The sequence below is a fragment of the Dermacentor variabilis genome, chromosome 3 (genome assembly GCF_050947875.1).
Source record: "Dermacentor variabilis isolate Ectoservices chromosome 3, ASM5094787v1, whole genome shotgun sequence".
Taxonomy (NCBI): Eukaryota; Metazoa; Arthropoda; class Arachnida; order Ixodida; family Ixodidae; genus Dermacentor; species Dermacentor variabilis.
In genome coordinates this window covers 21,063,039-21,314,840 of record NC_134570.1, presented here as the reverse complement: position 1 = coordinate 21,314,840, position 251,802 = coordinate 21,063,039, and the positions used below count along the sequence as shown (strand labels likewise).

The following is a 251,802-nucleotide window of genomic DNA, read 5'->3' as shown; positions in this document are numbered from 1 at the left end:
CACACACAAATACTGAATTTACATAAACACGTTGGTCAACCTGGAAACGCTTTCTGAAACCCTAAACACTGCTGCATAGTCAGCTGTCTGCAAAATGCTGCGCATAATGTTGATTCACACAGTGAGTGGGATCTGCGCTTTCTTTTTTTTACATGAGAGACTCTAAAACTGCCTAACGTACGGACACTAAGCTTGTGGGGATGCGTGACTCTCACGCCTCCCCTGAGATCTAGTTTTCCCGCATGGCTCGTCTCCTGCAGGGCGGCTTCGCCCGCCGCGTGGCCTGGCGCCCGCGGCGGTCGGGTGGTACAAGCGCGGTGCGAGAGATGGCGCGAGCGTCGCGCCGCTGCGGGGTTACTCGGGCGTCGGGAGACAAGGCGCTCGAGTTGTTGGGTTCGAGACAGCTAGCGGGACGGTCGTGCCGCACGTGCAGCGACCCTCTTCCCCGGCGTGTCGGCGCGCAGCGGGGACGTCCCGCGCGCGCGCGCGGCGACCCATGCTTCTGCGAGACCGCCTCGCGTGGCCGCCTGCGAACGCGCCACGATTCGCGTGACCATACACGCGAACGACCAGGCCTTGGGATCCAGCATGGGGCGAACATATTCGCTCGCTTCCGGTCGCGGTGAGTCAAGACTTCTAGATTTGTCGCGCGCCCATCGGCATGTTTTGTGGATAGCAACTCGGCTAGCAGGCATTGATCTATGAAAGGTGCAATAAATGCCCTTGTTATTGTTTGCACTACTGTGTTGTCGTTCCTTTGTCCCAAGAGTACGGGTGTGAGAGACCCCACAAGCTCTGCTCACTTGTCTCGAAATAAACATGGCGCTGCAATGTTAAACAACGATGCCGCCACAAACGGACTAGAGCGTCGATACAGTGCACTTGAATATTTTGTGGGCCTGCGTATGAGGGCTACATGAATAGCGTTAATAAATCTCGTGCTCAATGCCGTCGAGCTGAATAAAGGATTTACTGCCCTATGAGAAGCCTGGTATCACAGGAGGAGGGATCACGACGTGGTGGCTCGCCAAGGTACAAAGGTGATAACGCTACGGTTATCGCGATAAAGCTTAAACCTATAGGGAGTGAGCAGTCTATACACCAAGGTAAGCACAGTACACGAACTCACAGGTTGTGATCGGTGTCGTCCAGGCCAAGACTTAGGATGCTGCTGTCTCCGTCGAATATGCCGAAGGCCGACGTGTTCTCTCCGAAATCTCCTGTAGCAAAAACGCGAAAAGCTTCTGTACCCGCACGCGCTATACTGTACATTATACGCTCTGATTGGTAAGGGTGTGTAGCACTGACACGTGTCACTTCGCCAAGTTTCCGTGAAGAGGGAGTGCTTGATTTAGCTAAAAAAAATGCAGCATGCTGTTGTCTTATGTGTTCCAGAGCCCTCAAATTACCTTAGTAGGAAAAAAATCCCCGTCACTTTGCTTCTAGCATTGGTATAGCAGGAGCAAAATACAGCAGATGACAGGTTTATTAAGTGTTGCGACAGCTCTAAGCACAGCCTGCCCAAACAGCAAACAACCAAGCAGGAGAGACACTCCAACTGTCTAGAAGTACATGTTGCTGGGCTAATCTGTTCATATTGCTGAGTAGACCATAAATATGGTTGCTTGGCGCAAACAAGGAAGGACGGGAGGGAACAAGGGGAGCGCTCCCCTTGTTCCCTCTCGTCCTTCCTTGTTTGCGCCAAGCGACCATATTTATGGTATACTCAATTCCAACTGTCACCACCTGAAAGTTGAAACTCGGCGCAAGAATATCTTACAAGGGTTTATCAAGCAATTTTAAGAAACAGAATCAAAGTATTGTACTGTTTTAAACAAGCGATGAGAGACCACAGAGACCTCCTTCCAAATTATGCATATCGGTCATTTCTGTCAGCGTCGGTATGACAAAAGTTACAGATCCTGCGAACGCGCAGAAAACAGAATTCCTGATTAAAGAAAACGGCGCCACTCAACTCAGCTATAGGTGCTCGGGGTGTTCCGGACTGCCGCACCAAGCGCGCACACTGAGAACTACCTCTCCTCAAGTTGGTAATTCTGCGAAACCAATAGCGCTGACATTTATTGGTTCATTTCAAAGCATTTATGCATCATTATACTGACACAGGAACCAGCTTTGCCGATCGTTACACAAAGAAATTTTTGCGACTCCTGTACCTCATCATTAGAATATAGGTCGCGCCAATAAATTTCTCACCACCGCTGTCGTCAGTCGTGGCGCTCAAGGTCATCATCTTCTTTGACATCTGTCGGGAGATTCGGAGCGACGAGTAAGGTGACAGCGCTGTTTGCTTGCTTGCTTGCTTACGGAGTCCACAGAGCTGGAACTTCCTTTTCCTTGATGATGATGGCGATGCCAGTTGTTCTGTTGTTCTGTATTTGCAATGACAAATGGCGTGAACTGTCAATAAAGAGTTCGCAGAAGTACCAGGAAGCACGGTGCTGGTCCAATGTAGGTGGACATTAGATCGAAAAAGCACGGTGATCATTAGCGCAGAAAATGAGACGAAGACAAATGGAACATTTTGCAGTAGTTTATATCTATCATGGTTATTTCGGCTGTCGACGTGTTTGCTTGTGACGTGCACAAAGTTATCATCACCAGTATCACGTCATTCCAAACGCTTTAAAAGTATGTTCAATGTGTTTCGAGTTCCACACTCAATTTTTACCAATGCCCTTTAATGGGCATGTGCCATATGTTTCAAGGTCATCATCATTATCACCAGCAGTAGCAGCAACAGAAATAGCTGCCACTGTTGTAATGCAATTAGCATTCTTAGGATACTTCACGCGCTTTCTGGTGTCAAATCGTTGTCATACCAACTTGGGTCACCAATGGTATAATGGTTAAAGCATTGTGCTGCTCTGCTAAGGAAGTTTGGTTCGAAACCAACCATCGGACCAACTTGGGTCATTGGTTATGTGACACTGCGTATGTGCCGCCCTTCAATGAGCCCATTTAACAATAGCTTGGTTCGCTGGCATGTGCCAGTGATATGATGATCGAGGGGGGGGGGGGTGATGATGACTGGGGGGGGGTGCAAGAACGCCCGTGTCCCGTGCATTGGGGGACTGGCGCGTTAAAGATCCCTCGGTGCTCAAAATTAATCCGGAGTCCCCCCACTACGGCGTGCCTCCTAATTAAATCATGGTTTTGGCACGCAAAACCCCAAAATTCAATTCAATTCAATGATGATGATCATGATGATGGCGGTGGTCCCTTGTATGACTCGTACCCGCTAAGGGGATATGCCAGGAACAAGGAGAACTATTTTTGTTTAAACCTCCTTGGCCGGGAATCGCGCGGCAAGGGGTATCTGAGTATTTCAAAAGATGAAGCGCCAACAGAGACAGCACACCAATGAAGGAACATCAATGACAGGACAAGGCACTACTTGCAACTGTTTATGGGGGTCAAAAGCGGCTGAATATATAGCCATGAGGAGAGGGGGAAGAAAAAAGAGGGAGCACTGAACATGTGAATGCGCACGCGCGAGAACACAGGAGATGTGTAGGAAGAGAATTAAGACGGCAAGCTGGGCGAGTTGGTGATTGAACATGTTCCTATGGTTGGGCATGGGTGGGTGTTCCTATGGGTGGGTAGGAAGAGAATCACAAGATTAACCAAAATCTAAAACCTATCTAAAAACATGCTTTCATTTCTGTAAATATTCAGAGATGGGGGGCTGACATAGGTGTCCCCTCTTTTCTTAATCTGGTTGGCCTCCAACAGTTCCCGCGCCACAGTATTTAAAAGAAGATTGTCGTATCATGAAGCCTTGCTTCACATACATGTTTATTTTCATTCCCGCAGGCCTTGCAATAAAGCGGCAAGTTTGAGCTATAACCATTTTTCAGCGAAAGCTTGTGCTCCGGCAGGCGTTCATTAATACATCGTCCAGTTTGGCCGATATGCTCTTTCACAGAACGAGAATAATGTGCGGATAATGAATACCTTTTTCCGCAAGCGGGATAGCCGAAAGTGGACGTGGAGGAGCCCGAATGGCGAGTAGAAATGAAAAAGACTTTATACTCTGCGCTAACCCTGGCATCATACAAGATGTGGACGTGCTCGGCAAAGTGCGCAGCAGTGACCATAGGATGGTAAGTGGCTGAGGACTTCTATAGAGATTTACACAGTACCAGTAATGAGTTAGCGGTAAGAGGGAAAATAGAGGAATTCCGGATCAAGCTACAAAACAGGTATTGGGCTTTAACACAGGAAGAGGACATTAGTGTTGAAGCAATGAACGACAATCTTATGGGCATCATTAAGAAGTCTACTATAGAAGTCGGTGGCAACTCCGTTAGACAGGATACTAGTAAGCTATCGCAGGAGACGAAAGTTCTGATCAAGAAACGCCAATGTATGAAAGCCTCTAACCCTACAGCTAGAATAGAACTGGCAGAACTTTCCAAGTTAATCAACAAGCGTACGACAGCTGACATAAGGAAGTATAATATGGATAGAATTGAACATGCTCTCAGGAACGGAGGAAGCCTAAAAGCAGTGAAGAATAAACTAGGTATAGGCAAGAATCAGATGTATGCGTGAAGAGACAAAGCCGGCAATATCATTACTGATATGGATGAGATCGTTCAAGTGGCTGAGGATTTCTATAGAGATTTATACAGTACCAGTGGCACCAATGACGATAATGGAAGAGAGAATAGTCTAGAGTAATTTGAAATCTCACAAGTAACGCCGGAAGAAGTAAAGAAAGCCTTGGGAGCTATGCAAAGGGGGAAGGCAGCTGGGGAGGATCAGGTAACAGCAGATTTGTTGAAGGATGGTGGGAAGATTGTTCTAGAAAAACTGGCCACCTTGTAAACTCAATGCCTCATGACTTCGAGCGTACCGGAATCTTGGAAGAACGCTAACATAATCCTAATCCATAAGAAACGGGACGCCAAAGACTTGAAAAATTGTAGACCGATCAGCTTACAGTCCGCTGCCTACAAAGTATTCTGCTGCTACTTACTTCTGCTGCCTACTTCCGTCAACCAAAGGACCAGGCAGGATTCTGCAAAGGTTACTCAACAATAGACCAATTAACACTATCAATCAGGTGATAGAGAAATGTGTGGAATATAACCAACCCTTATATATAGCTTTGATTGATTACGAGAAGGCCTTTGATTCAGTCGAAACCTCAGCAGTCATGGAGGCATTTACGGAATCAGGGTGTAGACGAGCCGTATGTAAAAATACTGAAAGATATCTATAGCACCTCCACAGCCACCATAGTCCTCCATAAAGAAAGCAACAAAATCCCAATAAAGAAAGGCGTCAGGCAGGGAGATTCGATCTCGCCAATGCTATTCACAGCGTGTTTACAGCAGGTATTCAGAGACCTGGATTGGGAAGAACTGGGGATAAGAGTTAATGGAGAATACCTTAGTAACTTGCGATTCGTTGATGATATTGCCTTGCTTAGTAACTCAGGGGACCAATTGCAATGCATACTCACTGACCTGGAGAGGCAAAGCCGAAGGGTGGGTCTAAAAATTAATCTGCAGAAAACTAAAGTAGTGTTTAACGGTCTCGGAAGAGAACAGCAGTTTACGATAGGTAGCGAGGCACTGGAAGTGGTATGGGAATACATCTACTTAGGACAGGTAGTGACTGTGGATCCGGATCATGAGACTGAAATAATCAGAAGACTAAGAATGGGCTGGGTGCGTTTTGCAGGCATTCTCAGATCATGAACAGCAGGTTGCCATTATGTCTCAAGAGAAAAGTATATAACAGCTGTGTCTTACCAGTACTCACGTACGGGGCAGAAACCTGGAGGCTTACGAAAAGGGCTCTACTTAAATTGAGGAAGACGCAACGAGCTATGGAAAGAAGATCAATAGGTGTAACGTTAAGGGATAAGAAAAGAGCAGTTGGGTGCGTGAACAAACGCGATTTAATGACATCTTAGTTGAAATCAAGAAAAAGAAATGGGGGGGGGGCATGGGCAGGACATGTAATGAGGAGGGAAGATAACCGATAGTCATTAAGGGTTACGGACTGGATTCCAAGGGAAGGGAAGCGTAGCAGGGGGCGGCAGAAAGTTAGGTGGGTGGATGAGATTAATAAGTTTGCAGGGACGACATGGTCACAATTAGTACATGACCGGGGTAGTTGGAGAAGTGTGGGAGAGGCCTTTGCCCTGCAGTGGGCGTAACCAGGCTGATTATGATGGGAGGAGGCACACGACCAACGCGTACGTCTCGGCACCAGAAGAGATGGCCAAGGGGATAAGCCCCAACATTTCCTTGAATTATGCACAAGTCCAGCTCGTGTACGCACTGGTGAACGTGAGGAACTCTTCCCTGGCGTACACCAATAGACTGTACAAGGGCAACAGGGTCCTCGCGTGGGCGCACTTCAACGGCATCATGATGAGAGTATCCCTCTATCGGAAACAAATAGACTTGCAAAGAGTGCGGCAGGCTCGGGCACAGACCCGATGTGTGCCCCAGACCGGACGACAAGCTGTGCCCAACGTGCGGTGGCAAAACCCCGGCCAAAGACCACGAATACACACCCAGATGTAAGCTCTGCAGAAAAGCTCGCCCCACGGCGGACCGGACTTGAAGGGCTAAGTACAAGACGCAGTACATCGCCAAACTAAGAAGGTGTACAGCGAGAAGAAACGAGGAAGAAGAACTGCGCGTAGCGGGCTCACAAGACGCTGATGGCGGAGAAAGCAGCCGCACACAATCCCCCGCACCCAGATCCAAGTTCAGGTTCAGGCCAGGAGCGCGGGGCCGACCGACCTCGAGGTGCAGGTCCAGGAACAGATCCAGATCCAGGAATAGATCCAGATCCAGGTCCAGGCCGGGAGCGCGAGCATGACCGACCTCGAGGTCCAGGTCCAGGAAGAGACAGGACCGTGAGTGGGTCCATATCCGTCTCGAGGGGGAGGAAGCCCGAAACGAAGGGTAAGAAGCAAGAACAGACGACACCAGCAAAGGTGAGCTGGTCAGACGTAGTGACCAATCGCGAATGGGGAAGGCCCGCAAAACCAGTAACGATAGGGGCAAGTACGAGCACATATAGGAACGCGTGAAGGAATATAGAACGGAAAACCAGCTGCTCAGGCAGGAGCTAGAAAAAGCAAAAAACAGAACAGCGAATCAGCAAAAAAATAGACGAACTACCGAAAACACATAATGAAATACTCACCAAAATGCAGACACAAACGTCGCCCCTGTCAGCCGCCTTCGCCTCCATCTCCACCCCATCCACCGAAGCCATGGAGGAGGAAGTGGATATGTTAGCAGACTAAGCACACCCACTGGGTGCCAGGCGAAAGATCCCGGAGACCAAGACCAACGAACAGGTCGGTTCAGTACAGGTCAAGAGACCCGACCTAGCACAAAAAAGCGGACGTCCTTGAGGACATGCTCAACAAGCTCTCGGAAAAAATTGAGAAAATATTCGAGATGGTGGCGGCGCGCATTAGTGACAGCGAGGCAGAGAGGAAGGTGCAGGCCATAAAGTACGACAGGCGGCTCGCACATGCTGCAGAAGAAGATCTTGTTAATATGGCGGGCACCAAAAAGGGAAGACTCGTCATCTGGCTGTGAAATCTGCCGCAGCTTCTCAAACAAAAAAGCAACGATGACACAACACATTAGAACGACCGCAAAAAAGAACAAAGCCCGACGTAATAATTCTTCAGGAAACACCCTCATAGAAGTCGTGCCACGCAGCAAGAAGGAGAGCAGAACTTTCGTCCTGAACATCTACAGTAGGCCGTCCAAAAAGGGCCTAACACACAATTTCGAAGATTTAATTAACGAAACGATGACCATCGCGGGCGAACAAAGGCTCATCATCGGAGGTGACTTCAAGGCCCCACACACGCAGTGGGGATATGGACACTCGTCCAAGAAGGGAAAAGATCTGGCCGACCTCATAGAAAAGGCCGGCCTAACCCTTCTCAACGAGCCAGCCTCACACACCAGAGTGGGTGCGGTTCCCCATAGGGACACCACACCAAACCTAACGCTATGCAGGAGTGCCGGAAGAATCACCTCGGGGAACACCTTCGAGGACCTGGGGAGCGATCACAGTACTATCAGTATAGCCCCAGAAGAGGCCCGCTTCACGAAGGGAATAAAAAAATAAGTTCAGGCCAGTAGACTGGGATAAATTCCGCAATATCAGAGACGAAAAAGAACAGGGACCCATCCTTATGTGTCCCTGTTCTATGGGTCCCTGAACATAGAAGAATGGAACGGGGAGCTGCTACGAGTCGCAGAAAAGGCCACGACCGAGATGGAGTGGGACGACTGGGGGGCTCGACGTGAACACGACGACGACGACGGTGGTGGCCACCCTCCGTAGATGGACAGCAGTAGTAAGGTCTTGATGAGAGCTAGTTGGTTCATATTTAGAACTGAGGTTAAACAGCGCTTGTCTGCGGTATATGGTTCCTTGTGTCGTTGTTTTATTCGCGCTGTTTAACCTCAGTTCTAAATATGGACAGCAGGCTCGCGCACCTCGTACAAGCCAAAAAATCCATCCAGAAACGCCTGCAAGGGCAAAAACACAATAGGAATCTAAGGCGCAAAATCGCGGAACTAAACAAGAACATCGAAACACACTGCGACCAGTTATGCAATCAGAATTTGGACGAGGTATGCGACGCCATGGACGGCAACATCAACACGGGCAATGCGTGGAAGGTCCTCAAGCACCTACTCGACCCGCCAGGCACGAAGACAGCAGCGAAAGCTGAAATGACCAAGCTCAGACACAAGTAGAAAGGAAACATCCATGAGATGGGCGATGAAATCGTCAAGCTGCACCTTGAGAGACCTCCAACCGTTGAACACCGGAACTATTCGGGCTCTCCCACAAAGGACCTCGACAGAGACTTCTGCCAGCAAGAAATCAAGGCAGTCCTGTAGATCATCAAGACCAAGTCGGCTTCGGGCCACGACAAGGTGACCAACAAGATGCTCCGGAACCTGGACGACCAGGCAACGAGCCGCTTGACAAACGACATCAACGAGTGCTGGCGGAACGGCGGGACAGCCGACGAATGGAAGAAATCCGACGTGATCCTCATCTTTAAGCCGGCTAAATCCTTAGACATACAGAACATGCGGCCGATCTCCCTCACTTCCTGCGTTGGTGAAGGGATGGAGCACGCCTGTTTGAGTAGAATTAACAGCTACCTGGAGTCAAACGACATGTAGCACAGCAACACAGTTAGCTTCAGAAGAGGGCTCTCTACCCAAGACGCCATGCTAAAACTCAGCGAGCAAGTCACAGACACCACGGGCGGGGCTTGAGGGCAATGCTTGGACTTGATCTAAATAAGGCATTCGGCAGGGTCAAGCACGCGGCCATCCTCGACAGAATCGTGCAACTCGGCTTGGGCGAACGAACGTATAATTATATCCGAAATTTCCTTGCGGGAAGAACAGCCAGAATCATACTGGACGTGAAGGAGGGCATCCATGTGTACATGGGCAGCGTTGGCACACCGAAAGGGTCCATTGTGTCACCGATGCTCTTCAACCTCGTCATGATCGGACTATCGGAAAAACTGGAACGAATAGAACGCATTAATCAGATAGTTTATGCAGACGACATTACTATCCGGACCGCGAAGGACCCAAGCGAGGGCGATATGGAGAACAGACTTCAAGGAGCGGTGGATGCAATCGAAAATCATCTGGAGGGCACCGGACTAGAATGCACACCGGAGAAATCGGAACTGCTGCTCTACTGCCCCAGGAGGCTAGGCAAACCATCCAGAGACGTAGCGGAATTACACAAAGGGGGAATCAGATTAACCACGAGAGAAGGCACGGAGATACCTTGTAACAAGCATGTGACACCCCCTCGGGCATAATCTTCGTTGGCCTGCCAGGCTCGGTAGGCAACATTGGTCACCGCACCCAATAAACACCGACAACGCGCACGAGGCCGCGCGAGGACTCACTGACCGCGCCGCCTCAGCAGTCACCCTGCCCCGCGGGGAAACCTTGCTCACGTTTAATAAAATCACCACACACTACTATCTGTCAAGACGGGTATTCCCATTCCCGCACCACGCCTTATGCAGGGCGGGGGCGGTTACCCTTCGAATTTTACAAGCCCGTGGGTACCCGAACCTCGCGGTTCTTCATGCCATATACACTGAAAGATATCCCAGTGCGGACTGCCCTGCCTGTGGACTAAAGGCAACATTGGACCATGTGTTGTGGGAGTGTGAATCCATCGGCTCCTCGTTCAGCGAGGATATGTGGGCTGCGCTCTTGGGCAGCCCTGAACTCAACGACCAAACCCTGTCCGTCCAGAGTGCCCGCGATCGGGTCGTCAAGCTCGGCTTGGCGGTCCCTACGTGGGACTAGCCGGGTGCCGCGGGGTCTCCCATGCTTCTTCCCTGGACCGAAATGTTACTTAACTCACTCACCGACGAGCACAGCTACTCGGCGGTCAGTCATCGTTCGTCACCACCACGCTGCGAAGCGTCTGTCTAACGGAGGGGGCCTCGAGCCTTCCCTAGTTCACGAACCCGGGCGGATCGTGACACTGGCGACGAGTACCCACGGATCGCCCCACGCCACCGCGAGCCGCGAAACACCGCCCCCTGTTGCTGCCACCATGCCACTGTACGGAAGGCTCGAGCCGTTCGAGGGAGATGGGTCCGCCGGGCCAATTTACGATGAACAAGTCCATGTGTTCATCCGGGCAAACTACACACGCGAGGCCAAACAGCGGGACATTTTCCTGGCCAGCTGCGGGACCCGCGTCTTCAGCCTCCTGCTCGACCTTCCCAAGCCAGCCACGCCGCATGTTAAGACGCTGGGTGAGCTGCTCGCCATACTGCGCTCGCATTTCAACCCAGCATCAACAACCCCGCCATGCAGACGCAACTCTTGGAGCTTCCCGACCTCTCGCTGGACGATGCCGTGAAGGCAGCGATGGCAATGGAAGCTGCCGGCGAGATTGCCTATACGACTGGCTCACCGTCAGCGGAAGCAGCGGTCAACAAGCTGGCGACAAAGGGCAGTACCTGCGGCCGCTGTGGTGGTGCCCGTTCACCCCCCCCCCCCCCGCAGTGCCAGTTCTCTCAAGCACAATGCTTCATGTGCGGGAAAACTGGGCACCTGGCACGGGTATGCCGAAGGACGAACAACGGACAGCAGCAGCTACTCCGGGCACCTCTGCCAGGTCCAGGGTCAGGCACAGGTCAGCGTTCGCTTTGGCGACAGGGAGGCAACCCTTCCCTTTTACTTAATCAAGGGGTCGTCGCCGATGATGCTGGGCCGAAAATGGATTCATGCACTGGGCGTTCGTCTGCCAGATTGCCAGGAAGCCAGCCTGTATGTGGTGAAAGACGTCCCCAGACTCCTGACCGAGTTAAAGTCCCTGTTCCAGCCAGGGATGGGCACATTCGCCGGCACGACGGCTGGCATCTATGTACCTGAGGGAGCCCGACCACATTTTTTCAAGCCTCGCCCACTGCCGGCCGCCCTGAAGGACGGGGTCACCAAGGAGCTGCAACGGTTACAGCGAGAGGGCATCCTGGTGCCCGTCAAGACGTATGAATGGGCCGCTCCCATCGTACCAGTCCTCGACGGCAGACGGCAGTGTTTCTCGAGCGCCGTGAGTCCATAAGCTATATTTGTCATCCAGGCAGCATTGTCTTTCTGCATGGCCATGAGGCTTTGTTGCATGCTTTGGATAGCGTTTGCAAAGTCTGCCATGGAAATGGTCCCGTTTTGGGAATTTTCTCCGCTACCGTCAGTCTGCGCACGGCGCTTCTGGGGGGGGGGGGATTCCTGGTGGGGGTCGTTGCTTGTGACCTAGGGTTAGATGCCTGCGGCGCAGAGGGGGGTCTGACAGAGGGAGCCCTAGCGACGGGTGGTGGATTAGGAGAGTCGGTTCTGCGGGTATGCATGTCGCGCTTAAGCAGTGATTGAATTTGTTCACATAGTTCGGCGATTTCGGCACTTTGTTTCTGAAGCTGGGCCCTGAGTTCCTTATTCTCCCGCTCGAGAGACGGAGACCGCGGCCCCCAGCTCACCTGTTTCGTGGACTGAATCTCCGCCCCAGGTAGAGGGGGTAGGAGGTGGAGCGGCTCCAGTTCCGGCCGCGCCCGGTGGTTGATCGTGACCTGGACCTGGTCCTGGACTGCGTCCTGGAGCGAGAGGCCCTGGCCGACTTCTTCTGGTGGTCCGAGGACAGCCTTGTGCGACTGCGGGAGCTGCGTTGTTGGGTGGAGTCGGGGGTAGCCTTTTTCTCGATCAAGGCCACCTTGCCGGTGGCGGGTGAAGACTTGGTCTTGCCGGTGCGGTCAAACCGCGGTCAAACCGCACCTTACACTTTTTGCAACCCGTGAAGTGCGCCTCTCCACAGAGAATGCACTTGGCGTTACAGGTGGGTGGTTCGACGAGTTGATGCTCTACTCCGCATCGCAGGCAGCGGTTGCCCTTGGGGTGCGGGCACACGTCCACTCTGTGCCCTGCCCTTTAGCAGTTGTGGCATGTCTCCACTTTGGCCTTGAAATGGTGGCAGGCATATAGAGTCCCATGGAAGTTCAGTTGCTTCGGGAACGCTTGCACATTGATGAAGGTGATTAAGATATACTTGGTTTTGCCCAGAGGTCTTGCATCAGTGATCGTGTACTGGGAGCTCTTATTCATAGCTACCAAATCTTGGATGATTTCTTCTGGAGATTGATTTTACAGCGCATTGTAAATGATGCCACGTACCGCATCATCAGGGGAGGCCACGTAAGCGCGGAGCGGATATTGCACGGTGTCTAGTATCAAAGAGTCCACAGCCACATACCTCTTCGCTCGGTCCTCGGCAGGGGTACTAACCGTGAACGAGTTGTTAAATGCGTTCAGGCGCAGTTTGTCCTGCTGCCGGGCGGTGTGATAGTCAATGCGGGCGTTCGCGCACACGTGTGGGAGAAGCACTCCGCCATTGCACTGTCGCACGCACAGTCCGCCGCCGGGTCGGAATGTGACATTGAGGTAGAGGAGGAGGAAAAACGTTTATTGAGCTCTTGAAAAATTTGATGAATTTCGCGGAGTCAGATGGTGTCTTCCATCTTCTTAGCAACAGCCGTCTGCCCCTAGTCCAGGGCTCCGCTGGATGCCGCTGCCAGCTGGGCCCGTCGGATCAGCCCTAGTTGGACGTCCTTACGGTCACTGGAGAGCATTCCTTCCCATTGCTCCGCACTCGGGTTTGGTATTATTGGTGCCGCATTTATTTTCTGGCAGGCCCACGTTATATGGTAGGGCGTGAGTGTTTCCTGGCACCATAGGCATTTGTCAGTGTACTGTGTGGGTTGTATTTTACTGAGTGTTTAAGTTCGGATATGCACCCGTCTGTAGCAGCCTCCAAGCTACGGAGTCCTCTCTAGTGAGAGAGCTATGCGGCGGGGGGTACCGCTTCCTGCTGCCCTTATAGTGGTTTAGGATAGCCGAGTATTCTCTGGGGACTGGCTCGGTTTCTTCGTGGTCATTGGCGGACGGTGCTCGGTATGCAGTGTATCCTCGAGCTACCCTGTCGACCTCACGGTTGCCTTCCACGTCCGTGTGACCCGGAGTCCACACTATCGTGTGTCTAATTGGTTGTTCTTTTTCTGGGTTTTGTGTGTGGTGATCTTCAGAGCGGAGTATGCGGAGCGCTCTGTGACTTATTCTTACTAACATGTAGTTTCGGCATGCTGTTTGGGAGTCGGTTAGTATTGTTAAGGACCGCCTAGTCCGATAGCCATCCGCTGCCGCCAGAGCGACGGCCGCTTCTTCAGCCTCGACTACCGTGCAGTCCCGTAGAGATGCGCTGACGATTTCTCGCATGTCCGAGTTTATCACCGCCGCTACTGCTTTGGGGTTGGTCTGTCTCGCCCTTCTGGTGTATGCGTCCACATATACCGTTGTTGCCTGGGAAGCTAGTGACTTTTGGATGTATTCGGCTCTCGCCTTCCTGCGTTTTTCGTGTAGGTTGGGGTCCATGTCCTTGGGAATGGGAGCCACCTTGATTGTGTTTCGTATATTGTCCGGGATAGTCGCGGTTCTTTGGGTTTCTTGCATCTGTTCGCTGCATCCCAACTTCTGCAGAAGCTCCCTGCCAGACGGAGTCTGTTGTAGTCTGCGCAGCTGAGCAACATGTTTTGTCTCTCTGAGTTCTTCGAAAGTGTTATGAAGTCCTAGTGTCAAGAGCTTCTCCGTGGATGTGCATTGTGGTAGCGTGATTTTGCATGCGTTGCGTATGATCGTGTCTATCTGCTGAACCTCGCTCTTGATTGGGTTGTAGTACGGTAGACTGTAGGTAACCCGGCTGATCGCCAGACTCCTAACCAGCTTTAACGTGTCTTCCTCTCGCATGCCTGAGCGTCTGTGGGAGATGCGCGTTATCATGCGAGCGACTTGTAGAGTTGATGTCTTCAGTAGAGCGAGGATGTGTGAGCAGCGTTGATCCGACTGTATCCACATGCCCAAATTCTTGTGAGCGTTTTCTCCGGTATTAATTTTCCCTCGAGGTAGACGCCAAGCTTGAGCTCGTCGCTAGTCGGGACCGTGCGATTCCGTTTCCCTCTCCAGACTCTGAGCATCTCAGATTTCTCGGTGGAGCAGGCTAGCCCTCACGTAGTTCTCTACGCAGGTCGATGCCTCTTGTAGTCTTTCTTCTTTTTCTTTGAGTGATTCAGTGTTGGTCCAAATGGTTATGTCGTCGGCGTACATGGCATGGTGTATGCCCTCGACCTCTTTGAGTTGTTTCGCTAGGCCGATCATTGCTATGTTAAATAGCGTTGGTGAAATGATCGATCCCTGGGGGGTTCCTTTGTTGGGGATATGGAACTTCTCCGAGCGGTGTTCTCCTAGCCCTATCGTAGCTGTTCTGTTAGAGAGGAAAGCTTTGACGTAGCCGAAAACCCTCCTGGCCCAATTTAGGTCGTCCAGGCCCACTAGGATGGCTTCGTGGCTCACGTTGTCAAAGGCTCCTTTAATGTCCAATGCCATTACCACGTTCTCTCCGTTCCTGGGAACGTTGCTTAAGACGTCTTCCTTGATCTGTAATAGTACGTCTTGGGTCGACAGCTTCGCCCTGAATCCGAACATACTGAGGGGGTATAATTCGTGATCCTCTATGTAGTGTTATAGCCTTATCGTAACCACTCTCTCGTACAACGTGGCAAGGCATGATGTGAGGGAGATGGGTCTTAGGTTTCCGATTTGTAGCTTTTTGCCCGGCTTTGGTATTATAACTACCTCTGCATGTTTCCAATCCTCGGGGACGGTCTCCGCTGCCGAGTGCTTATTGAGGAAGTCGGTTAGTTTTGCGACTAGCTCGTCACTGTGATTGCGGATGAGTGCGTTGTTAATTTTGTCCGCACCCTCTGCCGTGTTTCTAGTTGTGCTTCTGATTGCTGCATAGACCCCTTCACGAGTGATGGGTCTGTCTAAGCTTGGATTTTCTTTTCCCCGGTAATCCCCTGTACATGCCGTCGGGTTCGTGTCCCCGAAGCATTTGACACGCACTTTGTCCAAGAGTTCCTCGTCGGTTCCCTCGAATTGGTGGATTAGCCGGTATATTGCTTTGTTATTCTCTGCCTTGGTTTTAGTCAGATCGATGAGCGTTTTCAGGATATGCCACGTACTAGCTGTGCTCAGGGTTCCGTTCAGGGAGTCGCTGAAGTGTTGCCAGTTCGTTCTCACCAATTCTGCTGCGTACTGCTCTGCTTTCGTTGTAATTTCCGCTATTTTAAGTCTGAGCTTCCTGTTGTGTTTCTGCCTTTTCCACCTCTTGGTTAAGCCACGTCTGGCTTCCCATAGCCTTGAGGTCCGTTTTGGGTAGCTTGGGTAGAGGAGCGTGCCTTCTTGGCTTGCCGGAAGTCAGCGGAGCCGTCGGCGGGGTGGTTGAACTAGAAGCACTGCTGGTAGAACCGGCCGATGGCGCCGGGAGTGGTCTCGGTGCCAGGTGTTGGAGCTTGGGGTAGGCAGCCTTCCGGGCTTCAAAGGACCTCTGCCACCTTGGGTCACTTGCGAACTCTTCTGGTGTGATATTTTCTCCCTCGATACAGTAAGCCATCTCCAAGGACGGCTCCATGGCGCTGAGTGGTGTCGGAACAGACGCCGGTAGGTAGAAAGATAGAAAAGCGCTTCTAGCGCACAGGTCCGGTCGGAAAGTTCCGAAGAAAGGTGAAGACGGGTGCCGGGCACCTGCACTGACCTTTGGGGACCAGTTTCAGGCCATTTACGGTGAAATATCCGCCATCTCGGTGAAAAATTCACAGAGCCGATGTGAGGTGCGTCCGCTCTGCTCCGCCACTGGTGGCGTCCTGGTTTCGGGGATACCGGGCGGCGTCTACGAAGAACACCCCGTCCTGCGCGCCGTGGTTTTTGGGAATCGTTCTCGTGCGGCATTTTCTTCTCTCGACATTGTGCACGGGTTGCATGTTCTTCGGCATACTTTCCGTGTTTATTGCGGCTCGGTCCTACGGGTGAATTTGCGTCTTAATTCGCCCGTTCATTTCGTGGTAGTTTATGCCGATCTTTTCCATAATTTTTCTGCCCGTCTTGGTTGCGGAGAGTCTTTCGAGTTGCGCTATCCTCTGTGCTTCCGCAATTTCTTCCAGCGTGTTATGTTCCCCGAGTTGTAACCTTTCGTTTTTTGAGTATTGAGGGAGACCCAGTGCCGTTCTGTACGCTTTTCTAATGAGCGCGTCGATCTTGTCTTTCTCAGCCTTGTTCCAGTGGACGAATGCCGCCACGTACGCGATGTGGCTGGTCGCGAAGGCATGGACGAGCCGTACGACGTTTCTTTCTTTAATTCCCCTTCTGTTGTTGGAGACCTTCTGCATTAGCCGAACGGTCGCCGTGACTTTCTTTTCCAGGCGTGTTATAGTTTCCGTGTTTGTTCCTCTGGCTTCGATCCAGAGACCCAGGACTCTGATCTTATGGACCATGCGTATGTCACGATCCGCCCTGTTCGTGAACGAGAGAGGGCTCGACGCACCCTCCGTTAGACAGACGCTCCGCAGCGTGGTGGTGACGAACGATGGCTGACCGCCGAGCAGCTGTCCTCGTCGGTGTTTATTATTCGGTGCGGTGACCAATCTTGCCTACCGAGCCAGGCGGGCCAATGAAGATTATGTGCAAGGGGGCGTCACATGCTTGTTACACCCCATTACCCCTAGTTTGTTTGTTAAATAAAAGAAACAAACGTCCATGTTCAGAGCATAAGGCTCTGCCGCCGTCCCAGCCAAGTCGACGGTGCCTGCTATTCAGGCGGGTAACGGTCCGGCGGCCTCCGCGGTCGAGTACTCAGCCTGGGCACCGGTGTTGATGGGCCGGGTGTGGCAACGCCGGGTGCTGCCTGAGTCAGCCTCGCTCCATCCGGAGGGTCCGTAGTGGCCGGCCTTGTGAGTGGTGACGTGCTCGACACCGGCCCCACGGGCGCCGCACTACTGACAACGCTTGCCGCCTCCGAGGCGGGCGGTGCTCCGCTGGAAGCGACTGGTGTTGCCGCTAGTCCTCCCGCGGGCTGGAACTCTGAAGAGGCAGTCGAGGGTGCTGGCCAGGTCCCGAGGTGAGGCCTATTTTGGTCGGCGCGTCTGTGCCAGGTGGCCCCATCTGGCACGTGGACGAGCAGAGATGAGGCGCTGGCAGGACACACCACCTGTCCGGCGGACCAGGGTGGGCCAGAACAGATGTTCCCGGCGAAAACTTGAGCTCCCAACTCCGGCAAAGGCCCGTGACGGCACCCTCGGTCAGCAGCCATCTTCTGCTTCAGTTGCTTCAGGAGCACTGTGGATCGGAGGTCCGGATGCAAGACGTCCAAGGGTGTCTTCACCATCCGACCCAGCAGGAGCTCACAGGGGGCACGCCCAATGACATCGTGGGGCGTGGTCCGGTACTGAAACAGTATCCGGGCAATCTGCGTCCGGAAATCCCCAGTCTGGCTCTTCTTGAGCTTGTCCTTGATGGTTTGCACCACCTGCTCGGCTGCACCGTTTGAACCAGGGTGGTACGGCGGAACCATCATCCGGCGGATTCCGTTCTTCGTAAGCCAGGCCAGGTACTTTGTGCTGGCGAAAGCAGGACCGTTGTCGGACACGATGACGTCCGGCAGCCCCTAGGGCGGCGAAGACCTGTCGTAGCGCTGCAATGGTCGCGCCTGCTGATGGAGGTAGAACCTCCACCCGGGGCACCCAGGAAGCAACCGTGTCTCAGATATAAACTCACCTCAATGGGCTGCTAGCTTCACATTCTACAACCTCGGCCTCTGTAGCCGAGTCCCTCCACAGTCATCATCATGGCAGCACGGCCTAAGGGGGCCGTGGTATGGCAGTGGAACTGCCGGAGTTACAGGGCTAAGCGCAGCAACCTCCAACTCCACCTACAGTCCCTGCCCACAGATCAAACGCCCACAATCATAGCACTTCAAGAAACACAAGGGCCCGCAAAGCTCCTTAATTACACACCTTTCGAGATAGCCAATGCGACCTCCAGCAGGATAGCCACATTGGTACACCGAAATTATACAGCTACGCTCCATCCACTTGATATTCCGAACATTGATGGAGTGCTCATAGAACTCCTTGCCCAATACAGACACGACACCAGTCTGTTTGTGCTCAACATCTACAGCCCCCCCCCCCCAAGGGCCCTGCATCCCCACTAGTAACGGCGATACGTAAAACCTTAGACATTTGCGGAAGGAACCAATTAGTAATAATGGGCGACTTCAACGCAAATCACACTACCTGGGGATACAGAAAGAACTGCCGGAAGGGCACCACGCTATGGACGCTCATCCAAAATAAAATAAGGGGCTCTCGCACCTCAACAATCTCAATTTTCCCACAAGGATCGGCAACAGTGTCCAACATAACACAAACTCGGACCTTACTCTTACTAAGCACATACCCAATGGCACAAGGCTCAATACGCTAAACTCATTGGGCAGTGACCACTTCATCCTTAGCACCTACATCCCTACCTGCACGCTCTCCAAGACACAACGCCGCCAAGTCGCCATCACTGACTGGGACAGGTTTCGAAGGATTAGAGCAGCCGCACCTGAAACCATCGATAACCTGGACACGTGGGTGCAGCAACTAATGGCAGATGCCACGAGGGTCACATCCCAAGTACCAACCGCGTCAAACTCAGAACTCGCAGACAGTAGGCTATTACACATGTGGAAGGCACACAACAGTTTACAGAAACGCTGGCTAGCCACTATAAGCACAATCGCAAACTCAAAACCCGAATCGCGGCCCTTGTCAAGGAAATAGAAGAGCACGCAACCTAACACGCCAACAGTGGGGGCAGCTCTGCGACCGCATGAGTGCAGATTTGGACCTAAAGGACCCGTGGTCATTCCTGCGATGCCTGCTAAACCCCGAAAATAACAAGATCCAACAGCGCAAGAGTCTTTCGCGACTGCTGCACAGCAACCCAGCGGAAGACAAAGCACTACTGGACTCTCTGCAAACCCTATATCTGGCGGACAGCACAAAGGTTTCCTTACCTCCTTACACCGGCCAGGACAATCCAGAACTAGATGCAGACATCCCTGCCTGGGAAGTCCGCGCAGCCTTACATAAGCTCAGAACCACATCCGCTCCAGGAGAGGATAACATCCCGAAGAGAGCCGTTCGAAACCTTGATGACAGATCGATACAGGCGATAACCCAGCTCTTTAACTCGCACTGGGCCGCAGGAACCCTCCCACCACAGTGGACCCATGCAAAGATAACCTTTATTCCCAAGCCAGGCAAGCCGCTAGATCTAAAAAACCTACGTCCGATTTGACTCACTTCATGTCTAGGTAAGCTCTTCGAACATGTCATACTAGAAAGACTCCAACAGCATATGCAAACACGTAATCTCTTCCCTCACACAATTATTGGCTTCCGCGGGCATCTATCCACGCAAGACATCATGCTTCAGCTCTCTGAAGAAGTCCTGCACCCCCGACATGTCAAACGCACAAGAGCCATACTAGCACTCGACCTCACCAAGTCCTTTGACAATGTGGAACATACCGCAGTGCTGAACGCCTTATCCGATCTACACATAGGCGGGAGAACTCACGCCTATGTCACAGCCTTCCTACAGGTCAGGACTGCGGTCCTTACTGTGGGAGAGCTGACAACAGACAAGCTCCAACTGGGTAGCAGAGGCACACCGCAAGGGTCAGTGCTCTCGCTACTCCTCTTCAACCTTACTCTCATTCCCATGGCCAGAGACCTGGAAAATATTCCTAACCTCTCGCACTCCCTGTATGAAGATGATTTACATGAGCCAAATGGAAAAGAGACTAGAACAGAGCACAATAGGAACCGACATAAGCTATATGCTGGAAGGGCAGAAGGTAGCTCAAGTACTAGCCGGACTGATGTAGGCAGATGATATTGTACTGCTTGCTGACGCCCGAGTAGGGCTACAAGACCTAATGAGCATATGTGGAGAGGAGGGAGAAAAATTGGGACTGCAATTCAGTAGAGAGAAGTCTGGGATAATAGTATACAATGAAGAAAGGGGGGAACCATTGGAAATACAAAGCACTAAGATTGATCATGTTGAAAAATACAAGTATTTGGGCATATGGCTAAACGAGGGCAAAAAGTACTTGGAAGAACAGGAAAAAATTATGATTGAAAAAGCGAAAAGGAACTCGGCTGTAATGAAACATAAGGCACTTTGGAACTATAATAGGTACGAGGTGGTTAGGGGCGTATGGAAAGGGGTTATGGTACCTGGCCTCACATTCGGAAATTCAGTACTGTGCATGAAATCGGAAGTTCAGGCATGCATGGAAACGAGACAGAGAAGTGTAGGCAGGTTGGCCTTAGGAGCACACGGGAACACCCCTAATGAGGGAGTGCAGGGGGACATGGGATGGACGTCATTCGAAGGTAGAGAGGTAATAAGTAAACTAAAATTTGAACAGAGACTCTCAGCACTGGAGGAAAAAAGGCGGGCAGGAAAAGTATACAAATATCTGTACATGAAAAGTTTGAACACAAAGTGGACACTCAGAACTAGGAAGCTGAGGAATAGATACCTACAGCCGAGGGAGGGGGTCCAACGTGGTTCTAGTGTGGGAAAGGAGGTGAAGGAGACGGAAAGAAAAATGTGGGAAGAAAGAATGCTCGGAAAGCCAGCGCTATCAATGTATAGGTCACAAAAACAGGAGATTAAGAGAGAGCTCTTATTTGATAACTCGCGGGGCAGCTCACTATTATTCGAAGCTAGGACAGGGGTTTTGAGAACGAAAACATACAGGGCTAAATTTGAAGACGTGGACCTTTGGTGCACAGCTTGCGGAGCCGAAATGGAGACCACAGATCATATAGTGCTGAGATGCACAGACCTTCGCCCGACGCTGGCAGAGGGAACTATGGAAGGGGCATTGGGTTTTCCCGGGGAACGAGGGCAAATAGACGAGAAAAGAGTGGCAGTAACGAAGGGGAGGCTAGAGGATTGGTGGAGGAAGTCAAGGGAGAGATAATACCATAAATCGGGGAGATAATGCTTCCTATACTTTTTTAGATAGTTATTTTGGGGGGAGGAGGGGAGTGAAAACTAGCTTAAGGAGAAGAGGATATAAAGAAAGAGAAAAAAATAGGAGGGGGAGCAAAAGGCTAGGTGGCGCAAGCCGCCGCCCGTTGCAAAGGGTATAGCCGCCATCCATCCATCCATCCATCCAAACAAAAACAAGGGTAGCCGCGCGATGGTGGAGCTCTGGCCGTGAAACCAGGCCGTGCCGTGTGTGCGGAGTGAAAGATTTTAAACGTTAGCGGACGATTTTATGAAGTTTTAATAGGCCGCAGAGAACATTGGATTATGGCTACTGCTGTAACGCTATCTGTAGCTGTATGGGAATATGTACGCTTCTCGGGAACATGGACGGCGTACCCGCCGGACGCCTGCGAAAAGCTTGAACGGGCGAGGATCAAATCGGAAAGCAAGGATGAGACGAAAGTACCGATTGACATCTCGTGCAGAGGTGTCAAAGCTCACTTTGTCGATGTCGTGAAAATGCAGCAAGTCTTTGGCGACGAACAGGATCACTGTAAGCGCAGATCATGTCCGTGACTTTCACTACACGTGCTGTAGCCTGATGCCAGTTGTAAGTGTGACGGTGCGTGACGAAATTGCAGGTGCTGCTTCCCCGGTACGAAGGAATCTATATCCTCTTGACAGCGCCCCAGCGAAAGGTGTCAACTGGGAATGGCGAACGAACAGCGGAAAGTGGTATCCTTACAGCGTGCATCTCTCTTGCCTCATTGAAAAAGCCAAGGAACACGTATGTCAAATTTTCGTTTCTAAATTAGTTGCATGCAACATCCTACCAGACCGATCTGTTTAATGATGTCCCTTGTTCAGAAGCGATATCAGTTTGTTGTGGTCAAAATGCCCCGCATCACATTAACACTGGTGTCCTGTTACAGCAGTGTAGTCAACAAGCAGCAAGGACATCGGTCACTCTCAGCATTAGCGAATCTTGAGAAAAAAATATAGCAACCACCGTGTTTGAATTGACATGATGAAGTAATCATAACTTGTTTTTGTGTGAAATGTTGGGGCTACTTTCTTGTGAATTGCTCATTAGTCTTGTTGAAATGCATGGAGAACGTTTAGTATAAATATTAGCGCCTATATTTAAACCAAAGTGTTTTCACTATCATGCTATCATTATTGTGTTTAGGGGCTGCCCAAGATTAACTTGCAAGACCACTATCCTGAATGCATATACACTGTGGAATTCACAACCATGCATCAAAGGAACAACTTCACAAGTTTCTGCCGCGTCATTCGAAGAGTTGAAGGAAAAAATTACCCACTGGCACCTGACGCCATCACATGTCCAGAAGTCAACCTGAATGTCCCCGAAAGGTTGTGCACAATATATATTCTTTTGAGCTTGTAAACAACTGTCAAGGTAAACAGTGAAATGCTGTTGCTACATTTCTTACCTTTCTTTTCACATCCGTATCAATGGTTCACCTTCAGAGCTGCCGTTCAAATCCAAATTCTAAAAGTCAGAAAATAAACTGCTTGTGTATAGAGTGCCATGAAGAGGAGTATTTTCCCCTCCTTTATCAATTGGGACCTCGACTGCTTGTTATATGCCACGTAGAGAAGTACTGAGTCTAAACCCCGACTAGCCTTTTGGGCCGCTCCATGCTTGTATGGCTTGCTTCTTGTGATGTCACTGCCACTTTCCTAGAAGGGATCACCCTTGAATAGATAATTCTCAGACATATAGTTCCCACAGTGTTCTCCCCTCTTCATTGAGGCCGCAGGTGAGGTGTGGTATCGTAGCAGAGTAAATATGAAAACACACCTCACTGGCTGGAGGTTTGCTTCCTGGCACATGAGACCAGATGCAGGGAGGTGAGATGAGCAACACCCCCATGCCAGGCATAGGTGTTCCAGATGCCCACAGGCTCTCAAGCTGCCTAGCTCCCTGAACGTATTGGCACATCCATTGATCACTGGGCAACATATTCAAGCAGACTCATCCAGCAAGGATGCAGCACTTGCGTGTATTGTCTCGAGGTGCAGCACCGGTGTTTCGATTGCAGAGAGCATGCAGTTTCTTCCTGTCTTCAGTACGAACTTTGTTGAGGCTCATTAACAGTGTACGGGTACTTCATAATGAACAATTAATCGACCGCTCAGTTGCACGTTCGTGCAATCCATAGCGGCACACATCTGGAACACAGCACCCATCCATGGTGATCAACCAGCCCATACATTTAGCAGCAGCACATAGTTGTACAATTCTTCACTATCTCTCGTGTCAAAGCAGCCCACCTTGCCCTTGCCTTTCTGGTCCTGAATCCACTCCTACAGCTATTCGAAGGAGTGGCTGCCATTGCTGTTGTGTTCCTCAATCACACGCCTCCAGGTGAGGTCCAGGTAGCATGACTGCTGGAGGTGAGTGAAGTGGGCGCTCTCAACATAGCCAGGGCCCCATCTGCGGGGTGCCAGTGTAGAGAAGTCCCGGGTCCGAACCATGGCTAGCCATTTCTCACCACACCTTACTTGCGCTTTTGCTTCTTTTTCCTTGTTATGTAGCTGCCACTTTTCTAATAGGGATTGATCGTGGATAGATAGTTCTCAGATGTATAGTTCCCACTGCAGCTTTCTCATCGAAAAAGTACTTATCAACAACAAAATTTGCCATCTTTCATCATGTTTCATCCCTACCCAACAGGGTTCCGCCATACTCCTGATTTCTTACCAACAACGATAATGAACAATGTTACCTACATTTATTGGGTTTATAGATGCAATTTCCTCCGAAATATTTTTCAATTAACAGTATAACAAAGCTTGAAACAAATTGAAGTAGTTTATGCATATATTATTTGACTAGTTTTTCACCTAGCTGATCTCCTTTGACTGCCATTTTGTGTCAACAAGAAATGCTATATTATTCTATACGGCAGGTGCTCAAAAATTTTCTGACCCATTTGGTAGAATTTGTTTTAAATGTGCTTCAGTTTCGTTATGCTTCTGGCAGCATCCTTTGCATGTAGTTAAATGATGAAGCTACATGTGGTAGTTAAGGCATAAAGAGTGAGCAATTCATTACTGGTGTCATTGCTCACCACTTAACAAAAGATAGTGCCTTCATAAACCACCTATGTCTCACAGTTCCCACTTTAAGAAACCATTGCTTGAGAATTTCAGTACTCAATGTATTTAAAGAGAATGGGCAATGGCTCGTCTAGTTTTGAAGTACTTTCAGAAAGGCTTGTGTGCCATTCTGATATTTTCTTGTATTACATTCTGTCTTAAGTAAGCAACATATGAATGCTGTCACCTTGTCACACAACAGGAAAGCAAACCCAATGGAACTGACGCCTCCTGTAAGCGATAGCAACTCTTCTGATGTTACAGTGATTGCACAAATGTAAGTATCAAATTATTTGGACTATTTGTGTTTTGCAGATGACATTAGACTCACTCTGTGAAATTTCATTGAAGAGAAAGAGCGTTAGTATCAGGGGAGAATCCAGGATAGCCTCTAGGAGAGGGCCTTTATAGAAGCATACAGAATATGGGGGAGGGTCCTTGGTCTGAAAGCTTACTACTGTCAGCAGGCGTGTCTCACAGGCAACCCTCCCCCTCTCCCCTTCTGGATCCCCCAGTGGTTAGTGTGATTATCTGCCTAAAATGAGACTAGTTCACTAACTCTTGAGTATTTAGCAGGAAATTTAAGATCTTCATTTGTTTTGCAGCTGCAACTTAATGTTCTGACAGTCTCGCACATAAACGTGTAAACAATGAAATAACCAGAAATTACACTTTTGCAGATTTCTTTTTGTTTTTTCAGTCTGCGTGTTCTGTTAAATAGTACTTTGTGCACATTAAATATTGGCCTAAATGGGGTGCATTGCTTTTCTATCATGTTAACTCCAAATATGCAACAAACCAGAATGCTGATATCACCAGCTGGAAAATAGCTCCAACTTTATTCTGTGTTCTTGACGCTACTGTCATGGCCATGAAAACAAAAGTGCTTGTGGGGAAAAGCATTAATGTGCACTTATGCACTCAAATCCCACTAAAACGAAATTGACAAAACACAGGAAAGGTTTCGCTTAAGTGACCATTTGTATCTGGCTTGCTCTTCGCTATCAGTGGCGCCGATAAATGCAACCATATTGTCATTTAAACAGGACGTAATTGTCCGGACGTCAAAGTGCTGATCAAACTAAGCACAAGGCCTGCTGTCTCCCAGCAACGCCAGTGACGGTGGCTGTCCATAGTCGGTGGGCTTCTTACGAAGATTTTCTGGTTAGGTGCAGCAGAATAAGAATACACTCAATGGCAGCAGGACCATTCCAACGAAGCAGGAGCGTGCATTATTGCGTGGTCCCATACGCATTCAAATTGCTGCGATACAGGCCCTTTGTAGTACATGCACCTATTTCAGCTGTCAGCAAAGGAGGTCCATCCTCATCACCATCGAACAGTGGCGGCCTCCGCATTTGGGCAATTACCAGTAAAGTGGCTACACCCTCGTACAGTGTACTGGCGACGTATTCTGCGACCGTCACTTTCGGCAATACTATTGTCTTTGCGTGACGTAGTGCCCAACCAGCCAATCAGCGCGCACCTGACGGCTGAGGCGATAGTATCGCCAAAAGTGATTGCCGCAGAATATGCACTCGCAGAATTGCAGGATATGAAACTGATGCAGTGATTGGCGGCAGTTCATGGTGGAGCCAACCCATTATTTCAACTTCGTTCAAATCTTTTTATGGGCCGAGATGTGCAGGGTTTTCAGGTTTCTGCTTCCTACATGGTAAACAAATTCTAAAGCGCAGCACTATTCCAGAAGAAAATTTCATTGAAGCAGAACAGCACATGGAAGAGTTCACTGCGGCGGGAATATGTTATGCAGTAACTCCTACGAACCTCTCTTGGGGAGTTGAAAACACTTCATTGTAGCGGAAATTTCGTTAAAGCAGCATTCATTGTAGTGGGGTTTGACTGTATATCACCGGCCATGTTTACGCCTTTGTATTTCAGTTTTCCAAAAAAACGCAAGGGACGAAGAAGCAACCATACTGCTTCTTTTGCTGGAATTCCATGTACATCAGAAGGTGCATCAGACACCAAGAGTCTGAAGACAGAGGGCTGTAATTCTCTTGATGGCATAAAGCTACCCAACAATTCATGGACCGATTCCGTGCAAGGTGTGCAGTATTAGGATTCTCATTAGATGTGAACATCAATGCCTGGAAAAGCTGCATTTCTAGCATGCTAGTGAGAAGTGTTACATAGCTGAGCCTGCCAATTGAGGTATCTAAACTGAGGTGTTTCAGAATATTGTCTCTATTGGCTGATTCCCTTGGCTATTTAACGTAAAAAAGGAAAAAAAAAATAATATGCAAGCATTCTGTACCTACATTGAACTACATTTGCCAGAGCATTCAGTATATGAAACAATTCCTCTGCAACCATGACTTGGATTTGAGGATGTGCTACTTAACCACAGTGGCTTATTAACTGGCATTCTGCTACAGACCACAAATTCACGAGATTGCATCACGGCCGCTGTGGCTGTATTCTGATGGGTGTAGAATACGCCAGCAAGCACAAAATTAATCTGAACGTCTCTACTACAACAGCGATCATATCCCACTGACGGTGCAGTTTCGAGATTTAAATTCCCACAAATTATTGACTACGTATTGCTACATCCACATAGCAGTGGTAATTAGAGCACGTGTGCACTCGTAATTGAGAAAAGAGTGGCGGGCTCCTCTGTCTAGGCCTAAGGCAGTCCTTGCAGTGAACTAGCTCAGTCTAGCCATATGTGGCGCCGCTGTTCAAGACCGCAGATGCGGGACCCAGTCACTTGCCACTTGCTACGACTGGACCTTCATATCACATGCACTGCTTATGTCCTAGCAAAAAATGTGCTCGCATTTGGCAACACTTGAGGTCTGCATGATTGCAGCACTCACCTGTGGTTTGATTCTTGAGCCATTAAGCCCATGAATATGTGTCTTTGTCATAGGTGGGCCTCCGGTAATTGAACAACATATCTATGGCCACTCCACAGAATACATTTTATGCTTAACATTTCTTTCAAGAATGTAAACTGGTTTCTTGAATCGCAGACCTTTCCACATAGATTGTGACACCTTGGCAAGTATAACTGACACCCTGTTCAGGTTGTTGATATTTATTTATTAATATATTTATTTATTTATTTATTTATTTATTTATTTATTTATTTATTTAAAATCGCCTGACAGGCCCAAAGGGCATTGAGTAAAGGGGGTAGAACAGGGTTACTGAGCAAGTGAACAAGAAACATCAAAACACAATACAACAAAGTAAATTGCAAAATACAAAACAAGGTTCCAATGGACGTGAACAGAAAAAAAGGGGGGGAAATGAATACATTTGTGAAATAAGCACTAAAAGAGCACTTGAGCGCAAGTGAAGAAGAAAATGCAACACATCACAAAATAAACAAATTAAGCATTTGAATGACGAAACCATGTTGCAGTGCTATTGCAAAAAAAAAATGCACCTCAAGCTTGTGGCGAAACATATTTAGGTTAGTATCAGAAGCGATGTCACCAGGAAGATCATTCCACATGCAGATGGCTTGTGGAAGCGCAGATGTGTTAAAAGCGTTCTTGTTACCAAAGATGCTCTTGAAGCTGAGGTGATTATGTAGCCTGCATCTTGTGAAAAGCTCAAGTTCAAGTTGAAATGAAGGCTATTTTGTTGCTGTAGACGTAGTTGTGAAACAGGCATGGGGGAGACATTCGACGGCGAATAGCAAATGGTTGAAGGGAATGATCGAGCTTAAGCTGAGTCACACTTGAATGACTGTCATAGTTCCTTGAAATGTAATGGGCGGCTTTGTTCTGAACTACTTAAAGCATGTTAATTTGATAATGAGCGGGAGGGGACCAAACAGATGAGGCATATTCAAGTTGTGGGTGGACGAAAGTTAGATGGGATAATTTGTGAATATTAGAGAGACAATGACAGAGGTTGCGGCAGAAATACCCTAATGGTTTTGAGGCTTTTGCAGGCAGTAGTGGTGTGATCAAACCAGGAGAGGCCTATTGTAAGGTAAATGCTGAGATATTTATAAGATGCCCGGGACAGCTTGTCCCCTTGTATGTGGTACGACAACCTAGAAATATCACGCTTACGTCCCAAATAAATAATTTTACATTTTTTAGTATTTAGGGTCGTGAGCCAGGTGTTAACCCACTTAGAGATAATGTTAAGGTCGTCTTGAAGGATCAGATGGTCCCAATCAAATGGTCATCGGGACAGCTTATTGGGCTGTATAATGTAGTCATCATCAAAGATTCTAATACTTGATATGTTATCTGGCAGGTCATTTATATATAGACCAAGAAAACAAGCCGGCCTAGAACGCTGCCTGTGGAATGCCAGAATAGACGTAGCAAGAGTGAGAGGAAGACTTATTCGCTGTTGTGAACTGCTTGTGAAGAGAGGATATTCCAAAGCCATGATAAAGGGAGGAATTCTAATTGAAGGGCAGATAATTTAGAAATAAGGTGGCAATGGACGACACAATCGAAAGCTTTGGCAAAATCAAGAAAGATGGAATCTGTCTGTAGGCCATTGTTCATGTTGAAATGAAGGTCACTAGTGAATTCCAGTAGTTGTGTTTTGTGTGACACACCGTTCCTGAATCTTTGCTGGTTTGGAAAAAAAGAAATTGTTAGTTTCCATGTGATTGTAGACATGGGAGGCGATTACATGCTCAAAAAGTTTACAGCAAATGCGTGTGAGGGATATCAGATGGTAGTTTTCAGGTGGATTCTCATTTCTGGATTTAAAAATGGGTATTTAGCAATTTTCCAGTTGTCTGGCAGTTGTCCAGATGACAGCGACTGTTGAAAGATGTATAGTATGGTGCTGGATATGAAAAGGGTATTTTTTCGCATCTAAGTGTTAATATCATCAATACTGGCTGATGAAGGTGCCTCAAGGTACTTAATTTGACATGCGATACCATCCACTTTGATTTCAATGAACTGCATGTACTGGTAGTTGTGTTCAGGTAGATATGGCACATAGGAATGATCTTCCCGAGTGAATACAGATGATAAAGATGTACTAAATGTAGAAGAACTCTCAGAATCTGAGAGAAGGTTGTTTTCATCCAGAAATGATGGCTGGTTAGTACCTTGGTCAGGAGATGTGAAGCACCAGAATTTCTTTGAATTATTTTGCAAAAAGGGAAGGCAAATCGTTATGGAAATATTTATCTTTGGCAATGCATATTGCAGAACAGTAGCTGGTCAAGCACTGTTTGTGTTCCCAAGCAAAAGGTGTACCAGCGCACCTCGCATTACAGCACAAACAGTTTTTCCTGTTTCTATGTTTGCAAAAAGATTTGGTGAGCCAAGGGTTTGAGTTATCATTGATAAATGAGATACATCGGTTAATAAGCAAGGACATTTTGTCCCCGAAGAGTGCCCAGTTCTAAATTACAGACTGATTGAAGAAAGGCGGTAATAAAACTAGTATATTGAAAATGCTTCGAGCTCTACGTTCATGTTGTTATACTCGCCTTTGTTGTCCTGGATTTTCTTTTTTGATATTCCTCTTAATGGTAGAGGCAAGTCCAATGTTATTTCAATTAAATTAAGGTCACTAAAGCCTTTTTGGCAAGACACTGTCTGAACTGTTTCTGGAGCGTTTGTGATGCTTGTGTTGTGAAGGGACTGTTCCTTTTCGCCTCGGTAAGTTTCCACGTTTTCATGCAGATACTCCTGAACCTGAGGAGTTCTTGGCAAGGCACATTATTGATGTCACGGGAACAGTTCCAGCAGTAAGTCATTGCAGCAGGCTTTCTCCTCAGATGAAAAATAATTTGATTCTTCTTTTTCATTTTTTCCTAGTTCAACATGTCTTCTGCAAACATAACCTGCTTAAAACGTCCAGCACTTGGAAGTAGCCGACTCAGACCATGGTTACTACAGTGACTCTTTCCAAAATTGCTTGTGGTCCACACATTATTGCCCTGAACTTGTAAACAGTGTTTGATACAATTTAACCGCAACATAGTGAACATGTATAATATGATTTATTGGATATCATAAAGTACATCTAAAATGTTTATCAGCGATATCAGCATGTAACAAATATATGCCTATAACAAAAAACTGGTGTAACGAAGGTGTTTTTGTATCAGATGTAACTTTGTTATAATGAGGTTTGACTTGATTTGCTTTGAATAACTGCCTATTCTATAAACTGAATCTGTCCAGTTCACATGAAAAATGCATATTTTTGCCCATTTAGTAGATGAATGCTACCCTTCCTGTAACGACCAACCTAGCTTGTCAACCTTTTTCTTTATTTTCGTAGTTTAAATATAAAAATAGCAAACTCGGCTACTAAAAAGAAGACATGTGTATCAAGGGTGATCTTCACCAACTATATTCACCAACAAATTGAAATTACAGTTTTCACCAAGTTGACCCTTTCTTTCACTTTCAATTTCATCCATAAGTAGCATGCAGCAACTGCTTATGCAAGTCAGTGTATATGGAATTCAGATGCTGAGCACGAAGTCCTAGCTAGGACAGCTGCATTAAGGAGGGGAGTTAAACATAAAGCCACTCATGTACCTAGATGTGGGAATCCCATTAGCCGCCATAGTTGCTTAGTGGCTGTGGTGTTGAGCTGCTAAGCAACAGGTCGCGGGATCGAATCCTGGCCATGGCGGCCACATTTTGATGGGGGCGAAATGCAAAAACGCCTGTGTACTTAGAGTTAGGTGCACGATAAAGAACACCAGTTGGTCCAAATTTCTGGAGTCCCCCACTACGGCATGCCTCATAATCAGTTCGTGGTTTTAGTATGTAAAACCACATTTAAAAAAAAAATTTTTTTCAAGGAACCCCGGTTGTTCAAAATTGATCTGGAGCCTGACCCTCAAAGCCCACATTGCAGCTTTTGAACATTGAGTGCCTCTGATTTATGAAGGAACTTAAAAATTTACTTTATACCCACATTGAAGTGATAATGAATGTTATTGCTATGCTGAGGGATTCATTGTGTCAAAGCATAGGAAGGTACCTGTCTGAATAAAACTGATCAGCTTGCAGAGCATGAGCATGGGGGTTCATTTGTCTAGCCAAGGCAGCCTCATTTCGATGAGGACAGAATGCAAAAACATTCGTGTTCTACACATTGGGTATGCTCCCTGATGGTCAAAGTAAATCTAGAGTGCCCTCTCCATCATGGTGCCTCTCATAGCTCCAGGACATTAAACTACAGCCACCCAAAATTTATCGGAACACTAATTTGGCTTTCATCAAAGTTTTGCCATTGTTATTTCTTTCTTCTAAGCTTTTGCAATAACACCTACTACATATCAAAGTAACATCATGCCTCTCCCAGGGAGCTTTCTCATCCCCTCCTTTTTTTCCAAACCCTGCTTGTCACATACTGTTTCTCAATTTTGTTGTTTCTTTTAGGAGGATTGCAGCATCTGTTGTGAGCCATTGGTCGCCTCCTCATCCTACAACAGCTGTGGCCGGGTGGTGCGCCTTTCCCACTGTACACATTATTTCCATTATGCCTGCCTTGCAGCTATGTATAAAAGCAATCCAAAGGTGAGTTACTGCGTTGTTGAACCACTGGAGCAGTACATCCTCAATGTTATAATACATACATTGTTTTGCTCCCTCCATCTGCTTGATGACCACTCTGCATTTGGTTTGGTTGTTGTCACACTTGTCACTGTAACAGATTATATTTTCTTGCATTTAACCCACTCTAGAAATTTAATCATTCTTAAAGTTCAAAGTACAGGTGCAGGTTATACATGAACATTGCTTTCTGGTGGGGCTTGATGACAGTATGTTGCACATTGCCATGACGCCATACCATGCTTCAACAGGCAGTGACAGCAAAGGCAATGTGGGAACACTATTTTTTAGGAAAAACAGACTGTGTGAACACTTGAATGAGTTCTGTTAGTGACACTTAAGCATTTCATGGTTCGAGTAACAAGCAGTGTTTTCAATTGTTTGATGGTCTTATAGTGCACTCAGTTTGCATTCAAACTTAAAAGATCTGCAGGCTGTCAAATGATGTCTAAACTACATGGCATATTGTGCTTTTCTGGTGCTTTGTTAGTGCTCATCACTAAGCTAGCCAATTTATTCCACCAGAAAGCCTGTGAAAGAAAACTAAAACTTTTTAGTTTAGTCATTTTAGTTTAATAAAAGCAAAACAAAATTTATGGCCCATATTAATACCAAGCCTTGTCTTAGTCATGATGTCCTGGATTGCAATATAGTAAACTTCTGTTAAAATTCAACTCCAGCTAAGTAGATTTTTTGGTTTATTTGATACCAACTGAAGGTCCTGGCCAGCGCATATATTTCTATGGGACCAAACTTTATTAGATCCTGAAATTAGCCTTCGCTAGATAATTCGAGCTTGGCTAATCATTGTGCACACACAATACCCCTATGGTGACAGCATTGGTGACTGAAATAGCGACAGCATCTTTTTGGTGGCACTTGGGTACAGTAAATGTGTTGAACATGTCATCTACCGCCAAAGAACACCTATTTGCGGTCTTCCCTAAAAGGAGTTTAAAGGTAAAGAGATAGCTAACAATTAAATATTGCAGTACTCACCCGATTCTATCACGCACTCCTCTCTCTCTTTTGTTCCCCAAAAAATTTATCCTAAAATGCTTGGGTAGTGCAGTCCGATACGAAACCAAAACCCCTCATAGCCTACTGTCGGCCTAGCCAGTGTCATCGCCATTGCCAGCGGCCATTGATGGTGAGAGAACCAGGTCTTGCATAGCATGACGACGACAATGCACCGGTTTGAGTCTGACGTGTGGGATTCTCACCCGTGCTCTTGGGACAAAGGAACAACAACACAGTAGTGCAAACAATCACAAGGGTATTTATTGCACCTTTCATAGACTAATGCCTGCTAGCCGAGTTGCTATCCACAAAACATGCCGATGGGCGCTGGACAAATCGCGTAAGTCCGACTCACCATGACCGAATGACGAGTGAATATGTTCGCCCCATGCTGGACACCAATGCCTTGTTGTTCGCGCGTACGGTGACGCGAACGGTGATGCGTTCGAACGATCGTGTTTGCCCATTCCGGGGTAGGCTTAGCAAGACAGTCTCGCAGAAACATGGATCAGCGCATGCGTAGATCGTCCACGCCGCTTGCTGATCCTGAGCCAAAGAGGAACAGCCTTCTCCTTTTTACGCCTAAGTAACCCCGCCGTTAGGTGGCGTTAGCAAAGCAACACTCGTGCCATCTCTCATACTAACCTGCAGGTACAGTGACCACCACAGTAAAGCCACACGGTGAAGCCGGATTACAGGAGATGGGAGCTATGCGAGAAAACAACATATCAGGGGACGTGTGAGAGTCGGGCATCTCCACAGACTGCAAAAGTGCATTCAAACGAGGAGTTATTTTACATGTTAAACTAATGGTGATAAATCATGTTGTGTGTTCTTGGCATTCTGCAGAATTACATGCTTCACAGAACTAACTGTGAAGTGGTTTGGTATGGGCCACCATCTCGTTTTCGATTGTTGTGGAGTCGTATAATAAGTGCAGAATATCAAGCGTGCTATGAACCGTACGAAGGCTATGTTGCGGTACATAGTGAGTGATAAAGTGCTGCATGGGAGTGATGATGATGGACATCAAGTAAATAAATTTCCATTCTGTGAAGGCAAGGTTCACTAGTATTGCTTTTTTATTTTTTTGCTTTATTGCCAGAATCGGAGGCATGCTACATTTTTCTTGCTAAAAGGTGAGGTGCACGCACAACTTATACTTCGAGCCCTTAAAAAGTGGGTGTGCGTTTGATTTGGAGATGTGCTTGAGTGGGAGCGAATTCTGCTAAATGAATAAGCGGTGCAATTTGGTGTTATTCTGCCTCTTGTTTAATTCGACTGATTTTGTTGCTCCCGCCAGGGTCAAACTAACCCTTTCAGTGTCGCTGGCATACTAGTACGTTTTTGCATTTCTGCCTTGCCACGTCGCTGACATACCGGTACAATCCCTACGTAGATGTGCGCAGTAACGTGAACTTCGAAAGCCCCGAGGCGATTCTGCCATGTGTTTTATATTTCTATAAGCATATTTTCCCCTCTCTCTCGGTTAGCTTGGTGTGGGTTTTTGTTACTGGCTGCGAAACGTTGCCCCGTCATGAGTGTGGTTGCTCCACACAGAGCAGACGCGTCTGCAGATGTGAGGGGCAGCTCTAGCTCCCAGACTTTGTATACCACTGAAGTGGCGCTTCTCCATTCAAATATTCATACTGTAGTGCAAGGCCATCACTCTAGCAGGTTTCTGCCCTCTGTCGTATGTTTATAGAGGTTCTTTTCGTGTGTGTGTGTGTGTGTGTGTGTGTGTCCGCTCGTCCGTCCGTCAGTTGTGTTCTCTACAGCATGCCTTCTTTCCAGTGCTCAGGGTGCTCCTTTCATCGGTGCGCTTCCTCGAGGATGTCTCTGCCCTATGTCGTATCTCTTTCATCTGTTGCTCTGTTTCATCTATTGCTCTCTTTGCTTTATCTGGTTGATTTCGAATAAATGAAAGCACTCCTTTCTTGAGTGCTGCTTCATGATTGCTTTGAAATGGCTGCTTGGCGTGGGACTTTCAACTGTTGATCGAATCAGTTGCTGTTTCAACTCTGAATATGAGTCAGGCTCGATCTCAGAAGATGACAGCTTGTCATCCAAAGAAGAGACAACTTCAACTGTGTCGGATTCCGATCCTGACGCCATGAAAAAGTACTGAGAACAATTCTGTTTTTGAGTCTGCTGCACATTTTATTCCTTTTGTCAAATAGCAATGTGAGGACCATTCCAAGATTGCATTTGCCATTATCCATGTCATTTTTCCCTTCTGCATAACCAAAATTAAACCCTTGTGTTTGTTTGATAATACGTATCTGTGAGAAAAACTCGACATGGGGTTGCGTCACCTCCAAAAAAAAATTCTACACTAAAAGGGTTAACAGAGGTCAACTGTACAAGTAAAATCGATCCCTGCAGAAACTTCGCATTTTGCATCTACCTTACTCATTGGCTGCTTTGTTTGTTGTCTTTATTGTGCCTGGAAAATTGCATGTATGCTCAAAAGCTACGTCACATAGTGTAAATTTTTGTACTAATCACTACCACCTGTATTATTATTCTAGGTCTCTCTGATACAGTGACAAATGTGCCATTTTCCCTTATAATGGAGAGCACTGTTTTAGTGTTCTTAGAACGTATCAGCACAGTCTTATGCTCTAAAATTACTGTTTTTGGGCCTGCAGGGTACCACTTCAACTCCTCCGCTGTGTAAGTCCTAGCTCAGGAGCTGCCAAACAGAGCTCTGAAAAATTCAGCTGCTCTGAAAAAGTAATTTTGGTATCTTCCGGAGCCCTACTTCATGCATACTTGAATTGTATAGGCATAAATTAAGGTGGTTACTGGCTCAACTAGCTTATGTTAGTGGCTCAACTTGCTGGATACATGTCACTGTCTCTCACTTAGTGCATTTTTTTAGGAATCAGTTTGTGGATCACTCATGCTTTGTAATCAACTCTTCAGTGTTTCTTTTTTGTTCAGTTGTATCATTTTGTTCAGTGCTAATCCAAAGGAAGGACATTGTGCAATTCACATTGCACAAGGAAACGCACGATTCACATTGCATGTTTGTGTTGCAGACAAGCTACCTGCAGTGTCCTGTGTGCAAGGCCATATATGGAGTGAAACAAGGCAACCAGCCACCAGGTATCATGAACTTCCAAGTGCTGCCTTTCACACTCCCTGGCTATGAGGGCTGTGGCACCATTCAGATCACATACCACATCCCTTCTGGAGTTCAAGGACCAGAGCACCCACGGCCTGGCATGCCGTACACTGCGAGAGGATTCCCTAGGCATGGATATCTGCCCAACAATGATCAAGGCCGAAAGGTGAGGTGCATCACATGTACACATGGATGCTGGAAGCCTGTAACAAATTTCACACCCTTGTGCATGCAACACATGCTCTTGTCTCGGAGGTTCGTTTGTCCAAACTGTCAGCCGAGCGAGCCCACAAGAAACAGAAAGCTCCACACATATAGCAAAAGCCATCATTGTGAGATTCCATGGTGTGTCATTATGATAGCTTGAGAGTTCGGGCTTGTGGCTTGAACACGTTGACTTGAATAAAAAAGGATTAAGGGCATAGGAGAAAGGATGCATGCAGCTTTGTGTACATACATTTATTTGTGTCCTTTGTTCCATAAGGGGCTGTCAAGTCAGTGTATCACTATGATAGCATTCAGTGTTATTCCTTATTGGTGCATAAGCACTGGCACTTAGTGTGGGAATGCTGAGCATGGGCAGAACCATGGTAGCTCTGCTTAGCTTGGTGAGCCAACTTCACTGAGTTGGTCATGGAACCTGTACAGTACATTTGGACAGAAATGTTCATTTTTAATCAAAATATGTAGAATACATGAAGAATAAGGATATTCAATGAAATTTAAAAAATATATTTTGCAGAAACTTCTTAAGCAATTAAGGTCGACAAAACCAGGCAGAAGCGAGCTTCACCCCTAGCCACTTATGGCTGCATGGGGAGCTTGTACAGAGAGTTCTTGACAGATGTGAAAGAGAGGTGTACATTGCATGTCCTCTACATTATTGGTGTGATACCACTGCAGGCGGGTGTCTTGCATCGGTCTTTTTCTTCTGACCATGCTATAAAAAAGAAAAAGTCGCATCATGTGCCAGACTTATTCCTCATCCTTTGTTCCTGCTCTAATGCAACAAACAACACTTGCTGCCTGTCATTCACTGTTGGCTGAGGACATTTGGTGAGAAACTGTGTACTGCACACTCCTGTTAATTCGACTCTGGTTAACTACATTTTTCGATTATTTCGATTCTGACCGAAGGTCCTGGTCGCTGCCCATACATGTTTATTGGCTTAAACATTTGTTATTTCGATCCTAAGATTGGACTTTGCGGAATAATTCGATCTTGACCAGTCAGCACACATGTGCATGACCCCTATGGTGACCCCAAGAGCGGCTCCTTTAGTGACAATGTCTGTCTCGGCAAAGCCTAGGGGACAGTGAATGTGTCGGAACATACTTCAATCTCCCATCAAAAATGCCTATTTTCGGCATGTCCTAGGAGGATTTACAGGGAATAAACGTAGCTCTTTATGTCTGATTACACTAGTTACCCAATTCTAATGTGTGCCCTTTTCTTTTTTTCTGAAAAATTTGGTCAAAAATTGTCTGCACGCTGCAATAAATCGCAATACCAAAACCGCCTCCATCGCATATGTGTGCTTCAATGCGTAGCACAGATGTATTGCGGTGACACTGACTTTAGGAAGCCGGCCACCAGTGTGCAACACATATTAGACCTTTCCCCATTTTACTTGTTTAAAAAATGGGTGCGTGTTAGAGTTCTACTTTGTTTAGAAGCTTTAATGTATTTTCTACTTTAGCTTTCTACTTCGGACACATAGCAAGTAGGCGTACGCTTGATTCTGGGGCACGTTAGAATAGGGAAAATACTGGCCAATTAATCAGCAGTGTGTTTTGGTGTCTTTTTTCTTCTGCATCTTGTTTAATTCAACCCACCAGGTAATTCAATCATTTTCGCTGTTCTCGCCTAGGTCAAATTAACAGAAAGCAACTGTACACAAAACCAAAACTCTGCAAGAAAAATTTTTTTCTGGTGTGTTGCCTGTACGCAACGCTCCTTCATAGGGTCAAATCTTTGTGGTCTTCTTGGGTGCTTTTTTCTGTGTGCTGCATGAGTGGTCTGGCAGTAGTTAATCATTTCTTGTACCCTTGCTTTATCTTCCTGTGTCTTGTGTACAATGGTACACATCTCCAGACGGTTTGGTTGCACCTGTGCTCCAAAATTTATTAATACGCTCCAAGTGTGTCAGTGAAAAGTGTTACACTATAAACGCCTGCATGTATTCTGCAACATTGGTTTGTCACCATGTAATGTGTTCTCTACTTATGCTGTTTTTAACAGTGATGATTTGTCAGGGTAAATTTCTGAAGTGGCTTGCTGTTTCTCAAGCACAAATCAGATCCTGTACTAACCAATATGGTTCCCACACCTCATGTATTTTTCAAAAGTGTCACGTGTGCTTTCTATATTTGTGGTCGTAAAAAAGCTTATGGAAAAATTCTGGCTTTCAGAACCAATATGGTTCCCACACCTCATGTATTTTTCAAACGTCACGTGTGCTTTCTATATTTGTGGACGTAAAAAAAGCTTATGGAAAAATTCTGGCTTCCAGATATATTCTGCTGCTATGTGTCTTTAATGGTGCCAAAGTTGCAAGAACTGTGTTAAAACTGAGATGTCAACCAACACAATTGGTGCCTAAAGAGGTTATGTTTATCTTGCACATTTAACAATAGCGGATTGGAGAAGGTAAAATTTCACATGTGCCAATAAATTTAATACTGACAGATGACTTAATAAATTTCATAACATCATAGTGTGTGCCTGCTATTGCTTGCTATCAGTCTTGCCCATATCAGGCTTGCCCATCTGAAGCATTGTGCATCAGCAAGCTGAACCTCAAACCATGATGGTGGGGTTTCTTGCAGGCACTGAAGCTTCTGGTGGATGCCTGGGACCGGAGGCTCATATTCACCATTGGACAGTCGACCACCACTGGAGAGCAAGACACTGTGACATGGAATGAGATTCACCACAAGACTGAGTGTGGGTCCAATCACACAGGGCATGGTTTTCCGGACCCTTCTTATCTGGACAACCTCTTTGCCGAGCTTCGAGTGCATGGGGTCGCTGACTAGAAAGCATCTGAATGCACCAACTCTTTATGATGTAAGTTCATGTCGTCCCACCTGTTCTCTGTTGAAAACAGTGCAAAAGACAAGGTACTTGTATCGTCCCCTTGTTTGTATGCCTATTTTACGCTGTTTTCAATAAGTAATAATAATAATAATAAGTAATAGTGACCAGTGCTCTAAATTTGAGCCTGCAATGTCTGGATATTTCCGACGTGTATCAAGCACTGGTAATATCTCTTTGTAAATTTCATGTAAATGTCTGCAAGCAATACTGCAGTAAAACCTTGTTAATAAGTAGTTGGCAGGGAGCATCGATCAGGTATCCACTAAGCGATGCACTAATTAACTGACAATGGCAGTTGAGCAGCTACAGTCAACGACCGATTTTTCGGACCCTCTAGGGAACGTAAAAACGTCCGAAAATTCAGGCAGTCCGAAAAAATGAATGCACGCAAAAAAACGCACCCTTTTTCTTTTTTTCTCAGATCTAGAGGTAAAGGGCGAAGTAACAGGCTTCCGAAACCCTGCCACAGCATCAGTGAAGTGGCTATAAAAAGAGGCGTTCAAAAACTCTGTATGCAGCCGACTGCCGGTTTATTATGCACATGTGCATCGTCTGGCAGCCGGTGTTATTGCTGCAGTGGCTTGAAGAACTTGTTGATTGTTGTTTTGACGGCGTTCCGGTTGCATGCGATCGTATTCGCCTCGATCTGAACAAGGGTCATGTCAGCACTGTACACCGATGAAACAGTCAACAGTGCTCGCGTCAACTCGGCACTGTAGGCGGCGCAGGCATTGGCTCCTCATTTTCAACATCGGAGTCATCTGAATCCCCCATAACCTGACGGACTATTTCCTCGTCAGTCAGTTCTGTGCGGAAGTCGAGCTCGTTGTCAGCGTCAACAAACTGTTCAAAAGTTATTTCCGTGGGTATGGAAACCCCAGCAGAGCGGAGGTTGTTGATCACGTCGTCCGACGGTACTGCTTTCCACGCTTCGATGCCATCGGCGAGGACGACGAAGACGGAGTGGGCGCCATCGAAGGCAAGCGAAATCCTCAAGTTGCGAACAGTGGAGTTCGCTGACGAGCGTCGAAGCACCTAGGCCTAGCGTCGTAGAGCACACTTGACACAACAGCACAACCACACACCACGCTAGCCAAAACGTGGCCTGCGCAAACAAACAAACAAAATGGCGCCGCTCCGGAAACTCTGCCGGAGGCGGAAGTGCGGATGGATGGATGGATGGATGGATGGCAGCTATACCCTTTGTAACGGGCGGCAGCTGGCGCCACCTAGCCTTTTGCTCCCCTTCCTATTTTATTATTATTATTCTTTTTCCCCTTTCTTTATATCCTCTTTTCCTTAACCTAGTTTTCACTCCCCTCCTCCCCCCAAAATAACTATCTAACACAGTAGAGGAAACATTATCTCCCCGATTTATAGTATTATCTATCCCTTGACTTCCTCCACCAATCCTCTAGCCTCCCCTTCGTTACTGCCACTCTTTTCACGTCTATTTGCCCTCGTTCCCCGGGAAAACCTAATGCCCCTTCCATATCTGCCACTGTTCCCTCTGCCAGGGTTGGGCGAAGGTCTGTGCATCTCAGCACTATATGCTCAGTGGTTTCCATTTCGGTTCCGCATGCTGTGCACCGAAGGTCCACGTCTTCAAATTTAGCCCTGTATGTTTTCGTTCTCAAAACCCCTGTCCTAGCTTCGAATAATAGTGAGCTGCCCCGCGAGTTATCAAATAAGAGCTCTCTCTTAATCTCCTGTTTTTGTGACCTATACATTGATAGCGCTGGCTTTCCGAGCATTCTTTCTTCCCACATTTTTCTTTCCGTCTCCTTCACCTCCTTTCCCACACTAGAACCACGTTGGACCCCCTCCCTCGGCTGTAGGTATCTATTCCTCAGCTTCCTAGTTCTGAGTGTCCACTTTGTGTTCAAAGTTTTCATGTACAGATATTTGTTTACTTTTCCTGCCCACCTTTTTTCCTCCAGTGCTGAGAGTCTCTGTTCAAATTTTAGTTTACTTATTACCTCTCTACCTTCGAATGACATCCATCCCATGTCCCCCTGCACTCCCTCATTAGGGGTGTTCCCGTGTGCTCCTAAGGCCAACCTGCCTACACTTCTCTGTCTCGTTTCCATGCATGCCTGAACTTCCGATTTCATGCACAGTACTGAATTTCCGAATGTGAGGCCAGGTACCATAACCCCTTTCCATACGCCCCTAACCACCTCGTACCTATTATAGTTCCAAAGTGCCTTATGTTTCATTACAGCCGAGTTCCTTTTCGCTTTTTCAATCATAATTTTTTCCTGTTCTTCCAAGTACTTTTTGCCCTCGTTTAGCCATATGCCCAAATACTTGTATTTTTCAACATGATCAATCTTAGTGCTTTGTATTTCCAATGGTTCCCCCCTTTCTTCATTGTATACTATTATCCCAGACTTCTCTCTACTGAATTGCAGTCCCAATTTTTCTCCCTCCTCTCCACATATGTTCATTAGTTCCTGTAGCTCTACTCGGGTGTCAGCAAGCAGTACAATATCATCTGCATACATCAGTCCGGCTAGTACTTGAGCTACCTTCTGCCCTTCCAGCATATAGCTTATGTCAGTTCCTATTGTGCTCTGTTCTAGTCTCTTTTCCATTTGGCTCATGTAAATCATAAACAGCAGAGGCGACAATGGACAGCCCTGCCTGAGACCTCTTCTTATTTTAGCTGGCTTTGTAGTTTCCCCCTCCCATGTTATCTCTACCTCATTATCTGTATAAACTTGTTGTAGGAACTCAATCATCTTTCTATCTAGACCATATTCCCTCAACTGGCTCCATAACTTTTCTGGGTTTACATTATCATAGGCTCCTCTAATGTCTAAAAAAGCTATCCATAGCAGTTTCTGCCTGGCTGTCGCTATCTCTATGCACTGTGTTATAACAAATAAATTATCATCTAGCCGTCTGTTCCTTCTAAATCCATTCTGCAGTTCTCCCAAGATCTCTTCACGTTCTGCCCATTCCTCCATTCTCTTTTTCACCATCTGCATTGCTACTCTGTATATGACTGATGTGATAGTTATTGGCCTGTAGGATTTAATGTTGTCCTTGCTTCCCTTACCTTTGTACACTAATATCATTCTGCTTGATTTCCAGTCCTGTGGAACATCTCCCCCTACTACTATTTGTTCAATAAGTTGTCGTAATATTAATTTACTTTTCTGGCCTAATATGCTAATCAATTTCATAGGTATGCCATCAGGTCCTGTCGCTGTTCCCACGGGGATGAACATAGCCAGCGTGGCCAGACCAAATCGGTGTTTGACGGCTAGATTCGGCTAGTTGTGGTTCAAAGCGGTGATATGCTTCGGCTGCAAGTGGATTTCCTTCGCAAGGGCGCTGCGCGAGGAGCCAAAAGACCTTCCGTCCGTCAAAAAGTCCGGAAAATTGGACGGCGGGGGGTTCGAGCGTCCGAAACTTCAGATGTCCTTATACATTGATCCTATGGGGCTCGTGGCGGTGCCGCCAAGACGTCCGAAATATCAGGCATGTCCGAAAATTCAGTCGTTGACTGTATCGACTTACTGGCCAAAAAGACATGTTAATTCTCACTCAAACACACACAGAGACAAGCTTTATTTGCGAGCAGGCCTAAAAAATCTGACTTTCACTTCTCTGAAAATGCCCTTATAACGGTCAACGCACTAGCCGCATCGGATATGGAAGGGCCACGATCCACGTCATCATTCACGATGATGACATAAGAGCGCTAGAAGCTATGGGCGCAGGAAATGTCATAGCCACCATGATTTGATGTCAATATCGGTGGCGACTGCAGTCCGGGAAAGATCCATGTGCCACAGTTTCACTATCTATGGTCTGCACGCACAGCATTTCGCCGATTCCACGCACTAACCATTTAGCATGCGTCAAGTGACTACGGCTTAAGCGGTCAGCCAATGCATCAGATTCGATGGCAACAGGATGGGGGGGGGTTCGTTGCGACCATATTTGAACCCAAATTACTTGTTAAATGGGTGCATATTAACGAGGTTTTATTTTATACATACATATCAAACTGCATCTATCAAGACATCCCAAGATTCAAACATGACGTTCCATACCCTTGTGAGCTGTATCTTAGACCTGCGCTGCAAGCTAACACAGTGACATACACTAACCACAACCAAGAAGTGTGAGTGCATTTACTTTCAGAAGTGAATGAATAGCATAAAAATGATACAGTAGAATCTCAGTGAAATAATCACAGCTCGTATGAGCCTCAGAGTGATACAAATTTTGCATTGGCCCTGGTCAAGTTCTGTTAGCAAACAAAGTGCTAGAATTTGGTAGCAGCGAAACTGCTTTCCACTTTGGGGAGTTTCATACGAACACATGCGGCCACTAAGGACGCTGCATCGGCTCCACTGGCTGCAGTATGCGGTAGTTCAGACTTACAAGGCAAAAAAGACCGATCAGGAAACTATGTGCACATTGTGGCACCGAGCAGCAGTGCCAGTTGTCATCAGACTGGCTAAGTAGTGCGATATGACTCTTGGTACACATGCATGTGCCAAGATTTTAGCAAATGCTGCAACTATTGAAAAGTGTGACCTTATCAATGTTTCCACTTAAGTGTCTGTTAATACTGTTAGTACACTCATGTCAAAGTCTTTTCTTTTCTTAAATTTGTGTTTGGCTGGGCTGGGGTATGTGTCAGCAGGAGACAAGCGCCCCAGCCAATCAGCACTTCGGTAGCAGACGAAATGGACATGTCCACTACGTGGACACCTTTGCTCATTTTCTTGTCTGCTTCGTGCCATTTTGTTGTAGCCTCTGCAGTAGTGGTAATCTGGAATCCGAAGTATCTTTCACTATTTTTCCCCCCTCTCATTTAGGACACTGTCAGTGACGCATCAATATGTTCACAGGATACTGATCTTGGCCTTGAGCGAGGTGATTGGCACTTTTGAGCCGGCGTGAAAGGAAGCCAGCATGCGAGCCCACAGTGTTTCAGCAAGATCGCAGCTTGATAAGGATGCTTGCATCATACTTGCATGACAGTGAGGCACACATTCTACATCACTCATGGCCGTCTGCTAAGGTGTGCAGAAAGTAGTAGCGTCAGCTTTTTCTTTGTCTTTCTTTCTTTTTTTCGTCTTCTTCTTCTCTCTCTCTCTCTTCATGTGGTCTACATGCTGCCAGCAGGTTTCTTATCTCAAAACTTCTGCATATCTAGAAATGTTTTCCTGTTTTAACGGGGGTTTACTATATTTGCAAAATCTTTCCACACAAAACGAGTTCCTTTCATGCCTAGAATACTTGCTTCCATAGCAGCTTACAAGTTGAGCCATACATGGTAGTAAACGCATAACAGCAATATCAGCAGTGCATATCACTGGCCAATTTCATAGTTACGTACTTGTACGTTGTGCCACCTAAAACGTTTGCCTTGACTTTATTTTTTTTATGCAAAAGTGTCAAATGGCTCATTGAGCAAAAGAGCCAGTGCCTGCAGCAGTAATTAGGTGCCGTGTGACCTAAATTCCCATTGGCTGCGACGCCACGTCACAAGCGCGCCTTGACAAAGTTCCCATTGGCTGTGATGCCACGGCACGAGTGCGCCTCGACGGAACAAGGCAGTTGAAAGAGAACACCTGCTGCCACAGTAGCACTCCAGGTGTTGCATGAGGGGCGAGGGCAACGCCCTGCCGGTGGCGTGCGGTGTTGGCAGCACAGGTTGCTGCTGCTTGCTGGCTCAGGCAGCATGTACCGCTATGGTTCATTACATGCCGCGCAAAACTATGAAGGACCACTCAGCTGCATTCAGTCGGACATTAGCGCTCTCTTTTAATACAGCATCTTGCTAGTTTAAAGCAACAATTTTCTTTGAAATTTTTTGTGTCATGGCTGCTGTGGTTTACTGTTAGAATACTTCTTGAAATTGTGAAAGTAATTTTGTGGTGTAGTTTTATGTTGCACACATCTTGGGAGTTCCAAGGCTTGCCTCCCTTCATCCAGGATGTTGTAAAGGTGTTAGGATTTATTGAGTCTATTATCTTAACAATCTGTTGTCACGCATCAGCATTTTTTTAAGGTGCCCCTCTTGTTGAGAGAAAGGGCCTACGACACATGATTGAGGATTTTCAACCACTGATCCACATATTACAGAACATTAGTTGTATCCGAGTGCCACCAAGGCTGCTCGGAAGCTTTATGATGGCAGATGCACTATTTCTTACATGTCCTGTGGCATGTAGCACAATTCTGCTCTAAAAAGCAGACATTTGCATCAGAAATCAAGATGCATAATTCTCTTAATTACCCAAATTTTTGCTAATAAAAATTTAAGCTATTCGCGTTGCAGCATGTCTTGCAATTTATGAATCGTAGCCGGTAAGTTTGCAAGGCATGTCCATTTGGGAACCAATTCTGAGGATGGCACATGCTTTGAAATTGTGCAACGCAATATATTGGCATTCAAGTTTTATAGTCTTCAATGCATTACAAGGCATTTTGTTAAAAACTTAACTGGAACAGTGCATACTTCCTGGAAGTTTGATGGCACTTATCTCCAAACTGGTGCTAGTTTCAACATTCATTCCAAGGGGATGTGCCTCGAGAACTCATTGCCTTCAATTCATTAATTGCAACATTTGCCCAAAGAAAGTTATTGATGAACATGGTTAGTAATGTTTTGCTAATTTTTCAGTTACACATTTTGATTTGTTGTGCAAGTCTGCCTTTTCATTCAATCCAACTCAATGAGTAGATTTGTGCTATATGTCACAGGTCATTTCTTAAAATTCTATTAACTCTAAGAAAAGCACCTAGTACTATAATACATGCTGCCATGGCAAACGTTTTGCTCCTTGGGCTCTTGATTGACTGCTGTGATGTGCATGAAACACTCAACCATTTCTAGTTGCTGCAGTATCAATGTCAGAGACACTCGCTTTTTTTTTATCACTAACAGTGCTGTAACATGAAATTGGTCTTTGTATAAACATGCCAATTGATCAGTCCACTGTGGCAATTCCATCTCATGTTACAAGGTCACTACCCTCACATGGCTTTTTGATATGTTTAACTTGTAAAATAGCACCCATAGCATTTGAGGCCCTTGATGCAGAAACTTGGCACTGAATTTGCATTATGTAATGCAGGTTAGTTTAGTGCCTGGGTGTGGAGTGTTAATGCATTTCAGGGAATCCTACCATCAACTTTGTCGTCGTTATGTGTTTTTCAGGACAGACCAGCACACAGAACTTGTCTGCCAATGTCCTGCTGCATCGTCCAGGAACATACTTTTACCATAAATTTTATTTTAGCTATTAGTTTTTAATGCTTTTAGACTGTAATGGCTGTTGCACCTGCAAGATGTACATGCAAAAACTGAAGTGATCTGTTAGGGGTGTTTGCTGCTGTCTTTTATGGTGACGCTTTCATTGAGACAGAAGGAATAATTGTGTTCTGAATTTTTACCTCTTGTCTGCAATAAAGAGGTGTTGTGGAAAGTGCAACTGGCAGGCGTCTGCTTGTCTCTTACTGGCACAGCCAATTTCTTCTCACACTGATGATGATGTACCATGCAAAAATGCTAGAGCTTCAGCTGTTCTAGAAACATTGTTGGCATGCACTGTGCCTTTCGCTGCCCTTTGCCATGTAGACCTGCACCTTTGAAAGCTGAGCAGCAAACCGATATCTTTCTTTCTTTTTTTTTTGGCAAGTACAAATATTTTTGATGGGCAAGAGTGATAAGGGAAGACAGTTAAAGGCCGTTTTCAACAAGGTTAGTTAAATGTTATATAGAGCAGAAAGCATGCCATTGTTATAATTTGCATGCCGCACTGAGCTGTATGATAAACTGATGCCTAATACCATTTTTCTTAAATGTTTAGCCATCTTCTCCCTCAATGTGGTACACCAGTATAATGGCACGCTGGTCTTGTGAACCCAAACCCAAACAACCAGCTATTATGTTTTATAAAGCATCTAACAAGCATCCAGTTTCAGTGATGACCTTGCATGAAATCATACTGTGCCAATGTGCGTAGTTAGGACTTGGCATTTTGAAAAATAACTAATGTTTCCATTTGGGCAAAGGCAAAACACGAGAGTACTAGTAGGAAATGATTAGGAAAGAGCTCTGTTGTGATCCTGCATGGTACTGTATGTTGAACACTAGCTATTTACTTGTCATTTATGCTGACAAGCACAGTGACAAGTGGCACTGCCCAAATCAGGAACAGCAGGTGTTCTTAATAGAGATGTAAACGGTTGAAAAAAACATTCAAAATTCCAGGGGGGGGGGGGGGCAGTTTTTTTTTTCTTTTCTTTTCTACCAGGATAAAATTTAAAAAAAAAAAAAGAGCTTCTCCACAGAATTTTTCTGTTATGCTGCGATTCCTTTCGACGTATCTAAAAGTTTGGTTGAAAGGAGGCGTTTGGGAGTCTGCGAAGCACCTATATAGATTTATCCAAGTAGGGCAGGGGCTTAGCTTCAACCAGCCCTTGAGCCCCCTCGCCTGTCGCGTACTGCAGATTCCCCTTCTTCTGCAGCATGTGAAAGAAACCGGTCCGAGTTTGGAAATGTGCACACCAAGCTACACGACAGGCTCCCAGTGGATCGTGTGCAAAAACTTGTGTACGTGCACTCGAACTTCAATGTCCAGAAAGCTTTGTCCACTGCACAGCGAGGCATCGACGCGACAAGCGGAAATGAATCAGACACAGATTGATACAAATATTGGTCTTGACGCTTTGACGTGAAATCAATGCCTTGACGTAAAATTGTGCCTAAATTTTGAAACCATAAGCTCAGCTGGGCCTTTTGTGATGCAATAATGTGGCAATTATAATCTTCGCACGGTTAGAGAAATAAATGTGTCAGGTATTTAACAGCTCTGTGTGCAATCGTCTCTTTTTTTTTCAGTTTTTCTTATTTTTCTGAAAAAAGGATGAAAGAAACCAGTTTCTTTCACGCCCCACAATATTTCATGAAATTTTACATCTCTCGTTCTCAACTCTCTCAGTGAATATATACTGGCAGCAACAAGATGGCGAGTCAGGCTGGTTGGTTAAAGTTCATGTGAAACAGATCTTGAAGCGCACTGGCCCACACACAAAAGGTTACAGAAAAGCAGACAGGGCAGTGCTTCACTCACAAATTAAAATTTTTATCGAACACAATGACTGTATAGGTAGTTGCACAATTTCTAGTGCACACGCAGCAGGTCATAGAAACAGGTTAAATCATCAGAACCACCAGTGACTCGCAATACAAAAAACTTCACTCAAATGCTAATTATCAGAATACACAATCTCCTTGTAATTCAAAATGACTGTGACATGACTGATTCATGCTTTTCTTTTCTTCATATGGTATGATTCTACGAGCTCACGAGTTAGCTGATCGTAATGTCTGAAAATAATTTGTTTCTTTGAAAACAGAATAGCAACCATGGTTCCTACAATGGTGAGCAAGATGTGAAGATCCTGGTGCTTTAAGAATGCGTGATGTACCCTGAGGTAATCACTGATGCACCATCCGGACTGTCCCACATACACTATGCCAGATACACGTGTGACAAATTTGGTGCAACGTTTCACAGTGCAAATGATAATTCTGATAATGCCCAGGCTTACACATGAAAGGTTATTTTTTGCGATAAACAAGACATCAGTCTGATACCTAGCACCAACATGTTTCCAGTTATGTGCCACGTTCTGCACATACAGAGAGAGTGCTGTTTTTTGTTTTTTCTTCTGTCATTTAACATGCTTTTTTGGAAAATCATTCTTTTTTTTTCTACCTTTTATTTCCTTTGCTAAGTTCTTGCATACGGAAGTGAGTACGTCTCCAGGGTAACGTGCATCATGAAATTTTCCTACCTAGCCCTTAAAGCTCTCATTCAAAAGGTGAAAGCAATCCTTTTGTAATGCGGACATAAAGCTAGCTTTTACTATTCCCCTCATGACCAACTTAGAATGACCAGGCTTGAAGTTCAATACTAGTTTTATACTTCTTGGCAAAAGTGTACGCCGGAAAGTTCGGAAAATTGTAAAAATAGTGGTTGCTATTTTGTTTTCAAGAAAACAGATTGTTCTCAGACACCAAAATCAGCTAACTTGTGAGCTCGTAGAATTGTACCATATGAAGAAAAGGGGGAAGCGTGTCAGTCAAGTCTGAACCATTTTGCACAATAAGGCGTCCACCTACCTTGATAATTAACACAAAATATATATATATATATATATATATATATATATATATATATATATATATATATTACAACTTTAAGTCAATTTCTGTCACTGGTGGTTCTGTTGATCTACCTTAATTGTTTCTATGCTCTGCTGTGTGTGCACAAGAAATTGTGTAACCACCCCTTTGAATTTAATTCTGGGGTTTTACAAGCCAAAACCACGATTTTATTATGAGGCGTGGGGGACGTAGCGGGGGACTGTGGATTAATTTTGACCACCAGGGGATCTTTATAGTGCCTCCGAAACTACCTCTTTGTGCTAAACAAAAGTTTTCACTTGTGAGTGAAGTACTGTCCTGTCTGCTTTTCTGTAACCTTTTGCATGTGCCCTGGTGCACTTCAAGATCTGTCCAACATGATGCTGGCAAAAGTAATGCATGTAGTTGCACCAGCCATGCACTTCTAATCAATGAAATGCGCCAGCTTGTCCTGTTCCTATATTTCTTCCCTAGTGACATCGGTAATCTGTGGAGCACAATAGCTTGGATAGTGAGCAGCCTCGGCACCACACATGATGTTCATGGCTGTTTGATAGCATCCCGACAGTCATTGGCCATGGACCTGAAAATGTTTACTCCTATACACCTTGGGGCATTGCCATAGGTATGTCAACAATAGACTGGCCAGCAGAAAGGGTCCTGCCATGAATGTCCAAGCCTCTGCAATGCAGCGAGTTGAACAAGTGTGTGCTGGTCTGATACAGTTGAGCTGCTTATCGCTTTCAGACATCTCCAGAGGTAGTCAACACGTAATGTACAGTTGACTCCTGCTTGCTGTGGGCTGGAGGTCTCATGAAAAAAACATCTAGCTTTTTTACATAACCTGAGCTCTAGGCAACTTTTTCAGCCTGTAGCTCAGTCAACATGACCTTGAATTTCACATTTCAAGATGCACAACGTGCTACTAACACTGCATTTATTTACTACATGCACTGGATCATTGTGAAGGGTGCATACACAGTTTTACATGACGTCCAGTATGGCATGTCTTTGTATCAAGCAGTAACCTGTCTGCTGGCTTATCCAATGAATGCACTGTGAAAGTGATATCCACAAAAACAACCAACGAATAGGACTTCAGTGTTTTGACAGTGTCTAGAGTAGCACCTCCCATCTTCCTGCTTTGTGCCGTTCCCTTTTTCTGGGGTTAAGCCCAATATTCAGCACTTCCAGCCAATGCAAGGTGCTGGGGAGCTAACTTACTCAATAAATGCCCATGTCACAGGCAATTTTCACCCTTCCTCTCTTTATAATGTGGCAGCTCCCCATTTCTGTCTACTATCAGTCACATGATTTTGTGAGCCTGATGTTCCCAATTCGAATTTTTTATATTCAGCATTTTATTTATAAAAGTAGAAAAATGCTAGGATAGGAGGAAATAACTGCTTTATTAACAGCTTGGCAACGTTCCTACCTCATTTTCATGGCACAGAAATCAGCTGAGTGCACATGTTCTCCTGAGAACTAAGGACAACACACAAGTACATAATAATTTTTCAAGTCGGTTCCTAGTATTTACTGGCATCTTATGCAAAAAAAAGAAATGTATGTGTTTAAATACCATGGTTAAATGCCAAAAGCTGCGTCCCAATGTATGTGGACAGTGACGATCTCCATATTTGTGATGGTAAAATCTGCTTTTCTTTGCCTAAACATATAGATGAAGATGTGACATCATGCGGTGCATTGGCATGTTGATGCTGCATCGTGGATTTTTGTGCGATCTCACGGTATTTGAAACAGACTTCACACATGCTTTTGTCGTCTGTAACAACACCAACAGTCCTTTTCAAATCAGCATCAATTTTCTCGATAGCTGAAGGCAAGGACGTCCATTCAACTACTGCTACACAATTCCACATGCACCTGATATCTCTGGGATGGATATGTTATGTAATCACTTCCAAATTAATAATTAAAACATTTGAAGGCAGTGTGCAATATAATGTGCAAGGGGTCTCAGGAGTATATGCAATGCTTCATGCATGCAGATTATAATCATACATCATTTATACAAACATATGTATCCAAACCCTCCCAAGTGCACGCCAAGAGACTGGCACCATCCCTGAAGAGCATGCATAGCCTATTGGACAAAAAATAATTATGATCCCTTCATTACGACCCTCATCGAAAAAAAAAAAATGAAGAGATAGATAATATCCATACCAGCATTGCTATGATATATAACTTCAGTTGAAACTTGAAAAGTAAATTTAGAAGGGAAGGATGGCATTCAAAAATTTTGTTTAAATGGCTAGAGGATTTTGGCCCAAGCAGTAACATTAATATTCTTTGTACAAACAATAAAGAAATGACCCTAAACTGCAGCTAGAGGGGTGCCATATTTTGGACACTAATTGCATTATGTTGCTTTGTACCTGGGAGCATGAACGAGAGGGATATGTCCACCTGGACTATCTATTATATGTCCTTAACCCCCCCAGATTTTCATCATGGGACACTGTGAACAAGATTCCATTAACAGGCACTAAATTACTGTGAACAAGAAAGTATTGTTAAATAATTGCACATACAGAAAAGACAGGCAAGACTAGCATGTTTGTGCCTTCTGTCCATTTAGCATCATTTTATCAACTAGCCCAACAAGTTTTTCTCCTAAGCAAGTAAGCTGTGGTAGCAACCTCCACAGCGAGAGTGCAGCATATGATATATATAGTTCTTGTTTATATTCAGCCTCAAATTGCAGCAGCACAAGCTGGCTAGGGCTACCTTAAAAAACACTAGGCCTGAAAAAGATCTTTACATGTTTCAAATAGAACTGCCTATTAGCAGTGTGCATTTGTACTAAATCTATTGTTTAATTGTGGAGGTGCTAGGAACAGTATCAAGCCCATCCTACCTGTCATGACAGTAATAAAGACAATCCAAATACACAGGTAAAAGAATTTGTATTTATTACAGCTCTGTCCCAAATAATTGTACATGAGGCTCTGATCAACAGTGAGCATTTTTATTAAAATAATATGGCTGGAATGCACCACATTCTGCATGATATTTGGCCATAGTGAAGTCCCCAAGTTCACATGTTTGAAGGATTCAAAGAGGGCATGAGGCTTCGAAAGGCTATTCCATGTAAAGCCTTAACCAATAACCCATAAAAGGAATTGTGCTTTCCATTTACATGTGAGAAATGTGAGGGAAACACTTCACCATTACACCACACAAAATATGCAGAAGAATAGACATGCAGTCTAAGAAAAATTTGTTGGGAAATCCTGACATCAGAGAAAACATTTCCATTGACTACATTTGCATACAGTGTGAAACAGCGCACTTTACTGGTAAAACTTTCGAAGTCAGTAAAACATAAGTACATGTTTGTAGATGACACAATTTAAAATGTCTGAGCCTACGCATAAATATTTTGAGCTTTTTTTTTTTTTGAGGCCTGAAAAAATTAAAATATGGTCACTAGAATTGTGGGCCTGATGTTCACACTGCTGACAATGTCCCACTAATTTCTAATATGGCCTGTGCATATTGCCTTCTTTTCTTTCTCTATCAATTCAAGAGCCTGTAAATGCTGCAAGGTTGCCCCTGCAATGTTGACCAACTCCGAAAGTCCTATACAGTTACTTATCAGCGTTACAGCTTGTTTTCTGAACATCCGCAGTTCTTAAAATAGGAGTGTACAACACAAGGCTTAGTTATTTCAAAACATAGGCTGCAACTGTGATGAGACTAGATGGATTCAGTTGCATGGAGAATGGCATTGACAAGAGTATATACACTCTGGTGCAACTACTATTCACCATTAAAGCATGCAACTGCTTACAAAAAAAGGGTATATAAATAGCAACACTACCAATGTGGTAAATGTAAACTTAAATACACAATCATAGGAACATTAAGAAAGTAAATGTTGGCACACAATCAGAATATGTTGGCTAGAAATAACTTGCCTCACACAATCATGTGTGATTGTAATGTTGCAAGCCACACCACATATACACAAGTCTTCTGTTGAACCGCTCGCTCATTGGTGCTCGAATTACACACAGGGGTGGCATTCTGCAGCAAGTTCAGTTTAATAAAACGTTTGGGTGCATTACTTAGCTGTTTTGTACAGATAAATCACAAATGTGCATTCTCTGTAAGATTGCTGCACAGCAAATTTAGCATTTTCAGGAACAGAGCAGTGGAACTATCTCTCATAGGGTAAAACATGATGCATGCCTTGTTTTGCCATCAAAGTGGGAGATAGCACCATCAGTATTGCAAATTCTTTTTTTTTTTTCTGTAATAGCAGATGATGCATACTTGATGTATATTTGGGTGAACCAGCTGAGCAATTCACCTAGATGTGGTATAAGAAAATACCCACCAAAAAATTCCAGCTCTATCTGGAGTTTGAGCGCTAACAAGCCAGCACTTCAGCAAAAAAGACCATGTATACCTGGCACTGTGCAACATTCAGTGGAAGCCTTTCATACCAGCTGCACCTAGAGGTAGCTCACACAGTTCTTATGAACATATGGTGTGGGTGACAATTCCACCTAAACGCCGAGGGGAAAAAGTTATTCGTACAGTAAATCACTACTATAATGACATGCAATATAATTAAATAATGAATGCAGATAACAAAATGCAACACCACCTGCTGAGAGCTCTACTGCCTGTAATGTGAATGGCAGGATCAGAAAGTAATGATGATGGCAAAGCAAAATAGCTGCTACACTCAAATGCCTAGTAATGAGGCCTCACAAGATATTAACTTAGCCACACAGCCAAAGAGTATTTTAACCTGGAGTTAGTGTGGACCATTAGATGCACTGTGACAATCACCTCTATCTTGTGTCACTGGGAATTGAATGAATGGATACAAGTATCGCATTACAACAGTTCACTACCATACACCGACAGCAAACATAAGTTGCGGGACATCAAGCAGAACATGTATCCGAGAGCTGCGCCACACTGTAAACCTGCGTCACTAGTGGCAGTCGTAGCTGCAATGTGTTTTAGCTTGAAAAGGCAGGACAGCACACACTTAAGCACGAGTTATCTAAATCTCGAGTTGAGCTGCCACAAAATAACTTCAGAATGTTACGACTTGGCATCAAGAGCCCTCACTGCCACTGTGTGCACCCACTTACACAGAGCAACACTCAAACCATTCATGAGCTTCTTCTACCATATTGGCCACTTGGCTCTCAAATTCTGCTGGCACAGTTGAAATGAATGTGCATGGACGCTGCCTCCTGGATTAAGACCTTAGCAAGCACAGAGAAATGTCATAGTTCAATGTCACAACCCACCACAAATGGCAAACATGCTTTGAAGGGTGCAGCATGCCATCGAAGCAGGGAGAAAAAAAATCACAGATACCAATTCTCTTCTGCTTTCCGTGAAAATTGGCATCTTGGCCTCGATGAGCAAATAAGCAATTTCCCTCCCCTAATAGATACCAAGTCTTGCAAGGGGCTTATTGTACTTCACGGACACAAAGTCAAGGATAATCTTACACAGCTTATAATAAATACAACACAACATATGCACACACATAACAGTTCCTTTGGCTTAAATTTCTTCAACATTTCACTGCCAGTGATCTCTGCACAAAGCCTCCAAAAATGATGAAAGACAATAATGCAGGGAAGACAGTGGACTGTGTTCCATGGCATAAAATCAGTCTGGTCCACTTTAGTCAACACAGATCGCCCACAGTCAAAGTCTAGTTAAATAATGGTAGATTGTAGAAGTCATAGCCACGGCACCCCTTCACAGCACAGTACACATACACCACATGGTATGCTGTAAAAACAGAAATTGCAAAAGTTATGGTTAGTAAAGGGAATGGTCTGTATAATGCAGTGTAGATGAACACTGCATGAAACTATTTCTTAAAAATCCCTTTCTTGTTTGGTTATATACAGCTAACAGTGAGCAGCTCATCTTAAATACTGTATGCAGGAAGTATCAGGCTTCCACGTAGTTTTAACCAGTGCATGAATTGGGAACCCGTTTTCAAAAAGTTGCACAGAGTTCATTCACTAAACATAAGTGATGGCTGTTTTATTAGAGCTGCTGAAGTACAGGTGTTAGGGCAAGCATTTGGGTAGTTAACAACTATATTTTTACTTTTAGCAAAAGGCAACTTGCCTCCAGGAATGAAACAGATGGCACCAGCAATAAAGAAGACCAGACCTTGGACACCTGTGAATGCAGCGGAACCACATTAATGTCACTACGCCAACATATTCCTGTTGACATAACCATTCATGCTAAATTAAGCTGAGGTCATTCAATAGCATATACTTACCAACTCTTGGCAATATCTGCACGACTATCCCAGTAGCGATGAGGCCTGCAAGTTCATACCAAGAAGACAAGTATAGCTTCATATGCACTGACTCAATATGAAAGGAAATGTTATCCACCTGATCACTTTATAAAACTACAAAGGCTGTTTGGTGAATACAATTTCGCAGGCATCTGACATACATCATATTATGCGAAAGGGTTCCAACAAATTGTGAGTCATACGTTTACAACTTGCTTTTCGTTTTCTGGCAATGCAATAAATTCCTACAACCATTTTCATTTTCTTATGCGAACGAAACTAGTAGCACGAGGCAAAGCAGTGTGGTTGTATTAATAAAACTTATGCAAAAAAGGTGTAGAAAAGCTCAATGCAAGTTGTCTGCATTCAGCACCTTGTGCAGCAGTACGGAAATACTCTTGTGAATGATCGGGTTGCATAATGTGCAAGTCAATGCTACTTAACTTTCACACGATCAATATATATAATATTGAACAACTGAATAATAGGCTGACAAGCTGGCTACATAACTGCTACGCTAATTATGTCTAACACATAATCCCGAGACGTGAATCGTGAGAGACTGATAAATGCGACTCACCTAGGCCAGCGAGTAACAGGCCAAAAGCTGCCAACATCACTCTCCAGTTTTCGCGCACTTTGGGGTGCGTCCACCATCTGTCCGTTTGAAAAGTCATAAGTGCACGGTTGTGGTTTGGAGTGCTGGTAAGCGATCCCAATCAGAAATCGACCACTTACCCATCCCTGGCGTCGTATTTCTGGAATCTCTGGTCACACTGGATCAAGGAGTCGCTATCCTTTGACAAGTTCTGCAAATTGATTACAAGCGGTTTGTGCCTACGTTATGAGTTGCACAAGGACATCAGTCTCCTGTCATCGCGGAGAGCACGACTCGCCTGTCAGTGCGGATGACTCACCTCCTCAGGAAGCTTCAGTCTGAGAGGTTTGCTGCAGCTGCTCCGATTGTTTCGGTCCCTGGGTTCCTCGACCCGAACGGCGACGCTGTCGGTCGCAGTCATGTCTTGCCGTGGTTTCAGCGGCGTGCTCTCCGTAGTAGAACCGTACGTGCGGACAATGTCGTCGTCGTCTGGGTCAAAGGCATCGTCAATTGTGAAATTAGACTTCCCAGACATTTCACTCTCGCACCTGCTTAAGTTGGCCCCCCCTAAACGTTATTTTTGGTCTTTTCTTTCATCAGGATGCGCATGCGGTGGATGCACGCAACACAACGTCACGGATTACGTCATGACCGTTACCTTTACCACTTTTGAAGACTATTTAGTTTCAGTTGTCCTTACCGTCCTAACCACTCTCGCATGTAATACGGTTGTCGCCGAAAATGAACAAATTCCTACACTGTGAAAAAGGAAACTAAGTTGTACTAAGGCGCTGCAGGTAAAAAACTCGTAAACGGTTTTTGCGCGATGAATCCAAGATCCGCGAATCCAGTCGGTTAAAAGTCGTTTGGCAATCCAGTAGTTCTGTCATCATCAAAGCAGCTCTAGCAGCTTAATTTTTCAATCTAAAGAAGGAACTATAGTCGTCAAAGGTATTGCACAAGCATTTTTTTTTATTTTTGTTCTTGCATCCCTATTGCCAATGGCTTTATGATACTCTAGATATATGTGCATGTGGCCTTATCTTTCCCGTTCGCGTTGTGCGCGTGCTGAACTTCTCGTTTAACTGGTGCGACAAAGTGAAAGTACACGTTCTGTGTTTATCGTTGAAAACAAGAAATTGCAAACAAAAAGAATGCGTTTCTTGGAATGAGCGATAGAAGTGCTTATCCGTACTGTGTTAATGAAAGCTATGAATTCTCTAAAAAAAAATTTTGCGGCACGTACTGATAGTCTCTCCGACCTCCGAATGGAGGCGGCCACAATACTTCGTTAGAAAGAGGTACAATTCCTCTGCTGAAGATGATATCAGAAAATTTAGCTGTCAGAATTACCATTTTGTTTGACAGTAAATAAGCCGTATGCTATATGTTTGGATATCATTGCAACTTCTCTGTCCCGCGTACTGTGAGCACATTTCAGCGTTCCAGCGCCGTAATCTCAAGATAGAAAATCTTGCTTCCATGCCATGAATTTCTGATATTTAAGAAAAAACTGCGTTCATTGCCTGTACAGTGAGAACACGGGCCGTTTATTTCGACATCTAGCTTTGCTGTTAAAAAGCGCTCTAGACGTAATGTAGCAAACACACGAGAAGGAAAATTCCATGCTATGTATGATGCACAATTCGCGTTACCTCTAGTATTATGTATGAGCGTGTTTTAATATCTTTTACTTGCTGTTATTTCTTTTGTCTGTGTTGTGAATGTATAAACACTCTAGCTTCGTTTTCTGGCCCAACAGAAGATGTCCACAGATGAGCGACACTTGCTCATTATGGTTGAAAGGCTGCCTGATGAGATTGCACAAGTGTACAGCCGAACAAAACAAAAGAAGTCTTTACAACACAGAAACTCCTTCAAGCACCGCAAGTTGAAAAGCAAAGCTAAAGATGGAGAGTGTGGTGAAAGTGATGGTACAGTGTTGTCCCCAGCTGCACGTGAGACTGGAAAGCTCACCACTGTAACCCCATCACATCTTCCAATGTCATTGCCAATGTACAGCCGTAGCATTTCATTGCCGTCAACTCATGAGGAAAAGACAGAAGCTGGTAATCGGAGTTTGAAGGTCAAGGTCAAAGTTGAGCCTAGAGTTAAGGTAAAGATTAAGTCAAACAAGAGAGGAAGGTCGCTTGACTCAAGCAAGGTTTTGCGGAAGATCAAGATACGTAAAATTTCCAAGGATGCCCTGTCACCCAGTGCACCTGAAAAGGATGCAAACACTGACACAAAAGTTGTCTTTGGCAAAGATACTGAAGAGGGTAGTAGCAAAGGGCCATCTGAAAAGTATGAAATTGTTTCATCGTCTGGAAGGGCAACAGACTTGCATGAAGAATCTGGTGCTGTGAGTGAAGAATCCATAGATGCTGAGCAGAACACTATTACTGAAGGCAATGTTGAGGCCTGGCTCAGAGATCATGTTGGCCAACCAAGTGAAGGAATGAAAGGGGACACGGGCAGTATTTCAGAAGAATCAACTGTGGAAGAAACAGAAACCTCTGATCATTCTTCGGTCAACCAAGAAACCGAGTCGTACAACACTGACCACGATGACTTTGAAGAAAGTGATGGCTCACAGAGGACAGAGATTGATGCTGCTAACTGCACAAGTTCAGACACTGAGATTGATGAAGCAGAGCAATGCCACCCGAAAGTAGCCAGCTCAGTTGGTGTGGAAACTGTGGCATTGATGTCAAATGAAGGATCCTGTCATAGTGACATGCTGCAGGAGTGCTCTACTGCTTTGGAACACATAGTTTCAGAAGTGTGTGCTGAGAAACAGGTGCCACTGGTGGCGGACAGTGGCAACTCTGGCAATAAGTGTGTTGAAAACATCAAGGCAGAAACAGTGCCATGTAATTCAGCATCTGCAGAAACCAAGTACACGTCGTTGCAACCCAACGAAATTGCAGAACAAGTCACCGTAGCTGAATTACAGGATGATGACCTGTGTGATGGTGATCAAAAGGAAACTGCTTCAAGCATTGAATTTATTGACATCACTGAAGATGCACTTGTGCTGAGCCCTGAAGTAGAAGGACCCAATCCGCCTGCAAAAACAGTCATGCCACCTGATTCATCTACAGGTGAACCGAATAATGGCAAAACCTCATGTTCGGTGGATGTTGTAGATCTCACCAGTGATGACGTTGACTGCTATGTTGTCAGCCCTGTGAATGAAGATGAAGTGGCAGCTACTTCAGGCATGACAGGAGTCTGCATGGCAGCAGCCAAAGAACTTGACCTGTTTGCTAACATGACCATTTTGGAGAGTTGGGACATAGAAGCAGAGTCGATTCTCGCTTGCACAGGAGAATATTTAGGCCATCTAGAAAAGTGTTTGACAAGCCTGGATCTGATGGGAGAAGCATTCAAGACCATGCTTGTCACAGCACTCCGGAAAAAAAGCCAAGCGTTTAAGCAAATTTTTGTACTGCTGAAAAAATTGCTTTGCCGCTCTGAGCAACTGAACAGAGTGCTATCTGTAGAATCTGGCTTTTTTGTTCTTTTGGGAATTGAAAACCCATCAAATGCATTGTGCAGCCATCGAATCTCTGGCACGGAGGCAAAGGAACCAAATAGTGCTACTAGAGCACTTATTCGACGACTTTCGGCTGCAGTAAATGATGACCGTGCTAATGTCTTAGTTGAGAAAACCACTATTGCCCAAGAAGTTCCTTCGGCTGAGCATCGACCTTCACAGCGGGTGAACAGTGCAAATGAGTGTGACTTGAGTACAATCAGTAGAAAGTGCTCCAATATGGCCATTGATCCACCACCAAATCGTGCAAGAACAACATGGAGGCATCTAGTAGCTGCTGCTAATAGAAGAGAACGTGAATGCACAGGATTTAGGGCTGTTACTGCCACAGTGCCAGTGGTTGCACAGTCAAACGAAAGGAGAGCATCATTAGGAATGTCATTTATCCAGAATGACAGAGCAGTAGCACTTACAACAGCTCGTGTAAACCTGGAGAGCCATATCGGTCTCCAACGTGACAGGTCATCATCACAGTCAACATGTAGTATCCCAAATCAGCAGCTCGACTCACGGAGTACTACACAGCAGCCCAACTCAAGGAGTACAACAGCATCGTGAGTATCCTTCTTATCAAATTGTTTTATAATGTACCAAACCATAGTTCTATGATGCAAAAATCACTATGCATTGAGATTTCAAGGCGTGTAACTCCAGGCGACCAAATTGATTCAGAACCTTCCGCATGTACAAGACAAAATAATACATTCTAACCTCATTATCACAGTCACATCCGACATAAGAATACTTACATTATGCCCTATATTCATTATAATATATTCGTTACGTGCTGATGTTGGTGAGAAACATCCTATATTTGCTTCATTATGTCCAATAATTCTTTATATATCAGTGTTTGCTATATTGAGGTTTGACTGTATATTTAAATGATGGCTCGAGGTCTCCTTGGGAAATGGATAAAGGGAAAGGGAGATCGAGCTAAATATGGCTCACCATGGAAGCTCATAGCTGGACCCAGTCCTCGAAGGACCCTTAAGTCTATACTTGTCCCAGAATGTCCTCAGTCCTGTGAATTCCCGCATGAGGTGATGCGCACAGGTTTTGTATACCAACCTTATAAGCTTCTTGCAACGATTTACTCCACTCAAGAGACCCTTCCCCCTTTCCTTTAATAGGATTAGCATTCTTAGGATACTTAATGCACTTTCCCATGTCTGTCTGTCTGTCTGTCTGTCTGTCTGTCTGTCTGTCTGTCTGTCTGTCTGTCTGTCTGTCTGTCTGTCTATATCTAATCGTTTTCCTGCCAACTTGGGTCACTGGGTAGTCCATGGTCTAATGAGTAGAGCGTCAGGCTGCTGTGCTGAGGGAACCGGGTTCGAAACCAACCGTTGGACCAGCTTGGGTCACTGGGTATGTGACACTTGGTATGTGCCGCTCTTCAGTGAACTTCTTTGATGCAAACTTGAGTCATGGAGCATGTGGCACTGGGTTTGTGCCGCTCTTAAATGAATCTCTGTGACACCAACTAGAGTTACTAGGTGTGTGCCAGTGAGTGTGTGGCACTCTTCAATGACAAAAACAAATTCTTGAAAACTTCTCCAGTGCTACACAGAATGAAATCTGCATCATACATAGACAGTCTTGTCTCAAGATAATATTCACAAATGTGCCACTTGCAGACTTTGCAGCAGCGCTCCTAGATGGCACAGTGTGTCTAGTGGGAAGTGCGAGAAAGGAGCCTGGTTGCTTTGCACGCCATACTTGATGGGCTTCAGTGTTGGCAATTAGGTGCCTCTACATAGTTTGTTATAATCGCATTAATGTTGGCATGCATCGTGACATGTATTCTGCAATAATTTTTTTATCAAGATGAAAATAAAGGAATACTTGTCACTGGTTGCTGCCAACAGCTACTGTTCACTTGGTTAAATCAATAATATATAGAAATGCCTGCCTTGGTTAATAATTGAATGAAACATAAGAAAATATAGCAGCACAAGGGTAGAAGTCTCGCACAAAAAGTTGCTCCTGAAGCAAAGTCCGTGGATGTCAGAAGAACACGAGCATGTTTCACTTTTGCACAGACATACGAATGAGACAATTACAGACACTGTTGTGAAGTCAATATTCATTCCTTATATTAGTGTCCTCAAAGAAACAAAGTGAACTCAGTGCTTTGCGATGCACCATGTCCACAGGCTATTTACTTCAAATCCAAGTGCGAAGGCATTGATCAGTATCTTGTAGCTGGAATAATTCATTCTATCATATGTTCAAGCGAAGCTTTCTTTGCTGCTTCTCCACAATTAGTAGGTACCAGCTGTGTCCTTCCAAGCATAAACAAGCCCACTACCAACTACCACACTAACCGTTAGGCCACTACCAACTATACTCTTGTTTCATACATCGCTGGCAACGCTGCGGCAGCTACACCAGTAGTGCGGTCACACATGTCTCACTCCACGCCTTTCAGGTGGCAGTTATTTTTGAACTGCAAGGTTTTTTGCAGAACATCTACTTCACTTATTGCGAGTAAAGCGTGCACATACTACTTGTGCACATTTGTGCTTCCACTATAGGCAGTGCACTATATTTTGGTCAAGAGCACACGTGGTGGGCTTTGACAGCTGGTCGCATAAACATGTATGTGGTGCACTATTTCTTGGTCACGGATGTGAACTGATGTAATATTTTTATTAGGGGTGTTTGAATAGCAAGTTTTCTTAATCAAATCAACTGTGAATATTTAATAAAAACAGCTTTGAAATATAAAATTGAACACCGAACATTTTTTTATTACTAAACAAAGAGAAATATAGAGGCTGTGTGAGGTTTGTTCTGGATAAAAAAAGAGGTTTATTTACACTTTTATACACGTAATGCTGTTCCCAGCTGGACTTCCGGTCAACTGAGGAGCTTGGAGATGAGAAACTGAAGTATTATGGTATATGGCACACCATGACAATGACATTAATCACCAGGTGTGGAAGGAACACAGTGCAAAGAGCAAATTACAGTACCAAGTATAGTTTGAGAAGTATGCGAATATGGCGAGATTGTCGAAATAATAAATTGCTTTCCATAAGGGCAAGCCATCCTTATTAAATAACTGGAAATTACTTTGCAGAAGTAAGCTACTGCATACATTTGTCAATTCATGCTTCTTATGGCTCCCCTGCATCAGTGTTGTTCAGAAGTCGCCACTTGCATCTGGAATTTTTCGTGGAGACATTAATAGGTGTTATTTATTATATTCTAATATTCGGCCGAAACTAATATTTTGCAACTTCGATTATTGAACTCCCAAATCGAATACAAGTTCAGTAACAAAGTGTATTGGACTAGTATTTGAGTAATTGCACGCCCATGTTTCTTGCGCTTAAAAATTGACAGAGCTTTCTGCGCACGAAGACAACTCGGTGTTTTATCAGATGCATGTTCTGATAACATTTCGTTAAGGGCATTCATTAAATACCTAAATATAGCCCAAAGCTTTTGTTTACAGCAGTGTGCATTACTTAGTGTTGAGCACAATTTTAATAAAGTGTACGTGTCTTGGCAATAAATTGAGAAAATGCTTGGGCCATAAAATCCAGCTGCTTTTCTTTTTTTCGTTTTCTTTCTTAATACTGTGTAAGCATTCCAAATTTTCGCTATATTTGAAGATGTAAAGGAACAGAGAAATATTACGTTATCAACATTTATACGAGGGCAAATCAGAAAGTCCTTGCACCTATTTTTTATTGGCCAGAATAATATACATACAGGTAATTACAAATATATGTACTATCCTACATACCTTACATTATTTTTCCACATACACCCCACACTGGTTCAGACATTTTGTCCCATCGCAGCACTAAATTTGAGATGCCCTTGTGGTAGAATTCGTCCGGCTGACTGTGGAACCACCGTCGAACTGCCGCCTTGGCTTCACACCCTTTTGCAAACTCGCAACACTGCCCCCTCACACTTCTCAAAGTGAGACACTTTCCCCCATACGTGGACTGCATTTCCTTGTGAATTTCGATGGGCACTCGTCTCTTGCTCCATAGAAAACCAATCACAATTCGTTGCTCGTATGCCATAGATTTTTGAAGCACAACCGCCATCTTCAGCAACTGACAGCAGCACCGTGCTGTGGAGCTGCCGGCAGATAAGGCCAGCTCAGTCCAGAAAAGGCCCACCACTGAGAATGAATATGCCGACTTTGCATTTACAGCCGTAACTTGGCTAAAAAATAAATAGGGGCAAAGACTTTTGGATTTGCCCTGATATCCAATTTTAGGTGAGGCAGCAATGAGTGTAGACTAGTGCAAGGCACTGTTTGTAGTTCAAGCCACAGTATGTTTTTTAGGGACTGCTTTAGGCCATATTTAGTTTTGTGCATTATGAAGAAATATAAATGGCCTTCACATTGCTAAATTCCTGTCTCACAAAATGCCCTTTTTATAGATTGTTTGTATTACTCTGAGAAGCCATTCACTTTCTGAAAATAATGAAATGCTTGAGTGCCAAGGCCGTGATAGTTGTCATGGAATGACTCCTGGGAATACATGTAGCTGTTCAACACAGTAAATGACTTACCTTTTTCTTCTTTTTTTCTGCTACCAGGAACTTACAGATCACGCAGAGACAACTGCACCGTGGCCAACCTATTCAGAAGCAAGGCAATGACCCAAGTGTCTCTACATTACTAAAGGAGTTGAAGCAGATTGCAAATGGGAGTTTTAAAGCTCCAAGCACAAATGCTGATGCTAGGGAAATGGTTGTCAATGTGGAGGCCAAACAGGCACAGCCTTTGAGACAAGCTACTGTAACATCAACCAGTGTTGCTACATCTCCGTTATTGTCAGTGTCATCTGTTACATCAGCATCCCTCGGCCGCCAAATCTCACTGTTGCCGGTGGCCACCGTAGGATGCAGTAGCAAGGTTACAGCTCTACCAGTGAATGTGACTGTCTTGCCCGCTGCAGCATCAGTTTCAGCTCCTATGTCATCTGCCACAACCACCAGCACCACCAGCACATCTGTAGTAGGAGGAACCAAATCAGACCCTCAAGCCTCGGCTGCTAGGGCAAGCCCGCACAGCATTCTTCAAAAGCTCCAGCGTAACACAGGTCTGACGGTCGTGCCAGTACAACAGAGAGAAAAGCTAGCCAAAGAGGATGCTGCTGCAGATGGGAGTTCATCATTGAAAAACATCCCTGTAGAAGTCACTGCTGCTTCTAGTGAAACGACATCAGCGTCCAGGGACAGTGTCATTGCCGTGCCTTCGGGCCTGAGCATAACAAGCACACCGGCAAGAGTGTCTACGGCTGATAAGACTACAACCAGGACGTCTGAACAGGTGGCTGTAATACAGCTTGGCAAGGGCAGCCAGCGCCACTTGCCTCTTCCAGCAGCCAAATCAGCAGCACTGGCAGTGAGCACATCTGGCGGGCGTGTCAACTTGACTGTGTCAAAACAGCCCACAAATGCTCCAGTAGTACGAGCTGTGCTTCAGAGAACTGTAAATATGAGTAGCACAGCTGCAAGAACAGTGCCACCTCAGCAACAGAGAACTGCTGGTTACAGCAGGCATGCAATTGACGCAAGGTCCACACAGACCTCCTCCGTGCACACTTCCCCTGTTGTGTCCAGGAGTGTGACAACGGATGCAACGTCAAGGACTGTAGCAGCTCCATTGAAATCCACAACTGTGATGACAACTTCCCACCGACTTCTGTTGCCAAGGCTGCCTGCGGGAGCACTTCAGCCTGTGAGCACGGTTTCTGGGCAAACTGTACCTGGACAGCCACCAGTACAGGTATATAATCTTAGCAGTTTGAACATTTAATAATATGCGGAAGAAGGCTAAATATTTTTTAAAAATTATATATATTTGGTAGATTTGATGAAGTCTCGCCAAATAATTACAATTTGATGCACATTTTCAACAGAGTAGAGTCTCAATCACATACATGCAAAAACACTTAAATTGCAAGAGAGCAGAACATTACTGCTTATCGGTAGCACAGCATTGACGATGAAGACAGGACATGTACTGACATGTTTATTGCAAGTTCTCTCAAGCTGTCTGAAACCTCTATGGTACTGGTGGTAAGCTAAAAGGACGTTAGAAGAAGCGGCAGTTACGTCCCTTCGGCAAGGCCCAGCCATGCCAACAAGCCCTTTTGGAGTAATGAAAATTTCTTACTATTCCTTGTTGGTTATTTTCCTTCTTTCACTTCGTGCATCACTAAAATTATGCTTTTTAGTCTTCACATCTTCATAATGTTTGGTATTGTGTTCTTTCTTCTCATTATGGCTGTGCATTTTAATTTATCTTTTAGTTGGTGCACTGAAAATATCTTGGTACATTATTTTGTTGTGCTGAAAGCTTAGACAGATGGGTTAAAACAAAAAACAGGACAATTATTAGTGCACACATAATAGGCATTTACGGCTATTTGTACATAACTAGTCTGAAGACATGAAGTAGTTCCTCTAAATGACCTTGCCAAGAAATTGATGATCCTATAGAAACACCTTTTCATGGGGATATGGTATGAATATTAACCCATGCTAGACTTCAAGGCCTAACTTGGTCACACATGTAATCCTGCAGGCTGAATTGCGTGCCTGAGACTGTGTTTGTCACTGCTGGTGCTGTGCTCTTATAACTCCTGTGGAATAGTCCTTTGAAGTTTGCTGATGAGGGCACAGTCAGTTGGTCAATGTGCACTGATCTTTTCAAGCCATAGAGGAGGTAGCAAATTAAATATAGTTGCAATTTTTCTTACAGGCTGCCACAAGTGTTGCACCAGTTCTGGTGCAAGCCACAACACTGCAGGATGTCCGGTGGTCCCAGCACCAGCAAAGTCGGCAGTTGTGTGTGGCCGTGCCAGGGTTTCGTGTGGTGCAGGCACCAAGCTTCCAAGGCAGAGCAGTGGCTGCAGCACCACCACCTCTCCAGTGGTGTGGTCCCCCCATGGCAGTTGGAAGACCTATCGCCGCCAACATCTTGCGCCCACCTGCGACAATTCCTCCATTTCCCTGGGGAGGCTTTGTGCCACAAGACCCTCGCTTTGTGGGCAGGGCACCCCTCAATGGACCACAGGCACATCCTGGGCAAGCCATGCCAACACAGCAGGTGTCTGCCTTATTTTTAATCCTCAGCTGACTGGCACAATTTGTTCGGCTGCGCACTCTGCATGCCTAATATTTAGGCAAATGAAAGAAAGGAAAGGAAAAGAAAAAAAAAGCATTTCAATACCAATTATACCAAAAATTTAAACAGGTGAGCAGCAGTTCTTTAATGGCTGAAGTTGTTTCTGGAAAATTCTTTCCCAGGCCATACTTCATGTAGACACTAGTCGAATGCACTGTGATTGGTTGTGGCAAGGCTTCAGCACATGTTAAGTGCATGACGTTTCTGCACTTTTTAGTCAACATATTGATTTTGTCATGACACTGAGCTCATATCGACTGGTTCTCTTGCGAAATAACCAAGTTGCCAGTCTATTCAAAGCCTCTGTGCATTTTAGAGTGCAAGTCAAAAAGTTTCATTTGTCACCATACAGCAATCAATTTCTGTAACCATCCACTGTGGTATCTTGGTAGTGATGACATTTTGCTGCTGCACACAAGGTTATGGGTTCAATTCCCAGCCATCGTGACAGAATTACAATAGAAGTAGGCTACGAGAAGCCCCAGACCCTGGTAATTCTGACTGTCTTAGTTATTGTGAACAGTAGCTATGAGCACGCAGCTTCTCAGTGTTTTTAGAGAGACTCCCACTTGAATTGGAAAAAGAGCCTCATGCTGCATGCTGAAAAGCTATGAGGGGAATCTAGTATATATTAGTGCAAGGGCCAGATAGGGCCAAAGTTGAAAGTAACATATTAAGAATTCCTGGAAACGTATATATGCAAGAACCTTTTTATGGTCTTACTACACATTTTTCTAATTTCCCAAATTACATTTCCATCATGCATTGTAGCTGATGCAGTTCTTCATTGTAGCTGAGCAGGATTTTGCACACTTTGCTTCAAATATCATCTTATATCAGCTTATAGAATGAAGAGTATGACTGAGACATACAAAGCACTAACTTTCAGGTGCTGACTGCTTTGTGAAAGTCTGCACTTTGTCTCATTTTGCGATGCCCCTAGTTTTATTTCATAAGTAACTAATTAGACCAAATTTCCACTTTAGTGACGTTAATGTAACTATGTTTAATTTCACTGAATAAGGACAATTTTCTATTTAAAAGTTCACTTCAATGAGAATAAGTAGAGTCCATTAGCTCGCACAAAGCAATCGTGCCATTGTGGTATACGTGCTATCTTTCTTACACTGGGTCCTGCCACATGTTAACCTAAGCATAATGAAGTAATCACCACAACTGGCGCATTTGTTAGCTCATAACTGTCACTCGCAGCAAAACACTTGCATATGAAGATATTGGTGCACATTAGGACACCACTGCAACGTCTTTTGTGGTGTTGCTTTTGCACATAAAGCCACATCAATCAGCGGGTTATATGTTATAAGTTAGCCCCTTAACTCTTTCTCTACCATGGGGAAAATAGGCATTTTTTGTAGTACGCTTCTCATGCATAAAAGTTTTAATAGCAATATTTATGTAATAAAAAAGATACAAATTGCCAGAATCAAGGTTGTGGGATAAAATAGAACAAAGTTTGTAAAGACACACTTGTATCTACTAAGAAAGATATCTAACAAAAATCATGAGATTACAAAATGTGTTGCCGTCTAATAGGTACTATCCCCCCAAAAAAAAAAAAAAAAAAATTTTATTGAACAGGTATTCCACTACAAAAATTTAACTGCAAGCAGTACAGTTGGGCCTGCCGGGTTGCGGCCACCGATGTTCCAGGCTGGTTTGCGTCGTCATTGCTCTCGGAGTCAAAACCAGATGAAAAGGCAGCATCCTCAAACTTACTGCTGCTCGATACATCGATAAAGTCAATTGAAGATGTAGCAGAATCACGAGATCTGCTATCTTTCGAAGCGTGTGTGGCTCCCGAAGGTGGCCATTTTTTGCTTTCTACTTTGACGGATCGCAAAACATCGGAGCGCGTTCAAAAATTACTGCCTGAAGGAAAAAAATCGAGCCGCTTAAAAAACAGAACTATAATTCTCCTCCTTCACGTCTGATAGTACAGTGTGTCCGTGAGTGGCGCGGAAGGTCTCAAAAGCAGCATTTCAAATTATCAATAGCGGGCAGCCATTTTTGCTTTCTACTTTGACAATCACGAAACTTCAAAACGCATTCAAAATCACTCCCTGGGGGGAAAAAAGTTTACTGCTTAGAAAACAAGAATATAGTCCTCCTCGTTCATGTCCGATACCACAGTGTGTACATGAGTGACGCCAAGGTCTTGAAAGCTGTGTTCCGAACCATCGTTAGTGCGGTAACATTACCGAATGATCACGGTACGGAAAGAGTTCAGTGTTTTGAACGAGTTCAGCTTGTTGATGGCAATAGCCCCATTTTCAAAGCGATTTAAACGAACATAGCACATCCACTTAGTTTTTCTTCTGTTGCATAGGTGGCTGCAGTGGCAGCATTTGAAATCCCTAATTACTTCAGTCTCTTTTCGTTTCTTTTTATGCGAAGCATATTACTAGAGCTCAACCCAGCTCCTCAGGCGCGGCGGTGTCGCCTTCAATGACCTTTGACCCCATGCCATACCACGTGGCACCGTGACGTCACGACAGAGGAGAAACGGGGCTCCAACTCGCGCCGTCGCTCGCGGTGTCGCCTTCAAGGCTGACCACGTGACACCGTGACGTCACGACAGACGAGAAACGGGGCTCCAACTCGCGCCGTCGCTCGCGGCGTCGCGGCGGTATATAAGCAGCTGCGCTTGTTTCTAGGTGGCTTTGGCTCAACTCTTGCAAGATGGGCTGGGTGGGAATCGAACCAGGGTCTCCGGAGTGTGAGACGGAGACGCTACCACTGAGCCACGAGTACGATGCTTCAAAGCGGTACAAAAGCGCCTCTAGTGAATGCGGTGTTGCCTTAGAAACGAGCTGTTTCTAAGGCTCAGGCGTGCGTCGCTTGCTCAGGCGCACATTTCGTTGCCGCGCCGAACGCTGCGTTGCTCGACGCTCACCGCGTCCAATGCGGGGTGCGTAGTCGCTGCGCCGTAGCCCATTGTCTTACACCCCTTGGCGGGTCGAAGGGAACGCTGTCACGTTCCACTCTTGAAGGCGAAGCAGAGTAATGCATGAGTTGTTTCTTCGTCTAGCCGAACCAAATATAGCCAAGCAACAGCAGTTCACCAGGCTAAACAGTGGTTCAACAACTAAAATAAAGGCTAGTATGCTTCGCATCCTGGGCTTAACCTTAGCTAAGCCACAGCCATTTTTTTTTTATTGCATGGATGTAGATGTCAGACCTTTTTCAGTGCCTTGAAGGCCACATTGATTCAATCTTCTCTTTCTACAACATAGATGGCAGCCATTTTTTCACTGCTAGATGGGTGCATTTATTGCGATCTTTGTAATGGCTTACTAATTTATTCTATTTACCAACGACAATGTAATTGCAATGTTCTGACATGTTAAAATGAACCAACTTTCTAATAAATGCATGTGCATACCATTATTCGATACTTATTCGATATTCGATACTAAGTATTTGTATTCGGTAGGCAAGATCTCCCAAGTAACAAACGACCTAATAAAGAAACAACAAAGAATGAAGGTGTCCAACTCAAGAGATAACATAGAATTCGCGGAACTGACAAAACAGATCAACAAGGTGAAAATAACTATAACGTGAGAAAGATTGAAGATGCCGTAAAAGATGAATGCAGCCTGAAATCAGTGAGAAGGAAACTTGGCATAGGACAAACCAAGATGTATGCACTGAAAGATAAGCAGGATAATATCAGCAATCTCGAAGGTATAATAAAAGCAGCGGAAGAATTCTATACTGACCTGTACAGTACCCAGAGGAGTCAGGATACCTCAATTATAAACAGTAATGAGCAGGATACAGAAACTTTTCCTATAACTAGCGATGAGGTCAGAAGGGCCTTGCAAGGCATGAAACGGCGAAAAGCAGCCGGGGAGAATGGAATAACAGTCGATTTAATCAAAGATGGAGGAGACATAATGCTAGGAAAACTGGTGGCTCTCTATACGAAGTGTCTATCCACTACAAGGGTCCCAGAAAACTGGAAGAAGGGAAACGTTATACTAATCCACAAAAAGGGCGATGTTGAAGAACTGAAAAATTATAGGCCCATAGCTTACTCCCAGTATTATATAAAATATTTACCAAAATAATCTCCAATAGAATAAGGGCAACATTGGACTTTAGTCAACCAAGGGAACAGGCTGGCTTCAGGAAAGGATACTCTACATTGGATCACGTCCATGTCATTAATAAAGTTATCGAGAAATCCGCAGAGTACAATAAGCCTCTCTATATGGCTTTCATAGATTACGAAACAGAATTTGATTCAGTAAAGATACCAGCAGTCATAGAGGCATTGCGTAATCAAGGAGTACAGACTGCTTACGTAAATACCATGGAAAATATCTACACAGATTCCACAGCCACCTTAATTCTACACAAAAAAAGTAGGAAGATACCTATAAAGAAAGGGGTCAGACAAGGAGACAGCATCTCTCCAATGATATTCACTGCATGCTTGGAAGAAGTGTTCAAGCTATTAAACTGGGAAGGTTTAGGAGTAAGGATCGACAGCGAATACCTCGACAACCTTCGGTTTGCCGATGACGTTCTATTCAGCAACACTGCGGATGGGTTACAACAAATGATTGAGGACCTTAACAGGGAGAGTGTAAGAGTGGGGCTGAAGATTAATATGCGGAAGACCAAGATAATGATAAATAACCGGGAAAGGGAACAAGAGTTCAAGATCACAAGTCATCCTCTAGAGTCTGTGAAGGAGTATGTTTACTTAGGTCAACTAGTCACAGGGAACCCCGACCATGAGAAGGAAATTCACACAAAAAAAATAAAAATGGGTTGGATTGCATATGGCAGACATCATGAACTCCTGACTGGGAGCTTACCATTATCATGTTGTTGAAATATGGCACAGAGACTTGGAAACTGACAAAAGCTTGAGAACAAGTTAAGGACCGCGCAAGGAGCGATGGAACAAAGAATGCTAGGCATAACTTTAGCGGACAGAACGAGAGCGGTTTGGATCAGAGAGCAAACGGGTAAAGACGATATTCTAATAGACATTAAGATAAAAGATGGTGCTGGGCAGGTCATGTAATGCGCAGATTAGATAACCGTTGGACCATTAGGGTGACAGAATGGGTACCAAGAGAAGGGAAGCGCAGTAGAGGATGGCAGAAGACTAGGTAGTGCAACGAAATTAGGAAATTTGCGGGCGCTAGTTGGAATCAGTTGGCGCAGCACAGGGGTAATTGGAGATCGCAGGGAGAGGCCTTCATCCTGCACTGGACGTAAATAGGCTGCTGCTGCTGCTGATGATGATGATGATGATGATTTGTATTCGATAAGTATTCAGAAATTTTGATATTTGCATACCCCTAATTTTTCCTCATTTCTAACTGTGCTGTTTGTGCCAATGACATGCACATATATATTGCATAGTGAAGAGGTAAATTGGCGTTTTGACGCATAAGAGATGGAAGAAAATTGGTTGAAAACACTTTACAAGGATTTTCGATAAAATTAATTTTTAATATAAGCCATAAAAATTTCAAAATAATTGAAAACAAGGAAGAAGGAAAGACAGGAAGGTTTTAAGAAACAATTCTGGAAGAAAATTTTTTTTAAATATTCATCAGCGTGCTCACAGGCCATCCATAGTAGCCATAGGCCATCATACTGTTCAGCTGCTTTCAAAAAGTGAAACAGGGCTTTTGTGTTTCTTTACTAACAATAAGCTTATGGGCCTTAGTGCAGTTTGAAGTGCAGTTAAGTCTCGATATAACGAAGTAGATAAAATCGGCAGTTTGCTTCGTTATATTGAATTTCGTTGTATTGAAATTCAACCTCTTATGCAAATAAGTACAGTTGCCGACTGATTTTTTTTTCCATGGAAAGAGGACACAGAATTTTCTAAATTATCAGGCAATCGAAGAAAGCAAATTTGGATGAGAAAAAGATTAATTTTGATGATTTTGAGAGTCGGCAACAAATGATACTGTTTCATGCCATGTCGACGATATCTTCACGTAGGCAGTACGAATTAAGCGAAGCCAGCCACGCTTTCGCGTGCACTCCCTCCACGGCTGACAGCGTTGCTCGCACTGGGACAACACTGTCATGAAAAGCGCCACCAGTGGGGAGCAAATGCTTCGTCTGCCTCTCACACCAAAACTAGAGATTACGCAACCTTAAAAACTGGATGCGCGGGAAGACAGTGTGGGATGTCGTGTCTGCCAAAGGGCGAATCCCAACATAAAAACGAAACGCTTCTTTATTCGACTAACGATGGCTGCGGACGGGCATACCAACGCTACGTTCGTCACAGTAGCGGAAGGTAGAAGGCGGTCTTTGTCAGCCAGGCAGCCTGTTTTTATAGCCACCGTCGGTGACGCATACCTCGGGTGACGTGGCGGTGGCGCTATGTTTTATCGACGATGCAGTCCAGCGTGCAGCTGTGTTATGCCGGGCCAGATGATAAGAAGACGGAGGGTGCGCAGAAGTATGCGCGGAGTTTGTCGCCACAACAGCTTACAGGATGCCAGGCCATCTCGGCACGCCCACTCTTTGCACACATGGCAGATTACCTCTAATGCAGGGTGCGTGGCTGCATATGCGCTCAGTCGCGCTTACAGCCATGCCCAGCCACGACCGAGACGCATGCCAGAAATCGTCATGCACGCCAACTTGCCCCCAGCCCCACCCCTCGCATGCGCTTGATCGCATTACCACGCGCTCACTCCCCTCCCCCTTTTTTCTTTTACTTGTGCAGGGAGGTGGTGCTCGTGCGTGAAGCCACCATCTTTCTCACCCACGCATTCTTTCACTCGCACCTAAAGCACTAAGTGCACGGGACGTGATAGGATCTTATCGCACTTGGACTTTATGCGGAACATGACACGGCTTCACTTCGGCCGTCGCTCTTGTCGCGCTGTGAGCATTTTGAGAAGTGCGTTTAGAAGCAGCCGCTTGGTAATTCAATCATTTTACCATTTTTGTCCGCGAAAGTTTCCATTTATTGTCTCGGCATTCCTTTGCTGCGGAAGCAAAGTTTCGCTTTATTGAAATCGTGTACAAACACACTTCATTATATTGAGGTTCTAATTACATGGGTGTTCTAGGACAAGAGGTTATGAAAAGTTAAATACTTTGTTATATTGAGAATTTCATTATATTGAGGTTTAATTGTAAATAAGCACGGAGGAAGAATAGTTCAGAGTTGAAACTCCCGTCAGCGCGGGCGCATGCGAGCGACTAGATAACATCACAAAAATATGCACCAGGGGAGGCGCATGTAGTGGTGGCACTTTGTAGCGCATCATGCAAACCGCACAAAAAAAATAATAATAAAGGAGATGCCCGGGCGCGCTCTTTTCGGCTGCACCTGTGTCTTCCGCTCAAAGCAGACGACAAGCAGACGGCATGGACATTAGCTTAGTATTTGCATGCCCTTAAATCATACAGCAGCAGTTCTTGTGAATGTCTGTTAGAGGGTCATAGTACTAACAGCGCTGCTACACGCAAATGACTTACACGCAAATGCCCGGAATTTGCCAGCCTAAGATGGGATGCAGGTGTTTCATTGAAAACTGAAAAAGTGGGTACAAGTCTTGCAGGGAAAATGTGAGCATCTGCAAGACTCCTAATGATCCTAAATGACTGCAAGCGTGGGTTGCAGCGATTCCTGGGGCGGCCGTCAGCTCGCACCAAGAGATTAGGTCTGCAACAGGCACTTCATGAGCAACATGATGAGACAGGATAAATAATACTATGAGCTTAGAGGCGAAGTAGAGAGAGAGAATCAACTTTTATTGGTGCCCTTAGTAAAGGTTGGTGCACGCTGGCACCAGACAGGGTGGAACCTTCTTCTCAGGTTCCATATGCGTCGAGCAGTTCCTGGGCCCTAGCCCCAAGTGCGAGCTGGGTCGGTAGGTCGGGGCTGGACAACAAGGTCTTCCACCGCTCGGTGGGGTTGGGGCTGGGGATGGTGGGGGGTTCTTGAGCTTAGTGCACCCTGCAAGGATGTGGGCTAGAGTGCCTTTTGATCGTCTGCAAAACGGGCATGAAGTGTCATGCTCTGTTGGGAACATCTTGTGCAAGAGCACAGGATGCGCTAGCGACCCCGCTTGCATGCATCGCACGATCGTTTGCTGCATTCGGCTGAGTTGCGGATGCGGACGGGGAAGCCTACATCTGCCGCTTCTGTACATTTGGGTGATTTCTTTGTAACTTGTCACGGGGTGCGGTAGCTCTGGCTCGTCCTCGGCCTGGATTGACAGTTCTCGGGCATAGTGGTCGGCGAGTGCGTTGCCTTCCACTTGCGAGTGAGCCGGGACCCACACGAGCTCAACGGCCCGTCCCGGTGATATGCATTTGGTGAGGATCGCTAGTGCCGCGGGAGAGATGTTCCCCTTGCGGTAGCTTGCGCAGGTGATCTTGGAGTCTGTGACCATGGTCCTCACTCCCGGTTGTGCGAGGGCCACGGCCACTTCTGCTTCGGCTGTATTCATCGTCCATATCGACGCGCCTGTGACCAGTTTATCGATGGTGGTGACGACCGCCGTTGCTCTGGTGCCGTGAGGCGAAGTAACCCTGGACTACCGAAAAAATACCTGGACGGTGTCCAGAGGCTGTTTGTTCCCTGCATCTTTCTTCCATCTTCAACATCCCAAAAAAAAAGAAGTGGACCCCCCTGGAAGTGTCATCAAATATCAGTCATGCTACCGTTAAAAGATCAAGAATGAGTGTATACGACAAGCCAGGAACATCAACGACGGTGAACCTCAGCGATGTTCACACAGCGTGTGTGGCCCATGAGCTTGAGGAAAATCAGTTTGGTCATATACTCGCAAGAAGTTGAAGGCATATTTGCCTTTGATGGATGCCAGTAGCACTTACACCCATCCAATCAAGTCATCGCGTGGGTGTCAAACAGTTGCACCGCATACAACCGGAAGCTGCAGATCACCTTATTATAGCAGTCATCGAAAAGAATGCATTTTATTTTTTACTTTGCTGAAATGGTTGAAGTGCAGCAGCAATCGCTGTCCAGACTATCAGCGCTAAGGAAGCCCGCATGAGTGCCCTTAGTAGAACTTGTGCCAGGCGCGTGGCCATATGTGAGCAACACACTCGACCGGTTGCCTTGGCAACTGAAAGATCGTGATAATTTCTTTCTCAGCCGTTAGGTACCACCAGCATGATAATTGCTCCACGAACTTGTGGCTTTTTTTGGCAACCGAAACACGGCGATAATTTCTTTCTCGGCCGCCAGGTACTGCCAGCATGATAGTTGCTCCGCGGGCTTGTGACCTTTTTTGGTCGCCGCAAACAACGGAGTTTCCACTCCTAAATGTTTCTTGCTCCATGCAAATAGGTACAGAATATCTAAAATGTAATCCTGAGTAACAAGGACCTGAGTAACCATGTAGACATATATTAGAAGCAATACCCCACCCCCCACCACCGCCACCTCGAAAGAAACAAAAACAAGCATGCTGATGGGATGCTGAGTCAGCAGCCCTTTTACACACGGCTCCCATGCTGTTAATGGAACCAGTGTGGACTTGGTACAGCTAATAAAGCAAACACATTATAAATACAATATTCTAAATTCATGGTTCAAAACCTGTCTGGCACCTGCAGATGGATGGGTGTTATGAGTTGTGGGGCCTCTCACACCCGTGCTCTTGGGACAAAGGAACGACAACACAGTAGTGCAAACAATCACAAGGGCATTTATTGCACCTTTCATAGATCAATGCCTGCTAGCCGAGTTGCTATCCACAAAACATGCCGATGGGCGCGCGACAAATCTAGAAGTCCGACTCACCACGACCGCATAGCGAGCGAATATGTTCGCCCCATGCTGGATCCCAACGCCTGGTCGTTCGCGCGTCCTGTCACGCGAACGGCGGCGCATTCCAAGACGGCCACGCAAGACGGTCTCGCAGAAGCATGGGTCGGCGCACGCGCGGCACGGCACGTCCGTACCGCTTGCTGATCTCGAACCCAAGAGAGCGCCTTCCGCTCCCGCACCCGAGTAACTCCGCCGGTAACAGCGCAACACTCGCGCCATCTCTCGCGCTGCGCTTCAACCACATCGACCGCCGCGGGCGTCACGCAGGCCACGCGGCGAAGCGGGATTGCAGGAGATGGGGGAAAACAAGATATCTCGGGACGCGCGTGAGTCGCGCATCCCCACAGAGTGTCCTCTTTGGAACGGGACGGTGGGTTGCGCCACCAAGCTCTTGCTATTATACTGCCTGATATCATACCTAGGTTAAACAATAAAAAAAGAAAAAAAAATACCTATGAACTCCCACAACCAAATTTTCTTTGTTTTTGTACGTCTCCGTTTTTTGTCATTTCCCATACATATGTTAGCTATGGACCACCTTGTGGTTGGTTGGGGCAACTTGAGGATGGACACAGATGATTTTCCCATATCAAAGTAGGCCAGGTGTGTACCAAAATGCTTATGCTGTTGTGGAATTTTGCCCTTTTGAAGACAAAGTAGCTTTAAAGGGCCTCACACCAGGTTCGGGGATTGTAAGTAGAGAAGTGTAGATCACATGGCTGCAGTTGTGCCTGCAAAGAATTACACCAATGTATGCCACTAAAATAGCTGACAATTTAAACAAAAGCATGCGCACCTTTCTCAGAGGATTCTCTGTCACAAGCAGCAGAGTGATGTCGCCTGTGTGATGCTAGCACGTCAGAAGCAGCACCGACAACATGCAAATAGACAACTGCAACTCAAGAAACTTGGGATTCCCGAGAGGCTCGGTGCATGCAAAACCGCATGCAAGAAATGGGGGCCAGGGGAGGACGTAAAAGATGAACAAGTGGATGTTGTGACACTAACATGATGAGGGCGCGTGGCTCTGATATGGAAGAGGGCAGAAAAAGAATGTCACTTGCAGGCACTGGTCATGCACATACAGGAATCATTAGAGTTCAGCATAAAAGAAAGAAGGAAGGCAGGAAGAAATATTATAGGAGCTAGCTGGCCTTGGTTACTATGTTCAGCTGTGGCTAAAGTACTCCGCCTTTATTCGTGATTATACCACAGCGGCTGTAGCACAACTCTCTGCAGAGATCTTGCCACAACAGTGGTGCCACAATGTATTCAGACCTTGATGGAAAGCAATCAAAACGCTTGTGAAATTACAACAAATTTGCACTGTTGTAATCTCCGATTGGCTCAAAATGCCCCCATGGCAGAATTTGACAATGTCCAGAATAGCAGCTTCCATATCCTCAATTAAACTTTCAACCAATTGGTTACCACAGGCTTTTGAGAATGATTGAGTGTTATCTTCACTGTGTTGGATGGTTTCGTGTGAAACACCTCAACATCGATTGACAGACAAACATTCTCTTAAATTACTGCCAGGCAAATATTTTTCTAAACTAGTGCCAAGAATATGTATATTTTTAGGCATTTTACCCAAACTCATCCTGCGAATGAGTGTTCCGGAAATCATCATACCTCACACATGTGCTGCGATTGAGGCCACCATGATCGCTATAGGTTTGGTAGACCTGGAGTACCTCAGACTCGTATGGCAAAATCCAACCAATGTGAGGGGGGGGGGGGGACATGAATAGAAGCTTAAAGGAACACTAAAGGCAAATAGTAAGTCGACATTCTTTTTTATCACAACTTGTTTTGTGTTGACTTCTTACTCGATCGATTGCAATAGCAAATTAATACACAGCTATACGACGTAAGGATAGTAGTTTTATCGGCCGTATAAACTTGGAAACATTCATTACTAACTGAATTAACAAGCACGGTGTCAGCATGGACAAACAAACACGAACAAATCACACTCGATTATCATGGTCACTCACTATCAAAACACGTGTGAGCAAGTGCGGCAGCAGGCAGTGAGTCAAGTGACCTTCAGGCGGTGATCGCTTCAACGCAAGAGCGGCAAGAACATAGCATGCGCAAAGGTATGAGCCATCTGCAAATCCCTTTCAGGATATGGCGCGCGCGACCGTGCAAACTGCACACTTGTTGATGGAGTCGAAGTTGCCTCCACCCTCCCGCACTGCCTACCCACTTTTCTCCATATATGGCACGTGAGATTGAGCCGCGATCGTCAGTACCTCTTGCATCCGATCGCGAAATGCGTAGTTGCTGCTAGAGCACAATGCCGCCCCCTCCCTCCCTCCCTCCTTCCCTCCCATTTCCCCATGGCCTTTTGCGTGACGATACGCGATGCGTTTGCCCTCCGCTTTCTTCCTTCATGCGCGCGCCATATGGAGGCAGGATCGTTGGCTTCCATCGCATGCTTTCACTCGCACATACAGCATGCGACGTGCGGTGACAGTGTTATCGCCCTTGGACTTTGTACGGAACATCACGGCGACGGCAGAAATGCACCTGGAGTGTCCATATAACTGCTGTAAATAAACAGGAAAAATATTTTGCAGAAATTTTTTCAGCGATAGGGGGAAAACCCAGGCAGGAAACTGGAAGTTGGCTTCACCGCAATCCACCTAAGACTTCATTTGAAATTTGTACAGGCAGCTCTCGTCATATGTGAACTGTAGGTGTACAGTCACTAGCAAAAGTTGGGGGATCAAAGGTGCTGCAGTTTTTTTTTTTTTTTTTTTTTTTTTTCGCACGAGTACATGCCTCCATGTGTGTGTTTTACCAATACAATTTATTAAACCAATCCCAAGCCGTAGAGCTGCACTTGAACATATTTTATTTTTTTGCTGATGCTGTGGCCTCCAAAATTTTGCTCGCGACTGTACATTTCATTTGCTTTACATCACGTGTGTGTTAGTCACCGTGGTTGCTTAGTGGCTGTGGTGTTGGGCTGCTAAACACGAGGTTGTGAGATCGAATCCTGACCCGACGGCCGCATTTCGATGGCGAAATTTCGAAAACACCCGTGGTACTTAGATTTAGGTGCACCTTAAAGAACCCCAGGTAGTCCAAATTTCCGGAGTCCGCACTACGGCGTGCTTCATAATCAGATTGTGGTTTTGGCACGTAAAACCCCATAATGTTATTTTTTTTTAAATCACGTGTGTGACACCACTGCAGCTGGAGATTTTAGATTGGCCTATCTCCTCTAGCAGTGCTTTAAAAAAAATTAAGTCGCATGCCAAAATTCTTCATTCCGTGTTTCTGCTCCAAGCCTACAGATGACACTTGATGCCTGTTATTCAGTACTGGCCAAAGTCATTTAGCCAGAAACTTGGTACTCAGGACCGAAACTTGGCAAGAAAAAAAAATTTTGTTGTGGTATGTTGCATGTAGGCAACACTCGACAATAAAGGGATAATATAATACGGACATGTGTCACGAGTTATCAGTGAGCCATAGAAGATGCTCTGGCACTGTGGCTATAGAGGTGTGACTGGCATTATGAAAAAACTGTGCGAAAACGGGAGAAAAATAAGCCACAAATGCGCCCTGTTTGGGTTCTTTTCTTTTTGCAATGATTGCTCTCCGACTAGTTAACCTTCGTATGCTGCTACTGATTTGCATTGAAGAGTCTATACCTGTACACAAAAAAGAAAGATCCACATATATTGAATTTAAGAATCAGTTTCAGAATAGAATTGCTTACCACACAATTTTGCTTCTACCAGAATTTCTATTTCTATCTTTTTCTCCCTGCTATAATTTGTGTTATCTTTTGATTTTGTTCTATACTTGGATTGCTGAAACTAAAACTGCAAGAAACGCAAAGCGCTTTGGTGTTTGGCTCTGTCTCTTTGTGTTCTTCATTCTGTAGTGAAGACAGCAAACGCTGGCCATTCATCACCACCAGCGCTGGGCATGGGATCGCCACTCGTGCTGGGACTCTTGCTTCTGCTTGACTGCCGCATTAGCCACTCTCAGTCTGCAGACAATAAACCTTTTCATAATTGGTGGAAGGTGCTGGGTATTTTGAAAACGACCACACTGGAACTATGATCCCGCATGCTACCGTGTACCGTGACTGACGATGCGTCCCCGCAGGCGCCTTTTCCTCCATCAATTGTGGGCTCCACCAAAGGGACCCTGCTGTTTTCAGTGGCGCAGATGACAGTCTTTCACGTCTTTGTCCAACACGAATCTGGTTCTCTTGAGCTGTTGTTTCAAGTGCCCCAAAATGTAGAAGTCACAACGAGACAGATCTGGGCTGTATGCCGGTTGTAGCAGCGTTTTCCAGTTTTATATTAACCGCATCAGCGATGTGAGGACGGGCATTGTCTTGGAGCAAGATGACCCCATTCCTCAATTTTCCATGTTGTTTGTTCTTGATTGTGACACGTAGCCGATGCGGCATTTCACAATATCGGAAACGATTGATAGTCTCCAGGTTTAGCAAGTTCGATCAATAATAGCCCCTAACAATCTAAAAAAAAAAAGAAGTTGACACCTTTCCGACAGAAATGACAGCCTTTGCTTTCTTTGGGGGTGGTGAATTCAAATGTTCCCACTGTAAGCTTTGCGTCGTGTTTCAGGCTCATAGTAGTGGCACCATGATTTGTCTCCAGTCACAACTGCAGACAAAAAGTCGTCACCCTCATTGTCGTACCGGATTAGATGAGTCAAGGCAGCGCTGAACCTCTCCGTCTTCTGGCGGTGGTTCATAATCTTGGGCATCTATAGCGCACGCAAGAGCTGATAACCGAAATGTTCATGAATTATGGTGTGGTCCGAACCGTGACTGATGTTTACACGCCCTGCCAATTCATCAATGCTTACCCTCTGTTCTTGTCTAATCAGCTCATCAGCCTTTGCAATTGTGTTGGAGGTGATTACATGGCGGCTTTGGCCCGGTCTTGGATCACCTTTGCAACTATCACTTCCTTCTTTGAACGGTTTGCTCCAACGCTTTACAGTGGCCCATGAAATACAACGTTCAACATGCCATGGTGTGGCCCGAACCGTGACTTATGTTTACACACCCTGCCAATTCATCGATGCTTATCCTCTGTTCTTGTCTAATCAGCCTATCAGCCTTTGCACTTGTGTTGGAGGTGATTGCGTGGCGGCTTTGGCCCGGTCTTGGGTTGTCTTTGCAACTTTCACATCCTTCTTTGAACTACTTGCTCCAACGCTTCACAGTGGCCAATGAAATACAATGTTCAATGTACATGGCAGCCATACGGCAACTAATTTCTTTTTGGGAATCACCTTCAGCTCTCAAAAAGTTCACGACACTGCACTGTTCAACTTTTGGAGTGTCCATTATGTCACGCAACCATGTTCAACCCAGTGTATGAGAGCATTAAAGAGCCGTTATGCTACGCACATGCCTCGCACATAATGAACCGAGCCATTATTTCGCAAAGTGGGTTGGCTCACTTTCATTTGGCTTGCCCTTGTACATTAGAAATGTGAAGATACAATGGAATATACAAATGCGAAGATACAGATTGATAAAGGGCAAGAAAGTGTCACTAGAAACAAAGTTCACTGCACGTGTACACAACACCTCGCAACAAGATATTTAACTATACTTATAAGTCTCCAGTAAATCTACATATCTAAGAAAAAGTCATTGCCTGTATATAATGCGTCAAACAAGGCAAATAAACATGTTCCGCAACCACATATTCACAGATCACAGCCCCTCTCCCTCCACTCCCCTTGATGTATCGTGCGCGACAGCGCGCGGCGAGCTGCCTCCCCACTTTACTCCTTTGTGCACCATCGTCAGCTCACCCATGCCACCCCCCACCCCCTACACTTTCACTCACACGTGCAGCATGCGGTGCACGGTCATGACGTTATCGCCCTTGGACTTTATACGGAGCATGAGGCCGACGGTGATGACAGGAATACGCCTGGACTGTCCATATAATTGCTATCACAATAATATAGTAAGAGTATCCGCCAACCAAAGTGTCCCATGGCCCATTACTTTCTGCAAAAGAAGTAACAAAATTGAAATCTCCCCATGCGACAATTTCCTGCGCCGCAACAATGTCTTTTTCTTTTCCTTTTTTCTTTTGTGGGGTGGGGGCACGTAAATGAAAAAACGCAAAGGAAAGCATGTTGGCCACAATCTAATGCCTACTTTGGTCACCTAATGGGGCTACCAAAGGAATATTGAAGAAAACGTGAGAGTTTGGTCCACAGAGAACCATATACATACTGCTAGGTATCCTACACCGGCGGGACACTTTTCTGGAGAGGTTGCGCTCAAGCAAATGCGTTGCAATCCGTCGAGACCCCACAGTGATGGCGGCGAGCGACTACGCATTGTTTCTTTTTCTCGTCTGCTAGCGGAGGAAGCGCCCAAAACTGCCAGGTTAAAATCCACTTGGCCAAAAAAAAAAGCGAACGTGCATCGAAATGCGCCACGCTGTGGTCAGGGCAACACGAGAAAAACACATGCACTCTGGCTGGCTCCGGCAGCCCGCGAGTAGCGAGAACAAAAAAAAAATTGAAGATACTCAATGTGTCCTCGCAAATAAAAGTCAAAGCAGAAAAATAAATATGAACGTAGATACCTTTGCTGGCTTTAGTGTCTTGACATGGATGCTTTGGTGCAGGTGAAAAAGATGTTATTACTTTTGTGACAAGATGGCAAAAATGAACCACCACAATGTTTCGTCTCATTGGACCTCACTGCATGCTTTGTCAACTTGTCTGATAGATTGTTGATCTGGGTTGTCTTGTTGTACGGTCTAATGTACGAGTTTTGAAAAGTCAATGCACCTTTGGCGTCAAATGTTCATGACAACAATAAATCCACAAAGTTCCAGAATTAAAAATCTAAAGCACAACCTTGGAAAAGTTAATGCACCTTCCACGTCAAAAGTTTATGAGAACTTTATACTTCTAAAGTTTCAGAATTGAAATCCATGCACTCTGTAAATCTTGTGGCCTGCCGCGACGTGCCCACTCGCCATCAAAACGCCCTTGAAACTTTCTGCTCAGATGGGGCTCCTTGCATTATGCGACTCCCAGTGTATGGGCATTGCCACGAAATCCAGCCGGAGTTTACAATGTTCCCCTTGGAATGTCGTTTAGAGCATGAAAAGGACCATTCTTGACAAAGTCCAGAATTATTTCCGGCACTGGGGATTGTTTTGGTCGGCAGTGCACGACAGCAAAAAAAACTTCAAGGGGATGGGGGGGAGCCCCATAAGACTGAGGAGGGGAGCCCCCCCCCCCCACCCCTTCCTCAGTTTACGCCCCTGTCTGTGGGTGTCTCCTGTTGTCTTGTCCTTATTATGAAGAAAGGTGGCTCTGTTCGCTTCTGTGTAGATTAACGGCACCTTAACAAGATCACTCCCTAAGATGTCTATCCTCTGCCCCACATAGATGACGCCATTGACGGTCTGCAAGGTGCGGAATCTTTTTCTTCATTGGATTTGTGGTCGGGATACTGGCAAGTGCCAGTGGCAGAAATCGACTGGCTGAAGACAGCATTTGTTAAGCCTGATGGCTTATACCAATTTAATGTAATACTTCTTGGGCTTTGTAATGCACCTGTAACACTTGAGCGCATTATGGACAGTTTTGCATGGCTTGAAGTGGCACACATGCAAGTGCACTTAACTTGCCCGCTTGACAGGGGTATAAGTTTCGTCCTTATTTATATGGACGCCCATTCGATGTCGTCACAGACCATCATGCACTCTGTTGGCTCTCATCATTGAAAGATCCTTCAGGCTGCCTTGCTTTCTGGGCACTTCGGTTACAAGAATTTGACAGCAGCTACTTGTACTGAAATAGATGCCAGCATTCTGACAGCGACACCCTGTCACATTCTCCCTTGCCTGACGTTTCCTGTTCCTTAGCATCTCAGTCTACTATTTAGCCCATTGGCATTGGAACCATCGCTTCCGAGCAGCGCAAGGACCACTGGATTGCCTCCCTTATAGACTTTCTCTCCAATTTGTCAACACAACTGACAATTCGCGCGCTGTGTCGTCAAGCTCACCCTTTCATCTTTCGCGATGACCTGCTTCACCGACATAATTATTTCTCATACGGCCACCAGTGGTTATTGGTAATACCTCAAAGCCTGCGCTCCGAAATCGTTGCATCCTTCCATGCTGATCCACAGTGCGGCCATTCGGGAGTTTTCAAAACTTACCAATGTCTTGGGCAACGGTACTACTGGTGAGGGACGTACAGCTATGTTAGAAAGTTTGTTCCCTCTCGCCCTGATTGCCGCAAATCTGCCCCGACAACACCGACACGCCCACTTTCCTTCCCGATGCACTTATGTGGCTCTCACTTGCTGCCTATGCAGCTGATCTCTCTTTGAAACTACTGCCCAAGTACAAAGGCCCTTATTGTATCATTGAGTGCACATCTCCCATGAATTATGTCATCGAACCAGTACTCCATCTTTGGACTTGTGCTTTCAGGGATGAGGTATTGTTCATGTGCAGTGCCTAAAGACATACTGCGGCCCACTCATCATGGTGAACTATTAGGTCGCCAGGACGGCTCCTTTTCATTGGTGGGGGTAATTGTAGGGAAGACGATGAACACTGGCCAATCATCACCACCAGCGCTGGGCACGGGGTTCGCCGCTCATGCTGGGACTCTTGCTGCTGTTTGACTACCGCATTAGCCACTCTCACAGTCTGGAGCCAATAAACCTCTTCAGAGTGTTCTTAGTTCTTGCTAAGCTTTAGCAATCCTAAGATCCTAAGTTTCGGCAAGCCTGAGAATTCACTTTAGTACATGAACAATATTTTTTTTTTAAATATGCATCACTTACCTGCCCATCTCTCAATTGTTTATTCTTGTACAATGTCTGCCCCTTCCCTTTGCTGTTTTATTTTGGCACTGAAGGGACTGGGGTTTTTAAAAATGTGGGTAAAGAAATCATTGCTGAACCCTGTTGTACTTGTCACAAAAAACGTTAAGATGCACAAAAACGCTGTTGCTTGCTAGTACTGCACAGAAATCCAGACATCAAGAAAGAGCTTCCTATGTTGTGCACCTTAACTATTGTACTTACTTGAGCTTTAGGACCCCATATATGTTTCTTTTTTTTTTTATGCATGTCCCAACCAAGGTAATGCACATAAAGACTATGGTAACGACATACTCGATGCAAATAAAATAAAAAGTACACCTAAGGAGAGACTGTCACTTCCATCTAGGTAAACTCACAATTCAATTATTTATGCTCATTTACAACTTAAGATGATAAATAAGGTAGTTGACAAGGCTAATTACCACTCAGCATAACTGTATTCGTGTATAGTCACATGTGCAGTCACTTTACGTAAAGCTGTTTTGGCTGCAACATCATCTGCTGCACTTGTTACTCAATATCTCCTAAAAATTGTTCCTTTTGTACCATCGAGTCAGTTTGCAATCTCAGATGTTAAATGACTTCGCACAATATTGGCTTGAATTCTGACAACCTGTATTCAAAAAACAAAGGATGTGTTTAGTTAGGTTAGCCTACTTCTTTTTCCATCTTTTCTGTTGGGTTGTGTGGGTTCTTAAGATTTGACTAAATGCTATATGTATGAAGTCAAAAGAAGCTATAAATGTATTGCTTTTTCTTCTTTCTCTCTTTTAGCCAATCTTGCCCCGGCCTCCTCCACACTACTACAGATAACCCAAGTTCACCCTGGACTCCTCCATCTATCTGGGTAGCATCGGCTTTGACAGCCTCTGGTGGTATTCTTTGTTCAGGGCTAAAATATATACTTCTTTTAAGTGCATTTTGCATATTTTGTTTAATATACAAGGCATGCATTCTTGTTGTATTGAGCTAGTAGTGTATTCCAGGCAGGAAACAAAAACATGTGCCCCTCTTGCTTGTACCAGAATTGTAACCCTGTTCTGTTCCTGTTGGCTCGAGCAGAATACCATACAGGCACATGTTAGCCACCTAAGCTTCTGATCCATGATAAGTGAGACCTTTATTGGCAAAGCTTGAGTGGCACTAGAAAATCAGAATCAGACTTGGCCTGACGAAGACAAACCTCCCTATTGAAACATTGGTTCCAGAAACATCCTTTGTGCAACAGCTGCTCATTACTTCAAGTTACTATGTTCCAGTGTACCTCAGTATTGCTCACAGCACAAGCTTGCCAATTTCATCACCAGCCAGGGCAGCTACATTCCAGTGGAAGCAGATTGCAGAAACACTCAACTAAAATTTAGGTGCGTGTTAAGAAACACCGGGTGGTCAAAGTTAACCCTAGGAATGGTGAACCCAGTCTGCATAAAACGCTATCACTTTGAGTGGCTTTGAGACACAGCTTATCCTTTGTTCCAAAGCTTTGCAATTTTTTCATTAGTTTTATTACATGATGGGGCACATATTGGATTGATCATATCTGGGAATATCACTTTTGGCCAACACTGATTGGCTAATTAAGTTAGTTGCCACTATGGCTGTCATTCCAATGAGATATTGTGCCGGGTACTACATCACGCAACAGTGAGTTTTTCTCAGACATGATCAACCAAGAATATTACCCCAAATATGCTTCTTGTGCTGTTTTGGTACTTAAGATGAAAGCCGCCATTTGCCCACTTTCCTTGCTCGTGTAGATCAAGTTCACAATGGCAAAAAGGAGCAGGAAGCATAATTGCATATTACTGGTGACACATTTGCAGCAACTGAAAATGTTGCATTTGACTTATGAGGCCAGTGCTGTACCACCCAACATATTCGTAATGGTAAAGCGAGATAAAAGGCTTGTGAAATGGCCGCACTTGCCTTGCCCTGCATTGAACAATAATCTCGGAACTAAATTTTTTGGTTTGGCCTGCATATAAAATGCACTCATAAGTTTTATAGCTGTGTGGAGCCATAAACAGAGTCAGATTTTGGCACTTGCAGGTGAAAATTTTCTCAACTTAGATGTGTCTATACTGTAGTTTTTTTTTTGTTGTTGTTGTTAAATATGGCAAGTTCTGGGAAGTAGTCAGCTTTAAAAAATGCAATACAATATCTGGGTGGGATGAGGGGGAACAACCAGCACTTTCAGCAAAGGATGTTTAGGGGCCCATGTAACACAACTTACTGCAATCCCAGCAACTCAGCAGTCCAGTGCCAAGTGTGCACAATTCGAGCACAAAAGAGCGAGCAGTTTTGCATGAAGGGTCATTCTTATTGGGCTCCCGTACTTATGGAACATTCAGCAGCAGCACAAACGTCTGCCCTTCAGGAATTGGGAAATTCAATGTGCTCGTAAAGGCACTATAGCAATAATATCCCATGCATTGGCAGTATGGTTCTTTTAAACTTTGCACCGTCATGTTTTAGTGCAATTACGCTCTAATCCCATATTCTGATATGTGAATTGCCACCTTTGTACAACTCGAGGCTAATTCACTAACCTTTCTACAAAGCAGCGTATTGCAGAGTTAAAAAGAAATGCCTTAAGAGGAAGCTTTAGGTCGGGCCCACCTCCAACACAGCCTATTCAAATACATGTAAAATGTAAAAACGTTTTTCTGAGATGACCCCTGGACCTATTTTAATGAAATTTGTTGCATTTGAGAGAGAAAGCTGAATTCTAGTGACTGTTTGAAGCGGAATTCGATTTAAGGCCTGAATTTTGTTATAAAGATTTTCAAAACTTTCAAAGTTTGAAAAAAATAGAAGCACTAAGTTTACAAATTAATAGCTCTGCATCAAGAACAGATATCGCTGTTCTGTAAAAGGCATCCACTATATCATCGCAAGTGGACAAATTTGATATGTCATTTTATAGCTTACATGAATTTGTTAAGTTGTGTACAAAGATTCTGCAAAAGCTGTACTTCCATATTACTAAGTTTTTTGAGATTCATGTGTAACATGTCAATTTTGTCTGCTTTAGATGCACTGTTAGATGCAATTCACATAATTGTGATATCGTTTTTCATTGCTGAGTTGCAGAGTTGTAAACTTGATAGTTTGGTTTTCCGAAATTTTTTTTTGCCACTTTTTAATAAAGAATGTACGACCTAAATCAATAATTCAAGACCAACAGTCATTAGATTTAAAATTTTTCTTTTAAATGCAACAAACCTCGCCAAATTTGGTGCAGTGGTTGTCAAGAAAAATGAATTCTCCTTTTAAATGTAATTAGATAAGAGCACCCAAGCTAAAGCTTCCTCTTAAGCCTAAAATGTGTGCTCTTGTAGCTGCTCAGCCATACAACTTCTTCCGTGGCATTTTGTTCTGCTCAGGTTGCATTTTCACATTACATACATAGTTTATAAGAAATGCTTCATAACCTTTTGCTTTTGCCACTGGTGTCATATTGTTACCACTCATGCGAGCTAGTGGAACTAATGTGTGCCACTTTATTTGGGTAGAAAGAACAAAGATTATTCCCTTACAAGTACTACACAGTACCTTTATTGTCATGTCACAAATGTTAGGTCTAGTTGTAACATATCTTGTACATAAGGGACTTGCCAATTAGTGGCCACGAGTTGTGAACTGGTTCAACATTTGTCACTGCCCAAAAGGCAAGATTTCAGTGTAAATAGCCTCTCATATTTGTGCAGTACTGTTCGTGGTGTTCAAAAATATATGTGAAGTCATTATTATTATGAGTTGTGCAAACAGCTCTTTTAAGCTATGTATAATATTTCCGCCTTTAAAGGGACACTATTGGAAAATATTAGGTCAAGCTAATGCAACAGATCAGTGCTTGAGAATGTCTAAGGCATCAGCATTATCGCGAACAGAGCTTTAATAATCGAGAAGTTGGGGTAAATGCAGGACACAATTAGAGACTACACGGGACATTCAAGTTCTAGCCCGATGACGAAGGCAATACTCATTTTGTCACAAGTGCTCAGCCAGTCATAATAGAAAGGTCATTGTATTGCATTATAAGGCAAAAGAAAATGCTGCTTGCCCCCAGTTCTATCTGATTTTTAGAAAAAAGAACTCATTGACATTACCCTCAACAGATGATCAAAAGGTTTCGTTTTCTTCATTCTGTGCTGGCCGCACTTTCGCATTTCCATAGTTTCGTTATCTCATAGTGCTGCACTGGTTTTGCTGGCTCGCGAAACTCGCACAAACTGCAAGTAGTAGAGAATGCCACGTCCATGTGATGTCCCAGGATTCCCAAAGAGTCCAAGCCACTTGACCAAAAACAGCTGCAGCGGTAAATCCAAGTTTCTCCATGGCCGTGCAATTGCGTTTTGTTCAGAAAACCATAACGCCCTCTGTCGGGTGCTGGTTTACTTGCCGACGGCAGCAAAGGGCGGTGACAGCATATGCAACGTCACCACTCATCACTTGGGGGCGCGCAATTTGAATTGCTCAAAAGGTATGCGAACCCTTCAGATGCAATTTTCTCGCCGACTGAGTCTTTTCTTAGCATGAAACAAGTGCTGCGGGCTTTCTCGAATGGTATTTTAACAGTCCACATTGACTTAGTATTTGCCTTTGTGTCCCTTTAAGGCTGTTATTATGCATAAAGGGTCTTGTTACTTCCCCACATTTCTCGTATCATGTGTGTTTGTGTTAAACGACTAGTCCAATTCTCATGTTGCACATTTCTGTCTGAGTATTGTTCCTCATGTGAGATCATGCCGTGCACCTGCACCAGGAGATTATGCAACAAGACACCACTGTTGCCATAACCTTCCTCATATTTCTTGAATCTTTGAAATTTGATCTAAAGCACCTCGTTGATTTTGTGTACTTGTGCCAAAGTGGCAGCAGTGATGTTTCACAGGATGCAAAGATTTGAAAATGGTATTTACCTCCGCAAATTTCAAGAACCTCAAGCATAGGGCTTGCTGTGTTTTCCCAAGGATGATGGCTCAAACCTAAGTAATAAAACTTCATCAGGAACAAAGAAAAGCACATATTTTGCTGGAAGTTGCAGCCCACATTTTGTAGGCTTTACTGATCTGTTGTCTCATCATTGTGTTTGTGCGCCATACCTTGAATGTAGTTTGTGAAATGTTACATGATGTCCTTATCTCATGCTTGTTTAGCAGGAGCATAGTTGGGCTAGGATAGTTGGTTTATAAAAGGCACTGTTGGTCAAACTTCCAACCTTTCTAAGCTTCATTCCTTGTACAATGAAAGCAACTATGCCTTTTCAGAGTGGCTACGTTGCCTTTCTTTTTTTTCCCCTTTTATTATTATGTTCTTTGGTAATCATCATTGTGATTACTGTAGTTTCTTGATATAAAAAATTACAAGTTGTTTCTTTAAACTTTTCGGAATGTGGAACAAGTATCGTATAAATGGCATCAGTGTGAATATTAATGCGAAGCAAATTAAAAAAATTGTGTCAGCATTCTTGATGGCAAGGTGCTTAATGGAGTCACTTGCTAGTAGGAGCGTGAGAATATTCAAAAGTTTAGAATAACGAATCAAATAGTGTCTTATTCGATTTGGTCTTGGAATCAAATAGTCACTATACGTAAATGTGAATATTCTTTAAATAATTTTCGAATATTTTGCAACGTCAACTGTGCCCACTTAAACATAATATTGGAGCAAAAGTACGGTGAACTGTCACCCCCACAGGGATAGTATAGACATAAAATGTGAGAACTTGCCTAATGGGGCAGGCTACATCTCGTAGGTAGCCATACATTAAAGGCTATACGGTGATCATTCGCACTCTCTGAAAAGTCATGTGCATACGAAGAAACTACTTGTTTGCTCCTAATTCTCCATTTGTGTTTTAATACGTATGCATTCTTTGGCGAGTAACCCAGCAAAAATCTGTCATGCGAATAGTGTAATGCCTTGTATCTACACAAAAATGCATAATTTGAAAGGTTAGGGCATTTAATCGTTATAGTAGTGTAAATAGGGGGATCAGTAGCTTTATGAGCGATAAAGAATAATTGAAACCAAATAAACTGATAGAATTCTGTTCGCAAAATCATGTCCGTAACGCAAAAAGTGACAGAATAACCATAGGGAAATGTAGGGCTCCATATAAAATGCAAGGAGGTGCCTATGGTAGGGGTGGGCCAACTAACGTTCGAGGGTGGGCCAACTTCAAATTTAGGTCTGGGCAAACTTTATTGGGGGGTCGGCCAACTTAGATTTGGGGTTGGACCAACTTACATTTCGGGGTAAATCAACTTGAAATTTTGGGGTGGGCCACATTGAAATTTGGGGGTTGGCCAACTTGAAATATGGGGGGTCGGCTAACTGCAATTTGTGGTTAGGCTAACTTGAAATTTGTGGGTAAGCTAACCTGAAATTTGTGGGTGGGCCACTGAGATTTCGGAAACAAAATCAAAAAGTGACAGCGGATCCAAGGAATGCTTACACATTTGCAGACTATTCTCAGAATTTCTGAATAAATGCTTCAAAACATACTGTGTAAGGACAGAAACTTGCTAATATTAAGAATACTAGAATGTGAACAACATTTTATAATTACTGTGATAACAGTTTTTCATTATTCGAAAACTATTGAATTTGATTAGTTTCTGGCACCATTCGATTCGGTCTCAAAAATCACTATTGGCACACCCCTACTTGCAAGTAAAGCTTGCAGCTTGCAACTACTTAACTTGCAAGCTTGACATAAGCATGAATCTGCATATGGCAAGACTGGGACATAATGAACAAGTGCAACTGAGTAGAGCACAGTGTGGTGCTTATGGTGACTCGGTGGCTGTGGTGCTGTGCTGCTGACCATAAGGTCATGGGTTCAGTTCCCAACTGCAAAGGCCACTATATGGGTGTATATGCAAAAATGCTTTTGCACCCTGCTTTGGGTGCACATTAAAGAACATCAGGTAGTAAAAATTGCTTCAATGAACTGTGTTCCAGTATCTGTCATAGCCCCAAATCCCATGAAGTCGGAGCATAATGTTGTTTAGCTGGTGCCTAGCTTCTAAAATGAGTAGTGCAAATAAAGACATGAATAAGACTATTGTGCATGTCTTCATTTGTGCTATCCATTTTAGAATGTGTGATTGGTCGTAAGTTAAAGGATTTGCGTGTTCTTGTGCTAAGTGCCAGATTAGTGAATTTGTGCTATTTTTCAGAATATAAGTACTTTGCATTTGACTTAGCTTTCTATATCTACTGTTGTGTGGCAGTTAGTGTTGCTTGCAATATCATGAGACAGTCATTGAAAGAGGTAACTTTATGTAAGGTTTGTTGTGCAAACTTCCAATGTCACACTTTACTGCACTGGGTTGAGAAACAAGGATGCTGCAACTACTTGGGGACCCTTGCTGCCTAGGAAAGTCTTGTCCTTATGAAGCATTTGTGGGTAAACTTAGTTGGGACCTTGTGCCACTTTCTCGGCTGCGCACAAGCGGCCTGGCAACGAGATTATTCCAAGCACGATTCATATTCTGCAGAAACATCATCACCTTGCCACTGCCACTTCTACAGTGGTCACCATAGGGCACATTGTCTTTTTTGGCACCACCTTGCAGTGTTTTGCAGGGCAGGCTCCTTGGCGGTGGGTAATATAGGCTTGAACTTGTCTCCGACTTGCGCAAGGGATGGCCTTCTCCAGTGGCGCTTTCCTGTAACAGTTGACAATTGAACTACTTTGGTAGCAGATCTTACAGCATCAGTTCGCTTTGGACATGACTGCATTTTCTTTCTGTCAAGCCTTAAGTACAAATGTGAAGTTAATTTTCTGATTTAAAAGTCTCGTAGCTATGACCATACCTACGATGGCAGGGCAAGCAGTATTTATTGCTGTCATCTACACTGCTGGCCGAAAACTGTTAAAATCAAGTTTGTAGGCACAAGTGACACATGCCTTTTTAGTGCTACACTGCACTTCTCTCTGCCTTGGCCTGAATAATTGATAGTACCACTTTGTAATCCCAGCTTTTGAAGCTCAAAAGTATCACTTATCATAGGGCTCAATAGAAATTTTCCAGATATTACAATTTCAAAGACAATAGGAAGTAGATTTGCTAGCAGTTGCGTCTGATCAGCAACTCACAAGAAAACTGTTTGTCAACTATGTCCTATCTTTGTAACTTTAAAAACTGAAATCTAGAGGTAGAGTGAGCCACTATGGTTCATGTCAGCCAAATAATGGCCCCAAGGTATGGTTTCATATACCATGTCAAGAGAGAGCGATGGTTCCTGCTTCGCAAGTTATAACTTTTAATGAAAATAATTTGTGCAAATTACATATAAGTTTGGATGATGGTTTCTTGGCCTGCAGTGCAGTGGGTGTAGCACTCCTCATTTGCAAAGTTACAAAGTGAGAGAAGTAAATCCAGCAGTTCTGAGCACTGCAAAAAACCATCACACTGCCAGAGATGAATTTGTAACATTGATAATTCTTTTTTAATATTGTGTGGCTCCAAGCGTTAATTATCTCAATCAGCATTAAAGCTGTGCCCAGGCAGCCTTATGTAACTGTGGGCCTATACCTGGAATTTCAAGTATTCTTTGATCTATGAAAAGCAAATTGAGATCAGCCTTCTGCTTGGTTGCAGTCAGTTGTTTAGGTGAATGAATACTTTTTTTAACACCCTTGAATTGTTTTGCATTGAGGCTGTTTACCTCCATCTTGTTTTGTTAATCAGCTTTAGGTAGTTTTACCTTTAACCTGCCACAGTGGCTTAGCAGCTGTGGTGTTGTGCTATTAAGCACGAGGTTGCTGGATCAAATCGCAGCCACAGTGGCCACATTTCCATGGGGGCAAAATGCAAAAACACCGTTGGTCCATTTCAGTGGGGGCACATTAAAAATTCCCCAGTGATCAAAACCCAGAGACCCGCACTAGAGCGTGCCTCATAATCAAATTGTGGTTTTGGCATGTAAAACCCCAGAATTGATATTGAATTCAATTTTCCCCTTAACCTAAACACTTTAAAAAAGGTAAACATCTTGTCTGCCATGCTCTAGGCAGTTTTCTTTTTCCTACTTTATCAGAGTATATATAAATATTGACCTTTGCTACAGGCCTGCATGAAAGCAAACCATTTACCTTCTTAGTCATGCTTTTGTGTCAGTGAATGAATATTGTTGTAACAGTAGCAGTTGAAGATTTTGGGTGCAAGCAGGACAATGTAGTAAGCTCATTTTACCCAGTTACATCTGCTGTCAAGCTTTTTCTTTACTGAGGTCACGACTAAATATCTGACGTATTTGCTACTACAAGTGTTTTAGAAACCAGCATGTAACAATATATGCAATGAAGCATTAGGGAAGTAACTCTGCAAGTTTATTGCAGATGTAGCCACAGAAGCATTTTTGACTGCTCGGCAGGTATTCTGTGTCTAGATTTTGATTTGAGTACCGTGTACTCTTTATGCAATATGTGTACATAATATTGGTAAAGGTCTTTTTTTTTTTAAGCCTTGCACCTGCACGGAAAATGTCAGCTGAGACAACACAAAACCAAGATGACATGCAGGCTTGAAGCAGTCATCCTATCCAACATTACACTAAAACCTTTTTTTTTTTCCCATTTTCCCCCACAGAGTTGAACTGCCCATGGTTACAACGTAACAATATTGGTTGGTAGTGTCAAATGGACGTACAAAGGGAAATATCAAACACTTATTTCCCCATGAAACATGCTTAATAACAGTAACAAGTTGCACGGCATGGGCCACAAGATTATGAAGTTAAGATATCCATTCTACTGAGCCCACCTCTCATTACTAGGCTCAGTGCACAATCGCACCAATTTTCGAGGCGCGAGTGAGTGCTGGCAAGTGTGTGTAGACAAGAGCGCAGGTGAGGGCCTGTGAGCATGAGTGTGAATGCCAGTGAGCAATCACAGGACAAGTGCTTAACAAAAAAAATTGTTTTTCCCAAACTTCTGTGATGCACAAACTTTCTTTTGCCAAAGGTCCATCCCATCTTCACAACATACTTTGCTACACGATTTATTTTACAGATTTGCATTTTTGCAGCCTCTATCACTCAATTTGCAGTGATTGCACCATGGTCACTGTTGTCCTATTTGTGTTCTCGTATTTTTATTATTCATTGCCAGAGCCTTTAACATTTTAGAGTTCCAGAAAGGGAGCAGCAAATGGTTTGAAGTGCTGCAATACCCTCTGCAGGTGGTCAATCTCTTTTTTGCTTCGTAACCACTTATATGATAACGCAGCTCATGTCCAAAGATCTTCCGTGTGAGAAAGGATTTAATTGCAATGTTTTTGGCCATTGCCTACGTAACCACAATATCGAAATCTTGTATAGTCACTTGTATGTGTTTATAGCAGCTGTACATATGTGCTTATGTGTTTATAGCAGCTGTACATATGTGTTTATAGCACCTGTACACTTAGCCAATTTGTCAAGTATCTCAATTCTTGAATATCATGTGAATAAAATGTTTTAAAGTGTGAAAATAATGCAAGAATGTACTAGTAAATTGAAGTGTAACCTTTTCCACGTATGCTGTAAAAAAAAGGAGGGAGGGAGGGAGAAGTGAGGCCCTTAGCAGCAATCGGTAAAGCTGCATTTGTCAGTGGAAATATAGAATCTTGCCTACATCCCATTTTTATGTACAAGGCCAATGTTCCACTTGTGGGAGCAGTGTATGTATCATGCAGTAAAGGAAATGTTGAAAATTGTGCTGTTTTACTGTTTCTGTTGCGTGTTCATTTTGTGGTGAAAAAAAAACGTAGTACAAAGTGTGGTTGTAGCAGGTTATACTCATTTTCTGCCAAAAGAGATGACCAAAATTAAATTTTTAGGAGACTTGCTCCACTAGAAATTGCCAGTTTCCGTAGAAAGTTGTCCTTGATAGTGAAAATTTTCCAACAGCTAAATTGTTGGCAAGTAAGTTTTACCACCAGTGGCCTATCAGTACAGCCAAACCTCGAAATAACAAAGTAAAAATATAATTTGGTTTGTCATGCTTTAATGGCACATTCTATCCTGCTATCAAGAAACCGAAAATGCAGGATGCGACCCGATATTGGCTATAGCAAAGCAAGTTTTTGTTTGTGTGCTTCAAAATATATATTCTGATATTAAAAATTGGAGTATGCTTAAGCTTCGCTTTTAAGAGTGAAATGCGATAACATACAATGACCCACCAACTGTTTTTCATGCTTCCTGGCAAGTGCAGCTTATGCAACCATAACATTTACCGGGAAACGCTGGCAGCAAGCACTACGCACGAAGGCAGGCTTTCTGGTAGAAATGCGGCCTCTTGCCTGGGTGGATCTCCTGTTATTGTTTCGCACTTTTAATATTTCAGTCTGAGAAGATAAAAGATGTGGTGTCTTTTTTTTTTTTTCATTACATTTGTGGGCTGCCGTTTTCAAAATTCCGAGGGATAACTTTGTAAAGAATGAAAGACAAGGTATGAGCAACCTTGGTGGTAGTAGAGTGGTTCAAAATTTAGTTAGAAATTCTCAACAACAACATCCGTGGATTTTCTGCGGAATGTGGCTCTCGACTTTCTTGCGTTAAAGATGTCAAATACAGTCGCTAACCGATTTTTCATACGCCAGAGTTTTTTCGACGTGTGATTCCTGCGGCACTGCCACCTAGCACCAACATAAAACTGGTTTTACTGAAATTTTGGATGCTGCATGGTGTTTCGGGCATGAATTTTGCGTGCAATGCAGCAAATATGGCGGCCATTAACAAAGTCTCCGCCATATCGACTGGCACAAAACCACAACCTTGGTTGCCGATGAAGCAACGCTGGTTAGGCCTAGCGGGAGTAAGCAGTGCAGCTGGTGCCAAGTGTCGCAGGAAGTTCGCTGCCAATATGTTCGCACACGTTAACTTCATCGGCGATTAAGCGGGAAGTAAGACGTGCAGGCTCAACCGATGGCCATAGTGGAGGACCCACGTGTGATCCTCTCAGTGTCCAAAAAGACTAGGCTGCATGCACGTTTTGGGCTGCAGCTTAGCTTGGTTGCAGTGCACTCGGCAAGCAAACGTGCCGAGCTGGCATGATAACACCGATCACACTGGTGTATTGACGACGGTGCAGTGTGTGTGAATGTAATTTATTGTTACAGTGCCTTCTGTCGGCACGGCAAGATGTCGTCTGAATCCACAGGAGACCCTTTACTGGCCTGTCGGAGGCACTCTGCTTGCATTTCTTTCGCATAGACATCATTACAATTTATTTTCAGATATCACCACATGTATGCTTAATCGGATATAACGAAGGCATTCTATTGGCCAGAGTGACTTCGTTATAGAATTCTCTATGGGCCTCCTAGACTAATCAAGAGGGTGCGTAGGAAACTACATAAGAGTGAACCCTTCTTAAAGGTGCTCTTCCGCACCTTGTCTGCTAGTGGCAACTGCTGCAGTGTAGGCAGCGGCAGCACCTACGCAGAGTCAACAATTGCACAGAGAGATCAGCTGTTGTGATAAGAGCCGTGAATTTTGCTCCCACATCAATAAAGCATGCCCATTCAAGTACAGATCGAGGAGGAGGAGGGTTACAGAGGATTTAAAAGAAGCGCTCATCCATCAAGGAATATCGCACTGTGGTGTCTCGACAGTAGCACCCGCTTGCTGTCGAGCCACCCTACATCGCACGAGATGGTGCAGTCATCTCTCGATCCCTCTTGTAACATCCACTTGTACAGAATGCACTCGCTGATTTTTAAGTGCAGATGTTCTTTGATTACAAAGTTTGTGCTGGCGCTTTTTCCATATTCTTTCTGCACTGTTCCAAGTGCACTCAATGCCAGCTGCTTCGTTCCTTTAGTGCAAAAGCGTAGCTTGGAACGGTACCGCACAGGGCAAGTCTGCGGACACCATTTTCGCGAAGGACGAAGCATTACCCAGCAGGGTGCCCTCCACGGTGCAGTGGCTGTGTCGACTACACATGAATTTAGCCAATGTCGAAACAATTGCTTGACACTTTTTAAATGCAAATTAATATACATGCGGCTGCTTTGCATTGATTTCTTTTTATCTTTGCACAGAAAACTCGAACAAGTGGGAAAATATTTTCAGTATTATAAAGCCTTAACAAATATTTTTTTAAAAGCAAAGTAAAATAGTGCAGGAAGCCACAGCTGCAACCTGCAGAGAAGCTTTTAAGAAAACACCTGGCAACAAGATCACTTGTCGAGACCATTTAGTCAAGCAACAGGTTCCGAACTATGGCACTAAATTTCCCTGCGTAAGAATACGCACTAGCAGCCTCATAGTTTTGGCTCTGCTGCGAAGAACTGCTGAAATAGATCAGGTAAGAAAAAAGGTTAAATACTCTTTTAACATTCCAGGAGAACCATTAGCTGCAAGACAAAAAAATTTGAATACGGGCACTGCTGTGGCTATCTTCTTCTGGTCCTGTCTAGCACTGCTTTTTGAAAATGTTGCTCAACCAACACTTGGTAATCTTTTGGAAACTTTGATTTAGTTCTTGCACACTGCAATCACATTAACAAAAAGAAAGTACTGTGAAAAAGAGCACATTAAATGCTAAAAACTCCTAGCAACGTGTTCATGAACTGCTGAAGCAAGTTGGTGGCTCTTCAGAAGTTAAATCTCAATCTGCAGCACGGCAAGGGTTAAAGCTTCAAGGGGCCTTGAAATATTTGAGAATAATAAAAAGAAAGATGTTGCCATTAACAAGGCTCCTGTGAACATGCGAGCCAATTATTATTTCACTGTATGCAGCAGGTAATTTACTCTTGTGTCAAAAGCAATGAGCAGTCGCTTACTCTCGCATTCACAACATCGTACAGAGTCATCAAAAGCAGTTCGTCAACAACAGTGTTGGCTGATTTCGTGATCGCACAACATTTGCAGTAATGCATAATTGCCAATTTTTAGTTAAATAAGTGAAAAATATATGGGTGTTCTTGAAAAGGCAGGAAAATAATTTCATCTTCGCACTGCACGTAGCTGTGTCTGATGCACGTGACCTCCAATGGATCACAGAGGCATGCTGTGTAGCATAGTCTACCGTGGCCATGGAGTGCCGCGACGAGCCAGGTGCCTTGATACCAAGCCAAGTTGGTTCTTTATTCTACAACCAAGCCAGGCAACGCTGCTATCTAGGCACCCTTATGCTATCGTCCCTAGAATGCCATGGTCCCTAGATCACACTTATGCCCTTATTTCGCAGCCGCAACACTCAACTTTTGGCAGGGGCTTTACCCTCCTGGCTTCTGCGCTGTGTAGCTTTCAGCACGCTAACGAAAAGACGAAAAGAGAGAAGAAAGCCAGGTATCGCTGCGAGAATTCCACTCTTGTTGAAGAATTAGCAATATTTTTGCAGCATGATTCGTAGAAAGACGTACTTTAATAGCAATGCCCTTTTATGGTGAATTAAAAAAGTGTTTCAGGGCCCCTTTAAGGCATGATATGCAAGAGCTTATAGTCATCCATTAATGAATCGCAAAGTCTCATGGCAATATTACTAGAAGAATCCTAGCCCTGGTGCCTGCATGCACAGTCAATATTTAAGCAATTATGAATACTGTATGACAAGCAGTTCATGATTTTGCCTGAATGTCATAATTTTGGCTTCCCAATCCAATTTTAGTGGCTAACCTCATTGATGCAGTTGGCGTGCCAATCTTTGTGGCTGCTTATGCTAACCTCATTGAAGCTAATTCATGCACCAAAAATTATCTGGTGAAATGCACATAACACACGAACCTCGGCAAAAGAAACCGGAAGAAAATTATGCATAATACAGAAAAAATCAGTCTCACCCTTTATAAATGTGCAAAAATAAGGGGGTACAAGAGGCTCAATTTTTTTGTTAATCACAATACAAATAAGCGAAAAAGAAAGGCATAGGGGATGCGATGCATAGATTGTGATGCAAGTCAACACCATTGCACCATTCAGGCAGAGTCAATGGTGAGGGTTTAGACTAAGGCAACAGGCGTAAAACTGTATAATTTTATTTCACTGAAATCAGCAAGAGTTTCGTGATTTCTTATGCACAGTTTGTTGCGTGTACAAAGGTGAAAAAGAAAAACACCTCAAAAAGTTCATTCTGGTGAACAATGCACACTCACAAGACTAGATGGCAGACCCAGTCTCTCCAAAAAAAAAAAACAAGTGGGGGGAAGGCACTTGCGCAATAAATATTTCTGCTTTATGCATTGTTCAGAAAGTCATAGCAAAGTCACCCTTGGCACGGTAGTTGCTAAGACGTGAACACGAAACTCTTTTTCCGCCTTCCATCTCGATCATGCTCACAACTAATGCACAAGTTTGGCATTAGATATTGTAAGCAAACATGGTATATATGTGCACAATGGCACCATTGTTAACTGCACATTAGCCTCATGTGGGCAAATGGAATCACAGAAAATTGCATGAAAGAAAAAGGCTGGCATGGGGCCTCATGAAAAGCTAATTTCAAACAATGGGAAACAGACAAGTGCTTCAATGAGACCCTGAGCAAGTCAAGCCAAAACGCCAAGCAACATTCAGCACATCGTTTAGCTGGATTTTTTTTTGCGACGGAAAAAAGGGAGGGCCCCCTATTCTCGTGCATAACTGGCACATGTAAGCCAATTTAGTGCTTCAACTCTGTGCTACAGAGTCCAATGTTTTGTGACATTCTGCAAATGGTACTGCTCACAATGCCATGTTTCTCAACCAGACATGCTGACAACTGCATGCAAAGGTGTGAAAATGGGTAAATTGTAATTGCTAGAATCAAAATGATTGCCCAGTCTCCAGAGGACCCCAAATGTATCCACAAACTACTAAAATAACTGAAGCCCTATGACATACATGATGTAGAATTCACATCAGCCGCAAACTCTTCATTGCACTGCCCTAGTATGGGAAGACTTCTTTTTTTATCGTGCTCCAAACTACAAATGTGAAACTACACTTCCAAGCATAAAATACAAGACCCAGTGAGAAATTAACAATTCCACACAGTGACACAGGTTTCAACAGCTTTCTGGCACTTAAGGCAGTAGAACATGTACTGCTACAGTGAATGGGAAATGAAGACATGAGGTTCTACTTGCAATGGTCTTGCACAAAAAAATATTTTCACTGCTTCACATAACAACACAGAAAACAAAAGCTTAAAAGCCTGTATATTAGTGACAGTGGAGCATTTGAGAAGCAAGAAGGCCTGGCCTGTATTAATTAATTGAACAATGAAACAACAAACACAACCTAAACTTCTTCAATGCGAGTATACACCGTCAAATACATAAATTAAGGTGAGAACATCACAGACACAGGACAAGAGATTGAAAAGGCTATCTGTGTGTTTCCTTGCTTCTCGTATATCTATCGTATGAGTGTGCGAATACTGGAAATTTTCGATTAACATATCAAATAGTGTTTAATTTGATTCAGTCTTTGAATCGAATATTCACTATTCATAAATCCAAATATTTCTCAAATACTTATTAAATATTTAAGAACGTCACCTTTGTCCAAATAAACATAATATTAGAGCAAAAGTATGGTCAATTTTCACCCCTGTGGGCATTATGTAAACTCAAAGAAACTACTTCCTTGCTCCTGCTCCAACTGTGCTTTTAATGAACAACGCTTCATAATGTGCTATGTAATAAGAGAAATTAGACATTTTTAAGAAATCACTGGGATGTGAACATTGTTTTATAATTATTGTGATGATGGGTATTCATTATTCGAAAACAATTCAATATTCAATTCGATCTGATTCACTTCTGGCACTATTCGAATCGTACTTCATTCGGTACCAAAAATCACTATTCATACACCCCTAAGCTATTGTGCTGTGTTTCACTCCATTTCATATCTCCTGTACTGCTTGCATGCTGTTTCCACTTCAAGACACAGATATCGCTGAGTGCAAGCGTTTGAACCATTTGGCACCGTTTGCTTCAACCAAGACAAACATCAGGGGTTCTTTTCATCACCACTGCAGGCAGTAATATCCTCCAGGTTCCTTAAACTGTGTAAAGCTATGTCAGGCTAGCACACACAACTCGCCTGAAGAAGAGTCACATGTCCACTTGTGGAAAAAATTATTTGGTGGGTACTTAGGCTACTTCACAAAAATGTACTACCATTCATCTATGGGAAGTTGATATGGTGCAACGACATCATTGTGGCCGCCATGTTTGGGTACTAGCAAAGCGATAACTAAAAGCAATGAATCAACTTGTTCAAGCACCCTTGTCAACTTCTTTCGCAATAGAAAAAAAAGGTAACAAATGGAGTCGCAATGCTTTTCATTTTTTTGCTTACATACCTGACCAATTTTTTCTTTTCGATATGTCCTCACAATGACAATTTGCAATGCTAAATCTATTTTCATCAGAGTATGTTTAAAAGCATATAAAAAAGGCTAAAGCATCTCAGTCAACCTCTGAAACTCAGTCAAGATGTCAAAAAAGAAATTACCCATTAGATATTCTTGAAAAGAGTCAGCTTAAACCAGCTGCATGAAATAGCTAGTTAACAGGCCTTTGTAGAGACAGTCAGTTGTCAAGTGCTACGTGCAGTCTGCCTCACATTCTGGCAGAGTAAATCTGAGCAATTCAAACAATTACTTAAATTGATCTCAGTAGTTGTAATAACAGAACATGTCTCACACCACAGTTAGAATAAGAGCCAATGCATCACATGACAAATACTGGACATGCCTGCATCAATGCTGATGACAACTGTGCATATATGATTGGTAACTCATACGCAACACGTCAGAATTAAGGCACAGGGAAGTATCACAGCTGAACAGTGGCTGTTCTGAGCCTTTGTGACAGCACACAAGTCATTGTTTGCCTCACTTCCAATCAATCACTGGACATGATGAATGACACTGGCTTTAACAATACACCTGCACTTTATGCGATGCTGAAAACCGCTTCAACAAGAATGTACGTTATTGTCTTACTGTGCTATCTCTGACAAAGCTGTTAACAATAGGCCAAAGAGAGAGACAACTTGAGGTGCTGCAGCTAGCACAAAAATACTTGAGCATAGTTGGCCTTACATTACACTAACAAGACTTAAAATCTCAATTCATCCTTAACAGTCGCTGCTCCTGCACACCCACAGAGAAGCATACTTGGCGGTCAAGAGGGGGAAAAAGAAATCAAGAAAAAGCAATAATAAAGACTCTCCAGTTCAATTCAAGTGCAAAAAAAATGTGTCGTAAAATACAGGTTTTCAGAGGCAATTCACAAAAACAAAGTGCAGAACATAGTTAAAAATGCCATTTTCAGAGCACACATGAAGGCTTGCAAATAGAATGCAAATCAATAAAACCCAGACACACACAAGAGAGGGAGAGAGAGAAATTACATATGAAGGCATATCTACTTTTAAAAAAACACATACTCGCACACACACTGTCTCCATCCAAAAGGCAAATATTTTCCAAAAGACATTCCAGCTTGAGATAGAGCTTAACACTGTGCCACATGACAAATGATGGCATTAAGTGTGTAGGGCCTTAGCATCATTATTTTTGGAACTGGCACCGCATATGCCTTCTTAATGTCATGAGCTTGATAGTCACCGAGCCAGCTAAAACAGCAACTTAGTTTGGAACCATGATATTCAGGATGTTGCTTAACCCTTTAAGTACGAGTCATACAAACACCCGAAAAAACTGTATTTTCTATCTAAATGTGTAAAACACCGAGAATAAGCACAATCGGTGAAAAGAAAAATATCTTGCAGAAGCTTTTTCAGCAATAGGGGGGAACATCAGGCAAAAAATTAGAAGCTGGCTTCGTCCAAAGCAACCTATTCCTTCATTTGGAATTTGTACAGTCACCCACAAAAGCTTACGAGGCGCGGGATTTGCGAAAGAGCCAAATTTCCATGAAGCCTGTGCAAGTAGCCTCTAATTAAAAGCTTTGAACCGTAGCAGTCCTTGCGAACTACACTGTGACCCATTAAATTAGAAGGGCTACGCCTTAACAGAGCAGAAATCCACATTTTTCATTAAACCCGTGCCTCGTAAACTTTTGCGGGTGACTGTACATTTGTACAGACAGCTCTTGTCATATGTGAACCATAGCTATACAATTCATTTGCTTTACATCAAATGTGTGATTCTACTGCAGCTGGATATCTTGCATCTCTCTGTCTCCTCTTTTCGTGCTTTCAAAAGGACAGGAGTTGCATGCCAAACATCTTCTTCCTCGTCCTGTGTTCCTACCCTAATCCAACATATGACACTTGCTACCTGTCATTCAGTGTTGGCCAAAGACAGTTGGCCAGAAAGTTCATGCTCAATACCGAAATTCAGCAAGAAACTTTTTTCTCTGTATGTTGCCTGAAGGCAACACTCGTCCAAAAAGGGTTAATGGTTATTAAACTAGTAAACTGTCATTAAATGTGTCATCAAAAACTAGTAATAAGCATATACAGAAAACTAATTTTTGTGAGCATCTGAAAGTGTACTTGTCAACTGCTCTGGAAATAAACTGAAGTGGTCAACATAGTACTGCATCTACAGGTTTGAGGGAGGTATAAAACGAGAAACCAAGTGACAGTAACATTTTCTGGAATAGACACAGATACTCTCTCTGCAAATATGTACTCATTTAAGTTAACCAATTTTATTATATTTTTTTCAAGTCACCCGACTGTGCTGTTCAAGATGAACAAAGAAAATAAACTACTTATTCTAAGACTACGCCGGGTTCTTTGAACTAGGAATGTTTCTAATTGCATTTTCTTTTAATGTCATTAAGCTTACCCTTGTTGCAGTGCACAAAGACATTCATAGCTACAGCATTATGCATTTGATGCCATGAAATTGGCACATGCAGCTCAGGTACAAAAAATGACCATTAAAGAATGATTACAGCAAGCAAACTGCACAAAGAAAATCCGGGCAGCCACATTTATAGCCTGCATCTCTAGATGGTACCAAGTGATTCAAAACGTGCCTGTTAAAAAGCTCATGCATGTTAATTTTAGTATGGCACAAGCAGAACTGCTTATTCAGTCAAGGATACTACTTTTGCTCCTAATAAGCTTTATCAAATGTAAAATCAAATGCCCAAAGTCGCTATTGCAATAAAGTTGCTGGGTCTTTTGCTGATAGTCACTGAGTAAAATAACAGGTAAGAAAAGATTGAAACTTTTCTTATGACCTACAGCGATTATGAAACCATGGCAGTGATGCAAATGCAGCCAACCAATTTTGTGGATATGCTTGGTTATGCGAACTATATTGGCAGGGCACTACTTTGCTCTATATAGAGCAAATAGACATAATGGCAATAAAAAATTGATATGCCATGTGATGGTTAGCTCTATCATTTAGCCATTATTTGCACGAACTGCGTCAGAAGTTTCAACACTGCAAACCACAGAAGTATAGTTAACTTCTTGTGGTAGAGTAACTTCTAGGCTTTCCGAAACCCATTTCACTGGTAAGCCTAGTGTGTAACGACTTCGAATGATTTATCACCGAACTGCAAATTTCTAACACTGCTTGTCATTTGTAGTAGTGATAGTTTTGAAAAATCTTCTGTACATTGCATTCTGGCTTGGCAAGCCAGCGGTTCTACGAGGGTGAACATGCCAATCATGACTGTGCCACACTGTTGGAATTATCTGCCGATGAAAGGCAAATGCTGTGCTTAGCCGGCAGCATTTAATCATAATGAGCATGCTCATCACTGGCAGACAACTAGTGCTGAGCACCTATTCTGCTCACCAGGGGACTATAGCAAGAAGCTTGGATGCCATCACATGCTCCTGACTTCAAAATTTTGGTAACCAGCTATTCTGCAAGGCTTAAAAGTCCAAGCAAACTAAAGCTTTGTTGAATATCTTTTCCGTCCCTTAGTCATTGCAAGGGGAAGTGCAAGTAGAACAGTGATTACCTCTATTCTTCCATGTGATAATGACTTGGAGTACTAATTTTTTACTATTTTCTCAAAATAAGCAAGGCACAGTCGCTGCCTGCACCTGCCCTAAAGAGCAAAGGGGGAAAAGCTTTTCTTTTTCATTTCAAGATGTTTTGAATGCACTGTGTGCCATACCTTCAAAAAGTGCCACCAACCATTTAGAGCTTACACAGCTAGAGACCAGAAGCCTACGTATCTAGATGCCAAAAAGCGCAATCACCAATAAATCCTTTCATACATATAAGCAAAACGTACAATAAGTATTTATCCTTAAATGTTCTGCTGAAGTGCTTCATTTTCAATGTTCATGAAAAAAAAATGCCCCTTTCATGTCCAAGAAATTGGTCGGCAACTGTGTTAATTGAGCATTGTCAAGGTGTGACCTGTTTAAATCAAATAAAGAAAAGGAAAGATTGCTGTGCAGCTCATGGATGATCATGTACCACAGCCAAGTGCGATTCATAGTAAACAAAAATTTATACGGTCTGCTTCCAAAAACGTAAATCTGAAAATCTAATAAAAAATAGCATAGGCCAATCTTTGTAACAATGCGGTGGGACTTGCAAGTCACATGAGTAAAAAGAAAACTGTTGTTTATCGGACTTCACTGAAACATGGTCAGCTCCAAGGTAAGATCATACACAGCCCCAGTTTTCTACTTTTCCAGAAGTACAATAATTTTCAAGCCAAACCCTCCCAAACAAGTCAATCCAGCTGACCTCCAGCAAAGAGACATCAGTTGAGTAAACTTTCCTTCAGTTCGCTCTTACCTAAGGGTTCTGAAAAGCACTGATGTCTTTATGAAGAGACAAAAAAGCTCATCATATTAAACCCATATTGCTGAACATCAATTCATTTGAAGAACTGCAGCAGATTGCTAGTGGGTCAACTTAAGCAATACTGGTTGTGCCAAAAGCTCCTAACATGCTAAAGTGAGCATTGAAATCCTATCAAGTCACTAACAATCACACTAGAAGAGCATGCTGTTTCACAGAATCATGCAAAAATTTCAGTGTGTAAGGCTCAGCTGAGTTGTCACTTGCTAAAGTAAGGGCCATTTATAGGTAAATTCAAGATAAAAGAACATGTGAGCCACTGACCAACAAAAACAACAAATGCTTTGCTGGAACTGCAACTTCATAACAGCTAGCCAGTTGTTCCACAGTAGTGGCTCCTGCACAAGAGTAGTGGTGACAATAAACATGCCCAAGGTTTACAAGCAACAGTGGTTGCAGTTAAAATGGCTTTTCGGCTCAAAGAATGAGTCTCGATGCATGCCGACAAAGCAGCCTGCACTGCCTTAGAACTATCTGTACTGGGACTCTTGAAAGAATGGGCACAGATGACAACAGGACATTTCCAATAAATGTTAAAATCAATGCAAGTTTTAAACATCAATTTAAAACTTTTCGTAATTCAAACCATTTTTGTATAACTCAATGTCTGAACAAGGTAAAATTAACGGAGGTCAGCTATATTTCATCATCATAAGCAGCAGCAGCAGCCTATTTTATGTCCATTTTAGGACGAAGGCCTCTCCCTGCGATCTCCAATAACCCCTGTCCTGCACCAACCGATTCCAACTTGCGCCTGAAAATTTAGTTTTCTGCCATCCTCGACTGCGCTTCCCTTCTCTTGGCACCCATCCCATAACTCTGTATTTATAAAAACTCAACTTGGTAAATTACTACTGACCATATTCTTGCCTGTGCTGCTTACTGAGTCAAGTCAAAAGGCATAGTAACAGCATTAAAGAAAGCATTTCAATCCCCAATGGCTAATTTATATTGACCTGTTAGCCCTGGCAGTCACAGGCAGTCCTATTACTACTAGCATCACTAGAAGTGCCAATAAATGTGCAGATCTCACAACCATTCACACAAGGTCTCAATTTCTAGATGCAGTGCTTTCACCTCACTACCAACCATTTCTCGTTGCAACAAGGAAAGGCACTGGCTATATAAGGCGCTCAGTAATGCACTAAGCAAAAAAAGAGAGAGAGTTATCCTATAAAAATAATCTACCAGCCAGAGCAGTGCCCAAGGATAGGGCAATTTAACATCCATAAGTTACAAAGCAAATCTTTGGCAAGGAAGGCACGTAGGTACTACGACATGGCAATATCAACAAAAGAACATACACTTTGTACTTAGTGTATAGAACTTCAGAGCAGAGTGCTGTGGCAGGCTTTCAGCGAGACTTGAAGAGCAGTTGTTTACAAGTAATGCCAGATAAAAAGCAATGTATGCACCTTACATCAGATGTGTCAATTTGCTTTGTGCTGTAACTGACCGAAGATTGGTACACAAGGGCTGCCAAGTATGCTCCAACATAGCGGTGTTGGTAGCAGCGTGTTTGAGACATACAAATTGCATGCTTGTTGCAGCAATGAAAGCACAGATTTCTTTTTTTTTCTTGCTTTTGTAACTACAAGCCTCTTTCAGGCCTGCCACTGCCAATGAAATCATTCCCCATTCAAGCTAAAGCAACAAGTGTAAGCAACTTTCATCATCAACATAGCACAACACTCATCAGCGCCTCCTGCCTCAACTCAAAGCTACATCAACAATGCACTACACTCGCTCACGCTTCAAGGTTCCAACAAACCTCAACAATGCCACTTTTGTATGCAGGCAAGAACAGCAAGCCGCAACACCATCGTTTTCACCACAATATAGGACAATGGCTGGCTAGCCTGCTTGAAACAGTAAAGCCCAAATTAGATGCCTACTTCGTGGTGATTGTTGCTCTGTTTCTGATCACCCGGTGGAGGTGTCGGTGGCGTGTTGGGGCGGTCGACGGAGGTATCCTCCTTACTACTTTCCAACCGTGACTCGAGCTCCTTGATGCGTTTCTCGTGCTTCACCACAACAGACTTGAGCTTCCTGATTTCATCCAACAGCTCATCCAACTTTGCATCCTGCACATGCATGGCAAAATGTCATAGAGTTAAAATCATCACTTTTTCATTCATTTGCACAACAGATAGTGGCTGATGCCAGAAACTGTAGTGAGTGTCTCTTTTATATTTAAAAAGGCAAAAAAACTTCAAAGCTGAAGTACACTAAGGCGAATACTGCCTTCATCTAAAGTAAGATGCCTCTCTTGTCTTTGTAGCAGTGGAAGCACCCAAGTGCAACAGCAAGACAATGGGCACTTCGGCCTGCAACACGGTGGAAGAATATTGGATCAGCTGATATTGCACTCAACTATAGCTTCAGGCTTCTGTGTCTCTCTCTCCTAATTATTATAGTTATTGCTCATCCCATCAATCCATTTAAGTACATACATGTAGATACTAGAGGTGAGAGATTTATAAAAACAGTAATGATACATTTCACCAAACAGAAAAGCCACAGCGGCAGCTAAATAACAAGGAAGGTTCCATATGGTTAAAAAGCTTTGCAAGAGAAAAAATCAATTCTGAGGTTTTATATGCCAGAACGACAACCAGATTATGAGGGACGCTATAGTTGGGGGCTCTGGATTAATTTTTGTCCACCTGAAGTTTGTGAATGTGCACCTGAAAGTGCACAAGCGATTTTACAATTCGCCGCCATCGAAATGCAGCCGCCGTGGTAGGAGTTGAACCCATGGCTTCAATCTATGCAGTACAATATGTGACATAGCCACTAAGTTACCACAGCAGGTGAATTTTACAGGAGAAAAAGCCATAAGTCACTTGTAGTTTTGTAACGAACGCTTTCTCTAAGATAAAGAACCATACTTTTCAAACTCTGCCACACCATGACCTACCATAAACACAAATCACTGCACTGCAACAACCCCTTCCACTACCATTGCAGGTTTTTGTGACACAACATTGTTTCTAACACCAGTGCATTAAGAGCAGCCCAGGCAACCAAAGAAGGCTGAAATTTTTTTCAGCAGCAATATTTTCACAGCACTATTCAATCAATACATTGGTGAAAATCTTAATGCTGCACCGATGACACAGACACTGTGAACTTGCATTGCTGGTTTTGCCTTCCCTTTCCTTTCTAGGAGCAACAATACAATCCGTCTGAATTCAGTACACTACACAAAAACAGCACCAAAACAGGGATGAGCTAAACTGAAAATCGTTCTAAATGCAAAGCATTTCTTTGCATATATCTATCTGTACCCGCCGTGGTTGCTCAGTGGCTATGGTGTTGGGCTGCTGAGCACGAGGTCGCAGGATCGAATCCCGGCCACGGCGGTCCCATTTCGATGGGGGCGAAATGAAACAACAGCTGTGTACTTAGATTTAGGTGCACGTTAAAGAACCCCAGGTGGTCGAAATTTCCGGGGTCCCCCACTACAGCGTGCCTCATAATCAGAAAGTGGTTTTGGCACGTAAAACCCCATAATTTAATTAATTGTGTATATCTCCTCGTCAGCATGATCACATCTATGCCATGTTTATACCATCATTCAGGTATATCAGCAAGTAACCATTTTGTGTTCAAAAAGCTATCTCACAGTCACAAGCAAAAATTTGAACACCACAAGATCAGCAAAAATTTTAATTTAGTCTAGCACAGCTTCACAACATGCAATCGTTTCATGCACTGCATTGGTTCAATATGTGCATGTCCAAGCTGTGAAGGTTTTTTTTTTTCTTTTTCTTTTCTTCCAGCCATATTAGTCTCCAAACTTTTGCTTGCCACTTTACTCCTTGGTAGCTTGTAATAAATCAAAAGGGTAAATGCATGTGCTCAAGAATAGATCTGTCAGTACTTTAGGTACTCAGTGCCTCTCAGAATTCTCGAAGAAATGCTGTTCCAAACTCGGACAATGAACATTACAGACAAAGTTTGAGCAGGGCTGAATGAACAAAGCAAGTCAAAGACATGATGCTTTTGTGAACCAGACCCTCTATTGGAAAGCTAAGTGCTTGAGGGGGCAGTGTGAAAAGGCACGTACAGTCCACCACAAGTCTATGAAGCACACAATTTGAGAAAAAGATAAAACTTCCTCACGTTTCACCACACAGCATGAAGACTAGATATAAAAAAGTATTCAATGCACTATTGAATCCAAGGAAGGATTCATTCGTACCAGCAAAAAATGCTTTCTCTTTGATACGATGCATTACCAACTTTTGCATTCAGGGGTGATCCCAATGTTGTGGAGCTATTCCTTATGCTATTTCTCACATTTTTTTCTATCAGATGAATTCTGTGACAAACACAACTTTTCCATAGGCAGCTTATGCTTCTTTCTTTATAAATGCTATGCACTATCGTGCAACAGAGCCGTTATCTTATAGAGTGCTTTCTTTTTATTAGAGAATGACAGAGCCTTGAGACCACAAGTCTTAATGTGGTTTCTTGTTGAGCTGCTAAATGCACTTGTTTTCATATAAAAAATGGTAGGCAACCCTAATCTTTGACTTGATGTCTCTTAGTGCACTCACTTCTCGGCTTTGGTGTTCTTTAGGTTAAGCGAGCGAACATCTTTCCCCTGGCATGATATGCAGGCGAGGAGCAAGGGAGGGTGAGGATGGATGGATGGATCTTTGCTATGGGCATCCCCAGTGGAATGATGTGGTGGGTTGTGCCACCAAGCTTTTGTTATTATATTGCCTAATGTCCTGCCTACGTAAAAAAAGAGAAAGGAAAGCAAAGAAATATCCCACGATGAATCCTCATAACCAAACTTTCTGAACCCCTATTGTGAATTTTGCTTTTGCACGCCTCCGTTGTTTGTCGTTTCCCTACTTTTCTTCCAGCAATCTTTCAATCGCTGCTTACCAATCTCTATAGTGGACATGTTTACTTTCCCCTTACTCTCACTGAACTCAAGGGCTTCAAGGAGGTCAGAGATGCCTAAAATGACCGCTAAGCAGATATCTTGACATTCTAATAAAACATGCTCCATCGTTTCCCTAGCTCTACCGCAGCCATGCACATGCTTCTTCTTTCTTCTTATATCTCGCTTTATAAGTGTATGTTCTAAGGCATCCTGATCTCGCTTTGAAAACTAATGAGCTTCCCTTTGAGTTATCATAAATTGTTTCTTTCCCGATTTTGTTTTTTCTTCTTAAGTAGTTACTCATAGAAGGTTTCTTTTTCATTGCCGCCACCCATGAGATTATGTCAGTCTCTTTGACTTCCCACTTGACGTTCTTTGTTGCTGTGTTGCTCACCATACAGGTCGCATACTTGCTGGTAAGTTTCCTAGTTCTTTTCCTCCACTGCGAACCAATGTTATTCCTGTACGAGTAGCTGCACACTCTTCCAGCCCATTTACTTTCTTCCATATTCCTTAGTCGTTCTTCATAATCAATTTTACTGCGAGCTTCTCTCACTTCAATGCTTGCCCAGCCCGTATCACCGTGCACAGCTTCATTTGTAGTCTTCCCGCGAGCGCCCAATGCGAGGTGTCCGATCGACCTTTGCTTGCCATCGAGTCCCGATTGCACTCCTGATTTCAACCAAACAACCGCATTTCCAAATGTAAGTCCTGGAACCATTACACCTTTCCACATATCCCAGAGCCCCTTGTACCTAATGTATCCCCATAGCACTCTGTGTTTCATTATGGCCACATTTCTTTTCCCCTCTTGTTGTCATTGTTTTTTCTTGTGTTTCCATATACCTATCACCTTCATTTATCCATATACCAAGGTATTTATATTCTTTTACCCTGGGTATTTCCTGGCCCTGAATAGAAACTGTCTGTTCACTGTTTTCATTGAATACCATGATAACTGATTTTTTTAATGCTAAATTTCAGACCTAGATTCTCGCCTTCGTGTACACAGATATTAGCCAGACATGGCATATCACTTTGTTTGTTGGCTAGCAACACAATGTCGTCCGCATAAAACAAACCTGGAAGCTCCTGCTCTACTACTGTACCTGCCTGTTTGTATGAGAGATTAAACCGCATATTACTTTCCTCTAGCACCCTTGCTGTCCTCACCATGTACATCACAAACAGCAGTAGAGATAAAGGGCACCCCTGCCTCAGTCCCTTGTTGATATCAACTTTCTCCTTGTTCATCATCCATTCCCATTCAACAAAAACTATTTTCTAGGTAAATCTCTCTCAAAAGCTCTGTACAATCATCGCCCGAGCCGTTCCCTTCCAGAATATCCCACAAGATGTTGCGATCTACGTTGTCATATGCTCCTGTAATGCTTAAAAAAGCCACATATAACGATCTCCTTTCTACTCCGGATATTTCAATCGACTGAGTAAGGACGAATAAGTTATCATCCAGACGCCTACCTACTCTGAAGCCATTCTGAAGTTCTCCCAAAATGCCGTTATTCTCTGCCCCTGCTTGCAGCTTTAACTTAATTGCCTGCATTGCTAACCTGTATATTATCGATGTAATGGTCAACGGTCTATACGAGTGAATTCTGTCTGCGCTAGGTGGCGCAGCACGTGCCACCTGGTGGGGGCATAGCCCCTAGCGAGGGGCACATGAAGCGCACCTTATGCGCCCTCTCCGGTGCTGACGTCAGAGCATGTAACAAACGTGCACGCGCAGCTGTTGCGAACAAGTGAGCAGGCGAGCAGGTGCGTGTCGGGAGAGAAGTTAGAGAGGAGGAAGTGACAACACATCCGCTCTGCTAGACGGATGTTCAGTTTGTGCCAGGCAACTATTTTCCATTTATCAACCGGTTAATTATCATGCCACCTTCTAGTGCGTGACGTCATTAGTGACGTCATTCATTCTGCTTTCTACTTCCAGGTTTCCTGGAATTTCGCCAAAGTCGTGCTCATGTGGCGGGTCTCTAAAGTCTATGATTCCGTGCTTTGGTGTGCGGTAATCAACGATTTCTAGTTATATTCTAATTATTCCAGACACTTCAGTAACTCAGCTGTATATTCTAATTATTCCAGACACTTCAGTAACTCAGCTTGTAACTAAACTTATGCTCTGATATCATTTCCATAATGAAACCCATAAATTTTGTGCTGTACTATATATATTCTTATTTATTTTGAATTTCATCCCCGCTCGTCTCAGGAGGCGAACCGGAAGTGCTGCGCAAGAAACAATAGTGTCGTTCGATGCTTGTGCCACTAAAGAAACACTACATGAGTACAGTCAACTGCCATTAATTCGGCCCTTATGAGATTGCAAGATTTTATCAAACTATCCAAAAGGTCAAATTAACAAAAGGCAGTGAAAAAAAAAAACCATTTTTTATTGCTTGTTTTATTGTATTACTCGTCTGCAATGTTTTTTTGTTGTTGTTGTTGTTGTTTGTTTGTTTGTTTCTTGTTCTTGAACTCAGTCTCAGCAACTCAGTTAGCATGACGCAAAGAGCGCCAACATGTTTAGGCACTAGCTCAGCGCAATACAACATGAAGCAAGTGGCAACGAATTTCTTCACAGGCAAAATGAGCGTCAGCTACTAATGGATAAAAATAAATTTATATAAGACAGCTTCATGCCTAGCAAAGCAGGAGCATCATCTACTGAATTTACTTCTGGTTACCGATTACTTGGCTTATGTAACCAAGTAACCGCTGCGCACCTGAGGAAGCGCTGATGCGGGTTGGTGCAGGTCGAATTAACTGAAGCAGCCTGCTGTTGAGTTTGAACAAAACGAGTTTTCCTTCTATAGCAATGTATGGTTTCTCACAAAGATTATGTTGTCCATTCAAATTAGCAAGGTTATTCTTTGAGCATCACATTTTTTCTGAAAAAGTGTCCCCCCAGGGTCCCATTCTTTATTACAAATTAAAATTTTTCAGATTGACTCATTTCGAAAAAAAAAGCTAGCAACCAATTTTTTAGGTGACAATAAAGTGACAAATACATTAATGTGTGCAGATTTAAACATGGTTTATTACTGAATACATGAGAAACCTAGCATAATAATTTTTTCACTGATGTAATAATGTTCAACGAACTTAGTTTAATGCTTTAAATAGTTGTACACCACTAGGGCCTGTATTTTGAAAGTTCCCTTTCATTTACCACATTTATCACGTGTCGTTCCGAGGGTGTGAACACAGCCAAGACGACAGTGTGGTGACCCTTGAGCAATGTCTGAACAAGGGACGAAGAACCAGAAGAATGGAAAATGAAGTGGTTCGTTAGAGTGAAGTAGTCCCAGGACAAATGGCCATAGCGAGAGTGAGACATGGCATGTCAGTGCCCACAAGCTGTCAAATGGAGTGAAGCATACGCATAAAAAAAAAAGCAAACGAAAAACTTGCAGCAATCAACTCCTAGATGGCTAGATGAGTTTCTACCAGTTCTCATGTCTCTCACAAAGAGAGACGCACATGCAGCAGCATTGCCAGTTTTTGAGTGCCCGCCTGTAAACAAAGTAGTTGCATGCCTATGGGAGAGACATGCAGGTGAGCACCTCACAGCAGCACTCTGAGTAATAAAAAATAACATATAAATCACTTTTCTTATTGGCCAACATCAAGAATGGGGCTGACAGATGGAGTAGCACACTGTGGTATAAAGGTTATAAACAGGGATAAGGTGCCTCAGAAAGGCTGGCCGGCATTTCGATAGAAAGACCTATTTTCATCAAAGGTGGCCTTGTCATCCTCAGCAGGCTAGTTTTAACGGACTAGTAGAGCGACGTCACATGCAATCGTTGTCGGTGGCGGCTGGCTGTATAGAGAAAGACTTACGAATGACAAAAGCTGCAACTTAAACCTGAAATTCTCATATCATTAACAAAGGCACAGAACACATTATGCCACCAGCTAACCACAATTCTTAACCTCACCAGTTCCTCTGTTTACATTTCTTCCCTGCCTCTCCCCTACTGCTTAATTTATTGTCCTCTTCTACACGTTTAAGCATATATAGACTACACGAGCCATTTTCCTATGTATACCTGCCCCCTCCCGCTTTTTCCCCTCCCACTTGTTCTTCCGGGTTTATTTTTACTTTCCTTTTTTTTTCTTTATTTCATTTAAAGGCCCTCACTGAGACATTCCAAAGTCACAGATGCCAGGATACCTTTTTCAGCGCCTCGACCACACAGGGTCACACCAATTATGTATGTTGCTGTGCCGACGCCTAAGCCGATATGCTGAGGCTAATGTCCCTTGGAAGACCAAACCGCTGGCTTCCAACTACACCATCCATTGCCCCCAGACTCCGTGGCACCATATTAACACCTTAAAAATTACCTAACGCATTGCTGCTATGCTACTCAAGTCATTCTTTCAACTCGTGTCTTTTTGTTATTCGCACCCTGACTGGCTGACAGGATCTTCTAAAACCACAAACGCATGCCACCAACGACGTCCCTGAAGGCTCCCTAACCTCTCGCTCCCTCAACACCCTCCTATTTTCTTTATTTCTTTTTCTTTCTCTCTCTCTCTCTCTCTTTATTATTTGCCGCCTTCCCACTTTCCCGCTCTAGTCCCCTCATCTTAGAAACCATGCCTAGAGACAGCAAGCGACAGCGCTCATTTTCTTTTCAGTCTCTCCTTTTACAGCCAGCCGCCACTGACAATGACTGCACATGACATCACTCTACTAACCTGTCAAAGCTAACCTGCCGAGAATGACAAGGCCGCCTTTGACGAAGACAGGTCCCCCTATCAAAATGTTGGCCAGCCTTTCTGAGGCACCTTGTCCCTGTTTATAACCTTTCTTTCCTGTTGGCCGTAACTCGTAACAACACATGCGAGGATGTCAATCATAAAGTGTGCTAGCACGGTTCTGAGTATACAGCAGTAGACTAGGCGAAGCGGGAATACTCCCAAGGTACTGTGGTGGCAGCCACCATAGAGTGAAGCAAAAAATCAGTTTAGGCAGAAACTGAAAGGTGGCAACATGTTAGGAATTTTTTCTAGATGTCATGAAAGGTTGCAACACCTCCAGTGCAATGCTACATGGCATTTCATTCTAGAAAAGGCAAGTTTTTTTCAGACATTTAATAAATGTTATACATGTAAGGCCGTGACGAATTGTGATTTGTTTCTGCCGCCATACTTTTCAGGCAATGACCCTCAAAGAGTTAAGGGGAGTCAACTGTACAAAGGAAAAGAGAATTACACAGACCAATGTGCACACGTGCTTAAGAATCCTTTCCAAACTTGTCCAAAATACTCAAAGTGGCAAAACACTGCAGCCTGAGACTTGTATGCAACATTACGCCCACATATTATTCTTATTGTGCTGTAGTGCATCTGCTGCATGTCTGTTGAAACCGTCACATGCCTGTCTGTTTCCAAACCATGTCAGAATGCCTTTGGCTCTGTCGCCATGAGCTTTCTCGTGAAATAGAATAACATCTTTATAACTTTTTTATATCCCCTCATAATGAATAAAAACTGCTCACTTATTCAAGAAGTTACAATGTTAGCATAGAAAATGCCAACGCAACGCGTGGCCAACTTACTGATACCACTGGGGACACGGACTGTTCACTTCCCTTTTGTGCTACAGGCCTTTCGGGCATTTTGTTAAGGATGTTGGGCTTCTTAGTCACCGAGAAGTCCTGCTTCGTGCTGGCTGTATAGCCTTCTTTCAAGTTGATCTGTAAGAAAGCAGTCAACAATTAATAGCCATGAACCGAAGCACATCCTGATGAAAAGCAAACATAACGCTTCCCTGGAATGATTGAAGCCAGATTATTTGAACTAAAGCAAAAACTCGAAAACAGGAAAAAAATATTTTTAAATATATACAGTTAAACCTCAATATAATAAAGCAAGTAAAATCAGCAATTTGCTTCGTTACATTGAAATTTCGTTGTATTGAAATTCGACCTTCTATGCAAATAAGTACAGTTGCCGATCTGCTTTTCTTACAAGAAAAGGGGCTGCATAATTTCAGCATTATTGGGCAATCGAAAAGAAAAAAGCATATTTGAATGAGAAAACAATTTATTTTGATTAATTTTGGAGTCGGTGACGATGATATGGTTTCATGCCACATTGACAATATCTTCACATCAGCGGCAAGAATTAAGCAAAACCAGCCTAGCTTTCGCGTGCACTCCGCCCCCGCTGCTGATAGCGTTGCCCGCACTGGGACAACGCTATCAAGCTGCTCACGCTATCAGAGCTGGCAGCGGGGCAGCATACTTCATCTGCCTCTCGCTCCAACGAGTCACCGAAAGTCAAGATTATGCAACCTCCAACACTAAACACACAAGAAGACAGCTAACATGATGCCGCGCAGTCTCGGCATGCCCACTATTCGCACACGCAGCAGATTACCTTTAAAGCAGGATGCGCGGCTGTGTATGCTCTCAGCCGCACTTACAGCCCTGTGCAGCTACGGCCAAGACGCGCGCCAGAAGTCGCAAAGCACCAACTTACTCCCCCACCCCACCCACCCCTCACACGCACTTGATCGCGTTACCGCGAGTGAGCTCCCTTCCCCCTCTTTCGCTTTGCTCACGGGGGAAGGCGCCACTCGTGAAACCACCATCTTTCTTGTCTCACCCTCATACACTTTCACTCGCACTTGAAGCACAAAGTGTGCGGGCTGCGATAGGATCTTATCACACTTGGACTTTATATGGAACATGATGCGGCTCCACTTTGGGGGTCTCTCTTGTGGTCCCAGGAAGCAAATTTCGTTATATTGAAATTGCATACAAACAGGCTTTGTTATATTGAGGTTCTAAATACATGGTGTTCTATGGACAAGAGGTTATGAAAAGTTTAATGCTTTGTTATATTGAGAATTTCGTTATATTGAAGTTCATTATGTTGAGGATTAACTGTATATAGCTTTAATTGTACAGGGAAGGCAGTTGTAGCTTTTGATGGACTGAAAGGCAATAGGACCAGAGGCACAGCACCATATGATGGCTGCGAGTACCAGGTGAAGCCCAAGCCAAAGCTCTCGACATAATCTCTACCACACAAGTTAATGTTTTAAATTCAGTTATTATAGCTCAAGTTCCTCACAGCATTTCTTTCATGCTTCCTGAGAAGATGCTATCTGTCAGGACTGTTCTAAGAACTGACAAAGTAATTTTTACTGATGAAACACACAATCCTTGACTCAAGAAAATTGCCAGAGTTTTTCGCTGCAATTGCGAAATGTGACTTTGCCAAATTGAGGTTCAACTGTATTAGCAATTAATGAAATTTAAAACTGCCAATTAGTGTGGGAGTAAAAGAAGGGTTCACAAATAAACTTGAAGGTAACAATGCTACATACAAGATCAAGACGAGAGGAGACAAACACGGTACTGAATAACAAACAATTTTGATTGCATGTGACATCAGTATATACTATCTCCTCTTGTCTTGGCCCTGCTTTTAGCACTGTTACCTTCAAGTTTCAAAATGTACCAACCAACCCAATTCAGAAGCTTCATCACAAATATTTCTGCATAAGTTCAGCACAGTATAACAGTAAGCTCAACAAGTTCTACACTGCCAACAGTGCTAAGCAACTTCCAAATTGGTGTTTATACAGCTGTGAGTAAAACTACATGAAGACAAAAGAAATTCTTATATTTTGAGAAATTCTTACAAGAATTGGGTCGGCGTCTTTTCCTTCTGCCCACTCCTCAGCTGATATGGCAGGGGTGTCGCCGGGTGTCTCAGGGTAGAGATCTTGCTGGAATAGATCTGACTGAAATGACAAAACCAAAAACGCAATGTGTTCAGATGAGCAGAGCACAATATGTAAACTTTATGTGGACATATTTGATAATTTATTGCACAAAAAAATTTTCCCGATACTATTACTCCTCATGAAAGGTTACAAGACTGGTAAGGAGATTCAAAATTTATATTGAACATTGAGGAATAATAGTTATCCTTTTCACAGGATCGTGGAACTACCTTGCATTTTAGAGTCATGGAGGTTTAGTTTGCAATTCCTTCAGGCTAAAGTACAGAAAAACAAAAACAAATTGTTTTAAGTAACTGAAACTGTAACATCATCAGCATAGAAAAAAAAAAGAAGGCTATCCACACAGTTCCATTTGTACACAATCATTATATTGGGCATTAATTACTATGTCACAGACGTTATATAGACAGCATGGACCAAACTACAGTACATGGAAAACCCCCTAGTAAAAGATTGGGAGAGATAAATGTACGTGCTAGATGGCTAGCCTTACTTCAATAATTGCTGCAATGAATGTTAGACAGCAAGGCTTTAATTTTTCACAATGAAAACAATAAATCTACGCAAACATTGCAGACGGCGTGAAAGAAAAGTCTCCCTCCATTCCACCCTGTGAAAGTGGATGCACAACAAAGCTTGTGCAGATGTTAGACAAGTACCAACAGCAGAACTTTTAGACGATGTTACACAAGCACCAGCACCACAAGCGACATATGTAATATGCACTTATGCACGTGTGCAAAGTACAACATACATCCTCATTCTAGACCATCCACCAAGCGCTTTACTGAACTAAATTAATGTTTAAAAGTAAATGGCGTCAGAAAATGCGTAAGGTACGACTTACACACAAGCTGCAGACATAATAGCTTCAGATTGTAATATGAATATAAAAGAAAACATAATTCTGTCATGTAGAAACTGAAAGACAAAGCCTTTTTCCACCTGCTGTTAGTGGTCCATCCTCATTCATCCTTATTCTTGTAAACCCTCCGCCTGGCGCAAGTGCGTTAATGAACTAATTGAATTTCTAAAACGAAAATGGGTCAAAAATTTCGTAAGTACAACTTACAGGCATGATGGCATCGGATTGTAATTCGAATATACGAGAAAACTTAATTCTGCTACGCAGAAACTCAAACACAAAGTCCTTTTCCAGCTGACTGTTTTTGGGTGAGCACGCCTCGAAAACTCCCAACCAACATAGAGGTTGGTCATAGAGGCACAGTAAAATTGAGACAAAGATTAGACAACACGAGCGCTTGTGTTGTCTAATCGTGACCCCACGTGCACATACATACCAACCAGTTCAGTTTATTACCCTTCTGTAAACAACAAACATTCCAATGTCAGCAGTGAGCATGATTCTGTTAGCACTGCATAAGGACTAACCTTGCGTGGTACTGTGAAAGAAATCACTTCACAAAGGCCTTTGGAGTGCAGCTTGTAAAACCTAGTGCAGAAAGACAATCAAACTTCAGAAGCCAGCACGCTGACCAACAACAGTTTGCAGCATGCATTTATACCAGAATGAAATCTGCATGAATAAATTTACAAGAAGCAATTCAGCCCAGGCGCAGCTCTTAAATTCAATGCGCAAACCAAAACATAACACTTTGCACAGGCACGATGTTCTGTCCAGCAAGTACTGCACAAAACAGCAGGAGTGGGCAAATGTCTGTTTTTAAGCGAATTAATCAAATACAAATCAAATAGTACTGTAAGTGAACTGAATCATATATCAAATAGTTTTCTAATAATAAACAAGGCTTTTCACCATTAATACGTTGGAAAAAGTGAAGGATGCTCACATCCTAGTTTTTGGTACTACAGTGGACATTATTAAGCATGGTTTATTAACAGCTCAAATGGGGAATTAAGGAATAAGAAATTTGTTCACATACTTAAGGTTCTCGAAAGCCTATCTGGTCATTCTTGTGTTTTATATCCACTCTGCCCACTCCAGTTTTAGTTTCATGCTCAATTATGCATAGCTAGTGACTTGAAGTATTCGAAAGACAAGATTCAGTTTATTAGAAAGTTTCCAATATTCACACACCCATACACGACATGAAATTCATCACATTTGTAGAAAAGAGAAGAGTTTCATAAAAAATTACTAAAGGCATAACTGGCACTGGTATATGCATTTTCTGCTAGTGCATCAGTTCAGACAGCACTTTGGTTTGTCTAAATGGTTTTTTTCGCTTCGATCATCCCTGTGGTTTTCTATAAGCTCCTTGCCTAATACTGTCATACCTGTCACATTGTGTGATACTCTGTCATAGCCTTTCATACTATTGACTTCATGTCAGCCAGGCTTGTTCACAGGAAGGCACATGAGCACAAGGCCCTGCCAACATGACAGATGACAATGCAATAATGGATCAATCTCGCCATGCTCACTGCATGTGTACACTTCTGCCAGCACCATTACACTAACAGTCACTGCAACATTGACACCGCTCCTTGCAAATAAGTGAGCAAGTAATAAAGGATAGCACCAATCAAAGCAGTATATGGCAGTTTCAATCACTTGTCCCATTCAGAGTTCAAAGGACTATGACTACCAGTAACTTTTGCTGCAGCTGTGAAGTAGTAAAATTTATGATGGCACAGCAAAAGTCAGTGACATTGGTCCACTGCTTCAAAACTGCTTCACCCTTGCAAGCATTCTAAAGATGGCAAAGTATATTAAAACCTGGATATTCAGAATGTTTTTTTATTGAGGCGATTCAGCAAATATTTAATATGATGATGAGCAGAAAGGCACAAAGAGAGCAAAGAACAGGAAGCCGGAAACGTGCCTGGCTATCTCACACTGGTGTACATCACAACCGCGCTTTGGCATGGCACACATTCCCCGCTGTGGTTCACTCGACTGATACGTGCTGATGTAATGCACAAACGGGGGCTCGTCCGTCACTTCAAAGTACCGGATGTTGCTGTCACCCTAGAAGACAAAGAAAATGTTTCACTTTGAATCAGCAACACCAACACAGAGCATTCAGTTTGTGCCGCGTCAGACATATGCCCAAGCACTTTAAAGGTTCAAGTCACTGTGTTGGCAAATTTATTTCAAACGCCATACGAGGTCTGTTAGAAAAGTATCCGACCTTATTTTTTTTTGCGAACACCTGATGGATATGAAACAAGCGTGCTATCATCAGCCGACCTTGAACCTTCGTACGCATGTGCGAATTTTTCCCCGCCTGCCGATAGCGTCAGTCGCTGGGACGCAGCATTTGAATGAGGTAGTGTGCAGTGCTCTCGTCGGTTTTTTATTGCAAGGAAAATGGCGGAGTGACTGGAGCAGCGCTACTGCATCAAATTTTGCCAGAAACTGGGCGACAGCCAAGTGGAAACCATTTGGAAGATTCAGACGGCTTTCGGTGACGATGCTATGAGCAGCACACAGATTAAGGAGTGGTACAACCGGTGCAAAGACGGCCGCACATCGGTGGAGAGCGAGCCACACTCCAGTCAGCCATCAACACGCCGAAATGACCAGGTCATTGCTGAAGTGAATGCTGTGGTGATACGGTACCGTCATGTGACCATCAGAGAAATTGCGGAAGAGGTGGGCATCAGCACTTTTTCTGCACATTCCATTATGACTGAAAATTTGGCCATGAAGAGAGTTGTGGCGAAATTCGTGCCAAAGCTGCTCATGGTGGAGCAAAAGCAACTTCGTGTTGAAGACTCACAGGGCATGCCGGATTCCACAAACAGAGACCCCGACTTCATGAAAACCATAACCACTGGTGACGAGTCTTGGGTGTACGGGTACGACCCGGAAACCAAATCCCAGTCGTCACAATGGAGAGAGAGAGAGAGAGAGAATAAACATTTTTATTAGGTAAATGCAGCTTTGGAGAGGCGTCCTCATTCCAGAATGCCTTGAGCTCGGGCCGCGTCCTGGGCCCTCGCAATCAGCCGTTGCTGATCCTCGAGGTCGGAGCTGGCCAAGGCTCTCCCCCAAAGCTCGTTAGTGGGGTAAAGGTTCGGAGGATTTAATGGTGCCGCTCTGCAACCCCCTACTATGTGCCTGAGGGACCCGGGCTCTGCGCAGAAGCGGCATTGCGGAGAGAATTTTGTAGGGTGTATGAGGTGATTTCTGGTTGGGTGGGGGAATGTATTAACCTGTAGAGCTCGGAGGAATCGCTCCTGCTCTCTAGGTAGTGACTTGTGTGGGGGTGCATATGTTCTGCGGGTTAGCTTGTAGTGTTGTGTGATGTCTTGGTAGGAGACTAGAGGGTGCATGCGCTCAGGTTCAGATTCCTCGGCGTCGGCTCGGTGGGTCAGATCTCGAGCCACATGGTTGGCGACCTCGTTGCCAGGAATGCCTTGATGAGCTGGCGCCCAGATGATCATGACTGATCTCGTTGGCGGCTTTTGATTGATGATCCGGAGCATAGTGGTATGAATTCTGCCGCTAGCAAAGTTGCGGCACGCCTGTAGGGAGTCGGTCACTATGACTTCAACCTCTGTTTGGGAGAGCGCGAGGGCTATGGCCGCTTCCTCGGCTTGGAGGGGATTGTTTCGTGTGAGCGAAATGCTGCTCCGATGTTCTGTTTTGACGACTACGGTGGCTGTTGTGGCTGCGCGTCTGGAGTAAGAAGCCGCGTCCGTGTAGGCTGTAGAGGGTAAAGTTCCGTATCGCTTGTGTATGGCCAGGGCGCGGGCCTCCCTTCTCCGGATGGCATGGGGTAAGCTTACAGTCTGAGGCGGCGGATGGCTCAGAGGGGCAGAGAGCCCCAGGCGTAAGAGAATGGACCTCCCTGCTTCCGTAATCGCCAGCCTTGTTCGCTGACTGGATAAATGTGCCTCGATCAGCTCCTCGGCCGTGTTGTGCACACCTAGTCGTAGTAGGCATTCTGTGGACGTACTGATTGGCAGGCCCATCGCCTGCTTATATGCCTTTCTTATCATTGTGTTGATTTTCTTGAGTTCCGTCTCGTTGAGTAGTGCGTATGGAATAGCGTAAGTTATTCGAGACACGACGAAGGCTTGGACAAGCCGAAGCGTGTCCGCCCCCCCCATGCCTCTTGTCTTGGTTGTTATTCACCGGATCATGTGCATAACTTGGGCTGTTGTATTCTTAAGCTTTTGAATTAATATTGTATTGGTGCGATCCGACTGGAAAACCATTCCCAATATCTTTACGCTCTGAGACGGAACGATGGTGTGTCCCTCCAGTTGTATGTTGATAATGGGCGAGTCGGATGTGTGCTTCTTTCGCGGTGAGACCAGGAATAGCTCCGACTTTTGGGGGGCGCAGCTGAGCCCGCATGACTTAGCCTAGTCGCTCACCACGTCTGCAGCTTCCTGCAAGCGGTTCTCCATTTCCCCGATGGACCCTGTGGACGACCAGATGGTAATGTTGTCGGCATATAGGCCATGCCGGATCCCTGGGATGTTATCGAGGAGCGGCGGTAGGCCTATTAGGGCGATATTGAGAAGGAGAGGGGATAACACTGCGCCCTGTGGTGTGCCGCGCCCGCCCAGTAGGAAGGGGTTTGTGGCTTTGTCCCCGACCTTTAGGATGGCTTTTCTATCTGAGAGGAAATCTCTGATATAGGAGTACGTCCTGGCCCCACAGCCCAGAGCGCGTTTAGCCTCTGTAAGATTGCTGTGTGCTTGACGTTATCAAACGCCCCTTTAAGATCTAAGGCGAGGATAGCCGTGGGGGAGTTGCGTGTCGCTGGTACAATCACCTCCTCTTTCAGCTGAAGTAGGATGTCTTGAGTTGAGAGGTGTGGACGGAATCCTATCATCGTTGTTGGAAGTTTCCCCGAGTCCTCCAGGAATGGTTGTAACCGATTGAGAACGATGTGCTCTAGGAGCTTTCCTACACACGAAGTGAGGGAGATCGGTCGTAAGTTCTCAATGGCTGGTGGCTTGCCTGGCTTCGGTATCAGACGAACCTCGGCTATTTTCCAGTCCTCGGGAAGGTTTCCTTTTCCCCATACTTCGTTAAGATGAGCGGTAAGCTCTAGTAACGAGGGGCTGTCAAGATTTACGAGTGCCTTATTGGTAATTTGGTCCATTTCCGGGGCTGTATGGCGTCTCAAGCCCATTATCGCCGCTGTTACCTCATGTAGATGTATGTCCTCATCTAGGAGCTCGTTAGGGGTGCCGGTGTAGGGTGGCAGAGGCTCCGATGGCTGTGTGGGGAAGTACTGGGCTTTGAGAGTCAAAAGGAGGGCCGCCTCGTTTCCAGGAAATTGGTGAATTACTCGGGCCATATTGTGGTGGGATTCTGTTTTGCTGCTGGCCGGGTTGATTAAATACCTCAATAACTTCCGACGTCTTGGAAGTACTCAGTCTTCCTCTCAAGCTGTCGCAGAGGGATAGCCAATTCTCTCGGCATAGCGTGGTAGCGTATTCCGCAGCCTCTTGTGTGAGTAGTGCTATTCGCCTCTTGAGCTTGCGATTTAATCTTTGCCTTTTCCAACGCTTCAGCAGGCTACGCCGGGCTTCCCACATGTGGAGCAAGCGAGCGTCGATGCTTGGAGTGGTGGTGGATGTTTCAAGCATTTTGGTGTGCGCCTTCACATCGTTCTGAAGCTGAGTGATCCAGTCCTTAATTGACTGAAGCTGTTGGCTCTGTTCCTTCGCAGCTCTTTCTTCTCTTATCTCCCGCAGCTTGGTCCAATCCGTGAGGCGAGCCGTGCCTATCCTGGCTTTGTATTCGAGCCCATGGAGAGTGGTGGCTAGCAGCGCGTGGTCGCTGCCTAGGTACTCCTCCAGATTGGTCCAGCAAGCTTGGGGGATATTTCTGGTGAGGGTTAAGTCGGGGTTCGTGTCTCTTTGAACACTTGTGCCAAGCCTCGTGCTATTCTTTGGATCGTTGACGAGTGTGAGATCCATGTCCTCAATAACTTTGTGAAGAATGTTTCCCCTGGGGTTGGTGTACGTATAACCCCAGAGGGGGTGGGCTGCATTAAAGTCGCCCACAATTAGAAGCGGATGGTTGCCTGCTGCGTGCGTGGCTTGCTCCAAAACCAGTTTGAGGACCGATGGCGCGCTTTTCGGCCGACAGTAGACGTTTAGAACAAACATGGGACCCTTCTTCTTTGTTGCCTGTGGGATAATTTCGAGCAGAATGGCAAGCGGTTCGGATTGCTGGAGATGGTGTTGAACGGCCACTAGCTTCTTAGTGACCAGGGTGTGAAGGCTGCTGCCTGTATCGGTGCCATAAGTGACGTATCCGGGTAGGCGGACGTGTGTGTTCGTTTCTTGCAGTGCGATGATTTCAGGTGGTCTTGTTGATGTAGCGATGTATTGTATCAGTGATCCATACTTGTTCTTGTAGCCCCGGCAATTCCACTGCCACACCGTGGTTTCGCCTGGGGAGCCCCCGCGCTTACTGCACATATGTTGAGGCGGAGCCATCTTGGTTATCAAGGGGTGGTGATGCGTGCACAAGATGGGGTTCTGGAGAGCCCAGAGAATCTGGCAATTCTGGTAGGGTCTGATGAGCTGTTTTCGTGGGGCGCCGGCTCTGACGAGCTTCCAGTGCTAGTAAGCGTTCCTCTAGCCTCATGATGCGTTCCGCCAACTGAGTGTTAGAGTGCTGTTGTTGAGTTGCGAATTGTTGTTGTTGTGCCGCTGACTGTTGTATAGCTGTGAGTTGTTGCTGCATGGTAGCTTGTAGGGATGTCTGAAGGCTCTGAATAGCTTTTGCTACTACCTCTTCTACCTTCTGGAGAGTGGCATATTGGACGGGTATGACTCCCTGCGGTGCAGTGGGCTGCGCGGTTGCTCGTTGCGGTGTCGGATTTGAAGTGACTGTGTGAGCTGGCTGTTCTTCCCGTTTCCACTTCTCCGGGGGTGGGGGTGAAGTGTTTTGTGTAGGGGTAGTGCTAGTTCTTCCAAGCAATTCATCTTTAAGTGCTACGAATTCTGCGTGTACGCTAGTGATTTCTGATTTGAGTTTTGCGTTTTCTTCAGTGAGACGCCTAATCTGGGCATGTGCCTGTGCCAGCTCTGTGTCAACAGGGGGGGGGGACGAGCTTTGGGAGAAACAACCTGTGCCCAGCTCACCTGCTGCGTGACCTGCACTGCTCCCTTGCTTCCCCTCCTACCGCTTGCGGAACGACCACGGCTCGAGGTCCTGCCATGGGATGGCGTCCGTCGTCACGATGAGGTCCTACGCCTGGAACCAGAACGCGGCCTGGAACTGCTCCTCCCCTGGACAACTCCGCGTCGTTTTGGGGACCGCGACTTGCGGGATGCTGAGTGCTCGCCACGCGGCCTCGGAGACGAGGAGCCTGCTCTCAGGGTCTGCTGTGGTTTCCGGCAGTTGATGGGCGGCAGGAACCTGTTGGGGCAGGCTTTCGCTGTTGTCGGGTGATTCCCGCCGCACAGAGAGCACCGAGGGTGGCACTCGTGCTGCTCCGTTGCTAGCGAAGTGCCGCACTCTCTGCACTTGGGTGTGGCGGGGGGCCGCGGGCAGACGTCCTCTCTGTGGCCTGTCTCGTTGCAGGTTCGGCAATGTGGCACGGTTCTCTTGTAGAGGATCGCACCGCAGAAGAAGGCCGGAAAATTCTATGTAATATGGTACTGTTTTTCCCAAGAATGTGATCACCATGGTGGTTGTGTTTCCCAGTCTTCTACATGTTAGCGCCTCGTATCCAGGAGATTCAATGCGTTTAAGTAACATTTTGGGCGTGGTGTCGTGATCGATGTTGTATATTACCCCTTTGCAAGAGTTATCGGGGGAAATTCCGTATGATGCAATATCATATGTTGTTCCATCAATTGTAACTTTTTGCATCTTGCTTAGTGCTGAGGCCGTAGCTTCTGAGGCAGTGCTCAGAACAAGGATGTTTTGGTCTTCGTCGATGCGTATTTTGAATCCGGTGGAGCCGATTTGTAGCTTTGCCTCATTTGTGATGGCGTCCACTAACTTCCCTGGGCTCACCTTGTTGAGCTGCAGGCCGTTCCGTGGACGAACCGCCAACTTGTAATCATCAGCAGGAAGGGGGGGGGGGGTTGTCGGGGCTTGCGCATCGCCGGTTGGCTGTGGCGGAGAACGGGCTTCGGTGGCGTTCGGGAATGTTGGGGCGTGGTCGAGCGTGTCTGCAGCCGACGGCGACGGGCACGACTGGTAACATTGATCCACGGCTCATTGTCTTCTTCGTTCTCCTCAGCAGCCCGAAGGAGTCCTTGGGATTCGCGAATTTCCATGTCCTCGTCCTCCGGGGACCCGGTAGACGATTGGTGGGCTTTGACGGCGTCGGCATTGAGCAGCGCGTTCGCCATCTGCAGCGGTGCGGCGGCCGAAGCCTTTGCTAGGCCTCGCCACTAGCGAAGTGGGTTTAGCGGGGCGGCCCCGCTTCGAAACTTGATGTGGCCGTAAAATGCAAAATATAGCACTTACACCCTCAAGTTTGGTGTTGACGTGCTCTGGCTGACTTCAGGCACACGATGATTACGTAGAATCTGGATGCGGAAGTGATTTCGCCGAAAATGTAGCTTCTGTGCGGAGCAGATGTGGAGCCCATCCGACCCGTCGCCACACTTCGTCGTCTTCCAATCACAATGAGCATTCCTCGTCACCAAGACCAAAGAAGGCCTGCCAAGCGCACAGGAATGTCAAAGTGATGCTGACTGCTTTCTTTGACTCCCACGGTGTGGTACACCACGAGTATGCACCACAGGGTCAAACAATCACCAAAGAGTACTACAGGGATGTCCTCCGTCGCCTACGTGATGCTGTGCGGCGCAAGATACCGGAGTTGTGGTCAACAGGAAATTGGCGCATCCATCACGACAATGCTCCTGCACATTCCTCGCACTTGATTCAGACTTTTTGGCGAAAAACCAGACTCCTGTAGTTCAACAGGCTCTTTACCCTCTTGATATGGCCCCCTGCGACTTCTGGCTGTTTCCAAAAATCAATAGGCAATTGAAAGGAGCGCGATTTCAGGCAAGAGAGGACATTATGGCTGTAACGACAGCTGAGCTAAACTCCATTCCGAAAGAGGCCTTCTCAGAATGCTTCCAACAATGGTAGCACTGCTGGGAGAAGCGTGTGGAGTCCCAAGGAGACTACTTTGAGGGTGATCAGGTTTCCAACGCTCCAGTTAGGCCAGTTTATTTTCTTCAGCCAAAGGTCGGATGCTTTTCTAACAGACCTCGTATATGGCCATTTATTTCGTAGAGTTCTAACTAAAAAATAAAAATAAAAGAAAATCAAGCATGTTCAATCCCCTTATTCTTACTCATACATATGTGACACATTTTTAAACCAAGATCTTACAGGTGGTAAATTCATTTCAGACGTCATCTAATAGCACAAGTACACAATTATTGCACCCAGAGAAAGCCAAAGCAAATGCATTCATCAGATATATAGCACATTGAATAAGGGGGAATTCTTTCTGATGGGTTGGGTTGTTTTCAAGAGAGTACAGGAACCAGACAGTAAAGCACGATTTGTTTGCAGCAGGCTTAAATTGGAGTTTTGCAGTGGTTTCAGAGATGTGTAGCAAAGCCAATTTGCAAAATTACACTCATAACAAAAATAAGGAAAGAACTCTATAGAGAATGAGTCCACTCTTAGCATGACCTCAGTACTAAAGCTACAAGTAACACATCTGCAATTCTTTTTTCCCCATACCTCTCTTGGGAAACCAAGTTTAGTTCTCTTCAGGGATTACACATTATAAAAAATTTTCTTGAAATTTATGTCACTTGTTGCTTTAGATAATAATCTCTGCACTGTAAATAATTATTATTAGCTTAGTATTACAGAATACCCTGTAAACTACTAATGCTTATTGTCACAATCAGATACCCTATTTCACTGCACAGCACAGGAAACATGAACAGGCCAAGGGGACAACACCCCCTTGCATGTTCTGTGTTTTCTAGGCAGTACACTGGATTGTGCTATACTAGCAAGTCCAAGTATTTAACCTTGCAAGCACCACCATTTCTACAGACATCACACAGAAAAATTTCCTAGCATGCCCTGGCAAAACAGGGAGGACATCACCTATGCTACTACATCCAGGCTGGTGTAACATAAAACTATTCCAATTCGTTTTTATTCCAAATCGGCCATTAGCCCCCCGTGATAGGTCAAAATGTTTCGGGCTCTGCCCATACGGGCATGGCGGCCACCCATACGGGGGGCTAGACTCGAACCATTCTTACCTATCCCAGAGGGCTCATGGCGGATTTGGAATAAAAACAGATTGAAATAGCTATACGTCATACCGGCCCTTATCACAATGTAAAAAGACACTAAGAACTGTGGGGACGCTCGAATCTCACACGTCCTCTAATATTTCCCCCACATGGCTCTCGCATCTCCTGTAATACTGCTTCTCCATGCAGCTAAGTGCCAGCGTCAGTCAATGTGGTTGCAGCATACTGTGAGTGCTGCTAACACCACCTAATGGGAGGGCTTACTAGGGTGCGAAAAGAAGTAGGCTCTTCCTTTTTGACTTGGGGTCGGCAAGCGGCGCGGACGTTTCACAGAACCATCCTGGGAAAGGCTTAGGAGCGGCGCACTGGGATGGACAAACACATTGTTTTGAATGCAGCACCGTTCGTGCTACTAAAAGGAAACAATTAGGAGCTGCTGTCCAGCATGGGAGCAAACATATTCGCTCACAACCCAGTCGCGGTGAGTCTGACTACCTCAATTTGCTGTGCACCCATCGGCATGTTTTATGGGTAGTAATTCGGCTAGCAGGCAGTGCATAAAAGGTGCAATAAATGCCCTTCGACTGTTTGCCTACTTTGCTGTCGTTCCTTTGCTCCAAGAGCATGTTTAAGACCCGACAGAACATCTCTCTGCAATGGTGCATTCAAGTATCTCTTGAAATGAAGTCATGACAGCCTGCCTAAAGCAAATTACTATAAGTAGGCCACATGTTACATTTTATCATAAAAAATATGCATGTATTTGAGTAACCTACAGAACACATACCTTTGCAGCAAGATATAGCAGATTCGTATCCGGGTCATAGAAGGGCTGCAACACACCGTTGCTTGTATCTAATTCTTCCAGGACCACTGGCTGGGCAAGTTCCGACTGCATTCAAAACAAATAAACTGCCTAACAGACAAGTAACAAAACTTTCTGAAGCTGTTTGACCAAAAGCCAACAATCATCTACAGTGTAGTGTGCACAGAAAAAAAGACCTCAAACTCAGCAGCGTAAACACATTTCCACAAAGCTACTACGGTGGGTAACAAGTCGCTCTAACTGACCTCCACACGAAGGGCGTACTGCCTTTCACTCATCCTTGAGAACCCCGTTGTAAAAATGAGGCCATCCCTCAAGTAGATAGCCTTTTGCGGCTTGGCACCTTCATGCCCAAAGTCCTCCTGCAAGCAAATAGAAACAAATATTCCACAGTGGCCCAGAGAAGTGGACAGATGGAAAGCAACAGGAAACAAGACAGAACAGGAGCAATGACTCCAGTAGAAGGAAGGTATGTTTCCATCGTCAAAAAATCTTCAAAAATCCTTGCCTCCAGCTAAGAGGACACCGCAACAGGTTTCAGGTAAGCCAATAATATTACAATAGACTTTCCATCACACAAGATCAATCTGCAAACAATGAAGCTAAAACAGGAACCAGCCACTTTAAAATGGCAATGTGCTGAAAAACTAGCTCAGGATTCATACAGTGCATTCAACTCAAAATTCAAGAACAATTTAAGGAGGGGGAAACTTTATTCATACACTTAAGATAAATAATAGTGAGATCTTCTTAGGTGCAATTTCTTGCAGCTAAGCAGCTGCTGAGTTGGACACACATTTCAAGCTCTTTAAGTGGCTTTTCTAAGTTCACTTTTCTACTGCAATGATGTCAGTGGCTTTGTGGCATGAGGGTTAGTACTGTCCAATTTCACCCAAAGATACTCATCATATTAAGCCCAAATGGCTGAAACTTACTTTCCGCCATGCATATTTAAGAGCCCAGGGCTCGAAAACGGATCCATGGTGGTTGTGATGGGAACCAACTAGCAAAACAACAAATATGGTGGTACGACTTGGTCACTTGATCTAGTGCTGAAGTGGCAGTCTAGGAGTGTCAACCATCACAAAATAAAATCCTGGTTATATCACTGACATACCAGCTACCACTAACTGCCTCATTTTCAAAAGTGACAATAAACATGAAATCTTAAAGAAGGCACAAATTGATAGATCAGTATCCAAGCAGAAAAAAAGTTAACATATTATGACACCCTTACCGCTTCCACATCCCCCGTCCTTGGATTGTACACACGAATTTTGCGGTCCTTACAAGTTGTGACAATGCGGCTGCCATCCCAGTTCCAGCAACAGCTGAACACACTGTCTGGGTGGTCAATGCACGACAGGATTTCACCTGTGCCCACATTCCAGATGATGATCTTGCAGTCAGCTCCTGCATGCATGGAAAAAAGTGCAAGCTCATGTACAACGTACTGATGAGTGTTAGAGCACATGCAAATTTTTGTCTCTGGTACTCAGAATTCACCGTTGGTGGCACTGGCACCTATCTACACCCCTGCGCGGTTGTTGACATATCTCCAACTGGAACTTCCAGCTGGAGAACCACCAAAGTATTGTAAATTGTGTTGTAATTGTAAATTTAATGGCTTTCTGTTAGCTTATAATGCTTCAAATTATTTAAAAGCCTTTGTTTATGAGACTCTGAGTCACAAGTGATAATTTCATTGGCTAACCACTGTTACAAACTTATTGCTTGGCGTAAGATGCACCTATATGAAATGGAACTTTCCCGAATATTGTCACCAATTCTATAAAAAAAGAATCTTGTCTAATCAGATTGTGTGCATAACGTGAATAAATGTGTACATTCTCATATGTATGCAAGCACCAGCAATTACACTAGAATGTACAATGAGTCATGTAGAAATAGCTGATATACTCGAACAGTAGATCAGACTGACAACTAAGGACCATACTTGCCACTATCATCGTGCTTTGACTGTTGCTTGTTTTGTTAAGAACAAGTTCATCTAATAAAGAGTTAAACTTTTAACTAGCACTATCACCTGTTACATTTTTAATTGTCACTATAATGTGACAATATGTCACGCTTCGAACTTGGACACAGAGGTTAATTCATAACTGAAAAAATGTAGAATTCCCATGCTCTAGGTTCCTGAAATATGCCTCTTTTCTTTTATACTCAAGCAAGGGACACTCTAATGCATCCGTTATCCCACCCAGTTATAAAAAGATATAAGTGATGATGTTGACAGCTTGTCACAGATCTCCACCACCAAATTTTCATGCACAGAAATTTTAAAGGATAACATTTCCAACTTGCCATTTTCTGGCACTGAATGAAAGCCCAAACACACTAATCCCTAGAAAAACTACTGGTGAGCACCAGCAGAGCCCCCTAAATAATTTACTGTAATATGTGCTTCTATGAACCAGTTTTCATTTCAGTACTCAGCATGTGGATGCGTCATGACAACATGTCACAGTGGCTGGGGCTTAAGTAAATCCTCTGATCAATGTGAATGGCACACGCAAGCGCCACCAGAATAACCACACAGCAGTCTCGTTTATTTATTTTTTAAATTATTTTTTTTACAGCAATACCATCATGCTTAGATAAACTGCTTCATGACATCCTCAAACTTTTCTCTAAGGTCATGACATCATGATAATGTCAATGATGCCAGATCTGGCATTTCGGGACAACTTTAGTGTCAAATGAAAATGTAAGTGTTTCCCAGCCTTCATACTTGCTAAATGTGATTACATTATGTGCAGGAAATCCGTGGCTATGTTTCCACAACTTCAATAATACGCGTCAGTACTCAACAGTGAGACCCCTTTGCCTGCAATGACTCTTTCTACAATTGCAACTTTTTTTGTTGCAGTGCAAGAAATTCAGTAACTCAAATCGGGGTAATCTACAAGACATTTACGTAAACACTATATGATGTTCAAAGCCTTGTTAAAATGCGTCACTAAAGATAAATACAGAAAAGATGGAAAAATGAAATACTGTATTTACTTGATTCTAGCGCACCCGATTTCCATGACCAAAAAATAGAGAGTACATTACCGCGCACCTCATGCTTTCATATAGAAATACTATTTTCTCATTCGGAAAAAACAGATTTATTCCCAATACACTAAAGTTGCGATGAATAAAAACACAAATGGAAGCGGCATACCTTGCCGTCAAGCTTTTCGCTGCGCCGGTACGAGTCGCATGGGGCGATAGATATCACTCGTCGTAGCTATCAGACAACTCCTTATCATTATCAACAGACCAAAGCATTTCATCCTTGGTGCCGTCCATGGCATTCGAAATCCCGCACTTTTTGAAGGCCTTGATGACCATGGCAGACAGGATCGTGCACCATGTATCTTTCACCCATCTAGCAAAGTCCTCCAGCGAGGCATGCCTCATTTTATTGGCGGGCGTGAATTCGTGGCAGCCACTGACAAGCCATTCAGTGTAGAGCGCCCAAATTCTATCTTTCACTGGCCTGTTCAAACAAACGTCGAGTGGCTGGAGCTGCGATGTCATGCTGCCGGGTATCACAACAAGTTCGGTGTTGCATGCAGCCAGCTTGCCTTTGATGCTCTGGTCAAGGTGGCACCTGAATGCGTCGAGCACAAGCATCCCACACAGACCCAAACTGCCGCCAGGTTTCTTCCGCCAAATATTATCAATCCAGTCAGCGACCAAGTCCGTGGTCATCGAACCTTTTTCATTTACGGGCACAATCACGCCACTCAGAAACACGATTCCTTTCGGGAGCGTCTTCCATCTGTAGATAAGATAAGGAGGCAGCTTGTGTCCATCCACAGTGCAACAAAGCATTGCGGTGACTAGTTTTTTCGTGGCCGGAAGACAAAACGCGCACTTGCTTCGCCCCCTTCTTTTCAATGGTTGTGGTGGCAGGCATGTCAAAGTAGAGTGGCGTCTGATCAGCATTTGCAATCTGTCCGAAGTGGTAGCCGTTTCTATGGTGCAACTTCAAAACGTACCGCTGAAAACTGTGCAATTTCTCTTCATATTCTTCGGGCAATTTTTGGCATATCCCTGTCTGCCTTCGAAGAGAAATGCCTTTTCTTTTCATAAAATTTGATAGCCAGCCCCTGCTTTCTTTGAAGTAGGGCTAACGCTTTCTGTAGTTAGCCCTTCCTGTAGGGCTAACTGCATCGCCCGTACTTTGAGTAGATCGGTCGTCACAGGCCGCTGTGCTGCTCGCTGCTATTGCACATATTGCGCGAGCAACTCTTCTATTTTGGCGAAGCGGCCCTCCTTCGGTCCACTGAAACCCTTCCTTGTAGCTTTGCTGGCAAAAATATTCTCCTCCTGTTTGCGCCAGTCCCGCATGCAAGTTTCAGGAACTCCGAACGCCCGTGATGCGGTCTGATTTTCGTCTATCTCGGCGCACATGATAACTTTTCTTTTAAATGTGGCATCATGGTGGACTCGGCATGTCTTTGCAGTTGGTGCTTCCATGCTGGTTGAATAAACGCAGAAAACGGGAAGACAGGCGGTAGACTCGGTTACACCAGCGCCTGGTTACATGTGCAACATGGAGGTATGCACATGGAGGAAGCTATGGCAGCTAGGCTAGAAGCGCATACAAGGCAGCCATTTTTCAAATGCCGATGGCAATATGGTAATGCAGATTTAGGGTCCTACTCGATTCTAATTTATTGGAAAAAAGGTGCGTGTTAGATTCGAGTAAATACGGTAAGCCTCAGTGTGGCAATGCCCACGTGAAGTTGCTGCGTCAAGTTGCCATAACATTATGTATTTTGATGAAGACAGGTTCCTGTGCATAAGAAAAGAACAGAAAATAGTGTAGAGAAAAAATTTGGAGGACGCTTGAGCTTCGCCTTTAACCCTTCAGGGTCGATTTTTTTCACCATATGCGACCGCCCAGGGTCGATTTTCTTTATTGCAGATTTATATTCTTCAGAGGGACCTATTTCAAAAAAAATTACTGTACTCTTTCTAGGGTGACCATAAAGTGAGAAAAAATATATTTTGCGTTGGTATATATGTACTGTTTATTCATGAATGACAGCAATAAAAAAGGAAATAAGCTCATAAAAATTTTTTATTTGATCCGTTGTTGTATACATAGTTAAAGGCTTAGAAAATGCACACATGAGAATATTTCGCAAGTTTCAAATGCTTCTGCTCTTACACTAATATTTACATCTGTAACGTAATCAAACTGTGTAGGTGAGCGCACTCAAGAAAACTGTGTGGTTGTGTGCTCGTCACGTGTGACACGAACGTGTGACAAACTTACGCTAATCTTCATCTTATCGCCAACCAGAGGCAATTGGTTTTCGCGAGTCTCAAAAAAAAAAGGAAAAAGAAAATAAATGCAGGCACAATGGCATCCTTCACGTATGCGCACCCCTGTGAGCAATAAACGAGCGAGTAACAGGCGGTCGCCCTTTGAGTGATTAGTAGTGGGATAGCCATCAGTTTTGCGAGCGCAAGAAGCCGAAACCGCCAGCAGAACAAAACCCAAGCTAATCGATGCCCGCCCGCACACGCACCAATGTGCAAGCGGTAATTGCAGACACGCCAGAGCAAACAAACTACCTCTAAAACAAACCATGACACAAAAACAGAGAGAGGGAGGCGCGAGAAATAAATTCCCTGTATTCCCACATAGTGGCAGCACATACCAGAAAAGAAACAGTTAGGAAATTGGCGCATTTTTTAAACATACTGACGACGCCGTAAATATACAGCATTGATCATTTTAGACTCTTTTGTGGCGCCGTATATTTACGTCATCGACCCTGAAAGTTTTAAGAGTGGAACACGATAGCATTCAAACATCCCTGACTGCTTCGTGGCAACTGCAGTTTATGTAACCGTAATGTTTACTGGGGAACACTGGCGGTGAACGCTATGCATGAAGACCGAGCAGACAAGCTTTCTGGTAGAAATGCGGCCTCTTGCGTGGGCCACGGAGGCAAGCGTCATCTGGATGGTGTTGTTACAAGCGACCAAGCGCTTTATGAATGGTAGAAACGCTGGAAAAGGGGTTTATGTTTGAGTTTCCATATAACAGAATTATGTGTTCTGGTACATTCAAATTACAATCCGACGCTATCATGTCTACAGGTTGTGTCTACCTAAGTTGTACTTTGTGATTTTTCTGATGCAGCCTACTTTGAGGAATTCAATTAATTCAGTAATGCCTCTGTACCATGCAGAGGGTTAGCGTCGTTGTGGTTCGGAACGATTTTTCGCCAAAAAACGTTCGACATCAGATTTTTTTTCAACACTGGGCCTTTAACGCAATCATGTTAAAAGACGCCTGGACAGGTATAACACTGGGCTTCAGCTGTATTAACCTTTTGCAAAGAATGACGTCAAGTCAAAGAGTGGCAGAGAAGGACACACCTTGGTGCATGCCTACAGGAGGAGGGCAATATTCTTGACACACTTGATGCACACCTTTTGTCGGTATGGTGAAAAAAGAACTCAATTATCTCAACAAATGGCTTTGTGATTTATGCAATTGACAGCGGTGTATATCAAATGGGTCACTCATTTGGCCCTCCTCAGTGGGTATGCGCCAAGATGTGTCCTTTCCTGTTACCACGTGACTTGATGTTATTCTTTTCAAAAAGTGAATACAGCCAAAGACCAGCATTCTACCTATCCAGTTGTCTTCCTCCTCTGAGTTTTTTTCCTTACACGCTGGAACATGCCTTTGTATACATAACGACTAGCCCAACTTGCTGCCTTAAATCGTGGATTTTGACACATCTAGTTGAGTCCATTCAATTATTTGTCGGTCTCACGTACAGCATAGCAGACAACAGAGCCAGAGTGAGTAATGTCACAATGTTCTGCTCCCATGTGGCTACCTTCAGCTTCATGACGTCACAATACACCCACCTGGAAAAGAAACTTAAACTGGTTCGTAGAAAATTATTATAGTAAGTTATACGTGGTGCTTTGAGGCTTGCCAGTATATTTTATAGGATTTCAAGCTCCAGGACCTTCGTTTATCGCAAAAATGAAAAGTCTGAAGATGTTGTGTCAGTACTCCTTGGCGTTAACAGTAAATCCCTAAAATATAGCTCAAGATGCAGATCAGAACACGAGCAAGATGTTATCTTAAAGCTGGATTGACTCACCAATACTGAGCAGTACATTGTTGGCTGACGGGTGCCACAGCACCTGTCCAACACGGCGTTCATGCCCAGGCAGCTCGACCACTGGGTCCACGAGCGGGCGGACAAGGCCAAAATTAGGGATCTGCCACACTCGAACCACAGCATCATCTGAAGCACTGGCAATTACGTTGTCATTGAATGGGCACCAAGCGATGTCCAGCACAGGTCCCTTGTGCCCAGCCACCAGTGGATGGTTCACATCCACTCGACCAGTCTGCAGAGAAATATATGCTTAGTAGTTGTTGCCCACTAGTTCACTCACCCAATCACAACGCAGCAGCTATTGTCAAGAAATAACAATACATCCATAAGTTTTCCATCCAATATAAATTTCTGGCCCCTGTAACGAAAACTCCTCAGGAGCATACTCTCTTTTAAGGCACACATGAAAGAATCTTGAAAATCTATCATCAGGAGTTCCAACTCTAACGTAAATGCCCTGCATCTATAAAAACACTGAGCAAAGGTCCCCATACAGTTCAGTGTCAGCTTAAAAAGTTCACCTTAATAAGTTAATCTTCGAGCAACTCAGCTAAATACAGGGTTTCCCACCTACTAGGCACAATTTTCTTTTTTCAATGCAAAGCTTTTTATCAAACAGCTTTTAACATACAAAATGTGTATGTTAGCGGCCACCTGAAGAAGCCTCCAGTATCTTTATTTTATTTTTTGCTGTTGTTAAATAATTTATTTTTAGTGATTAGTAAACTCAATCTTTCATTATTGAAGTTACAGCCAATATGTCAACATGAGATTTTGAGTGCACATCTGAAAACATCCATTTCAGTTGTTCGCAGTGTGTTATCATTAGTGTAGCTCTTTTTTCCAGTTTAGAGAAATGCCTGTGAGATTTGCAAAGAGCCAGTGCCAGCTCCCTATTGTGTGGCGCAGTGCTGCAGCATTGGGCAAATAGGCTGGTGATGTAATTTTTTTGTGGTTATGCAATGTGGCACAACATTAACACATGTATCCCATGGTTAAATCATTTGTGTGCCCATTTTGCCTGCTTTAGACTTGCGTCAACAATGTGTATTACACAGGAAAGTTCTAAAGTTTTTAATGTCACCTTGAAAATGTTAACTGCAGGTCAATTCAGCACAAGGGGCGACTCCCTTATGACACATTTGAATGGTTCATACCACACTTCAATTAAATTTGCAATAATTCGGAGCCCTCTCGAGATTGGAGCCAAAGAAAGCTTGCCCCAGCCAAACGTTAAGCTGCTCCCAGACAAATCTGAGGTGCCACGTGATGGAGAATCTGTCAGATCTTGGTTGCACACCCAGCTCGAAACTGAGTGCCGCTGAATGCTCAAAGGTGGAGCGCGGCACTCTGAGTGAACCAAGCAAATGTGTTCTGAACGCTCAATTTCAACCAGCCGCCGTGAACTGCCCTGCGAGTACTCTATAGAGCGCCTGAAAGTGATCTGTCAAATCTGTCAATAGTGCCATTAGAAATACTTGTGATAAAAATGTCAACTAGGAAACACATGTGTGGCAGTTTAGACAATGTAAAGCAGGGAATGAAAAAATTTATGCCTGAAAACATGCTCACCTTGTTCAACGGGAGCACCATGAATGCCCCACCACCTGCGGCTTCTATGATGATGGCCAGGAACTTTGGGTTGACCGCACAAAAATTGGAATCCCATGACTGTTTTGTGATCCTTATGTTATCATAGCACTGCTCTCTTTTCAGTGCCTGGCCAAACACATGGCGAAACTTGCTTGTCCGCACGATGCTCCGATGCGCCATCTGAAGTTCAGCAAAGCCACCAATCTGTCACTGTTTCTACAACTGCATTTGGTGCATGCAAGTGTGTATCTTTTTTTCTTCTTTTTTTATGTTATCAAATATTGATTCTCGCAGCAAGTCCGATAAACATTAAAGCAAGAACAGATATGTTCCTCAAATTTTTCCCACAAGAAATAAAAACAGCATACGCAGAGCTTGTCAGACAGACGTTTACAATGTTATCTGTGGAGAACAATGTCTCTAGACACAATAGCTTTTTGACGGCCGTGATGAATCGCAGCCGTCTCGTTTCTAAAAATTTCAGCTGAATACAGAAACACGTGCTGTTACGCCGCCAGCCTTGGATCATGACGTCATCTATATGAATCGTGCTACTGCTAAAGTCACAAATATAGAGAGCGAGAGAGAGAGAGATAGAGCATGTATGAATCTAATAAGACCGAATGGCTACTTCTGCGGATAAGGTAGTCATCGCTTAGGGGCAGCTTATTTCTAGCTTTGCACACAACCTGTAAAGGTTGCTCTTGAAACGACGGTTCGTTATCGCTATCAACAGCCACGATATAAACATCACGGCGGGCACGTACTGCTACTGCCAGATTCTGCAACTAGCCGGCGTAAATATTTAGAAGCGTCGGCGCTTTTATGCGTCAGCTGCGATTTCATGTCTAAAAGGAGTAAAAACGCCTCCAGCAACGCACACGTGGATGTTGCGTGCCCTTTATGTCTTTCTATACGCTTAGCTTTCTCACAGCACAAAAGACGTTCGGAAATAAACACGACAGCTATTGAGAGGTGGCTATACGTCAACGATCAAAAGCACCGTCCACACGAAGTTTGTTGCCTTCATTGGCAGATTGTCCGCCGCCTAAACATTAAGCATATTCAGCCCACGTAATCCTGATAATTTAGGTTAAAGCGAGAGCAAACAATTCATGCTGACCTTACCGCTGTCTGACGATTTCTTTCGCGACAACGCTCCTCATCGGATACGTTGACTTGACCCACTGAAGTTACGCCCAGTTATGTGAGAAGTCCATTTGCACGTGAAGACGGTTCCTACAGTACAGGTGAAAGAGCCTGTGTTTTCAATATACGCATATAATATTTGGACATTTATGAACAATTGCAAAGCAGTGGCAAAGAAACACGCGCACGATCAAGAGCGGCAAGCTATACCTTTGCGCCCGTCGTCCCTAGCTCGCCGGACCGCGGCCCACGAAACACCTCACAGAGCCCACGAGTGCGTTATCTACTCACATTTCAACTAAAGTCGAAGCCGTGGCCGTCCGATGTATCAAAGTAGCACACTCAAAAGTAGCGCAACATAGCGTGAAGGCCCGTAGAAGTCGATAATCGGCGACTACGATTTGATAACCACACAAAATGGAAGCAGCAACGCGGGTGTGGGGGCTACGCATGCGCACACGGGCAGGAACTGGCGCTGCCATTTATGGGGCGCGCCGTTTATTTTCTATTTTTTTAACGGCGCTTGCGCGCTAAAGTTTGAAATCACCAGATTTTGCGACGGCTATCGACACAATCGCAACACAAGTGCAGGAATGTTTTTTTAATGCCTTTGTCAATACAATTCACTTTCATAGTTGTACGAGGCGTAAAACCTTTGCAAAGTGTACTTACATTTAAAAGAAAGGTAACAAAATAATAATGATCTTACTAAAAAACGAGAAATGTCTATAGGGGAGTTATCAATGTGCCGCAATGTGTACAACCGCAGCATTTCTACTTTTCGTTCTGGAATCATAAGTGCCTAGTCATTGCGAGAGCTAGGGATTGAGAAACCGGTGTCATATCATATATCTGTAATAATTATCTTCTTTTCCGTTACACATGTAAAGGTAAAAGTAGGCGTGGACTGCAGAGCGGGGTGAAGGGGAGTACACATTAAAATGTTTCTTCGAATAACTCGCAGGACCCACACGGAATGAGGACATACGTGAAGCATCTGACGGTACGTACAATGAAATATTCTATGCCGTATGTATAATAGCAACCAAACGATCAGCAGTGATTATTGGTAGTATTCTGCCATATTGCGTACAAGATGTTGCACAAGTCATTAACAAGTTGGTTGTTCTGCAGGCTGCAAAGAAAAAGTGAGCACCACGCCTTTCCCTCACTGAATAGCACTTTCGTTTGAACTGATTGGGGCGCCTTTTCCGGTGTGGATGCACTTCAAAAACAGACACAACACTGCTGGTTGCTGTAGAGATTAAGGTAGCAGATTACACATACACAATAAAACAACCAATCTTGGAGGGCGAATTGATTGAAATATGAGCTCAATTTCTTTATCTTATTTTTCTTTTTATTTAGCACGCCGGTTGTGCGTGACAAGTTGTCAAACACTTATTTCATCACAGCTGTTTCGAATGTGCCAGCGCCAGTACTTCTTTGCGTCATCGCTTAATTTCTACTGCGCGAGCCAAGAACATCCTTTAGGTAAGGCTGGTTTACGACCCCAAAATACAACTCAGTCCAACTGAAATAAGCTGTAGCAGAAATCACTCGCGGCGTGTGGCGCACAGATCGAGCCAGTCGTCGCATAATTTTCGAGTTGGGTACGCGCGACGAACACTAATTTGCATGCGGGAGTACGCGCGTGTGCGCTATGGGGGCTCGTTATAAGTGCTTCACCGAGGACCATCCAGCGCGAGTCGATGCCCATCGCTGACTTGGGAGCCAATTACACGCGACTACGCTTGCGGTGATCTTTCCCATCGAGGGGGAGGGCACAGCGAGGTTGGGTGCTCGGGTGTCAACGCGTGCGCGCGACACGTCACCGCGCCAGGGGATCCTTGAAGGTGGTGCACACGGCGCGCAAGCGACCGAAAATCCGCCGCAGGAAAAGAAATACATCTCGCGTGCAGCTTCCAAAAATATATCGGCCTCAGTCCTGGCGCGGACGGAGCAGTTGCTCGCTGCGTTCCACCTACACTCATTCAGGGCAGCCGTCCAATCGCCGTCGGTGCGTCAACGAAGAGCGAGACCGCGCAGTGCGGAGAAAAGGCGCTTGTGACCTCTGCACTTACGGTTGACACTGTATAGTTGAGGCCACGACGCGAATGCCGCGCTCACAGCACGCTACGTGTGGTCCGCTTTCACGCTGATTTGCTTATGTCATCGTTATTGTTATAGGTGCTCAATTTCTCGATTAAAAAAAGAAAGCAAGCAATAAAGAAGTGCATGGAGTGTGCCGTAAGTTCAACTTTGCATATTTAGACCACACCCCGTAACGAAAATCAGACAAAAAAGATATGCTCTCTTTTTTTTCTTCCTCGTAAATGGGTTACCGTACTCTGGCGAACGGAGTAGTCCGCGTGTGACGGGAGTCATGCAGCGGCCCCATTAACTCCCAGTCACCAATCCTGCAATGTTTAATGGTGCCTCGGGTACTTTCCCAAAAACCAGACGCTTTTGGTTTGCACCTCCTGCGCAGCGCCATCAGCCCAGCTGAACTGCCGCAGGATAGTGCACCGAGAAGTTTACACGCGAACATCCTGTCGACCCAACAATTAGAATGAAGACGCTGCGTGCTGTGAGAAAAAGAGTGCATCGACCGCGCGTTGCTCGAGTAAAATACTTTTATTTTTTATACGTCACCTATGATCAGTAAGGCTACCTACAATTTACCGCAAGACGGCACTTGCAACTTTCAAGAGGTGATTCAGCTTTTTCGCGCTACACACGTATACCAAAATAAAGACATACAAAATGTTGAAATCGTCCACAAATAACTTCTCGTTAGAGACCCATGATGCAGCTAAAAAAAGAAAAGAGTCGCGCAGACGAGTTTGGCTCTGCGCTTAGGCCTGCGCAGCGCCCACATGATGTCCAACAATAATAAATTGCCGGTGGCCGACCGTTCTCACATATATGGACCAGCGTCTGTCGACCCAAGGGCTGCCGCCTGCGATCGGCATGCGGAGAGTGGGAACACCCGACCCGGAGCATTTGCATTTGAACTTTTCGGCGCGCACGTCCCACCGCGCGGCGCCGTGTCAGCTGTTGCGCATACGCGGCTCCTCGAGGCGCCGCCTGTGCAGCGGGCCTCGAGTTGTCGCGCCGAGGCTCCTCGCGAGAGCGCGTGGCCCGACGGACCAGCGGAGCCGACAGACCGTGACAGCGCGAGTGCCGATGCAAATGCGTGCTCTCTGCGAAAGGCGCGTCGCGTCAGGGGCCTTTTCGCGCGACGCAAGTCTTCATGCTTCTTGCTTTGGTGCCATCCTGACGGCGGTTATCGTCATCGTTTGTAGCCACAGCTGGGGACAGGCATGTGTCCGCTCTGATGCGCAGTCTCCTACAGGGTATTACGAAACTCTTTCAACCTGGTTCCTTTCCCCAACATCTGCGGTACTAGCCATCGACTCGTTACCCACAGTACTAAATAAGTAAATAAAATAAATGAATAAATAAATAAATAAATAAATACTTTGTTAAAAGCAGCGCATTTCGAAATCACGGACATAGAAAACGCAGAAAACTAGCGAGTGGACTGCTCTTAACTCTTTGGCACGTTCGTTCAACATACTACAACTAAAGGACTCTGATACTGCATTATTCCAAAGGAAGAAACTGACCGGTTCAATTGAGTGAGGTAACTCTATTTGGAATCCGGCGACTGGGAGGTCCGCACCTGCATTGGGCCGCCTATAGATGGCCACTGGGAGCTGTTGCTCCCGTGCGGCCTCCATGGGCTCGATGAACGGCCCAAAGTTGGTCTTGGAGTTCTGAGTTGAGCAGCGCGGCCGACAGCCGCGCCCGTAGATTCTCTGGGGAGGCTGCCATCTTATATTGATATATTTTACATTCCCATAGCACGTGTTGAAGGGTGGCTCTAGCAGTCTTGCATAACTTCCATATATCGCTCTCGTATATCTTGTTAGGGTTGGCGTCGGACACCACGGGCGGTACGTCATCCCCCTACCCTCTACTTGGTCGGAGCCCACGGGCGACAGGTCATTCACCCTACCTTCTACTAGGCCGGAGCCCACGGGTGACAGGTCGATCCCCCTACCCTCTACTTGGTCGGAGCCCACGGGCGACAGGTCATTCACCCTACCTTCTACTAGGCCGGAGCCCACGGGTGACAGGTCGTTCCCCCTACCGTCTACTAGGCCGGAGCCCACGAGTGACAGGTCATTCACCCGACCTTCTCCCGGATTCGTCGAATAGAGGATCGACTTCTCCTACCCGTGCTCGGTAATGCAGGAGGAGGGGCCCTCTCTCTGTGCCTGTCACGTGTCATCGACGGAAGCAAGATCCCGCCCACACTTGTAGAGAGCCTATTTAAGGGGCTCCGAAATGTACTTTTGAGATACTTCATACTTTATACTTCATACTTCATGCTTTTCTTATTTTCTTTCAACTACCTTTGAATAAACCGTGCAAGTTTCGCCCTAGCAAATCGTCTCACCCCTGCTTGGTCGCCATGATCTACCGGATGCCTGCAGCCCGCCGACAACGCCACGCTACCCAATAAGTAATGTCGGTCGAGCTTCGATAGGCAGGCGCCGCTACTTCTCGGCACCAGTACGGTACGCTACCCTGGAGTACGCAACAATCTCGGGGTAGAACGTCGTTAATTGCACAGAACTCGTATAGGTGTCTGTTTGTAATCGCCTCCAAGCAACGGACTCAGCTCTGTTCAGTTTAGTGTGAGGCGGTTGTAATATTCGTCTCCGATTATGATAGAATTTGATATCGCTAAATCTTGTTAATCTGTCTTTTTATCTCTAGAGCTCCTCCTCCGCGCTGTTAGGGTTGGCGTCTGACACCACGTGGCGACAGGTCATTCACCCTACCCTCTGAGCCGGAGCCCATGGGCTACCTCATCCCCTTCACCTTCTCTTGGCCGGACCCCACGGCGCCGGAGAGGTCATTCACCCGACCTTCTCCCCGGATTCGTCGAAAAGATGATCAACTTCTCCTTCCCGTGCTCGGTATTGCAGGAGGAGGGGCCCTCTCTCCGTGCCTGTCACGTATCATCGACGGAAGCAAGATCCCGCCCACACTTGTGAGAGCCTATTTAAGGGGCTCCGAAATGTACTTTTGAGACTTCATACTTGAGACTTCATATTTCATGCTTTTCTTATTTTCTTTCAACTACCTTTGAATAAACCGTACAAGTTTCGCACTAGCAAATCGTCTCGCCCCTGCTTGGTCGCCATGATCTACCGGATGCCTGCAGCCCGCCGACAACGCCACGCTACCCAATAAGTAATGTCGGTCGAGCTTCGTTAGGCAGGCGGCACTACTTTTCGGCAGCATTACGGTACGCTACCCTGGAGTACGCAACAGCGCTCTCCTGACCGATGGAAGTCACTCCTTGCTCACCTCGGCGAGTGAGACTTCGAGCTTAGCGGTGTGCTACCTCGTTGGGGTTGATTGCGGGAATGTCTGCAGTCGTATGCGCTGGGAACCAGAGCAATTGCCTGCCGTCTTCTCCGCGTTGGAGAATTTTGCTTCGTTGACTCTGATGATGTGTCACGCCTCATGAGAGATTCTATCCTTAGCATAATTTCTAATGGCCGTCTCATAATGGCTAATGATGTATTGATCATTCGTGGAGACCAATGCTAGTGCAATGGCCACCTCATCTGCTGTCTAGGAATGTTTGGTATTAACTGACACGCTTGTAAGGGGCTTTTCGTTGTCATCTACGACTACTGCCACGTAGCTATTTCTGTGTGGGTATTCAGCCGCGTCTACAAAGGTTGCTGTCGTCTGATCCATAGCTTTGGTTTAATAGAATCAATTAAATTTTAGCCACGTCTCGTTACCGTCTGGATGTGTCTCTCCGCCCAGCGAAACAGAGCAGCCGCATGAAATTCGGAGGATTATACAAAACGCAGCTGGGCTCGTCACCGACTTGTGGCCGTTCAATTTTGTTTCTGCAGGAGACAATGAAATGAGGTAATCAAATGAGAACAGCGCCATATTTCGTAAATATTTCGGTTCGGTGACAGCGCGGTATTTCGGTGAGACTGCAGTCACCTGTATTGCGCCGCGGTGATGAGCTCTTCTTTGTTTTTTTTTTATTGAAATGAAAATAAAATAAAGAGCGTTTCGCTAAAATGGGCGTCAGGCTTCCGACAGTGAATTCTTCCAAGGACATCTATCTTATATATAGATGTATATTTCGCTCGCCTCTTGAATCATTACACGGAAGAAAGACGAAGAAAAAATGTCCACATTTCAACGTTTGACAGAGCTTTAATATTCTCATCATTATACCACCACTTCTCACGTACCCGCCCCTTATTGTGATAATGGTAAGGGGCTTTAGGTAATGGCCGCGGCGACGGACCTCTGTCGGGCGTTTCCAGGACGCCCATAGTCCACTTGGCAGATATCAGACCAGAATTAAAGCGCACGCTCTATATACCGCGCGTTATTTCTTTAGCTCGCTGTTTTCTCGCGTCACATCCTTCCCGGATGGCCAATTAGGGTTCGGCGTGCTCCGAGCCGCGAGCAGTTCCAGGAACTCATTTGAACGGTGTGAGCAAGGCGGTATATCCGCAGCATGACGGCTTTGTCTGATTTGCTTAAAAATTGTACACGAGAATGGCCCTAGGGTCCCTGTTCAAAATTTCAGTTAGTGTACACTTACATACATACAGAGACACCGTTGTTGAGAACGTGAAAAAAGGGGTACCAGCGAAACACAAAGGACGCGCACACAAGGAAAAGGCTTTAGAGACGGTCGGACACTGTTGAGAACTCCTGATTAACTTTGAACACGCGTGGGGTTGTTATCCTACCGGGTCCCGACGGAGACGAAGGTTGCGTGACGTTTGTATTCTCTCGTTTGTTCACGCCTTCGTTCCCATGTTGCTTCTGTTTTGGCGGAGTCAATGCTCATGCGACTTGAGCCAATTGAAGAAAACCGGCTAAGGTTGCGCAAGAAAGTCATCGGCGTCTCTCTTAAAAAAAAAGAAATAAAGAAAACATGCCTGTCCTGAGTTTTTGTATATACAGGGTGACCGTGCAGCTAACTTTAGCCGGAGTTTCAAAATATGCAAATGTCACGTAGCTGGACAGAACAAAGATAATGTTGTTTGCCGTCGCTTGGAGATACTCAAACTATTTTTTTTCATTACGCCTAATTAGTTATTTAACCTTAATTAATTAATCAACTACTCAAATATTATAATTATATGAAAAGTGTCAATGTAAAAATTGTAGAGCGAGATGAAAAACTGCCGATACAGCTTTTTGTTTCAGCTTTCTGTTCCTCAATACACGCAAAGTGGCGGAACAGAGCGGTCAGTCGCGCGGAAATTTTGCGTGCATTTGTGGTGTTCTTTCACGCTCTGGAAAGCACTTTTATGTAGCACGTATTGAGCAACAGAAAGCTGCATGCATCGGGAGTTTTTCATGTCGCTCTACAATTTTCTCATTGACACTTTTCATCTAAGTATAAGATTTCAGAAGTTGAATAATTAATAAAGACTAATCTAATTAGGCGAAATGAAAAATATACATAGTTTATATTCAAGCGACGGCAAACGACATTACCTTTGTTCTGTCCAGCTGCGTGACATTTGCATATTTTTTAACTCTGGCTCAAGTTAGCTGGGACACCCTGTGTATGTGCTCTTAAGCAATATGAATAAAAAACGAGCACCCATTTTATCCATCGTCTTTGTACTCCTTTCCGCTAAACCTTTCCCCGCACTTCGGTGCTTTGCGCTGCATTCACGGCGTGTTCTTGACATTGTCCTGATTCGCAATCCTGCAGATTATTCTCGCCTACCAAAAATAACGTTCGTGATACTATTATACTACTACTACTATGATACTGATAATCAGGCCACTCAAGCCCTTGGTGAGGCTTTGGTAGGCCTGATTTTTGTGTATGAGAATTGATACGAATAAAAGTACTATCTATCTATCTATCTATCTATTTGTTAGCTGATGGCTCGCTCGATGCAGCAGTATTACAGCGAGAGCCGTTAGACCTACCGCAATTTCATCCACCCTTTGTGAGGTTTGTCGCAGGTCATCATGTATACATTAATCATCGTCATCTTACCTTGGCAGAAGCGGACGAGCTCCAACGAGCTGCTCTGGACGAGTAGTCAGAGCCCCCTGGACTTAGTACACTCTCGCTGCTTTAATCCCTCTCCTTTCCCCAAAGCCTGCAGACCCTTCAGTAGAAATAAACAACATACTCGTACTATATATTCACCAACAAATGATTGAGGGCCTTAACAGAGAAAGTGGAAGAGTTAGGTTGAAGATTAATATGCAGAAGACAAAGATTATGCTCAATTTCCTGGCAAGGGAACAAGAGTTCAAAATCGCCAGTCAGCGTCTAGAGTATGTGAAGGAATATATTTACCTAGGTCAATTACTCACGGGGGACCCTGACCATGAGAAGGAAATTTACAAAAGAATAAAAATGGGTTAGTGCATATGGCAGACATTGCCAGATCCTGACTGGAAGTTTACCACTATCATTGAAAAGAAAGCTTTACAATCAATACATTCTACCTGTGCTGTAAACATATGGAGCAGAAACTTGAAGGTAGACAAAGAAACTCGAGAACACGTTAAGGACCGCGCAGAGAGCGATGGAACGAAGCATGTTAGGCGTAACGTTAAGGGACAGGAAGGGAGTGGTGTGGATCAGACACCAAACGGGGATAGCCGATATTGTAGAAGAGGACGAAATGGAGCTGGGCAGGTCATGTAATGCGTACGTTAGATAACCGGTGGACCATTAGAGTTACAGAACGGGTGCCAAGAGAAAGGAAGTGCAGTCGAGGACGACAGAAAACTATAGGTGGGGTGATGAAATGAGGAAATTCGCAGGCGCAAGTTGGAATCAGTGGGCGCAGGACAGGGGTAATTGGAGATTGCAGGGAGAGGACTTCGTCCGGCAGTGGACTTTAAGATAGGCTGGTGATGATGATATTCACCAGAAGGCTCCCCAGCCAGAGTTGATTCATGGCCCGCGGGACGTTAATCGTGGCATGGAGCAACACAGAGGAATGGGCGAAGAATCGGGGGGTAGTCGCAATAAACGCTTGATGATAATGAATAAACGATAATGATCATAAAGAAACGCTTGATGAACAGCAGGAATGAAACCGAGAGGTAGAAATTGTAAAACTGGAAACAAAGGAATAGTTCGTAATTAATTAAGTAGTGAGGTGAATTGACAATTATATTTATAAGGGATAGAAGATTCATTTAACGATTAAAACCTCGTTACAAGCTGAGAAAACACAAAAAGTATTGTAAATAAAAAATAAAATAACTTGGAAGAAAGCTATCGTACATTCGCTGTCTCATAAGTGGTCCTCTGCTTCTCTTACTGCTTCTGCTTCATCTCAATTATATGATCATCACCAACATTCAAATTTTCTCCTTCAGGTGATAAAGCTTTCCTATCTTTCACTCACATGAAACTCAGGTTTTGGGTTTAAAAGAAAATGTCTGATCTTCCTCTTGTGCGCTGGCCCCTGCCACCAGTTCAGTGCAGTAAGTCAGGGTGTCTCGATGCGTTCCCTCCCCTCCGGGGGAGGAGGAGCACATTGGGGCATCCCAAAGAGCGTGCACTTGAAAAGTATCCAAACGTAAATAAAACGCAACCAACTATCAAAGGCTACACTGCTACATTCACTAACGAATTCAAACAAACAGGATGAGAGGGATCAGCAAAATTCTTTTATTATTCGTATTTCACAGTGTACACTTCTACTGATAATTTTCGTAAACACGAAGACTCTGAAGTTTCAGGTTCGTGGGTATATATAATCGTGTTTCCACGGCGTTTCCTGGAAACATCGCGGTAGTTTCAGTCTAATAGAGTGTACTTTGCTAGGCAAGTTGGATCATCGTACAGGATGGGAAGTACCAGCAGAGTTAAACAAGACACGAAATGGAAGGATTGGACAGGACTCGACTGTCCAGTTCTTGCGCTTTGTGTCTCGTTTAATCACTGGGTGTACGCGTACGATCGCACAAAGCGTCCCGTCGATCAGCGGGCTCTCGCAGATCCCCGCGATGCACAGCTTTCAGGCGTCGCCGTCTTCCTCGCGCAGGCCCGTCGGTGGAAATGGAATACTACCAGCGGACTTCCGTAGGCCAGAGAGCGCCGTGGCATGCGATCGGCAAAAGAAAAGAGAAACGACCTCGGCACGAAGGAAAAGGATGCGCCCTATCTCGGCCAACGCTCCGCTCGCTTCCGCGTCTTCCCTCGCGGCCATTGTTTGAGGCCGAGCCCTGCTTCCTTCCTCCACTCCTACGTACCCCCCTTCCAACCGCCCCCCCACCCCCCCAGAAAAAAGAGAAAGCATTGCAAGCGAGTAAATTGAGTCGGCGAGACTTTGCATGCAGAGAGGCACTATATATCTACGCCACTATACAAACTGTGGTTCAGTACTAAGTCTTCCTGGGGGTCTATGAAACTCGCGCGGTGATCGATGTCTCGGCAATGGCGCACTACACCCAGTTGTTTACGCAGCTTGTCTGGCCGCTTTTTTACTGCTACGCAGAGCCTCGAGCTTTAAAGTTTTCTTGCTGTTACATTGTATCGTTTCTTCGAGCAGCCTCCAATCGCGAGCCGGGCGAGTGAATTAGAGGCTGACAGACGGAGCGAGTGGGCCAATAAGACGATTACGTGAACACGCTAGCTCCCTCGACTGATTGATTTAGTGAGCGAGTGAGAGTGTGAGTGAGTGAGTATGCACGACCGATCGATACAGTGGCATCAGTAACTAAAGAGGCTAGAGAAGCGAGAACAAGCTTGAAAACATTGCAGACACACAGGCGTATGAACTTTCCCTTAATTTTGCCTAGTTACGGCCTCAACCGTGGCTCGCTGTAGACGTTTTTGTAATGGGCACCGCCATATTGCGCAGACAGTCGGCAAGCTGGCTTGGGCGAGCGCTCTACGCTCGGCGATAGTTTCTATTTCGCGGTCGCGCGGTCTATTTAATGTGACGTGGCGTCTTCTAGGTGGGAAATTGTTTAGTGAGACGGCGGCATGGGCCGGAACTTCTGTTGGAATTTAGGCGGACGGAGCACCCAGCGCGATGTGTGTACGCGTATTTGAGCCTACACTCAGCCTCGGAGATCAGACGTGTATTTACGAAAAAGACATCGTTTCACGAATGTGGTCTTACTGCAGCATTGTCAATGTAATTCTGTAGTTCTGTAAGCTGTAGTTTAGCAGCAATGAATATAGTTACGAAACATATGACGAACCTAACAGCATGGGTGTCGTTCTGCCGGGGTATAAGTTGGGCTGTTTAATTTGACAAGCGTTCAAATTATCTGTAGGTATACTGCGCGACTAGCGCGCTTGTTGGACGAGGTTTCCGGTCACGAATGAAATAGTTTTAGTTAGTAAGACCCAAAGTTTCACATCTCGAGTGGTAGAGCGACCGGCTGCAGACTGCGCGAGCATCCGAAGCAGTGGTAGACAATCACCTGTAGCCCCTCCCCCCTACCCTTCCAAAGCGCACACCAGATCACGTGACCTCCAACATTAGGCGCGCATCAAGCGACTACCTTTCTCGGCTCACTCTCGCACGCTTTATCTCGCACCCACAGCACACGGCGCGCGATAGGACCTTATGACGTTATACGAAACATCACAGCGACGGCGAAAAGTCGCCTAGAGTGTCCCTATAGTTGCTAGAGTGTCCCTATAGTTGCTGCGCAATAAAGGTTCACAGATTGGCCCGAAGGGCGAAGTATTGACAGAGGCAGCAATGGATTAAAATATGCGTTCTACACGAAGTAAGGTTCGTAGTTTTACAGGTAGTATACACCTTTTCATCGGGCGAGGAGGATAGGGCGCGCGGAGAGCCTTTCCTCCTCTCTGGCTTGGGCGATCCGGCGCGGCGCTGCTTGAAAGTATTGCTGTCGCGTGCTGCGGAACGATTTCAGAATGTTTTAGATCATACTTTGTGAAACTTACGCCATGTATGTCCGTTCATACAAGGTCGTCAGGGAAGCCTTTCGGTGCATCAGTAACTACAGTAGGCGGAAATATCTCTTGGGGGCGCAAAAATGTGACGCGCTTTATCAGCCGCGGCGTACGCACATTATCAGTCGCGGTGTGTGTATGTATTGGGAACTATTTTGATTATATCGGTATTAATTCAACAAAGAAAACCGGTGTCTCTGTATTAGCAGCATGAAATGGTAAATCTGCTCACTATCTGATCGCTTGGCGTAGGGAGTAAAACATAAAGCATAAGAGCGCATGCTCGTGCACAGCCAACCTAAGGCAACCACGAAACATCTAAGCGGCAGGCGCTATCAAATATTTGTGATGCAACGGAATCGTTCTCGCGCATTTCAAGTCTAGTATAGGCTTCAAATTACCATATGCTTACGCTAGCCTTCCTGCATGAGGCCGATGCATGGCGCTGCTCAACACAGCGATCACTGCGGTTGGTGAACCAGCACGATACATATGTAAGTTGTGCGCTTCGGCATTGCCTTTTTGGCCTGTATACAGCCATAATATATGAGAGGGATCGCATAAAAAAATGCGATGCCTATTTTTGAGGACAAAATTTCCGTAATACGTGTGAGTGCGTCGTAGAGAACTGAACGAACACAGCCGAAAGAAAAATTCGGTTATCACCCTCTTTCTCGAAAAAGCAAGAGAAAACGGGCTAACGCCGCAATACCACCTCGCATAGTCACGCCGCACAACGTTTATGAATATATAACCGCTGATGCGGTATGCTTGGACCCTGCGGTATATAGAACGAAGATATCTGTAATCCAGCACCTACACTGCTTAGGACGCTCGCGCAGTGCGTAAACATTGCCTTTGTTGGACAAGCTTAATTCAGACTGTAAGGTATGCCGCTATTACTTGCCAAAACTATTTTATTCAGGGGCGGAAACCTCATCCATCGAACCAAGTAGCCACGCAATGTAACCTGCAGCGAACAGTTTGAACGCTTGTCAAAGTATATCACAGCTCCTACCGTAGTAGAACGGTACCCACGCTGTTACGATCGTCGAGTATCTTTCATGGCTCCTAAACCGCAGCTTAGAAATAGAGGATAATACTGCAATAAGGTCACATTAGTGATTGGAACATTCAGAAATACACAACTGATCTCCGAGGCTGATCGTAGGCTCAAATATGCGCGCGCACATCGCGCTACGTGTTCCGTCCACCTCAACGCCAGCAGAAATTCCGGCCATGACGCCTTAAACCACTTCAGCACGTCTCACAGAACCGTTCACCACGTAGAAGACGCACGTCATACCAAACAGACCACACGACCGCGAAAACAAACGCCAGAACCTACCGCCGAGCGTATACCTGCCATGCAAAAGACCGCTTCACCCAAGACAGTTTGGCGCTGCTCATAGGCGGCGCCGCTGCGTTCACAATATGGCGGCGCCTACGAAAAAACGGTCTATAGGTTGCAGCAAGCATATTCGCTAAATAAGACGCCGCGTGGTGTACGCGCCGAAAGTGACAACCTAAACAGAGCATCGCCGTGTGGGACGCAGGAGTTCTTCTTTACACTACGGGATGATTCTTAATTTTTGTTGGCGGTGCAGGAAGGCACTTAAACACTGGTCCATTCATGGTGCTAGGAGGGGGCCGAAGAGGAAGGGTGGTCATAAAGAAAATCTGGGGCGAGCGCCCAACTGCAGGCACAAATAAAGTTGGCTCCAATCCAATCCAATGGAGTTAGACAGCCCCCTCCTTGCCCTCTTGCAGAGCCGCCTCTCGAGGCGCGGTCGCGTATCCACACGATGCATTTAGTATTTCGCGCTGTACGAGTAAAGCACGGAAAAAATAATTACGCAGGACACGGCGTGCTGAAAACGATTGAATTGGATGTTTTACTTTTAGGATGCAATAACAGCTTTCTCATCGTCACATCATTAGCTAAAGTCTAATTTGTGTATTAATCTCCTAAATTAACCAGGTACTCGAACCTCGTTATAACAATACGGGATATAACGAAATAATGGATATAGCGAAATAAATGAAATTTCCCTTGAAATACCCAGAGATATCTATGTATTTAAACCTCCTTTTAACGAATTGAAGTTGTCCTGCCAATGGATATAACGAACTGTAGATTCGTATCCGAAACCAAAAAAATACGCAACCGTTGCGCGCCGAATACATCGCTCAGGTCTTTCTCACCGCCGCGCGTAGCTGCGCACAAGCAACGACACACTTCTCCACTCACCTATGTTGCGCATGCCTGGCTGCGCGAGCCGCGCCACGCCGCGCGGCTACGCGCGACTGTGCGAAATTGGTACATTCGATTCTACTGCACGGCGCCTCCGAGATCACGGCGCAATCTCAGGGGACACGCGGAATCCTTCCCGAGTCGCGCCATTCTGTAACCGCGGCGAAGGATTAGAGCATTCATTTTTCTTTCTCTACGGTGCACCGCGCAGGCAGCTGCAACTGAACCTGGCCTCCGAGATCTCCCCGGCGCAATTTCGGGGGGTCACGCCCAAGCACTGCATTCACTTCACCCGGCGGCGCGCCGTGCGGGCTGACAGCTGGGCGTGGTCTCCTAGATCGCATTGCCACCGATGCAATCTCGGAGGCTACGAGCCGGCCGAGCCAAGTTCGCTTGACTGCTCAAGATCGGATACCTCTCGCAAGAGGTTCACGCGGCACACCTCAGGGTTCAGTCATCTCGCCAACATTATTCAACATCGCAATGATAGGGCTTTCCAAGGAGCTCACGAAGATTCAAGGAATCAACCATACCATCTACGCAGATGACATCACCATCTGGTGCGTCGGCGGGACCGACGGCCCCAAGTTGAGGCCGCCATGCAGAGCGCCATCGATGCGACCGAGCTCTTCCTCCGTCCCACTTGGCTCAGATGTTTTCCATCCAAGTCTGAACTACTTCCCAACAAGAAAAGACCCAGAGACGGCGGCCATCGTGATTGGAAACGGGCGTTTGAAAGCGAAAAGCGGCTTTTCACTGGTGACGAGTCCCCGGTGCCCAGAGTGGACTCGCCCCGAATATTGGGGATGTGTATCGAGTCTTAACGGTGCCAATGGAACCGCACTCAGAAAGATCACCGCCAAGACGGAGAGTGCGCTCCGCCTCATCTGGAGGATCGCCAACAGGCACCGGGGAATCAAGGAAGACAATCTCATACGCATTATACATGCATTTGTGCTCTGCCACCTTTCGTACTCGGCGGCCATGCATAATTGTCATGTTGCAGAGAGGAACAAGCCCAATTCCCACATCAGAAAGGTCTTTAAGCTTGCCCTCAGCTTACCTGTAAGCATTCACACCGAAAACCTGCTCAAGCTCGGAGTCCACAACACGCTCGAAGAAATAATCGGGGCGCAAGAGCGCTCACAGATGCTTAGGCTATCTGGCACCCCGGCGGGCCGCAAGATGCGCTCAACCCTGTCGACTAGTGCGCCGACGCCGTGCGGATCCTCAGCAACATCAGGTCTCAACTGCAAATCGCGCCCATTCCCCGAAATATTCACCCCGCAAACAACGTCGGCAGACGTCGGGACAGGGGTACAGCTCTATACTCGAGCGTGTCCGCAACAACCAGATTCAGGCAAGCTTCGTGGATGCCGCGGCATATGTCCAACAAAAGGCATTCGCCGTCTCCATCGTCGACTCCAATTCCAGGTGCACTTGCTGCGCCACAGTACGCACTTCGAAGCCCGTGGTAGCCGAACAGGTTGCAATCGCACTGGTTGTGCTCGATGGTCGCAGAGAGGCAATATATAGCGAATCCATTGAGGCAGCCATTAAGGCCTACCAAACCGGTATGGTCTCCGCTCAGGCCCTCCGCATTATCCAAAGCGCCAAAAGTATATCTCCGCATTCTCTCACTTGGTTTCCCGCTCACTTGGGGTCGACTGAGGACTCACTGAGCGCGCCGCCTCCGCAGTCCCCCTGCCCCGCGGGGAACCCTTACTCACGTTCCATGAGGTTACCTCACACTATCTGTCAAGACGGGTATTCCCCTTCCCGCACCCTGCGTTATGCAGGGCGCAGGCGGTGACCCTTCAACTTTTACAAGCCCGTGCGTATCCTTATAACCTTGCGGTTCTTCATGCAATATGCCCTGAAAGGTATCCCAGTGCGGACTGCCCTGCCTGTGGACAACGGCAACATTGGATCATGTGTTGTGGGAGTGTGAAGCCATCGGTACCTCCTTCAGCGAGGATAGGTGGGCTGCGCTCTTGGGCAGCCCCGAACTCAATGACCAAACCCTGGTCGTCCAGAGTGCCCGCGATCGGGCCGTCAAGCTCGGCTTGGCGGTCCCTACGTAGGACTGTCCTACATAGACCCCGCGCCACCCGGCTATAGCCGGGTGGAGCGGGGTCTCTCCTGCATTTTCTCTGGACCTAATATAAAGTTATTTCACTCACTCACTCACTCACTCACTCACTCACTCACTCACTCACTCACTCACTCACTCACTCACTCACTCACTCACTCACTCACTCACTCACTCACTCACTCACTCAGTCACACAGCGGAGCGCTGTGTTGTGTACCAGATGCTGGTCGACCGCGACGAGTCAAGTGGAAAGCGGACGCGAAAGTATACATCACAATGGAACAGAAGGCAGCTGTCTGAAGGCTGTCGCGTCAGGTGCCAAGAAGTGGCGTGTTGCATACACCGGATATTCTTTTGTTGTTTTATTCAAATTTCATCGCATGCGCGGCCGTGTAGCGGTTCGGCAGGCCGCAGTGCCATCTCCTTATTTTCATGTTTACAATTGCGGACCCCAGTGGGCATATATTGCAGTAAATGTCAATAATGGATATGATCCTGATGATATGATCCAAAATGATCCTGATGGCAGAAGAGGACTTGTGACCGAACACCCCATGTCTCATAATCGTCGCCCTTGCTCTTTCTCATCTTTATCAACGACATCTCGGACAACACTGCATCAACAATTCGCCTAAGCTACGCAGACAACTGCGTTTTTTATAGCCACATATTTTCGACTAGTGACGAAGCTGCACTAACGGACGACATGCATAAAAATAGAAAACTGAAATGTTCTGTCGATATGAAAGTGTAAGTGTATCTTCAATGAACATCTTTTAAGTCAACCTGAGCCACTGCGTACCATGCCGCTCTTCAACGAAAGAAAAAAAAAACTATTTTTTTCCCCGACGCTAGCGTTGCCCCTCGTTACGAGGCACAGAACAAATCAATGAGGACCAGTGGCTCTCCGCAATCAAGAGCCCCGATGCCGGGGCGCAACTATGGGCTGTCCAGAGGGCCCACGATGCGGCGGTCGGGCATGGCCTGTCCCAACGTGGGAGCGGCCCGCAGCGCGCTGAGTCGCGTACCTCAGGACGTTCATTAAAGTTTTGCATCCATCCATCCATCCATTTTTCCCGACGCTGGGCAGAATCGAATAGGCGTATTTTTGAGCCCCTCGTAAAACAAAAATAACCTAAATAAAAATGAGGGAAAGCCGCACCACCAAGGTATAGCAGCTTTAAGCCAATCAAAATTAAATGAAGAGGGGTAGAAACCCAAAATGTAATTTGAAGTAAAGCCAATTATTAAGATAAAAAAACCGAGGTAAACCAACAGAGAATGTTTATGCATACCAGGAGGGGATAGGACGGCGGAGGACTTGTCTGCATCGGCGTGGGACGGGTGAGGTCTCGTTGCGTCCAATTTTTTATTTAGTAGGAGGAAAAGGGGGGAAAGGAACTAGGACGTCTTAAGAGAGCATTGTCCAAGGAGGCCAGCAGGTCCATCAGGGTTCCGAAAAGCGGTGCAGAGTTTCCGGTAGACCAGACTGCACCGGCCTGGAGGAGTATTTGCATAACCGGATGGTTCCGGTAGGGGTGACTGGACATCAGGCAGCAGTGGGGTTGCAGAATCCACTGGACTCTGGCGTCATATATACAGCGTGTTTCAGCGAGCACTACGACGCCGCCAGGAAACTCAACCTCCCGGTTCCGTCGTGGGAGACGCCCACTCCATGAGAGCCCGAAGCTCTCGTGGCCTGCAGGACCTGAATAAAGTTGATTTCCTTCCTTCCTTCAGCGAGCACTTTCAGATTTTTTTAAAGGATGCCTGTGGCAGATAGCTCAGTTCTAGTTTATGAGCCGGTCTACTCGAAGCTGCGAGACCACTTACTTGCGCAAAAAATTGAAATGCATAATGGACTAATTACCAAAAATTCACTAATTAACTTATAACTAATTCTCTTATGACTCATATTGCAATTTACAAATTCTAGCAGTGGACTTCGCAAGGCAGATTCACTTGGAACGAATTCTCAGGACGACACCAGTTTCGAGATATAAATTCCCGAACTTTGCGGAGAAATGCATTGCCGTTCCAGTTACTTGTGTGCTTCAGTGCATGAAACGACGTTTTGTTAACAAATTAACTGGAACGCCAATGCATTTCTCCCCAAAGTTCGGGAATTTATATCTCGAAATTGGTGTCATCTTGAAAATTCGTTCCAAGTGGATCCGCCTTGCGAACTCCACTACAGTTTGTAAATTGCAATATGGGCCATAATGTAAATAGTTAAAAACTTAATTCGTGAACTATTATAATATTATTAACATTAATATTATTATTACATTATTATATTATATTTAAAAAATCGACCCTCAAAGGGTTAATTAGTCGATTTGGATCTCAATGTTTTGTGCAAGTATTGTCCGCCGCTTCGAGTAGACCAGCTCATGAACTAGAATGGCGATATCCGCCACAGGCAACCTTTAAAGAATTTTGAAAGTGTTCACTGAAATACTCTGTATACTCAGAGACACAAATTTGTCCGACGGTTACTTTGCAATTCTCACTTAGCACAGCAGTCCTATGCTCCACTTGTTAAACCAAACAGCTGCGAACACCGTAAAAAACGTAGATGGAAGCAGCGGGCATGAAGAGCACCCTTGAGAAGTCATCGCACATAAGAATGAGATCAAAACACGCACGTCGAGAGACCGACATACGAATCGAGCTCGCGCTCTACGGCATGCCGATAGAGGAAACTACACAACTACGAGTCCCGGGCATGCACGTTCAGGACAACGGCAACGTGCAAACGGCGCTCACACACTTGCATAGCACGGTCAAGGGTGTCTCGCGTCCCACAGACACCGCTACACGTACATAGCAGGGACGCGATGCAGACCCGCGCCACGCGCGGACTTCGTGGCGCCTCGCTAGAAGACGCAGCGCGTACGGAAGGGTGCAGCCAGGCTGCAGTTTACGCTTCATACATGACGTCTCGGCGGTGGTAATACGGTTTATCGCTACACTGGTTGAATGCTGAACGCATTAACGCCGACATTCACACTAAAATGGTTTCTGCAGATTTTTTTTTTTTTTACCGACAGTGTTAACGTTAATCATAATCAGCAGCAGCCTATGTTATGTCCACTGCAGGATGAAAGCATCTCCCTGCGATCTCCAATTATCCCCGTCCTGCGCCAACCGATTCCGACCTTGCGCCTGAGAATTTCCTAATTTCATTAACCCACATAGTTTTCTGCCGTCCTTGAATGCGGGTTTGCATTATTCTCTTTTTTCCTGACGGTTGCCCTGTGGCATAAGTGTTTAGTTAAACGCTTTGTTTACAGTGGCACGGATACTTCTGCCACGGATGATCGGCACGATGTATCTCGCAGTGATGCTCCCTTTCTGTTTCTAGAAATCAGCACGACTAAAGGGAAGCACCGAGTCAGTTTAGATTGATAAAGTGTTCTTTAACTATACCTTCGCTCACTTCACTGTAAAAGGTTTACTGATTAGAGAAAATGAGAGTTTTTTTTTTTTTTGCGCCGGTACCCGAGGGCCGGTATGTCAGTGTGACGTGAAATACTACCAAGCCTTCTTTCTTTTTTGCATTTTGACCGTTATGGTTCAGTAAAAGTTCTTAAATATTCCCAAGTTCAGTCTGCCGTCTTTAGAACACGATGTGTAGTCCATTTTTACCAATAAAGGATTAACTAGGTCCGAGCAGATGGGGTCAAAGTCCTTGACGTAACGGATTGCAGGTACGGAAATTTCAACGCGGCATCGTCTTTCATCTTTGCTTTTCGAGCGTGCCAATTAAGCGTCTTCTCGCGGTAAGAGTGGCTTCTTATTTGGTATTGTGGAGGCAGTGGCGGAAGCCCATCAGTTTTAATCGACCATTGTGCCCGATTATGTGTACACGAGTGAGTGTATGTAGCAGCAAAGACGTAGCTCCCCACAAATGGTTCAAGGTTTTCCCTTGCCTTACCATATAGACAACGGTAAAGCGCTACCACAGAACAAAGGAGCACGTTGAGGGATGGGCATGCGCGTTCTTAATGGGAGTGAGTAGGGAGACGCTTACCATGACAACCTTGCGATTACAAGGAAATTCGGCACATGCGCTCAGCTCTGAAAGCCAGCTGGTTCATTTGCAATTATTGGAAAAACGAAGCTCGGAGGAAGGAAATTCGGAAAGGCACACACTTTTTTTTTTTCGTTTTTCGTGACTGAAAAAAAAAATAAAGTCCGTGTGTCTTTCTAACTGCGTGAGCTGGTCCGAGTAGCGCTTATGTGCAGAGCAGTACTTGCAAGAACTCCAGACTCTGGCGAGACGCTGAAAGGTTCTCTTGTTCTTATCAGTGGAGGTACTTATCAATATTTGCGGTAGTAGGTATCAGGGGCCTGCTACCGTAAATTACATCCGCTATATTACAAGCTCCGCCCACAAAACCGCACCTGCTTATTGTGCATCCTCGCTGCTGTAGAACAGTTCCCAAGAGACGCCCTAAGTTAGTGTGCGCCATTACGTCACGGAAATGAGCACACCTAATTGGCTGACACGTTCATGCTTTGTCTCAGTAGTTTCGTACAGCAGGGTCAAGTTTGCTAGGTCTGCAAACGCAGATGCTGGCGCGGCAACAAAGCCCGAACAGATAAGTTGTGTTTGCCCTCCTTCCCCGCTGTGGAGGTGACCGTAGGTTCTGCTGCGGTGCACGAAAATACTGAGAGCGTACACATTCTCTTCGAGTTGGGTAACGGTGCACTTGCAACACGATTTTTAAGTTGTCACCGACTACAATGCTCGAATATGAAGCTAGTCGGCAAGTACTATAGATCGTATAGACAGCTTTCGATAGCGCATTTCTGGAGCAGCACTACAAAAAGAGAAACATGGCGCTCCACACGGCAAGCTCAGGCGTTTTATGATACCTAAACAAACCTCTGACGTCATGAAGGAGAAAATGTGGTACGTCGCAAAGCACCGAGCCGTCCTGTGTAGTGCGCTACGCAGCTGGCGGCCGGGTTTGATGACAAAGAAAGGGAGAAAGTACGACCACAATGGGCTATTTCGGCTGCTTGAACATGTCGCGCTTCAAGATTTCAACGAAGAGCTGCCTGGGGCTATCGCCCCGAAAGTCGCAATGGATGTCGTCGCACTCTTCATTTTCGGCCCTCAGCGGCACTCTCTCCTCTTCGTCCGCCGCGGCATCGGCGGGGGCTTTCTTTTCGGACGAGTCGCTGTTCTGCCTCTTCGCCGCCGAGCTTCTGATGACGAACACGAACGCCACGGTAACAACGAGAGTGGCCGTCCCGAGCACGGCCAGGAGTCGCGCGTAGTCTAGGACGCTGTCGCAGTAGACAGTCTCGCCATCCACAGTGCGGCCTAGACACGCCCATTCGGACAGCTTGCCCAGGAACGTGCCGTCGTCGGCTGAACGCTGGGAGCGGCTCAGAGACGACGCGCCGCTGTGGTCGGTAGGCGAGGGACGCGCGTCGTGCTGGTCACTGCTGTCCGCGACGTGGTCGCTCTCTCCCACGTCCTGCCCGTGGTCTTCCTCGTGGTGGTCATACGCTGCGCGGTTCTCCTGCGCGTGTTCGCCCGCGGCGTGGTCGCCGATGCTTGCGCGCTCGTTAGCCTCGTTGCGAAGCACACGGAATCCAGGGTTCGACTTAAGCGTGGCGTTGTCCAGTTGAAAGTAGAAAAGTGTAAGGTTGTTGCCGGCCTGTATCACCTGCTTTGGCGGCAGAAGATAAGCAGGAAGAGTACCTCTGTCACCAGGAGCCCCAGCAGGTATGCTCGCAGAAATCCCTTGACTCGAAATATTGTTGCCAAGCGTCCGGACGATTCTGTCGGGAAGAAAGCTGCCGAGAACAATGTTACCAGGCCCGACGTTGTCGCCAACGAAACCACTGGGAGCACTGTTACCAAGTGCACCGAGTTCAGATGGCTGTAGGTAAAAGGGCTTGGATGAGTTATTGCTGTAGTGTGCGAGGCTTGAATCGTCGTGACGGTATTTGGCTGCGTCTTCGCGAGCCATACGAGAGATCACCGATTTGTTAGCTGAGGCACCACCAGCTTCCAGAGAGGTGCGGTCTTCACCAGCAGAAACTCCAGGCGCAAGAGAACCTGGCTCGCTCTGTGCAATCTGGCTTGGAAAGGGCACAAGGACATCTTTCGGCCACCCGACAGCAGCCTCGGCCCTGCTGTTCTTTGAGTAAGGTCCCTTTACTGGGGCTACGTATTTTGGGCCAAGATGAGTGGAGCGCGTAGCGGCTCCAGGATGGTACGGCGCGTAGCCTTCGGCAGCGTTGCTAAGTGAGTAGGGGTAATAATTGAACGCATAAGGCAGCGGGACGCGATTCTGCTGACGCTGAGCCGCGTACCACGCCTGGAACGCTTCGTTCGCTCTTGCGCCCGCATATGGCCCTGCTGGCACCTGCCTATTGTCTGGCAGGGCGTACGGGAGGGGTTCATCGTACTGCGGGTTCTCCTGCGGCTGCTCTTTAGGAGGCGGAACAGGGTAGGGTACGTAGCCAGTCGGGGGAACCCAGTCGTAGACGCCAGGTGCCTCGCCATCTGCTCGCGGGCTCTCCTCCCTTCCATAAACACCCTCTGGAATTTGGTCGCTGGGATTGGCTGCGCCACTCTGTTGGTCGACGGCCGCTCCTGGCTGCTGCACCAATGGATACTCTTGCGCAGCGACCTGAGACTGTTGGTCGCCGAGCTGGCTCGCCATGTCCGACTGTTGGGCTTGAAGCGGCGACTCCTGACCCTGGCTGCCGCCATCACCGGATCCGGCGCTAGCCTGTGGCTGCAGCTGCGCTCCGGCGGACGAGAAGACGAGGGTCAGGAGCAGGAGAGCGGCGGCGACGCTCTGCGCGCACACGCTCATAGAAACTGCGCCGTGGCCTGCGAAGCCACGAAGCGCGGCCTCATCAGCCCACTGCGATTCGGCACTACCTTTTCTTCCTCCTCTTCAACGCCTGTCCAAGGCAATGACCGGTGGCTCTGCCTACTGCAGCGCTCGTCCTACGACGCCGCAGGCACCACATTGCATGCTACAGTCAGCCACATAATGAATGAACGAATGTTTGATGTCTAATGGCGCAAGGGCCGAGTATGGCCAAAGAGCGCCATGTCCTTGGTGATGAGTTCGCAGTGTAATTATGAGTTCTATGAAATTGGTGTGACGTGGCTGTAAAGGGGCCTTAAAGATAGTCGCGCTAAAGTGCGTAAAATCTGTATAATAAGATTATGGCGATGACGTATGACGTGTACTATGAACATTTAGATGCATTTAAAATGAATGATACGATGTGTAAAAATATATCAGGTTATAAGATATGCAAGAGTACTACTGCCTCCTTAGAGCCCTTGAAACACAAGGGCCTGGAGGCATGTGCTATGCAAAACAATTATCGCAGCGGCATCCTCTGGAGCGAGGATGCTCTACGAATTTAATGGGCTTTTAACATGTAGAACGACATGATTTAAGAAGTGGAGGACTGCCTTGGTGTTAAAAAGCGGTTCCTTACCAAGAAACATAGCCGGGTGCAGAGGGATGTAATAACGCGTGTATGCAAGCGGAAAATGTTTCTTTCTCTCCGTTTCGGCTTCTCGACACTCCAGGAGCACATGGAAGACGGTCAGCCTCTCACCGCATCTACCACATGTTGGAGGTTCACTTCCAGTAAGTAGAAAATGATGGGTCCCAAATGTGTGTCCTATTTGAGGCGACAGAATAGGACATCTGTTCGCCGAGATTTTGTTGGGGAGGGCCAAAAACCTAACTGTGGCTTTATAACGTGCAGTTTATTTATTTCTGCGTCCCACATGCGTTGCCAGTGGTTTCGCAGTTTCTTTCGTATGTAAGGTTTCAGATCTGTGAGAGGCACCAAAGTAGTATAATTAACAGCAGGGGGTGCAACTGACGTAGACATCTGGTCTGCCAGAACGTTACCTTCGATTCCCCTGTGGCCAGGTACGCAGCATATGATGATATGCTGGTTAGATAGATAAGCTTTGCGCAGGTCGGAATAGACCTCAGTAAGTACAGGATTTTTATGTTTGTAGGGTGACATTAAGACCTTCACCACACTTAGGGAGTCTGTATATATAACGGCTTTTTGGAGTTTTGATTTCTTTATGTGCTTTACAGCCGTCAATATAGCGTAGGCCTCTGCCGTAAAGATACTTGTTTCTGGATGTAGTGCATCGGATTCCGAAAAAGATGGACCGACGGCTGCATACGACACTCCGGCATGTGACTTCGAAGCGTCTGTGTAGAATTCTGTGCATGAGTGTTTGTACTGAAGTTCTAGGAAATGCATTCGAATTTCGACCTCTGGAGCATGCTTTGAAACTTTTAGAAAGGATACGTCACATTCTGTCACCTGCCAATCCCAAGGAGCTTGGTTAGGCGCATTAAGCGATGCTCCAGGAGTGGGACATGCACTTCATCGCTAAGCCCCTTCATACGCAGCGAGGAAGGCTGTCTTGAAGACGGACGGTTGCGGAAAAGTGTAGCACACGTCATATCGGTAACGGTATTAAAACAAGGATGTTCAGGATTAGAGTGCACTTTAAGGAAATATGTAAAGCTGATATATGATCTCTGCAAGTGGAGCGGCCACTCATTCGATTAGGCATTTAAGCTTTCAATCGGGCTTGTTCTGAAAGCGCCAGTGGCTAAGCGGATACCTAGATGGTGAACAGGGTCTAGCACCTTTAGCGCGCTCGGGGCGGCAGAGTTATATACCACGGCACCATAATCTAATCGTGACCGAATCAGGCTCTTATAGAGATTCAATAGGCACTTCCTGTCACTACCCCACGTAGTCTGGGATAGAAGTTTCATTAGGTTCATCGTTTTCAGACATTTTTCTTTAAGATGTTTAATGTGTGAGACGAAAGTGAGTCTATTGTCAAGTATAATACCTAGGAATTTGTGCTCTTTGTTGATAGGTATTTGTTGTCCACACAGTTCTAAGCAAGGATCCGGGACCAGGCCTCTCTTTCGTGTAAAAAGAACACAAGAACTTTTGTTAGGATTGATTTTAAATCCATTTTTCTCTGCCCATTTTGATACTTTGTTCAAGCCATGCTGTACCTGTCTCTCGCACACTGCGAGGTTACACGATTTAAAAGCTATTTGAATGTCGTCCACATAGACAGAATAAAAAATGGCCGCTGGTAATGAAGCACGAAGCGTGTTCATCTTCACGATAAAGAGCGTGCAGCTAAGCACGCCTCCCTGGGGTACACCAGTTTCTTGTGTAAAAGGACGTGACAGTACATTGCCGACTTTTACCCGGAAGCTACGATTGGACAAATAGCGTTATAGTATATTTAACATATTTCCACGAATGCCCATTTCTGACCAGTCTCTCAAGATTCCGTAGCGCCACGTTGTGTCGTATGCCTTCTCCATATCGAGGAATATAGATAGGAAAAACTGTTTGTGTACAAATGCGTCACGGATGTTTCCTTCAATACGTACATGATGATCAGTTGTGGAGCGCCCCTCTCTGAAGCCACACTGAAGCATTTTGCTCTGTTCAAGGAAATGAATGAGTCGCCGATTAATCATTTATTCAAAATACCTTACAAAGGCAACTTGTGAGGGCTATCGGGCGGTAACTTGCCACTGAGGAACGGTTTTTGGCTTGTTTCAAAACAGGGACCACAATGGCTTTTTTCCATGCGGTTGGAAGGTATCCTACAGCCCAAATAGTGTTAAAAAGTGCGAGTAGTATAACTTGCGTGTCATTGTGTAGGTTTTTAATCATTTCATACATTATTCTGTCAGATCCCGGTGGAGAGCTCTTGCATGCGCTCAAGGCAGCTCTCAACTCGGCAATACTGAAAGGACGGTTGTATGGTTCATTCTGACGACATTTTCTGATGAAAGGCTTACATTCTTCTATTTGTTTGTATTTGAGAAAGGATTGTGAATAATTTGTTGACCTTGACACGCTCTCAAAATGCTCCCCAAGTGAGTATGCCTGGTCTTGCAGTGTATCGCCCTGTGTATTTACCAAAGGGAGTGAATATGTTTGCTGCCCTCTTATCCTATTAACCCTGTTCCAGACTTTGGCCTCATCTGTAAACGAGTTGATACTCGATAAAAACTTCTGCCAACTTTCTCTTCTGGCCTGTCGGCGGGTTTGCCAGCCTTGGGACTTTACTTTTTTAAAGTTGAAAAGATTCTCTGCAGTGGGAGAAGCGCGTAGCAACCCCCACGCCTTGTTCTGTTTCTTACGGGCAATCCTACATTCGCTGTTCCACCACGGTACACGTCGTTTACATGCCAAGCCATTTACTTCGGATATGCATTTTGATGCGGCACCTATTATGAATGCTGTAAGATACTCCACAGCAGCATGAATTTCTAAAGAAGACATGTCAGCCCATGAGATGCTAGTGAGAGTTCGGAATATCTCCCAGTCGGCTGCATCAACCTACCACTTAGGAGCCTGTGGTAGATACTCGTTTTCTTAGGTGTTCTTAGCAGTATGGGAAAGTGGTCTCTCCCGTAAGATTGTTCGTAACTTCTCATTCGAGTTCGGGCAGTATATACGAGGAAACTATACTAAGATCTATTGAATAAAAGGTTCTGTTTGCAAGAGAATAATATGTGGGTTCCTTCTTATTCAGCAAGCACGCACCTGAAAAAAAAAAAGGAACTGTTCAACAAGATGACCTCGTGCGTCTACACGAGAGTCGCCCCACAGGCAGCTGTGCGCATTGAAATCGCCAAGAACATAAGGTTCTGGCAGTTCATCTATACATGACCGAAATTCATGTTTGTTTAATTTGTAGTGTGGGGGTACGTAAAGCGAGCAAATGGTGACGAGTTTATTTAGAACAACTCGAACCGCCCTGGGTGTGGGTCGGACAGCCGCCGGAGACTATTGTGGCGCTGCCCCCTGACGCGCCACATCGGCAAAGGTTGTCTTCGGCAGGTAAGATACCCGCCTGCGTGCCTCCTTGAAACTTATATTTTCCTTTACTTTTATTGTTACAATTTCCTTTTTCCAGGATGGGCACGACCGGGAGTACGCGGCGTGCTCCCCATCACAGTTTACACAGTGGAGAGCGTTCTTACAAGCTTCAGTGGCGTGTTCATGGGCACTGCATTTCGCACATGTTTGGCGGCCCCTGCAGCTCTGAGAACTGTGGCCGAAACGCTGGCATTTGAAACATCTTAGGGGATTTGGCACATATGGTCTGACACGGAGCTTGATGTGCCCGGCCTCTACAGACTCGGGCAGAATACTTGAACCGAATGTGAGTATTAGGTGCTTCGTTTGAATTTCTTTACCATCCCTTTTCATTTTAATTCTGACATTGACAACATTCTGTTCACTGGAGCCCTCCAAGAGCTCAGCCTCTGTCAGCTGGAGCAAATCATCATCCGAGACAACGGCGCGGGTGGTGTTCAGAGTGCGGTGTGGAGTTACTGTCAATGGAACATCCCCAAATGACACTAGACTGGGCAATTTTTCATATTGTTTCTGATCATGCAGCTCTAAGAGGAGATCACCACTTGCCATCCTTGATACCTTGTAGCCTGGACAAAAGACATCCCGTTAGGGACTTCGAAACTAGAAAAGGGGGGATATTTCGTACTTGCTTATCGGATTTTTCTGAGTGGATAACATCATATCGCGGAAATTTCAGCTTTTGACGTCCAAAGAACTGGAACACATCTTCGTTGCGCCCTCTTTTTTGAGGGCGATCAGGAAGTGGAGGAAAGGAACTTGCCATAGAAAAATGTAGTTTCAGGCAATAACGCCAGCCACCCACCGTGGAGCGCTACGAGGGGACGCTACACGAGCTGTAAAACAGGTCCTGCAAACGCCAGCTGTACGTCATAACTATAACCAAATATGAAATAACCTAGGTTGGCTATTCACACAAGGTTAACCCTTGCTGCCTGGAAACTTGGAAGTGAAGCTAGGAGAAGACAGGAAAGATGGAAAGTGAGAAAAAGACGAAGGTTGGAGGGAGAGGGAGACAGGAAAAGGCAACTACCGATTTCCCCCGTGTGGGTCAGTCCGGGGGTGCCGTCTACGTGAAGCCGAGGCCAAAGGGGTGTGTTGCCGCCGCCGAGGGGCCGTAGAGGTCCAAACACCCGCCATTGGCTCAACCCCCAGGATTCCATTTTCCCCGTACTCGGCTAAGCCGCGCACGGTTAGACGCGGGAGGGGCCAACCCTCGTGTGATCGGGTACGTGGTGTCGTAACGCACCAAACGCCTGCTGACGCAGACGCCCCTGCGGGGAGTCAACCACATAAGCCGCCAGCAGTTCTAGAGGGCACACATATCGTGTGAGCCTCGCTTGATCGAGGTGCCGATTATTATAATCCGCGTTTATGGCGCGCACCCACTGGCCAACAATCTGGCAGCTGGAGGTAGCATAAAAGACATCATTACATGAGCTACATCCCCCAGAGTGGGTTGTGCCATTTCATTAAGGTACAAGAACATTGAAAGGGTGTTGTTGCCTTTGAGAACAGTGGCACATACCCATGTGGAGGATCGGCGAGGAATCTGGCGCCCGCCCAGCATGTCGCGAAACTCCATACTATAGCACCAGAGAGAGAGAGAGAGAGAGAGAGAGAGAGAGAGAGAGAGAGAGAGAGAGAGAGAGAGAGAGAGACGTTTATTAAACGAAACAGTGTCCCGAGCGAGGCCGGGTATCACCCTAAGGTGGGAAGGCTCCTTAGTCCAGGAACCCTCTGGCTTCGACTGCCCTCTTGGCCCTGGCGACGAGTTGTCGTTGGTCTTCCAGGTCCCCGAGGGTTAGCTTGGCCTCCCACGTTTCGAATAGGTCGTTTGCTTCTATTGCTCGTTTTGCGTGCGTTTCTGGTTGCATTTCGCTGCGTTCCTGCCACGGACATTCCAGGAGCAAGTGTGCCAGAGTGTCGGGTACGTTGCAAAGTGGGCAGAGGTAGCCGTGGAGCGTCGGGTAGAGTCGATGCATTATCGTTCCGTGCGTGTATGTATTAGTTTGCAGGCGTCTAAGGATTAGGCTTTCTTCTCTGTAGAGTTTAGGGTGCGGTGGAGGGTACACTCGACGCTCGAGCCTGTAATGTTGCAATATGGCCGAATAGTTGGTGGGTACGGCCTCCGCCTCTTCTGTCACGGGTCCGAGAGCGCGTGGGGAGAGGGGAGCCTGGCTGACGTGCTCGCGGGCAGAGGCGTGGGCCGCTTCGTTCCCCTCTAGTCTCTCGTGTCCGGGTACCCACGTTACGCAGGTGTACGGGAGCGGAGTGCTTCGCCTTTTTAGTATCTTGAGTGCATCGGCCGAGATGCGGCCCCTCAAGAAGTTTCTGCAGGCGGCCTGAGAGTCGGTGAATATAACCGCTGCGTCTGTGCATGTGGTGGTGGCGAGAGAGATTGCCGCTTCTTCAGCCGTTTCCGGGTTGCGTGCCTTGATGGTTGCGGATGCTAGCTCGGAGCCTTGGAAGTCTACGACGCTCACAGCGTACGCGTTTCGATGCGGATACTTGGCCGCGTCGGTGTAGCGGGCATTCGGGTCATGCTTGAAACTTCGTTTGATGGCGTTGGCTCTAGCCTGTCTTCTACTCTTGTGATATATAGGATGCATATTGCGCGGGACACGTGCGATGCAAATGCACTCTCGAACGTCCGGTGGTATTCGCTTTCTTGTCCGTGTCTGCGACATACGTCTCGCTGTAGTTTAGGTGTCGGAGTACTGATCTCCCTGTGGGCGTGAGCTTGAGTCATTCCAGCTGGCTGTTCTTGTGCGCTTCGGCGAGCTCTTGCCACGTGTTGTGGACGCCCATCTTAAGGAGACGTGATGTAGAGGCCATGGCGGGGGGTCCAAGGACGACTTTGATTGCCTTCCTTATCATGATGTTCAGCTTTTCTATTTCAGCGTTCTTTAAAGCCAGGTACGGCGTGCCGTATGTGATGCGGCTGGTGAGGAGCGCTTGTATTATTCTTAGAGTGTCTTGCTCCTTGAGCCCGCTTCTTTGGCTTGAGATCCTTTTGACGAGGTGCGTTAGTTGCGAAAGGGTGCGTTCTAGTCTCGGTAGGCTGGCAGCTCCCGATCCGTATTTGTGGATGTGGAGTCCAAGTCTTCGCATGGTGTCAACTTTCGGGATTGTGGTCCCGTTGAATGTGATGCTTGGGTCGGGCTCTTTGTAGTTGGGTGGTCGGCCTCTCGTTCTCGCTTTCAGGACGAGGTGTTCAGACTTCTCTGGGGCGCAGCGGAGGCCGCAGTTTCGGAGATAGCTTTCGATGGTGTCGACGGCTTCTTGTAAGCTACTTTCTTGCCTTCCAACGTTCGTAGCTCTGGTCCAGAGCGTGATGTCATCAGCATACATCGCGTGACGCAGATCTGGTATGGTCTCGAGGAGTGGGGGTAGCTTGATCATAGCTACGTTAAAGAGTAGCGGTGAAATGACCGACCCTTGCGGGGTGCCTCTGTTTGGAAGTAGGAAGCTTTCACTGTGGATGTTGCAGATTCCGACTGTTGCCGTGCGGTCCATCAGAAAGTTTCTGACATATGCGTATGTCCTAGTGCCGCAGCCGGTGCCTTCGAGATTGTTGAGGATCGCGTCGTGGCTAACGTTATCAAAGGCTCCCTTGACGTCTATTGCCACTATGGAGTATTTGCTTCGATTGTTTAGGTGATCTAGAAGGCCTTCTTTTAGTTGTAAGAGTACATCCTGCGTTGAGAGGTGCTGCCTGAAACCGAACATGGTGTCTGGTGAGTGGTCGTTGTCTTCCAGGTACTGGGTAATGCGGTCGTGTTCGAAAAGCTTTCCCGCGCACGAGGTGAGGGAGATCGGGCGTAGGTTCTGCAAGCTGAGAGGTTTGTTGGCCTTGGGGATCATGGTGATGTCCGGGTGTTTCCACACAGCAGGCAGTTCTCCTTTCTCCCAGCACTCATTGTAGTAACGGAGGAGAGCCTCGGTGGCCTGCTGTGGTAGGTTGCGTAGGTGTTTGTTAACGATCCTGTCTTTACCAGGGCTAGTATTTCTAGTCAGCTTGGATAGGGCTACGTGGATTTCGGCCTGCGTGAAGGGTCGGTCGAGTTCTGGGTTCAGTTTTCCAGAGTATTCTTTGCTGCGAGTTGACGCGGTAGAGAGTGCGTCTCCGCATAGTTTTTTTTGTAGTTCTCGCAGGAGGTGTTCTTCTGATCCGGCGTGGTTGTGGATAAGACTGTGAAGATGTTGTTTCCGTTTCGTTTTGGTGGGTTCAGTGGCCGGGAGTGCGCGTAGGAGGTGCCAGGCCCTCTTCGTGCTCAGAGTCCCCTGTAGCTTGTCACAGAAAGCGTGCCAGTTCTGCCTGACGAGGTGGTCCGCATAGTCTTGAGCCTGCTTGGTAAGGAGAGCGATACGTGTTTTTAGCTTTCTGTTAAGCTTTTGTCGCTTCCATCTCTTCAGGAGGCCACTTCTTGCCTCCCAGAGATGTAGGAGGTGCGCGTCGACCGCGGGTGTATCGGCATCGAGTTGTATGATCGTGGTGTGACGTTCTGCTGTGTCTAATACATTTTTGAGCCACTCGTCAATGTCAGGTATGCTTGCTCCGGAATCTAGCTGGTCCCTGAAGGATTTCCAATCGGTTAGCCGTGCAATTCCGGTCTTGGCCTGTTTACGGGTGTGCGCTACATCTAATTGGAGAATATGGTGATCGCTACCTAAGGTTTCCTGGAGTCGACTCCACTCTGCCCAGGGGACGTCCGCAGTAAAGGTAAGATCGGGGTTTGTGTCCCTGGAGACGCTGTTTCCAATTCTCGTGGTCTGGAGGGGATCATTCCAGAGGGCGATACTGTGTTGCTGTGCAGCATCGTGCACTCTAGCACCCTTCTTTGTGGTGGTATGATAGCCCCCATGCCGTGTGCGAGGCGTTGAAGTCTCCCACTATGACGAGTTGGTGTCCATTCGTGGATTTCCTGATTTCTCGTACAAAGTGATCGAAGTCCGGTAGCTGGTCGCGAGGCGGGCTGTACACGCTGGCCACGAATAGGCTTTTCTGAGTCTTTCGTTCCGGTAAAACCTCGATTAAGGTGTGTTCGGTCTGGGTCTTCTCTATGTCATGTTTTTGGGCTGTCAGAGTTTTCTTCACCAGTATGGCAGTTCGTCGGGTTTTTGCATATGTGGCTCATCCTTGCAGTCGGACGTTCTGCGTGTTGGTTTCCTGTAGTGCTATGACGTCGGGTTGATTCAGCTTGACGAATTCTTGTAGATTGGCGTGTCGAGGGCGGTATGATCGACAGTTCCATTGCCATATGCCTCGATTTTGTAGCGATGCATTTCCCGATCGTAATGCCTTTTCGTGCTTTTCACACTTTGCCGGTTGTCGGAGTGACGCTCCAACCCGCGTTATCAACAGGATATAAAAATTAAATAATGGGGTTTCGCGTGCTAAAACCACCACCTGATTATGAGGCACGCCGTAGTGGGGGCTCCGGAAATTTGGGCCACCTGGGGTTCTTTACCGTGCACCTAAATATAAGTACACGCGTCTTTTTCGCATTTCGCCCCCATCGAAATGCGGCCGCCGCGGTCGGAATTATCAACGGGATCAGCCGGCCGAGAGCCGCGGATAAGACTGGTGTAGAACACGTTGTGGGGCTAGTTGATTCATAGCTTTCAAAAGATGAAGCCCCAACAGTGACATCACACTAAGGAGGAACAAAGACAGGACAAGGCGCTACTTGCAGCTGTTTACCGAGGTCGTAGGCGGCTGATTATATAGCCATGGGGAGAGGGGGAAGAAAAAAGAGGGAGCATTGATTATGTGAATGCGAGAACACAGATGTATATGAAGGGAATCACAAGATTAACCAAAATCTAAAACTTATCTAAAAACATGTTTTCATAAAAACATTGCAGGCGATATCATTCAGATCCTAATAATTCGTTGAAGCGATGGCGGAGAAAAGCGCAGAGGTACCGCCCACTGATGGTTCATTGTCGTCTCGTTTGTATTCTTAGGCCAATAAATTCACCAACCGTGCGCGCCTCTTTTCCCACTTAGCGAAGCTATCTTGCCTGCGACGGACCGTTGCTTGCTTGCATTATTGGCGGGCGACGGCGGGTTGGATGTGCCAGATCATTGCGTAGCCACGGAAGCGTCGAGAATAACGTGCTTCCGGCGCTGATTGTGCGCCCAATTTCGAAAGCGGAGCGAGAAATGACGTATTATTGCCGTTGATTATCTTAAAAGAAAGGATGCCGTTTTTAAAATTACTTAGATTGTTTGTAGCAGACACCTTAATCAACAAACGCGCGCATTAAAACTATCAAATAAAGAAGTGAAATGAACCAACTTATAGGTTAAATTGTAGTCTGAGTGCCATAGCTACTCGGCCAAGTATCCACCACGCTGAAGGGACGAAGGATGAAGATAGCATCTTCGCATCAGTTGTATCGTAACCTTCAAACACATTAACGCATTAGATCAGGAACTGTTACACTCAAAACTAAGCGGCTGTGGTTTCAGAGGCCTGTATTACTCTTTTATTATTTAACAGACAGACAGCAACGTGTGTTAAAAAAAAATTATGGGGTTTTACGTGCCAAAACCACTTTTTGATTATGAGGCACGCTGTAGTGGAGGACTCCGGAAATTTCGACCACCTGGGGTTCTTTAACGTACCCCTAAATCTAAGCACACGGGTGTTTTCGCATTTCGGCCCCATCGAAATGCGGCCGCCATAGCCGGGATTCGATCCCGCGACCTCGTACTCAGCAGCCTAACACCATAGCCACTGAGCAACCACGGCGGGTACAACGTGTGTGTAGGGAAGTATTGTAGCTCTTTGTTGTCTCAAATCAGGAGTGAGGCAAAGGCCTGTTTTGGGGTAGCTTTTGTTTAATACTTACATCAACAATCTTGCATGCTTATCACTAAAATAAAGAATTTATTTATACACTGACGACATGGCTTTGGTTATACCAAACAAATTATTGAATGATTCCGCTCGAGTACTACAGTATGATGGGTCTAAATTACTTAAATGCTTCGTTGATAACAAAATCGAAGACTAACATGATACGTTTTCCCAGCCCATATAATGTACTTGGGATATTCCATCCGATTATCTCTACACTAGTGACTGTGATGCAGGCCTATGTCATCTGGTAACTCTGGTAAGGAATATAAAATACCTACACTCTTAAAAACAGTTGCAGCCTTTGGGGTGTACATCTGCCACACAATGATAATCGTCATCTGTCTTGCTTGTGTTTCCTTTCTTGAAAACGCTGCGCTCGCTACTTGCCTGTCGAGAATGCTCTGTCATGCTGATACGCCTATACCGTTCGTGACTAGGAAGTACCGGGCTCGCAGCATTAAAGAAAGGGAATGCGGGCAAGACAGATGACGATTATTGTTTGGGGACAAAAATACAAGCCAAAGGGTGTAAAACTTTTTAGAGTGTTGTGTGACAAATATACACCCCAAAGGGTGCAACCGTTTTTAGAGTGCAGGTCTACACTCGACGACAAGCTGCCATGGAATGTCCGCAATGAAGCGCTCGCAAGGTGTTTACGTGCAGTGTATGCTCATTTGCATGCCTTAAAATCATTGTGCGGTGCAACTGTTTCTAAATTCTGTCCCACAAATCGCTTGGCGAATCAATGATGAGGTACGGAATAACAATTTACGGTTTTGCTTCTTCTAGTAGACTTAGGATAGGTAACCACATCCTAAAAAAGATGCTTATTTACTCTTATGGCACCCGTGGTCATGGGGAGGATGTCTTGTCGATCATGTACTGGTTTGACATGTTTGTCGAGCAACAAGTTCTGTTCGGTGCCCTGTGTAAGAATTAATTTTGTACTGATTTAAAAAAACTTGGACGAGAAATCTCACAGCTTACGTTGTATAGAAAAATATGTTGTGCCTCACGTGTACACAAACTATGGCAAGAGGACTCATGCTTTCTATGTGCCGGCTAATTTTAATAATACGAAGGATAGCGAGATCACAGGTTCCTCTAAACAAATAAAATCATTTTTAAGGTCATGAGTGATATGTTGCCCAGATTTGTTGCTTTTAGAGCGCAGCTCTTTGGCGTCCGTTCCTGGGTTTCGCGTCGTCGTCGGCGTTGTCGTCGGCCTCGTAACCAGCTCCGCCCCCCTTTCATCCCCCCAGCGCTAGCAGCGACCGACTGATACCGCTGGATGCCGCTGACGCCGCTAGAGAGTCAAGATAACGTGACTGCACAGAACACCGTTGCCGCCATGCAGAAAGAGGAGGAAAGGGTCCCCCCCCCCTGTTCTTGTGTGGCGGATAGGGTGCTCTTCAGTTGCCGACGCGCCGGTTATTTCACGTAGGCCCCGGCACGTCGACGAATACGTGACCACCTTCCCACGGCTAGACCTGGTTCTTAGCGCTGCGGAAGCGAGGGTATCATATTGTTTGTGTCGGCATCGGCGGCGTTGTCCCTGAAACCAACTCCGCAGCTGAGGTTGACTCACTATCGGCGTCAGCGGCATCAGTCAGTCGCTGCTATCTCTTCCCTCCTCCCTTTATCGTGTTGTCCGCTTGCTGCGCGCGCTTCTGCCCCCATCGTTTGCCGCTGGGTGTACACGCCGCCCCCCTCCCCCCTCTTCCTGCGAGTCTCCGGTTGTCAAAGCGCCGGCTCGAACTTAATTCCTTTCTTCGCTCCTCCTCCAATGCAACCCCTGTGCGGTGGCAATCAGAGAGCCAGATCGGTGGCGGCGGATCTGTATATGTGCACCGCCCGAGCCGAAATTGCCGCTGCCGTTCGCCCTGTGCGGTGGCAATCAGAGAGCCAGATCGGTGGCGGCGGATCTGTATATGTGCACCGCCCGAGCCGAAATTGCCGCTGCCGTTCGCCACTGCGAAATTATCTGCCAGTTCTTTCTGAGCCATGAGCGAGACGACCGATGGAAGTCCTCCGTCTGCTGCTGCTGCTGCTAAACGAGCTGCCAGAGCAGAGGCCCAGCGCCGTCGCCGTCAGAATCCAGAGGTGCGTGCCGCCGAAGCAGAAGCTTACCTAGTGGAGTCTTTGTTAAAGGAATACGTGTGAAAAAAAAAAAAAAGAAATTCTGTGATAGCGCATACATGTGTTGCTCGATTTCTTTGCCTCAATCTATTGAAAAGGTGAAACAGCTTATTTGCTGCGCTCAAATTTCGCATTAGGAAGTAACGTAATCGTCGGTAATTTTTTCATATATGGCGTGCGATATTGAGCCGGGATCGTAAGTTCCCCTTGTGCCTGATCGCGAAATGCACAGTTGCTGCCGGAGCACAACACATCCCCCCGTCCTTCCCATCCCCCCCCATGGCTTCTAACGTGACGGAAGACAGCGCGTTTGCTCTCCGCTTTCTCCTTTGAGCGCGCCAGATTGAGCCACGATCGTCAGCTTCCCTCGCATGCTTTCACTTGCACATAAAGGCGCAGCGACAGTGTTATTGCCTCTGGTCTTTACACGGAACATCATGGCGACACCGACGGCAGAAAATGCACCTGGAGTGTCCATATAATTGTCATCGCAATAAAATCTGCTTCCATTAAAACAGATCGCACCGAATGATGTGTCTGCCAATGTTCTGCACGCAGATAGCTGGGGTAATGGCCGTTGTATACATAAGAGGCAGGGGAACGTCGGCAGCTGTTGGGCTGCATGCGTGAACGAGTTGATACAACTGAACTGCATCTTCACCTACAGCTTGAACAAAAGAGACTGGACAACACTGGTGGATGACATGACACGATCGCTGTAACATATAAATGAAATGAGAAAAAGAAAAGCATGCGCATACCAACACACACACATACTAAAAGAAAAGAAAAAGAACTCAATGGACAATGAAGTCACACCAGAAACAAGATGGCAAGTTCAACCCCTGTTAAACAGTCTTGTGCTGTCCTTCCTACATGTGCAGCCTGTTTTGTTCACATTGTAAGTAAAGATGCATGCATGTGCTGTGCAGCACAAATAGTACATTTTGTTTGTGTGCACCTTGTGTAAGAACACACCAGCATGTTTCGGTAGTCCGGGTGTGCTCCAATATCGTGAGCTTGTGCAATGTTTCTTTAGTAATTATGGGTCACTTTTGCAGGCTCTGCACAAACAGATATCTCTGTAGCTGACATAAATGTAATGCCCATCTTCATTTTTACAAACGTGCACAGTCATCGAGCAGTTATACTATAGCGACTGCTCATGAGACTTGCACAGCATGGTGGGTGATACGAGACTGCTCACTAAAGTTCAAAGGCCTGTAAAGGAGAAATGCGCAGATACAGCTAACGTAATACATTTACACCTTGAGATTACAAGAACAAAAGTGTACAGTTGCTGATCTGAGTTTATCACACTGTCTTTTCTGTAGCATTAAAGTCCTAAATAGCCCTGTCCAGTTGTACTGCAAGCGCTGACTCGCACGGTTTGAAAGGCAATCTTGAGGAATGCAGCGCTTAATATGTCAGCTTGGTGGCTATCACAGTGGCTAGAACACATTTGAGTTGCTTCTCCATTGCCTCCCCATTAAGGAATGCCTGGCACCATTTATTTTGTTATCAGCTTCAGTTTTCCAGTTTAAGAGGAAGCTTGAGCTCAGGTCCAACTCCAACGTGGGCTATTCAAATACATGTAAAATGGAGAAATGCTTTTCTGAGATAATCCCTGGACCAATTTTAATGAAATTTGTCGCATTTGAGAGAGAAAGATAAATTCTAATGACTGTTGAAAGTGGAATTTCGATTTAGGGCTTGAATTTTGTTTAAAATATTTTCAAAAATCTGAAAGTTTGAAAAATATAGAAGCATGAAGTTTACAAATTAGCAGCTCTGCATCAAGAACAGATACTGCGGTTCTGTAAACAGCATCCATAAGATTATTCAAAGCGGACAAGTTCGGTATGTCCATTTATATCTTACGTGAATTTGTTACGTTGTTTACAAGGGTTCTGCAAAAGCTGTAATTCCATATTACTAAATTTTTTCAGATTCATGTGTAACATATCAATTTTGTCCACTTTAGATGTAATATCATATGAAATTCACAGAATTGTGATACCTCTTTTTATTGCTGATATAGAGAGTTGTAGACTTTCATAGTTTCATTTCCTGAAAATTAAAAAAAAATTAAGTTATGAGGTTTTATTTGCCGAAACCACTTTCTGATTACGAGGCACGCCGTAGTGGGGGACTCCGGAAATTTTGGACCACCTGAAGTTCTTTAACGTGCACCTAAATCTAAGTACACAGGTGTTTTTGCATTTGGCTTTTGAAAATTTACGATATTTTACCCATTTTTAACAGAAAATTGACAACCTAAATTAAAAATTCGAAGCAAACAGTAACTAGAGTTTAAGTTTTTCTTTCATATGCAATAAACTTTGTCAAATTTGGTGCTGTGTTGCCAAGAAAAACGAATTCTCCTTTTACATGCATTAAGATAGGAGCACCCGAGCTAAAGCTTCCTTTTAACAAAGGTACACTAGAACTGGCGAAACCAGTAAAGATTAACTCATCTAGAGCTGTGTATAGTTCTACACTGACCTCGATTAGGTCTAGAAATGAAAGCAACATTACAAAAAGCTGATCCAGTTACCTTTTCTGCAAATGCAGCATTCTCCCAAAGGAATGAGAAATGTGTTTATTGAGGCCATAAACAAGCTTATAAATTATGTAGCCAACTGTCTGGCAACCTGGAATGCTGAGATGAGTGAACTTAGCTGAATCTTTTCACTCGTGCCAGCTGCAAGTCGATATCTAGGGGAAAAAAAAGAAGAGAGGCATGTATAGAATGAAAGCTCCTTGTTGATAAAGAAATAGTCAACTTGAAATCTTGAAGGGACACTAAAGAGAAACATTAATCTAGCTTTGTCTGATAGAGTATGCTTTAAACCTCTATCTGCATCAATTTCATGGTGAAAGGTAAGTTATTAGAAGATAAAAAGAAGATCAAAGTTACATTTGGTACCACAAATTTCAAAGGGTTTTCTTCACATTATGGCAGTTGTGGATCCGTAAATACTCTGTACACTTGCTCAGTTCTAGAACTGGTACAGCGCAACATACAAGGAAAGAAACAAGCCGAGCCGGCCAGATAAAGGTACAGAGCGCTGTTCCAGTGCTCTGTTCCTTTATCTGGCCCGCTCGGCTTGTTTCTTCCTTTGTATGTTGCGCTGTACCAGTTCTAGAATGCAATACCAACTCGCCCAATCCTCAACCCTATTGCTCAGTTCAGTGTTTGGCTTCTTTAGAATACAATGTCAGCCATCTTTGCCGACGAACAACTAACTGGGCTCGAGCAGCGTCATCAAAATCCATGACATCACAGGGACCTGTTGCAGAAACTTGAAGGCAGCCTTCCCTCTTGTCCTGTTTTTGAGTCTTTTCTCACTTACCAAGCATCCACTTGTGGGAAGAGAGCTGTTCTTGGTATTTTAGAGGGTAATTGACTAATACAGCTATAATTTTTCCTGTAATGGCCCCAAAACAGGGCTGACAGTACAGTTAAACCTCGATGTAGAGAACTTCAATACAATGAAATTCTTGACATAACGAAGTATTTGACTTTACATAACTTATTGCTCATAGAACACCATGTATTTAGAACCTCAATATGACGAAGTGTGTTTGCATGAGATTTCAACACAGTAAAACCTTGTTAAACCATACCCTCTTAAACAGTAGTTTTATGTTAAAAGTAGTAAAGTCAAATCCCTGACTCAGCGGCCATTGAACATAATGTGTTTTGCATCCGCATAAACTGTACCAGCTTATTGCACAGGCATCGGTTAACACGTAGTGTTTCCACTTTTTGTTGCGCAAACACGGCGGTGCGTCGTCTCCATCGGGCGGCCTGACAGAACAACAAGCCTCAGAGATCGGAACAACGGCCTCCAAGCGCCCTGTGCGTTTGCACGTGAAGCCACATCAAGATCGACATCATTTTGGCACCATGCCAGAGTGCCTTGTGGCATCGTGCGACCAAGGGCTCGCGTCATGCTGAAGCTCGGAGAAAAAAGACACCAAGTGCTCAGTAGAGAAGAAAAGTTAGACATCGTTCGCGCTATCAAACCTGACACGAAGAAGTCGACGCTGGCGCGCGACAGGGATCTGCTGTTTACTACGGTGTGCAGCAATTGGAATGCAAAGCAGTTCCTCGGCAGCGCTGCTGCAACCATGAAGAGATGCCAGCTACGAGGTTCGTGCCATCGTTGCCTTTGTTGTTGCCGAAGTGTCACCTAGTGACAGTGATGAGGACAACACGGAAAGCGACAGCATAGGTGATTCAGGCCCGGCAGTGGCAGAAGCTGCGCGTTATGTCAGCCTCATGAATGCAATCGTCGCGACAAGAAGAGCCACCAACAATGAAAAAGGAGCCCCACGACTTGTGCAGCGATACCGCCTGCGTGCATGGAAAACATGCAACGCCAACGAGGAATCTGCCATGCGAGTGTTTGTCGAGAAGAGGGGGCCTGCTGAAAAGCTGGCTCGCAGCTTCAGTAAGTTTGAGGCCACTGTCGTCGCTGCTAGGCTGCCGCAGCATTAAACGAAAATAACACTTTTGTCACACGAACTGAATAAATACTGCATGTTTTTTTCCCCTTTCATCGCACTCTCTCCGAGTTCCGTTTTTGACAGGTAAGTGGGCGATCTCAGGCTATTTCGGTTAAGCAGTACTACCATTTAGTACATAATTTTTCTGAGCTCCAGCCAACTACGGTTTAACAAGGTTTCAATTGTACACCGAAATTTCACTGCTGCCGCAAAGGAATGCCAAGACAGTAAATGAAAACTTCCGTGGATCTAGACGGTCAAATGATTGAATTACAAGCGGCTGCTTACAAACGTACCTTTCCAATTGCGCGCCGTACGACAGGATCGACCACTGAAGTGGAGCCGCATCATGTTCCGTATGAAGTCCAAGTGTGATCAGATCCTATCACACCCCATGCACTGTGTGCTTTACGTGCGAGTGAAAGTGTGCGATTTGTTGAACGATGGTGGGCAGATTGTTCTAGAAAAACTGGCCACCCTGTATACGCAATGCCTCATGACCTCGAGCGTACCGGAATCGTGGAAGAACGCTAACATAATCCTAATCTATAAGAAAGGGGACACCAAAGACTTGAAAAACTATAGACCAATGAGCTTACTGTCCGTTGCCTACAATATACAAATCGGACTGCAAACAGTTCTTGCGTCCAAAATTTCAGACGTCTTGATATATTGACTCTATGGGGTACATGATAGTGCCGTGAAGCCGCCTAAATTATCGGGAATCCGTAAAGTTGATCGTTGACTGTACACTGGCAACTCCTCCAGTCGACGACGGGGCATCAAAGATGATTCATTATGATTCCTGTCTGTTACTCGAGCCAGCATTACCACGACTTTCGACCCTTTTCATAATATTACAGCTAATTTTCTCTGATAAAGGCACAAATTCCCTGAGTTTTCCCTGAGTTTTTCCAGACTACTCAAGATCCCTAAGAATTCCCGGTTTTTCCTGTTGGTAGACACCCAATTGCACTGTTTCAATGAGCACATAGAACTTTCTTCAGTAATATAATGAAGTGCCCAGAGCATAGTTCTGCAGTTACATTTTAATGCCTGTGAGAGAATTATGCAGAAAAATAAAATTAGCTAGAGACAAGACAGTCCATAGTAAACAAAAACCATTATAAGGTGCAAAGAGCTGCATTACCATGAACTTTTTTTATGGCACAAATATAACAAATGAAAACTTATTCTACAACAGTTTAGTGCAGCTATGTTTAGAGACATTTGTACTAGTCCATGTATGAAAAGAAAGCAAACAAAATGCAATGCATAACAGATTTTGGACCAACACTGAAAGGTTATACTGAAATGTATTTGTAGAGCAAGCACATTACTCCATTAATTATTTGTGCATCTAGGTTTAAAGCTGCAGATACTTACTCAATTTCTGCCATTTTGTCAATCAGGTACATCTTCACTTTATCTGGAAGTTCAACTGCGTTCAAAAAGTAACGAAATAATTAGAACAAACGAAGATTGCTACTAAGTGCAATTGACGGTGCTAATGCAACCTGACTACTTCAATAATCACATTACGTAAGAGTGATAATAAAAAAGTCAGTGCAACAGCAACTGTATAAGTTACATGTGGTATTTTAGTTGTTTGGTTACTGCTCTGCTGTACAGGCAATGCAAACAAGGAAAACAAGGAACCAGTAGCCTAAATTCTCGACAGTGGCCTTCACAGATATGACAACCTTCAAATTAAAAAAATAAATTATGGGGTTCTACAAGCCGAAACCATGATCTGAATATGGGGCACGTCATAGTGGGGGACTACGGCAATTTGGACCACCTGGGGTTCTTTAACATGCACCTAACCTTACTACACAGGTGCTTACGCATTTTGCCCCCATCGAAATTTGGCCGCCATGGCCGACAACCTTCCTGACGAATACTAATCCCTTTGTTGACTTGCTGGCTACAGCGACGTCCTTCATTCGACCATTGTTGATCGCTTCAATTCTCAATGTGCCTGTAAACCTGTCTTGATTAAACCATCCTTGTAGTTTTGCATGACCAATGTCCTATCATAACCACAGACGAAACGATGCCACCTTAAAGTCAAAGTTCAATGCTACGACAATGTGCTATTGTCTTTCTGTTACACAGTACTGAAAAACTACGGTATTTACTCCATGTAAGGCCACCACACTAAGAAATTTTTTTGTACAGCAAGTGGGCCTTGCTTTGAAGCAGGCACATGGCTGCTGACTGGTGCCTTGATCTGTTCTCAGGTCAGTGTACAGAATAACGAGAACACTAGCGACCGATTACAAATACTTTTATTCATTAATCCTCATCGCTTCCACTGCCCTTGTCTGACAAGCTTGCTTTACTGGCGCGTTCCCAAAGCTAGTTGACTTGTGTGCTATCCATATTCTGTTAGAGATTCGCAGCATCTTGAAGCTCTTGACAATGAACGAAACTGTAAGCTACGCATTCAAAATCTATGCGCACACTTCTTGCAAGGATGCCCTCTTCATGCACTTGAAAGTACGATGCAGCTAAACAATGCACTGCAGCAGTGCGCACCACAGCAGTGCTGACACCATTGAAGTGCACTGTACTGTGCACTTGTGATGTGATGGGATGATGCCATCATTGGCAGGACAGTAACAATTGCCTTCTAGCAGCATCTTACGGAAATTAACCAACACAAAAGGGACGCATATGATGCTTAGTGAAACTTTTCTTCCCAATTCTTTTTTTGCTCAAAAGTAGGGGTGTAGGCCTTACATGTGGGCAGACTTTACACAAGCAAGTACTGTATACCACACCATCTAGTCCATGTGTGATTTCTTGTTACTAGGAGCACCATCCCAACTGCAGACTGTTCAAAGCACCTCAGTTGGTTTCTTGTGAAGAGTGTGAAAATCCAAGCGCAATCGGCAGGAATGGATGCATGTTACATCTTGAGGATGAATATTCATGAGCATGGCAGGTAGTATCGCAACAGCTGTACATAGTGTGCATGAGCAGCTTGCGTGCACCTGATGAAAAGAATCATTGCAAGTGCTAACGCAGCTCCTAGCAACTGAAGACCAGATGCTACATCAGAAGTTGGTGTTGCTGTAGTACTCCATTTCACAGATATCAGGCAAGGCTGAGATAGCTACACAAGTAGCTACACAAGTAGTAGAATGAGAAAGATGTAGCCGGGTGCTACAATGAACTGCTCAGCATGGGCCTGCCAGTATGACTTTCCTGTAAATAAGTTTGCCTCGCCCCTGTGGATAAACCCGCTGCTCTATTCCTCCAACCTCCTGACCACGCACTCATCAAGTTAGCAACTCTAGTTGTGAAAGTTCAGACGACAGCGTGGGCCCGCTCAATGTCATTGTGACGCTCCAATAGTGTAGGCCAGCTACTCATTTCGAGACGTGCTGGTGGCATAGGCTACAGTGACCCTCTAAGTGACGCCAGGCTCCCGAGACCACGACTTTCAAATCTTGCAAGGTGTACAACACCTTCTATGTAATAATCATGTCATATTCAGCAACAGAAGTGTATAACACTTATAGTTGCATCAAATTGCATGACACATATCTATCTTTCCTTTATATGTAATGAACTATTTTTTGGTTGCAAATGTGAGTAGTGTGAGAATCTCTCTAACCTTCGTAGTGTTGCCTGCTACGTATGAAACAAAGTACACAGGTTGCAAGGCGATGCAATTTAGCCACTGATACAATGCTCCATTTGCAACCAGCCCTGCCTGTACATCACAATCAATCAATTGATGACTTCTCTCTTGCTACCAAAGCCTGGAACGAATTAGGGCAAGCTTACTGCACATTTTTTTGTTCGTCCGGATCTATATGAAGATTCTTTGCCCTGAGAGTACACAAAAGGGTTCTATCAAATCTTTAATAGGAACTTGAGCTCATATTTGGTGAATACATGGCAATTTCTTTTTATGTATTATTTATGCTAAGTACAGTTTATCAGTATATAATTTATTTGCGATACATGTACTGCCAGCCGTAGTGAGACCAAAGCAGGTGGACATTGTATTAGACAGTTTTACAAAAAGAAACAAACATTTCGTGCTACATGGCAAGCAAAAGAAAAAGAAAGAAAAGAGAGAAAGCTTCCTTAACTGCTGCAGAAATCACCAATGATGATGTGAAATACGATACATTTAATTGGTATAACAATATCGCTCAGTAACAAATATAGTATTACTAGAATTTATATAAAAATAGTGAATAAATGACCCATGCAAGATTACAGAAGTTATACAGCTAACAGATAACAGTGCAGAAGTGCCCAGTTTGGGGATTGAAATGCAGAAATTCCACATGCAGAAATAAGTACAGTCGACTCCCGTTAATACGAAGTTCACGGGGACCGCAAAAAACTTCGAATTAAACGAACTTCCAATTAAGCACAAAACATAAAAAACAGCCCTTTATTTGTGGCGAAATCCAGTATTTTCTCTAAGAAAAATAGTCGGTCATCTTGCTTTGCTTCTTCTTGCCGAATCGCGCTGCTGAAAGCAAGTTCTGCAGGCTGTAGATGTGGCGGAACGCTTCTTCCGCGTTACCTTCAGCGGCAAAGAAGCGCTACGCGAGAGCAAGGCCTGCAGCTACATCGGCAGCCTTAGGTTGCGGCTCGCCTTCAACGTCATCGTCGCTTTCCTGGGTCCCTTCCTGGGGCCGAATAATCTCTACAATTTCGCTATCCGTCAGCGCACCACACGTTTCGACCGCCTTGTCTACGGCTACGTAATCTTCAAAATTGACGTCCCCTAGAGCACCACCAAAATCAGTGCCGTCAAGCTCGCTTGTTGACGCTTCCTCCGCTGAAATTTCAGAGGCATCCTCCGAAGAAGCTGCCACAAAACCGCAAGCCCTGAAGCAGTTTGCGATTGTTTCTTGCTTCACACGATCCCATGCTCGCGCCAACATGTGGATGGCACTAAGCAGGCTCACCTCGTACTTTGTGGTGCTATCCATACACAAAATCATGCGCTCGAGGAGGTGCCGCCTGTACAGGACTTTAACATTCTTGATGATGCCTTGGTCCATTGGCTGCAAAACAGCCGTTGTGTTTGCAGGCAAAAGTGCGAGGCGTATTGCACTCAAGACTGGCACATTCACATGCAGCTCTGCAGTGATCGACAAGGAACAACACCTTGCGGTTCGAAGCAGCAAACTTGCGGTCCAATTTGCTTCTCCAGTTCTTGAAGATTTCGGCCATCATCCACGCTTTTTTGTTCGCCTCATAGTCCACAGGCAGCGTCTTCACGCCTTTAAAACATCTCGGCTTCGCGGCTTTCCCGATCACAAGTAACCGACATCGTTCCGTGCCAGTCATGTTTGCCGCGATCAGCACCGACACTCTCTCCTTGCTGCGTTTGCCCCCAGCACAGTCGTCGTCCTTGAATGTCAGGGTCTTCTCTGGTAGAAGCCGATAGAAGAGTGCAGTCTCATCTGCATTGAAGATGTCTTCCGGTCTGTATTCGGCGAGATATTCACGCAGCTTTCCGTCCTTCCACGTGGCGCATGTTTCCTGATTAACGGACGCCTTTTCACCACACACGCTCTTGAAAACCAGGTCATGGCGATCTTGAAAGCGCGTCAGCCATCCATCTGACGAAACGAAGTCATCGATCCCCAACACTGCTGCAAGCGTTCGGGCTTTCATCGCAACGATGTCTCCGCTGAGAGGAAGTTTGTTGCTCCTGGCCTCCCTAATCCAAACCAGCAGAGCCTTCTCCAACTCTGGGTAAGCGCCGGTGCGCATTCGCGTCCGAGAAGTCTTGAACTTGTCGTTCTCAAATGCATCCATTATTGTGCGCTTGTTCTTGATGTAGTTAGAGAGCATGTTCGGCTTGATCCCGTACTTCCGCGCTATGTCTTGTTTGGCGGCACCTCCCTTCTCAACTTCCTTCAAAACCTCGACTTTCGTTGCCAGGTCGAGCGTGCGGTAAGAGCCACGGTTTGCCATGGCTATAAACTGCGCGACTAGGTACAGTCAATTCCGAATCACTCGTGGAACAACCTAGCCTACGAGCTTCCCGCACAAAGGCGCTCGACATATGCTGCGCACGCTGCAAGACTAATCTCGCACAATCTCGCCACTGCCAGTATGCAGCGCTGCGTGCACCTATGGCACCCGCGTGGCCTCCGCAATCAGCTCCAAGGGAGGCGAAGCGGCTCCCGCCGGAGTTGATCGCGGAGGCCACGGCAGCCGTAGCAATGAATAATCACGCCGCTCCAAGAAGGATGGCGTTGCGGGCGGCTGCGGTGGCGATGACATCAACGCGGAGCACGGAACTGTTGCAACACTTGAAAAATTGCTTGCAACACTTGAAAAATTGCACATTCTACCAAAGAATGACGGTCACCTCGAGGATCCCGGCTGAAAATTAACTTCCAATTAAACAATATTACTGGATGAGGACTTCGAATTATCGAGCGATTTCTTCTACAGGATTACATGCAAAACTGACGGGACCAGCACTTCACTTCTAATTAACCGAAAATTCGAATTAAGCGGCTTCGAATTATCGGGAGTCAACTGTATTACAGTTAAGATATGTGGGTGTCTTAAGTACAATGGAATGTTGTATTTATTCAATTCATTGTTTTTATTGTGATTTGTATGATTTCAGTTTCTTTGGTATCAGCTGGTGTAATTCAATTCACTGATGTACTTATCTGATGTACACAATAACAGGATGTCTTGCACTAAACCTTCTGGCTTTGAGACTGCTTTTTGCATTCTGTATTTCAGGCACTGTGGCATCATATTTATGAAAATAACATTAAAATAACAAAAAAGTATGATGCTATGGTGGAAATGGCACATATTTATGTGGGAGGTGATCTGGTATCAACTCACCTCTATGGACATACAAATGGACCTGTGTTAGTACATCTTGAAGAGCCAAGCCTTTTGCCACTTTTAGCTTGTTGATGTCTGGGACACAATGGGAAGCGATGTTAAGGACACAGGATAAACAATGTCACTCAGTACAACACCTGTGCAAAGTGCAGCAGATGATTTCACAGATGCAAATGTAAGTTTAAATGGATGCAATAGCAATTTAAAAAGATGTCCCATGATATGCCGGAGACACAGAGGCTTATATTACCAGAAAACAAAACAAGCAAAATATGAATGACGACACTACAGCCAGCTGCCCATGCCACCATAAATTTTATCAATGTATGGCCAAGGCTAGTTCATTGATAATTTTAAAAATAGTTAGACTTCATTAAAGAATTGAGAAACATGCAACCTGGCAACTTTTCTAGATTATTTGAGCACACAAGGGGAAACAATCTGTAAGTTAAGTTTATGACACCATGCACAATTTTATGGGTGCCATGAGTAATTTAGGTGTACAATTTAAACAAAGCAGGTTCAGTGTTCATTTTCTTCAGTAGAGACTAAGCCTGCAAATCAATTAAAAATTTTGCCTAATTTTCTGCCAGCATCTAAGTGACTGATGACACAATAGCCCCAATTACTCAGTGTACCATACCATGCAAATATGCTTGCATGCTTTAGACAGGCCTTTGTGTCTTCTAGAACAACTCCTGCACCCATTTTCATATAGATCACGTCTGTAATAGCCGGATCATGACAAATGTCAAAGTGGAACATAGCTACAATATTGTTATCACCCATAATGAATTTATGACATTCTATTGTAAACACTCACTTCATCAATGCATCCAGCTTGCATTTCCCATAGCACTTCAAAATAAATGAGTCCTTCACCCTACTTTTAGAAGTAGTGATCTGTGAACCTAGCAGCCATCTTTATTTGTAATGCACAGTGCATACTACACGTGCGGCTAAAAATAATAATAATAAAAAGCTAATTTATCCAAAGATATCATGTCTCTCCAAGAATTACATTCGTACACTTTTCTGTTTGGCTGAGCAAAAGGCCCATCCTTCTCACCAAGAAAATAGACTTGGCCCTTCGTATCTTGTGAAAGCAAATGAAGCCTCGTTGTGGCAACAGATGTGATGCACTCTTACTATGTTTGCGTACTAGTCATGCGTGCATGTCGCTTTACGCAATAGCCCGCTGGGCAATCTATCTCAAGATGTGGAGAGTATGTGCAGCTCCCCCAACAGAACACCCAAGGGTAAAAGCTCTGCATCCAAGGCACTGCAATTACTGCTTGTACTCGCATACAGCAGGGCATTGACAAAAATGTTTGAAAGGGATGACAAATGCTAAAGCCAAGATTTATGCACCTCTAGAAGTCTCTGTGAACTTGCGTTCACAACTGCAAAGCATGCAGCAGCCAGCAAGCATGCCCAAGAGTAACAAAAAACAAGCCAGAACAAAAAGATACGGTTGTAGGAGAAAGCGAAGTCCTCGTTGAGCAGGGTGCTGACAATGTCGCTGATATCTTCCTTGAGTGGGTGACCCACACACAGGTAGACATTGGTCTCATTCACCTCGTCAAAGGCCATGCTTGTGCTCTGCATTGTAGCAAAAACACAGATTCCACCATTTATGCCATGTTTAAGTTGGCTCCAGACTTCCCTTCCCACCCCGTACAAGTGATGACCTTTAGAGACAAAATAAAGCGTAGTTCAGTGCATAGGGGCTGAGCTGCCTGATTTATATATTAAGAACAGGGCACACATGTGGTGATATGCAGCTTCAGGCACACTTGAACTATACAATGTGCAAGCAACTTCAAGCAAAGATTAATTCTGAGCACTACATGTTAGATTCTGATTGATCCCAGTGAAAAATGCTGATTGCCCTAAAGCACTGAAATTGCAAGAAAATCGAACTAGTGGGGGGGAAAAGGACCTGAAATGCATTTATAACACAGCCTTGTTTTGCAAACAGAAAGAAGACCTTGTTGATCATGCATTGCAGCAGGCTCCAGTTGAGGCTGCAACACTTTAGACCGCGAATGATATTAAGTTCATGTTACAATGTAATCACTTGCATAGTTGAATAAAATGCATTTTAATGCAAGCAAATTTTTTAAAATGAAAATGAAGACTTCAATGAGGGAATTAGGAGCCAACCTGAAGAATGTTCAGTGCTTTCCTCATGTCACCTTGGGCCAGATCCATGAGTGCTTTCTTGCCATCAGCTGTGACGGTCAGCCTAAAAGAAATCGAGAGAAAGAGGTAAATAACATACATTTAGGTAGCCGGCAGATTCCGAGGGGGGGGGGGGGCGCCAACCCTGCCTAGATGGCAGCCGTCAGAGCCCAAAGGCTCTGACGGCATCCTCGGCCTGCTGGACAGCCAAGAGTTAGTCTTCGGGGCCCGAGCTCAGCAGCACGGTCACCCAATACTTCCTGTCCTTAATTTTCCGGCCCTGTCGGGGCGCCCAAGGGCAGGCCCAAATACTATGATTTATGTCCGCCCTGTTTTGTTAAAATTTACGTTTGGCCGAATATTGTTCTGGGTGATAGCGATTATAAGCCAACGGATTTCAATATGTATTGGTAAACCATGCAAATTTGCTGTATCCCCCCAGTTTGTTTCAAAAGGCATGAGCAAAATGTAGTCGGAATCAAGTGCGTGCCACTGAATTAAGCAATGCCATGCACTCCTTTGTCCACTCTTATGGCAAACGCCTCACTAGTATTCAAGTGTCCAGAACAGCTGACATTTGGCATAAAAGCTACTCTTTCTTCGAATATCGACTTAACATGTCATATTGACCTTACTTTTTCCGCAACATAAAGGAAATGCTGCAGTTACACTGAATATTAAAGAGGTGCTTTTACCAATAGTGGGTGACCGTTGTGGGGATGCGTGACTCTCACGCCTCCCCTGAGATCTAGTTTTCCCGCATGGCCCGTCTCCTGCAGGGCGGCTTCGCCCGCGGCGGTTGGAGTGGTACAAGCGCGGTGCGAGAGATGGCGCGAGCGTCGCGCCGCTGCGGGGTTACTCGGGCGTCGGGAGACAAGGCGCTCGGGCTGTTGGGTTCGAGACAGCAAGCGGGACGGTCGTGCCGCACGTGCAGCGACCCTCTTCCCCGGCGGGTCGGCTGAGAGTGTGGACATCCCGTGCGCCGCCGACCGATGCTTCTGCGAGACCGCCTCACGTGGCCGCCTTCGAACGCGCCACGATTCGCGTGACCATACACGCGAAGGACCAGGCGTTGGGATCCAGCATGGGGCGAACATATTCGCTCGCTTCCGGTCGCGGTGAGTCAGACTTCTAGATTTGTCGCGTGCCCATCGACATGTTTGTGGATAGCAGCTCGGCTAGCAGGCACTGATCTATGAAAGGTGCAATAAATGCACTGTGATTGTTTGCACTACTGTGTTGTCGTTCCTTTGTCCCAAGAGCACGGGTGTGAGAGACCCCACACCGTGCACCTTCATTGATAAGTTGCCAGAACCTATAGAAAACGATGTTTACAAAAAACAACTGACGCCGATCAGCTTTACTACAAAGTGATACAAAGTGATATGATACTGTACATGCATGTGGACTAACGCTGACCCTGCAAGCTGCTTATAGCAGGCATATGAACAATAGCTTGTTGCTTGATCCCACATTATGTAACATCTTCAGACTTTTGAAGCCACAATAAATTAAATTAAAAGGACAAGGCACTTAAACAAGACATCTTTTCAGCTTAAGCACCTCTTACATGGGCTCAATATCAACGGTACCAGTGCATTCCAACACTGGTACCGTTGGAATGCAGCCTGTTCACTTCTACTTGTGCCGTTAAAACACCATGCAAGGTAAGGTTGGCAGACAAAATCTGAGGCTCCTGCCACTTCGAGAGAAAGAGATTGTAAAAGCATATGTCTGCAAACACGTCACTAGTGATTTCACCAAAACAAACTCAATTAACATCCTTAAAGGGCACCTGCAACGGTTCGGATAAATTTTGCAGAGGCATAGGGTACAGCTAAAGTTAATCATTCACACCAAAATTTGTACGAAGCGTCACATATTAAGAGAGCTATGGACGATTACAAGTTACCCTCCTCCATAGCCATGTATTTTCTTCTCAACACATTCGCTGAGTGATCGGGGCTGAGCTCCGCCTTCACTAGCTCTGCGTCATGATGGCACGTCGTGTCGTCTACTTCCGGTTCTCTAGGAGCACGCACGCGAAGCCTCTCCAACCTCTCCGTCAGCTGCTTGGCAGTCGGAGCAATCAGTCGTGGCAAGCGAGAGCTATCAAAGCAGCGTGTTGGGAGCACTCTGTCGCAGTGCCGAACTTGCCTGGTATTCCGGTACCCACAGGCGGGCTCAGCCTTTCGACAGATGGGTGGAGGCATGAACTCAAGCTGATGAAGCAACTTTAGCATAGACGCACGTGAGCGGCCTGATTGGTGTGCACGGTCCAGCCACCTGTCTCGCGCAGAGCTTAACCAGCTAAACAATGAGCTAATATTGCTCTAACCAAGTGTAAAAACTTTTGAACATTCACAGAAACAGCATGTTAAGGATTGCGCCCCTGTGAAAAATTTACACCAGCAGCAAAGAAGAATACACTTCGTTACTGCTACTGTGCGTGGTTGAGCTCGGTGCCACCAGGTGGCTGCACCGTGTAGACCATTCACATTTGCACTTCTGCTGATCCTGTCAAACGGCACGGTCAAGCGGCCAGGCCGTGTCCCCTCACTTGCGTTTACCCTAATAGCAGACTCGCGAAATGCTATTGTGGTAGTAATCCTCCGGTGTAAAGGGACGGCCGCAAACGCGCAAATTTTGGCGCCGATCGGATAGCGACAGTCAGATGCGCTGCAGCCAGTCCACTCATCTGCTGCCTTGCAGAGGGACACGATGTTGCAGCTTGACATATTGCCAGTTGCTATGCTTGCAGCCCACAACGCAACAAAGGCGATTCGTGGTGCTCACAAGAAGAGAGACCAACACTGACCGCAGAGCTCTCGTCAAGACGGAGCACATTGTAACACAAGCAGACGACGCTTGCTGTGAGCCGGAAGTGAGAAATTGTTCTTGTGCATTGTCTTTCTGTTACTTTCTTTTTATAAAAACAAATGAACTAACATTCCAACTACTACGAACATCATTTGTTCACCATAAAGGTGGAAAAATTATCGATGACGTGCCCTGGGCAGCCAATCGGATAGCTCGCCCTACTGACGTCAATTGGGTGATTTCCGTCATATGGGTAGGGGCGGCTTAAAATTCCGCCGAGCAGTATGCTGCGATCGGCAGCGATGTGCATTTTTAAAACCTTATAATAAATTACACGCTTTACGCGGAGCACTTAGATGTGTCAATTAATGATCAGAAGGACCTACTCTAATGACTCAGTATGTTTGTACAAAATCATCAAAGTCGTTTCAGGGTCCCTTTAAGGCCTCCGTCATTCTTTTTACCCTCTTTGATATTGTTTCCTCTCCCTTTCCCCCCTTTTCACTTCCTCTTCCATATTATTCTTTAATATTCTTTCACAGTAATAAGGCACTACAGTGGAAGTTATAGTTAGTGACAGCCAATAAACAGTGTGATCAGGGGAATGCACAAAACACAGATCTGGTAAATAGCAACATGCGAGTACATGGCTGACAGTACCACCCACGCTGTCTGCTGATAAGCATTGGTGCTAACCACTGACACTACCAGTGAGTATGAGTGGGTGCTGGAATAACTGCCTGCCTGTCTGTGGGCAGCATCCATCTTAATAAGGACATGAGTCGTGGTCCTTACGAGGGACGGCATTTATCCCAAGATTGAGGTACCCACTTGTGCAGCTTTCGATGGCAATAGCTTGTGGCTGATGGTTGGTGATAGCTTGCACCATGGAATCGAATCAACATGTGACAATATTTACACCCATATACAATATGAATGTGGCCCAAGGACAGGCATCCAACTTTAATAGTACACATTCGTAACCCCACTGCTGTTTATCATTAGAAGGAACAGACGGTCCTACTGGACATGCGTTCCGTATTGCGATTAACAGATCTGAGCTCTGTACACATCCCTCTGCATCATGTCTGCTCCAACTCAAGCTGAGTATTGAGTGTGATCTCGGGTGCCAGGGTGCATCTCATAGCTTAGGCTCCTGCACTAGGCTCTTGTGGAATGAATCACACCTGGAAACCCAGTAGCACATTCTTGAAGAGACCACATGAAAAGAACGTGAAAGCAAGGAGGCTGGCACTAGAATGTAGGAATCTTTGGATCCTGACTGCGTTAACACAATGTAGCACATGGAAAATTCAAGAACAGTGAACGTACCAGCAAGGTTAGACTGCATGTGCTTCTGGGCACTTGCAAGTATAAGGTATTCGTATATCACATTTAATTAGATTTGTATGCTCTCAGATGAATAAAACAATTTATATATGTAACTTTTTGCCTTCTGCAGCTTAGGAGCATACCATTATTGCATAATTTAAAGATATATTGATTTATACAGAGCGGTTTTGCAGCAGTGTTACACCAGCATGGACACCTGTGCACAGACACACATATAGACACAAGCACACACTGTCTTCTCAAAACCTTGCCATAAGAAAATGTATTGATGTTAATAAACCAAATCATGTCTAGCGTGACCATTTGGCCACATGAACGTCTCACCTTTCTTGGGTGATTACATGATCGATACGAGGTGACATTTGGGAAGCTGTGAGAGGCCCAAATCGAAACCGAGTGCATCGTGACTGCAAGGCTGGTATGATCTTGGAGAGGTAGTTGCAGATGAGGCAGAACCGGGCATTTTCCGTAAACTTCTCTATCACTGATCACATAAAATTAAAGAAGCAGAAGGCAGTCAACAAATCGCACTTTCCCAACAAAAACTTGTGCAACGATTAAAGGGTCCTTGAAATGGTTTGGACACACTTCATAGATGTGCAGGGTACAGCTACAGCAAAACATTAGCGCCGCAATTTAAGTGAAGCGTCTCATATTAAGAGAGCTACAGACGATTATAAGTTACCCTCCTCCCTAGCCATGATTTTCCCCCTTAACTCGTTCGCTGAGTGATCGGAGCTAAGCACTGCCTTCACTGGCTCTGTGTCATGATGTGACGTCATGTTGCCAACTTGTGGTTGTCTTTGAGCCAGTGCGCGAAGCCTCTCCAACCTCTCCACAAGCTGCCTGGCCGTCAATCTCCCTCGAGAGCTACCCAAGCAGCGTGCATTGTGAGCATTCTGCCGCAGCATCGAGCTGGTATTCCAGTAAATTCAGGCAAACTGCGCCTTTTGCAAACTAAAGTCCCTCCATACTACTACCACAGTGATGAAGAGGACTTAGTGTAAATGTGAGCATCCTGCACGGTGTAGCCATCTGGTGGTGCAGAGCTTAACCAGCTAAACACAGAGCCAGTATTGCTGTAACCAAAGTGTAAAACATTTAAATATACATGTTCACAATTGCGAACGTACCGAATATTCACACCAGCAGTAAAGTAGAATACACTTGGCCACTGCTATATTAGCTCTCTGTTTGTCTGCTTGAGTAGCTTCACTGTGTCACTTAATGATCAGGAGAGAGCGAGAAACAAGCTTTAATGATATACTGGAGATGTTAGCCTAAACCCTAACAACTTAGTATGTTCGTACAAGACCGTCAAAACCTTTTCAGGGTCCATTTAACTAAATGTATTAAAGAAAGCAATTGTTTTTTTTTAAATTCATCATAACATACCAACAGTAAACCTCCTGCTTTATGATTTGTTGGGAAAAGAAACGCACACTTCTTACTGTTGTATACTCACCTCGACGTAATGCATTTTGTGCATCATTTGTCATAGCGTCAGCTTCATCAAGCACAATCAGCTTGAAACCAGAGCTGAAAAGCAAGCATACCTTAGAGACATGGGAAGCCAAAAGAAAACATATAAGTGGTGGCCTTTCGCTCGCAATGAAATAGATTGAACTAAGAGTGAACTTACTTGAATATTGTTTTTGTGCTTGCAAAGCTCAAGATCTCCCCACGGACAATACCGATTCCTCTGTCATCTGATGCATTGAGCTAAATTAAAAGTAAGTTGGTCATATTAAATTCTTCCAACATTAAAACAGCAACAAAGAAAGAGCAGATTCTTGTATTTTCTTTTTTTGATACAGGATACCCAAAGTTATCTTCAAAGCATTCACTTTGAAACTGAGGTTGTGACAGAAGCCAGTCTGTTCGGGAAGGATCACGACAAGTAAAAAGGAAGGGTGCTGACCACAATAGAAAATGAAGGAAAACGATCTTTGGTTAAGGGGGGACGCGGGTCTTGAAATCGCGAAAAATGGTCAAAAATGGCAATTTTCAAAAATTGCGTTTTTGAAGTCTTTAATGTCCCAACTATGCCTTTACAAAATATTATGGCGCAATTCCTACTCGAAGTATAAAAAAAACGGCAATTTAGAAACGTCGGTGAGCCGAAATTGAACGCCAAGCGCGAACGTTTGCCTCATTTTCAAGCTGCCGTAGCTCCGCGCGACGCGAACCGATCGGCGCCATCTTGGTCACGTTTGAAAGCTGGTTTCCCGCTCTCCATTCTGGCGCCCCTCGGCACGCTGTAGACCCTCGTGCAGCGGAGCGATCGGCACTCTAGGCACCCGTTCTCAAGCGCGAAATCGTCGCGAGACAGCCGCTGATTGGGTGAAACGGGCGCCTCCCCGAGGCGCAGCCCTCTGATTGGCCGTGACGCATGCTTCGCCTACCGCGGCCCCGCGGCCGCGTTGTTCGACTCCTTCACGTCGTCTGCTTTCGCCGGCGCGCACGTCATTTTTCGCATTCCTCTTTGTTTCCTACTATTTTTCCTTCTGCCTTTTTCTTTATCATTCTTGTAAATATTTTGGCTATTGAGTCGCTTCTTTTAACCACGAATTTCTTGCTTTTGCGTGCCTGGTGTCTTTGTTCCGCGTGTCACGATGGCGCGAGACGCGCGCTTGAAAGCAAGCACGCGAAAAGCAGTCGGAAAAAAGAGACGCGCATGGAATAAGAAGAGAGCTACATCGTCGTGAACTACAGCTTCGGTGATGCCGCAAGCTGCTGTGCCCTTGGTGGATGCGGCTGGACTGAGCTCGCCAACAACAGCTTCGCCGGTGGACGCGGCTGGACAGTGCCGATCGGTGTCAACTTCGGTGTTACCGCAAGTCTCTGCAGTGCCGGTGGATGCGCCTGGACTAAGCCCGTCGAAAATGCCAACTTTTGAGATGCTGCAAGTCGCTTCGGATTCCGTGTCGTCGGAAACGGCCGAGCCGGCTGACCTAAGCCTAACGTCGATTTCGGCGTTTCCGCACGCCGCTTCGGTGCCGACGGACGCGGCTAAACCGAGCTCGCGTGCTCAACGCTTCGACACGTTGTTTTGCGCGGAGTGCGCGGGGTGCGAAAAGTACGCAGACAACATTAAAACTTCATTGGCGAAGAAGTCCGCGACTTTCCGCAAGTTCGAGCTAATGAACGTCGGCACAGCAAGTGAAGACGACTTTCTGAGCTTTTTCTTTTTGTCAAGTGCCAATGCAATACAGAGGTTTTCACAATTTTTACATGAACAGATTTCTGTGAGTTTGGTGTTATTGTGTTCAGTAATGACTGGGCTGCATGCTAAAGCATTAAATTTTTCCATGTGATAGGTAAACAAAAGTGGCAGAGTAAGCAAAACTTTGAATGCAATTTTCTCAGCTTTGCTTTTTCGATCAAATGCCTTTGCCTTACAGAAGTTTTCATAATGTTTGCATCAACTGATTTTATTGAATTAGGTATCATTTTTTTCAGTAAAACCTCAGCTACATCCTAAAGCTTTCCATTTTTCATTAAACCCAATAGACTAGCAATTAGGTCAGATGTAAGCTAATTACTCCCGCATTGTTTTTTTCTTCCTACTTTGTTATTCATTCATGACCTATATGATCACTTTTTAAAAATTTCTTTAGCTTTAGGATGTGCAGTGGGCCCTTGGAAATGACAGCTATTCTTTAAAACTAGTTTTTTTAATTAAGAAATTATCATAATGGCCCGTAAGAAAAGACCTATGTGGGATAAATTATTTTGCTATATCTTCATTTCTAGATGAGATATATAAAATCTGAATATATATTTGGGATCAGCATTCAAAGATATATCTGCATGCCAGTTTTCAGGAAGATATGTTAAGAAATAAAAAAAAAGTTTTCAAGACCCTCATCCCCCCTTAATTGTTATTCTGTGGTTGGGGTCCCGATAACTTATTGCTAAGCATCACATTGTACGGGTTATGCATTTCAGGTTGCCTATGTAAAGTTCTGTCACATACGGACGGTGGCACACGAATTCTGTAGTGTTTCCAAGCCAATGAAAATAAAGAATGCAGAAAAACAAAGCAGTTCTCAGAATGCCTTATTTTACAAAAGCTCTGTGGGTCAAATTAAGTCAACCAGAAATATGCAATCAAAACCTGCAACACATAAGACGAATAGCCATTATATATGGACTGAGCTAAAAAAACTTCTGCAATTTCAGTGAGGCTTCAGACATACTGTTTAAGATGGCACAATGTATATTTGTAAATATATGACCAGTACGTGCACAAAGTTCAGCCATCAGCAGTGAAAAAGTAGCCCTGTAGAAATTAAACTGTGAAAAATGAAACATAAATGACAGCACAGAAATAACTATAATACACAATAATTTAGTTGTTAAACATAAAATAGAATCCTTAAATCTGTGCTTGCTTCTTCCGTGGGACAGTTCAGGTGTTCATTGAAAAGTGAGACAGTTAAGGTGCCTGCAAACCTTTCCCTACTTATGACGATAGCTTACTACTACTACTGTTTTTTTCTCTGGCAGGTGGCAATGTAGCACCTGTGGTGTCTGGTTTTGTATTTGTCTTTAGTTACACTACAATGGCTTCATCAAGAGAGCAGCAGTACGTAGTGGACGAAATTGTCCAGCAGCAAAACCAACAGTGATGCACATTCAGTAAAAACATGAGCTTTTGCTTCTGAAGTGGGATTTCACAATTTCATTTCATTTTATGCCTGAAGTTCCCAAGAAAACGCTACTTAAAATGGTCTAATTTTATCTATGTATCTAATATGCTTAATACAATGGCATCACTATGTATGGTTTACCCTGCAATATAGTCAGCTGAGAATGATCATGTGTGGGCATGCTGAAAGTGAAAACACTCTGTGAAAGAGTGTATCTGTAGCAGTAATATATACAGAGTAGACACAACAGAAGTGCAAACCAAGCTACTTGGTGAATGCTCATCTTTTATGGAAAAAGAAACACAGCAATGGAACCACAGACGACAAAGGGACATGCATGACAAGTACTTCACTCTGATCTAAAAATGTTACTGGCAGCTCAAAATTTATAAAAAATATATATGTGTGTGAGCATTGTGTGTCACACACAGCAACAAAGCTGTGACATGCTGACTGTCTAGAGTGTTCCTCCTCATCTATAATTTCCTTGTACTTTCTGTCCATTAAAAACTAAAACAATTTGAAATGGGAAAAAAAGGTGACAGTAAAATGTGCTGATGCCAGTTGGTTCAATATAGCTGGGCATACCTTTCTAAAATAAGCAAAGATTCACTGTACTGAAGTTTGCAAACTCTACTACATTCATAATTTCACCTCATTCCATCCCTTGATCACATCAGCAACATTTGGTCTTAACCACCATTCACTTACCCTGCATTGCGTACTTCACTCGTCAATGAATGCCACGTAAACACCTGCCATTCCTTTTTGGACAATTTTAGTACTCAAGGACACAACGTCTAGCTTGAGAGCACGCGACAACCATCTGCAGAATAACAGTCCAGCGATATCAATCACATAGCCCACCTCAAGTACTTTGGAGCTAAATTCTCTGGGACTGTAGATCTGCTGGGCGCATGCCAGTATGGTAGATGTTTTGCCTGTCCCCGGAGGCCCATAGAATAGCAAGTGCGGCAGCTTGTCTTCTTTTATAAACCTTCCAACTGCAATAAGGAGGGGCACAACGTGATACAGGGCCGAGAATGGGCGCCGGGGATCATCAGCTTATTTGCTCCCAGCGCACCAATACACACAACACATCCGAATACATTGCAACAAGTGCTCAATTAGCTAAAGCATCTAATAGTGGAGATATGGTAAAATCTGTAATACAATTACCTACTTGTGCTAATTATGTCTTCGTGTGCGATTAAGTCGTCCAATTTTTGAGGCCTGTACTTCTCGACCCTGCAGAACCAAAAAAGCAAATCTATCAGCTTTATTTGCTCTTGTCATACGCAACCTAAAACAACACAATTAGCAACGAAACACGGACTGAAATATACAAACCATGGTAAGTTTGTAGTAGAAGTACTCATTTCCGCGCGCAAACTTGGCGATCATTGGCGAGTGAGAAAGCGCATCGGAAGCGTGGAGTATGCCGCCGCGTTATGAAGCTGGTAAAGAGCACGTCAACAAATTTAAGAATAATAAGCACCTAATTAAACTTACTATAGCAGTGAATAAATAAAATTTATTAGTTATAGCCATAACGTTTACGCTTAGCATGATGCCTAACAATTTTTTTTTTTAATTTAATTTGCATTTTCTCTTACGGCCGCAAGACGGCACGAAATACAAGATGGCCGCGTCCATGAGCAAAATGTTACGCAGAATGTGAGACCGCCCGTGAGTTTAGATGAAACCGGAATGGTGCTCCTTAATTTTGCTTGCACAATTGTCGAACTTTGTTAAAGCAGCGTATAAGAATCAGGACAAATTAGTTAATTTCTTTTGTATTTATTCTGCTTACTCCGGTGACCTCCGTGAGAGGATTATCGCCGGCCGGCGATGTCTGCTGAGGAATTGCAAGCTGTAAGTAGCGTTGCTCAAATAGATTGTCACCACTGGGGCAAGGAGACAGACTCGTGACGTTTTACTATTACAGGAAGAGGTAGAGGTTCTGCTTTCTATATATGATGGTGACGATAACTTTAAGAAGCTATCCAATGCGGTGTTCCAGTACAAAGTGAGTAACCTCTCTGTTTATACATATTGCCGTTTTGTCGTTCTTGTAAATTATTTTGCTTTCTTTTTCGTACCTCTGAAACTGCAGATTGGCGATCATGGTACCCACAAGTCATTTCTCATTGAAATAAGTTGGCCTGAGAAGTATCCAAACGTGCCTCCAATTTTTAACATGGACACCTTCTACAACAAACACATGTAAGTTAGCTTCATTCAGAGCTAATGAATGTCGATGCCCGCGTTTGAACTGGACGTACCTTAAAAATTTTTGTGACACGCTATGATTTCCATATTGCCGATCTAATTTGTAGGGTGTTTGGCTCTCAACCATGCCTCATTCAAAATTCGTTTCACATCAGCTGTAATGCTTACGTTATCCTACGTTTTTTGCAGAATTCGTGAGGTCAAGGAAGGAGTTGTAGCAGCACTGAAAGAACAGGTAAGTCTTAGATGCATTAAAAAAGAAATTGTAGTGCAGCTGTCTCGTTTTCTTTTTTCTTCTCCATCTTCTTTTGTCCTTTCTTTCTACTTCGAGTGCACCAAAAAATTGCCGCAATTGCACTTAATGTAACGGTAGTGTTGCGAATAAGCTGTTATTTGAACTTTTTGACTTATCGGACAGTTCTATTAAGAGCTCATCTTAATGGAGCCCTCTAGTGTACAGCCGTTTTTAATAGTGGTAGAGTTAGATACCAATACTGCTGGAGGCGAAAGAATGCTTTTGTTCACTCGCTTATGTGTGCTACTGGATATGGTATGTCGCGGTGGCCGTGTTTTCGAATAGCCACTCTGACTGTGACCAAACTGTTGCACTGTTTGATGCCCAACGAAGGCTCGTGTATTTGCACGTATTATTTCATGTTACAGCTCTTCCACTGTTCATTCTGTCATTGCACTCAACCACAGTGGAGAGTTGCTAGTGGAAAGCTCACTAAATCACGTAACACAAAAGAAGAGGAACACACAGACACACTTGCGCTTTCCACTAGCAAGTATGCCATATCTAATCACCTAAACTTCAACTTTTTTTAGCACAGTTGAGTAAAAATAGGCTTCTGAGTTTACCTTCTTTACCCCTGCTGTCTCCTTCTCTCTAGTCAGAGTTGGAACTGGGGACACCTATGACGTACACACTTCTTGAATGGATCAAGGAGCACGCAGAGGAGCTCACAGATAAACAGCCAGAGGTGGTAGCAGCTACAGAAGCCGAGGAAGAACAGCCAAAGGTTGTTTCATCTTTGTCACTTTTATCCTGTACATAGTGTGCATAGTGCATATTTTACTTGCTCCCATGCCTGCTGTGGTGGCTCAGTGGCAGTGACGTTCTGTTGCTTTGCATGAGGTCACAGGTTTGGTTATCAGCTGTGGTGGCCGCATTCTGGTCATGGCAGAATTCGAAAACCCTTGTGTACTGTGCCTTAGGTGCATGTTAAAAAACTGCGAGTGGTCAAAATTAATCTGGAGCCCTGTGAAACGGTGCCCCTCATAGTCCCTGCATTGGTTTGGATGTTAAACTACACCTATTATTTATTTATTTATTTATTTATTTATTTATTTATTTATTTATTTATTTATTTATTTATTGTGTTTTGAAAACATCCAGTACACTTGAGAGGAAATGGCAAGCGAGGCACAAGCTGGCAACTGCCACTGGGAGGGGTGCTATGCCTGCCTATTCTTTATTTATTTATTTATTTAGTACATACTGCAGACCTTCCGGTCCAAGCAGAGGGGCAATATAATGCATACAAACAAAAGAGAACAAATTAGGAACAAGCAAATACAAATTTACACAATTTTTAGTCGCACTGTATCTGTAAACTGTCGTTCCAGTCTGATACTGTTCTAGGAAAAAAAGAAAGTTTAAGCGTGTCATTTCCAGCATAATAGGGTGTTAGCGAGTCCGGATGATGCTGTCTTGTGTGCTGTGTTATTGCAGGCGTTATGTAAGTCGATGGTTAAATTTCAAGCCTGTTGTTGAGAAGAAGGGAAAGGAATTCAAGCCGTAGCAGCTTTCGGCAAGATTCAAGAGTGGGTACGGAATTTTCTGTCGTAATTTTAGAGGGAGAGTCCAGTCTTGCGAATTTATTAAATATAAACCTAACTGCCTTTGTTTGTATTTTTTCAAGACGCACAATATTTGATTTAGTGTAAGGATCCCATGATATACATGCATATTCTAACCTTGGTCTAATAAATGTAAAATAACACAGTAATTTCACATTAGGAGGGGCATGTTTCAGTTTGTGTCTTAGGAAACAGTTTGCGGAAAGCAGAAGAACAAATATCATTAATGTGCATGTTCCATGACAATGTGGAAGTCAAAGTAACACCTAAATATTTGTAATTGTTAATTTCACGCAGAGCTGAAGAACCTAGCATATAGGAAAAAGTTAGTGTCTTTTTTTTTTACTAGTAATGCGAAGAAATATGGATTTATCAGCGTTAATAAACATACCTCATTCATTACACCACTTCAATATGTTATTTAAGTTCTTTTCGAGGACAGGCTGATCATTCTGACAAGTTATATCACTGTACAAAATACAATCATCGGCAAACAGTCTAATTTGCACACCAGGAGTTATGGTTTTAGCAATGTCATTTATATACATTAAAAACAGTAAAGGCCCCAAGACACTACGTTGGGGCACCCCTGATGTGACTGGGAGAGTGGCCGAGCTATGTTCGCTTATTGTAACGTACTGAGTGCGTTTGCTCTGGTAAGCAATAATCCAGTTTATGAAAATTCAGAAAGGAGGAGACAGAAACATAGAAATGGAAGATGGGAAGAAAGAAAGCAGCAAAGAACAAGATGACAGATCTTAAAGAGTAAAGCAGACCAATGATAAAAAATTAAAGTATGGCCAACCACTACAGGTCACGCTACTAGAAGAAGGTTAAAAATGAGAAAAAATAATGCCTGAGGTAATGTCATTCGGAAACAAATTGATATAAGCTACAAACGGGAGCTTAAGCTTATTTTTTCTGTAAAAGTAAGCAGAGCACAATGAGCTTGATTGCGACGAGACGCAAAACCACTAGAGCACAAACATTTATTTAGTGTCATACACCACTGGCAGGGGTGTAGCAAGGGGGGGGGGGGTCTTATGGGGCTTCATCCCCCCCTCCCCGAAATTTTTTTCGTGCTGTCCATGCACAGCTGACCAAAGCCAGCCCCGGCGCCGGAAATCATTCTGGATTTTGTCTAGAACGCCTTTTTCGTGCTTGAAAAGCCATTACACTGCTAAAATTACAAACTCAGGCTGGATTTCACGGCAACGCCCATGCACTGGGAGTCGCCTAATGCAAGCAGCCCCATCCGAGCGCAAAGTTTCAAGGATGTTTTGATGGTGAACGGGCTCGCCGGGGCATCTCGCGGAGGCCACGTAATCTACACTCTATCATGAAATCTACGGAGCGCGTGGATGTCAATTCCGAAACTTTATAGATATAAAGTTCTCATAAACTTTTGATGTGAAAGGTGCATTGACATTTCCAAACGTGTGCTTAAGATTTTCAATTGCGGAACTTTGTAAGTTTAATGTTCCCAAAATATTTGACGCCAAATGTGCATTAACATTTCCAAAGTCGTACATCGGGCCGCACAATGAGACAAGCCAAGTCAACACACTGTCAGACAAGTTGACAAAGCCTGCAGCAAGGCCCGATGAGACGAAGCGTTGTGGTGGTTCATTCGTGCCGTCATGTCACATAAAAAAATATCAATGTTTTTTTTTCACCTGCGCCAAAGCATCCAGTGAAGACACTAAAGCCAGCCAAGGTAACTACGTTCTTATTTATTTTTTCTACTTTGACTTTTAATCGCGAGGACACATTGAGACTCTTCAATTTTTTTGTTCTCGCTCCACTACCACCGGGCTGCCCGAGCCAGCCAGAGCGCATGCGTTTTTCTCGTGTTGCCCCGACCTCCGCGCGGCGCATTTTGGTGCGCGTTCGGTTTTCTCTGGCCGAGTGCATTTTCGCCTGGCAGAGTTTTGGACGCTTTCTAGCTAGCAGACGAAAAAAAGAAACAATGGTCGCTCACCGCCATCACTGTGGGGACTCGACGGATTGCACCACGTTCGCTTGAGCGCAACCTCTGCAGAAAGTCTTGTCTCGTCGGTGTAGGATACCGAGCAGTATGAGCATGGTTCTTGGTGGACCAAGCGTCTCGTCTTTCCTTCGATATTCTTTTAGAAGCCACATTAGTTGCCCAAAGTAGGCATTCGAGTGTGACCAACATTCTTTCCTTTGCGTATTTTTTTCATTATTGTGCCCCCGCCCCACAAGAGGAAAAAAAGAAAATGTTGTTGCGGCGCAGCGAATTGTCCCATGGTGAAAGTTCTATTTTGTTACTTCTTTTGCTGTAAGTAATGGGCCATGGGACGCTTCAGCTGCCGGATACTCTTATTATATTATTGCGATGGCAATTATATGGACACTCTAGGCGCATTCCTGCCATCGCCGTCACCCTCATGTTCCGCATGAAGTCCATGGGGGATGACATCGTGACCACGCGCCGCATGCTGTATGTGCGAGTGAAAGCGTGTGGGGAGTAGGGGAGAGTGGGTGAGCCGACGATGGTGGCTCAGTTTTGTGTACACAAGGGAGAAAAGCGAGGAGCAAGCGCGCCGCCTTCCGTCGCGCGCGATACATCAGAGGGAGTGGATGGAATGGGGGCGGGATCTAGGATTCTGTGAGTCTGTGATTGCGCAACATTTATTTGTCTTGTTTGACCCATTATGTACCGTGACTTTTTCTTAAATACGCTGATTTATTGTAGACCTATACGTATGTTTAGATATCTTGTTACGAGGTATTGTGTATGCGTGCAGTGAACTTTGTTTCCACTGGCACTTTTTTGCCCTTTATCAAGCAGTATCTTCGCATTTGTATATTCCATTGTATCTTCGCATTTATAATGTACCAGGGCGAGTCAAATGAAAGTGAGCCCAGCCACTCCGCGCAATTATGGTTCTGTTCATTATCTGCAAGGCCTGCGCGTAGCACACAGGCATCTTTCATTTACAAAAGTGACACGCCGGTGTGAGGATAAATGGTCTTTAATGCTCTCATACACTGGGTTGAACATGGTTGCGTGACGTAATGGGCGCTGCAGAAGTTGAGCAGCGTGGTGCCGTGAGGTTTTTGACAGCTGAAGGTGTTTCCCAAAAACAAATTAGTCACCGTGTACATTTGTACACCATGTACGGCTGCCGTGTACATTGAACATTGCCTTTCATTGGCCACTGTGAAGCGTTAGAACAAATAGTTCAAAGAAGGACGTGAAAGTTGCAAAGACGATCCCAGACCGGGCCAAAGCCATCGTGCAATTACCCCTAACAAAATTGCAAAGGTTGATGAGCTGATGACAGAAGAACAGAAGATAAGCATCGATGAACTGGCAGAGTGTGTGAACCTCAGTCACGGCTCGGTTCTCCGTCCACGCCATAATTCATGAACATCTCAGTTATCGGCTCTTGTGTGTGCAGTGGATGTCCATGATTTTGAACCACCGCCAGAATACGGAGAAGTTTGGCCCTGCCTTTACTCATCTGACCCGGTTATGACAATAAGGGTGAGGATTTCTTGATTGCAATTGTGATCGGAGACGAACTATCATCCCACTACTACGAGCCTGAAACACGACGGCAAAGCTTACAATGGAAACATTCGAATCCACCACCCCCAAAGAAAGCAAAGGCCGTCATTTCCGCCGGAAAGGTGTTGACTCTTATTTTTCAATCGTCAGGGGCCATTACTGATAGAATTTGTTAAATCTTGAGAGACTATCAATTGTTTCCAATATTGTGGAACGCCGGATCGGCTGCGTGTCGCAATCAAGAACAAACTGCGGGAAAAATTGAAGAATGGGGTCATCTTGTTCCACAACAACGCCCGTCCCCATGTCATTGATGTGGTTAATACAAAACTGGCAAAGTTCAAGCGGGAAACGCTGCAACATCCGCCATACAGCTCTGACCTGTCGTCTTGCCACTTCCACATTTTGGGGCAACCGAAAAAACAGCTCAAGGGAACCAGATTCGTCTCGGACGATAATGTGAAAGTCAGTTGCAGAAGTTTTGAAGCAGCAACCAAAGGAGCTTTATTAGACGGAAATTACGCGACTCCTTAGTCAATGGGAAAAATGTCTAAATGCTCATGGAGGCTACTTTTAAATAAAGTACCACGTTTGTCATATATTCGCATTGGTTCACTTTCATTTGACTCGCCCTCGTATATTCTCAGAACTCCTGATTTTTATACGTGCTATCTGTTGCGACTATAATTTTGGTACAATTACTCACGATATACGACCGGTGACAGCTGCTCCTGCGTAATACATTGGAACAAATGACAGCGTCATTGAGATTTTTCACTGGCCGTTGAATATGTACAAGAATGTAAACAAGGATCTTGAATGACAAAGTTTTATTAACATATTTGTCCTCAACTTGTTCATTTCATGGCCTTTACATTTTTTATATCAGCGACATGCACTGCTTTGCTGGTTTCAAACTGATGTAGTTCTAAAGTTCGTGTGATATTTTCTTTACTTATTAAATAGACAAAAACATGGAAGCATTGACATCAGTTATGTTGGGCACAATTTTTTGCACATACGAGTATAATATTTTATGAAAAAATACACATTTTACTTCTATTTACAGTGCGTAGCGTTCAAGAATTCGTTTGCAGCATTTTTGGCAACAGCAATGCAGTTATTATTCATGTATTTGATCCCTAGGCAAACTGTTTAAGAGGAAGCTTTAGCTCGGGCCCAACTCCGACGCGGCCTATTCAGATACATGTAAAACGAAGAAACGCTTTTTTGAGATAACTCCTGAATCGCTTTTAATTAAATTTGTTGCATTTGAGAGAGTAATTTAAATTCTAGTCTTTGTTGGAAACGGAACTTCGATTTTAGGCCTGAACATTGTTTAAAATATTTTGAAAAATTCGAAACTTCGAAAAAAAAAAGAAGCACGAAGTTTAGAAATTAATAGCTCTGCATCAAGAACAGATATCGGGGTTCTGTAAACGGCACCCATTACACCATTTAAAGCGGACAAATTCGATATGTCTATTTGTATCTTACGTGAATTGGTTATGTTATGTACAAGGGTTCCGCAAAAGCCGTATTTCCATAATACTTAATTTTTTTTTAGACTCATGTGTAACACATCAATTTTGTCCGCTGTAGATATACTATTATGTGCAATTCACAGAATTGTGATATCAATTTTCATTGCTGATATACAGAGTTGTAAACTTCATTGTTCCGATTTCTGAAAATTTTAGATTTTTGCCACTTTCAATAAAATATTGACAACGTAAACCGAAAATTCGAAACAAACAGTCACTAAAATTTGTTTTTCTTTTAAATGCAACAAACCTCATCAAATTTGGTGCAGTGGTTGCCGAGAAAAACGAATTCTCCTTCTACATGTATTTAGATGGGAGCATCCGACCTAATGTTTCCTCTTAGGAGGAGGCCAAGCTGCAGCGTGAGCCCCCCCCCAAACGAAATTTCTGGCTACGCCACTGACCACTGGCCAAGGAAATAATATTCCCTCTCTAATGACATTTGCTGCACAATGAAAGTGGGACACTCCATATCACATGCTGAAGTGTCGCAGCAATCATAAGCCATACATGACGAACTGTCCACACGTCCTTGTCAGCGTAAACACCTATCAGCCAATCCACTTACTGCCATGCATTGCTGGCACAACAAGTTCAGTGACACTAAGCGCATTTCATCTGCTATGAGCCGTGAGAGCACCTAGTTGTGTTCACTACATCTAGTAATAAAGAAGACATTTCAAAGCAAAGCTGTTAGCCTCTAGTTGGTCATGATTTTTCATGTCTGCATGTGCAGTGCTCGCAATAAATGTCGTCTGATCCCGGAGAGAGTGAAAAGAAGCAGGAAGCGCACAGTGTGCTGCTTTCCAAGAGGCATCACATGATGCCATCAGGTGACATCATGACTTGGCAAAGACATCATCGCATGATGTTGCATTCGATGTGATGACATCATCAGGTGACATCATCACATAACGAAGCCATTATTCTTGTATATTCTAATTACAGTCCAAAGCTATCATGTCTGCAGCATGTGTGTAAGTCATACTTTACAAATTTTCTGATGCAAGTTACTTTGGGAAATTCGATCAGTTCAATAACGCGCTTGGCGGAGGACATGATGATGATGTGTGAGAGAATGATGATGTGTGCTGCACTTATGCACATGTGCATGCGTGCGTGATGTATGTATGCACACAATGTATCTGACCTTGATGCCTGGGCACTCTGCCCATTGCATCTGTCGCACAGTGTGTGCTGCAGCCGTAATCAACATTATGGCTAGCAGTGCCCAAAAACGTGACTGCCATCTAGCGGCCGCGGCCACTCAGACAGACTTCAAATGGCAGCTGGAAAAGGGCTTTGTCTTTTAGTTTCCGTATAATAAAAATATCTTTTCTCGTATATTCGTATTACAATCGGACCCTAACATGTCTGCAGCTTGTGTGTAGCACATACTATACGAATGCTGTGACACAATTTACTTCAAAAAATTGAATTAGTTCAACAAGGCGCTTACACTAGGCGAAGGGCCTAGAGGAATGAGCATGTATGCTGCACTTTGCAGATGTGTGTGCGCACATGATGTATGTCACTTATGGTAGTGATGCTTGTTTAACATCAGACGTGCCTGTCTAACATCAGATGTGCTTGTCTAACGTCAGCAACAGCTTTACTGTACATCCACTTTCACAGGGTGGAATGGAGGCGAATTGAATTTTAGCAATCCTACTGTTATTCATACAAATCCAGTGCAGTATTTTTTTCTTTTTCTGTGCATTTGAAAACATAAAAATCACGTTTACTGATAAGTCTCATAAAGCTTCACTCTGTACAAGGGTGCTGTTTGTGTCATGACTGTAACAAGCATGCATCTCACCCAACATCAGTCTGCATACGTAGCTTTCCTGTCCACCAGACAGCCTGACTAAAGGTGAACCATGTATAAATAATCAAGGTTATTGGAACCATCACAATACTTGTTTATCATTTTGTTATGTCACTGAATTCTCGGCATGAGTGTAGCCTGCAGAAATGCATAAGCACCTAGGTGCAGAACTATTTTAGTGGGCCTTTCAGCACGCATCTTAGAAGTTTGATTGCTGCAGTCACTTTCATGCAAAAAAGCCTCAACACTGCTGTATTTGTTTTTCAGGAGCCACAGATCTCGCCCAAGAAGGAATTGAAGCAACCCAAGCTTAGCAAAAACCAGAAACGCAAGCTGGCTGGCCGGGTACTTCCCACTGGAGAGCTTCCCAGGGGTCATGACTGGGTCGACGTTGTTAAACACCTCACACAGACTGGATCAGCTGCATCATAACCAAGCCCTTTGATTAGAAAACTACCCTAATTGAGATAAAGCAATGCTCTTGTGAACCTTCTAATATAACTCACAGCCCTGGAGACAGGTAGTAAAGTCAGGGTGTATGATTCATTTTAACTGGAGGTAACAAAGAAAAGAAAGTAAGAAAAAGAAGCAAATGTCCTTTATATTGGTGAGGCCATGATACCAGTCTTAAACTTGGTGCAATTCTGAATTACAGATGGCGTGGACCCTAAAGAAACACATTGATAGGGAACATTACAGTGCACTCGTGAGAAAGAAATGAGAGAGTCCACTGTGAATCAAAAGGTATGGGATTTATGGCTGAATGTTACGATATGCAAAGTGCCCAAAAATGAGCTTTTGGAGGAGTGCTTCAATCTGCTTTGGCTGGCCGATTCTCTTGGTGTTCTCATATATGTTATACATCTACACTGTGGTGAGCAGCCTCATTGTGCCTATGGTGGCTTCTACCAATTAGGCATACAGCACAGTCTACTTATAACAATAAGCAAGTCGGAAAATCTGATTTCTATAATGGTACATCATTGTTTCCAGTCTTATTAAAAGCTGTCAAAGTATGATGTGGCAGAAAAGCCCACCATTAAAACCAGTTACTGTAAGTGGACTGTGTTGTACAATTTAAGCTGGCATCATTACAGTATTGCATCCTCGTATTCTTCACTGCATATGAAGCATACTAGTTGATGGCTACATGTCTCACCATTACCAACAGCAGCAGCCAAATTTGTACACTGCTCATACATGTTCTTGTGTAATTTGAACTTAACCGATCAACTAAAGGAGTCTTGACATGAAACTGAAACCAAGTTGTTCTCATGCTTGTGTACGCTGGTTCCGTCCAGTAGGTAACAATATCACCTATTTCCTTAAGCAAAGATAATTCCCTTTTAAAGAATGTGCGAGGGCTTGCTCATAGAGCTGAACCACCACACTGCAGTATCGTGCAGCATATTAGCGTGCAGGACACCGTGGAATTGAGCAAATTTCTGTGAAAAAGGTATGAAAAAAAGATATGGTAGTCCACGTGCTTCACTGTATACAGAAATGTGGCACAGCAAATCAGATCTGTGGAAGCCTTCAAGGTGGAGAAAAGTACACGAAAGGGAAAAATTGGCATCCACCCAAATTGTAGCCCAAAGCTAGAAAGGAAACCCATACAGATTTCTCAGAAAAAAAAGGCTCGCAGTTGAAGAAAAATTTGTCCTGGTCTGGGATGAATTTGATTTGCCACATTCAGTGTCCCAGTGCCTCGAGTTGTACAATTAATTTGCCCTCGCTCTGTGATTGGCTAACCTCCTGGTTAGCTTCGATAGTAGAGCGACCGCGCTGGATAGTCATTGGTTCCGGGTTTGAGTCCTGGGCCAGGACGAATTTTTCTTCAACTACAAGACTTTGTTTCTCTGAAGCTCATATGGGTTTCTTTTGTAGCGTGTAGAGTAGCAGGCCAGAGCAAGTTATAGCTCAGGCCGACCTCTCTGCCTTTCTGTAAATAAATTTCTCTCTCTCTATTTCTTGCTACAATTCGGGTGGATGCCAATTTTTTCCTTTCAGAAATATGGCACCTGCAACTTTAACTCACGAGTGCCTCAAGACCCGACAGCTGTGTCATTGAGGCTGCTGTGTTGTGACACATTAAACTCTGTCCTCCCAGTCATAAAGTTTTCGCTTTATTATGCTTTATCTGCCTTTATTAGAATAAGTTTCCATGCAGTCATATTCTTGCATTGCCATTTGGATTGTTGCAGTTACAGTGAAATATTTTGCTGAAAACCGTGAACTTGAAAATTTGCAAAGTCATTTGAAGCCAAAAGGATGAAGTTTAGACAAACCCATGTACTACCCATAATTCCCATGCTGACTAGACTGCTGTGCTTACAACTGTTATAGACACTAGCACCAAATTTTCCCGTAGTATATATTGTAGGAAACTATGTTCCCAGCAGCCAAAGCTGATGTTCCGCATAGCACCAGACAATTTAGGAGAACGGTAAAGTGGGGAGATTGTGTCTTCTTTGACCCTTGATGCTGTAGAAATAATAATCAGAAAATTAATTTCACCATTTCAGTAATGCACAAGTTTTTAAAAGGGGGGTAGGGGGAGCTAGTGTTGCACAATTTTCAAGTTGCACATTTGTTGAGTGATTGACATATGCCTAATGCTACAGTTGGGAGTTGCACTGGATGCTATGTCAGACCAAAGTGAAAGTATAACTAAAAGTGATTGATCTGGACTTTGGCACTAACCTTCCCACAGACCTTGTGTCCTGCACGTCTTAAGCCCTGATAGTACCTAAAGATATGTTACATTTTAAACCATGTATTTTTATTACAGTTGAGCTTAACAGAAGCATGTCAGGACTCCTTTATGTTAACAGAGTTTGTCTGCAAAGCACCTTGTGTGCCAGGTTTCTGGGTTTTTGCATGGTCATCTTGACCATTATGTGTTAACTTTTCACACCTTGGTATGAACTTGCAATACTAAGAATAATTAAATATGTATAGGAGATCGCCATGGCATGTCTAGAAACTAAAAACATGGACATCATTTTTTTTTTCGCTTCTTATAAAAACCAAAAGTTGGAGGATATAGTTTTTATAACCATTTGCACTTGATATATTTATAATCTAGTGCTTTTTAAATTGAATATCTGTAATTTGTCAAAGGTTTTCTGATGTCACAGTGATGAAATTAGTATGCTCTTACTGAGATGAGCAAGCGAAGCACAAGAATTTTTTATGCTGCATGTTGCAGTTGTTGCTGGCTTTTTAAATGAATGGCACAGTCGTTAAAACTGTAAACAACCAGAAACTCGGCAGTCTGAAACAAAACTTTATTTTTGATGCAATACCAACAGCACACTTTTCGTGGCTTTTGCCGCACAGCTTGGCTGTGAAAATGTACAGAATTAAAGAAATATTTACTCATTATTCAACAGTGTTGTCTTTCTATGATGCTCTAGAATATGTAAAGCTATAAGCTAGCTTAGAATGTAAATGACATTGCCTAAGGGTTCTACTCAGCATATTTAGTTACAAATAATCATTCAAAGTAAAAAACAATGTCATTCTCAGACACAAAGTGAATCGCCAGACAGACATTGGAATGAGCACTACAAATTCACAATGGGCATAGTGGAATTAGTGAGCAGCATTGCAGCTAAGAAATGCTGGTTTGTGCAGTAAGAAATAGTTCTTTTGCAGGCCCTACATGCAGAACACAAACCAGGAACATGCCAGCCACACTTGTAACGTCTTTCAAACACATTTCAGGCACTTCAACAGCTACTGAACAGAAGCCTCAGTAACGGCAGGAAGGGAACAATCAGAGGATCAGTATTTAGCACTGGTGAGCATGGCTGACACAGTTGGGCAGGAACTAATATACACGGATTTTTCAGACGGTAATGTACAACGGACCAAGCCCACCGCAACATTCTCGATGTGGTCCAAACAATAACACTAGAACAAACACATGCGCTGGCTTCAGAACCAGGCCACAGCATTCTTCCGGTAGGCTTGATACCACACCGCGAAGAGCACAGCAGCGATTGTCAGTGCTCCCTTCCAGGTGCCGGTGGCAGCGACCAGCGCACCTGCAAAGCGCGCACAGCGCCACAGCCTTCCGCGGTTTCGTAAGGTTGCGACGGGTCGCACATGTTCGTCGCGTTGTCTGGTGCTAGCCAACTCGGCTTGCAGCTCCGATGGCGGGTGCTCTTCGAGCAGCTGTCGGGCCTGGACGATGAGTTTCTCGAAAGGTAGGTCGCCTTCCACTAGACGCGACAGATAGCTGTGAACAGGCGCTAAGTCGCAGTCCAGTGCTAGAATCTCGTCGCGGGCGTACAGAACGACTGCGGCTGAAAGGTAGATGGGCATCCAGGGGTGACTGGACAGGAACAGATCAAAGAGTCGCACCACGGTGTCGTAGTCAGCAAGCACGTGGCCGAACCATGTGATTACCCAACTGAGGCAGAACATAATTCCAACCTGAGCCCGGTCCAGAAAGTCCCGAAGTTCGGGGCATTCGTGACCAAGAATGGGGTAGATGTGCTCGAGCATGTCTGCTGTGCGTGCCATTGTCTTGTCCATAAAACGACGCAGATTCGTGCACGAGAGACGATCGACCAAGAGGAAACCCACTTCCTCGCCCAGAACCAGCAGGATGGTGACGCAGATGTCGTGGTAGCCTTGGTAGTAGTGCAGTTCAGGGTTTTTCATCAGAACGCGCATGATCATAAACACGAGTCGGTCCTGGAGTGCTATGCGCTGCGCTTCCGCGATACTAGGCGGAAAGCGCTTGAGCGAGCGCTTGACGTCGAGAACCACTTGCGAGTAGTAGGCATGCTGTTCGATCTCGGCGAGCGACGGTCGGGGTGAAGTCTCATACACGTTGACGCCGCCGATGCGAGGCCAGACGAGACGCCGGTAGTCGTCGCAGATCAGGCCCCGTTCCTCCACAGCAGCCATCTTCAGGCCCACCGTGCTGCCGTCGGCGAGCGCGCGTTCGATCATGCGGCGCTTTCGGGACAACAGCACCCAGTCGACGCCGTCGTCGTCATCACGCTTGACCTCTGCAACCTTGTCTTCAATTGTCTCGGCTTCGCTCTGGTATGCTCGCTCGTGCTCCGGCACGTCGTCCGGTGCTCCCATGTCGGACACCTGATCAAATCCAGTTTCTGATAGGACTTTGATCTCTTTCGACGACGGCGTACGTTCACCCAGCCGTTCCTCCTGTCGCTCGGCGATGCAGACGCCGCTGCTCATGCCTGTTGGAAGGCACGACACGTCGCTTCAGTGCTCGGAATAGCTATAATAATAATGCGGTATACTTCCGGGTGCGCTGTTTTCCTCAAACAAAACTACGAAGCTACAGGAATGAGGTCTCAACCGAAGGAGAAGCGGCGAACACGACGAACACAGACGAACGCAGGGAAACATACACAATGTTAACGACCTAACACATGCACCTCGCGAGGTTTAGCCAAATAATGCCTAGGTTTAGCCATTTTAAGGTTTGGGCATTTTCGCGCAGTTGTCACAAGCGTCTGTGTCTAATAGATTTAGAGCAAAAAATATTGGCGCACTTTAGTTGTTGGGGTAACTAAAAATTAAATAGAGCTGCCTAAAGACAGGTGACGCGGAACCAGAAATTTAGAACCTTCAGTACAACCGCGATTGACATCAAAAAAAGCGTCATTTAACGACGCCTCGTAGCGGGAGAACGTTGCAAAACAGATAAAACAAAGACCGCCTCATCTCTGCCGCTGCGCAGCACATTTGCAAAGACAAAAATGGCGCAAGGAAAGCTGAAGGTGAAAGCGTCAGTCCCCAAAAATGCAAGACGACCAGCGGCCCAGTCCAATCTGCGGGGCGTATCGAAATGTAAGAAGCTGTCCACATTTTGTGCATGCATGCTCTAAACCCCAGCTCTCTTGACAACAATAGCGTTGACAACAATCGTTTTCCATCATTATTGCAGCTCGCACTGTGCCTAAAAAAGCCAAAGCAATCACGGCAAAGCAACAGGTTAAAGTGGTAAGCATTTTAATATGAACATGTCTTTTTTCTATTGGCGCGAAGTGGCTGGTTGAAGGCCCGCGTGTTTTTTGGCGCGTCCTCGCCACGGCGCCGTTGTAGTGGTCACCATCTGTTGCCTGGTGGCGGTAGCGCTGCAATCGAGTTACGATCGTGTCGTCTGCTAGTATCTATGGGCCATGGCAGCGCGCGTAACGTATACAGCGAATCTCTGTTAACAGGAAAAATAGTGACGGACGTATGCAAGAAATACAGCGCTCACTGACTTGAACGCGATACTCGGGGCGCATGGCTGCCGGCGCTTTTTGCTCCTTTGGATGGTCGCATATGCAGATGAAAGCGTATAGCTTTTTTGGCGCATTGTGACAGAATTTGCTCACCTAGCGATCACTCATCGCCCAGGTTGTCATGCCATTCGAGTATGGTGTTTCATTAGCTGAGTATTATACATCAGGGTTTTTATTTGTTCGTTGAACTTTCTCGTAACTAAAGAAGGTCAGTCGCAGTTCTCACAACATCGTGGGCACACACCGACGGTTACACAATTATTAGGCAAGCAAGAAAACGGTTTCTAAAACTGGCGCGGGCGCACGGCACGTTCGGTTACCCAAGCACCACCGCAGCACGTATTTTATTCGTGCGAAAGCTAGATTGTTAACATTCCTTCGAAATAAGTAAATAAATAACTGCCGTATTTGTGCATTGCTGCTAGCACAAATGGCCTACTTTCGTGTTATTCTCGACCATGCATAATATTCTTTCGTCCTCACTGGCGCAGCGATTCTCTAAATCTAACTAAAACATACAATTGGTAAAGCGCGAACTTCTTACATTAGAAACAGAACTTCCATTTATAGTACTTGCAAAATTTTCTCTTTATTCCTTTACTATACCTTGGGGGGGGGGGGGGGGAGCCGCAAGCGTCAGCTTGCGGCTCCGCATCAAACTATTAGAGAATTTTAGAATAGGGGCCCCCCCCCCAAAAAATAGCGTCGAAGCCATTGCGCATGCGCGAGTCGCGAACTGCGTTTGGGTTTTGTGTTGGTAACGCTATTTCACCGATTTAGCGGCAGCCCAAATAGCGGCCCCAAAACATGTGAGTTTCTCACTACATTAACTCTATGCCCCAAAAGCTTTGCGTCAGCAAACATGGCGGCACCCATCGAAGCGACGGCTCCATGGAGGAAGGAGACTCGATGGCTCTAACCTAGCACCAAACTGGGTTCGATTCGTGGTACGCGCGAAGTTCGCAAGCTAGGAGAAGTGACTGCGGTTACCGCTTTCTCTCAACTAGCGTGTGTTATGAAGATTGGTTCATTAGACGCCGGTGATGCCGAATTCGATTGTGGATCTTATGGCTCGTAGGCCTAACACGGCTAAGCTTAGCTGGTGAAGGCGCGTAACGTTGGTTTGCTCAAAACTAAGCCCAACTAATTGTTTGCTGCTTACAGAATAACCTCTAAATTTTAATTAAACGCGAATACAACTAGTCAAAATTGCTATTCTTATCACAAAATCGTATATTTTATTTATTTATTTTATTTTATTTCTAAAAGCTTTCCTTTGACGCCGTAGTGGCGCTGTCAGCGCAAACGCTATCCGCAAACGCAAAGCCCTAAAACTCTTCACTCCTGCGTGCCCCCACGCTAACACCCGCAAAGCTCTTTGGGGCCCCTATTCTAAAACTCCCTATATATAACGAAAAGTCGCTAAGCGATCATGATGCTTACTTGTTCGAAATTTTGTATTTTTTAACGATGTAATTGCTCCTATAGACGTAAAGTTACTTCTCGCGTTGGTGAGTCAGGGGCCGGAATGTAAAAAGGAAGAACAATCTCGATTTTCTTAAACGTTATCGGATCATTACATTGTCCTAAAGCTGCAGATCTGACGCACCTGCAGGTCGCTCACTAACAATGCTCTTCGGTATGTCTTTGAATGTTGCGCCACAGCTTATTTATTTATTTATTGGTACTGCAGTCACGAAGGATAATTTTAGCAGGGGGATGCAGAACAAGCAGTTGTGAACAATGGCAAGTAGATTATCTGCATGTACGAATTGGTCTTGTGCTGACCAGAAAGATAGACGTAATTAAAGGGACCCTGAAACGATTTTGACGATTTTCTACAAACGTACTCAATCGTTAGAGTAGGTCCTTCTGATCATTAATTGACACATCTAAGTGCTCCGCGTAAAGAGTCTAATTTATTATAAGGTTTTAAAAATGCAGATCGCTGCCGATCGCAGCATACTGCTTGGCGGAATTTCAAGTCATATGGGTAGGGGCTACCCATATGGCGGAAATCGCCCATATGACATCAGTGGGGCGAGCTGTCCGATTGGCTGACCAGGGCGCGTGATCGATAATTTTTTCCAACTTTATGGTAAACAAATTATGTTTGTAATTGTTGGAATGTTAGTTAATTTGTTTTTATAAACAAGGTAACCTAAAGAGAATGCACAAGAACAATTTTTCAGTACACTTAAGCACTTCGGGCACACAGCAACTGTCGTCTGCTTGTGTTACAACGTGCTCCGTCTTTGACGAGAGCTCCACAGTGTTGCAAATGGGTTGCAAGCCCCAAGGGTAGCGTTGGCCTGGCGGCCTGGGGCACAACTGGAAGCATCCGAAGGTCCTGGCAGAGCATGAGTCGACTCCCAGCAGAACAACTTGTTTATTCTAGCATCGCAAAAGAGCGGCCGGTCAGGTCGACCGAAGTGGAGAGACAGGAGACCACGTTACTCGACGTTAGACATCGGAGCCTCTCTCGGCGTCCGGGGCAGCTGCTTTTAACTCTCGGAGTCGAGGGCAAGAAGGAACGGCTTGCGAGAGGCGCCCGTGACGGCGGGGCACGGACACGCTGAGAGACACGTTGAGACAAGAAGTGACGCATCCGCCGGTCCGGCGCCGGTCAGACCTCCTCGCTTCACAGTTGGGGAGCTCCTCTCCCCAGCTGCCGCGCTTTGACAAGCGTGGGCACCAACATGCACACACACTCACACACACACACGAAGACACGTGGCATTGAAACATGCCTGGACGCGCTTGGCAGGAAGCGTTACGGCAGCGCTTAACGGGCCAAAATGTCCGCCGCTTTGAATGAAGCCCCGGCGTCCGTTGCATCCGAGCCGGCTATACCGCGCGTCGTAGGCGAAACGTAACAGCAGTCAGTGTCGGTCGGTCTTTTCGCGAGCGCTATGATTCGGCTTTGTTGCATTGTGGACTGCAAACGTAGCGACTGGCAATATGTCAAGCTGCGACATCGTGTCCTTCTGCAAGCCAGTAGACGAGCGGACTGGCTGCAGCGCATTGGACAGCCGCTATCCGATGGACGCCTGGATTTGCACGATTGCGGCCGTCACTTTACACCGGAAGATTACTAACGCAATAGCGTTTCGCGCGTCCGGTATTAGGGTAAACGTAAGCGCAAGGGGACAGGACCTGGCCGTGTCCCCTTGCCTGTAGTTTCAGGGTATGAACAGAAGCGCAAATGTGAATGGTCTGCAGGGTGCAGCCACCTGGTGGCATAGAGCCCAACCACACACAGTAGCAGTAACAAAATGTATTCTTCTGTGCTGCCGGTGTAAATTTTTCGCGGGAGTGTAATCGTTAACACGTTGTTTTTGTATATGTTTAAAATGTTTTACACTTGGTTGGAGCAATATTAGCTCTTTCTTTGGCTGGTTAAGCCCTACGCCAACGGGTGGCTGCTGGACCGTGGAGACCGATCAGGCAGCTCACGTACGTCTGCGCTAAAGTTCCTTCATCAGCTTGAGTTTATGCCTCCACCGTTGCGTCGAAACGTTCAGCTAGTGTGTGATTACCGGAATACCAGACACGTTCGGCGCCACGACAGAATGCTCGCAATGTACGCTGCTTCAATAGCTCTCGCTTTGGGTCGACAGCCAAGCGGCTAGCGGAGACATTTCGCGCGGGTGGAGGCGGGCTCTAAAACAACCGGAAGTGGACGATGTGACGTCGCATCGTGACGCAAAACCACTGAAGGCGGAGCTTAGCCCCGTTCGCTCGGTGCACGAGTTGAGGAGAAAAAGAATGACTAGGGAGGAGGGTAACTTGTAATCGCTTGTAGCTCCATTAATACGTAACGCTTCGTTTAAATTGTGGTGCGAATGTTCTACTTAAGTTGTACTCTACGCGTCTGTAAAATTTGTCCGAACCGTTTCAAGGGCCCTTTAAGAAAAGAAAAAGACAAAGATAATCGTTTGAACAGCGCAAATAGAGCAAGAAATAGAATAAAGTAATGCACTACACGATTAATATCTGTATTAAACTATGTATGTAAAGAAAAAGTTGCTAATGACTGCACTGTCATAGTGGTGTTATTAAGCTGATTCTACTCGAGTGTTGCGGGAAAAAAACATGAGTACTCGAATGCGTTGTTACGAGCGCAAAAGGTGCTGACTAAATCATTCTACCTGGTGATGTAGCTCAATGGAGGCGCATGTATCCTCCTCGGGATAAAATGGACTGACTGCGTAGCTAGTCGTTCATGCATTGTGACTGTAAAGTGGTGGACGGGAACAGAGAAGGACGGGTGTCATTTTCACAGGCCACCCACCGATATTATTTAGTGCAGCACCAAATAGTACGTCTATCGGTGAGTGGCCTCTTATAGCTATAGCATCGTTGATAGCATAGCGCCCATCCTTGTCTGTTTTGTGTGCAGTCGTCTGAGCGGAACGGACAGTACACTTCAAGCTACAAACGGTTTTCCTTTACTCTTGTCTCGTCTCGCGCACCGTTGAGGTGCGACTCCTGCAACGCCGGTGGCGGCGCTCCTCGTCACGAAAGTGCTGCGGTGTCGTTGTGAAGCGCCTGGTAGCTTGGGCGCTGTCTCTGTCGCGCAGCACTCGCTTGCTGTGTCGCGCCAACGGTGCCAACATGTTCGTTAGAACACCGTGGGAGGAACTTCAGCGCGACGGTGAACCTTGATGTCGCTTTCGATGGTTCGTTGCTCAGGCGAAACTGCCCATTTACGTTCGCAGGCTCTCGAGAAAACGATCCGAAAGAACATCGAGCAGGAGCTTCGATCGCGGGCCACCAGCGAAGGCAAGCCGTTCGCGACCACCACAGGGGCCACCCCGAGCAGCTCCGCAGCCGGCAAGAAGAAACGCGGCAAGAAGGGCAAGAAATAAATGCGGGCGACCTGCGGGTTGGCACGTGGTGCACGCATCAAAAGCGCGACTGAGTACATCGTTCTTATAACAGCGCCCGCCTGTGAAGCGGAATGTGCTGAGCTCGCGCCCTGGTGACACTGGGAACCCCGCAGCACTGCACTCTAAAAACGGTTGCACCCTTTGAGGTGTACATTTGCCACGGAACAAGAATCGTCATCTGTCTTGCTTGCGTTTCCATTCTTGAAAACGCTGCGCTCGTTACTTTCCTGTCGGGAATGCTATGTCATGCTGATAACGCGCATGCCGTTCGTTACTGGGAAGTACCGGGCTCGCAGCGTTAAAGAAAGGAAATGCAGCCAAGACAGATGTGTGGTAAGGTACGACCCAAAGGGTGTAATTTTGTTTAAGAGTGTAGTGCACTGGGCAGTACGCCGTAAGGAAGCAACAACATTAGGGGGGAGGGAGAGAAGAGCGATAATGGTGATTGTCAGTAGTCTGTGATCGTTGAAAGTTGCTTATGGCGGTCATACAAACCTTGGCTAATTAAACTAACTCTTCATGCTGTTAATCAAATCAACACCTTGCCGTCACTGGATTAGAAGCGCTACAAGGAAAAGAGCGCAGCGGCTCGCCAGACCATACGTGAGCGTTTCAGGCACTGTATTATATGTCCGCAGCTTGGAACTCGCCCTGGTGGCGTAGTGGCTATGACGTTGCCCTACTATAAGCCCGAAGATGCGGGATCTAATCCCGGCCACGCCCGTGTACCGTGAATTGGGTGCTGGTTAATGAACCACAGGTGGTCAAAAATTTTCTCCGGAGTCCCTAGCTGCGACTTGCCTCATAATCGTTTTGGGCACGTCGAACCCCAGAATATAATTAATACATTAGATAGAGGAAATAGGAGCCAAACTATGGTGAAATAAGGCGAGCGCCTGGCCAGTGCCCTGCGCACTATCTACATTGCGGATCTGCAACTTTTCAGGGCCGCATGTGCAGTGCTTGACAATTGTTTCGAAGCCACCGCGCGCGTACGCGTGCGCTTGTAGAACTTTCCGGGGATTATTGATTATCGCGCGCTTCGGCTCTCGAGCGCCAGGAAGATTACGGTGTATCTGCCAGGAGACACGCCCACCGCTCTCGTAACTCGCGGTATACGGCGGCGAAGCTTTTGGCGGGGGCTGTTCGTGGCCGGTAATCAATCAAGTTTGACGATCTCGGATCAAATTCTATACCGTGTAGACTCGTGTGCAGTGGCGAAGGTGTAATTAACTTATAACGGCGGTCAGAGGTGCCGGGCCCCCCGCGCTTAGACACCAGTTTGCCCTTGTTAAGTTTGTAAGGTGCGTACCTCAGCAAGGCTGTACCTGTGAGGTGCTAGGGAATTCTGAAAACTGCGGTGGCACGATGCTCCGCACTCTAAAATAATTTAATATTTCAAATTGGCCGCCCTACACCCACCCACTTTATTGAAGGAAAGTCCTGGGTGCGGCCCTCAGCCTCAGTGCACTATTTAAGGAACGTTTCCTTAGTATAGTAAACAAAGATAACCGCTTTAAGCACTGGGTTTCCAAGCGGTAGACTGCTCGTAAACGGTAAGCACCTGTCCATGCCAAAAGTGAAGTGCCCGTCATGCGGCCACAAAGCACTCGCGAAAGCTTTCGGATGAAATAAATACCCTTTAGAGGGAGCTCGTCCCTCATGGTGCGAATGCACGAGAGAGAGAGATTGAACGTTAGACGGGGACACGCTGGGATTATTTGGCAAGATATACTATAAAACCTGAACAAGAAATGCGTGCAGTGACACGCCGATGCCATTGAAATCACCCAAGCACTTTCACTGCGTCTTGTCAAAATACTTGGGGCTACGCAAAGTAGCTTGCACATGCAATTAATAGTACGCCGTAATTTCGTCTAGTGGCAACGGTATGAGCGAGGGCAGCTGCATGCAGCGTGGAACGCATACACATCCTAAGTTTAGCTCGAATTGTAACCAGCTGGCGCTTAACGCCGACGTCATCAGCTCCGAACTGCTGCCTCCAAAACAATTGTCGTTAGGCGTGCATCAGGCAGGTACGAAATAGTATACATATACTACAATACAAAATTAAATTATGGGGTTTTACGTGCCAAAACGGCTTTCTGATTATGAGGCACGCCGTAGTGGGGTACTCCGGAAATTTGGGCCACCTGGGGTTCTTTAACGTGCACCTAAATCTAAGCACACGGGTGTTCTCGCATTTTGCCCCCATCGAACAGGGACAACTAGTGAAAAGCGAGGCTACTAGTGTGGTTGCCTCACAGATTAAAAAGAAAAAAAAAGAAAGAATAGGACCTGTGACGAGTGGCGGCATTTCAACGAACTACGTTATTTAATCAGATAATTAACGAAGCTTTAGTACTGGGTCATTACACGCGAAATGTCCCAGACCTCAAAAGTGACCATCGGCGACTATGTTTGAAAAAATTGCGCTTGTCAATTGGTGATTGTGTGAATGAGGTTTCACTGACATATTCTTCTTGAAAAAAAAAAATTGTTTTATATGACATAGTTATGCTAACGTATATTTATTTATCTGGAAGGCCTCAACGCTTAACTTGAGTCTGAAAACCGCCAGAAAATGAGTTTTCCCCAAATTTGGAAGTAATTTCCTGAAAAATTGATTTCATAGTCGAACGTTATCTTTGGCATAACTATGGCAACGGTAAAAAAAAATGGCACGATCATATTGTAGCTGAAACGCTAACGTTGTTTAGACAAAAAAGAAGTTCTGAAAGCACAATTTTTTGTTTGTTGCTGAGCCAATTAAACGCGGAAAATTCATAAATGTGGTCACCTATGACGTCACATGAAGGAACCACGCCAGGAGAATATCCTAAAATAACATTTGCCATTGTATCTAGTTTAACACTTGATTAAAAAAAATACCCTCAATCTTGCTTCCAACCAACTTTACCTTCCAACCAACTTTTGCTTCTTTGCGGAAACTTCAAGAAGCGCTTACGACACCCAAAAAATTCTTTTCGAGAAAAGTACTTCGGTGAAACCTAATTCACGCAGTCACCAACTACCCCAATCTTCCCGAGAAAATGGGCGATAGTCACTTTTGGAGCCTGGGACGTTTCTCGTGCAATAATCCTTTGTTAATTGTTGAGCTTAGAACATATGCTAATCTTGCCGAACACTCCTGTTTCAAGGTCATTTCGCGTGTCCTATCAAATTGAAGACGGGTGTCCAAAGCCCGCTTCGCTCTACCAAAATGATACATTCGGCTGTTTGTATGACACTTTAGCAAGGTGTAGTGGTCTTAGTAAGTGATAAACTTCAATCCTATGAGCAAAACGAGAGCAAGGCGAAAGCTTTCACCTTGTTCTCGTTTTGCTCATCGCATTGAATTGCCAACTCCCGCATTCTCCCTGTTTTCCGTAAACGTCAATCCTGCAACATACGTTGCAAGTTCACTGGTTGAAGTTAAGAAGGTGTTATTAATTAGCAAGGTTTAAGCCGCGCTATCTGCTACAACCGATACATTATTTCTCAGATGTGTTGAAATTGAAAATAAAAGCGGTATATGTGTATTATTTATGGCAAGTCAACTCGCACATTTCGAAAAACGCCAACGGAAAGTCACGCTCACGGTCTGCTTGGGGTTAGGGGAAAACAAAAACATTTAATCGGGTTGCATAGCGCATGGGGACGGACCACAAGAATAAGGACAAGGCGACACACGGAGCGCAACACCCATTTCGCACCCTGCATGTGTCGGCTTGTCTTCCTTTTTTATTTGTGTGTGTGTGTGTGTGTGTGTGGGTGGGTGGGTGGGTGTGGTTGTTCCCTCTGCGCTATGTGCGACTCGATCATCGTGAACCACCAAGGCCCAAATTTCTACTATCTTGAAAGCATTTATTTTGATTGAAATGTAAACTCTGAATCGTAGAGAGGCTATCCTGTAAGCTTTTTATTATCGCCTCGCAACCCCTCATCAGTCACGGCGAGGTGACACGCGACCGACGCCCCCCGCGAACGACTGTCGATCGACAGCGTTCCAAGGTGCCGGTATGCATTTTAGTTATCGGCTGCTGGGTATTATTCCGCGGATCAGTCAACTGCTGTCTTCTTGCGAGGGCCGGCTGTCCGTACTGCTGGCGGATCTCTGGGCCCGCAGGAAGGGCACCTGGCTCCGGCGCTTGAGTCTCGACCCACCCAAGTCGGGACAGGGCACCTTCAACTGAGGAAGGACAAATATCGGGGACAGGTCGATGACAGCCCACCGAGAAAACGGAGCGGCACAAGACATACGCAGACGCAAATAAATCTACAGTCGCGGCTATATAGAGACAACACAAGAACAATTGGCTAGTTGGCATTACACCACTTGGTATGGAGCGCAAACAGGGCACGCAAGACGACAGAGAAGACAAAAGACTCGGCGCTATAGCAACATGATTTATCGCACACGATAAAGTGCCGCTAGAGGGATTTTGCGTGTATTCGCGGGCTTCTTTCACGCTCTCAAAAACACTTTTATGTAGCACGTATTGAGCAACAGAAAGCTGTATCGGGAGTTTTTCGTGTCGCTCTACAAATTTCCCATTGACACTTTTCGTCTATTATAATATTTGAGAAGTTGATTAATTAATTAGGACTAGTAATGTATTCAGGTAGAATGAAAAAGATAATCTGAGCATCTCCAAGCGACGCCAAACAACATTACCTTGGTTCTATCCAGTTACGTGGCATTCGCATATTTTTGAACTCTGGCAAAAGTTAGCTGGGGCACCTTGTATGTCCTCGTACAACAGGAAGGAAAAAAAAATATTTCTCGATCTGCCCATATGTTTTCTTGCAAAAGAGAAAAAAAATCCTATTCCTTTCGCGATATTAGCGGCCTTGACAAATGGTTTTGCTGGAATGTAATCAATACTGTGTGTGCGTGTGGGGGGGGGGGGGGCAGTACATGATACTCTGTTTTCGTTGGGGATCCACGAGGGCACCCTATCACTTGGCATTACATGGTGGAAAGTGGGGGGGGGGGGAATATTGGGGTGTCGGCTGCCCCCTTTCGCCCGACTTGATATAGCCGCCCTCTGACGACATGTGCACGCCTGTGTGTGGGCTCTACCGGCCGCTCTCTCGGATCGCCACCAGGCCTGTCTCGTCTGGCCCGTGTTTCGTTTCCGGATTTCAAATTTTGCACGTCGAATAGGCAGAACGGAGCCGCTGAATTGTGGTACGTGAAGTTGTGTTGACGAAACTTCGCGCTGAGCATCGGATTTATCACTGCAGACGTGATCTGACGCGCTTCCCGATGGTGTTTTGCGCGCGTAAATTATTCGTCACAAACTTCCGAATTCGTGATAAACATCAACTCTTTACTGTAGGCCCTTACACTGCATGTCAATAGCGGTAATGTCATTTAATTACTGCAATATGTACGAGAGGAGGGAGCGCAGGCAACGCGAGTAAGCGACTGCATTGACGCTGCTCTTTGCCGTTCGTCACGTCGAACAAAGTTCTTCGCAAAGTATTGTTTGAGAACGCCATGCATGCCTATAGAACTAAATCGGATACGTGCAGAGTGATGGACGGTACGATAAAGCACGTTGTTTCCTCATCTTACCATGGACGCGAGTATGAAGTAAAGAAAGCGATAATCATCTACCTGCCGCAGTCAGGTCATGCATAGGCATAGCAGGCAAACCCTTCTCGTCCACGTTTTCCTCTCATCCACTGGTATACGCAATATATGGCCTTGTAAATGTAGCCGGGCCGCCCGAAACGTACCCCGCTACCCATTCAATGATTATATATATATATATATATATATATATATATATATATATATATATATATATATATATATATATATATGTGTGTGTGTGTGTGTGTGTGTGTGTGTGTGTGTGTGTGTGTGTGTGTTTTTACAGCGTACTCTCCAGCGGTGGTCGATTTCCGTCCGTCTGCGCGTCGCGTCGACACGAAAAAATTTTCGTCCAGTTTCTCGCGAATAGCTTTCAATCTAATGAAGGTGTCTCGGGAAAAAATCATACTGAAATTGGCTGCGCTATCATTATGGAAAGTTTCATTTACTTGTCATAATTAGTTACTTCACAGTGAAGTTGTAAACCTTACAGAATTCCCGTCTGCCATGAATACGAAGGGAGTATGGTTACAGAAAACGTTTGTAACTCTTGTTTTATCAAAAATATCCCGAAACAAATTATGTTACAATTAGACGCCAAGACGGCTCTAACGTTACGCTGAGTTTCATCTACTTTTCGCAATTACGTAGTTCACAGTGAAGTTGTAAGTATTTTGGAATTCCCGTCCGTTGTCAATACATGGGCTTCTACAGGAGGGCAACGGACAGCCTCATGTTTTTAATAATAATAACTATATATACTTAGATGCGTCGATTGAGGTAAAACACCACAGCTTCGCTGCTCGTCCTTCTTCACACAGTGCACGGAAGGGCTGATGAATTTTTTTTTTCCCCGGTAAGGTGTCATTGGCTTTAAAGAAGTGTTTCAGTTCATAAGACAGACTTCGTTGCTTTTGGTGTATTTCTTCTTTGTTCTCGTCCTAAAATGTTGCTGAGTCGATTCTATCTTTTTTTTCGAGAGAGAGAGAGAGTTCACTAAGGCAGTTGAAGCTTCTCCCTAGAAATGATATTGGCACTAATGTGAGACACTGGAAGGTCGCTTACGTTACAACTGTCCCTCTTCGAGACAAACTTGAATTTCTTGGCTTTGTAGAGCTTTTTCCTTTTGTCGAAGTGGACAGCCACGAAGTCGCACAGCACGGTAGCCTGCGTACGGAGGCATCAAACGATCTCAGCCGTCGCTAAAAAAATTACGCCAGCTTGTTGCCAGATATGTTACGCTCGTCGTGTACACTTGTGAGCTGCGAGCAGAGCTTGAGGCGCCGCTGAGGGAGTTGCATGTTACGTAACTACAGGCCCCGTTAAAGAAAGTTGTACGTATTCAAGAAAGTTACGTTAAAGGAAGTGCACAAAGCTGGACCTGTTGCGATATTGTGCAGTAATAATGTCGGCGCCGACCGAACCCTGAGATGTGTGCGGTATAGACGACGACGCTGCACACACTTTCGCAAGCTGTTCTGGTTTTGCGCATTTAATTACTCTGCAAACAGTTTGCTTTCTTGAAGCAACATCATGGCGCATGCGTATATGCTCGACGTTGCAAACTTGCGAGCAATCCCTCTCGTTCTTCGAACGATCGGGCGAACAGTGTCTGATCCTGGATGCGGGATTTCTCACCACCGCGAGTAGGCCGAGTCCCGAGCCCAGTGTGACAGCTATGGGGATGATGCTCGTTCTACCCGCCTCGCCTCGCACCAGCACGACGAAGTTGATGCCGTATGCCTTGACCAAGCTCCGGGTAGTCTCGCTGTAGTACTTGACATACCTGCACAATGCGTTCGCTTGCTTTAATTCGAAACAATGAAGGGACCTGCCATTAACGCTGCCAATTACATCTGTGGGCGCGATAATTAGTTATAGTGCCATTACAGTACATTTAAGTGTTTATGTTTTGACAGTGCCTTCACCTTGAGCTACGTAAATAAGCGTTATTGTATTGTTCACAGATCGCTTACGCATGACTCTTATTATTCTATGCCAATCAATTAGTAAAGACTAACGAGGTCACTCCTCACATTGGTTTTCTGGCCTACATTTCGTAATAAAGTAGCTTTTATATATATATATATATATATATATATATATATATATATATATATATATATATATATATATATATATATATATATCTTCACCCGCCGTGGTTGCTTAATGGCTTGGTGTTGGGCTGCTAAGCGCGAAGTCGCGGGATTGAATCCCTGCCACGGCGGCCGCATTACGATGGGGGCGAAATGCGAAAGCATCCGTGTACTTAGATTTAGGTGCACGTTAAACAACCGCAGGTGATCAAAATTTCCGGAGTCCCCTAATACGGCGTGCCTCATAATCATAAAGTGGTTTTGGCACGTAAAACACGATAATTTTTTAGTAGCTTAGCTTCGAGAACATCACGTTTCACTGATGGCCCCACGCTACCTTGTCACTTAATACTTTTTGTCTTTTTCTCCCTTTCACATCGACAGAAAGCGTGCGAAAGCACACATCTGCGTCGGCTGTACATCTTGGCACCGATCATTGCTGATGACACAGCTTTCAAATGAGTGTTGCTGCTTGTATACATAGATTCGCTCGCTGGCGCCGAGCGCGCAAAAATGCGCCGGAAATAAACGAGCCTTTCTTATAAGCTTTCCATGCGGCCCTTTGTCACTTTGTGGATTCCAGTTGTTGTTGTTGTTTAACACCACCAGCCACCAGATGAATTCTGTAGCAAGAGAAGGCGAACTCTTCTCGCTCCCATCAAATTGTTGCCATCAGCTTCCCGTGTGAACTGTTAATAAATAGTGACCTGAAGTTGAAGCCTTGTGCAACCCTGGCGTCCGGGTCGTCCAATCTCAGGAAGGAGTAGTCGGGAAGGCAGTGCTTGGCATCGTAGTCGAGGTCGCAGTCCCAGGTGATCATGATATGTATCACCCCGCCCTGCAATGTATAATGGAGTGGTGACGGAGCAGAATGCATCATTCATAACTTCGCTATGCATCGTGCCTGCGCGACGACGGCATTCCGCCCCCATCGGGGCCACCGAACCCGCGACCTTGTGCTCGACAGCAGAGCGCCATAACCGTGCACAGAGCAACCGTATAGTGGGTGAGGCCTAATACAGTAATGCTCGTGCATTTAAATTTAGGTTCAATAAGAAAATTCAGGTGGTCATACACTTTACGATCTTCTCTCACAACGGCAGATGTATCTCTTTAGGAAGTTTCTTGATTTCGTACATATCTGTGCCCGAGACGTTTCTTTTCTTTTTCATTTAAATGTGATTGCTTGCTTTATACAATTTTTGTTTCTTAATATTCATCCCTTATTATGCTGTAGTTTATCCTTTACGTCTTTTGCAATATGTTCCGTTCCTTTTTATCTTTCATAGTCATTTGGAGCAGCATCCACGTTAGGCTCGCTTAACCTTGCTTGCAGCTTTCGCTTAAGTCTCTCTAAAATCAATCAATCGATTGATCGACCGATCCATCAGGCCTGCGTACTCCAGACGCAAACGGCTCCGCGAGGAGTACGCTCAGTAAAGGAGGTACCGGAGGTACGATTAATACGCCTACAGTGGGTGCATTCGGGGCACGATTATGACGCATGTTTGCTGATCCTGATACACTCTTAAGCAAATGCACACCCTTTGGGGTGTATATTCGCCACAACGATAATCGTCTTCTGTGTTGCTTGCGTTTCCTTCCTTGAAAACGCTGCGCTCGCTACATTCCTGTCGAGAATGCTTTGTCATGCTGATAACGGATATGCAGTTCGTGACTTGGAAATATCGGGCTCGCCGCGTTAAAGAAAGGAAATGCGGACGAGAGAGATGACCATTATCGTTGTGTGGCAAAAGGGTGTAATTTTGCTTAAGAGTGTAGCAGCCCCTTCGGCGCCGCGTCGATGTGATTTGGTATTATCCCTTCTTTTGAAATAGAGGCAAGGTGTTCGATCGGTGCTCGGATTTTTTTTTTTTTTTAAGTCATAGCAATAGAAAAAACAGAAAAAAGTCACCTCTCGCGCCATCGTGTCAAAATCCGCGCCAGCCTGTTCGACCATGTCGCCGATGCGGAAAATCGGACAGAGAGACGACTTGCTGGTCTCGTGAAGGCAGGACCTCAGGTACGACGCGTTCACCCGGTCGGGGATGTTGCGCCTGCGTGGGGAGCAATCGGCCAACTCACAAGTGGAACACTCGCGTACACCTTCCCCGAAGATCGCGCATCTGAAGTCGCCCATTGTAACAATGTACATGTCTTCCTTCGTAGTCCCACCCGGACAGCACGACATTTGTAGGCGGTATAGGTCGACCGTGCGTTCGTAAAGCTGCGGCGGGAACTAGTTGCAGCGCAGCTCACTCGTGACAGTACACTATAAGGTCGAACGAGTCGGCTAAGAACAACCCGGGCTTTAAAAAAATAATAATAAAGCTATAGATTAGAGCAACCACACTTCAGTTATGTTCGACATCCCATTGATCGAAATTACACGCCCAGATATAACGACAGTCTTTTGAAAGCTTGATACTGATTGACACGATTCACGCCAGCTTGTTATGGGTATATACGAGGAAAGAAGGCTATAAATAAGTAAATAACTAAAGAAATTAAATGAGCACAAGAGACTTTCTTGGGAACTGTGGGAAATGCTCACGGCAGCTCGAGGCCATTTACGTTCTCCACGGGCACACTTCCCGAAATGTGCAAAAAGAAGAGGTTTGTGGTTTAAAAAGAGAGAAAAGAACGAGACAAACGAACGAAATCACCTTTGAAATACATGTCTCGTTACCGCTTCCTCAACATTATTCTCGCTGCAATATATATATATAGTTTAATGAATATTAAAATACTCGCCTGTGGGAGATAGCACAATTTTACTCCTTGAACTGGATTACTCGATGATGCGTACATATTATTTGCACGAGAAATCGAAATTTATAATCGAGTAGTTACCTGGTTTCACGAATAATACGTTTTTACTAATTATTTTACGGCCCATATATTGCAAATTACCAATTGTTGCTGGTGAGCTTGCACGGCTTGTCGACTTGGAATGAATTCTGAGGGTGGCGCCGGCTTCGAGATATGGGCGGCCAAACTTGAGGCAAAATGCAGCGTGTTCCACTCACTTTATTAATAAACCGTCGTTTTATGCAATGAATCACTAAAGTAACCGCAACTCCCCTGTATTTGGCCGCACATTTTAGAAAGGAATATCTCGGAACTGGTGCCGTTACTGAGAATTCGTTCTAAGTAGACACGCCTTGCAAGCTTATTAGCGACAACTCATACATTTCAATATCCGCCCTAACGTAATTATATAAAAATTATTTAGTGATTTTTTTTTTACTTGTAGCCGATTATGCATTTTGATTTCATGCGCCAGTAAAGTTCACCTCTTCGAGTAATCCAGTTCGAGGATTAGAATTGCGCTATCTGGCCACAGGCGTTTTTAAATTCTGGAGTTACAAATAAAGAAAAAGCGGCGGTATAGCTAAGGGCATTCCCGTGGCTCCTGCGCTCTCTTCCGTTTTACCATTTGCTTTGTGCCAGGGCGCGCGTTCATTAATCGCAGAAGCGCTCGAGTCCCCTGTTTCATTTTCCGCGTTACTTGACAGCGCGGAATCGGCTTCTGAAATAAAGGTGCCGCGCGCGCTCCGGAATACGGTTTCGCATGCCGCCGCCGCAGCAGACGCCACGCGAGCGCACGTCGATGGGCGTGACTCGGCACAGGATGGTGCCGAGTCACGCCAGACGAGCGACTGCACGTCTGCCGGCGCTACTGTCGCCTTCACGCGCGTTCGAAAACTGCCGTGTCACGATGAGACGGCGCGCTGCAATACGAGCTCCAGACGATTGCTCTGCGGAAAAAAAAAGAAAAAAGGAGGCGTGTTTTCAGGTTGCTGAATGTACGAGCGTCCGCCCTTTTCCACGTGTTCAAATAAATGCCTATCATGCCTCAAGAAGACGTATCTATAGTTTTCTTTTTTAATACACGGTGAAATTTGTATTGTAAATTTGTGATAAGCCGCAGTGAAAAGCTTTCATATCTACAGGCTTCTGTTTTGCCGCATTGTATACTCTGGCCCGCCATTGTCCTTTTTATACCCGGGGTTCTAACGTCGTCAAATTCCGCCCCATCGGCGTATTCTGTAATGGTGGCATTTTGAGCGAAGCAGACGAGTCCGTAGCATGAAGCACCAAATCTACTGCAGAGCTGGCAGCTTCGCAGGAAAGTGATCAGCGCAAACGGCAAGGGACAGCGGAACATGAAAACGAGCGCTGACTCGCAACTGGTAATGTTTAATCTATAGAAGAGCAATGGCTATATAGCGGAATTGAAACCATACATAAGCGTACTTTGAGCTGAAAAAAAAGCAATACAGTCGCCCTTCATGAAAAAGAAGTAATGTATCTTGAGTGCCGGTAAATCTTGAGTGCCGGTAATATTATTCGTACGCTTTGTATATATCGTGCTTTCCGCTTATATTTTGTTTTCATTTGTTTTGGTTTCTTCCGGTTCACAGCTCGATTGCTAGATTTCCTTGCTGTATTGCCACTGTTCTTTCAAGCTGAATTACAGTTGCGAATCGGCGCTTGCTTTCGTCACCTTCCACTGTCCCTTGTCGTATGCGCTGTTCACATTCCTGTAAAGACGCACCAACCTGCCCAGCGAGCAATTCTACTGCAGAGCTGACGCGATGGCGAATTCGACAATGTGGCGGTATGTGACAATGTCATGCAGAATAGCACCCCTGCTCTATTTCTATTGAGGAACACTGCAAGTTCTCCGGGTTCTGGCGCTAGCGTATCAGTGATTACAGCCACCGTCACTATCGGTGAAGGCACAACCTATATATATATATATACGAGCGCGCACTGCAAAAAAATCACCGCTCCCTCCGGTCCGTGAAGGTATGGTAGAACAGCGAAACTGTGCTAATTACACCGAGTGTTACACCATGCAAGTCAAACTTCGCAAGCAGTATATACATTGTACATCTTTTGTTTCACCATTCTTTAAACTCATTTTCGCTTTTGAGTGCTTTAGGAGTGATTCTCCTAAATTTATTCCTAAATTCTCCTAGATTTAGGAGTAATTTTCGGTTCTCCCAGCGGTTTCTTTTTCCTTTTGCTTTCTTTTTTGCGCGCGTGAGGCTACTGTCTGTGTTTTGTCGTGCTTTCTTTTTTTCGCGTGCAAGTTGCTCCGCCTTTCTCTTCTTCTTTTTTTTCTTTTTTTCGCTGACGCTCGCGGTCGGCAGCTTCTTCCTCAGCAGTACGCACTACTCGTGGTCTTCCCATATAGTTGTAGTTGGGATGGAATGTGCGGAAGCACTAATCCAAAGCTACGTATATTGGGCGCAAGGCCCACCACTGGAGATGCGGGCGCTGCAATCGTTTTGACGATTGGTTGGATTGGTTTGCCGATTGACGTAGTTTAATTCTGGCACTTCTTGCTAACGCAAGAAGTGCCGGCAGCCACGCGCTCCTTTTCGTTGGCCGCAAACCGCCAGCATAACATTTGTTTCTTTCGCGGCAACGTGGAATCACTCGTCGATAAATTCGATGCCGATCTGGCTCGATCGCCGAAAATACACCGTGTGACAACCGTCTCTATGGTATAAGATTCGCGCGTAAGATGGCATTCTCACAGGGGAAAAAGGGTAACTTGAACCCCTTTCCCCCTGTTGAGCTTTTCTTTTCCTCTCCTGCTACGTCATGTGGACCCTTTTTAGCGAAGTCCGACAACGACGACAGCACAGGGTCCGCATAAACAGCTTCGCTGCAAAAGCCAAAAACTTGTCGTGGTTTTGGTGTGCGCTGGCTCGGTAAACCGAAATGCAGGCAAATGCCGATGACGCAGTACTCGCGAACCTTCTTGCGCGCCAAATAACTGAATCGGTACATACGTGGCTGCGACCATGGGATTAACGCCATGGCGCGCGTAATCCACGACTCGTGTCCTCCCAGAGATAGTCGCTGCCATAGTATTATAACTATATGTAGTCACCCTATAGCCACCTGCATGTCACGTCTTTTGCAGCGTTCGTTTCTTTACCTTCGCCGATATTACCGGTTCTTAGCAGTCAGCGTGGATGTCTTATCGACTGTAAAAGCCCATATCGGCCACGCGCGTGCATGGCTGCTGTTAACACAGAGCTATATAGGGTCGTATTTTGTAAGTATTATTTTCATGCGATTCTATATGTTTCTTATCATTCGCGCCGCCTAGTGATCGACCACGGCGATATCGAAGGCGCGGCCTCGTGCTATTCCTTCCTATATTTTCGTCCTCTCCGGAGGAAAATATATGCTGTCAACAATCAGGTCATATATATATATATATATATATATATATATATATATATATGTGTGTGTGTGTGTGTGTGTGTGTGTGTGTGTGTGTGTGTGTGTGTGTGTGTGTGTGTGTATGTATATATATTGTCACGTGGTGGTGACGTTGAAGAACACAGTAGGAATACTGTGAAAGACAAAACTATTATTGGGCGAACCTGTGCCCACAAGAGAGGCTACACTTATAGCACGATAGCGGTGAACACGGTCGGCGATCGTCGAAAATCTGATCAGCGGGTCAAGCGCGTCGGCTTTTATACAGCAGTTGTCGAATGTTCCAGACTAATCGTTGGGACCCGCGTGCCTTCCACAAAGTTTACACCATTCGCGTCGCACATACATGCAATAAGATTACGCAAGGTTCGGCGACAACAGACAGCGGATAGAACCATCGATAATATTCCAGAAACTTCCGAAACATGCAGGCGCGTCCTGCGCTGTGCGATAACATTTGTTAGGCGGCAAAACGTGTCGCCCGATAAAGACAAACAAGTGCACGTGTCAGTATATATATGCTGTCAACGTTTCGGTCGTGCACTGTCATCACGTAAGAAATTTTGTTTCATCCAGTGTAGGACGCTATTGCATCCGGTTTCCCCTTTTCGCGGGATGTATGAAAGTACGTATACCATTCATTGGAAGAGGCAATTTTGCGATTAGCGAAGTTGGTCGACAGGAGGGGGGGGGGGGGAAACAAGAAAATAAACATCAACAACGTGCAGTCACATGATGTACGTATGCATACAGCGCATGTAAACAGAGGGAGGGAGTGAGGATACGTGCCACTTCCTGTGGAGATCATTTTTAATCATGCGTGTCCCATATATATATACGGTAAAGCCGATGAGACGATATATGCCTACCTCCGTACTTTGAATAAAGGAAACTGGACGTAGTTTTTGATGAAAATCGTAAAATTGCGTACGCCGGCCAAGAGTCCTGTCCCATTCTTCCTGGAACGAGAACGAAGAAACAGATGTCAATATATAATTAAAAAATTTAGTTCGCCGTACGCGGTAAATATTTATTGCCCGTATTAAAATCATATCAATTACATGTGCGTATGACGCCCTTATTAAAATTATATAAACGTCATACCGCTTATAGTGCATACTCAAGGGGCGACAACATTGAAATGCTTTCGCGTTACGCCCTCTGCGACATTTATTTGTCTAAAATAGAAGTGCTGCTGACGTGTCATGACGAGCTAAGTCAGCAACACTTCTGACCAGCCAAATGTAACAGTTTGTCAAGGCATGGACAAATCATAAGAATGTCGTCATGGTTTATTCGCTAAAAAAATAGAAAAAGAAAAAGGCGACGTGTTTTTCCTGTTCTATGTCCTTGTTTTAACGCACATGGTACATTGCGCTATAGGACAAGGACGAAAAATACTGAGAACGTGAGGGCTAAAACCCCAACAACTTTATTATATGTCCGGCGTCAAAGGGGCGCGTTACGTGCATCGTATTTATTTTCTATGGGGTCACAAAATGGGAACACGCAGTTTTTTCTATACTCACAAGCGCCCAAAGCACATGCGTCATCAAACACGGTCAGCGGGGCCGGGAAACGCACGAAAAGTGCGCGAATGTTCGCAATTAAGTCATCCTAAGTGCACTCTCTCTCTCTTCCAAAGCCTGGCCGCAGGTAAGGTGCAATGCAGACACGAGCGCACAGTGCACACAAGTGTACACCGCAGACTGCTTACAAGGGCAGGAGGTCCCTTTCCACGGGGCACCAGCCGCGTATCTCGCAGACGTACTGGCCTTCCTCGGGGTGCGCCGCCCTTACGCAGCGCCCCGTCATGATGCCTGCGTCATGCCAAGGAATCCGTACATTAATTACGTCACAAGCGGGCACGCGTACAACGAGCGCGCGAGCTGAATACGTAAGTGTTTATCAAAAGCCGATGTACGGGATCGTATTCTCGGTCGATTGCTGTCGGGGTATAGTTTCACTTTTGAGTGGCATCACGCACAGCCTCACTCTTTAGAGTCGGGAATCCTGTCCGCTGTCACATCCAATGAATGCACGCTGAAAATGACATCCCCGAAAGTGGTCTAGCGAGAATGCGGCCCGTGCTTTGTCGCTGAAGGACATGCATTGTCTGTTGGCTCTATATGGTCATGATGAACCCCCCTGAGTTTATTCCCTTCTCTCGTTCATTCACAGCGAGTGTCCCGAATTTGTAAGCCTTGATGCCACTATAGGTATACGAGGAATTGTTAGCCACGTGCCTGATCTCCTAATTTCACGTGTGACGTGACGCCATCAGGCAAAAAAGAATGTCCCACATCCGCCCACCATGGCTCTGAGTGGCGCTTGCTAACACTCCCAGGCTAGATTTAGTAAACATAAATACCCAACCTTTGTGGGGTCTCTCACACCCGTGCTCTTGGGACAAAGGAACGACAACACAGTAGTGCAAACAATCACAAGGGCATTTATTGCACCTTTCATAGATCAGTGCCTGCTAGCCGAGTTGCTATCCACAAAACATGCCGATGGGCGCGCGACAAATCTAGAAGTCTGACTCACCGCGACCGGAAGCGAGCGAATATGTTCGCCCCATGCTGGATCTCAAGGCCTTGTCGTTCGCGTGTATGGTCACGCGAATCGTGGCGCGTTCGAAGGCGGCCACGCGAGGCGGTCTCGCAGAAGCATGGGTCGCCGCGCGCGCGCGCGGGACGTCCCCGCCGCGCGCCGACCCGCCGGGGAAGAGGGTCGCTGCACGTGCGGCACGACCGTCCCGCTTGCTGTCTCGAACCCAACAGCCTGAGCGCCTTGTCTCCCGACGCCCGAGTAACCCCGCAGCGGCGCGACGCTCGCGCCATCTCTAGCACCGCGCTTGTACCACCCGACCGCCGCGGGCGCCAGGCCACGCGGCGCGCGAAGCCGCCCTGCAGGAGACGAGCCATGCGGGAAAACTAGATCTCAGGGGAGGCGTGAGAGTCACGCATCCCCACACCTTGTACTCAAGTTTGTGGACAGATTGGTAGCCGTCGACGTATAGCAATTGATAGTGCAACGCACGCGTAATGCGGAGGTTGGGGGTTCGGTTCCCACCACCGGCAAGTTGTCCTTTCGTCCAATTTTTACCCGCCGTGGTTGCTCAGTGGCTATGGTGTTGGGCTGGCGAGCACGAGGTTGCGGGATCGAATCTCGGCCACGGCGGCCGCATTTCGATGGGGGCGAAAACACCCGTGTACTTAGATTTAGGTGCACGTTAAAGAACCCCAGGTGGTCGAAATTTCCGGAACCCTCCCCTACGGCGTGCCTCATAATCAGAAAGTGGTTTGGCATGTAAAACCCAATAGTTATATTTTTGTTTCGCACAGTTTCGTTTCTCTTGTCTTTACTATTTCGACATTTCAATTTCAACCACAGCCTCATTTACCTGACGCTTTCCTTCACTTCATTGTCCTTTCCGCGATTGCTGTAAACTGTAACGTTCCGCGTGCCTCGCCCTAACCTGCGTAATCCTAGCATTTTCTACGTGAATTCCTTTTGCAGCTCTAATGCTATAACATGTCTTGTAACGTAAAATAATTTGCGTGATGATCTTGATATGTTCAGCTCTACTATTTGCTCACTATCTGTCTTCTGTATGAATAATTCCATTTTTTGTTGCACTTTGTACCGCTGTTGTTTGAGATATTCTGTTTTGTTTTTCGGTTTTATGTCCTTTGTATAACACAAGTGTACCAATATTAAGGCGTAACGCTGTTCTTAGGCACATTAAGAAAAATAAATCAGTAAAAATAAAAATATAAATTGTCAGTTGGCTTTCTTTATATGGTCATGACTAACAAAAATCGAGAACCTCGGTCTCCCTTATTCGCTCGTGTTTATATATAGTTTCGGCCAGAGGAGCAGCCTTCGTCGGAGTGAATGAAAGCCTAGTCGCGTCATAGTTGTGTATCCAGACACCAGACACTTATCACTTTGTCCCACACGAACATGCGCATAATCAAGCCCTAGTCAAACAAAATACAAAGTGAGTACATGGTGAAAAAATGCAAGAAATACCAGGCAGTTCTAGAAAACACAGCAGATAGGCAGCGTCACCACATGTAATCACATAATCTTGCGGTGCTAAAGAAGCAAAAGCTGCACACGAGTAAAGGATAAAGGCTAGCGCTGTATTACGCACTGCAGCAGAAAGCAAGATTTCAAAACGCAGGCATGCACGGATAGACTTAACAACGCACACGTGGGTAAAAACCGTTTTATCATGCATTATAAAACCAAAGCTTTCTACCGTCTCAAAATTGCAATAGTGACGCCCGTAGGATTAGTCATCATGCGACCCGTGCAGCTCAAGCCATAGCCGTAGCTGCCAGCCGCCGGGCATCAATCCGAACTTTCCCAACATAGAAACACCTCGTACAAAACGCCACCGTGACCACGTGCACAAGAAGATATATATAAACTCGTCAATCTAAATTAGTGATGCAGGTTAGTTTTCCGATATTTCGATAACGCCACAAGAAAGAGCGTTGGACTTGTATATCAGATAAGGTTCGCGGACTAAACAATCGTGGTGGGAAGGAAAACCAGATTCCAGTATGGTCACTCTAATACCGTCGAAAGAGTGTTAGTTGTACATAGGTGTTTTAATTAATTAATTTAACTATGGGGTTTTACGTGCCAAAACCACTTTCTGATTATGAGGAACGCCGTAGTGAGGGACTCTGGAAATTTAGACTACCTGGGGTTCTTTAACGTGCACCTAAATCTAAGTACACGGGTGTTTTTGCATTTCGTCCCCATCGAAATGCGGCCGCCATGGCCGGGATTCGATCCCGCGACCTCGTGCTTAGCAGCCCAACACCACAGCCACTAAGCAACCACGGCGGGTTCACACAGGTGTTTTGACAGCGGAAGGTGCGAGAAATGCTTTGCGTAAGAACGATGATTATTAAATCGGATTCTAAACGGCGTTTCTGTTTGACCAATATATTGTGGGTGGCACGTAGCATACTCAAGCAGAGAAATGGCTTTCGACGTGTCACAGTTGAAGCTGCCTTTGATGCGGAGCGTGAAGTTTGAAGCCGAGCTTTTCGCTGTTATTGTAGTTAGCATATGTGGGCATACTTTACAGCGTGGCTTGCTGTATGGACTACAACCTGCAGGTACGCAGGCGCCGATTTTAGAGGTTATCAAATCGCGAATGTTTTTTGAGCGTCGGTACACTACTCGGGGTGCTTCCGGAAAAATTGTTCTAAGTCTTTCACTTTGGTCTAGAATATACGGATGCCGTGTAATATATATATATATATATATATATATATATATATATATATATATATATATATATATATAGATATATATATATATACAACATTTTTTAGAGCGCAGCTCTTGCCCTTTCCTGCGGCGAGCGTCAGCGTCGTGCCGCGGCGACCTCGTAACCGAGCGAACGAGCATAGCAAAGGGATGAAAGAGCGAACGCAGAGCGTGGATGGAGGAAAGCGGTGGAGGAGGGTATGGGAAAGCGCGAGAAGGAAAATGTAGTGTCTCTAGAGCATATACTCTAGTGCCGCGCACGACGGGCTTTGTGGCGACGATGGCTACGAGATGGCGCCAGAGTATAGCGCGCGTCGTCTGTACGGAAACAAAGCGCTGCATGAGCGGATGTCTGTCTGCGGCGGCGGCTGCGAATCGCGCCCACGCGTCACGATTAGCGAGGCAGTCGCGCCACACTTCACTCCGTATGCAACGTGCCGCACGAGACAGATTTTCCGCACCAGCCAATATATCGCAAAATAAAAACACGTATACAGCTGCGCTCAAATTTCGCATTAGGGAGTATCGAAGCAGTCCACCGTTCTTTTCGTGTTAAAGGTAGCCCTGTGTCTGAAGGGTAGACCTGTGTCAATAAGCGAGGATTTCTGCACTGCCAGCCGTGAAGTACGAAAATGTCAAGTCGAATTCGGTAAAACACTTCAATGCCCCTTTAATGATCGCTACAGGGCGATCCTCAGGGGCGATAATCGCTACACGTACAACAAGGTGAGCAACGCTGTGAAATAGGGGCGTTAGTGTATGCGGGCAATCCCGCTGGCGTGCCTAAGCGCCTTCATCGCTCAGGTCGCACGCGGACCATGGCTACCAGTTAGGGATTGACTGAGGGACGCGCTCATTCAATCTTACAATGCAGTCTTCTTGTGTTGAGTACTAAGATTCGCAGCTTATTGCCTAAACGTTATTACTTGTGTTCTTTAATTGGTGATGTTGATGCTGATATTATAGTCTTAACAGAAACGTGTGGCTGTCTGATAACGTACTTGATTGTGAACTGTTCCAAGTGCTAGAAAAAATACAATGTATTTTGACATGATAGATCTGAGCGATGTGGCGAACAGATTTAGGATTGTATGCTGCTGTATTACCGCAACATTTTAGAAACTAGTTGTCGTTGTGTGTAACCGACCATCTGCTGCTCCAAATTTTATTGTAACCAGGTTACTATAAAACACCGAGATGTGCCAATCTTACTACTGTAAGATTTTAATTTCGCTAATATATTGTGGTCACTACCACGTCCCTGCATTGCACTAGGCGCAGCCCGAAATCGGCACATTTTGCGTCGAATTCGGGTTTTTCCAGTTAGTAAAGTTCCCAACTGGAGTTACTGCTACACAATAAAATTGAACAATATAATTAAATAAGTGTAATAATTAAGTTGAATAATCAAATGAAAATAATCTCAATATATATGAATTGAAAAACAATTGAATTGAATGATCATCACTTTTTGATCTTGTTCTAACGTCATCACCTGATCTTGTCAGTACGATAACGGCCGTCCCAGGTCTAAGTGATACAGCATTATTCAATTTTCATTGCTGTTCCAAATGCCACGTTCACGTAATAACTGTAAATCTATTAGGGGTTACAACAAAGGAGACTTTCTATCTATTAACAAAGAGTTCCTCATTCTTAAAGGAATTTTTTCCCGATTATCTTGGCCGTACGGTTCGAAGCAATTGGTTTTCATTTAAAGTCAAGATTCACGAGCTGATAGGCGTGTATATCCCTTTAAGAAATGTTTTTTCTCACTTTGTTCCATAAAATATACTACCACAATCACACTCTTTGCTCTCTTTTTATCATTTATCACTCCTCCTACATTCATATCACGTCGCCTCGATGGTGCACATAAAATTGTTGTTCCCCTCTGTTACCTGTTCGAACTCACTTCCACCTAAAACTTGTGGAGAATGGAATCAGCTGCCTCATAATATTGTTAATATAATGGATCAGTGCCACTTCAAACATGCCATAACTAACCTGTTTGCACTTGAATTAGATATATGTAACTTACGCATGCATTACAGTTGTTTATGTCGTGTTATACTCGCGTTATAACTATCTCCATTACTGTTGTGTTATGTATAATTTGTATAATTATTGCCACTTCAAATATGCCATAACTAACCTCATTGCTCCTGAATTAGACAGCTAAACACTTGTGTTACAGTTAATTTTTAATTGTGTTAATACTGTCTTCATTACTGTTGTACTATGATTTATTTGAATTATTACGCGTACCATAATTGATATCATTGCACTTCAATTAGATAGATAACCTTACGTTTGTATTAGTATTCTTTCTTTATTTATTTGTGTCAAGATTGTATTATTACTATGTACATTACAGTTGTGTTATGATTTCTTTTTTTTGTCATTGTGTTCACGCAATATGTATGCACTGATATTGTCCGGATCACGTTGTGTCACTCAAGTGCCCCACACCCTCTGTGATGTAGAAAGGCCCTGAGGGCAAAAATCAATGAAATGCATATTTTTTCGCCCTTACAGAGAAAAATGTGTAAATCGGACACTATGCGCTTGAAATCGCACGCTTGATGGAGGCCGGACCACGGCCGAAATTAAACCTTTGGTTTTGCTTTTCTACGCGAGCGTGCACTTTGTGAGGTTCTCACCCGTGCTCTTGGGACAAAGGAACGACAACGCAGTAGTGCAAACAATCACAAGGGTATTTATTGCGCCTTTCATAGACTAATGCCTGCTAGCAGTTGCTATCTACAAAACATGCCGATGGGCGTGCGACAAATCGCGGAAGTCGGACTTACCGCGACCGCATAGCGAGCGAATATGTTCGCCCCATGCTGGATCCCAACGCCTGGTCGTTCGCGTGTACGGTCACGCGAACGGTGGCGCGTTCGAACGATCGTGTTCGTCCATTCCGGGGTAGGCCTTGCGAGACGATCTCGCAGACACATGGATCGGCGCACGCGCAGAACGTCCGCGCCGCTTGCCGTTCCCAAGCCTAAGAGCTAACACCTCCTGCTAACCTTCTCCTTTTTGCGCCCGAGTAACCCCGCCGTTAGGTGGCGTTAGCAGAGCAACACTCGCGCCATCTCTCGCACTACCCTGCAAGCATACCGACCTACGCAGTAAAGGCACGCGGCGAAGCCGGATTACAGAAGATGGGATCTATGCGAGAAAACAACGTATCAGGGGACGCGTGAGAGTCGCGCATCCCTACAACTTCTTTCAATTTATTAAATACCAAATCCGAAGAACTACTTCCTTCACACACAAACACACACACACACACACACACACACACACACACACACACACACACACACACACACACACACACACACACACACACACACACACATATATATATATATAATCATAAAGACACAACATAGGGGAAATTACATGCACTCACTAAACGAATTAAAGAAGGGATAAATTAATGGCAATGAAAGTGGATGAAAGAGAAACTTGCCACATATTCACATTGCGCGCGCGTGCGATGATATATATATAAAAATTAACATATTTAAATTAAAATGGCGTGTATATATATTTTGTATTCTGATTGACATCAAGACAAAAAAAAATGTGGAGCTGGGCAGGTCATGTAATGCGCCGGTTAGATAACCGTTGGACCATTAGAGTTACAGAATAGGTTCCAAGAGAATGGAAACGCAATCGAGGACGACAGAAGACTAGGTGGAGCGACGAAATTAGGAAATTCGCGGGCGCTAGTTGGAATCGGTTGGCGCAGGACAGGAGTAATTGGAGATCGCAGGTAGAGGCCTTTATCATGCAGTGCACATAAATCAGGCTGCTGCTGCTGCTGCTGCTGCTGCTGATGATGATGATATAACCTTTAATAACCGTTGCACTTGAAGAAACTTCGTGCGACCTCGCAGAGTTTTTCACTGAAGTAAGGGCCTTATATGAGTAGTTGTACAATGCAATTGTATTGTCCTCATAGTAGGGGACAATACAATTTCACAGCGCGACTCCTCTCGCGCTACCAAGAATCTGGCGTCTCTCGGTGGTGTAATCTCCCTTCGTGTAATTGTCTTACACTTCGCCATCACTATACTGCTTCCCCTTACCGGCGAAGCTGCACCCCCCCCTCCCCTCCCCTCTCTCTCTCTCTCTCTCTCTCTCTCTCTCTCTCTCTCTCTCTCTCTCATTTTTACTGTGAGCCCGAGTATAAGCGCTGCTGCGCATGACTGCTATTTATTCTGATTTCGAGTGAATCCGGCTTGGCCTAATTTCGGTTACTGAGCGAATTGTATAGTGCTTTTCAATGGTCGATTTGGAGCGGTCACCGAAATCATGGAGCGAGTGCTCGCATTGCACCAATCCGAATCTGCTAGCTGAGAGCGAAAATGCTCCGCGGTGGATCGTACCGGAAGTATGTGCGCACACAAAACGTCACACAAACCGACTTCCGTTCTGTGCGTTTCCATCGTTTCCATGTTACAGTGCACTAGTACACTGTACTTACTAACACACTGTAATTCTATTGCTCTGTGTTCATGTCCACCAAAATCGCCGTCCCACAGCGAGCGGAAGTGACGTATGCTTCTTGTCCGATTTCCTCCCGAATCCGCGCCTCGGCAGCGGGGCAAGTGAGGGCGATCCGATACGGAGCGAGTTGATCCGAAATTACCAGTGGAAAGCGCGAACCCGCTCCGATCGACCAGCGAAATTTGTATTTGCCGCCGTAGAGCAAAAAATTCTGCTCCAGATAAACCAGTGAGCCTGGTCGCTGCATGACCACTGCATGCAAGTGACGATGTTTCCATCCCTATAGTAAATGTTGGAAATCATTAGAAGAGTTTATTTGTTTTTCGTGAGTCGTTAGCATTGCTTACTGGAAAGAGAATTAAGCAATACTGAGACACATATCATTCACGTGCACTTCACTCATAGTTGATAAATGACTCTGCCGAAGGGGTCACTGAAGTCCGATGGTCTTTTTGATGTCAGAAATGCACGCAAGGCAATCTGAAGCTAGGCGAACACAGAGCAACACATTCATTGTCTAGGCTTATGCTATCCATACCATTAGAAATAATTGTTAGTTGGCTACCTCTACTCTTTAAAGAATATGATATAGTTTGTCCTGTGTGTATTTCCACTGTTTACAGTGGAAATTAAAGAAAAAATGTTGAAAAGAGAAAATAAGGATGAGGTAGCCGCCTCTGGTGCTTCTAATGCGCTTGTCCTCCTATTGTCAGGATTTGCAGTAATAAAGTGAAAGTGTGATTTAAAAGCCGTGCACGTCCGCGCCAACAATAATTCAGTAAGCTTTAGCCAATATAAAATTTTAAGTGAAAAGGTAGAAGCAGCTGGGTGACAGAACTCTGGTAATTATATTTTAGGTGAGTGTGTGTATCGGGAGCACCGCCCTCCTCCCCCCAGGAAAACTTCGAGAGGGCTTGGGCCCCAAAGCTCTAAGGGATCACACTATTTCAATCCTAGCAGCCGCGCGGCCGCGCCTTCAAGGTAGTTTCATTGCACTGCACAGCGAAGATATCAATTATCTGGGGCATGTATCGCATGTATCGACGCGCATTTTTCTAGCCGCACCCTGTCAATAACGTGAAATGCCGAGTTTACTGCAGCTCCTCTGCGAATTTTTACCGTCATCGCCGTGCTCCTGAAGGCAGGGCCGTAGCGTTTCGGACGTTGCTGTGAGGATGAGCACTGGCGGCCTCTACCGGCACGCTTGGTCCCTACTCAATGATCGCGTGGTATTTCTTCGGCCGCGCGCTGCCGTAGGCGACCACGGGATGCGCAGGTCGCTCTTTATACAGTAAGTCGTGGCTGGGACACTCTGCATAGTCGTGACCGCCTCTACAACGAACGCTTCTGCAACGAAATGATCTGTATAATGAAGGAATTATCTCTGCGGTGATCGACCTTTACAACGAAGCCACCTGTATAACGAATAATCGCGGATGCTTCAAGCACTTCGTTGTAAAGGTGCTCGACTTTACGCTTATTATGCCGACACATGCGAAATTTAGAAACCGGTTCCTGCGAAGATGGCTTTCCCGCAAGAAGATATAGAATGGGGAGAAGCCAAACGTGAATGTGCAGAGTTATTGGATTGGCCCTGCAGGCGCCCAAAACGAGTTGGATGTGATTGGCACGCTCACAATGCTTCGAGGTAAAGAGCTTTTCGTGCCAGCACATGATATCAGGGCCACAGAAGAGAAAAATTGTGCTGACTCTGTAATTTACTCTTCTATATTGCCAAACGGATGAGTCTCGCGGGCAACAGACTTCTGGAAAACTAGAAAAGACGCCAGAACGAGAGACGGGCGGCGTCACAACATTGGAGCTCCCGGCCGTGACGTAATGAATTTTGACAGCGCCTGCTCGGTAATAGTTAATTATTTATCACTTGAAGGGATCAAGTACTCATTCCAGCTAGTGTTTGCATGAAAGCTGTATAAATGTCGCAAAAGTAGTGTGACGTGAAGGACTTTAGGCGATGTTTAACTATAATTGTTGCACTATCCCGGACTCGTTACAAAGCGCAACCTTTTGTTTGACGCATTCAAGCATCTATAGGCTCTAGACACGCTGGTGTGAACGGTGTTTCCTCGTGGATCTCGGCCATTCAGAAAGGGGGTGTCCCTGACGCCTCCTGAAGTTTTTATAAGTGGTGCCCCAATGATTGATAACTACCCCGTGCGCGGAATATTGCATCGCGGGCTGCAGACTTGTCCTTGTTCCGCTTCGCTATGCGCGTCGTCTTGTGCACCCGTCTCGTGCCACGCTTTCGAACATATGAAAGAAGGCGCTCGGGCGGAGCATTAAGGCTAGATTCACCTACAGCCTACAACACCTTACTTCTACTAGGTTGAAGTCCGTGACGTCAGGTTGACGTATAGGCGCTGCGATACGAGCGCGAAATTAAATATATATATTTTTGCAGTCATTTTCCCCACCGTTCGTACTGTTGTCATCGGTCGTTCACCTCGCGAAAACCACGGCTAAGCATAACGCGATTATGGGAAACGGGCCGACGGCCTCATCAAGGTCGTTCTCAAATGGGATGTTGTATGGCCACCACTGGAGTACCTCGGTCGGGAGAGGTTTGTGCAATTGGCAAGGATACGGTCTTTCGCCTGCCAGCCGCTCAAATTGGCACGTCCACGTCGGAGATGTGGTCATTGCAAGGATACGGTCCATCACCTGTCAGCCGCCCAAATTGTCACGCCTGCGTCGGAGACGGAGTCAGTGTACGCGTTCACCCATCCCCTGTTTGTGCTCAGTGATGTGCGTGTGTTTCCGACAAAACTTTCTTCGGAGGGAAAGGTCAACAAACCTCCGGACTGGTGGGACCTGAGGTCATCGGTCTCCTGACGCCGGATTGGGGGAGGCGATTGAACAGTGACCACGCAGGGGATAAAAAAGAGCGACGGGCGGCTGGAGTGAAGGCCAAACCCCATGAGCGCGATTTTGTGCGCGACAGCGACGAGCGACGGCTTCGAGCGACGGATCGGGCCGTCGCGTGAACAGATCGCTCGACCTTGTCGCGCGATCGCTCGGTGCTGCAAATCTAGAATTCGTCGCTCGTCGCCCGGAAGTGCTGTGAGCGACTAGCCAATAGCGGGAAGCCGGAACTGGATGTACATAACTCAAGTACTTCCGATTGTCGCAGGGAACGAGCAAACGATTGAATTTTTATACGTGCAAGGATAAGAACCTACTGCAAGACTTTCAGAAATATTTTATGCTGCTTTTTACAGTAAAACACATCAACTTAAGGTAATAAAGCACGCGTCACGCTAGTTTCGGCGCCTATATTGCTGCCCTCATACCGGCAACACTGGGGAGACGTCGCTCGAAGCATAGCCGCCTATGCTCGAAGTCATCGCTTGCATGGGGTGCAACTTGTAGGCGACGAGCGAACGCGACAGCCATCTCCATCGCGTCGCTTGTCGCTGTCGCGTGCAAGATCGCTTGCATGGGGTTTATACTTGATTGGCTGCTACAATTTCTTCATGAACTTTTTTTAGAGCGCAGCTCTTTGGCGTCCGTTCCTGGGTTTCGCGTCGTCGACGGCGTTGTCGTCGGCCTCGTAACCAGCTCCGCCCCCCTTTCATCCCCCCAGCGCTAGCAGCGACCGACTGATACCGCTGGATGCCGCTGACGCCGCTAGAGAGTCAAGATAACGTGACTGCATAGAACACCGTCGCCGCCATGCAGAAAGAGGAGGAAAGGGTCCCCCCCCCTCTGTTCTTGTGTGGCGGATAGGGTGCTCTTCAGTTGCCGACGCGCCGGTTATTTCACGTAGGCCCCGGCACGTCGACGAATACGTGACCACCTTCCCACGGCTAGACCTGGTTCTTAGCGCTGCGGAAGCGAGGGTATCATATTGTTTGTGTCGGCATCGGCGGCGTTGTCCCTGAAACCAACTCCGCAGCTGGGGTTGACTCACTATCGGCGTCAGCGGCATCAGTCAGTCGCTGCTATCTCTTCCCTCCTCCCTTTATCGTGTTGTCCGCTTGCTGCGCGCGCTTCTGCCCCCATCGTTTGCCGCTGGGTGTACACGCCGCCCCCCTCCCACCTCTTCCTGCGAGTCTCCGGTTGTCAAAGCGCCGGCTCGAACTTAATTCCTTTCTTCGCTCCTCCTCCAATGCAACCCCTGTGCGGTGGCAATCAGAGAGCCAGATCGGTGGCGGCGAATCTGTATATGTGCACCGCCCGTGCCGAAATTGCCGCTGCCGTTCGCCCTGTGCGGTGGCAATCAGAGAGCCAGATCGGTGGCGGCGGATCTGTATATGTGCACCGCCCGAGCCGAAATTGCCGCTGCCGTTCGCCACTGCGAAATTATCTGCCAGTTCTTTCTGAGCCATGAGCGAGACGACCGATGGAAGTCCTCCGTCTGCTGCTGCTGCTGCTGCTGCTAAACGAGCTGCCAGAGCAGAGGCCCAGCGCCGTCGCCGTCAGAATCCAGAGGTGCGTGCCGCCGAAGCAGAAGCTTACCTAGTGGAGTCTTTGTTAAAGGAATACGTGTGAAAAATAAAAAAAAAATTCTGTGATAGCGCATACATGTGTTGCTCGATTTCTTTGCCTCAATCTATCGAAAAGGTGAAACAGCTTATTTGCTGCGCTCAAATTTCGCATTAGGAAGTAACGTAATCGTCGGTAATTTTTTGTAATACTATGAATTTTCTTACAAATATGTGATATAAACTTGACGAAAATTAGAAGGCACCGACCAAAAAAGCAAAGATAGAATGACGTTTCAACTCCCACACGGGAGCCTTGTTC

The 251,802-nt window shown here is 45.4% G+C and overlaps 9 protein-coding genes and 1 pseudogene across 13 annotated transcripts; 5 read left to right on the top strand and 5 right to left on the bottom strand.

The window, feature by feature from the left end:
* The first annotated feature begins 21,718 nt into the window (after nt 1-21,718).
* LOC142575259 (E3 ubiquitin-protein ligase DTX4-like) lies at nt 21,719-46,916 on the top strand. Of its 2 annotated transcripts, XR_012826617.1 has the most exons (11): nt 21,719-22,083; nt 22,172-22,317; nt 22,720-22,907; nt 24,862-24,936; nt 26,562-26,728; nt 30,308-30,372; nt 32,027-32,164; nt 36,265-36,516; nt 39,180-39,420; nt 44,292-44,497; nt 46,643-46,916. XR_012826617.1 is itself a non-coding variant. In XM_075684456.1 (10 exons), exons 1-9 carry the CDS (start codon nt 21,855-21,857, stop codon nt 39,387-39,389), a joined length of 1,470 nt encoding a protein of 489 aa, XP_075540571.1. In that variant the 5' UTR covers nt 21,719-21,854; the 3' UTR covers nt 39,390-39,420; nt 46,643-46,916. The 2 variants fall into 2 exon arrangements, 1 of the variants encoding a protein (XP_075540571.1); XM_075684456.1 differs by lacking the exon at nt 44,292-44,497.
* A 5,702-nt stretch (nt 46,917-52,618) lies between these two features.
* Nucleotides 52,619-57,208, bottom strand: LOC142575258 (transmembrane protein 134). The gene is made up of 6 exons (XM_075684455.1): nt 56,885-57,208; nt 56,706-56,776; nt 56,548-56,624; nt 55,947-55,991; nt 55,787-55,840; nt 52,619-55,438 (listed from the first exon to the last, which is right to left on the bottom strand). The coding sequence occupies exons 1-6, from the start codon at nt 57,098-57,100 to the stop codon at nt 55,359-55,361; spliced, it is 543 nt and encodes a 180-aa protein (XP_075540570.1). The 5' UTR covers nt 57,101-57,208; the 3' UTR covers nt 52,619-55,358.
* Nucleotides 57,209-57,264: 56 nt separating this feature from the next.
* On the top strand, nt 57,265-96,726 carry LOC142575256 (uncharacterized). 2 transcript variants are annotated; one of them, XM_075684452.1, is made up of 5 exons: nt 57,265-57,516; nt 58,328-60,678; nt 64,697-65,891; nt 66,870-67,217; nt 86,786-96,726. In XM_075684452.1, the coding sequence occupies exons 2-5, from the start codon at nt 58,331-58,333 to the stop codon at nt 86,822-86,824; spliced, it is 3,930 nt and encodes a 1,309-aa protein (XP_075540567.1). In that variant the 5' UTR covers nt 57,265-57,516; nt 58,328-58,330; the 3' UTR covers nt 86,825-96,726. The 2 variants fall into 2 exon arrangements, with proteins under 2 accessions (XP_075540567.1, XP_075540566.1); XM_075684451.1 differs by lacking the exon at nt 86,786-96,726 and adding an exon at nt 73,703-73,852.
* Nucleotides 93,288-142,827, bottom strand: coro (protein coronin). Of its 2 annotated transcripts, none has more exons than XM_075684453.1 (12): nt 142,667-142,827; nt 141,206-141,406; nt 139,613-139,865; nt 133,693-133,868; nt 132,701-132,817; nt 132,417-132,521; nt 123,274-123,419; nt 121,859-121,919; nt 120,362-120,463; nt 118,266-118,403; nt 109,667-109,855; nt 93,288-93,693 (listed from the first exon to the last, which is right to left on the bottom strand). In XM_075684453.1, exons 2-12 carry the CDS (start codon nt 141,404-141,406, stop codon nt 93,415-93,417), a joined length of 1,767 nt encoding a protein of 588 aa, XP_075540568.1. In that variant the 5' UTR covers nt 142,667-142,827; the 3' UTR covers nt 93,288-93,414. The 2 variants fall into 2 exon arrangements, with proteins under 2 accessions (XP_075540568.1, XP_075540569.1); XM_075684454.1 differs by lacking the exon at nt 142,667-142,827 and adding an exon at nt 142,350-142,449.
* Nucleotides 123,762-127,621, top strand: LOC142573786 (protein GVQW3-like; annotated as a pseudogene).
* A 38,451-nt stretch (nt 142,828-181,278) lies between the features above and the next one.
* On the bottom strand, nt 181,279-202,539 carry RfC3 (replication factor C subunit RfC3). The gene is made up of 11 exons (XM_075684447.1): nt 202,433-202,539; nt 202,266-202,330; nt 201,950-202,086; nt 198,070-198,149; nt 197,893-197,966; nt 196,752-196,911; nt 192,237-192,318; nt 191,543-191,672; nt 190,068-190,145; nt 184,596-184,650; nt 181,279-181,412 (listed from the first exon to the last, which is right to left on the bottom strand). The coding sequence occupies exons 1-11, from the start codon at nt 202,459-202,461 to the stop codon at nt 181,325-181,327; spliced, it is 978 nt and encodes a 325-aa protein (XP_075540562.1). The 5' UTR covers nt 202,462-202,539; the 3' UTR covers nt 181,279-181,324.
* Nucleotides 202,540-202,719: 180 nt separating this feature from the next.
* Nucleotides 202,720-215,474, top strand: LOC142575254 (RWD domain-containing protein 4). 2 transcript variants are annotated; one of them, XM_075684449.1, is made up of 7 exons: nt 202,720-202,957; nt 203,031-203,111; nt 203,199-203,308; nt 203,504-203,549; nt 204,208-204,336; nt 208,606-208,691; nt 212,355-212,481. In XM_075684449.1, exons 1-6 carry the CDS (start codon nt 202,934-202,936, stop codon nt 208,681-208,683), a joined length of 468 nt encoding a protein of 155 aa, XP_075540564.1. In that variant the 5' UTR covers nt 202,720-202,933; the 3' UTR covers nt 208,684-208,691; nt 212,355-212,481. The 2 variants fall into 2 exon arrangements, with proteins under 2 accessions (XP_075540564.1, XP_075540563.1); XM_075684448.1 differs by lacking the exon at nt 208,606-208,691 and having other exon boundaries at nt 212,355-215,474.
* Nucleotides 215,357-217,497, bottom strand: LOC142575252 (TBC1 domain family member 20). Its single transcript, XM_075684446.1, has one exon. The coding sequence runs from the start codon at nt 217,305-217,307 to the stop codon at nt 216,030-216,032; it is 1,278 nt and encodes a 425-aa protein (XP_075540561.1). The 5' UTR covers nt 217,308-217,497; the 3' UTR covers nt 215,357-216,029.
* A 245-nt stretch (nt 217,498-217,742) lies between these two features.
* Nucleotides 217,743-223,282, top strand: LOC142575255 (uncharacterized). Its single transcript, XM_075684450.1, has 3 exons — nt 217,743-217,925; nt 218,023-218,078; nt 223,087-223,282. The coding sequence occupies exons 1-3, from the start codon at nt 217,835-217,837 to the stop codon at nt 223,234-223,236; spliced, it is 297 nt and encodes a 98-aa protein (XP_075540565.1). The 5' UTR covers nt 217,743-217,834; the 3' UTR covers nt 223,237-223,282.
* A 3,872-nt stretch (nt 223,283-227,154) lies between these two features.
* LOC142573911 (P2X purinoceptor 4-like) lies at nt 227,155-239,025 on the bottom strand. Its single transcript, XM_075683116.1, has 7 exons — nt 238,928-239,025; nt 238,080-238,169; nt 232,877-233,018; nt 231,669-231,799; nt 230,501-230,648; nt 229,928-230,029; nt 227,155-227,449 (listed from the first exon to the last, which is right to left on the bottom strand). The coding sequence occupies exons 1-7, from the start codon at nt 239,023-239,025 to the stop codon at nt 227,324-227,326; spliced, it is 837 nt and encodes a 278-aa protein (XP_075539231.1). The 3' UTR covers nt 227,155-227,323.
* Between the last annotated feature and the right edge of the window lie 12,777 nt (nt 239,026-251,802).

Excerpts from the sequence above, each read along its gene's own strand:
- LOC142575252 (XM_075684446.1), bottom strand. The coding sequence starts at position 217,307 with ATGAGCAGCGGCGTCTGCATCGCCGAGCGACAGGAGGAACGGCTGGGT.
- LOC142575255 (XM_075684450.1), top strand. The coding sequence starts at position 217,835 with ATGGCGCAAGGAAAGCTGAAGGTGAAAGCGTCAGTCCCCAAAAATGCA. Across the intron at positions 217,926-218,022 it reads TCTGCGGGGCGTATCGAAAT|CTCGCACTGTGCCTAAAAAA; the intron begins GTAAGAAGCTGT and ends TCATTATTGCAG. Across the intron at positions 218,079-223,086 it reads CAAAGCAACAGGTTAAAGTG|GCTCTCGAGAAAACGATCCG; the intron begins GTAAGCATTTTA and ends TTACGTTCGCAG.
- LOC142575258 (XM_075684455.1), bottom strand. The coding sequence starts at position 57,100 with ATGTCTGGGAAGTCTAATTTCACAATTGACGATGCCTTTGACCCAGAC. Across the intron at positions 55,841-55,946 it reads GCAGATATTGCCAAGAGTTG|GTGTCCAAGGTCTGGTCTTC; the intron begins GTAAGTATATGC and ends CTGCATTCACAG. Across the intron at positions 55,439-55,786 it reads CATCTGTTTCATTCCTGGAG|CATACCATGTGGTGTATGTG; the intron begins GCAAGTTGCCTT and ends CTGTTTTTACAG.
- LOC142573911 (XM_075683116.1), bottom strand. The coding sequence starts at position 239,025 with ATGACGGGGCGCTGCGTAAGGGCGGCGCACCCCGAGGAAGGCCAGTAC. Across the intron at positions 238,170-238,927 it reads GAAAGGGACCTCCTGCCCTT|GAAGAATGGGACAGGACTCT; the intron begins GTAAGCAGTCTG and ends TTCTCGTTCCAG. Across the intron at positions 233,019-238,079 it reads CCTTTATTCAAAGTACGGAG|GCGCAACATCCCCGACCGGG; the intron begins GTAGGCATATAT and ends CTCCCCACGCAG.
- RfC3 (XM_075684447.1), bottom strand. The coding sequence starts at position 202,461 with ATGAGTACTTCTACTACAAACTTACCATG. Across the intron at positions 184,651-190,067 it reads CCATTTGTATGTCCATAGAG|TTGAACTTCCAGATAAAGTG; the intron begins GTGAGTTGATAC and ends TTTTGAACGCAG. Across the intron at positions 181,413-184,595 it reads GACAAAATGGCAGAAATTGA|ATATCGACTTGCAGCTGGCA; the intron begins GTAAGTATCTGC and ends TTTTTCCCCTAG.
- LOC142575259 (XM_075684456.1), top strand. The coding sequence starts at position 21,855 with ATGGCTACTGCTGTAACGCTATCTGTAGCTGTATGGGAATATGTACGC. Across the intron at positions 22,318-22,719 it reads TTGAAAAAGCCAAGGAACAC|GGGCTGCCCAAGATTAACTT; the intron begins GTATGTCAAATT and ends TATTGTGTTTAG. Across the intron at positions 30,373-32,026 it reads TCACGGGAACAGTTCCAGCA|GAGGATTGCAGCATCTGTTG; the intron begins GTAAGTCATTGC and ends TGTTTCTTTTAG.
- LOC142575254 (XM_075684448.1), top strand. The coding sequence starts at position 202,934 with ATGTCTGCTGAGGAATTGCAAGCT. Across the intron at positions 203,309-203,503 it reads ACCTTCTACAACAAACACAT|AATTCGTGAGGTCAAGGAAG; the intron begins GTAAGTTAGCTT and ends CGTTTTTTGCAG. Across the intron at positions 204,337-212,354 it reads CCGAGGAAGAACAGCCAAAG|GAGCCACAGATCTCGCCCAA; the intron begins GTTGTTTCATCT and ends TTTGTTTTTCAG.
- coro (XM_075684453.1), bottom strand. The coding sequence starts at position 141,406 with ATGGCGCATCGGAGCATCGTGCGGACAAGCAAGTTTCGCCATGTGTTT. Across the intron at positions 123,420-132,416 it reads TGCTATATCTTGCTGCAAAG|GGTGACAGCAACATCCGGTA; the intron begins GTATGTGTTCTG and ends TTTGTCTTCTAG. Across the intron at positions 93,694-109,666 it reads AGAGCAACAATCACCACGAA|GAAAGCGCCACTGGAGAAGG; the intron begins GTAGGCATCTAA and ends CAACTGTTACAG.
- LOC142575256 (XM_075684451.1), top strand. The coding sequence starts at position 58,331 with ATGTCCACAGATGAGCGACACTTGCTCATTATGGTTGAAAGGCTGCCT. Across the intron at positions 60,679-64,696 it reads TCAAGGAGTACAACAGCATC|GAACTTACAGATCACGCAGA; the intron begins GTGAGTATCCTT and ends TTCTGCTACCAG. Across the intron at positions 65,892-66,869 it reads CTGGACAGCCACCAGTACAG|GCTGCCACAAGTGTTGCACC; the intron begins GTATATAATCTT and ends TTTTTCTTACAG.